Source organism: Mytilus edulis, chromosome 8 (assembly GCF_963676685.1).
Source record: "Mytilus edulis chromosome 8, xbMytEdul2.2, whole genome shotgun sequence".
NCBI lineage: Eukaryota > Metazoa > Mollusca > Bivalvia > Mytilida > Mytilidae > Mytilus > Mytilus edulis.
The window spans coordinates 46,967,298-47,255,655 of NC_092351.1; the positions used below are offsets into that span (position 1 = coordinate 46,967,298).

Consider the following 288,358-nt stretch of genomic DNA (forward strand, 5'->3'; position numbering starts at 1 on the left):
TCTCAAATAATTTATTAAAATATACACGCCCAGATTTTACATTCAGTACAAATAATAATTGATTATTTTATCTTTTATATTGATCAAAAATGTTTAAGGAAGAAAAAGAGATAAAAAGTTTAATAAAACAAATTGCATTTAGTGAGTCTGAACATTATAAGCAATTGGACATTTTGGTTAAATAACTATTTACAACCGCTGCATTTGTTTGCGCCTGTCCTATGTAAGGAATCTGATGTTCAGTAGTTGTCGATTTGTTGATGTGGTTCATATTGTTTCTGGTTTTCGTGTTTTTATTTAGATTAGACCGCTGGTTATCCCGTTTGAATGGTTTTACACTAGCAATATTTTGAGGCCCTTTATAGCTTGCTGTTCGGTGTGAGCCAACGCTCCGTGTTGAAGACTTATAATGGTATACTTTTATAAATTGTGACTTGGATGGAGATTTGTCTCATTGGCACTCATACCACATCTCCCTATATATATGATAAATATATATATCGCAGCACAATACAAGACAATGATAATGATAACATTAGTTTTTTTTTATATTCGGTTAATTCTTGACAATGCGCAATCAAGCTGTTCATTTTATGAAAACCTAGGATTTTGTGGGTGCTAGTTCATGGAAAATCGTCTTACGTGAGAATCTTATACACTTACACTGATATCGTTGAAATTTTTACAAACAAACAACATATTTCATGTATATATTGCGCTGAGTATATTTATATATCAACAGCCAGCTTATTGTGCACTTGTTTTGCTATATCACTTTTAGATATATCGAAGCTCTTATAATCCCATATATTCAAAACTTTATAAATCAGCAAACTTGAAATTAAACAAATAAAGAACACGATATGGACAAAAAGGTCAACATGTTGTTATATAGCGAATATTGACGACTACAAACTAGGTAATATGACAGACGTGATTATTTCCTCTTTCCAATCGTCGACGTTGCATTCTTAACAGCAACATAATACCAGTACCATTCCCATCGGGCGACGCTTATGTATTTCATGTTATACATGTTCATATCGAAGGAACTATATTAGCACTGCGCGTTTCTTACATATCATCTTTTTCAACATGGTTATAAGGAGGAACGACTTAAATGGACGCTAGATGAGGTAATATGATTATCTCGTTTTGGTTGGTACTTCTGTTATGCTTTTATCAATTTACCCTTGGTAAACGATTGTTTCGTTAATATTTAGTTATAAAACGTACCAGGCTTATAATTCTATACATTAGACGCACGTTTTGTCTACATACATGTAAGACTCATCAGTGACGCTCAGATCAAAATAATTTGAAAAACCAAACAAGTATAAAGTTGAAGAACACTGAGGACCCCAAAAATCCATAAAGTTGTGCCAAATACGGCTAAAGCATGCAAATTACGCAGCGACATTAAGGTGGTTTTCCCGCAAAACCGAATAAAAAAACAGTGCAGGAGTTATTTCCCCTATCTAGATCAGAATGTGTAATGGCGGGCGACTTTTGACGTTGCAGACACAGTAACAAATGTAGCAATAGGTAAGGTACGCGTATCGCATGAATAATGAAATATATGGCATATGGTGTCTTTTTTAATATTATAATGTATTTTCACATCAAGAAATGGAAATAATTTGAGTGAAAGCTGTATTTATCAAAAGAAAAATAGCAAGCGGAGTTTAAGCTCCGCCCAACTGTTTACCTTATTTGGAAATTCAATGTAGTTGCGAAGCTTGCAGTTTGCAAGTTGGTTAATTGAAAATAACTAAAGTAGCCGTGCACTTGTCAGTTGAGATTATAACGACCTGGTTGAAGAAACTGATGAGAACAAATGGAAAATTTATTCAATATGATCCAATGTCAGGACAAAACACGACTTAGGTGTAATTTATCGCTTTCAGGTATTACAATCTAGAGATATATACTAAAATGCAGAGGGAATGGCTTGTGCACTAAGAGATCAGATAATAAGGTTCCACTAAAGTCAAAATATAGGACACTTCATAAACATTTAAACTTTGCCTGTATCAGAGGCGGATTTAGGGGGGGCAGGGGGCCCGGCCCCCCCCCCCCCCTTTTTGAGAAAAAATTTGGTTGCTTATATAGGGAATCATTGAAGCGTGACTGAAGCGGGCCCCCTCTTAGGTCAGTCAGTGGGCCCCCACTTATGAAAATTCCTGGATCCGCCACTGTATTTTTTCAACCTATAATGAATAAAGTCATAAACTATGAGAACATATGTTCGGTGTCTTTCGTATTAAAATGTGTCAAAGAGACAGCAACCCAACCATAGAACAGACAATAGCAGAAGGTCACCAACTTGTTTTCGTGTTCAGACGTTTTATCTTCTATGTTTCGTGTTTAGTAGGATGACTTGATGTGTGCTTCATGTTTCCCCTTATTTATTTTCCTTGTTTCCTGTCATACTCTTTAACTTCTCGTGCTTTTGACATACATCATGTACATGACATATTATTTTTATACAGTGTATATAATAATTATAATCAGTATTAAAATTGAATAGTCACTGCATCCACTTTCCCTCTAAAATTAGAGTACATGGATGATATCAAATATCTGAACTGTGTCCCTGTTCAGTGTTCAGCTATATACATGTATATCCCCAGTAAACAGAATCGAGCCATAATGGTATTTTTAAAATTTTCATTGCGAGACCTCATGTCCAAGAGGCAGGAAAAAAAAACCACTTGTAATAAAGCTGTGTATTCTGTTATAACAGACAATTGTGTACAAGCATGAACGGATGCAAATCATATCATTTATTAAATGGAAAAGGCCACAGCCTGTTTAGAAACGGTCAATTTTGACGGTATATTAAAGTCAGTCTGTCTGTCTGTTCCAGAATTGAATATTTTTCGTCGCATCTTTCTCAGGAAAATAACATGGACTTCTTAAATTTGGTTTGAGGGTTTATATGAGTCAGCAATACCGTGTGATGCTTTTTCATATTAATCACTCAACAAATTACTGTGTACCTTAAAATTCTTAAAGTGTATGGGGGTATCAAAAGTGATCAGTAGCTCACAGATTCACTTGTTTGTTTTATAGTATTTTATATTTTTTTGTGGGGGAGGGGGCTGGCTATTGTGAGCAGTGCTCTCAGCACTTCTAGTTAATCATAAAAATTACATTAAGACGAGCAAAAATTAGCAACATGCATATCCTGGGTTCATTTAATTTGCATTAATATAAACATTGTCATTAAAACATTTAATCCCGCTGCAAATGTTTGCACCTGTTCTAAGTCAGGAATCTGATGTACAGTAGTTGTCGTTTGTTTATGTAATTTATAAGTGTCTCTCGTTTCTTGTTTTTTATATAGATTAGACCGTTTATTTTCCTGTTTGAATGGTTTTACACTTGTAATTTTGGGGCCCTATATAGCTTGTTTATTGATGTGAGCCAAGGCTCCGTGTTGAAGGCCATACATTGACCTACATGTATAATGGTTTACTTTTATAAATTGTTATTTGGATGGACATGATAGAGAGTTGTCTCATTGGCACTCACACCACATCTTCCTACATTGTATTTCTATTGTATGGCAAAAGTGATTTCTTTATTTTAAAAAATATATGATTCATTATCATGATTATACATGTTACGATGTATACACAGGTTCATACTATTTTTTACATACATTTGTACATGACATATAGCTCTGTAATTTTATTCACTACTTGTACATCTTTGGATTTTAAATGTTTGGCTTTGAGCGTTCCTGATGAAGGTAAATCCAGGCTCAGCCAGAAAAGTGCTATGGACGCATGAAATTATTGAACCTGCTGTTTTCAATTTTTCATGCTCCTTTATTTTAAAAAAAAAAGTATATAATTACATTCTCTTTTTTTTTTTAGGTCACCTGACAATAACAGGATTGAGGTTACAGTATGCCATTCAAGCTGTGATGAAATATAAAGTAATGGTTTGAATTTGGAGAGCTTCATTACATGTATTATAGACAGGTAAATTGTTTTATCCTGCAATTATCTACATGATCTAACTATTGTACATGTACAATGGGACGACTCACCTGAAGGGTCCCAAGTTAAACAGAAATTAAAAACTATATATATGTCATCATTTAGGCCTTATGGCCTTCAACAATGAGAAAAACACATTCTGCCACATTGTCTTCTCTAAAAGGCGCCAAATCATAATATTAATAAACCTGTTGAAGTAGAAAACTAATGGCCTTATTTATGTGAGAAAAAAGTGAATGAACAAACAAACAAACAAACAGCAACAAACAAGTGCTCAATTAAATATTACAGACACATACATAGTCAGGGGTACTACATGTATTTGTACAAGTTTATTTTATTTACTTGAAGAAGTAAAAAAAATACACATAACACGTATAAGTAAATAGATAATGTTTGAATAATCTAGCCTTAATTTTCTCAAAAATTTACTTGTACAAGTAAACCATGTAAACATTTCTTTCAATCCTAAAAAAAATCCTCAAGTTTTGAGATGTGAATCATGCCTTTAATGATCATGGTGATTTTTCCCAGTTTAGCTCAATTTTTTTTTATTTTAAGTTAATGTTTCATCTCATTATATGAATCCATCAAAGAAATTGATTGATCAAGGATCTTGTATATTTGTGCAAGGCCTTCAAAAATTGCTCCTTTGAGGCTTGTAAATGAGCAGTGTTGTGAAGATAGCAGACAAATGGGATTTTCATTGTCTATGAAATTACACTTAAATGATTGGTAAAGACATCTGCAGAGAGTACACAATTTAAAATTCGATTAGTGCAAAGAAATCTCAATAATACAAGAAAGAAAAAAGGATGTAAAACAAGTACAATGTAAAACATTCTGAATGTGTAAGGGACATAACTATGCCATTTTTTGGTTTACCCATACAACATGTACAAGTAAATAAGATTCACTTGTATAAGTATCCTACAAATTCACTTTTTTTTTCATTCTTCAAGAATTGCAATACAATAATTAATTTACTTAATATAAATCATGATAATTTCTGAATTCAAAATGAAGTAAAATTGAGAATGGAAATGGGGAATGTGTCAAAGAGACAACAACCCGACCAAATAAAAAAAAATAACAGCAGAAGGTCACCAACATGTAATTCCCGCACCCGGAGGCGTCCTTCAGTGTCTGTATACATATGTACGAGCAGTAATATTTATTTACACAGACATGACAGATATGCCTATAACCATGATAACAATAATATACTGAACTTGCTAGCTAAAATTTCTTGTGGATTCTTGATATTGATCATGTTGATATTGAAGTATTCCTGTCACTGTTCACATTTTGAAAAGGAGATACAAAATAATGAAGTTCAACATAATATTTAAATATTTATTACATTTTACATATCGATATAGTGCGCCTTATTAAAATGTGTTTGGAAAATTTATTTTTTGTTCAAATGTTGAATGAAGACATTACTACTGGTAAAAAAGGGCGAGAATTATTTTGTTAGCATTTTAACAGTACTTTTTGAAGAAGTATGTTTGCACTAACTTTTGATTACTTTTCTCATATTGAAAATTTCATTTGATATATACATTGTACTTGTATTATATTTGCATTTTCATATTTCAGGGATGAAGACCTGCAGTCAGACACCAGTTAAAAGTTACTTATAACTCATCATGGCCATTATGGAAGATCTGATTAAAATTTGTCTAGAAAGCCACCAAATATGTCCATGAAAAATAGAAAAATGACAGCAATTCTACATAATGCACCGTACTAAGTAGAAGCATTGACTGTTTCAAAACCAAATGAATTGGAATTTAGTGTATTGATGCTGAAATAGAGAGGAATGTTATTAATTGGACAATTTAACTTCTTTTTCATCATTATTGAGGTTGATGTATACCATCTTAAAGAGTTTTTACTTGACACATGTGACAGTTAAAAGGAATACCAAATATACATAATAAAGGCCGTTTGGAGATTTGTGAATAGTCTTAAAATAGGAGTTTCAAAAAGGATTTCAGTTAAAATATTGTATTTCACGGATGTCAGAAATGTAATTTTATGTCTCTTTCATGAAATGTTTTAAAAAATCTGCAATATCTAACCAAGACGAGTGAGAGATCTACAGATAGACATATGATATTCAGTTGAACTGTAAACATGGTAAAGGGGAATTTTGAAATATTCATTTATAAGACTTCTATGAGTGTTTTGTTATTTTTATGGCAATTACAGGAAAGCGATGTAAAAAGTAATTCAATATAGATATTAATCCTACCAGAAAACTTACAGATATCATATGTACATTTCAGACATATACAAATTACATCATGTACATTGTACATGTACAAATGTAAGCATGTAATTCACTGATGCACCACCTAATATGTAGTTACATGTACATGTAATTATAAAAGTAAGAATATGACATACATGACATATGATTGCCAATGAAACAACTCTCAATCAGAGAACAACTAGTCATATACATGTATTAGCCACCAGAGAACAAGAAAATCATAGTTTGTCATGGTTTATATTTCAATCTCATTTCATAACACAGACTATACAGGTTTACAAAATGTTCAAAAGCATTATAAAGTGTTTTGATTTCAGTTGTTGGTCATATTGATGTTGGCCTTCAATACTGAGCAAGACCTCTGTACAAATGTACAAATGTAACATCCACAGAATGTTTGAACCAAAAAATGTTGGATATTTTTCTTTGCTTGCATTTATCATGTACATTTAGCTGCTCTTTTGTAAATGTACATATGTACATTAACATGTTCATATGCATTTAATTTTCTACTGGTATACATGGTATACTTGGAAACTTGTGATGGAATATTTCCACAGTATAAAAAATTCTTATATCTAGCAAGATTAGCAACTGATGTTAGATATACATGTACAGCATTATATTACCATATGCATCATGTGCATACATAATACATTTTACATGTACATTTGTATGGCAATGAGACACCATTTCCAACACACAGACAGAAATTACTTTCTATATATTTTAAATTTGAATGCATCATACATGTAATTACATGTATGTATATGTAGTACAGCTAGAATTTCATTAAAAAAAAGATGATGTGGTATAATTGCCAATGAAGTTTTGATTAACAATTAAGTTCTGTTATTTTTTGTGATTGGGTCAGGTAAAGATTAACCCATGATTTTTGGTAGGCAGTACATTGTAGTTCTATAACCGTTACCATGGTTAACACGTACATACAAACATGTACATTGTATCATTTTATGAGTTTCCGTCTGACTAATTGTCCTTTCCCCTATATCATGGAAATCGATTCATTCTACTTGATCTGACACTTCGGGATTGTGGTTATGTATAAATTATATTAAGTTAGTTAATTCTGTATTTAGATGTATATTCTGGTACATAAAATTTATTCTATTAGGACAGAAAAGAAATACCATTTCAGTTGACTCCAATCTCAGCAGTTGATAAGAAATAAGTTTTCTGATTTTAACATCTTTGAGATGAACATGATGAACCTGAATTAAAATATCATGGCACTTAATAATGAAAACACAATTGATTGATTGTGCTGAATGTCACATAAGCACATACGACTATTTCTTTGCTGTCCATTTGTATTGGTGGACACTTTGCACAGAAGGCAGGAATTTAATATGAAATGAGCGGCAGTAAAAAATAGGTCCCTATTTCCAACTTCATGATAGAATTGTATTCTTTGATGTCTTTTGAGGTTGAGAAATTAAGATGATATATTTACAAGGCTGCAGATTGAATCATAGGTACAATGTACACTGTACATATATACCTAAATCTGAAACAAATCAGATGAGATTAAAATAAGTCGTATAAAATGTATGCATCTGAAATAATTTTTGAAACTGGTATATACATGTAGTGGAAGCATATAAAATTATAGAGCACAAAGTTTGTTTTTTTTAAATTTGGGGTACTCAATGTCTTATCTTTTAATCTTTACTCCAAAAGGTAGTTTGTGCAAATATTGAAACTCACACATTCTATGAAAAAAGGAATTATATCCCCAATGTTAATGCTGGTGTACAAATTTTTAAATGTATGCCTTTGAATTACAAACATAATAAAATCAGTAAAAGTAGGGCAGAATAATTTTACCAAGTAGCTGTAAGGATATTAGAATAAGTCAAATACTGCTCCAGATTGGTTGAAAGGGAATATTCTGTGTAATAAGACGCAGGAAATAACTATGGAGTCCGACATAATAAAAAAAAAAAAAAGCCATACAAAAAAACTGGCATAGCAGCTGGTGAAAATAGATGCAAAAGAATCACCAGAATGAATCTAAAAGTGACAAATCATGATTTACAATTGATACCAGTCACACTTGATAAGCAGGAGATATTCAACAAATAAAATCTCCATCTATTGATGTGATGCAGGTAGGAGTTAAGTATATTTATAATTTAAACATTACCAATGACACACCCAATTTCTTTATTAATGCAGCTTTTTTCATTAAAATGTTAATGATTCACAATACACAAACACTAGAAGAGACCTAGTAGGCTAATCTATTAAAATTTATATAATGAATGATGAAGACATAATCTTTCAATCAGTTTAATTGAGGTCTGGAGCTGGCATGTCAGTTAACTGCTAGTAGTCTGTTGTTATTTATGTATTATTGTCATTTTATTTATTTTCTTTTGTTACATCTTTTGATATCAGACTCGGACTTCTCTTGAACTGAATTTTAATGTGCGTATTGTTATTCTTTTACTTTTCTACATTGGCTAGAGGTATAGGGGGAGGGTTGAGATCTCATAAACATGTTTAACCCCGCCGCAATTTTGCGCCTGTCCCAAGTCAGGAGCCTCTGGCCTTTGTTAGTCTTGTATGATTTTAAATTTTAGTTTCTTGTGTATAATTCGGAGTTTAGTTTGACGTCCATTATCACTGTACTATTATGCATATTTTAGGGGCCAGCTGAAGGACACCTACGGGTGCGGGAATTCTCGCTACATTGAAGACCCATTGGTTGCCTTCGGCTGTTGTTTGCTCTATGGTCGGGTGGTTGTCGCTTTGACATATTCACCATTTCCTTTCTCAATTTTATATTTTACTTGCAGAACGAGAACTATACAAGCACACGAGATGCGATTCCGGATTTGAACCAAAAAACGGGGGGAAGGCTGCATGCCCCAACACTACATGCATGTAACCCACGTATGGGGTGTATAATAATGACCTTGTAGGCTTATCTATTAAATTAATTTATATATTGAACTTTGATTTGTAGAACAAGAACTATACAAGCACCCGAGATGCGATTCCGGATTTGAACAAAAAAGGGGGGAAGGCTGCATGCCCCAACACTACATGCATGTAACCCACGTTTGGGGTGTATAATAATGACCTGAATAATTATGTTTTTTGCCTTCAATAATTTAAATAGCAATAAGACAATAGTTGTTTCAAACTTCGCACAAACATATTATCAAATGAAACGCTGGTGAAAACAAAATATACCGTAGTTTTCCCGTCAGCCGATCCGACTACTAGAGGGTCTTTCAAACGCTTTTTTCGTGCATTTTAGGGCGATTATGCTACAACATGTTAGAATAATTGAAAAGTGCAGGTGCAAGAGCTATACCAACCCACTGCATGCTGGTATTGGTAGAAAGGCCACATTTCAAACTTTTCGAAAAGTGCTGCTACTAGTTATATAGCGTTCGTGTAAAAGAAATTTCACAACCCGAAGTGCCAAAAAATCAATAAATCGATTAAATTCTCCATGTTTTATTGTTTTTTAATTACAAAACCTCTTATGAAAATTAAGTGGCAGCACTTTTCCAGTAAAACAAGTTATCCTAATTACAACGAGCCCAAAATCAGGGCGATCCGATTTCATCTTGCACCTGCACTTTTGACTTTTTGGGGAAATGTCTTTACTTTCAGTTTAAAGTCACGTGACACTAGTGTATTTATATTTTTCTAAAAATAAACGTTTGTAATATAAATAAGAATAGACCCTTTTCCCCCCGATTACTCATATGACGTGTATTTTGACTTTTAGGCAGAGAAAACTCACTTTGAGTACAATATGATTTTTTTTTGTGTATAAAAATGGAAATTTTCTTGAAACGACCTTAACACCCCTGCGTAGATCCGTTTCACATAATTTTAAATGATTTGAATAATATCAGTATGCCAATTATGACTGCAGTAGGACTTTTTTTGTTTTTTATCATCACAAATATTGGATTTTTCTGTTAAATTACTTGTCCATTTGAAGATAAAAAATGTATCATAATAATTGATGTTGTCCCACATTTATGGCAATATGATTTTGATTTACTGTGAATTAGTTCTGCTTCGCATAATTTTAAATGATATGAGTATGCAAAATATAACTACAGAAGGAATTTTTTACTTTTTATCATAGCATTACAACTTTTTGTTTTTTATTATTAAATTACATGTCCGTTTGAAGGTAAAATGTTTAACTGAGAAATTGATAGTATCTCACATCTATGTCAAAACTTACTTTGATTTACTATGGAGAAGAGCCGTTATTGGGGCTATAAATGTAAACATTAATGCTATTGTCCTCAATTACATTTAAAAATTGTATTTGCTTTGCTATTCAACACGATCCACTCCTCTAATTGATTCTACTTATGTTTTATATACAATGTCTTAGCATAATTGTCATGTGAATTGACTGTCCGAATATCTGTTTTTTTGTCACATTTAATCCCTATAAAACATATTATGACTATGAACTGTAACAATGATTTTATCAATATTTAATGATATAAAAACACAAAGCAAATCATGCAAGAAGATAGCAATCCATTCTTTAATTGAGAACCCATTATCGTCAATGTTTGGAAATTTTATCAATAGTCAATAGATGAACTGAAGTTAAACGTCCATATGTGTATTTCATTAAAAACTTCACAGACACATATAGTTAGATATCAACTCAAGTATAACTAAATATTTGTATTGTTGTTAAGTATCCAATTTGCATGTCTTGAAATATCATCCATAAAACAATACTTGCATGGTTCTAGCGTATGTGTATTTAGTAATTGATTACTTATACTTGATGATAACAATACAATAATTATTATGACATTGTATTGCGATTCACATGTTAAGATACGTGTTTACCAATTGCACATTACACATTTCTTTTTTTATGCTCAAACTTTAGTATAGACTTTTTAGGTTGATATATCATAATATTTTTTTTCTAAATTTGTCAGAGAAGATCAAAAGAAGCCTATACATATTCCTAATCGGAAAACGGCAAGCTATCCAAAATGGGAAAAAAGCAAATCTGGAAATTGTTCAGCGAAGATAATTCGAAAAATATACCAAAACTCAAACTCTCGTTTATTTTTCAAAGAATACATCAGTGACATTCGAATAAAAAAGTTATTAAACCGCAAAGCATAGGAGGTTTCAGAGCATTGAGAAACCTTCTGTCTAAAAAGCTACATTTACTTATTCCTCCATTAGTACATTTGTAGCATTTAAAAAATGAGTATAACTGATCATTTGCCCTCATTTACAAGGTAATTAAATACATTTAAAAAAAAACTCTTCATCACAAATTAGCAATATAATGTCGTATCAACTGGACCGCATGTGTTTCATATTAAAAGTTATTCCAGTTTAAAAAGTTACAAACCAGTATGTCTGAAGCTGTCAACTAAATTTTTGAACCCCTTACAAAACCTTAGCAATATTTTGAGTTAAAGATAGTAACTATTTATTACTATGTGTTGCAATAGAAGTACTCTACACAGAAACAATCTTCTTGAGATAGAACAGATGCGGTTTTTTTTTTTTTAAGTTGAATTTATAGTTTAAACGAAATATACTGAACAATAACTGTGAACTCGGGCCTGAAATTGCATAACTTTTCAAAAAATTTCAATTTATTGTTATGATTTCTACTATTCAATAGAAAGTAAATACATGCTTGAAAATTAATTACAACTTTATTACAAAATCAATTTGAAAATTACTGAATTTAGAACACTTTATATCAAATATTTATTTTGATCTTCTTTTAAATAGGAATATTACAATGGTAGAATACTAACCAATTAGGAAGCACCAATTAAGACTAGACAATTAGGAATCTCCAATTAAATGAATCAAGAACCGTTTAGGTATAATGATTTTAATTTGTATTTGAACGTAATTATAAGTCAATAATTCCGTAAAACTATTATCAATATAAATAAGCTCTATAAATCTAGGATTAATTAACATCTCTTTCACTTTGTTGAAGCTTTAGTTATAGCATTGTTAAACCAATTTGTTAAGGTTTTTACTGTATATTGTGACCATGCAGTTGTTATGGATTTTATATTCTATACATATATATGTTTCAATAATATACGGTAAGCTTGTGCTAATCTTAATTATTTCGGGGAAAAACAAATATACCTAATTTTAAATGGTTTCAAAAAATCGACATGTTTCGAAATCGCGAAATAAACAGACTATTTGAAAGGAGTTTATAATCACATCTAAAAATCTTAAATTCCACAAAAAGGAGATTTCTTAAAGAAAATAAATTCTGCCATAGAGGTAACATGTTTCTCGTGTATCATCTGTCAAAGTACAAACTTTAGGACACATCTTGTGAATATTTGACAATTGTACACAGTACAGTTTTTCCTAAATTTTAAAGCAGTGTAATATGTGATCAAGGTCATATAGTTCAATTTATTCTGCAAACAAAATTAGTGAATATGAAAACAATGATTTACTGATATAAGTATTATATTCCTTTAATGCGAAATTTTTAAATACGAAAACTAGAAACACCAATACACAGTTTAATGGAATAAGATCAATAATCTTAAAATTTCAATTTTAGGCCTTGAACAAACTATTTGTCACATGGATACAGACACCATATCATGTGCCTTAAATGCGGTCATGACAATAACTAATTCAACGTATGGGAGAAATGATGGAACAACGTGCGCCGATGGCCATGGTCCATACTCCAGTGGTTTTCTTTGCACCATCGACTCAACAGATTGGGTCACACAAATATGTCAGAACAAGCAGACCTGTTCCTTTGAACCAAGATCCATTGGTATTGACCCATGCCCAAATAAATATAAATACATGACAGTTTCGTACACATGTTCAGGTAAACAATTGAGCGTAATATATTTCTGTTTATATAATCCTAGTGCAACTTCTTAAACAACATTCATGAAAGGACATACAATCTATTTGATGAAAGTACCCCAAAAAACAACACAGTCACTTAAAACTGATGGGTGAATCAACGATTAACTGATTTATATTTAATAAATATACGATTGATAGCATTTAAGATTCTCTGAAAACAAAACATTTCGTGGATACACGATTACAGTATTTCTTGTCGTTTTCACATGCTTCTGTCTAAGAGTTATAACAGACACGTTATATGACAACATGGTTCATTCATTTGATAAAAGACAGTGCATAGATGTCCGTGTTCCAATATACTTTTAAGAATAATCTTCAAAAATCCAAACACAATACTTTTTATCTACTAAAAGTATACCGGCATTATTGAAAAATGAATCAACGATCTACAATATCGAACTGAAATTCATTTCTAGCAAAATTTCGTATTTTGCAAAAAGACAAAAATATTCACCTCAAAGAAGGTAAAATGCAATATTCAAACGCATTATATCTTATATGACATGCTAGAATATCAGTATGATCGATAAAAAATGAAAATTAAAAGAGCTTTGAAATTAGATCAAACTCCATTGAAGACATGTTTTGATATGCGACAAATTGCATATAAGAGTAACGGCGAGAATGAAGGTGAAAAGCCACAACTTTCCTATAAAAGAAACAAAACTTTAATGCTTTGTTTTGAAGTTACTTGTTAAAAGTTTGAATTTCATGACGATGTGTTTCTTCTAGAATACATCAACTTGGTGTTGGCTTATAAGTAAACATGTTTATCGAAACTTTTGACTGCTGAACACAATTTTGACTGTTATGCTTATGCAAAATATGTTCAACACAAAGATATGATACGGGTAAAAGAAAATTGTACATACATGTTCACACAAATCATTCGTGTCATTGTTTTGTTTTTAAAATCCATTTTACAGTCGGATTCTTTTCAGGTCAACAAGAATATCCCAACTATCAACAACGGATAGTATTATTTATATCTGACAATTGTCGTTTCATGTATCAACTAAGTTTCATCATATACATTTTAATTTTAGATGTTGATGAGTGTGCTTCACTTCCATGTAAAAATGGTGGAACATGTGCAGATATGGTCAATGGATATATTTGTACCTGTAACTTGGGATACACAGGACTTCAATGTGAAGAAAGTATGCACTATATTTAGAATTAAACGAAAGTATATGCCTGCGCTGATTGTGCTTGAAATCATAATTTATATTGTTCGAAGTATTTTTATTTGTGGTATTTATTGAAGAAGTATATCGAATAGAATTCGAATTGTCTCATTTAAATTATAAAAAAAAGTCGAAGAAGAGTTGTTTAGGTGTTTTCCATGGAAACCTCCCGACAACAAACATGATCACATGGATCTATAAATAAATATAAACCTGAGCGATAGAGGGCATCGTTATTTGATGTCCTTTAATGAAATAAAACAATATTACAAATACCATTGAAATGCACGATAAACCTCTCCGCAGTATACATGATCATATAAATGTATATATAAATAAAAAAAACCGGAGTAATACATGCAATTGAGGGGCGTTTGGTGTCCTTTAGATTTAAAATTTATTACAAATAACGTGGAATAATGACGACGTACAAACCTCTTTGAATTTTAAAGGTTTTCATTGAAATATTATGGGGTCATTGGGTACATGTTTGTATGTAGTTACAAGTATCATCTTATAGGTATTTTAAGTTTTATATCAAGATTATACACAGTTTTCTAGGATGAACATGATATTTTTAGAGGGTGTTTTTTTTTCTCTTGGATTTTGGAAAGTATTATGCATTTAATATTATAATGAAATAACACGAATAAAGTTGAATGCAGCGTAATGTTTTAAACACATTTCAAAACATATTTTTTTTCTGAATGTATAAGAAAATGGCTACTTCATTTTTAGATATTGACGAATGCGCTTCAACTCCGTGTCCAAATGGTGGAACATGTGCAGATTTGATCAATAGATACACTTGCACTTGTGATTCAGGATACACAGGAATTCTCTGTGCCGAATGTAAGTGAAACCTTAAAAAAATACATTCCAGGAAAAATCTTGTTGAAGTGTTTATTACAAAAGCGCACCATTGACTTTCAGTTCAATTTTCAAAAAAATGAATGCAATTTTGAAGGTAATTTATATGTAATTAAAAGTCTAACAACTCCATTTAACAGCTGCGAGTATGGTACTTGTACATTTTCATGATATATTAAATTGCCCATTTGAGAAAGAAAAGTGCACATAGTTTTTAATTTCTTACGATAGACGAATTTTCAATGATCATGTTAGGGTTTTATATTTATTATCCGGTAGTTTTCAATGCGAATCAGTGGGTATTTCAAATAGAATATAATATTGAAATATATGGAATGAGCTATATTATCAATTGGTAGGTTTTGACCGAGTAGTAGTAGTTATACATATGTTACATCAAGTTTAAAGCAAAAACACATTCTAAATGCATTTGGTCCGAGACCACAATTGTCGTCGGTTGATTTTCGTTGTTCACGAATATAGTCCCTATTGTGTACAGTGAGTTACTTGCCATTAATTTGTATACCCCTTTCAATTTTTTTTCTCCATGTATAATGCCTCAAATTATAAGAAAGGGGGGGGGGGGGTGAAACTACACTGTAAAAAAAATTAGGTCCAGAAAGTAGTGATTTGGTCCAGCTGATAAAGGTTACAAATTAGCACTTCGGAAGCTGTCAAAAGATTTCAAGACACCCTAAACATAAAATTGTCCGTATTTTGAGTTAGAGCTGATGAAGTTTTCTATAATTTTGATTTAATTTGTCCCAAACGTAATACAACACACTGTAAAAGTTTCTTTGAGAAAGCGCAGGTGGAATTTTTTTTTTATTTTCATTTATGTTCTAAAAGAAATGCACTACGAAATAATTGTGGTCTCAGAACATGTGACTGAATGTCAATCTCGACTACACGTATCTATCGAATCAATAGATACACTAGTGACTGTAGTTTTTGATATTAGGAAAATGAATAAATTGAAATGCCGCAAAATATTTGGAACTTAGAATTTATAGATTTACGTGTCTGAAGCAGTTTATATAATAATATTACAATTAACAAATGATTAATAACTTACACTAAAGACGTCACAATCGAAGTGTTCCTTGGTCTTTTAAACAATTATTACTATGTACATCCTGTTCAATGTTCAAATGTATTTTGTAGATATTGATGAATGCGCATCAAGTCCATGTCAGCATGGCGGAATATGTACAGATGGAATCTATGGATACATCTGTACCTGTCACTACACGAAAAGGCAGATTTACAACAATTTGGACAGTCATGTAAATGTTTGACAAATGTAACTACTTTTCTGCAAGATATATTTGCGGACCTGCTAATGTATATGTAAATGAATTATTCCTTTGACATTATTTAGGAGGTCGTCAAAGATATGCTAAAGATAATTATTTTATTTCCATAGCTTTAGTCATCCTCCAAAGATATGTAAAGAAATGCCATAGATTTGCATGCACTTTCCAAGATAGGAGATATATGCAAAGTTTAAAATTTGCATAACTGATTTACAGAGGTGTGGGCAGTTTTGAGAGACCGCGGTTTATAAAACATTTACGACCAATGTAAATGCTGACAAATGTTTGTGTTATATTTGCAAACGTTTGTCGATATCGTTCATGTATGTAAAGAAATGTATTTTTTTTACTAATACTTTACAGTATTATAGTTATTTTGATAAATATTGATATTTGCAACATATCTTTACAGACGTACGCAAAGTTTTGAGAGACCGCGGTTTATAAAACATTTACAACCAATGTAAATGCTGTCAAATGTTTGTGTAATATTTGCAAACGTTTGTCGATATCGTTCATGTATGTAAAGAAATGTATTTTATTTACTAATACTTTGCAGTATTATAGTTATTTTGATAAATATTGATATTTGCAACATATCTTTACAGACGTATGCAAAGTTTTGAGAGACCGCGGTTTATAAAACATTTACAACCAATGTAAATGCTGTCAAATGTTTGTGTAATATTTGCAAACGTTTGTGGATATCGTTCACGTATGTAAAGAAATGTATTTTATTTACTAATACTTTCCAGTATTGTAGTTATTTTGATAAATATTGATATTTGCAATATATCTTTACACACGTGTGCAAAGTTTTGAGAGACCGCGGTTTATAAAACATTTACAACCAATGTAAATGCTGTCAAATGTTTGTGTAATATTTGCAAACGTTTGTCGATATCGTTCACGTATGTAAAGAAATGTATTTTATTTACTAATACTTTCCAGTATTGTAGTTATTTTGATAAATATTGATATTTGCAACACATCTTTACAGACGTATGCAAAGTTTTGAGAGACCACGGTTTATAAAACATTTACAACCAATGTAAATGCTGTCAAATGTTTGTGTAATATTTGCAAACGTTTGTTGATATCGTTCATATATGTAAAGAAATGAATTTTATCAACTCCCAAAAAATTAGAAAGTGTCTTATATATTATAAGAAATTTTATGTATTGATGGTTTCAGAGACCGTGAAAATATTTGAATTGATTAAGTAGATATTGTTCTTCCCGAATCCAAACCAGAACTTTTTGAAGTTATGATATTAAAAATGGCAGGTTGCTTTTTAAATGTCGGACCGATGATATTTTTTTCTATTTGAATGGTTAAAAAAATCTTCAAAGCTTTAATCCAGAACCAAGGAAACTATTTAAAACTTGAGTGAGGATTTTTTAAGATCTTGCTGGTATAATTAAAAAACACAAATGCTGTAAAATGTATTTATCTTTCCTTACAGCAGGGTTTACAATTCGATATGCTTGTTTGTATCAGAACGGAAACTTTAACTTATACGACGAATTGTAATAGTAAATTGATACTTTTTTTTATAGCTTAAAGACACATAATGAATGGGTTGATGGATTGATTTGTGTAAACGTCCAGCTGCAAATGCTACACGAATCTTAGGTGTAGGGAGAACTGCACTAATGTAATAACACTGCACTAAATTGTAAGCAGCATATTACTTTATTACTTTTTGTACTTCAAAAATGAAAAAAAGACGACGTAATTCAATGACATTATAATTATTAGAATAAACTCTAAACCAGAATAAATAATGATCAAATCGATAAAAGCGGTACGTTTTCTCAACCCAAGGTAAAGTACCAATATTGGTGTGGAAAAAGTTAGTTTAGTTTCTGCTCATTTGTGATCTTTTCTCATTTTAATCAAGAGAATAATTGATTTTTTTTTCTTCAATATAACTTAAGCCAAGGCGTGTGTTTTCAATGTTTTGCATGATCGTATAATTTGAAAATACACGAGTATGCACATACATGTACATGTATTTTATCAGAATGAATATGATAACAATTGAAAATGCCTAATAATACAATAAAGAAAGAGCATTAATCAAGTATCCCTCAATAGGTGGTAAATATGTCACTTGTATGTAAATGAATGGATTTTCCCGACTGTGAAATGGTTTATCTTTTAGCACTACAGGGTTCCTTAAAAGGAAAACCGTATGTGTTAATTACCAAAATTGATCTAATAACGCTAATTGGGTATAATAAAATCCAGACGTTCTGAAGAGATTAATAATATAAACATGTACAAATCATGCCAATTATACGCAAGCCAAGAATATGGCAGATAAAGACATAGGGATTATTTTTATAATTAAACATGCAGTTTGTATTCATGAAAATGTGTTAATACTTTGAAAAAGGCAAATAATTTAAAAGTTTACGTGCTAAAAAATTAAAGAAGAAATTAGAACAGTAGCATAATTTGTATCTGAATTCTGTTGAGGATAAACACCATTTCATATTTAAAAGTAGAATGTACACGTTTACAAGCTTATTATATAGAAATATGTTGAAATTATATACAAAAAAGTATTTTAAAACAATTATCTTTTGTATATAAAAACAAGCATTCTCGTTTCTCCGCTTCTCATATATAGCAGATTTAATAAATTCGATGCAAAGCAAATAATTTAACCTTTAAATTGAATATAATCTGTGTATTTCGTGTTTCAACAAGAATAAACATGACCAACATTAATGGAAAAAAATACATCAATTTCCATAAACTTCCTTCTATTATATTAATCTGATTATACAGTTATATATGAAAATATTTATTCAATTCAGAATAGATATAGAAAATCTTTGTCCTTTTTGTTTTCCAATCTTGACTTTATCCTATTTAAAGATATAATGATCTCAAGAAATATTCCCATGCAGTACATGTATTTGTTCCAATCGAAGGCTCCAAATTTTAAAAACATTTTCTTATCAAGATTGACATTTAATTATTTCAAACTTATATAATATTGTTGCTGAATGATGTAAATGTTAATCGCCAATATCGAAATCTACCTCCATTTTGTCATAAGTAACAACATATTAAAATTTGAAAACCTTTGGATGAAAGGTTCGTAGATTACCGAACGGAAACGATTGGATCAGCCCGCCCGCTCGTCAGCAGTACAACAATAAATCAATAACGGGACTGGAAATCCGGTAAAAAAAATAGCAAGTCATAAATAAATGTAAAATACATCCGGTTTACTGTCATCCTCATGTATATGTCTTATACTTGTTTTAAAACTGGTGTTTGTCTTTGAGTCTCTTTTTGTTTTTACTCAATGTCATCAGAAGTGTGTCGGCACTGATCAGTGGCGGATCCAAGGAGAGGGTGGGGGGGGGGGGGGGGGGGGTTCCGGGGGTTGGAACCCACCTTTTTTGCCAATCAATGCATTTGAATGGGAGCATATAGTTGGACCCCCCCCCTTTTTTAAATGGCTGGATCCGACTAACTACGCACACAACCCACACGTTTACATCAAACAGAGTATCCTGTATTTTGTATTGTATCAGGATGTTGATTTTCTTTTTAATTATCACAACTAACAGAATGTTTAACCTTTCTTGACTGCTGCACAAAATGTGTTTGTCAGACACAACAATTCAAATTGCACTGTATCGTCAGGTGTAAATGCATGAAATATTTGCCACCGGACTTTGAGCAACCATCTATCAATCAATTCAAATTGTACCTCAATATCAATGTTTACCAAATTACGTTATTCCGTAATATTATTAATTCGTATATTTTATCAAATTTGATTCGCATGTTAAACTATATTTTCCAAGGTAGAGAGAAAACGGCGGATAGCAAAAAGCATATTGACCGGCAAAAAGCATATTGCACGGTTATTTTTAGAATATCTAAAAACCGATATACTTTGTGACGTCATGTAATGAATTTCAGGATATTGTTTAACCTTTTGAAACAAATAATATCTGTGATCGATTATTTGACGAAAAAAAATCTTCAAATACATAAGATGTAAAAAAAAAAGTAAATGAAATAACAACTAATATGTTGTTATTGTCAAGGAGACAATATAATATCTATAAAGATCCAACAAACCTAAATGACGATTTTGATACAAACATGGTCGGAAATTAATAATATAACAAATAAAGCCTTTGTATGAGGTCAATACAGTATATATTGACCCAAAGAAGTATATCGACCTCGGACTTCGTCCTCAGTCAATATACTTCTTTCAGGTCAATATATTCTTGTATCGACCTCATACAAAGGCTATATTTGTATAACGTCACACGTTTTCTGCCAAATTCTAAGCGTATCGGTCAACTTTGAAGCAATGTATATAAAAAAAAACCAAGGACGATGACATATGTGTTTCTATATATATATATGAATAAGGGGATGTGGTTTGATCGCCAACTCTCCACAAGAGACCAAATGACAATGAAATTTACATCAATAGGTCACTGAACTGCCTTCATCAATGAGCAAAGCCCGTATCGCATAAAGTCAGCTATAAAAGGCCCCGAAATGACATAATATTTATGTAAAACAATTCAAACGAGAAAACTTACGAACTAATTTATGTCCGAAATAATGACAAATAAAAACAAATATGTTAAATAACAACAAACTGAATTACAGGCTACTTGACTCGGGACAGGAACATACACAATGTGGCGAGGTTAAAACTCGTTTAAAGGAGCCAATCCTCCCTTAACCTTGGGCATAAACTGGATCCCTGTTGTGTTCACTTATCTCATCAGATGAATACAAATTGAATACATCTCAGAAAAACAGAGTGGACATGGAAGGGTACTTGTACATCCGAACAACCAAAAGACTTTAAGTACAGATCTTAGACTATTCGCAGTTACTGCCACTTTTAGTTGAAAGCTAATAACAACTAATACAAAAAGCATGCATCTTAGATGCATGGATTCAGTATACAATCCTGGATATTACGTTAGTTTTTAGTCTTTCTCCGTATAAAAGAACAAAGCCATCTATTGAAAAATATAAAAAAAAAAACTCTTGGTATGGATCAATTAATATTTTAAGGGGAAAAATGTCAGGCATAGAAAAGCATCTTCCGGAAAAATATTCAACATTTAAACTACACTGTGGTCAGATTGTTAAGGGATACTATACTGCATTGTGAAAGGAAAAAAAACAGCTAGATATACATAAAGATGGTAAACTACGAACTTATGTAACATTCAAGTGCAACGTCGGTTTTGAAAATTATTTGTCAATAATGCGACATTTTGAGCAAAGGAAATGTATAACTAGATTAAGAATATCTGCTCACAAGTTGCAAATTGAATCTGGTAGATACCAGGGTACTCTTCGACAAAACCGAATTTGTCTCAGGTGCACCTCAGGTGAGGTTGAGGGTGAAGTTCATTTTTTATTTAAATGTGACACGCATTTATTAAAAAGAGAGGAATTGATGCAAAATATATTAAAATCATGTCCAAACTTTCAAAATTTAAATATTAATGACAAATTAATTTGGATAATGAATAATGAGGATCCCAATGTACTATTTGCATTTTATAAATATATAGAAGATACTAAGAATTGAAGGACAACATAATCTACAATAACTAATTTCAATATAACTCTTTAATATGAATTTGGATACCCTGTTAAACCTGCACAGATCATAAGAAGAATTTCAAATATTCTGGCACCGTTCCTTGATGATCCTTGCTGGCTGGACCCAGAATCTATAATCCTAAATATATGTTTTTAAAATATTTTTTAAATAATTTAGGAGTTTGACTCATCTGCATTAAGTACAAGTAGGGACTTCCCTTTAAGCACCGACTCTTGGTGCTTTCTGTAGATAAGTCATTCTAAATATCCTTTATTAAATAATATAGGGTTATTGCATGAATATTGGGGAATATTGTCCCGAGTAGAATTTTATATTGCACGAGCTTGAGAGTGCAATATATGTTCTACGAGGGACAATATTCCCCAATATTCATGCAATAACCCTTTTATTGTATAGCAATATAATATTTGACAGTAAAAATTTGCTTAAACTAAGATTTAAACGTTGATGACGTCATGAATTTTGAAAATTTATTGAACTAGTGCAATATTAGAATTTATTGCACGCTAACTTTTGGTTACGTTCTGTGGGAAATATTATATTGCTATACAATAATACTTGTTATTTGCAGTATACCTCATGGTCAAATGTGCGAGTGCTTAAATTGTTTTTTTTTTAATTGTTTTTTTTTATATTTTCTCCCCACAAACTACTAATGCCTCTTGTTGGTCTTTTCAAAGTGAAAATGCACTTACCGGGTGCACTTGAGTCACTGATGTCAACAAAGTATTCATTAAATAATAATACATTGCTACTTTTATTTTATTATTTTGTTAACACTTGTTATATATCTTGTATTGTCTGTGTATTGCATATGTTATTGTTTATAATAATATTGTCTGTATGCTATACATGCTATATGCCCTCCTGGGGCCCTTATTTGGTTAATAAAAATATTCTATTCTATTCTATATTATAAGTATATAATTGACCAATGTGGAGCTTATTTTCGCAATTCCATAGATTGCTTTATATACATATACATGTAGTCTACAACACTAGACAAAATATCTGTTTCATTCCGATGTAACTCGATTCAAAGTAAAAGTGTGTGTAAAAAAATTAGAAATCGGGAGATATGCCATTCAGTATCGTGTTATCTTGATATTAGTACACAGCTGTGGAATACAAAGAAAAATTGACCACTTGCAGGGGAACACGAAACTGCATTGAAAATGAAAAAAATAAATAGAGAAAAAAAAAAGATAGGCTAACAATTTAAGAATAAAGAATAGTGGGCTTCTAGAATATAAAGAATAGAGAATAACGTGCAAACTTTGTATAGAATAAAGAAAACATGCATGGCGTAAATAATATTAAGAATTAAAGAACACCCACCTCCCTCCTTTTCTAGACCCTCTTTTATCCTATGACTCTTAAAAGAAAGAAGCGCCGTAATTCATAGGAACAAATAGATTTGGAATATATTATTTTCTCTCATTAATTTAAATTACATGACAAAAAAGACACGATTTACAATAAAAGTTACTTCATATTAAGTTTGATTATCATTATTTACAATAAACAAGATTTATATTTGGATAGTTCATTTTAAGACTTTCATTTAACAACAATTAAGTTCTATCTAGGCTTAGGTTATTTTTTACTTTTTCGTTCATGGTATTCATCTGCTGGCGTTGTTGCATGTCTCCTCTCTACTCTGCCGTCTTGGGTAGCATTTTTTATTGCTGTACTTTTGTCTTTGTGTTGTTAACATTCAAACTTATTTTTTTTGTGTAAATGGTTAACGAAACTTGGTTGATAAAAACGAAGCATTCAGTCTGTCATAAATTAGTTTTGGCACAATCTTAGTGCTAAGATTATTCTTATCTGCGCTAAGAGTGTATCTAGTAGCAATCTTAGAAGGATTGACAGCCCTTAAACTCATGTTGCTCTTGCAACCCTTAGAATACTCTTTATCCTTCTCGGAACGCTCGGTAAATTTTTATTTGATCTACTTTAATCGTCTTTGAATTCTCATAGCATATGATGTGTGTCAACATTCTTTTTTTACTGAAAAATTGTAATAGTGGTCAGGGGCATCCCAATATTTATCTTAGTTGATGAAAATAGCAACTGCATTTTTTTTTCGAGCGCACAACTGTTGTCCTAACAAACTAGACCATAGGTTCACCAAACTTAAATAGTTTTACAGCCCCCCCCCCCCCCCCCCTCAAATAAAAAACAAAAAACAAAAAACACACACACAAAAAAATACAATAAAAAAACACTATTGCTAGTACAAATGTATCTGGACAATGACATGCGACCCCCAATGCTAGTTAACACGGGTGCAGTACTAGTCCATAACTTATGTGCATTGATTATAAATATAGATACAATCGTGAAATGAGTGTGTTTCTCTTGCCAAAAGCTACGGAAGCGTATTAGCGCCACACATTTTTTTTTTATTTTTCTTCCTATGTTTGCGTTATAACGCAAACCTTTGTGATATAACGCAAACCTTTGCGTTATGCCGCAAACCTTTGCGTTATAACGCAAATATCTTTATTTCAATTATTCATTAAGTTTTGTATATATGTCCGTCTGTCATTCATTTCGGATGTGATTTACTAGTAGATAAAAAAAGAAACATACATACAAGGCCAAATCATTATAATAAATATGCATAGGAATAATGGAATAATTGAAGTGCAATTATACATAAATTAAGACTGATTTGTGCATAAAAAAAGTATATAATTTAACAAGAAAATAGATATAGTTAAGTATATAGTCATATTAAAATTGAAAGATAAAAAATAATGTCATACAATTGTGAAACCTCCAAGTCAAATAGACAAAATGATCTTTCTGCTTTAAAATGAATAATTAATAAGGAAACATTTTTTTTAAATCTCAGAATATGATCAAGATTCTTTGATAGAAAGTCATTGAATTTTCATTTCAATATAATGAAGTATTTTTAAGATGCTTGGGTAGCAATTTGAATAGAGAGAACATAATTTTATTAATAAAACATCTTCATTCTATACATTTATTGCCAAAGGGTAGCTTGTTTGAATGTAACCTACTTTACACAGTTCTCAAACGGAGCTTACTTTGGAAGTATATTTATATTCGGTTATAGCTATATTAGCAGGGTTGATTTTTTTCTTAGGTATAACCTCAATTTACTCAATTTTCCTTGTAATATATATACTAGTAGTAACTTGGATATCGTTTTTGGGGACCTTTATAGTTTGTTGTTTAGTGTGAGCCAATGCTCCGTGTTGAAGACCGTAATTCGGCCTATGATGGTTTACTTTTACGAATAGTGACTTAGATGGAGAGTTTTCTCATTGGCACTCATACCACATCTTCTTATATTATTCTGCTCATTATTAGTCATTGATATGATCTAATTATTCCAGCAGTTTACTTTGCAATTACTACAAAGGTGATAAATTTTATTATATACAGCCTCCTCCATTAATAACTACTGTTTCCTTTGAATCTTAAATAAGAAATAAGATAAAACAAATGTTTGCGTTATAACGCAAAGGTTTACGTTTTAACGCAAAGGTTTGCGTTATAGGTTTGCGTTATAACGCAAAGGTTTGCGTTATATCGAAAAGGTTTGCGTTAAACGCAAATGTTTGCAATATAACGCAAAGGTTTGCGAACATAGGAAGAAAAATTAAAAAAAAAATGTGTGGCACTAATACCCTTCCGTAAAAGCAGTTCACTTTAACATTTCTTTTTACATTTGAACACACTATATTTTGGTAGCATTCCTTACAATGACTTTTAATTTATGATAGATTCTGCCAGATTTGCAACTTGCATAATTAACTAATTAAAAATTATAGTAATTAAATTCTAAAGGTCACGTTTGGTACCCAAAGAACTAAAACTTCAATAGATAAACCTCTAAATTGAAGTTCAACCTGCATAGGTATTACAACATCGGGAACGGAGGATTTGTATGGAAAAAAAGATGTTGTATGATAGCCAATGGGACGAATACTTTTATCCGCCAGGTACCAAAGCATGCATGATACAAGTTAAAGATTGTAAAATCAGAAATGTGCCTTGATATATTCATAGACACAGAGGCTTGTCACTTTTTTTTGTTTTATCTTTTTATTGGAAAATATTCTTTAATATATCAACTTATTTAGAGTTTTAAACATTTATCAATGCGATTTAACTATAACGATAGTTTATGTATTTTGCCCCTCTTTCCTTTTTTCCCGCCTGTATGGAAAGCAAGTACAATGATATATGTTTCCGACTCCACTGTTAAAGGACAAATGATACATGTAGTTATTTTAAGACTTTGCGTAAAATTTGTCCAAGTAAGAAGTGCAAGATCTTGCTTTGTTCAAACACGAATCATATACATTTCCGCTAAAACTATAAGTCTAGACTTCGTCTTGTTGTACAGGGTACAATTGCCTTATATCTTTTAAAGATATGTTTTCCATGGTTTTTTTGTAAGATAGGTTTTTGTACCTTCTGTTTGAGTAAGTTACATGTACTTGTATTGTGACTGTCATTTGTGTTTTGTGTTGTGTGTATAGTTTATGTTGTGTAAATCTGTAGTTTTTTGAGATGCTGATCCAAGCCTAAAAGATGTTTTATATACTTTTCTTTTGTTTGAAATTTGCCAGAGAGAGATTCAAAAGATTGAAGAGTAATTGTAATATGTATTTGTCGTTTACAAATCTTCTAGAATTATGTAAAAACAAAATGACTTTGTGACATCGATTCTTGTTTCAATGTTATTTCAATTAAAAAGTGTGCAAAGTAATTATTGCAGAAAAAATAAAAAATTTAAAAAATTAAAACTTATTTGATCATGACAGAAAAAATACGATTCCTGTCAAAGAACATATGGAAGCTGTAAAATTTTAGGATGGAATAGGCGATAAATGAGATATCGAATGACTGATAGTTCGATAACTTATTTTAGTTTTGCGTATTTAAAAACAACACAATCAAATGACAACGGGAGCATTGTTTTAAGACAATGTATGATGTTATTAATCATAAAGAAATGATAATTGTTTGTGCCTTATATTGATGGATATTGATACTAGCGGTGGTCTTCTATTGATCTTTTCGGACCAGATCTTTCTATGAAAGGTGATAATTGTCACATTTAACTGCTGATAAACCCCGTTGATCGGAGGAAGGGCGACATCTCGTCGATGGAATGATATTATCTATCAATTTTGTTTGATTTCATTGGTAAATTGTGTGTCAATTATGACACGTGACTCACTGGTTCTTTGTTTGTAGTGTTTAACTTTCATTCTCACACACAAGAAAGTTTTTGCAGAGAGAGCTTCATAAAGCACACAGAGTTCAACATCTCTTGACTGGACTTAACGGATAAGGAAAACAAATATTACAAAACTGAAATATTCGTCAATAGATTTAACGTTTATAAAGTATGTGTGCAAACTAGCCGATTCCTAAAAAAACATTCTCTCAAGATGTGTTTTGTGTCAAATATTATGTGACAACTATTCTACCGATGAAGGAATATTTCAATTTCAGAAACTTGGACTTTTTATAAAAAAATGATAAATCGATCGATAACCTACCGAATGGTACCGATTTAAATTTATAATGAGGCCGCATATCTAATATTGTTCAGGCTTAATTTGTATATATGTATTATAACTATCAGTAACCAGAGACATAATATATATATATATATAGTACAACTCGTCTTAAACATCAACCCAACAATGTTAGATCTGTAAATTTGCTTTTGCAGTTTCAGACGTACTTATATATATATATAGTATATATGTCTCTGCAGTAACATATATAATACATATGTCTCTTTAAAAAAAATTATATGTTTTATAAACAGAGTGAATTATGACTCGTGCAATTCCAGAAGTTTCAAAGCGATACTCGAAGGAAACGATCGTTTTATGCGAATGAACCATCATAACTTACCGAGAAACAAGATTTTGATGGATAAAGTAATTTACGCAGTACACCAAACAGAGCTCGAGAAATTATTAAAATACATGTATAATAAATGATATTACCAATATGCCAAAACCAATCCCAAAGCAGCTATATTTGTCATATCATAGCTTGACCACTAATGCTATGGAAATATTTGTAAATATAATCTACACCTTTCAAATATAGTAGCAAATTGAAAGCAAATATATCTATTTACCATACATTTCTAGCTGTCTGAAATATCTTTCTTTATCATTTCTTTGCATATGTATTCAAAGTTACATATGCCCAATATATTTACACATACATTTCTAGCTGTCTAAATTATCTTTCTTTATCATTTCTTTGCATATGTATTCAAAGTTACATATGCCCAATATATTTACACATACATTTCTAGCTGTCTGAAATATCTTTCTTTATCATTTCTTTGCATATGTATTTAAAGTTACATATGCCCAATATATTTACACATGTCATTGATATTATCATTTGACCACATTTCTCAGTTAAACAAATTGTCTGCAAATCTATGTACTTACCATACATTTCGGAATATGTTCAAAGGCTTTTGATATGTTCTGATTTGACATACATTTCAGCCGACAATAAAGACTAACAAAATTATTCCTTTACAATACATTTGACAGGTCTCTGTAGATTAAAGGAAATGATGCTTTACACCCCTCTATAAAGTTCTCGTTTTGAATTGGTTTACATACCAGGAAAATGTACATGCACCTTACACTTTATAACCCATATAAAATCATTTGAATGATGATGCTTTGCTACCTAGACAAAGAAACACATTTGCGGATAAATTTACATCATAGAAAAATACATGACAAAGATTTCCATTTGCAGAGGTATACAAATACATAAGTTTGCAAAAGTTTTGCGACGGTCATAAATATATATAAATTCTTAACTGCAAAATTGTTTGATTAGGTGTTAAGATATTTTATAAACCGCGGTCTCTCATAACCGCCCATAGGAGGGTATAGCACAAGAAATATTAATATTTACAACATGTAAAGACAAGATAAACTAAATGCAGTGGTTTGTAAATATATGTAAATGTCGGTCTCTGAATACATTTACATAACATTTGCATACCTCTATAAATCCAGGATTTCGTGTAGTGTGTGTCCAAGGATACTCAGGAAGTAACTGTGAAGAAAGTCAGTATATTGCATAACACATGTTCTATCAGTTTTGGATGTGTTTTATCCCGTGTACTTTAGCAAAATGCACTGTTTCAATATAATTGCTTACATAGTATGTGATTAACACATCTTAGTTACCAAACATATTGTATTTTATTATAAGACAATTATTTTGTTTTTGATTGCATTTTGAAATGTCTTGAAGTTAGTATCAAGGATATCCAATAATCCACGAGAAACTAAAAATGTATGTAAGAATCTGTTTCTCTAATAATTAAAGAATAAATTTGCTTTTTTGATAAACAAAAATCCCCTTCGAGTGCCTTTTAACATTCCACCAAGTTGTCAATTTCATCAACACCTCATAGCATATGTTGATTCATCGAGTTAGCTAAAAAAAAGTTATGACCCTTACAATAATCCAATTATCTATTGAGATCACAGGCAACCACACGTTGATAAAAAAATACAATGGGTTCGGAAAGGGATAAATGTCTATAGCATTAGTGAAATTGATGTATCCAATGTATTGTAATGCACTACATTTATCTATCTGATTAATCGACAGATACTGTGGATTCATTTATTTTCGTTGGTATCAATTTTCGTTGATTGCTGAAAACTTATATATTCGTGGATATTTGATTTCGTTGTTCTGCCAGTCACCGTATTAAAAGCCTATTGACAAAAATGTTATTCGTTGAATATTTGAATTCGTGGTTCATCTGTACCCACGAAAGTCACGGCAATTGATATCCAACGAATTATAATGAATCAACAGTATATCAAATTAATCAAACATATAAGGAAAATGAATTGACTCAAATATTAAAGGCACATCCACTGACAATTTGTAGATCATTAATTATCATTATGCTTAAATTAGTTTAAGGATGTACTTAGATGAGGTTAGGTAAAATTAAGAAATTAAGAAATTAAAATTAATACTTTACGCTGGTAGGGCATCAATTAAGGATAAAGATAAGCTAAAAATAATGATAGGTCATGGACCTCTTTTTCGAGATATTTGAGATTTAAAACATGGCGGGAAAAGCCTGACTCGGACTTTTACTTTATATTTGCATTGGTACTACTTGGGTCTCAAAATTAAAGAAAGAAAATCAAGAATCTTCTAAAATTTTAGTAAATGACCTTTCGTGATCGAGCTGTTAAGTCTTATATTAAAAAGTAAATGGGTGTTATGGGGCAAAATATTTTACATTGTATTGTATGAAAAAACACCAATTAGTCCGAACATTTGACACAAATTCCAAAACTTCACCTCAGTACATCCTTAAATCAATTCAAAACTTAGGTGTAAAGACGTACCAATCGAAGTCACTGTGATGCCATCGTTATATAACAAAAGCTAAAATTGCTTTATCATATTCAATTTACAAATACATTTACAACTTTTAGATTATGATGAATGCAGTTCCAATCCATGTCAGCATGATGGTACTTGTACAGATTTAATAAATGGATACGCGTGTAACTGTTATATCGCATATAAGGGAAATAACTGTGAAGAAAGTAAGTGGAGTGTTAAAAAAAACGCCTTTGCAATGTATTAGTGTTTTGAGTTACTTCAATAAATGTCATGTCTCATTTTTCAATGCCATTTGTTTTCTTGTCTTTCACCTTTGCTAATAGGCTTGTCTTTTTATGCCGTTTTGTGTTTCTTTGATACATAATATTTTTTAGTGATGAAGATTATAACATAATGAATGGTGTACCTCATTTTTGACCTATGCTATATGTTTGTTTTGTTGACACATCTCAAAAAAGTCAGTTAGATGCTACTATCATACAAAGCAGCGATTTAGCTTGCTATAAAACCAGCTATATATTCCACAACTGTCTGACAACGTTGTAGCTAAAAAACAAAACAAAGACAATTAAACAGACAAACAATAGTACACAAAACACAACATAGAAAAACAAAGACTAAGCAGCACGAATCCCATCGAGTGTTAAAAAAACGCCTTTGCAATGTATTAGTGTTTTGAGTTACTTCAATAAATGTCATGTCTCATTTTTCAATGCCATTTGTTTTCTTGTCTTTCACCTTTGCTAATGGGCTTATCTTTTTATGCCGTTTTGTGTTTCTTTGATACATAATATTTTTGTAGTGATGAAGATTATAACATAATGAATGGTGTACCCCATTTTTGACCTATGATGTATGTTTGTTTTGTTCACACATCAGATTTAGCTAGCTATAAAACCAGCTATATATTCCACAACTGTCTGACAACGCCGTAGCTAAAAAAACAAAACAAAGACAATTAAACAGACAAACTATAATACACAAAACACAACATAGAAAAACAAAGACTAAGCAGCACGAATCCCATCGAAAAACGAGGGGCGACCTCAGGTACTCCGGAAGGACTAACAGAACTGAAAAAATAAGGATTTTCTTATTCCAGACATAGATTACCTTTGCCGTATTTTGCACAACTTTTGGGAATTTTGAATCCTCAATGCTCTTCAACTTTGTACTTGTTTGGCTTCATAAATATTTCGATATGAGCGTCACTGATGAGTCTAATGTAGACGAAACGCGCGTCTGGCGCACTAAATTATAATCCTGGTACCTTTGATAACTACTTGCAACACGTGTTGAGTTCATGTTTATACAAACCCATTAGGTACGACTGATATTTTATTGAAAATTTGCGATTATTAACCTTTAAAAAATACTATTAGTTAAGATATTAACATTAGTATCAAGTAAAGAATTTTGAAATGTAAATACTTTTGCAACTGATTTTGACAGTTTGTTCTTATGTTGTGTTGTTATACATTTTACAACACTGTTCAGATTAAGGGGAGGGTTGAACGTCTACAAATATGTTTAACCCCGACAAAGTCTTAATGTGCCTATCAAAATTCAGAGTTATGTAGTTCAGTGGTTGTCGTTTGATCACATCTGTTTTACGTTGTTTTCTTATGATTTATTCTGTTATTTCTCAACTGAATTATTCAATGTATCCATGTCGGGCCCTTATAGCTGACTATAAGATTATGATTTTTTCTCATTGTTAAACTACTGCGGTTGTCTTTAAATTAACATTTGTTTTCATTTAATATATATATATAGTCAACGCCTTCTTGCGTGTCTTATATATTGTTTTCATTATGCTGATCGTCGATTCTTAATTTGTTTTGGTGATACATTTACGTTTTGGTCTTGTTTGTAATAATAGCTCTTCGAAGGATGTTTGAATTCTGTTGCTTTCACAATCCATAAAAAAAAACGTTTTGGCAAAAGTACTTGACATCTGATTGATATGGTGCAGTAAATATTCATTGGTTACTATATATCTATATACACTTTATAATCATATTTAGTTGAAATTTGTAATTTAAAAAAAATTTATGATGAGGTGAAAAATGCAATTTTGGTTTTCCTTTTTACTTTATTATTTGTTCGATAAAGTTAATTTTATGTTTTTTATGTTTTTTAGGTAATGATTTATTTGATGTGAATTATAAACTGACGGAACACACAAGTACCTATGTGTATATAAAGGCAATCCTCCTGACGTCACGATTGAATTGTGCCAGAAGTTGTACTTTAAATCGTGATTGCTACGGATTCGAATACAATGTTACTGACAAAAAATGTCAAATGATTTCAGCAAGTTCAACAAGTCATTTTGGAATAGTACACTATTACATTAAACATTTTAAAACTTAGATATTAGTCAATAAAACATATGATTTTAAATCAATACGTATCAGTTTAGCTCATTTCAATTATCGTTAGTGGTTAAATTTGTCAGAATTTGTGCATTGTAAAGTACTGTTTTTTTTTTTGTTTCTTTTCATTTTTTAGCAATGGTAATGTCAGTTCACTTTCAGCTAATGGTTTAAATGTCATTAACTGTCATTCTGGTATCTACAAAAATGTTTAATAACATTCACTACTGTAACATTAATTCTCGTTACGTGTATCATGTGTATTCCAGTTTTAAAAAAAAAATGTAGAACTTTTCACGAAAATATTACAATTCTATATTAGTTTGACAATAGTTGTATGTTGACATGCATATCAATAATATGGTAATTTTTGTAAATTTCCTGTTAACAAAAAATTTACGAAAAACTAAGGACTTTTTTATGCAAGGCATAGATTACAGTATCCGTATTTGGCACAACTTTTTGGAATTTTTTATCCTCAATGCACTTTAACTTTTTACTTGTTTTTTCTACTCGATTGATACTTTTCCTGATTTTTTTTAATTTGATCAACGTATTGTCCATTTGACTTTAGTTTGTCATTTTTCAACATTTGATTATGACGTGTAATTGTTTTGCCTTCCTTTAAAACTCCTGTGGTGTCTGTATAATAGTACGTTGTAATTATGCATTTTTTATCAACGGTCTGGTTTAGTAGTTAGCCATTCAGCATGTTTAAAGCACTCGTGGCCTGGTATAACAAATTTTGGCGAAAGTACTACACTAACAAGCCGCCTACAAAAAGCCAATAACAACAATATAAAAGGAAAGTGTATTTCACTGCCGTACAACATGTACAAGCAGGAAGTTCAGCTAGCTTTAGAAAATATTTTATCCACCGTTTGATATGGAAATGCTTTACATAGTCAGGCACTTGACAATTCGTTTCCATTCGTTTGATTTAAATGAGCTTTTGATTGTACCATTTGATAAGAATCTTTCTGATTAGTATGTTCCTTGGTAGTTTTGTTCTGGGTTTTTTTACCCAATAAAACTCTATTCTTCAAATTACAGACTTCACGTGATAGAAATTACATAGAAAGGATACAATTATAAAAATTATGAATACCAGTAACATAGTTATGAGTACAACGAACAGTATATTTCACAAAAAGAGAAGAACATATTCGTAATAATAACGATGTTGTGAAATGGATATTTCCGACAGTTATGGGATATCTTTTTTTTTTATATGATACTATTTCTTTTTTTTTTACAATTACATGTCTTACATTAGTGACATTTGATTTGAACCAGTTGATATTGCTCTCCACCTACGCGTTTAGATAAAATGTCAATACTTTATGTTTTACCTTGATACAAAACATTAAATCTGTCCTTACATTAATACATACACATTATTTTCCCCATTCATCCGTTTCAATTAAAATTGTAATAATTTTATCTATTTACCGCTATTTTTTAAATTGTTTTCGTTCAATTTGTTTTCTTCAAATGATTACTAATTGAAATATAAAACGGATATACTTGAATATGAAAATATTGTTTGCAATGTCAAGTAGAAAAATCTGTGAAATATTCTGAATGAAAAAGATTCGAATGAACACTTTCCCCCCAATAAATCGAATTTGACGATAGTGTTTATGAAGATTATCATTATCGGGACAATCAGAGTAAAAAATTAAATATCATTAAACACAATAGATTCTAAAGATTGTAGTATTTTACGTTGATATAAAAACACCAATACATGGTAATTTCAAATTTCAAATGTCTATCCAATTTATCTTCGATCTTTTGTAATTTGATCTCAGGTGAATAGACGAACTAATGTTCAACCCTTTTAACAAATATTGGGTAACTGCCTATTCTAAAGGTAGGGTTATTTAGATGTGAATACTTATAAATCGAAAGACCATCAACACGGAAACTAAGTATTTTTTAGGTTGGAATTGTATTAACGCATTCAATTGGAATTTTATAAATTCCAAACTAAAAAACAAATTGAAAGAGCTGGTCCTTCTCTGTTTCATTAAAAAAGGACCAAGTTGAACTAAGATACATTTATCTTAAAAAGGAAAAATCATATTTAGATGATGTGTTTACAGCATAAAAATTTCATGAGAATCCACTGATATCTGAAAGTACAATCAAGCTGAAATGCGTTCCTTTGCTCTTCGTTTTGACTACTTGTTTCTTTACTCATGTCTAGGTGACTTTATACAGAAGATTTGTCGGCAGAATGAACAGACGATAACCTTTCCTTTAACTTGTCTTTCCGCTATTCATATGTTTTACCCATACAAAAAACCTTCACAATGAGAACATCCCATACCGTATAGTCGGCTAAAAAATTCCCCGACACATATATTATGAAACAATTCAAATGAGAAAAATAACGGCCCAATTTATAACAAAACGGTTTACGAAAATAATTAGTATGGTACACTAGATGGATTGCGTCAAAATAGAAGTCGACGAACCTGTATCTCAAATTTGGAGTTCACACTATTTTCTACGTTTTTTGTATTAAACTAAAATCAAAGCCATCACGAGTTGCTTGACCGTTACAGAATAACCGTTTAACAGATAGTATCGGATATGTTTCTTACGTCGTAACTACAATTCCCTTCCCTTTTCATGAATGTGACCTACGAATTAGACTATTTACCGGATTTGTATTAACCTGAGCAACTCGACGGGTGCCACATGTGGAGCAGGATCTGCTTCCTCTTCCGAAGCACTTGAGATCACCCCCAGTTTTTGTGGAATTCGTATTGCTCGGTCTTTGTTTTTGTATGTTGTTTCTTGTGTACTATTATTTGTATGTTTGTCTTTTTCATTTTAGCCATGGCGTTGTCAGTTTATTTTCGATTTATCAGTTTTACTGTTCCTCATGTATCTTTTGCACTTCTTTTATAATAATCCGGAGCACCTGAAAAAGTTTTGTAGCTTAGTTTTTAGTTTTCTATGTTGTGTTTTGTAACTTTTGTTTGAATCTTTTTGTTAGTCGATGTTATTTTGCTTCTTGTTTTTCCATGGCATTGTCACTTGTTATTCGACTTTTGAGTTTACATATCCTTTTTGTATCGTTCGATTGTCTTGAATTGTTAGCTGAGTTGTTGACAAATTCATTTATGACGTGCAGATATGAATGAACAATCAAAGAAAATATCAAACATTAAATTCCCCCTTCGTTAATTGCAAGAGCCCAAAACAATAACCATAGCATTGGATGTTATCTTGTAACTGCATATTGTAACAATTTAACAAAATGAAAATGTAAAAGTCATCCACTTTTTAGTTAAATGAATATAGGCTATGAATTAACAAAATAAAAAAAAACCATCAATATACAATTCATTTTTATCTTTTATGACAAAAGCCGAAAACAAACTTCGTATATCTCGGTATGTCCCCACAATGTAACATCAAATCATCAAAGTAATAGTAAAATGACCTGAAGGATTTTTCCTAAATGAATATATGTGTATGTATGTAAAAGCTACCAAGCAAATTATTAACCACAATTTTTCACATTATTAAAGTTACACACTTGTAAATAAATTTAATACATAAAACTAAACAATTTGATACGATTATCCTTCGAACTTATATTTCAAAGAAAAATAAAACCAAAGTCTTAATTTACTAATACAACATCTTGATGGAACATGAAGTCTATTATCTCTCTTTTTTATTTCTTTTTATTCGTCAACTCAAAATCACTAATGAGTTTTCCTTTTCCATATCCTTGCCGTCTTTTATTTTCTGTCTGAAGAAAATTGAATATAGGAAAATCATACTGAAGTAATATATGGTATTATATTCAAACGCATATATGTGTAACGAACACTAAATAGGCTTCCATTAACTACTTAAACAAAGTGACACAAATTCAATTAGTTATGCTTCGTCTGTGATTTTTACATTTATGGAAAGGTATTTTTTATAAACTAATATTACAATATCTTAATGCTTCGAATAATTGTTTAGAATAATAATTAAACAATTACATCCTGTGAAATCATAGAAAAATACTTTATAGTTTAAGAAAATTAACTTAAGAAAGATAAAACGTTGATAATTTACTACACTAGATGTTCGTCTTGTCAACACGAGACTCATCAGTGGCGGTATAATAGAATCATTTAGATCAACAAATAAAAACAAAATAAAAATGCCTGAAAATATCCCATAACTTCACGTTTTTGTACATTGAATTTTCTTATTTTAAACTTAGTTCACTTGAGACATGTCTGCGGTATATATAATTAGAGAACTTATTTGGGAACGCTGTATATATAGTTCGAGAACATGTTATCTTTAAACTCATATATAACATCAAAGTAACGGACAAGGTATTGTTTTTTTTTAAATTAATTTTATGTTTTGAACATTATACCTGATTTCTTGTTTGTGCCTTTGTTATGTTTGCAAGATTCTGTAAATAGATATACCAGACAGATATAGAAAATCAAAAAGATGAATTAAAAATCTACACATATAATTTATTTATCATCAATTAATTTAGCTGTATTCAGTAAAAACAATGACTGAAATATATAAAAGGCTAACAAAGGGTAAGATACATTTGTCGAATTGATTCCCCTCACTTCAAGCACAGGAGTTTTTTATAATAATGTTGTCATTACTTTCAAACTCATATTGTTAACTGGCTACAGATGGGTGCGGTCCTAACCTTGACAAAAGTTAACTTAGAGTTAACTTGTTGACTGCTTTCTAAGTTAACTTGAGAATTTTTAAGCAGTCAAGCAAGTTAACTTCGTCGTTGGTGGACCAGACCTACGGTCTGCTTTTTTAGGACTGCTGCAGACCTATCGACAAGTCTGCTCCAGACCAGACCTGTGGACAAGTCTGCTTTTGACCAGTCCTGAGGACAGGTCTGCCCCAGACCAGACCTGTGGACAAGTCTTCTTTTGACCAGTCCTAAGGACAGGTCTGCCTCAGACCAGACCTGTGGACAGGTCTGCTCCTGACCAGACCTGAGGACAGGTCTGCTTTTGACCAGACCTGTGGACAAGTCTGCTATTGACCAGACCTGAGGACAGGTCTGCTTATGACAGATTATCGTTATAAGAGTTTTCATATCAGACTTGAGCTTTCATTAAAATATGTAAACAACATTCGCATTGTTTTTCCACAGATATCATTTATTATTTACTCGCTAGACTCTACTAGATATTATACAAATGCTCTCTTTTATTTGATATACATGTATTTTTATATAAATAAAAAATGGCTATACGATCACACAGAGTTTTTTTTTATTAGAAGGCGGATAGAAAGGTTATCCAACGCATCGGAACAATATTCTTATATCACGGGATATCGGCAACATTGTCTACGTTACTTCGTTCCCCGTTGTTTACCTGTCCCTTCCTAAATTTTACTTTATGCATAAATTTATACTTGCATGGATATTTCATTGATATTCAACTTGTTTGCATTGGATTTACTATTCTATTTCCCGCAGAATATTCTAACAGAAATTGTACAGTGTCCGTAAGCATACGATGTGGTAAAACTATCAACAATCTCGTCAAATTCGTCAGATTTATCGAGAGATCATTGCCGATATTTATATGGGACGTCCTAAAATTATACTCAATGCGCACTTTAATGAAATAGTTGCCACTTGACGTTTAACTATAAACAAAATCAATCAACCGACATAATAGATTCCAAGAAGAGAACCTCGTATATTTTTTTTTATTAAATCATTGTAAATAGTACAAATGAATTCAGACATGTCAGTGTTGGTACTTTGATGATGTGGCATAATAGTTTTGTTTTACACGTACACCATCATGAACTCCTATATATGATGTGACTGTTATTATAAATAAAGAGATGAAATTCTGACATTCTCAATTTATTCAGAATATTTTTTGCATTAATGGTTTTCCAATATTATTGATTACGTGTACATTTACGGTCCTACTAAAATGTGAACAGGAGCGCCAGGAGAAGACATTAAGGCGCTCGGTACAATGGTATGCGGGTATATAGATTTGCAAATAAAAGTGCACATATGATCAGTTTTGGTCAAATAGTTTTGTTTTCCAAGTCCGCATGAGGTATTAAAACTACTGAAATTTTGTTACGTATCAATATTTTGAATAAAAGGAGGACACGCTGGTATCCTAAATTTATGCGAACAAAAATTTGTTGTTATTAAATTGCAATATTGCTGTCCATTGTCATGATTATATTATACAATGATTCCTGACATAAAAAATATGGCTGATTAATACTATGCGGGTACGTCATGGTGTATATAGATTTACAAATTAAAGTGCACATATGGTCAGTTTTGGTAATGCGGTCAAATAATTTTGTTGTACAAGTCAGCTGGAGGTATCAAAACTACTGAAATTTTGTTACGTATCAATATTTTGAATAAAATGAGGACATGCTGGTATCCTAAATTTATGTGAACAAAAATTTGTTGTTATTATATTGCAATATTGCTGTCCATTGTCATGATTGTATTATACATTGATTCTGGCATAAAAAATATGGCTGATTAACTATGCGGGTATATAGATTTACAAATTAAAGTGCACAAATGGTCAGTTTTGGTGGATGCGGTCAAATAATTTTGTTGTACAAGTCAACTGGAGGTATCAAAACTACTGAAATTTTGTTATGATCAATATTTTGAATAAAATGAGGACATCCTGGTATCCTAAATTTATGCGAACAAAAATTTGTTGTTATTATATTGCAATATTGCAGTCCATTGTCATGATTGTATTATACATTGAATCCTGACATAAAAAATATGGCTGATTTACTATGCGGGTATATAGATTTACAAATTAAAGTGCATATATGGTAAGTTTTGGTGGATGCGGTCAAATAATTTTGTTGTAAAAGTCAACTGGAGGCATTAAAACTACTAAAATTTTGTTACGTATCAGTATTTTAAGTAAAAAGAGGACATGCTGGCACCCTTAATTTAGGTGAACAATTGTTATTATATTGCAATATTGCTGTCCATTGTCATGATTGTATTATACATTGAATCCTGACATTAAAAATAAGGCTGATTTACTATGCTGGTATATAGATTTACAATTTAAAGTTCACATATGGTCAGTTTTGGTAATGTGGTCAAATAATTTTGTTGTACAAGTCAGCTGGAGGTATCAAAACTACTGAAATTTTGTTACGTATCAATATTTTGAATAAAATGAGGACATGCTGGTATCCTAAATTTATGCGAACCAAAATTTGTTGTTATTATATTGCAATTTTGCTGTCCATTGTCATGATTGTATTATACATTGAATCCTGACATCAAAAATGTGGCTGATTTACTATGCGGGTATATAGATTTACAAATTAAAGTGCACATATGGTCAGTTTTGGTGGATGCGGTCAAATAATTTTGTTGTACAAGTCAACTGGAGGTATCAAAACTACTGAAATTTTGTTACGTATCAGTATTTTAAGTAAAAAGAGGACATGCTGGTACCCTTAATTTAGGCGAACAAAAATTTGTTGTTATTATATTGCAATATTGCTGTCCATTGTCATGATTGTATTATACATTGAATCCTGACATTAAAAATAAGGCTGATTTTCTATGCTGGTATATAGATTTACAATTTAAAGTTCACATATGGTCAGTTTTGGTAATGTGGTCAAATAATTTTGTTGTACAAGTCAGCTGGAGGTATCAAAACTACTGAAATTTTGTTACGTATCAATATTTTGAATAAAATGAGGACATGCTGGTATCCTAAATTTATGCGAACCAAAATTTTTTGTTATTATATTGCAATTTTGCTGTCCATTGTCATGATTGTATTATACATGAATCCTGACATAAAAAATATGGCTGATTAACTATGCGGGTATATAGATGTATAAATTAAAGTGCACATATGGTCAGTTTTGGTGGATGCGGTCAAATAATTTTGTTGTACAAGTCAACTGGAGGTATCAAAACTACTGAAATTTTGTTACGTATCAGTATTTTAAGTAAAAAGAGGACATGCTGGCACCCTTAATTTAGGCGAACAAAAATTTGTTGTTATTATATTGCAATATTGCTGTACATTGTCATGATTGTATTATACATTGAATCCTGACATTAAAAATAAGGCTGATTTACTATGCTGGTATATAGATTTACAATTTAAAGTTCACATATGGTCAGTTTTGGTAATGCGGTCAAATAATTATGTTGTACAAGTCAGCTGGAGGTATCAAAACTACTGAAATTTTGTTTCGTATCAATATTTTGAATAAAATGAGGACATGCTGGTATCCTAAATTTATGCGAACCAAAATTTTTTGTTATTATATTGCAATTTTGCTGTCCATTGTCAGGATTGTATTATACATTGAATCCTGACATAAAAAATATTGCTGATTTACTATGCGGGTATATAGATTTACAAATTAAAGTGCATATATGGTCAGTTTTGGTGGATGCGGTCAAATAATTTTGTTGTACAAGTCAACTGGAGGCATCAAAACTACTGAAATTTTGTTACGTATCAGTATTTTCAGTAAAAAAAAGACATGCTGGCACCCTTAATTTAGGCGAACAAAAATTTGTAGTCATTATTTAAATGAATTAAACTATTGCTGATTGTGGCTGCATAGTTCAAGGATGTATAACTAACAAGGACGTATACACCTAACATCAAATATACTTCTTTTCAAAAATATACATAATATGATTGAATTTGATCTCGGAATATATATATATATATTCAGTGCCTGTTATCATTGTAACCGAGATCGTTTTTATAATAGATAGATTGTAAGATCACAGATAAATTTGTGTTACGTTCAGTGCGTACTTATTTTCAATTATTTGTGTTTAATCCTGTTCATACAACGGAAGTATTAATTTTCAAATTACTTCGATGTTTATACTACGAAACAAAGATATTAAAAATATTTTTTTTTTAAATCAACGAAGAGCGGTCCTGGTTACAAGTTAACTTAGTGTTGACCAGACCAGTCAAAAGTTAACTTGGGAACAGGTCTGGTTTTGATCGGATTTGTTCAAGCAGAAGTTAACTTTGTGGCAGGACCGGTTTCCAAGTTAACTTTATGACAGGACTGGTTCCGAAGTTAACTTATGTTAACTTATGACAGGACTGGTTCGAAGTTAACTTATATCAATAGCGGACCTGTTTCTAAGTTAACTTTTTGGCAGACATAAAAACAGTCCTAGGTCCAAGTCGGCTTTTCAGGTTAACTAGATTTTGGTCCTAGGACTGGTCAGAGCAGTCCTATATTCGGTCACAGGTTAACTTTGACCAGTCCAAATGACTGGTTATCAAGTTAACTTGCTGTACAGGTTAGGAGTGCACCCATCTGTACATAATTGAATTCGAAAAAATAATTGTTGTTCGTCCGCCAGTCTAAAGGTATATATTTGGAGGACGACTTATTTCTTTCTGTCCTATGTTTTAAATTGGTATGGAAATTACCTTATAGTAATAAATTATTAGCTCCGCTGCCTACCTCTTGTAAATTACCACTATTGCTACATATTCCTCGTATGTAGTAACAAATATATTTTTAAAAACTTCACAAATTTGATCTAATGGAAAAAGATATCCACGTTATTTCTGTTTCAACTATGATATACATGTATCCATGTTATGAACTGGTTATCATTTATTTTATTATCAAAATCTTATATATGTAAATTTTCTGGTTTGTTGATTTGCTAAACAAATTACATGTTCTTCGCAATATACTTTTTTTTATTATATAATGCCATCTACATGATGTATAATTAACTAACAGGGAATAGCACTCTTTTCAACTACTAGACCGTAATTTGAATTTTAAGCTTTACTGGCACATGTTTCAGATTTAAAATGTAATTTATGTATTTGTGTGTCCACATAAATCACACTACAAAATTTCAAAATGTATTTATTAGAATAACAAATAATCTACAATGAACGGGGCGTTGTGTGTATAAATTCCAAATGAAACAATATATATTGAATACACTTTTACATCTTTACGTTTGTGCCTCTTGGTGCCAACTTATTAAACACCGTTTTTCTAATTCTTTCCCGGGTGTCTCCTTACTCGACAGACTGGGTTATGGTCTATGATAATAAAAGTCGTTTGCGATCTGATTCAGGCCTTAAACCGATGATATTTTATTTGGAATGCTTACCTATGCTACACGTTTATTGTGGAGTATCTAATGCGCTTGAATATTTAGATTTGAGAATAGTACAGCTTAAACTAATAAGCCATTTTACAACAAACTGTTCGCACTTCCAAATTATCAATATATTATGCGTCCATTTACTTTTTAATTTTTGTATTTTATTATTGTTTACTTATTAGACCTTTCATGTGTATATTCAATCTATGTATTGTGCATATATTATTACTTATATAACGATCTAAAACATACAAACCCTCATATGAAACATCGTTTACTGTACTGATACGTTATATATTGGATCAAGATCTATTACAAACTAGAGGCCTTCATGTTAAACTAGAATGACATAACAGTTACTCAAACAATTACTGAGGCCAAATCTGGTTTAAAATTGGCCCTAGGCCTGTCATTAAATAAATATCCTGGTGGCCATCTTGAACAGTAAATTGACAACTAAGTAGCAAATAAGGACCAGCACCTCATAAGGAACACTTATAAATGCAATGCTTGGTTTCATTCCATAATTAAGAGGTTATCTAGATGAAGACATGTGTATATATTTCGCATACAGGGTGCTTTTTAAACTAAGTTCCCCATTGTCAGCCATTTTGGTTGCTGGATTTGCTTCAGAGTAACACGACTAGGTAAGCACCTCATTAGGAGCATTCGTGCCATGTTTTATTTCATTCCATACACATGATACAGTGGTTCACTAAAAGAAGACATTCTTATGTATTGTTCATAGGGTCTTATATGGTAAATTAAGTCCTCAGCTGGCAGCCATCTTGGATAGCACAGAAACATCATAATTTCTATTTTCCAAAAGATCATATTTAAGACCATTACTTCTGAACATTGGTGTATAAAATATTCAACATGAACATTTCAGACTTGAATCAACTTGCCCCCTTGGTGACCAAACAAGCACAGACCTGATGACAATCGATCATGACCGAGAACCATAATTTAACCAGCAAGATGATTCTGCCACCAACAACACAAACCTTGAAGTCAACACACCAGTTGAAGCTAACAAAACTGCTGGAGCCAACATAACAATCAGAGCAGAAATTCATCACGAGTCCAATGATACTGATAATATATATATGAAACAACAACCATTCGAGACTTCGATGCTGCAAAGCCAACTGATGAAATATCAACTGTTTCAACTGATGAAATATCAACTGTTCCAACTGTTGAAATATCAACTGTTCCAACTGATGAAATATCAACTGTTCTAACTGAGGAAAAATCAACTGTTCCAACTGATGAGATACCAGCCGATGAAGCTTGGGAAAAGTAACTGATGAGTTATTGTCAACATTTTTAAATTATATTTCTGTTATCATGGTTATCACATGTTATTTATTATAATTTAGTGGGTCAATATAAATCAAAAATTTAATACCTATTAAACTGTCCCTGTTAACTTAGTATAAGAAACTTTGAGATTGTTTTATGATTTTTTTAATTGAAATATATAATTCAAATTGTTCAATTTTGAAGTTTTATTAAATTTTTCTGAGGAAGATTGTTTGTGTAACAAAGCAATTTTTTTTTATAAACCTTATACTTTGTTCATAAGGATTTTTAATGAAATGTCATATCATGCCATCGTTTAAATATCTCATAAAAAAGCCCAAATAAAAGAATATTACTTTAAAACCTAAAAGACTGATATCATCAAAACCTAACTGTATAAAATTGTATGAACATTAAAGATAAATTGTGGAGCTAGTCTAATGATTACGGCACCTAAAATTGTGGCATTATATTTCTCATGTTTCTTTTTCATATGTACAATGTAAACAAATTTTGAACATTGTAAATGTCCAAAATAAAATGCTCAAAACTTTCATGTATTAATTTTTTGTTAATTTGACAAAACATGATACGTGTATGTATGATTAAATGAGTGAGGAAGGATAAATTAGGATATGCATATTTTTATATTTGATATATATATATATATATATATATATATGCATACATCCATGACATATCATCATCAATATACATGTATATTCTACATTGTATTTATTAAAAGAATTGCCAAAGGCAAATATATCATCATCAAGTCTTCCTTTTAATATTTTTTATCTAACATCTCAGCCATAGAAATAGAGGTTTGGCATTTACAGGACCGAATTGATTCTTCACATTTTTCTTACGAATGAACATATGTACTACAAAATTAAAAGAAATTGACAGAACCAAATGTACATGTATATTTGCACATGTTACAGAACAAGGCCCGTATGTGGTTTTCTAATTTCTAGGACTGTAGTTAATATAAAACATAAAATGTGGTATGAAACTTCTCCACACAGACTGAATTGGTGTGGAAGTTATCAGCTATAGGCCACCATACCGGTTTCAACAATGAGCGAAAAAAACCATACTGAATACATTGTAGTAATAGTGTGTTCCTGATTGGCAGGTAGACAAGCCAGTTCAACATATCTCTCGAATGGTTCCCCTTTTTTGTGTTTGATTATTTGTTTTACCAAGCACACAAGAGACCAATTGCAGCATTGGTATTGATAATCCGGTTTATAAAACAACCAATATTGAATAATAGAAATAATGCCAGAAATATTATCTTTAAAGGGGCACAAGCTGTCAAATACTTTTTTGCCGATTTGACTCAAATTCTCATATTAGATTCATAACAATGTAAAACATTAATCCAAACAATTGTAAAAAGTATAATATAAATAATTTACAGGGTATGGGCTCAATAATATGTGTGTCTACACACCATCTAATAACTTTGGAGATGAGAATGATTGGGGGGAAAACAAACATGATCTACATTAACATATATACATGTAAATTAAAGTAGACAAACGTTTAAGTCAATGGACCTTTTTTGATCATTTGATGATTGGAATGGGCCAACATATTCTTATGCCATTTGGAATAAATATATTAGAATGCTTACCTACCTAAATACAAATTAATAGGAGTAAAAAGTCGCTAGACACTGACTGAGGGGGTGGAGACAATGAGTACTTGCATTGTCATCGAATTATGTGATAGCATTAAATAATATACAACATTTCCCACAACTGCACTCACTATTATCAGGATACATGTATTTATCAATGTTTTTTTTTAACAATCAATAAATAGTTATACAAATGTAGTCTAATCACAAGTGAGAACTGGATATCACTTAATATATCCATGGTATTTAATTTCAATATAATAATGAATTTCCTCTTTTCCTCATGTAAAGGTTCCGATCTTACTGGTTTGAAAAGACGGAAAAGAGCTACATCACAAATAATACTGACTAGTCTGTATATTGCAGAAAATGTATTGGTGCCTCCTTTGTCAAGTACCTTATCTCTCAAACGTTTTAGAAAATTAACTGGCAGTGAAAAGAGAATAGTTCTTATGTAATGTAACCCTAGTGGATGATGAAGATGTGAAAGAAGGTCATCAAAGCTCCCAGAGAGTGATCTAGATTTGGAAGACATTACGCCGATGGTAATGTTTTTGCCCATGACTACGTTGTTGTCGTAAGGTAGTATTAAATAAACTCATTACATTAATATCACTGCAGGCAGGACTTGACAACTTTCCTACTCCTTTAATATTGTCATTGCAACCATATGGCATTGCAGTCCCTAACTCCCTTATCCAGAAATGTTCTCTATCTTTGCGGAAAGGAGTACTTAGTACAGGGCTATTTGTGTGGTGATAAATTTTCTCAATGATGCGTACTTTCATAGATTAAGAAGGATCATGGTCCGGTTGATTAAAATGGTTATAAAGAACTCTAAATTGAGGATCTTTATTATCATACCGGTGTTGATTCATTCTTCTACGCAAAGTTTGACGAGTTTCACCAACATAAAGTAGTCCATACAAAGTACATTCGATTCCGTACACGACTTTGTCCGTGGAACAGTCCAGAGGCTCGAAAGATTTAGTATAATATGTTTTAGATGTTAAATTACTAGTGAAATCAAGAGTCGTGATTAACATATCACATGTCTTACATGTGCTCCTTTTTCCTTTTTTATGTTTACAAGAAGAAATAATAGGTGTTGATTCATTTGTAACAGGTGTCTTTAAACAGTCAAAAATATTGACACAACATGGCTTTAATTTATGAAAGGTATCTGAATTTTTGAAAAAGTAATTACCTTCTGGCTGAACAGATGTCAAATCAGGGGTATCCTGGAGGATATTTCGTGGAACACACAAATCAAATGCTACAGTGTTCCGTGAGCAAAAGAGGACCTTGGTAACCCGGGCGACGTCCCAGCCGGTTTGTTCTTCGTATTATTTGTATTCATCATGCATAAAGATACCTAGTTAATGATGCCCTCGGGGAATAATCCACCAGCAGTAAAGTTTCTTCTGTGAAGAAACTTGACATCGACTTGGTCATGTTGGTTGTAGTAAAAAGTAAAATCACAAAAATACTGAATAATTTTTTGTTGTACAGTTGAAAGCCCGAGGTCCAAATGACTGAAGAAATATCAAAAGAGTTGTGCCTAAAAGGAGATAAAATAGAAACTAAAGTTGGAACCATGATTGGTTTAATGAGTCAAAATCAATCGCAAAAATTCAGAGACAATGTTGGACATACCAGAGAACACTGAGTTTAACGTCATGAAAGCAGTACAATTGCTTACTTTAAGTGGTGGCCATGGTCATGTTCACTGCAGCTGTCAAAGTGGCTGTAAGACAGTTACATATAAATGCAAAAGGTTGAGCTTATTGTGAAGTTTCAGATGTCATGCGTCCTTGTCTGGTGCTAACCAATAGGTTATTTGATTTATAAAGCTTTACCTTTATTTCCAATATATACTATTACATATGCAACTTTTAACCATGATATATGTTTGAAAAAAAATGGTAGAAGGGTTTTATGTTATTCTTGATTTTAACGACTTTCTCACTTTGCACCAGTAGTCTGTATGTGGCAACAAACCGTTTAGCTAAATTTGCTCAAGGTGTCATGTTACCTTATGTTGTTACTTTGCGTCCGTTTTTTTTTTGTAATCTTCTAACATTTGAAAAAAAAACTATCATTGATACTCAGTTGATAAAAAAGAAAAGAAAAAACAAACCAAACGTAGATTTAAAAAAAAACATAGTACGTTGAATGATAGGAATAAATAAAAAAAACAAAGAATAAATAAATACCCAACAATTAACAAAAAATCCCAGACTTACAAAACCAAAGAAAGGAGTTTTTAAATTAAGCATTAAAAGCAAAAGAAGAAACAAATATAACCCAAATATATTGTGTTGTACAAGTTATTATCTTTTTCTCACCAAAAATTGTACAAGTAATTACTGGTACAATTATATTTGTACAAGTAATAACTTGTATGATGGCATCATACAAGTAATTAATGGTACAAAGTTTTTGTACAAGTAATAACCTGTACAAAATAATAAAATGAACACGACATATATAGATATATGTATAAGGAAAAAAACCACTTAACTGATAATCAAAATAACGCTAGCTACACAGTTAGTCATAAAATTGAGAATGGATATTTTTAAGAAACCTTTTTTTAATTATATCAAATTTCCCATATATATTGCAACAATTATCAAACAAAGGCAGAATATCTCTTTCCCAATCTGGTAGAATTTTTCCTTTCCAGTATCCTTAAGGGTGAAAGTGGGGCGTCCGTTTGGTTGTGCGGTATGTACCAAGTTTGCAGCCATGTCCGGTCAGAATTGGGACGTTAAATCCGACGTCTCATGTAGAGAGAGTGCCACACTCTTTGCACGTTAAGAACCCTTGCAACAATTCTTTAAGGGGTCCATAGGTGACATGTTGCAAGGCAAAATTTCTGTCCATACCCAATATACCCTCATTTTCCTCTGGCAGTATAAATTACCCGAGCATCATCCCGGATGGTCTCTACTATTACACAACCTACCTATTGTATTTATTGTTAACTTGTTCTCGTCCTGAATAGAAATGAAATATTTGCCACTGGACGTTAAACAATCAACAATCAATCAATCGATCCTTTCCAGTATGAAGATTTAACAAATGTTCAATCTTCGTGTGCAATCACTCAGGTTTTTTAAGATTCAAATTCTATATTTTATTATAGTCTCACCACTTGTATAACATTATACATTCCAATATACATGTAAAACATTGCGTATAACATGAAATATTGGATAACATATATAAAACATATATTTTATATAAAAACTAACAGCAAACTATCATTAGCTTAACTACTGAAACATATGCAAGCGCCATTCTAATAAGATTTACGAAAGACTTATATTAAAGTATTAATTATATACATATTTTTACACAATTTTAAAGCTATATATATCTAAGATTTAAAATACATCATCAGCTGTATATAAATAAAAAAAATTGTTCTTCTACATAAAATATTACAGCAGGTTTTAGCAACTACCTGACATAATTTTCATTTCTGAATAAGAATATAAATCTAAACTGTTCGTCAATAGACAAGTTACAAAATTGATCCGTTATGTTTTACTGCTTCACTATGTATCAACATATGTCGAAGGTCTGCATATAAAGGACATAAAGTAAATACATGTTTTTCATCTTCAATTTAATTTTTACACATACAACAACATCTTTCCTTTATTGGTTTATGGGCGGGTTTTGCCGGCAGAGATCGATTGAATGTTGTTTGTTTTTTGTTCAGTGACAAATATTTCATGCATTTCAAGGACAATAGTTCAGTAGTAGAGTGACAAATTATTGAGTCGTAGTTAATAAAGTACAATAAAACTGGCTTATTATTTGATTTTGTTCATATCTAGAAGTGCATACTTGAAAAACCATCATCCTCCCCCGCAAACACCTTTTTCATCCCATAACCATGTCGAAAGTCAGGAGCCTGTAATTTAGTGGTTGCTGTTTGTTGCTGTGTTACATTTTTGTACATAAGTTAGGTCGTTGGTTTTCTCGTTTAAATAGTTTTACATTTGTGATTTGTATGCCTCTTATAATTGACTTTGCGGTATTGGATTTTGTCATTGTTAAGGGTTGTACAGTGATCTGTAGATATTTATTTCTGTGTAAGTTAAAGCATAAAGCAGAAAAGATTTATGTAAAGTCGGTTATACATATAACAATACAACATCAGATCTGTAGAGCTTTTATCCGACATAAATACAGAATAATACAAGCACAATATATTAAACACATAAAACATAAAGCACGTCATGGAAAATAAATAGTGTTATCAAGCACAGCAATTAATAAGCACAATTAAAGTATATAAAGCAAACATAAAATGCAGATACACTAACATTCATGCAATAGCTATTATAAAGCACTAATCGTAATTCAAGCATTAAAAACACAAATAAAAAATTATGCCTAAAAATTTAAAAGCCAGAGTACACAAGATAAATAAATAAACTGATCTACATCTTACTGAGATCTGCAGGAGAAACACTGACACGAACTGACCTCCCAATGTATACCAACTAAACTTTTAAACTGACCCAATGGCATTTATTCCCTCATCTTATTTGGCAGTTTGTCCCAGAGTTTGGTTCCTGCATATCTGAATGAGTGTAGCCCATTGATAGTTGTCCTTACCCTGGGAACATCTGCTATATTGTTATTTCTAAAAGAGTAATTACATTTTTTAAAATCAATAAGTTCATGTAGATATAATGGACATTGTTTATTAATAATTTATATACCTCTATTACTATCATTCTAATTCTTCTGATTTCTAAACTTTGTAATTTTGATTTAATTAACAGTTGTTGATAAGTACTACAATAGTCTTCATATTTGGTCTCTTGAGGAGAATTGTCTCATTGACAATCATAACACAACCTATTGCTTTTTTTTTATATTAAAATGCAATATGGGAATCAACATTGAAAATAAACTTTTCAGAAGCAACTCAGTTGTTATCCATTCGTTTGATGTGTTTCATACCACGCATGCATCAAGTTTTAGAATAGTTTAATTGATATACAAGACATTTATTGTTATTCCGAAATGGAAGATTATCCAGGCAAAGAAGTTTACCTGTGAATAATACCGGTATGAGTTTTTTTTTCAATTTTGATGTTTTTTTCTGAAATTATTTAGTATTTCAAAGCGTTATAATACTTTTGCTTTAGTTATTTACCCCTTATTGTTATTAAATATGTATTTAAAATGTACCATAGATCAAATATAGATTCAGTTTTTGTTCATTTGTGTTACTACGTTTTTTTAGTGGGTTAAGCCATTCCAATTGATATGTTATAGTGTGTCTTTTTATGTTGTGATGTTTTACTAATGTTCTTGTTTCAGATAAGGGAGAAGGCTTGGTTTCATTAAAACGTTTAATCCCGCGGCAAATGTTTGCACTTGTCCTATGTCAGGAGCCGAATCTGATGTTCAGTAGTTGTCGTCGTTTGTTGATGTGGTTCATAAGTGTTTCTCGTTTCACGTTTTTTTATATAGATTAGATCGTTGAGTTTCTCGTTTGAATGATTTAACACCAATTATTTTTTTGGTGGCCCTTTATAGCTTGCTGTTCGGTGTGAGCCAAGGCTCCGTGTTAAAACCGTACTTTGACCTATAATGGTTTACTTTTATAAATTGTAACTTTGATGGAGAGTTCTCATTGGCACGCATACCACATCTTCATATATCTTCTGAGCTTTGATTTTGACATTTGATTGGGGACTTTCCGTTTTGAATTTTACCAGGAGTTTAGTTTTTTTGTGATTTTACTTTTGGCACTATGGAAGAAGTTCTATAACATTTCTATAAGAATTAAAAAGAAACAACGTATTTTACACCTCACATTTCATTTGACCAGCATCGAGGAATAATTAAAAATAACAATTATGCATAACGACCGCAATGTTTGCAACTCTCAAACGCTTCAAAGTTTTGTACTTCCTAAAATATCCAAATTTGGAGACCCGGTTATCGATCCTTGTCTTATACGCTTTCGCGCATGATCAGTCGACGTAATGCCCGCAGAATTAAACTTTATATGTAATAATATTGGTTAATGGTGTAGATTAAAATTTACACCATCCAAGGCCCTTTTGTTTTACTAAAATAATTATTATTACCAATAATTAACAAGTTTCGAATCGAATCCAATAGCGATTCCAATAGTTTATGTTACAAACGTAAATAATCTGTTCGGTCTACATTTTACCATTTCATTATGCATTTCCGTTATCAATTTTTCTCGGCGTTCTGTGTTTTTGTGATTTTACTTATTTTTAGTAGATCATACAAAGTCGCATTATAACGGTTGATGCTTTTAGACGTCACCGATTTCCTGTTGCGTCACAACAAAACAGTTACCATTGCTTTATAAGTGTTTATGTATTATGTTTTATTTTTTAATTGTTTACACATTATTGAACATTTGAATTCTAATCATTAAATAGTCTTATTGTCAATACAATTACCTTTAAGTTTTTAATAGAAATATTCTTTGTGATTTATTAAAAGTGTTTGATTTTCATTTAACATTTCATTTTTGTCGAAGACCAAATATAATCGTGGCCCGTATTTCTTTTTAGTTTAGTCACCCAGCATGTTCAATTTGAGGATGGTACGATTGGAGGTACCAAATGAAAAAAAACTTGTTTTTATCACTTTCCTCTGTTATGTTTCCTTTGTTGCAGGTAAGATTATTAATTTGTTAAAGAAAAATGATAATGTTTTCAGACATACTTGAATTTCCTTAAATTCGTCATTTAGGGGCAACAACTATTGTAACATTGTGTCTCTAATAGCAATAACTTAAAAAGGTAGATAAAATTATTTAAAGAGCAAACGTTCCCATAGGAATAAAAACATGTTTGTGGACTTTTTACTATTATGATAGTGGTTGATCTTGTATTGCTGACTATTTGTATGCTGACAGTTTCTTCAACAGTTAACGCCATTGATATGATTGAAGGCAAAAACTCGAAAACTATTGAAATTACTGAAAAATTTCATTTAATGGTAGTAAATTCAATAAGGATACATCCAATGGCTGTTTTAAGCTATGGTTTTATAGAAAATATTAAACAGCTGACCATTTGTCCCGTTCACTCTATCTGCTTTCCCATTATAGCTTTCAAAATAACATACAAACACTTGTACACAAGATAAAACACGTAAATAAATGTCAATAACTCTTATACTGAGTCATCTGATAATTTGATTAAAACAGAATGTTAGAAAGTACAGACATTTTGCGCATTTTGGGCTCCTGTGGTAATTTCGCCTTTTATTTGAACTAGGCGATTGAATACAGTTAATGCTGAACTTCTAGAAAAATTGAAAACTGAAAGTCTCTAATCAAATGGCAACAACAAAACACATTAAACGATTGGATTCCCGACTTGGTTAATGCATTTTTTGTGTAGAAAATGGCGGATTGAACCGGGTTGTATATATAGCTAGCTAAACCTCTCAATTGTATGACGGTCGCATTGAAGTGAAGTTCACGTCACGAATGACAAATTAACTCCGCCACATATCGATAATAGAAGTCTTATATGTGTTCCGTATGCACAAACCCTCCTTCCACTGTTCGGTAGACAAACTAATTGATATTGTTCATATCAAGCAACATGAAATCTCAGATTTTCTACAGAAGATTGATGAGTTTTACACAAGTTCTTTAAGGAAATGATCGTACACGTACAATTGTAAACACGCAAGGGACAGATTATTTCTAACTATTTCAAAAAAGGAAAATGATATGCTTTTTTGTTTTTAAAGGCCGTCTGGTGATCACATACATATATTTCTTATATATTTTCTATTAGAACTCTGATTGATACTTGTCATTATCGTATATTGGCATCATACAACATCGTCCTATTTTTATTTTTTGAATAAGATGTAAAAGCTAGTGGGTATGGATAGTAAATGATAATATTGATAAACTGATACTTCTGTTTACGTTAAAAGCATGTATCAACATTTACTCTTTCACCAGACAGTCTGAAATATTTTATAATTTTTTACACGTTTGAGCTTCCCGCTAGTAATCTGACGTGTTTCGTCAATTGTTCATTGCAGTTAAAATTTATAATAAAAATATATCAAAGCTTTAAGCGTTACATTTTGCAGTTATGTTTATTAAGTAATTGAACGAAAGTCAAGTATGTAAAGTTTATATTTCACGATTATACCTCATCTAACTTACTGCTCACGCAATTAATATTTTTAAGTATGAATGTACAATTGTTCGAATTTTTTTAGTGTTAATGAGAAGAAAAGAACCCATCTACCACAGGAAAACATGCGATATGGACCTTGTTCTTTGTTAAAGGCCATACGTTGAACTTAAGTTGTTGATTTCTGTGTCATTTGGTCTCTTGTGGAGAGTTGTCTCATTCACAATCATACCACATCTTCCTTTTTATATTATCTAAAATCACGGAACCAATGGTACATGTACTTAATTATCTACAGTAAAGCAAGACACTAGTTATATAACCCCAATTAAATTTAGATAATGTTAAAGGAAATAATTTGTAAATTTTGTTTGTAGGCCTTGAACAAATTATATGTGAATTGGATACAGACACGGTATCATGTGATTTATATTCAGTAATGACAATAACTAGTTCTAGCTATGGCAGACATGATGGAACAACATGCACTGGTGACCATATACTATACTCCAGTGGTTTTCCATGCATCATTGACTCAACAAATTGGGTTAAACAACATTGTGAAAACAAACAGATGTGCTCTATTCGGCCAGGTGACATTGTTGATGACCCATGTACTTATCTTTATAAATATATTACAGTTTGGTACACATGTTCAGGTAAACCATTTTAACTTGAATGGACTCTTAGCTTAACCTAATTTTGCAGTTATTAGATCAACATTCATTAAAATAATTAAAGAACACACAATATTTGATACACACATGCCATTGTGCATAGTAATTGATTAGTAAATTAATTACTTTATTGATTAAATAATTACCTAATTGATTAACATGTTATCAATTGACTTGAAAAAATAATTATTTTTGAAAACGTTAATACAGTTTAAACATTATTGCAGTTTCTTTTGGCAAATATTTAATGAACATGTAAAACCTCAATTTTCTGTCTAATAATTTGCAATAATTTGGAATTGAAAAACTTTAAATTATTGTATGATATTTATATGATAATCTGCCAATTCTGAACTCACAAATAAATTAAAGCAGAAAGGGGTAAAACAAATAGATAGTATACAAAAAAAGGCAAATAGAGGGAAATAAAAGAGACAAATACACGTATATAGTAAAGAAAGACAGAACAGGTCAAACGAAAAACAAATAACACAACATTAGCGATTAAATTTGGTCTTTATGATATCTGACTGAACGATGTGCTGCTTATTTGAAGATACCTCAGGTGTAAATAAAGAAGGCATTTGTTTCAGAAATAAATTCCATCAATACCAATTCATAACACAATGTACTTAACTCGCATTTTGAAAATTGTCAACCGGTCGCGAAAATGTGTTTCATTTCGATTTTTTCCGTTGTCAACCTTACTAAAACTTGTGACGCCGTTTTCATTGATTTATCTACACAATGGTATACAACACTCATACATTCATAGCAGGCCTATCTAAGTATGTTAACCGAGATTATTTCATCTACCTGCACTCGATTTGAAACATGCAACTCGCAGTAAAAGGTATCTTCTTCCAACGCTCTTTATATATCTCGGTGATCAATTGGTCAAATTTTATTTGAAGGTCTTACTGTTTTTAGGAGTTATCTGACTTTATCTCATTTCATATTCAAATTCCAGAGAGAGAGTGTTAATGACATTAATGTAATTGGAAAATTTTAGTAAAAATTTGAGTAAAAATAGAAACTCGTTACTTATAAGACATATCGCAAATGCCACTTGGTAGAGGGTCGTGAGTTCTATTCAGACAAAAACATTTTTAGGTCTTTCCACTTTTCGTGGGAAGACCTTTTGTTTTACTTCTGATTTTTTTTTCTTCTGCCGTCTGAAATGCTTTTTTGTCTTACAACATATCGAATCTCCTTTTTCTTGTTATCGCTTTATGTCTAAAACAGTAAAAGATTTTAGCAAACTGTTCATCAAATTGTTCGTCTACTCTTGAGAATGATTTGGTTTATTTTGACTTGAGTGATCGGAAGACATCTTATGGGAGTTATTTCCCTTTAAATTTTTTAGATTAGCGATGTGTTGGATAAATTCATACAGTATAAGTCGTAGAGGCCTACAGTCTTTTGATATGAAGTCCTTGATCCATTTGAAGAAAATTGAGGTCAAGGTCAAACGTCAAGGTCATGTTTAAATTTTGAATTCTGCTTGTTATCGTTATTCCACAGACACTGTGACAGTAAATGATATGTTCTGTTTGCCAAATAACTGTTTACAATAAGGGGCAACTTCAACCTATTTCAGTCAAAGTGTTTTGGTTAACCCTTATAGGAGTTTTCTCCCCTTATGTATTTCAAATCAGTATTTCTCCACAACCATACAAGTGATTGATCTCCGACCTTCCGTTTTGAGTTTACTGACCTATGACCTTGAAATTGAGATCAAGGTCGAAGGTCAAGGTCATGTTATAAATTTAGAATTTTGCTTGTTATCGTTATTCAAAAGAAACTGTTACAGTTAATGATATGATTTGTTTGCCAAATTACTGTTTACAAAAAGGCTCAACTTCAACCTATTTCAGTCGAAGTGTTTTGGTTAACCCTTATAGGAGTTTTATCCCCTTATGTATTTCTTCACAACCATACAAATGATTGACCTGGGGTCTTTTGATTTGAAATCACTAACCTGTGACCTATGACTTTGAAATGAGGTCAAGGTCAAAGCTCAATTTGACGTTCTAGATTTTCACCTTTGCTAAAAATTATTTTATGTTCATAATAAAACAATTAAGTCTTCTGCATATACCTATTAATCTTATTTTTTTATATCAATTTGAAGAACCAAATTACATCAACAAGGAGTGACATTTTCTAACATCGTTTTTTAAATTTCATTCTTATTATCGAGGTGGAAAGACCTTCCATTGTTCTTTGAAGAATTGTTTTTTAATATTGTTCTTACATCTCTTCTGAAAAAAAAATCCACATCCTTGTTATCAGTTATACTCGGAAACTACAAGTCCAATCGACCCCAAGATTTGCAGTCATCAGGGCATACAAGTACTAAAGGTTCATAAAACAACGTGGTGCAGATATCTCTCAAGACTTTCCCTAGAGTAAAAAAATAGCAAAGCCGTAAAAATCGCTTGCTAGGTCCGTAAATCTCAGTGAAATCCTACAATAAAATGTCCGCTCCTAGATTGAAATACTTATCTGTGTTACAAACTGGTGCTGAAAAATGTACATTATCAGAAAATAATCCAAAAATGTGTTTAAGTTTCACCGGATCAATTAAATCCAAAGCATGCACTGCTGTTGAACTGTGATCAAAATGTCAATTTCCTACAATGACTAAAGAAATTACATTGTGTACATTCCCTCTCTCTACATGGTGTCTGGTCAACGTCCCCACCTGAAAAGATATAAAAATACTACGTTTTCGTTATTATAAACCCGCGTCACGTGATGTCTCCTCAATCTGGCACGCGCGCTGGACCTGAAATAAAATAAAAACTTTCCAAACTAAACATGAAACTTCTCCAGTAACACAATAATATAGACCCCATACACAAACACCCCCCCCCCCCCCATCAATCATTTTTCAAAGGGGGAAGACCGTTTACAATTGCTTTTTTTTTTAAAACAATTGATTTATATTTTTTTTATATTTTTTTTATTCTTTTTAAAATTATTTATTTACTGCGAGTGGTGTGTTTCCAAGTTGGTATACTAATACGAAATAATTAGGGTTGATAAACTTGGGCAGCCTGCTACAGATGATTCAAACAACAAAAGTATGCGTATTACATGTATGCACCATTATGTAGAAAAATCAATTTAGATTTACGCCATAACAACTTTTAGTAGGGTTGACAACTGAGAAATCGGCATATAATTGATTTTCGCAAATTTTTCAAAATTCTAGTTTAGTACCTTGTGTTATATTAAGGTACATAGGAAAACAGTTCTGAGACAAGTGCATATGAGCATATCATTAGAACATGAAATTATTCGTTAAAATTATTATAAATTTTTACATTTTACTTAACAGTAACAATGTTGCTGCATCATGTGCATATTGCTATCGTTTGTGTGTTTTTTATGACCCATGTTGAAAATATTTGATTTTTTTTTAAATGTATATCAATGTTGAGGTGTTGAAATATCTAGGTAGTAAAAAAATCTAAGGGATATTTTATAAGTCCGTTTTTCATTTTTATCATTATTTTAACTAATGTTCATAATGGTATTTTCAGATATTGATGAATGCGCTTCAAATCCATGTCAACATGGCGGAGTGTGTACAGATGGAATCAATAAATACATTTGTACTTGTGATTCGGGATACACGGGAAATAACTGTGAAGAAAGTAAGTTTATTGCCTGAGATACATTCTTAATGTGAGTTTTGAAGCCATGCATTCTAAAAAAATGTTCTACTCAATTCTAAAATGAAACATTGTAGTTTTATGCCTAGTTTTTCAATTGGATTTAGATACATGTGTTATTTGATAATTCAAGTATGATTTGAGTAATAGTTATCTTTATTTTTAATGAAGTTGAATTTTTTGAGAAAAAAACCCAACATAAATGCATCACGTTAATATTTTCCTTAAACAATTTTAAAATATTGATAGTTATCAAAGGTACCAGGATTATAATTTTTAACCACAGACGCTCGTTTCGTCTTCATAAGACTCATCAGTGACGCTCAAATCAAAATAGTTATTAAGCCAAACAAGTACAAACAAGTACAAAATTCCAAAAAGTTGTGCCAAATACGGCTAAGGTATTCTATTCCTGGGATGATAAAATCCTTATTTTTTTTGAAAAATTCAAAGTTCTGTAAAAGGAAATTGATCAAAATGACCATATAATTGATATGCATGTCAACACCGAAGTGCTGACTTCTGGGCTGATGATACTCTCGGGGATGTAACGTCCACCAGCAGTGGCATCGACCCAGTGGAGTAAATAGTAAGACTCATCAGTGACGCTCAGGTCAAAATAGTTATTAAGCCAAACAAGTACAAAATTAAAGAGCATGAAGGGCCCAAAATTCCACAAAGTTGTGCCAAATACGGCTATGGTAATTTATTCCTGGGATAAGAAAATCCTAAGTTTTTCATTACAGTTCAAATCTATTCTAATATGGATCTCACGTTTCAAAAAAAGAATGTGACAGTTATCGTTCATTTTATGGAACTACCTTAATTAAAATGCAAGAACACAAATTCGTGACTTGTAGTTCGAAATGTACTAAAAAAATGTGTAATTTACATGAAAGATATAATAATAAAAGTTTTTCATCAGTTATGTATCAATAATAACTATTCTTATTCTGTACAATTTAAAAATGTAACTTTTAGATTTTGATGAATGCGGTTCCAATCCGTGTCAGAATGGTGGTACATGTTCAGATGTGATAAATGGATACACTTGTAATTGTTATCCGGCATACCAAGGAACTGACTGTACAGAGAGTAAGTTAATTTGTCTATAAATATTTCTGCAACGTCTACATAGACTGTATGACTGTTTCGTATAATTGCATTACAGACATCAATGTTTGAAGCCCTCTGCACGTTTTTTCGAGTTGTGTAGTAATAAAAGGACGATACATACATACATTAAAACGTTACTATATACATTTTACATAGTAATCTAAAAAAAAAAATAGCCAATCATATTTGTTTCCATAAACAGCAATGACATATACAGAGGATAATTACAAACAATTGTCGTAATAATCATTGACACATCTATAAAACATAAAATTGGAAACAAAGAAAAAGAAAAAAAAATCAATCAATAGCCAACAAATTATTTAACAAAAACAAAACGAAATTCAGCCAAAAAAAATAATCTGGTGACAAAACCCTGACAACAACCATCTTGCAATCTCTTAATTAAATTTTAAATTTTTTTTTTTTTAAATTGAATGATATTTTTTATTTTTTATTTTTTTTGAGCATCTCTATAGGGATAGTTATTTTCAAAAAGCTCAGATTTGGCAGTAACATTTGTTCCGTAAATATCAAAATCATTTGTTTTCAGAAAATAAACTTAATGAAAGAAACTGTATGTCTCTAGGTTTTATTTTCACCTCCTTGGCTATTTTCACTGAAGCTAATTGAATATTTATATTTGCAGGAAACGATTTATTTGATGTTAAGTATACACTGGAGGAACACGAAAGTACCCACTTTTCTATCACGGCTCTTTTAATGCTTTCCCGATTAAACTGTGCCAGAATGTGCACTCTAAATCACGATTGCTACGGATTCGAGTATAATGTTACTGGTCATACATGTCAGATGATTTCGGCAATTTCAACAAGCGCTTTTGGAAAAGTGCACTATTATGTCAAACAATTTTAAATGTATCTATTAGCTATAAAGGAATCAATAGAAATGTGGTATATTTATGGTTATTTTTATTCAATTTACGCCGTTCGAAGATAAGGTATCCCTGAATGTTCTCCCGAAGTGTTGTTGTAATTTTCCGTTGCATTTATGTTTAAGGTATATAGAATATATGACCAGTTTTAGGTTACCTCAAAGACGAATTGAAATACTAGAAGGCATTTCTGAGTGCACGTAGTTTTGCACTGTAAATAAACTCATCATATATACCAGGACTAAATTTTGTATATACGCCAGACGCGCGTTTCGTCTACAAAAGACTCATCAGTGACGCTCGAATCGAAAAAAGTTAAAAAAGCCAAATAAAGTACGAAGTTGAAGAGCATTGAAGACCAAAATTCTTAAAAGTTTTGCCAAATTCAGCTAAGGTAATTTATGCCTGAGGTAGAAAAGCCTTAGTATTTCAAAAATTCAATATTTTGTGAACAGTTAATTTATAAATGTAACCATATCAATGATAATTCATGTCAGCACAAAAAGTGCAAACTACTGGGCAAACATGCATAGTAAAACATATTAAATGGAAAATGTCAAGGTAATATTGTAGCCTGAATGTAAATAAATCATTGAAAATGATAGAGCAAGTCGTAAAGGCTGTTCAGCTAATATACCCCATTTATTTTTGCAAACTTAGCCAATATAAAAAAATCTTCGTTTAGTGCATGTATGAGCCAAATTGAGTGCCTGTGAAAAGTGAAAAAGTTCCAGTAAACTAATATCACAGGAAGTATGTTTTTTTAGAACTTTTTGCACATATATTTTCTTTATAATTTGTTTCATCTCTCTGAAAAAGTTGCACACTTTACATGTTGAAATAAGTGCTTGGTTTGTGAATTTGTTTCTATACCTTGTAAAATTGAGTTCCAAATTTAAAAGATATGTTCTTTAACTGGTAAAATAAGTTCTTTGTTTGTGAGATTTGTTCGTTATCTGATGAAATATGTTCCTTGTCTGTGTAATGTGTTCCACCTGTGAAACACATAATCTTGTATACTGAGAATTTGTCTTAGGTGAGTTTAAAGTTTTCATTATTTCCAATTTGGAAAAAAATAGTTCTGGAACAAGTTTTACAGTGCTAAAACAGATTCTCTGTGATAAAAATTCAATATTCTCTGAAATTTGTTACCACTACGTTGTCATTATAATGGAATTTGATGCGACTCTCATAAAAGTAAAAGGTTTAGCTAGTTTAAAACCAGGTTTTATCTATCATTTTCTACATAAGGAAATTGTGTACCAAGTCAGGAATATGACGGTTGTTGTCCATTTGTTTGATGTGTTTGAGCTTTTGAGTTTGCCTTTTGATTAGCGACTTTCTGTTTTGAATTTTCCTCGGAGTTCAGTATTTTTGTGAGTTCACTTTTTTGTCAGTGTTTCTCGTTTTTCGTTTTTCGTTTTTTAATGTAGACTATACTGTTGATTTTCTGTTTGAATGGTTTATAGTAGTAATATATATGTGAGACCCTTTTTAGATTGTTGTTCGGTTTGAGTCATGTTTTCGTGTTGAAGGCCGCACTTTGACCTATGGATTTACATTAACAAATTAAGACATGAATAGAGAGTTGTCTCATTGGCACTAATACTAAATCTGTATAGCTATATAGTATATAGTATATGTTAAAAAGATTGATGTTTATTCATTGTTTACGGTTACATAATATACATATATATTCATTGCACAGATTGTTAGACTGACTATATTGTAAACAAAGCTATTTTATCATATACTTACACTAAATAACATATGATTTTTACTGTTTGATAATAGCATTAAATTAATGTTAAATTTCATATTTTTCGAATTGGTGCTTAGCGGGCTAATATGAAAAGTTTATCACATGCTTCGATTTTTATCACATGCCTTTCAGTAACGTTATCGCATGGAATTCCGGTGATACTCGGCAAATTCGGGAAAATACACCTCAATGTTACGTTTTTAGTGAAAAACATTGCAAAGTAGTGTACAAAACAATTATTTGGATACTGGAAAGTATATTGTGTAAAATAATATAAAAAAAAAGAAAACAAACAAACAAATTATTAAATAAACATGAATAATGCATTTTTTTAAATTTAGAAAGTTACTTTTAAAAAGGTTGACTTTTTCAGACAGTGTTCCTTATGTATATTGTGGAATTATTGTTTTTTTCGATTCGTCCATATTTTTCTTCTCCGTTAAGCTTACGATAGCAAGATTTTATCGAATGTACTAAATTTGGGGTTCGACGTCCGTGAAGATTTCACTCTTTAAACTTCTATTTGGAACCACGCAAAAAGATCAATAGATGAATCTGTTATTTTTCTTCATTGTTAAAGCATATGATAAAAAGATCATAACATGTCTTTTTTTCATATCGCATGTATTATCAGCCCTCGGTCAATATCAGCCTTTGAGCCATGCGGCGCTTGGGCTGATATTGAACCTAGGGCTGATAAAATAATCTGATAGTATCACACTGTACCATATTTCGAATGAATGAAAATAAGAAGGAGGCGAAACGCATGTCTTTGATCCCGAATGAGAAAACAAGGCTGTTTTATTCATTATTACCTTCAACATCATATAGAGTTAAGGATTAAAAGTCTATAATTCCGTTTTCATTTTCAAATGATCATCATAACATACCTTACATGTTTGTCTAACCAAAATATAGCCGTATAAAACGTTTTCAATGTTCAATACCTCAATTCCAATTAAACATATAGTGACTGTTACAAAACTTCAATCGAAATGATGAAGCGCAGTCATTATTTCTCCTCTCAAATAATTTATTAAAATATACACGCCCAGATTTTACATTCAGTACAAATAATAATTGATTATTTTATCTTTTATCTTGATCAAAAATGTTTAAGGAAGAAAAAGGGATAAAAAGTTTAATAAAACAAATTGCATTTAGTGAGTCTGATCAGACTCGTAGAAACTGGTTTCAGTTGCTTACAATATGGATCTTACTGAATCGGAATAAAACATTATAAGCAATTGGACATTTTGGTTAAATAACTATTTACAACCGCTGCATTTGTTTGCGCCTGTCCTTAATAAGGAATCTGATGTTCAGTAGTTGTCGGTTTGTTGATGTGGTTCATATTGTTTCTGGTTTTCGTGTTTTTATTTAGATTAGACCGTTGGTTATCCCGTTTGTATGGTTTTACACTAGCAATATTTTGAGGCCCTATATAGCTTGCTGTTTGGTGTGAGCCAACGCTCCGTGTTGAAGACTGTGCCTTGCATTATAATGGTATACTTTTATAAATTGTGACTTGGATGGAAAGTTGTCTCATTGGCACTCATACCACATCTTTCTATATATATGATAAAGATATATATCGCAGCACAATACAAGACAATGATAATGATAACATTAGTTTTTTTTATATTCGGTTAACTCTTGACAATCCGCAATCAAGCTATTCATTTTATGAAAACCTAGGATTTTGTGGGTGCTAGTTCATGGAAAATCGTCCTACATGAGAATCTTCAAAAACATATAATTATACACTTACACTGATATCGTTGAAATGTTTACAAACAAACAACATATTTCATGTATATATTGCGCTGAGTATATTTATATATCAACAGCCAGCTTATTGTGCACTTGTTTTGCTATATCACTTTTAGATATATCGAAGCTCTTCTAATCCCATATATTCAAAACTTTATAAATCAGCAAACTTGAAATTAAACAAATAAAGAACACGATATAGACAAAAAGGTCAACATGTTGTTATATAGTGAATATTGACGACTACAAACTAGGTTATATGACAGACGTGATGATTTCCTCTTTCCAAATGCAATCGTCGACGTTGCATTCTTAACAGCAACATAATACTAGTACCATTCCCATCGGGCGACGCTTATGTATTTCATTTTATACATAATGTAAGTAACGCTCTTATGTGTTCATATTGAAGGAACTATATTAGCACGGCGAGTTTCTTACATATCATCTTTTTCAACATGGTTATAAGGAGGAACGACGTAAATGGATGCTAGATAAGGTAATATGATTATCTCGTTTTGGTTGGTAATTCTGTTATGCTTTTATCAATATACCCTTGGTAAACGATTGTTTCATTAATATTTAGTTATAAAACGTACCAGGCTTATAATTCTGTACATTAGACGCACGTTTTGTCTACACAAGACTCATCAGTGACGCTCAGATCAAAATAATTTGAAAAACCAAACAAGTATAAAGTTGAAGAACACTGAGGACCCCAAAAATCCAAAAAGTTGTGCCAAATACGGCTAAAGCATGCAAATTAGGTCCGCTTCACATAATTTTAAATGATTTGAATTATATCAGTATGCCAATTATGACTGCAGTAGGACTTTTTTTGTTTTTTATTATATCATCACAAATATTGGATTTTTCTGTTAAATTACTTGTCCTTTTGAAGATCAATAATGTATCATAATAATTGATGTTGTCCCACATTTATGGAAATATGATTTTGATTTACTGTGAATTAGTTCTGCTTCGCATAATTTTAAATGATATGAGTATGCAAAATATAACTACAGTAGGAATTGTTTACTTTTTATCATAGCATTACAACTTTTCGTTTTTTATTATTAGATTACATGTCCGTTTGAAGGTAAAATGTTTATCTCAGAAATTGGTAGTATCCCACATCTATGTCAAAACTTTCTTTGATTTACTATGAAGAAGAGCCGTTATTGGGGCTATAAATGTAAACATTAATGCTATTGTCCTCAATTACATTTAAAAATTGTATTTTCTTTGCTATTCAGTACGATCCACTCCTCTAATTGATTCTACTTATGTTTTATATACAATGTCTTAGCATAATTGTCATGAGAATTGACTGTCCGAATAACTATTTAAAATGTCATTGGTAAAATAAATGATTTATTTGGATTGAAATGTTGTGAATGAATTTTTTTTGTCACATTAAATCCCTATAAAACATATTATGACTATGAACTGAAACAATGATTTTATCAATATTTAATGATATAAAAACACAAAGCAAATCATGCAACAAGATAGCAATCCATTCTTGAATTGAGAACCCATTATCGTTAATGTTTGGAAATTTTATCAATAGTCAATAGATGAACTGAAGTTAAACGTTCATATGTGCATTTCATTAAAAACATCACAGACACATATAGTTAGATATCAACTCAAGTATAGCTAAATATTTGTATTGTTGTTAAGTATCCAATTTGCATGTCTTGAAATATCATCCATAAAACAATACTTGCATGGTTCTAGCGTATGTGTATTTAGTAATTGATTACTTATACTTGATGATAACAACACAATAATTATTATGACATCGTATTGCGATTCACATGTTAAGATACGTGTTTACCAATTGCACATTACACATTTCTTTTTTATGCTCAAACTTTAGTATAGACTATTTAGTTTGATATATCATACTAATTTTTTTCTTAATTTGTCAGAGAAGATCAAAAGAAGCCTAAACATATTCCTAATCGGAAAACGACAAGCTATCCAAAATGGGAAAAAAGCAAATCTGGAAATTGTTCAGCGAAGATAATTCGAAAAACATACCAAAACTCAAACTCTCGTTTATTTTTCAAAGAATACATCAGTGACATTCGAATACAAAAGTTATTAAACCGCAAAGCATAGGAGGTTTCAGAGCATTGAGAAACCTTATGTCTAAAAAGCTATAGTTACCTATTCCTCCGTTAGTACATTTGTAGCATTTCAAAAATGAGTTTAACTGATCATTTGCAACCATTTACAAGGTAATTAAATACATTTTAAAACTCTTTATCACAAATAAGCAATATAATGTCGTATCAACTGGACCGCATGTGTTTCATATTAAAAGTTATTCCAGTTTAAAAAGTTACAAACCTGTATGTCTGAAGCTGTCAACTAAATTTTTGATCCCCTTACAAAACCTTAGCAATATTTTGGGTTAAAGATGGTAACTATTTATTACTATGTGTCGCAATAGAAGTACTCTACACAGAAACAATCTTCTTGAGATAGAACAGATGCGGTTGTTTTTTTTAAGTTGAATTTATAGTTTAAAAGAAATATACTGAACAATAACTGTGAACTCGGGCCTGAAATTGCATAAATTTTCAAAAATCTTCAATTTATTGTTATGATTTCTACTTTTCAATAGAAAGTAAATACATGCTTGAAAATTAATTACAACTTTATTACAAAATCAATTTGAAAATTAATGAATTTAGAACACTTTATATCAAATATTTATTTTGATCTTCTTTTAAAAAGGAATATTACAATGGTAGAAGACTAACCAATTAGGAAGCACCAATTAAGACTAGACAATTAGGAATCACCAATTAAATGAATCAAGAACCGTTTAGGTATAATGATTTTAATTTGTATTTGAACTTAATTATTATTCAATAATTCCGTATAATCAATATATTTGAGCTCTATAAACCTCGGATTAATTAACAGCTTTTTCACTTTGTTGAAGCTTTGGTTATAGCATTGTTGAACTATTTTTTAAAGGTTTTCACTGTATATTGTGACCATGCAGTTTTTATGGATTTTCTATTCTATATATATATATATGTTTCAATAATATATGGTAAGCTTGTGCTAATCTTAATTATTTCGGGAAAAAACAAATATACCTAATTTTAAATGGTTTCAAAAAATCGACATGTTTCGAAATCGCGAAATAAACAGACTATTTGAAAGGAGTTTATAATCACATCTAAAAATCTTAAATTCCCCAAAAAGGAGATTTCTTAAAGAAAATAAATTCTGCCATAGAGGTAACATGTTTCTCGTGTATCATCTGTCAAAGTACAAACTTTAGGACACATCTTGAGAATATTTGACAATTGTACACAGTACAGTTTTTCCTAAATTTTAAAGCTGTGTAATATGTGATCAAGGTCATATAGTTCAATTTATTCTGCAAACAAAATTAGTGAATATGAAAACAATGATTTACTGATATAAGTATTATATTCCTCTAATGCGAAATTTTTAAATACGAAAACTAGAAACACCAATACACAGTTTAATGGAATAAGATCAATAATCTAAAAATTTCAATTTTAGGCCTTAAACAAACTATTTGTCACATGGATACAGACACCATATCATGTGCCTTGTATTCAGCTATGACAACAATTAGTTCAACGTATGGTAGAAATGATGGAACAACGTGCGCCGATGGCCATGGTCCATACTCCAGCGGTTTTAATTGCACCATCGACTCAACAGAATGGGTCGCACAAAGATGTCAGAACAAGCAGACCTGTTCCTTTGAACCAAGATCAATTGGTATTGACCCATGCCCAAATAAATATAAATACATGACAGTTTCATACACATGTTCAGGTAAACAATTTAGGGTAATATATTTCTGATTATATAACTTCTTAAACAACATTCATGAAGGGACATACAAACTATAGATGAAAGTACCCAAAAAAAACAACACAGTTATTTAAAATTGATGGGTGAATCAACGATAACTGATTTATATTTAATAAATATACGATTGATAGCATTTAATATTCTCTGGAAAAAAAAACATTTCGTGGATTAACGATTACAGTATTTTTTGTCGTTTTCACATGCTTCTGTCTAAGAGTTATAACAGACACGTTATATGACAACATGGTTCATTCGTTTGATAAAAGACAATGCATAGATGTTCGTGTTCCAATATACTTTTAAGAATAATCTTCAAAAATTCAAACACAATACTTTTTATCTACTAAAAGTATACCGGCATCATTGAAAAATAAATCAATGATCAACAGTATCGAACTGGTATTCATTTCTAGCAAAATTTCGTATTTTGCAAAAAGACAAAAATATTCACCTCAAAGAAGGTGAAATGCAATATTCAAACGCATTATATCTTATATGACATGCTAGAATATCGGCATGTTCGATAAAAAAAGAATATTAAAAAAAAATTAAAAGAGCTTTGAAATTAGATCAAACTCGATTGGAGAAATGTTTTGATATGCGACAAATTGTATATCACAGTAACGACGAGAATAAAGATGAAAACCCACAACTTTCCTATAAAAGAAAAAAAAACTTTAATGCTTTGTTTTGAAGTTACTTGTTAAAAGTTTGAATTTCATGACGATGTGTTTCTACTGGAATACATCTACTTGGTGTTGGCTTATAAGTAAACATGTTTATCGAAACTTCTGACTGCTGAACACAATTTTGACTGTTATGCTTATGCAAAATATGTTCAACACAAAGATATGATACGGGTAAAAGAAAATTGTACATACATGTTCACACAAATCATTCGTGTCATTGTTTTGTTTTTAAAATCCATTTTACAGTCGGAATCTTTTCAGGTCAACAAGAAAATCCCAACTATCAACAACGGACATTTATATTTATTATACTATTTATATCTGACAATTGTCGTTTCATGTATCAACTAAGTTTCATCATATACGTTTTAATTTTAGATGTTGACGAGTGTGCTTCACTTCCATGTCAAAATGGTGGAACATGTGCAGATATGGTCAATGGTTATATTTGTACCTGTAACTTGGGATACACGGGACTTCAATGTGAAGAAAGTATGCAATATATTTAGAATAAAATGAAAGTATATGCTTGCGCTGATTGTGCTTGAAATCATAATTTATATTGTTCCAAGTATTTTTATTTGTGGTATTTATTGAAGAAGTATATCGAATAGAATTCGAATTGTCTCATTTAAATTTAAAAAAAAGTCGAGGAAGGGTTGTTTAGGTGTTTTCCATGGTAAACCTCCCGACAACAAACATGATCATATGGATCTATAAATAAATAGAAACCTGAGCGATAGAGGGCATCATTATTTGATGTCCTTTAATGAAATAAAACAATATTACAAATACCATTGAAATGCACGACAAACCTCTCCGCAGTATACATGATCATATAAATGTATATATAAATTAAAAAAAAACGGAGTAATACATGCAATTGAGGGGCGTTTGGTGTACTTTAGATTTAAAATTTATTACAAATAACGTGGAATAATGACGACGTACAAACCTCTTTGAATTTTAAAAGTTTTCATTGAATTATTATGGGGTCATTGGGTACATATTTGTATGTAGTTACATCTTATTTTTTCAAAACAATTATCATCTTATAGGCATTTTAAGTTTTATATCAAGATTACACACAGTTTTCTAGGATGAACATTATATTTGTAGAGGGTCTTTTTTTCTCTTGGATTGTGGAAAGTATAATGCATTTAGTATTATAATGAAATAACACGAATAACGTTTAATGCAGCGTAATGTTTTAAACACATTTCAAAACCTATTTTTTTCTGACTGTATAAGAAAATGGCTACTTCATTTTTAGATATTGACGAATGCGCTTCAACTCCGTGTCAAAATGGTGGAACATGTGCAGATTTGATTAATAGATACACTTGCACTTGTGATTCAGGATACAAAGGAATTCTCTGTGACGAAAGTAAGTGAAACCTCCAAAAAAAATATGCATTCCACGAAAAATCTTGTTGAAGTGTTTATAACAAAAGCGCACCATTGACTTTCAGTTCAATTTTAAATAATGAATGCAATTTTGAAGCTAATTAATATGTTAGTAAAATTACACACGTCACTCGGTGGTTTACTCTGATTTTTTTTAGCCATTCAATCAATTTTATTACTTAAAATGAAAATATAGGTTGCGGTCTAACAACTTCATTTAACACCTGCGAGTATGAGAAAGAAAAGTGCATCGAGTTTTCAATTGCTTAAGATAGACGAATTTTCAATGTTTTATGTTTCTACATCTATAATCCGGTAGTTTTTAATGCGAATCAGTGGGTATTTCAAAAAGAATATAATATTGAAATATATGGAATGAGCTATATTATCAATTGGTAGGTTTTGGCTGAGTAGTAGTAGTTATACATATGTCACATCAAGTTCACTGCAAGAGCACATTCTAAATGCATGTGACTGAAGTTTGATTTTATGTCAATCTCGACTACACGTATCGATCGAATCAATGGATGCACTAGTGACTGTGTAATTTTTGATATTAGGAAAATTAATAAATTGAAATGCCGCAGAATATTTGGAACTTAGAATTTATAGATTTACGTGTCTGAAGCAATTTATTAATTAACAATATTACAATTAATAATTTACACTAAAGACGTCACAATCGTAGTGTTCCTTGGTCTTTTAATCAATTATTACTATGTACATCATGTTCAATGTTCAAATGTATTTTGTAGATATTGATGAATGCGCATCAAGTCCATGTCAGCATGGCGGAATATGTACAGATGGAATCTATCGATACATGTGTACCTGTGTCCAAGGATACTCAGGAAGTAACTGTGAAGAAAGTAAGTATATTGCATAACACAGGTTCTATCAGTTTTGGATGTGTTTGATCCCGTGTACTTGAGCAAAATGCACTTTTTAAATATAATTGATTGAATACTATGTGATTAACACATCTTTGTTACCACGTATATTGTATTTTTATTGTAAGACACTTATTTTGTTTTTGATCGCATTTTGAAATGCCATGCAGTTAGTATCAAGGAAACCCAATATTCCACGAGGAACTGAAAATGTATGTAAGAATCTGTTTCTCTAATGATTGAAAAATAAATTTGCTTTTTTTGATAAACAAAAATCCCCTTCAAGCGCCTTTTAACATTCCACGAAGTTGTCAATTTCATCAACACCTCATAGCATATGTTGATTCATCCAGTTAGCTTAAAAGGTTATGACCCTTACAATCATCCAATGATCTATTGAGATCACAGACAACCACACGTTGATAAAAAAAATTATTATACAATGGGTTCGGAAAGGGATTAATTTCCATAGCATTAGTGAAATTGATGTATCCAATGTACTGCAATAGACACTACACTTATCGATCTGATTAATCGACCGATATATCAAATTAATCAAGCATATACGAAAAATGAATTGACTCGAATGTTAAAGGGACATCAACTAACAATTTGTAGATCATTATTATCCCTTATGCTTAAATTAGTTTAAATCAATTCGAAATTGATTGGAAAGACGTACCAATCGAAGTCACTCTGATGCCTTCGTTATATACCAAATACTAAAACTTTATCATATTCAATTTAAAATTCAACTTTTAGATTATGATGAATGCAGTTCCAATCCATGTCAGCATGATGGTACCTGTGCAGATTTAATAAATGGATACACATGTAACTGTTATATCGCATATAAGGGAAATAACTGTGAAGAAAGTAAGTGAAGTGTTCTGTAAACGTCTCTGTCAATGTATTTGCGTCTGTCCCAAGTCAGGAGCCTCTGGCCTTTGTTAGTCTTGTATTATTTTCAATTTTAGTTTCTTGTGTATAATTTTAAGTTTAGTATGGCGTTCATTATCACTGAACTAGTATATATATTTGTTTAGGGGCCAGCTGAAGGACGCCTCCGGATGCGGGAATTTCTCTCTACATTGGAGACCTGTTGGTGACCTTCTGTTATTGTCTGTTCTATGGTCGGGTTGTTGTCTCCTTGACACATTCCCCATTTCCACTCTCAATTTTAATTGGTGTTTTGAGTTACTTTAATAAATGTCAAGTCTCTTTTGTCAATGCCATTTGTATTTGTCTTTCATTTTTGCTAATGGGCTAGTCATTTTATGCCGTTTTGTGTTTCTTAGATACATATTTGTTTTTGTAGTGATGAAGATTATAACAAAATGAATGATGTACCCCTATTTTGACTTATGATGTATGTTTGTATTGTTCACACATCATTCTAAATTTACTGTAGTTTGATGTAACTATCATATAGACCAGCGGTTTAGCTAGGCATAAAACCAGCTATATTCCACAACTGTCTGACAACGCTGTGGATAATAAAAAAAAAAAGACAAACAGACAAATTATAATTCACAAAACACAACATAGAAAAATAAAGACTAAGCAGCACGAATCCCATCGGGATGACCTCAAGTGCTCCGGAAGGGCTAGCAGATCTTGCAACATGTGTTGAGCTAATGTTAGGACAAACCCATTAGGTACGAATGCTATTTTATTGACAAAAGTACTATTAACAAAGGTATTAACGTTAGTATCAAGTAACGAATTTTAAAATGTTCAGATCGAACTTAATTAAAGAGACATGTATAGATCTGATGAGTTAATACTTTTGCAACTAATTTTTACAGTTTGCTCTTATGTTGTGTTGTTATACATTTTACAACACTGTCCTAGATTAAGGGGAGGGTTGAGCGTCTACAAACATTTTTAACCCCGCCATAGTCTTAATGTGCCTGTCCAAATTCAGAAGTATGTAGTTTAGTGGTTGTCGTTTGATCATGTCTGTCCTATTTGTTTTTCGTTTTTTTGTTATGATTTAGTCCGTTACTTTCTCAATTGAATTATTTCACGTTTCCATGTCGGGTCCTTATAGCTGACTATACGATGATAAATTTTCGCATTGTTGAAGTCCTACGGTTGCCTTAAATTTAACATCCATTTTTATGTATCTACTTTTCTTCATTTGCATATATAATGTTAAAAAATTATGTCATTCAATATATTTTATTAATGTTTGCTCAATTCTACTGTAGATGTGTTTTTCGACAACAATTGTCTTTTTAGTGATGATCGAGGCCAAAATATTCAAAAGTAGGCAAATGAATACAAATGTTAAAATTAGTCTTACCAGAAAGACAGAAAATAAAGTCAACTGAGTTAAGTCTGCCAATTGATATTTTATCGTATGTTTTTCTTTGTTGTGATGTTATGCTATTGTTTCAAAAAACAGGGAGAAGGTTTGGATCCATTAAAACGTTTAATCCCGCTGCAAATGTTTGCACCTGTCCTAAGTCAGGAATCTGATGTACAGTAGTTGTCGTTTGTTTATGTAATATATACGTGTTTCTCGTTTCTCGTTTTGTTTATATAGATTAGACTGTTGGTTTTCCCGTTTGAATGGTTTTACACTAGTAATTTTGGGGCCCTTTATAGCTTGTTGTTCGGTGTGAGCCAAGGCTCCGTGTTGAAGGCCATACTTTAACCTATAATGGTTTACTTTTTAAATTGTTATTTGTATGAAGAGTTGTCTCATTGGCACTCACACCACATCTTCCTATATCTATCAACGCCTTCTTGTGTGTCATATATTTTGTTTCCATTATTCTTGTCATTGATTTTTAATTTGTTTTGGTAATACATTTTAGTCTTGTTTGTAATAATAGCTCTTCGAAGTATGTTTGAAATTTGTTGCTTCGACAATCCCCCAAAAAGACAGTTTTTGTCAAATTACTGGACTTATGCATGCTATGGTGCAGTAAATATTCATCGGTTACTATATATCAATATACACTTTTTGATGATATTTAGTTAAAATTTGTTATGATGTTATGATGAAGTGAAAAATACAAATTTGGTTTCCGTTTTTCCTTTATCATTTGTTCGATAAAGTTAATTTTCTATTGTTTTCTTTTTCTTTTTAGGTAATGATTTAGTTGATGTGAATTATAAACTGACGGAACACACAAGTACCCATGCGTATATAATGGCGATCCTCGTGACGTCACGTTTGAATTGTGCCAAAAGTTGTACTTTAAACCATGATTGCTACGGATTCGAATACAATGTTACTGACAAAAAATGTCAGATGATTTCAGCAAGTTCAACAAGTCATTTTGGAGTAGTGAACTATTATATTAAACATTTTTAAACTTATATATTAGTCAATAAAATAATTGATTTCAATTAATACGTATGAGTTTCAATGATTGTTAGTCGTTAAAGTCAGAATTTGTGTATTGTAAACTACTGTTTGTTTTGTTACATTTCTTTATTAGCCATGGTAATGTCAATTTACTTTCGACTAATGCGTTTTAATGATCCTCTGGTATCTTCCGGTATCTATAATAACATTTACTACGGTAACATTAATTCTCGTTATGGGTATTTCAGTTTCAAAACAGTAATGAAGAATTTTCACGAAAATATAACAATTTTTTATTAGTTTGACAATAGTTGTATGTTGACATGAATATCAATAATGTGGTCATTTTTGTAAATTTCCTGTATAAAAAACTAAGGATTTTCTTATTCCAGACATTTTGTTTTTATTAAATTAAAATCAAAGCCATCACGAGTTGGTTGACCGTTATGGAATAACCGTTTAACAGATAATATCGGATATGTTTCTTACGTCGTAACTACAATTCCCTTCCCTTTTTATAAATATGACCTACGAATTAGACTATTTACCGGATTTGTAATAACCTGAGCAACTCGACGGGTGCCATATGTGGAGCAGGATCTGCTTCCACTTCCGAAGCACTTGAGATCACCCCAAATTGTTGTGGAATTCGTATTGCTCGGTCTTTGAGTTTCTATGTTGTTTCTTGTGTACTATTATTTCTATGTTTGTCTTTTTCATTTTAGCCATGGCGTTGTCAGTTTATTTTCGATTTATCAGTTTGACTGTTCCTCATGTATCTTTTGCACTTCTTTTATAATCATCCGGAGCACCTGAAATGTTTTTGGTGTAGCTTAGTTTTTAGTTTTCTATGTTGTTTTGTAACTTTTGTTTGAATCTTTTTGTTAGTCGATGTTATTTTGCTTCTTGTTTTTCCATGGCATTGTCACTTGTTATCCGACTTTTGAGTTTACATATCCTTTTTGTATCGTTCGTTTGTCTTGAATTGTTAGCTGAGTTGTTGACAAATTTATTTATGACGTGCAGATATGAATGAACAATCAAAGAAAATATTAAACATTAAATTCCCCCTTCGTTAATTGCAAGAGCCCAAAACAATAACCATAGCATTGTATGTTATTTTGTAACTGCATATTGTAACAATTTAACAAATGAAAATGTAAAAGTCATCCACTTTATAGTTAAATGAATGTAGGCTATGAATTAACAAAATAAAAAAAACATCAACATACAATTCATTTTTATCTTTTATGACAAAAGCCGAAAAAAACCTTCGTATATCTCGGTACGTCCCCACAATGTAACATCAAATCAACAAAGTAATAGTTTAATGACCGCAACGATTTTTTCTAAATGAATATATGTGTATGTATTTAAAAGCTACCAAGCAAATTCTTAACCACAATTTTTCACATTATTAAAGTTACATACTTGTAAATAAATTTAATACATAAAACTTAGCAGGTTAATACGATTATCCTTCGAACTTATATTTTAAAGAAAAAGAAAACTAAAGTCTGAATCTATTAATACAACATCTTGATGAAACGTGAAGTCTATTATCCCTCTTTTTTATTTCTTTTTATTCGTCAACTCAAAACCACTAATGAGTTTTCCTTTTCCATATCCTTGCCGTCTTTTATTTTCTGTCTGAAGAAAATTGAATATAGGAAAATCATACTGAAGTTTTATATGGTATTATATTCAAAAGCATATATGTGTAACGAACACTAAATCGGCTTCCATAAACTACTTTAACAAAGTGACACAAATTCAATTAGTAAAGCTTCGTCTGTAATTTTTACATTTATGGAAAGGTATTTTTTATAAACTGATATTACTATATCTTAATGCTTCGTATAATTGTTTAGAATAATAATTAAACAATTACATCCTGTGAAATCATAGAAAAATGCTTTATAGTTTAAGAAAATTAACTTACGAAAGATATAAAGTTAATAATGTACTACACTAGATGTTCGTCTTGTCAACACGAGACTCATCAGTGGCGGTATAATAGAATCATTTAGATTAACAAATAAAAATGCCTGAAAATATCCCATAACTTAACGTTTTTGTACATTGGATTTTCATATCTTAAACTTAGTTCACTTGAGACATGTCCGCGGTATATATAATTAGAGAACTTATTTGGAAACGCTGTATATATAATTCGATAACATGTTATCTTTAAACTCATAAATAGCATCAAAGTAACGGACAAGGTATTGTTTTTTTTTTAAATTAATTTTATGTTTTGAACATTATACCTGATTTCTTGTTTGTGCCTTTGTTATGTTTGCAAGATTCTGTAAATAGATATACCAGACAGATAAAGAAAATCAAAAAGATGAATTAAAAATCTACACATATAATTTATTTATCATCAATTAATTTAGCTTTATTCAGTAAAAACAATGACTGAAATATATAAAAGGCTAACAAAGGGTAAGATACATTTGTCGAGATGATTTCCCTCACTTCAAGCACGGAGGTTTTTACAATAATGTTGTCATTACTTTCAAACTCATATTGTTAACTGGCTACATAATTGAATTCGAAAAAATAATTGTTGTTCGTCCGCCAGTCTAAAGGTATATATTTATACCAGACGTTAAAATCATATGAATGCGAATGATTAATTGGCTGGAGGACGACTTATTTCTTTCTGTCCTATGTTTTAAATTGGTATGGAAATTACCTTATAGTAATAAGTTATTAGCTCCGCTGCCTACCTCTTGTAAATTACCACTATTGCTACATATTCCTCGTATGTAGTAACAAATATATTTTTTAAAACTTCACAAATTTGATCTAATGGAAAAAGATATCCACGTTATTTCTGTTTCAACTATGATATACATGTATCCATGTTATGAACTGGTTATCATTTATTTTATTATCAAAATCTTATATATGTAAATTTTCTGGTTTGTTGATTTGCTAAACAAATTACATGTTCTTCGCAATATACTTTTTTTTTTATTATATAATGCCATCTACATGATGTATAATTAACTAACAGGGAATAGCACTCTTTTCAACTACTAGACCGTAATTTGAATTTTAAGCTTTACTGGCACATGTTTCAGATTTAAAATGTAATTTATGTATTTGTGTGTCCACATAAATCACTACACACAAAATTTGAAAATGTATTTATTAGAATAACAAATAATCTACAATGAACGGGGCGTTGTGTGTATAAATTCCAAATGAAACAACATATATTGAATACACTTTTACATCTCTACGTTTGTGCCTCTTGGTGTCAAATTATTAAACACCGTTTTTCTAATTCTTTCCCGAGTGTCTCCTTACTCGACAAACTGGGTTATGGTCTATGATAATAAAAGTCGTCTGCGATTTGTCTCAAGCCTTAAACAGATGATATTTTATTGGGAATGCTTACCTATGCTACACGTTTATTGTGGAGTATCTAATGCGCTTGAATATTTAGATTTGAGAATAATACAGCATAAACTTTTAAGCCATTTTACAACAAACTGTTCGCACTTCCAAATTATCAATATATTATGCGTCCATATACTTTTTATTTTTTGTATTTTATTATTGTTTACTTATTAGACCTTTCATGTGTATATTCAATCTATGTATTGTGCATATATTATTACTTATACATAACGATCTAAAACATACAAACCCTCATATGAAACATTGTTTACTGTACTGATACGTTATATATTTGATCAAGATCTATTACAAACTAGAGGCCGTCATGTTAAACTAGATTGACGTAATAGTTACTAAAACAATTACTGAGGCCAAATTTGGTTTAAAATTGTCCCTAGGCCTGTCATTAAATAAATATCCTGGTGGCCATCTTGAATAGTAAATTGACAACTAAGTAGCAAATAATGATCAGCACCTCATAAGGAACATTTATAAATGCAATGCTTTTTAAACTAAGTTCCCCATTGTCTGCCATTTTGGTTACTGGATTTGCTTCAGAGTAACAAGACTAGATAAGCACCTCATTAGGAGCATTCGTGCCATTTTTTATTTCATTCCATACACATGATACAGTGGTTCTCTAAAAGAAGACATTCTAATGTATTGTCCATAGGGTCTTATATGGTAAATTAAGTCCTCAGCTGGCAGCCATCTTGGATAGCACAGAAACATCATAATTTCTATTTTCCAAAAGATCATATTTAAGACCATTACTTCTGAACAATGGTGTATAAAATATTCAACATGAACATATCAATTAGGATTTTTTAAGACCTGATGACAATCGATCATGACCGAGAACCAGAATTCAACCAGCAAGATGATTCTGCCACCAACAACACAGACCTTGAAGCCAACACATTAGTTGAAGCTAACAAAACTGCTGGAGCCAACATAACAATTAGGGCAGAAATTCATCACGAGTCCAATGATACTGATAATATATATATGAAACAACACCCATTTGAGACTTCTATGCTGCAAAGCCAACTGATGAAATATCAACTGTTTCAATTGATGAAATATCAACTGTTCTCACTGATGAAATATCATCTGTTCCAACTGATGAAATATCAACTGTTCTAACTGAAAATTAAAAGAAATTGACAGAACCAAATGTACATGTATATTTGCACTTGTTACAGAACAAGGCCCGTATGTGGTTTTCTAATTTCTAGGACTGTAGTTGATATAAAACATAAAATGTGGTATGAAATTTCTCCACAAAGACTGAATTGGTGTGGAAGTTATCAGCTATAGGCCACCATACCGGTTTCAACAATGAGCAAAAAACCATACAGAATTCATTGTAGTAATAGAGTTGTCCTGATGGTCAGGTAGACAAGCCAGTTCAACATATCTCTCGAATGGTTCCCCTTCTTTGTGTTTGATTATTTGTTTTACCAAGCACACAAGAGACCAATTGCAGCATTGGTATTTGATAATCTGGTTTATAAAACAACCAATATTTAATGCCAGAAATATTATCTTTAAAGGGGCACAAGCTGTTAAATTCATGTTTGCCGATTTGACTCAAATTCTCATATTAGATTCATAACAATGTAAAACATTAATCCAAACAATTGTAAAAAGTATAATATAAATAATTTACAGGGTATGGGCTCAATAATGTGTGTGTCTACACACCATCTAATAACTATGGAGATGAGAATGATTGGGGGGAAAACAAATATAATCTACATTAACATATATACAGTGAAACCTGTCCAAACCGAACACCAACGGGACTTGGCGTTTTGTTCGGTTTTCACAGGTGTTCGGATTATAGAGGTAAACGGAAGTCGACACCAAAATAATTTTGGCACTTACTGATAAGGGATTATAGGTGACACAACAGACGACAATTTATTTTTGTGTTGATTTGGATGTAAATGTAAAAAATATAAGTAGATGAAGATAGACGTATTGCTTCATTTTTATTAATAAATCAAACGCCACTCCATCAATCACGCTCGTCGTTTTGAGATGTCCGACATGGATGGATTTTGCTTTCGATAATTATTTTCTCATTCCTTAATTGACTGACCAATTCTGATTCCCAGTAACTGTCAAATAACGATTTCGTAGTTGAATCGAAATGGACATTGTAAACACGAGTTCTCGGACTAAACTGGCTGATTGATACTTGGCCACACGATGAGAGTGAAACAAAAGCAGGGGTCCTGTTTGTTCTCGGAATTTATCGATGCTGAATAGCTAACGGAAGTCTTTGGGAGCATCCAAATCAAATATATAGGGCCTCTAACGGGAATCCGACAATCGAAAGCCATTGACCTTGTTGTGTTGCACGACTTCTTAATCCAGTGAAAAGCTTTAAAACTATTATTTAATTAAACAGTTTAGCTACAAAATGGCAGTTACGATTTTGTGGTCGTAATTATTTAAGTAACGTGCATTTAATTGATCTGAAAGTTCCTTCCTTGTCTTTATCGGCCATGGGGGTAGCTGACCAGTTTAACGTTTCTTTAAAAAAAAATCACATTAGACATGGACACAAACATGCTTATTAGTTTGTAGTAACAACTCACCAAAAAATTAACCTCAAATACACTCGGGGATACTCTGTCTTCCTGTGTTTGTTTAATTAAATCATGCAAATAATTAAAAATGCTTTTTTGTTTTGATTGCTATTGATCGATTTTGACAGGTAATTTTTAAAGACAAATTTACTAACCAGTCTTCAAAAAGCGTTCGGAATTCGGTGTTGACAGGGTTCGGTTTTGTCAGGTTAGATTAAGATTAATTGATAGGGAAATTTTTCGGGACTTTGAAAATTGTTCGGTTTAAACTGAAATTCGGTTTTATCAGGGTTCGGTTTACCAAGGTTTCACTGTACATGTAAATTAAAGTAGGCAAACGTTTAAGTCAATGGACCTTTTTTGATCATTTGATGATTGGAATGGGCCAACATATTCTTATGCCATATGGAATAAATATATTAAAATGCTTACCTACCTAAACACAAATTAATAGGAGTAAAAAGTCGCTAGACATTGACTGAGGGGGTGGAGACAATGAATACTTGCATTGTCATCGAATTATGTGATAGCATTAAATAATATACAACATTTCCCACAACTGCACTCACTATTATCAGGATACATGTATTTATCAATGTTTTTTTTTTAACCATCAATAAATAGTTATACAAATGTAGTCTAATCACAAGTGAGAACTGGATATCACTTATTATATCCATGGTATTTAATTTCAATATAATAATGAATTTCCTCTTTTCCTCATGTAAAGGTTCCGATCTTACTGGTTATAAAAGACGGAAAAGAGCTACATCACAAATAATACTGACTAGTCTGTATATTGCAGAAAATGTATTGGTGCCTCCTTTGTCAAGTGCCTTATCTCTCAAACGTTTTAGAAAATTAACTGTCCGTGAAAAGAGAATAGTTCCTATGTAATGTAACCCTAGTGGATGATGAAGACGTGAAAGAAGGTCATCAAAGCTCCCAGAGAGTGATCTAGATTTGGAAGACATTACGCCGATGGTAATGTTTTTGCCCATGACTACGTTTTTGTCGTAAGGTAGTATTAAATAAACTCATTACATTAATATCACTGCAGGCAGGACTTGACAAATTTCCTACTCCTTTAATATTGTCATTGCAACCATATGGCATTGCAGTCCCTAACTCCCTTATCCAGAAATTTTCTCTATCTTTGCGGAAAGGAGTACTTAGTACAGGGCTATTTGTGTGGTGATAAATTTTCTCAATGATTCGTACTTTCATAGATAAAGAAGGATCATGGTCCGGTTGATTAAAATGGTTATAAAGAACTCTAAATTGAGGATCTTTATTATCATACCGGTGTTGATTCATTCTTTTACGCAAAGTTTGACGAGTTTCACCAACATAAAGTAGTCCACACAAAGTACATTCGATTCCGTACACAACTTTGTCCGTGGAACAGTCCAGAGGCTCGAAAGATTTAGTATAATATGTTTTAGATGTTAAATTACTAGTGAAATCAGGAGTCGTGATTAACATATCACATGTCTTACATGTGCTCCTTTTTCTTTTTTATGTTTACAAGAAGAAATAATAGGTGTTGATTCATTTGTAACAGGTGTCTTTAAACAGTCAAAAATATTGACACAACATGGCTTTAATTTATGAAAGGTATCTGAATTTTTGAAAAAAGTAATTACCTTCTGGCTGAACATATGTCAAATCAGGGGTATGCCGGAGGATATTTCGTGGAACACACAAATCAAATGCTACAGTGTTCCGTGCAGCAAAAGAGGACCTTGGTAACCCGGGCGACGTCCCAGCCGGTTTGTTCTTCGTATTATTTGTATTCATCATGCATAAAGATACCTAGTTAATGATGCCCTCGGGGAATAATCCACCAGCAGTAAAGTTTCTTTTGTGAAGGAACTTGACATCGACTTGGTCATGTTGGTTGTAGTAAAAAGTAAAATCACAAAAATACTGAATAATTTTTTGTTGTACAGTTGAAAGCCCGAGGTCCAAATTTCTGAAGAAATATCAAAAGAGTTGTGCTGAATTCAGAGACAATGTTGGACATACCAGAGAACACTGAGTTTAACGTCATGAAAGCAGTACAATTGCTTACTTTAAGTGGTGGCCATGGTCATGTTCACTGCAGCTGTCAAAGTGGCTGTAAGACAGTTACATATAAATGCAAAAGGTTGAGTTTATTGTGAAGTTTCAGATGTCATGCGTCCTTGTCTGGTGCTAACCAATAGGTTATTTGATTTATAAAGCTTTACCTTTATTTCCAATATATAATATTACATATGCAACTTTTAACCATGATATATGTTTGAAAAAAAATGGTAGAAGGGTTTTATGTTATTCTTGATTTTAACGACTTTCTCACTTTGCACCAGTAGTCTGTATGTGGCAACAAACCGTTTAGCTAAATTTGCTCAAGGTGTCATGTTACCTTATGTTGTTACTTTGCGTCCGTTTTTTTTTTGTAATCTTCTAACATTTGAAAAAAACTATCATTGATACTCAGTTGATAAAAAAGGAAAGAAAAAACAAACCAAACGTAGATTTAAAAAAAACATAGTACGCTGAATGATAGGAATAAATAAAAGAAAAAAGAATAAATAAATACCCAACAATTAACAAAAAATCCCAGACTTACAAAACCAAAGAAAGGAGTTTTTTAATTAAGCATTAAAAGCAAAAGAAGAAACAAATATAACCCAAATATATTGTGTTGTACAAGTTATTATCTTTTTCTCACCAACAATTTTACAAGTAATTACTGGTACAATTATATTTGTACAAGTAATAACTTGTATGATGGCATCATACAAGTAATTAATGGTACAAAGTTTTTGTACAAGTGATAACCTGTACAAAATAATAAAATGAACACGACATATATAGATATATGTATAAGGAAAAAAAACACTTAACTGATGGTCAAAATAACGCCAGCTACACAGTTAGTCATAAAATTGAGAATGGATATTTTTAAGAAACCTTTTTTAATTATATCAAATTTCCCATATATATTGCAACAATTATCAAACAATGGCAGAATATCTCTTTCCCAATCTGGTAGACTTTTTCCTTTCCAGTATCCCTAAGGGTGAAAGTGGGGCGTCCGTTTTGTTGTGCGGGATGTACCAAGTTTGCAGCCATGTCCGGTCAGAATTGGGACGTTAAATCCGACGTCTCATGTAGAGAGAGTGCCACACTCTTTGCACGTTAAGAACCCTTGCAACAATTCTTTAAGGGGTCAATAGGTGACATGTTGCAAGGCAAAATTTCTGTCCATACCCAATATACCCTCATTTTCCTCTGGCAGTATAAATTACCCGAGCATCATCCCGGATGGTCTCTACTATTACACAACCTACCTATTGTATTTATTGTTAACTTGTTCTCGTCCTGAATATCAATGAAATATTTGCCACTGGACGTTAAACAATCAACAATCAATCAATCGATCCATTCCAGTATGAAGATTTAACAAATGTTCAATTTTCGTGTGCAATCACTCAGGTTTTTTAAGATTCAAATTCTATATTTTATTATAGTCTCACCACTTGTATAACATTATACATTCCAATATACATGTAAAACATTGCGTATAACATGAAATATTGGATAACATATATAAAACATATCTTTTATATAAAAACTAACAGCAAACTATCATTAGCTTAACTACTAAAACATATACAAGCGCCATTCTATTAAGATTTACGAAAGACTTATATTAAAGTATTAATTATATACATATTTTTACACAATTTTAAAACTATATATATCTAAGATTTAAAATACATCATCAGCTGTATATAAATAAAAAATGTGTTCTTCTAAATAAAATATTACAGCAGGTTTTAGCAACTACCTGACATAATTTTTCATTTCTGAATAGGAATATAAATTTAAACTGTTCGTCAATAGACAAGTTACAAAATTGATCCGTTATGTTTTACTGCTTCACTATGTATCAACATATGTCGAAGGTCTGCATATAAAGGACATAAAGTAAATACATGTTTTTCATCTTCAATTTAATTTTTACACATACAACAACATCTTTCATTTATTGGTTTATGGGCGGGTTTTGCCGGCAGAGATCGATTGAATGTTGTTTGTTTTTTGTTCTGTGACAAATATTTCATGCATTTCAAGGAAAATAGTTCAGTAGTAGAGTGACAAATTATTGAGTCGTAGTTAATAAAGTACAATAAAACTGGCTTATTATTTGATTTTGTTCATATCTAGAAGTGCATACTTCAAAAACCACCATCCTCCCCTGCAAACACCTTTTTCATCCCATAACCATGTCGAAAGTCAGGAGTCTGTAATTTAGTGGTTGCTGTTTGTTGCTGTGTTACATTTTTGTACATAAGTTAGGTCGTTGGTTTTCTCGTTTAAATAGTTTTACATTTGTGATTTGTATGCCTCTTATAATTGACTTTGCGGTATTGGATTTTGTCATTGTTAAGGGTTGTACAGTGATCTGTAGATATTTATTTCTGTGTAAGTTAAAGCATAAAGCAGAAAAGATTTATGTAAAGTCGGTTATACATATAACAATACAACATCAGCTCTGTAGAGCTCTTATCCGACATAAATACAGAATAATACAAGCACAATACATAAAACACATAAAACATAATGCACGCCATGGAAAATAAATAATGTTATCAAGCACAGCAATTAATAAGCACAATTAAAGTATATAAAGCAAACATAAAATGCAGATAAACTAACATTCATGCAATAGCTATTATAAAGCACTAATCGTAATTCAAGCATTAAAAACACAAATAAAAAATTATGCCTAAAAATTTAAAAGCCAGAGTACACAAGATAAATAAATAAACTGATCTACATCTTACTGAGATCTGCAGGAGAAACACTGACACGAACTGACCTCCCAATTTATACCAACTAAACTTTTAAACTGACCCAATGGCATTTATTCCCTCATCTTACTTGGCAGTTCGTCCCAAAGTTTGGCTCCTGCATATCTGAATGAGTGTAGCCCATGGGTTGTTGTCCTTACCCTGGGAACATCTGCTATATTGTTATTCCTTAAAGAGTAATTACATTTTTTTTAATTTCAATAAGTTCATGTAGATATAATGGACATTGTTTATTAATAATTTATATACCTATATTACTATCATTCTTATTCTTCTGATTTCTAAACTTTGTAATTTTGATTTAATTAACAGTTGTTGATAAGTACTACAATATATAGTCTTCATATTTAGTCTCTTGAGGAGAATTGTCTCATTGACAATCATAACACAACCTATTTCTTTTTTTTATATATTAAAAGGCAATATGGGAATCAACATTGAAAATATGCTTTTTAGAAGCAAGTCAGTTGTTATCAATTCCTTTGATGTGTTTCATATCACGCATGCATAGAATAGTTTTATTGATATACAAGACATTTATTGTTATTCCTAAATGGAAGATTATCCAGGCAAAGAAGTTTACTTAACAACAAAATTATTTTCATTTACCTGTGTATAATACCGGTATGAGTTTTTTTTTCAATTTTGATGTTTTTTTCTGAAATGATTTAGTATTTCAAAGCGGTATAATAATTTTGCTTTAGTTATTTACCCTTATTGTTATTAAATATGTATTTAAAATGTACCATAGCTCAAATTTATTCGTTCAGTTTTTGTTCATTTGTGTTACTACGTTTTTTTAGTGGGTTAAGCCATTTCAATTGATATGTTATAGTGTGTCTTTCTATGTTGTGATGTTTCACTATTGTTATTGTTTCAGATAAGGGAGAAGGCTTGGTTTCATTAAAACGTTTAATCCCGCGGCAAATGTTTGCACCTGTCTTAAATCAGAAGCCGAATCTGATGTTCGGTAGTTGTCGTTTGTTGATGTGGTTCATAAGTGTTTCTCGTTTCACGTTTTTTTATATAGATTAGATCTTTAAGTTTCTCATTTGAATGATTTAACACCAATATTTTTTTGGTGGCCCTTTATAGCTTGCTGTTCGGTGTGAGCCAAGGCTCCGTGTTAAAACCGTACTTTGACCTATAATGGTTTACTTTTATAAATTGTAACTTTGATGGAGAGTTCTCATTGGCTGGCATACCACATCTTCCTATATCTTCTGAGCTTTGATTTTGACATTTGATTGGGGACTTTCCGTTTTGAATTTTACCAGGAGTTTAGTTTTTTTGTGATTTTACTTTTGACACTATGGAAGAAGTTCTATAACATTTCTATAAGAATTAAAAAGAAACAACGTATTTTACACATCACATTTCATTTGACCAGCATCGAGGAATAATTAAAAATAAAAATGATGCATAACGACCGCAATGTTCGCAACTCTCAAACGCTTCAAAGTTTTGTACTTCCTAAAATATCCGAAGTTGGAGACCCGGTTATCGATCCTTGTCTTATACGCTTTCGCGCATGATCAGTCGACGTAATGCCAACAGAATTAAACTTTATATGTAATAATATTGGTTAATGGTGTAGATTAAAATTTACACCATCCAAGGTCCTTTTGTTTTACTAAAAATAAAAATAATTATTATTACCAATAATTAACAAGTTTCGGGTCGAATCCAATAGCGATTTCAATAGTTAATGTTACAAACGTACATAATCTGTTCGGTCTACATTTTACTATTTCATTTAAGGTAGCACAATACAAAGATTTTTTTACTTCCAATCCCCAACCTTTAAAATGCTGTAACTTTCTTAAAATTGCATATAAATTGATAAAAGAGGTATATGTAGATTGATAAAAGAATAATCTTTTAAATGAATGCAATATGTTTGTTATGCAATCATTATGTAATCAATTATTATGCAATTAGTGGCAAAATCTTGGTCAGGTCACTTAAATGAATTTAGCTCTTTCATCTCCATAGCTACACAAGAAATTTGAACATTATCTTAATCAGCACAGCAAGAGCTTCAAAAGGATATCTCAAATTATCGCTATTGTATTCCATTCTCTCATAAATTTGTAATTAGTGTAAACATCCTTACCGTATAAAAGAAGCTAATGTATGATTAGGTGCAAAATTTGATCTATACATTCTATCCAAAATATGAGACACCCTTTTATTGATAATGACCCAAGGAACAACATATAATAAAATCAACCCTCTAGGGGGATCTATAAAAAAGCTAATTTCAATTGAAAGTGGAAATTTGTTGTAAAATTTTGTAGAGACAGTTATCATTATAATTGATTACATAATTGTTGTATAATACTAACATTGCATTAATTTGAAAGAGTAGTCTGTTAGCTATCCATGGATACCACTATTATAAATTTTCAAGCATTAAAACAAAAGTAACAGCATTTTAAAACTGGGGAATTGGAGGCTTAAAATCTTTGTATTGTGCTACCTTAAATGCATTTCCGTTATGAATTTTTCTCGGCGTTCTGTGTTTTTGTGATTTTACTTATTATTAGTAGATCATACAAAGTCGCATTATAACGGTTGATGCTGTTAGACAACACCGATTTCCTGTTGCGTCACACAGTTATCATTATAATTGATTACATAATTGTTGTATAATACTAACATTGCATTAATTTGAAAGAGTAGTCTGTTAGCTATCCATGGATACCACTATTATAAATTTTCAAGCATTAAAACGAAAGTTACAGCATTTTAAAACTTGGGAATTGGAGGCTTAAAATCTTTGTATTGTGCTACCTTAAATGCATTTCCGTTATGAATTTTTCTCGGCGTTCTGTGTTTTTGTGATTTTACTTATTATTAGTAGATCATACAAAGTCGCATTATAACGGTTGATGCTGTTAGACAACACCGATTTCCTGTTGCGTCACAACAACACAGTTACCATTGCTTTATAAGTGTATATGTATTATGTTTTATTTTTTAATTGTTTACACATTATTGAACATTTGAATTCTAATCATTAAATAGTCTTATTGTCTAAGTTTGTAATGGAAATATCCTTTGTGATTTATTAAAAGTGTTTTCATTTAACATTTCATTTTTTCCCGTATAAATATTTGATCGAAGACCAAATATAATCGTGGCCCGTATTTCTTTTTAGTTTAGTCACCCGGCATGTTCAATTTGAGGATGGTACGATTGGAGGTACCAAATGAAAACAAACTTGTTTTTATCACTTTCCTCCATTATGTTCTCTTTGTTGCAGGTAAGATTATTATTTTTTAAAGAAAAATGATAATGTTTTCAGACATGCTTGAATTTCCTTAAATTCGTCATTTAGGGGCAACAACTCTTGTAACATTGTGTCTCTAATAGCAATAACTTAAAAAGGTAGTTAAAATTATTTAAAGAGCAAACGTTCCCATAGGTTTAAACCATGTTTGTGGACATTTTACTATAGTGGTTGATCTTGTATTGCTGACTATTTGTATGTTGACAGTTTCTACAACAGTTAACGCTATTGATATGATTGAAGGCAAAAACTCGAAAACTATTGAAATTACTGAAAAATTTCATTTAATGGTAGTAAATTCAATAAGGATACATCCAATGGCTGTTTTAAGCTATGATTTTATAGAAAATATTAAACAGCTGACCATTTGTCCCGTTCACTCTATCTGCTTTCCCATTTTAGCTTTCAAAATAACATACAAACACTTGTACACAAGATAAAACACGTCAATAAATGTCAATAACTCTTATACTGAGTCATCTGATTATTTGACTAAAACAGAATGTAAGATAGTACAGACATTTTGCGCATTTTGGGCTCCTGTGGTAATTTCGCTTTTTATTTAAACTAGGCGATTGAATACAGTTGATGCTGAACTTCTAGGAAAATTGAAAACGGAAAAGCTCTAATCAAATGGCAACAACAAAATCCCAAACACATTAAACGATTGGATTCCCGACTTGGTTAAGGCATTTTTTGTGTAGAAAATGGCGGATTGAACCGGGTTGTATAGCTAACTAAACCTCTCAATTGTATGACGGTCGCATTAAATCCAAGTGAAGTTCACGTCACGAATGACAAATTAACTCCGCCACATATCGATAATAGAAGTGTTATATGTGTTTCGTATGCACAAACCCTCTTTCCACTGTTCGATAGACAAACTAATTTATATTGTTCATATCAAGCACCATGAAATCTCAGATTTTCTACAGAAGATTGATGAGTTTTACACAAGTTCTTTAAGGAAATGATCGTACACGTACAATTGTAAACACGCAAGGGATAGATTATTTCTGTCTATTTCAAAAAAGGAAAATGATATGCTTTTTGTTTTTAAAGACCGCCTGGTGATCACATACATATATTTCTTATATATTTTCCATAAGAACTCTGATTGATACTTGTCATCATCGTATATTGGCATCATACAACATCTTCCTATTTTATTTTTTGAATAAGATGTAAATGCTAGTGGTTATGGATAGTAAATGATAATATTGATAAACTGATACTTCTGTTTACGTTAAAAGCATATATCAACATTTACTCTTTCACCAGCCATGTCTGAAATATTTTATAATGTTTTACACGTTTGAGCTTCCCGCTAGTAATCTGACGTGTTTCGTCAATTGTTCATTGCAATTAAAATTTATAATAAAAATAAATCAAAGCTTTAAGCGTTACATTTTGCAGTTATGTTTATTACGAAAATGAACGAAAGTCAAGTATGTAAAGTTTATATTTCACGATTATACCTCATCTAACTTACTGCTCGTTACCACGCAATTAATGTTTGTAAGTATAAATGTACACTTGTTCGAATTTTTTGATTGTTAGTGAGAAGAAAGGAACCCATCTACCACAGGAAAACATGCGATATGGACCTTGTTCTTTGTTTTAGGCCATACGTTGAACTAAAGTTGTTGATTTCTGTGTCATTTGGTCTCTTGTGGAGAGTTGTCTCATTCACAATCATACCACATCGTCTTTTTTATATTATCTAAAATCACAGAACCAATGATACATGTACTTAATTATCTACAGTAAAACAAGACACTAGTTATATAACCCCAATTAAATTTAGATAATGTTAAAGAAAATAATTTGTAAATTTGGTTTGTAGGCCTTGAACAAATTATATGTCATTTTGATACAGACACGGTATCATGTGATTTATATTCAGTAATGACAATAACTAGTTCTAGCTATGGCAGACATGATGGAACAACATGCACTAGTTACCATGCACCATACACCAATGGTTTTCCATGCATCATTGACTCAACAAATTGGGTTAAACAACATTGTGAGAACAAACAGATGTGCTCTTTTCGGCCAGGTGACATTGGTGTGGACCCATGTGTTGGTGATTTTAAATATATGACAGTTTATTACACATGTTCAGGTAAACCATTTTAACTTGAATGGACTCTTAGCTTAACCTAATTTTGCAGTTATTAGATCAACATTATTTAAAATAATTAAAGAAAAAACAATATTCAATGCACACATGCCATTGTGGATAGTAATTGATTAGTAAATTAATTACTTTATTGATTAAATAATTACCTAATTGATTGACAGGTAATCAATTGACTTGAAAAAATAATTATTTTTGAAAACGTTATAACAGTTTAAACATTATTGCAGTTTCTTTTGGCATATATTAAATGAGCATGTAAAACCTCAATTTGCTGTCTAATAATTTGCAATAATTTGGAAATGCAAAACTTTAAAATTATTGTATGATATTTATATGATAATCTGCCAAATCTGAACTCACAAATAAATTAAAGCAGAAATGGGTAAAACAAATAGATAGTATACAAAAATAATGCAAATAGAGGGAAATAAAAGAGACAAATACACGTATATAGTAAAGAAAGACAGAACAGGTCAAACAATAAAAAACAAATCACACAACTTTAGCGATTAAATTTGGTCTTTATGATATCTGACTGAACGATGTGCTGCTTATTTGAAGATACCTCAGGTGTAAATAAAGAAGTCATTTGTTTCAGAAATAAATTCCATCAATACCAATTCATAACACAAGGTACTTAACTTGCATTTTGAAAATTGTCAACCGGTCGCGAAAATGTGTTTCATTTCGATTTTTTCCGTTGTCAACCTTACTAAAACTTGTTACGCCGTTTTCATTGATTTATCTACACAATGGTATATAACACTCATACATTCATAGCAGGCCTATCTAAGTATGTTAACCGAGAGTATTTCATCTACCTGCACTCGATTTAAAACATGCAACTCGCAGTAAAAGGTATCTTCTTACATCGCTCTTTATATATCTCGGTGATCAATTGGTCAAATTTTATTGGAAGGTCTTACTGTTTTTAGGAGTTATCTGACTTTATCTCATTTCATATTCAAATTCCAGAGAGAGAGAGTGTTAATGACATTAATGTAATTGGAAAATTTGAGTAAAAATTTGAGTAAAAATAGAAACTCGTTACTTATAAGACATATCGCAAATGCCACTTGGTAGAGGGTCGTGAGTTCTATTCAGACAAAAACATTTTTAGGTCTTTCCACTTTTCGTGGGAATACCTTTTGTTTTTCTTCTGATTTTTTTTTCTTCTGCCGTCTGAAATGCTTTTTTGTCTTACAACATATCGAATCTCCTTTTTCTTGTTATCGCTTTATGTCTAAAACAGTAAAAGATTTTAGCAAACTGTTCACCAAATTGTTCGTCTACTCTTGAGAATGATTTGGTTTATTTTGACTTGAGTGATCGGAAGACATCTAATGGGAGTTATTTCCCTTTAAAAATTTTAGATTAGCGATGTGTTGGATAAATTCATACAGTATAAGTCGTAGAGGCCTACAGTCTTTTGATATGAAGTCCTTGGTCCATTTGAAGAAAATTGAGGTCAAGGTCAAAGGTTAATGTCATGTTTAAATTTTGAATTTTGCTTGTTATCGTTATTCCACAGACACTGTGACAGTAAATGATATGTTCTGTTTGCCAAAGAACTGTTTACAATAGGGGGCAACTTCAACCTATTTCAGTCAAAGTGTTTTGGTTAACCCTTATAGGAGTTTTCTCCCCTTATGTATTTCAAATCAGTATTTCTCCACAACCATACAAGTGATTGATCTCCGACCTTCCGTTTTGAGTTCACTGACCTATGACCTTGAAATTGAGATCAAGGTCGAAGGTCAAGGTCATGTTATAAATTAAGAATTTTGCTTGTTATCGTTATTCAAAAGAAACTGTTACAGTTAATGATATGATTTGTTTGCCAAATTACTGTTTACAAAAAGGCTCAACTTCAACCTATTTCAGTCGAAGTGTTTTGGTTAACCCTTATAGGAGTTTTATCCCCTTATGTATTTCTCCACAACCATACAAATGATTGACCTGGGGTTATTTGATTTGAGATCACTAACCTGTGACCTATGACTTTGAAATTGAGGTCAAGGTCAAAGGTCAATTTGACGTTCTAGATTTTGACCTTTGCTAAAAATTATTTTATGTTCATAATAAAACAATTAAGTCTTCTGCATATACCTATTAATCTTATTTTTTTATATCAATTTGAAGAACCAAATTACATCAACAAGGAGTGACATTTTCTAACATCGTTTTTTAAATTTCATTCTTATTATCGAGGTGGAAGGACCTTCCATTGTTCTTTGAAGAATTGTTTTTTAATATTGTTCTTACATCTCTTCTGAAAAAAAAAATCCACATCCTTGTTATCAGTTATACTCGGAAACTACAAGTCCAATCGACCCCAAGATTTGCAGTCATCAGGGCATACATGTACTAAAGGTTCATAAAACAACGTGGTGCAGATATCTATCAAGACTTTCCCTAGAGTAAAAAAATAGCAAAGCCGTAAAAATCGCTTGCTAGGTCCGTAAATCTCAGTGAAATTCTACAATAAAATGTCCGCTCCTAGATTGAAATACTTATCTGTGTTACAAACAGGTGCTGAAAAATGTAAACTATCAGAAAATAATCCTAAAATGTGTTTAAAGTTTCACCGGATCAATTAAATCCAAAGCATGCACTGCTGTTGAACTGTGATCAAAATGTCAATTTCCTACAATGACTAAAGAAATAACATTGTTCCCTCTCTATACATGGTGTCTGTTCAACGTCCCCACCTGAAAAGATATAAAAATACTAAGTTTTCGTTATTATAAACCCGCGTCACGTGATGTCTCCTCAATCTGGCGCGCGCGCTGGACCTGAAATAAAATAAAAACTTTCCAAACTAAACAAGAAACTTCTCCAGTAACACAATAATATAGACCCCATACACAAACACCCCCCCCCCCACCCCACCCCCCATAAATCATTTTTCAAAGGGGGGAAGACCGTTTACAATTGCTTTTTTTTTTTTTAAAACAATTGATTTATATTTTTTAATTTTTTTTTTATTCTTTTTAAAATTATTTATTTACTGCGAGTGGTGTGTTTCCAAGTTGGTATAATCATACGAAATAATTAGGGTTCATAAACTTGGGCAGCCTGCTACAGATAATTCAAACAACAAAAGTATGCGTATTACATGTATGCACCATTATGTAGAAAAATCAATTTAGATTTACGGCATATCAACTTTTAGTAGGGTTGACAACCGAGAAATCGGCATATAATTGATTTTCGCAACCGGGTGACATTTTTCAAAATTCTAGTTTAGTACCTTGTGTTATATTAAGGTACATAGGAAAACAGTTCTGAGACAAGTGCATGTAGGCATATCATTAGTACATGAAATTATTCGTTAAAATTATTATATATTTTTACATTTTACTTAACAGTAACAATGTTGCTGCATCATGTGCATATTGCTATCGTTTGTGTGTTTTTTATGACTCATGTTGAAAATATTTGATTTTTTTTTTAAATGTATATCAATGTTGAGGTGCTGAAATATCTAGGTAGTAAAAAAATCTAAGGGATATTTTATAAGTCCGTTTTTCATTTTTATCATTATTTAAACTAATGTTCATGATGGTATTTTCAGATATTGATGAATGCGCTTCAAATCCATGTCAACATGGCGGAGTTTGTACAGATGGAATCAATGGATACATTTGTACTTGTGATTCGGGATACACGGGAAATAACTGTGAAGAAAGTAAGTTTATTACCTGAGATACATTCTTAATGTGAGTTTTGAAGCCATGCATTCTAAAAAAATGTTCTACTCAATTCTAAAATGAAACATTGTAGTTTTATGCCTAGTTTTTCAATTGGATTTAGATACATGTGATATTTGACAATTCAAGTATGATTTGAGTAATAGTTATCTTTATTTTTAATGAAGTTGAATTTTTTGAGAAAAAAAAAACATAAATGCATCACGTTAATATTTTCCTTAAACAATTTTAAAATATTGATAGTTATCAAAGGTACCAGGATTATAATTTAAAACGCCAGACGCTCGTTTCGTCTTCATAAGACTCATCAGTGACGCTCAAATCAAAATAGTTATTAAGTCAAACAAGTACAAACAAGTACAAAATTCCAAAAAGTTGTGCCAAATACGGCTAAGGTAATCTATTCCTGGGATGATAAAATCCTTAATTTTTTTGAAAAATTCAAAGTTATCGAAAGTTATAAAAATGACCATATAATTGATATTCATGTCAACACCGAAGTGCTGACTTCTGGGATGATGATACTCTCGGGGACGTAACGTCCACCAGCAGTGGCATCGACCCCATTACAGACATCTATGTTTGAAGCCCTCTGCACGTTTTTTTCGAGTTGTGTAGTAATGAAAGGACGATACATACATACATTAAAACGTTACTATACACATTTTACATAGTAATAAAAAAAAAAAAAAAAAACCAATCATATTTGTTTCCATAAACAACAATGACATATACAGAGGATAATTACAAACAATTGTCGTAATAATCATTGACACATCTATAAAACATAAAATTGGAAACAAGGAAAAATAAAAAAAAAATCAATCAATAGCCAACAAATTTTTTAACAAAAACAAAACGATTTTCATCCATAAAACATAATCTGGTGACAAAACCCTGACAACAAGCATCTTGCAATCTCTTACTTAATTTTTTTTTTAAATTGAATGATATTTTGGATTTTTTTTTGTTTTTAGCATCTTTATAGAGATAGTTATTGTCAAAAAGCTCAGATTTTGCAGTAACATTTGATCCGTAAATATCAAAATCATTTATATAGTATTCAGAAAAAAAACTTAATGAAAGAAACTGTAAGTCTCTAGGTTAAAAACAAGTTTTATTTTGACCATCTTGCCTATTTTCACTGAAGCTAATTGAATATTTATATTTGCAGGAAATGATTTATTTAAGTATGCACTGGAGGAACACGAAAGTACCCACTTTTCTATCAAGGCTCTTTTAATGCTTTCCCAATTAAACTGTGCCAGAATGTGCACTCTAAATCACGATTGCTACGGATTCGAGTATAATGTTACTGGTCGTACATGTCAGATGATTTCGGCAATTTCAACAAGCGCTTTTGGAAAAGTGAACTATTATGTCAAACAATTTTAAATGTATCTATTAGCTATAAAGGAATCAATAGATATGTGGTATATTTATTGTTACTTTTATTTAATTGACGCCATTCGAAGATAAGGTATCTCTGATTGTTCTGCCGAAGTGTTGTTGTAATTTTCCGTTGCATTTATGTTTAGGGCATATAGAATATATGACCAGTTTTGGGTTACCTCAAAAACCGTTTAAAATATTAGAAGGCATATCTGAGTGCACGTAGTTTTGCACTGTAAATAAACTCATCATATATACCAGGACTAAATTTTGTATATACGCCAGACGCGCGTTTCGTCTACAAAAGACTCATCAGTGACGCTCGAATCCAACAAAGTTAAAAAGGCCAAATAAAAGAGGGACGAAAGATACCAAAGGGACAGTCAAACTCATAAATCTAAAACAAACTGACAACGCCATGGCTAAAAATGAAAAAGACAAACAGAAAAACAATAGTACACATGACACAACATAGAAAACTAAAGAATAAACAACACGAACCCCACCAAAAACTAGGGGTGATCTCAGGTGCTCCGGAAGGGTAAGCAGATCCTGCTCCACATGTGGCACCCGTCGTGTTGCTTATGTGATTACAAATCCGGTAAATAGTCTAATTCGGTAGGTCACATTCATGAAAGGGAAGGGGATTATAGTTACGACGTAAGGAACATATCCGATATCATTTGTGAAACGGTTATTCCATAACGGTCAACCAACTCGTGATGGCGTCCGTAAAATTTACGAATGGATGATTTCAACTTCACCATTGGGAACTCTTGGTTTAATAGCTTCCTTGTGAGCGGTAACCCTCTATCAAGAAAATCATGATAGGAAATGCAAGCACGGGAACTACGTATCAATTGGGAGATATATACCCCGTATGCAGGTGCTGCTGCAATGTTGCTACTTAGAAATGGAAAGTTCACAAGTGGAAAGCTGAAATCATCTCTTTTGTCGTTAAGTTTTGTTTTCAAACAACCCTCATTGTCAATTTCTAGATGTAAGTCAAGATATGAAGCCGACTTAACTGTATCTGTAGTATCCTTTATCTCCAATTCGATGGGATAGATGCGTTCCACATAGTCACCAAATTTTGAATTGTTTAGTGAAAGAACGTCATCTATATAGCGGAAAGTAGAGTTAAAGGATATTGCTAACTTCTTATCTTTCTTCATAAGAAGTTCCTGCAAGAAGTCAGCCTCAGAATAATAAAGAAACAAGTCGGCAAGTAGAGGGGCACAATTTGTTCCCATTGGGATGCCGACAGTCTGTTGAAAAACACGTCCTCCGAACGTTACAAATATGTTGTCAATCAAGAAATCAAGCATCTTGATAATATCGGTTTCAGAGAATTTTTTCAGAGTGATTCTTTACAAAGTATGATTTATCCCTCCCTAAGACAAGATACTTGTATCTACGTTGGCCATTCTTTTTGATGAAGCAAAGTAATACCAACTCTTTCAATTTGTCTTTTAGTTTGGAATGTGGAATACTTGTGTAAAGAGTAGAAAAGTAAAATGTTTTAATACTGTTACAAGATGAAAGAGAGTTAGATTGTATGTTATCTAAAAGATCTTTGGAATTTTTAAGTATCCACATCTGATTCACGCCACCTCTAGAATAGGCAGTTTCTTAATAACTTTGAAGCCCGTCTTTGATTGCTGATAAAATAGATGTTAATAATTTAGAAAGAGGTTTCGTGGAGCACTTGGAAGACCCAGCAATATACCGTTGTTTGTAAGGACACTTATGTAGTTTAGGTATCCAATACAGTGATGGAAGATCCAGTTCTTCATCTTTGGTTGAAATACCAAAGGAACAAAGAACAAACCTATGATTATCCAGGATTTCCTCTTTGGTAAGTGTCGTGAGGGTATATCTTGAGTTTCCAAGTGAATTGTCTATACCTAATTCGTTTTTCAAGCAATTAATGTAGTGACTTTTACAGACAAAAACGATGTTATTTGGGGCTTTGTCTGCGTGGACAACAACATATTTATCATGGAGGTCGGATAAGTGTTTAGCAACATTTGGGTCTTTAAAGATTGACGTAGAATGGGCATTGATGGACCCATTCAGTTTCTTAATTCTGATTTGTATTAACGACCTCACTGCCTTAATCCATTCGGATAGAGTGTCTACGTCTTCCTTTTCACGTTTAGCCCATTGCCTGGCATAATCCTCGACTGAATCCATCAAAATCTTAAAGTTGTATTTCCAATTGATGGATTTAGGCTCACGATATTTCATATAAAGTACGAAGTTGAAGAGTATTGAGGACCAAAATTCCTAAAAGTTTTGCCAAATTCAGCTAAGGTAATCTATGCCTGAGGTAGAAAAACCATAGTATTTCAAAAATTCAATATTTTGTGAACAGTTGATTTATAAAGTAACCATATCAATAATAATTCATGTCAGCACAAAAAGTGCTGACTACTGGGCAAACATGCGTAGTAAAACATATTAAATGGAAAATGTCAAGGTGATATTGTAGCCTGAATGTAAATAAATCATTGAAAATGAAAGAACAAGTCGTAAAGGCTGTACAGCTAATATACCACATTTATTTTTGCAAACTTAAACAACATGAACAATATAAAAAAAAATCTTCGTTTAGTGCATGTGTGAGCCAAAATGAGTGCCTGTGAGAAAGTGAAAAAGTTCCAGTAAACTACTATCACAGGAAGTATGTTTTTTAGATCTTTTTGCACATATATTTTCTTTACAATATCTCTGGGAGAAGTTCCACATTTTACATGTTGAAATAAGTGTTTGGTTTGTGAATTTGTTTCTATACCTTGTAAAATTGAGTTCCAAATTTAAAAGATATGTTCCTTACCTGGTTAAATAAGTTCTTTGTTTGTGAGATTTGTTTTTTACCTGATGAAATATGTTCCTTGTCTGTGTAATGTGTCTACCGGTGAAACACACAATCTTGTATACTGAGAATTTGTCTTAGGTGAGTTTAAAGTTTTCATTATTTCCCATTTTGTAAAAAAGTTGTTCTGGAATAAGTTTTACAATGCTAAAACAGATTTTCTGTGATAAAAATTCAATTTTCTCTGAAATTTGTTACCACTGCGCTGTCATAATAATGGAATTTGATGCGACTCTCATACAAGTAAGAAGTTTAGCTAGCTATAAAACCAGGTTTAATCTACCATTTTCTACACAAGGAAATGTCTGTACCAAATCAGGAATATGACGGTTGTTGTCCATTTGTTTGATGTGTTTGAGCTTTTGAGTTTGCCTTTTGATTAGAGACTTTCTGTTTTGAATTTTCCTCGGAGTGCAGTATTTTTGTGAGTTCATTTTTTTTTGTCAGTGTTTCTCGTTTTTCGTTTTTCGTTTTTTAATGTAGACTATACTGTTGATTTTCTGTTTGAATGGTTTATAGTAGTAATATATATATATATGTGAGACCCTTTTTAGATTGTTGTTCGGTTTGCGTCATGTTTTCGTGTTAAAGGCCGCACTTTGACCTATGGATTTACATTAACAAATTAAGACATGAATAGAGAGTTGTCCCATTGGCACTAATACTAAATCTTTATAGCTATATAGTATATAGTATATGTTAAAAAGATTGATGTTTATTCATTGTTTACGGTTACATATACATATATATTCATTCCACAGATTGTTAGACTGACTATATTGTAAACGAAGCTATTTTATCATATACTTAGACTAAATAACATATGATTTTTACTGTATGGTAATTGCCTTAAACTAATGTTAAATTTCATATTTTTCGAATTGGTGCTTAGCGGGCTGATATGAAAAGTTAATCACATGCTTCGGTTGTTATCACATGCCTTTCAGTAAAGTTATTGCATGGAATTCCGGTGATACTCGGCAAATTCGGGAAAATACACCTCAATGTTACGTTTTTAGTGGAAAACATTGCAAAGTAGTGTACACATTAATTATTTGGATACTGGAAAGTATATTGTGTAAAATAATATATATATATAAAAAAAAAGAAAACAAACAAATGATCAAATAAACATGAATAATACATTTTTTTATAAATTCAGAAAGTTACTTTAAAAAAGGTTGACTTTTCCAGACAGTGTTCCTTATGTATATTGTGGAATTATTTTTTTTGTCGATTCGTCCATATTTTTCTTCTCTGTTAAGCATACGATAGCAAGATTTTATATCAAATGTACTAAATTTGAGGTTCGACGTCCGTGAAGTTTTCACTCTTTGAACTTCTATTTGGAACCACGCAAAAAGATCAATAGATGAATCTGTTATTTTTCTTCATTGTTAAAGCATATGATAAAAAGATCATAACATGTCTTTTTCATATCACATGTATTATCAGCCCTCGGTCAATATCAGCCCTTGAGCCATTCGGCTCTTGGGCTGATATTGAACCTAGGGCTGATAAAATAATCTGATAGTATCACTGTACCATATTTCGAATGAATGAAAATAAGAAGAAGGCGAAACCTTCAACATCATATAGAGTTACGGATTAAAATTCTATAATTCCGTTTTCATTTTCAAATGATCATCATAACATACCTTACATGTTTGTCTAACCACAATATAGCCTTGTAAAACGTTTTCAATGTTCAATACCCCAATTCCAATTAAACATATAGTGACTGTTACAAAACTTCAATCGAAAAGATGAAGTGCATTCATTATTTCTCCTCTCAAATAATTTATTAAAATATACACGCCCAGATTTTACATTCAGTACAAATAATAATTGAGTATTTTATCTTTTATCTTGATCAAAAATGTTTAAGGAAGAAAAAGAGATAAAAAGTTTAATAAAACAAATTGCATTTAGTGAGTTTGAACATTATAAGCAATTGGACACTTTGGTTAAATAACTATTTACAACCGCTGCATTTGTTTGCGCCTTTCCTAAGTAAGGAATCTGATGTTCAGTAGTTGTCGGTTTGTTGATGTGGTTCATATTGTTTCTGGTTTTCGTGTTTTTATTTAGATTAGACCGTTGGTTATCCCGTTTGAATGGTTTTACACTAGCAATATTTTGAGGCCCTTTATAGCTTGCTGTTCGGTGTGAGCCAACGCTCCGTGTTGAAGACTTATAATGGTATACTTTGATAAATTGTGACTTGGATGGAGAGTTGTCTCATTGGCACTCATACCACATCTTCCTATATATATGATAAAGATATATATCGCAGCACATTACAAGACAATGATAATGATAACATTAGTTTTTTATTATATTCGGTTCATTCTTGACAATGCGCAATCAAGCTATTCATTTTATGAAAACCTAGGATTTTGTGGGTGCTAGTTCATGGAAAATCGTCTTACGTGAGAATCTTCAAAAACATATACACTTACACTGATATCGTTGAAATTTTTACAAACAAACAACATATTTCATGTATATATTGGGCTGAGTATATTTATATATCAACAGCCAGCTTATTGTGCACTTGTTTTGCTATATCACTTTCAGATATATCGAAGCTCTTCTAATCCCATATATTCAAAACTTTATAAATCAGCAAACTTGAAATTAAACAAATAAAGAAAGATATAGACAAAAAGGTCAACATGTTGTTATATAGCGAATATTGACGACTACAAACTAGGTAATATGACAGACGTGATGATTTCCTCTTTCCAATAGTCGACGTTGCATTCTTAACAGCAACATAATACTAGTACCATTCCCATCGGGCGACGCTTATGTATTTCATGTTATACATGTTCATATCGAAGGAACTATATTAGCACGGCGCGTTTTTACATATCATCTTTTTCAACATGGTTATAAGGAGGAACGACTTAAATGGACGCTAGATAAGGTAATATGATTATCTCGTTTTGGTTGGTACTTCTGTTATGCTTTTATCAATTTACCCTTGGTAAACGATTGTTTCATTAATATTTAGTTATAAAACGTACCAGGCTTATAATTCTATACATTAGACGCACGTTTTGTCTACATACATGTAAGACCCATCAGTGACGCTCAGATCAAAATAATTTGAAAAACCAAACAAGTATATATTTGTTTAGGGGCCAGCTGAAGGACGCCTCCGGGTGCGGGAATTTCTCGCTACATTGAAGACCTGTTGGTGACCCTCTGCTGTTGTTTTTTATTTGGTCGGGTTGTTGTCTCTTTGACACATTCCCCATTTCCATTACAAATTTTATAAAGTTGAAGAACACTGAGGACCCCAAAAATCCAAAAAGTTGTGCCAAATACGACTAAAGCATGCAAATTAGGTCCGCTTCACATAATTTTTAATGATTTGAATAATATCAGTATGCCAATTATGACTGCATTAGGACTTTTTTTGTTTTTTTATCATCACAAATATTGGATTTTTCTGTTAAATTACTTGTCCTTTTGAAGATAAAAAATGTATCATAATAATTGATGTTGTCCCACATTTATGGCAATATGATTTTGATTTACTGTGAATTAGTTCTGCTTCGCATAATTTTAAATGATATGAGTATGCAAAATATAACTACAGTAGGAATTTTTTGCTTTTTATCATAGCATTACAACTTTTCGTTTTTTATTATTAAATTACATGTCCGTTTGAAGGTAAAATGTTTATCTAAGAAATTGATAGTATCCCACATCTATGTCAAAACTTTCTTTGATTTACTATGGAGAAGAGCCGTTATTGGGGTTATAAATGTAAACATTAATGCTATTGTCCTCAATTACATTTAAAAATTGTATTTGCTTTGCTATTCAACACGATCCACTCCTCTAATTGATTTTACTTATGTTTTATATACAATGTCTTAGCATAATTGTCATGTGAATTGACTGTCCGAATATCTGTTTAAAATGTCATTAGTAAAATAAATGATTTATTTGGATTGAAATATTGTGAATGAATTTTTTTTTGTCACATTAAATCCCTATAAAACATCTTATGACTATGAACTGAAACAATGATTTTATCAATATTTAATGATATAAAAACACAAAGCAAATCATGCAACAAGATAGCAATCCATTCTTTAATTGAGAACCCATTATCGTCAATGTTTGGAAATTTTATCAATAGTCAATAGATGAACTGAAGTTAAACGTCCATATGTGTATTTCATTAAAAACTTGACAGACACATATAGTTAGATATTAACTCAAGTATAACTAAATATTTGTATTGTTGTAAAGTATCCAATTTGCATGTCTTGAAATATCATCCATAAAACAATACTTGCATGGTTCTAGCGTATGTGTATTTAGTAATTGATTACTTATACTTGATGATAACAACACAATAATTATTATGACATCGTATTGCGATTCACATGTTAAGATACGTGTTTACCAATTGCACATTACACATTTCTTTTTTTATGCTCAAACTTTAGTATAGACTATTTAGTTTGATATATCATACTAATTTTTTTCTTAATTTGTCAGAGAAGATCAAAAGAAGCCTAAACATATTCCTAATCGGAAAACGACAAGCTATCCAAAATGGGAAAAAAGCAAATCTGGAAATTGTTCAGCGAGGATAATTCGAAAAATATACCAAAACTCAAACTCTCGTTTATTTTTCAAAGAATACATCAGTGACATTCGAATACAAAAGTTATTAAACCGCAAAGCATAGGAGGTTTCAGAGCATTGAGAAACCTTATGTCTAAAAAGCTATAGTTACCTATTCCTCCGTTAGTACATTTGTAGCATTTCAAAAATGAGTATAACTGATCATTTACCATTTACAAGGTAATTAAATACATTTTAAAACTCTTTATCACAAATAAGCAATGTAATGTCGTATCAACTGGACCGCATGTGTTTCATATTAAAAGTTATTCTAGTTTAAAAAGTTACAAACCTGTATGTCTGAAGCTGTCAACTAAATTTTTGATCCCCTTACAAAACCTTAGCAATATTTTGGGTTAAAGATTATAACTATTTATTACTATGTGTCGCAATAGAAGTACTCTACACAGAAACAATCTTCTTGAGATAGAACAGATGCGGTTGTTTTTTTTTTTTTTAAGTTGAATTTATAGTTTAAAAGAAATATACTGAACAATTAAAAACCAATTGTTCAGAGAACAATTGAAAGTCTTTCCACAGCAAAGAAATTTGGATAAGAAGGTATTTTCTTCATACTGATGCGATGTGTAATGGTTTAATTATATTAATGAGTGATATAAGGGACATAATATGCTACTTCCGATGAAATGAATGTCACTTCCGGTCTCATATGATAGCTTCTTTCACACTGATTCCAAAAATATATAGTTTCTATATACTTTTGTATGTAGAATGGGAGATAATTGACCATTTCCGGTTTGTTGGAAGTCATGTTTAGTCTTCAGTAATCAGTTTCTGTATCCATATGACAAAATATATGGATTCTGAGTTCTTTTATGTGAAAAAAGTGCAAAAAAAACTACTTCCGGTTTTCTCAAGGTCACTTCCGGTAGCCATTTTTCAAGGTCATTTGTCACTTAACCTTTTGTATAAGGTCAAATGTCTTTATAATGAACTTAATTGAAGTTATAATCAAATAACCTCATATCAAGACATTTCAGGGGCACCAACTCCTTTAAGATGCCATTCAATTGTATAAGACTAAAAGTAGCATACATGTATCTTCATTACAATAAATCAGACATTTTGCACTTGTTCTTTTATATGTATCTCTCACAGTGTTGGAGAAAATGCAAAAACAAGCAAAAGTCACAATTGAGAACTTGACCTTGACCTTTGACCTTGACCTCATTTTCTTAGTTAGGACCTAGGGGCCTCAAATAAAAACATTCCAGGGTTATACGGTTAACTGTTTATGAGTTAAAAAAACATACCGACAAATTTATTTTGTAAAGGTAGATAACTCCTATAAAATGTCATCGAAACGCTTCGATCCAAATACGCCAAAAATTCCTGAGGATGTAACGAACAATTTGTAAAAGGAATTTTGTCGCTATCTTTTTTGTTACGAAGGAGATGCACACAGACGATAAACAGTGAATAGGGAGATAACTCTTACAAAGAAAATGGTTCGCCTTAGCAGGGTGAAATGTAAAAGCCCCTTAATTATACGATACCATATGAGAGATATCTAAGCGACATATTGCGAAACAAACATTTATCGCAAGAACAAAATTTGGCGGAAGAAAAAAAAAAAAAAAATAATAATCAGAAGAAAAACAATAAGTCTTTCCACAGAAAAGTGGAAAGACTTAATAATAAATATAAATCAATTGCTTTAAAAAAGCAATTGTAGGGGGTCTTTCCCCCTGTAAAATTACTTGAATTGGGGTTTGTTTGTTTGTTTGTTTGTTTGTTTGTTTGTTTGTTTGTTTCTGTATGGGGTCTATATTATTGTTACCGGAGAAGTTTCATGTTTAGTTTGGAAAGTTTTTCTTTTATTTTAGGTACAGCGCGCGCGCCACATCACGTGACACGGGTTTATAATAACGAAAAGATAGTCTTTTTATTTCTTTTTAGGTGGGGACGTTAAACAGACAACATCTATAGAGATGGAATGTACACAATGTAATTTCTTTTGTCATTGTAGGAAATTGACATTTTGATGACAGTTCACAAGTAGTGCATGTTTTGGATTTAATTGATCCGGTGTAACTTTAAAACACATTTATTGATTATTTTCTGATAATGTACATTTTTCAGCACCTGTTTGTAACACAGATTAGTATTTCAAACTCGGAGCGGACATTTTATTGTAGGTTTTTACTGAGATTTACGGACCTAGCAAGCTATTTTTACGGCATTGCCATTTCTTTTCTCTAGGAAGAACTTTGAGAGATATCTGCACCAAGTTTTTTATAAACGTTTAGTACATGTATGCCCTGCTGACTGCAAATTTTGAGGTCGATTGTACTTGTAGTTTCAGAGAACATGTGGATTTTTTTTCAGAAGTGACGTAAGAACAATATTAAATTTCAATTTTTCTTGAATAATTGAGAGTTTGTTCCTTCAATAAACTGTCATGATTAAACAGTCATACAGATTGATTGATTGATTGATTGATAAGTTGGTTAGTTGGTTGGTTGGTTGGTTGGTTGGTTGGTTAAACACGTTGGATAGGGTCAATTGAAACACGGAAAAAGAAACAAAGAAGATCTTGGACCCTATATTAAACACATGAGACGGAAACATGATTGATTGATCATGATCATGATTGATTGATTGGTTGATTGATTGATTAATTGATTAGTTGGTTGGTTGGTTGGTTGGTTGGTTGGTTGGTTAAACACGTTGGATAGGGTCAATTGAAACACGGAAAAAGAAACAAAGAAGATCTTGGACCCTATATTAAACACATGAGACGGAAACATGATTGATTGATCATGATCATGATTGATTGATTGATTGATTAGTTGGTTGGTTGGTTGGTTCGTTGGTTAAACACATTGGATAGGGTCAATTGAAACACGGAAAAAGACACAAAGAAGATCTTGGACCCTATATTAAACACATGAGACGGAAACATGATTGGTTGATCATGATCATGATTGATTGATTGATTGATTGGTTGGTTGGTTGGTTGGTTGGTTGGTTGAACCCCTATAAGAAACACATGAGACGGAAACATGATTGATTGATTGATCATGATCATTATTGGTTGATTGATCATGATCATGATTGATTGATTGATTGATTGATTGATTGATTGGTTGATTGATTGGTTGGTTGGTTGGTTGGTTGGTTGGTATGTTGGTTGGTTGGTTGAAATTCAAACACACATAAAACTGTTTAAATAGTGCCAAAACCACATAATTTGATGACCTTGACCTTTGACCTTGTAACCTTCGTCAAGGTCATTGCTCCACAAGGTCATTGCAAAAGACCCTATGGGTCAAGGATCTTTTGTTTAAGAGTTTTGCCTAAAAATGGCCTTTTAAAAACCATCGATGGGAGTTATGTCCCTTACATGATGGTAAAATCAATATAGTCATAATGTAAAAACAGTTGCCCCTTGAAGTACCAAGCATTTTTCACTGCTTAATTTTTTTGTATCTATAACCGTTCAAGAGTTATAGGGAAATCAAAGACATATGAAAATCTAAAATATGACCTTGACCTTTGACCTTGACCTAATTTTCTAAGTAAGGAATCAGGGGACTCAAATGAAAACATTCCAGGGTTATACGGTTAACGGTTTATGAGTTAAAAAAACATACCGACAAATTTATTCCGAAAAGATAGATAACTCCTATAAAATTTCTTCGAATCGCTTCGATCCAAATACGCCAAAAATTACTGAGGATGTAACGAACAATTTTGTAAAATAAATTTGTCATAATCTTTAACGGTTGCGAAGGAGATGCCATAACAAGGAAAACAGTGTTTGGGGAGATAACTCCTACAAAGAAAAGTATTCGTTTACGCAGGGTAAATTTCAAAAGCGCATAAACTGTTCGATATCATATACAAAATATCTAAGCGACATATTGCGAAACAAATGTTTATCGCAAGAACAAAATTAGGCGGAAGAAAAAAAAAATAATCAGAAGAAAAACAATAGGTCTTTCCACAGAAAAGAGGAAAGACCTAATAATAATCAGAACAAATGCAATAGGCTTTCCACAGAAAAGTGGAAAGACCTAATAATATGGAAAAAACTGGAGTTGTCGTTCGTTTTACGTTGATAGGATAGATAGCACACAACCTACATTCAGTTGTAAGTGGAGGGTTAAAAAAAAGGGGGGGCAAAAGGGGGTCTCGGGGAGATTTTTTTTTTATTAACGGAACAGAATGGTTAAAAAGGTTTTTTACAATATAAATCAATTGCTTTAAAAAAGCAATTGTAGGGGGTCTTTCCCCCTGTAAAATTACTTGAATTGGGGTTTGTTTGTTTGTTTGTTTGTTTGTTTGTTTGTTTGTTTGTTTGTTTCTGTATGGGGTCTATATTATTGTTACCGGAGAAGTTTCATGTTTAGTTTGGAAAGTTTTTCTTTTATTTTAGGTACAGCGCGCGCGCCACATCACGTGACACGGGTTTATAATAACGAAAAGATAGTCTTTTTATTTCTTTTTAGGTGGGGACGTTAAACAGACAACATCTATAGAGATGGAATGTACACAATGTAATTTCTTTTGTCATTGTAGGAAATTGACATTTTGATGACAGTTCACAAGTAGTGCATGTTTTGGATTTAATTGATCCAGTGTAACTTTAAAACACATTTATTGATTATTTTCTGATAATGTACATTTTTCAGCACCTGTTTGTAACACAGATTAGTATTTCAAACTCGGAGCGGACATTTTATTGTAGGTTTTTACTGAGATTTACGGACCTAGCAAGCTATTTTTACGGCATTGCCATTTCTTTTCTCTAGGAAGAGCTTTGAGAGATATCTGCACCAAGTTTTTTATAAACGTTTAGTACATGTATGCCCTGCTGACTGCAAATTTTGAGGTCGATTGTACTTGTAGTTTCAGAGAACATGTGGATTTTTTTTCAGAAGTGACGTAAGAACAATATTAAATTTCAATTTTTCTTGAATAATTGAGAGTTTGTTCCTTCAATAAACTGTCATGATTAAACAGTCATACAGATTGATGATTGATTGATTGATTGATTGATTGATTGATAAGTTGGTTAGTTGGTTGGTTGGTTGGTTGGTTGGTTGGTTGGTTGGTTAAACACGTTGGATAGGGTCAATTGAAACACGGAAAAAGAAACAAAGAAGATCTTGGACCCTATATTAAACACATGAGACGGAAACATGATTGATTGATCATGATCATGATTGATTGATTAGTTGATTGATTGATTAATTGATTAGTTGGTTGGTTGGTTGGTTGGTTGGTTGGTTGGTTAAACACGTTGGATAGGGTCAATTGAAACACGGAAAAAGAAACAAAGAAGATATTGGACCCTATATTAAACACATGAGAGGAAACATGATTGATTGATCATAATCATGATTGATTGATTGATTGATTAGTTGGTTGGTTGGTTGGTTGGTTGGTTAAACACATTGGATAGGGTCAATTGAAACACGGAAAAAGACACAAAGAAGATCTTGGACCCTATATTAAACACATGAGACGGAAACATGATTGGTTGATCATGATCATGATTGATTGATTGATTGATTGGTTGGTTGGTTGGTTGGTTGGTTGGTTGAACCCTATAAGAAACACATGAGACGGAAACATGATTGATTGATTGATCATGATCATTATTGGTTGATTGATCATGATCATGATTGATTGATTGATTGATTGATTGATTGATTGATTGATTTGTTGGTTGGTTGGTTGGTATGTTGGTTGGTTGGTTGAAATTCAAACACACATAAAACTGTTTAAATAGTGCCAAAACCACATAATTTGATGACCTTGACCTTTGACCTTGTAACCTTCGTCAAGGTCATTGCTCCACAAGGTCATTGCAAAAGACTCTATGGGTCAAGGACCTTTTGTTTTAGAGTTTTGCCTAAAAATGGCCTTTTAAAAACCATCGATGGGAGTTATGTCCCTTACATGATGGTAAAATCAATATAGTCATAATGTAAAAAAAGTTGCCCCTTGAAGTACCAAGCATTTTTCACTGCTTAATTTTTTTGTATCTATAACCGTTCAAGAGTTATAGGGAAATCAAAGACATATGAAAATCTAAAATATGACCTTGACCTTTGACCTTGACCTAATTTTCTAAGTTAGGAATCAGGGCACTCAAATGAAAACATTCCAGGGTTATACGGTTAACGGTTTATGAGTTAAAAAAACATACCGACAAATTTATTCCGAAAAGATAGATAACTCCTATAAAATTTCTTCGAATCGCTTCGATCCAAATACGCCAAAAATTACTGAGGATGTAACGAACAATTTTGTAAAATAAATTTGTCATAATCTTTAACGGTTGCGAAGGAGATGCCATAACAAGGAAAATAGTGTTTGGGGAGATAACTCCTACAAAGAAAAGTATTCGTTTACGCAGGGTAAATTTCAAAAGCGCATAAACTGTTCGATATCATATACAAAATATCTAAGCGACATATTGCGAAACAAATGTTTATCGCAAGAACAAAATTAGGCGGAAGAAAAAAAAAATAATCAGAAGAAAAACAATAGGTCTTTCCACAGAAAAGTGGAAAGACCTAATAACTGTGAACTCGGGCCTGAAATTGCATAAATTTTCAAAAATTTTCAATTTATTGTTATGATTTCTACTTTTCAATAGAAACTAAATACATGCTTGAAAATTAATTCAACTTTATTTTAAAATCAATTTGAAAATTATTGAAATTATAACACTTTAAATCAAAAATTTATTTTGATCTTCTTTTAAATAGGAATATTACAATGGTAGAATACTAACCAATTAGGAAGCACCAATTAAGACTAGACAATTAGGAATCTCCAATTAAATGAATCAAGAACCGTTTAGGCATAACGATTTTAATTTGTATTTGAACTTAATTATAATTCAATAATTCCGTATAATCAATATAAATACGCTCTATAAACCTCGGATTAATTAAAATCTTTTTCACTTTGTTGAAGCTTTGGTTATAGCATTGTGAACCAATTGTTTTAAAGGTTTTTACTGTATATTGTAACCATGCAGTTTTTATGGATTTTCTATTCTATACATATATATGTTCCAATAATATATGGTAAGCTTAATTGTTTCGTGGATATAACAAACATACCTAATCTATAATGGTTTAAAAGAAAATCAACATGTTTCAAAATCACGAAATAAACCGACTATTTGAAAGGCATTTTTAATAAAATCTTTAAAAATCTTAAATTTCCCTCAAAAGATATTTCTTGAAAATAATGAAATTGCGCCATAAAGTTAACATGTTTCTCATGTATCATCTGTCTAAGAACACATTTTAGGACAAATGTTAAGAATATTTGACAGTTGTACACAATACAGTTTTTTAAATTTGATAGCTGTGTGATATGTGATCAAAGTCAAAATTCAAATAATTCTGCAAACAAAATTAGTGAATATGAGAACAATGATTTACTGAGTAATATTTTCACACGACGGTTGCCGTATACGGTGCAGAAAGTGCTTACCCTTCAGGATTACCTGATTTCACTCCCGGTTTTTAGTGGAGTTCGTGTTGTTTCTTATTTATTATTTATAACTGTAGATGTAAACATCCTTTGGTTTTCGAGTCTTTGTTTACTTTTTGGTTTTGATTGTTATTGTCTTTCATCTAGAAATTATTAAATATGGGAACTAGAAACACAAATACACTGTGTAATGGATAAAGATCAATTCTTGATAAATTTTAATTTTAGGCCTTGAACAAACTATTTGTCACATGGATACAGACACCATATCATGTGCCTTGTATTCAGTTATGACAATAACTAATTCAACGTATGGGAGAAATGGTGGAACAACGTGCGCCGATGGTCATGGTCCATACTCCAGTGGTTTCCATTGCACCATGGACGCAACAGATTGGGTCACACAAAAATGTCAGAACAAGCAAACCTGTTCCTTTGAACCAAGAACCATTGGTATTGACCCATGCCCAAATAAATATAACATGACAGTTTCGTACACATGTTCAGGTAAACAATTGAGCGTAATATATTTCTGTCTATATAATCCTAGTGCAACTTCTTAAAAAATATTCATGAAAGGGACATAAAAATTATTTGATGAAAGTACCCCAAAAAACAACACAGATACTTAAAATTGATAGGTGAATCAACGATTAACTTATTCATATTTAAAGATTCTCTGTAAAATTTCACATGCTTCTGTCTAAGAGTTACAACAGACACGTTATATGACAACATGGTTGATTCTTCTGATAAAAGTCAAAGCATAGATGTTCGTGTTCCAATATACTTTTAAGAATAATCTTCAAAAATCCAAACACAATACTTTTTTTATCTACTAAAAGTATACCGGCATCATTGAAAAATAAATCAACGATCAACAGTATCGAACTGAAATTCATTTCTAGCAAAATTTCGTAATTTGCAAAAAGACAAAAATATTCACCTCAAAGTCGAAGTAAAAATTAAAAGAGCTTTCAAATTAGATCAAACTCCATTGGAGACATGTTTTGATATGCGACAAATTGCATATAAGAGTAACGGCGAGAATGAAGATGAAAAGCCACAACTATCCTATGAAAGAAAAAAAAAACTTTAATGCTTTGTTTTGAAGTTACTTGTTAAAAGTTTGAATTTCATGACGATGTATTTCTACTGGAATACATCTACTTGGTGTTGGCATGTTTATCGAAACTTCTGAATGCTAAACACAATTTTGACTGTTATGCTTATGCAAAATATGTTTAACACAAAGATATGATACGGGTAAAAGAAAATTGTACATACATGTTCACAGAAATCATTCATGTCATTTTTTCATTTTACAGTCGGAATCTTTTCAGGTCAACAAGAAAATCCAAACTATCAACACAGAATAATATTATTTATATCTGAAAATTGTCGTTTCATGTATCAACTAAGTTTCATCATATACATTTTAATTTTAGATGTTGACGAGTGTGCTGCACTTCCATGTAAAAATGGTGGAACATGTGCAGATATGGTCAATGGATATATTTGTACCTGTAACTTGGGATACACGGGACTTCAATGTGAAGAAAGTATGCAATATATTTAGAATAAAATGAAAGTATATGCTTGCGCTGATTGTGCTTGAAATCATAATTTATATTGTTCCAAGTATTTTTATTTGTGGTATTTATTGAAGAAGTATATCGAATAGAATTCGAATTGTCTCATTTAAATTTAAAAAAAAAGTCGAGGAAGGGTTGTTTAGGTGTTTTCCATGGTAAACCTCCCGACAACAAACATGATCATATGGATCTATAAATAAATATAAACCTGAGCGATAGAGGGCATCGTTATTTGATGTTCTTTAATGAAATAAAACAATATTACAAATACCATTGAATTGCACGATAAACCTCTCCGCAGTATGCATGATCATATAAATGTATATATAAATAAAAAAAAACGGAGTAATACATGCAATTGAGGGGCGTTTGGTGTACTTTAGATTTAAAATTTATTACAAATAACGTGGAATAATGACGACGTACAAACCTCTTTGAATTTTAAAGGTTTTCATTGAAATATTATGGGGTCATTGGGTACATGTTTATATGTAGTTACAATTATCATCTTATAGGTATTTTAAGTTTTATATCAAGATTATACACAGTTTTCTAGGATGAACATGATATTTTTAGAGGGTGTTTTTTTTCTCTTGGATTTTGGAAAGTATTATGCATTTAATATTATAATGAAATAACACGAATAAAGTTGAATGCAGCGTAATGTTTTAAACACATTTCAAAACATATTTTTTTCTGAATGTATAAGAAAATGGCTACTTCATTTTTAGATATTGACGAATGCGCTTCAACTCCGTGTCAAAATGGTGGAACATGTGCAGATTTGATCAATAGATACACTTGCACTTGTGATTCAGGATACACAGGAATTCTCTGTGCCGAAAGTAAGTGAAACCTTAAAAAAATACATTCCAGGAAAAATCTTGTTGAAGTGTTTATTACAAAAGCGCACCATTGACTTTCAGTTCAATTTTTAAAAAAATGAATGCAATTTTGAAGGTAATTTATATGTAATTAAAAGTCTAACAACTCCATTTAACAGCTGCGAGTATGGTACTTGTACATTTTCATGATATATTAAATTGCCCATTTGAGAAAGAAAAGTGCACATAGTTTTTAATTTCTTACGATAGACGAATTTTCAATGATCATGTTAGGGTTTTATATTTATTATCCGGTAGTTTTCAATGCGAATCAGTGGGTATTTCAAATAGAATATAATATTGAAATATATGGAATGAGCTATATTATCAATTGGTAGGTTTTGACCGAGTAGTAGTAGTTATACATATGTTACATCAAGTTCAAAGCAAAAACACATTCTAAATGCATTTGGTCCGAGACCACAATTGTCGTCGGTTGATTTTCGTTGTTCACGAATATAGTCCCTATTGTGTACAGTGAGCTACTTGCCATTAATTTGTATACCCCTTTCAATTTTTTTTCTCCATGTATAATGCCTCAAATTACAAGAAAGGGGGGGGGGGGTTGAAACTACACTGTAAAAAAAATTAGGTCCAGAAATCTAAAGCAAAGTAGTGATTTGGTCCAGCTGATAAAGGTTACAAATTAGCACTTCGGAAGCTGTCAAAAGATTTCAAGACACCCTAAACATAAAATTGTCCGTATTTTGAGTTAGAGCTGATGAAGTTTTCTATAATTTTGATATAATTTGTCCCAAACGTAGTACAACACACTGTAAAAGTTTCTTTGAGAAAGCGCAAGTGGAATTTGTTTTTTATTTTCATTTATGTTCTAAAAGAAATGCACTACGAAATAATTGTGGTCTCAGAACATGTGACTGAAGTTCGATTCTATGTCAATCTCGACTACACGTATCTATCAAATCAATAGATACACTAGTGACTGTAGTTTTTGATATTAGGAAAATGAATAAATTGAAATGCCGCAAAATATGTGGAACTTAGAATTGATAGATTAACGTGTCTGAAGCAGTTGATATAATAATATTACAATTAACAAATGATTAATAACTTACACTAAAGACGTCACAATCGAAGTGTTCCTTGGACTTTTAATCAATTATTACTATGTACATCCTGTTCAATGTTCAAATGTATTTTGTAGATATTGATGAATGCGCATCAAGTCCATGTCAGCATGGCGGAATATGTACAGATGAAATCAATGGATACATGTGTACCTGTGTCCAAGGATACTCAGGAAGTAACTGTGAAGAAAGTAAGTATATTGCATAACACATGTTCTATCAGTTTTGGATGTGTTTTATCCCGTGTACTTGAGCAAAATGCACTGTTTTAGTATAATTGATTACATACTATGTGATTAACACATCTTTGTTACCAAACATATTGTATTTTATTATAAGACAATTATTTTGTTTTTCATTGCATTTTGAAATGTCTTGAAGTTAGGATCAAGGATATCCAATAATCCACGAGAAACTAAAAATGTATGTAAGAATCTGTTTCTCTAATAATTGAAGAATAAATTCCTTTTTTGATAAACAAAAATCCCTATCGAGTGCCTTTTAACATTCCACCAAGTTGTCAATTTCATCAACACCTCATAGCATATGTTGATTCATCTAGTTAGCTAAAAATGTTATGACCCTTACAATCATCCAATGATCTATTGAGATCACAGGCAACCACACGTTGATAAAAAAAAATACAATGGGTTCGGAAAGGGATAAGTGTCTATAGCATTAGTGAAGTTGATGTATCCAATGTATTGTAATGCACTACATTTATCTATCTGATGAATCGACAGATACTGTGGATTCATTTAGTTTCGTTGGTATCAATTTTCGTGGATTGCTGAAAATATGTATATTCGTGGATATTTGATTTCGTGGTTCTGCCAGTCACCGTATAAAAAGCCTATTGAAAATATATTATTCGTTGAATATTTGAATTCGTGGTTCATCTGTACCCATGAAACCCACGGAAATTGATATCCAACGAATAATAATGAATCAACAGTATATCAAATTAATCAAACATATAAGGAAAATGAATTGACTCAAATATTAAAGGCACATCAACTGACAATTTGTAGATTATTAATTATCCCTATGCTTAAATTAGTTTAAATCATTTCAAAACTTATCTGTAATACGTACCAATCGAAGTCACTGTGATGCCATCGTTATATAACACAATCTAAAATTGCTTTATCATATTCAATTTACAAATACAACTTTTAGATTATGATGAATGCAGTTCCAATCCATGTCAGCATGATGGTACCTGTATATATTTAATGAATGGATACACGTGTAACTGTTATATCGCATATAAGGGAAATACAGATGGGTGCAGTCCTAACCTGTACAGCAAGTTAACTTGATAACCAGTCATTTGGACTGGTCAAAGTTAACCTGTGACCAAATTTAGGACTGCTCTGACCAGTCCTAGGACCAAAATCTAGTTAACTTAAAAAGCGGACTTGGTCCTAGGACTGTTTTTATGTCTGCCAAAAAGTTAACTTCGAAACAGGTCCGCTATTGATATAAGTTAACTTCTAACCAGTCCTGCCGTAAAGTTAACATAAGTTAACTTCGAAACCTGTCCTGCCATAAAGTTAACATAAGTTAACTTCGAGACCAGTCCTGCCACAAAGTTAACTTTTGCTTTGACAAATCCTATCGAAACCAGACCTGTTCCCAAGTTAACTGTTGGCCTGGTCTGCTCAACACTAAGTTAACTTGTAACCAGGACCGCTCTACGTCGATTTAAAAAAAAAATATTTTTTAATATCTTTGTTTCATAGTATAAACATCGAAAATAAAGTCAAACTAATACTTCCGTTATATAAACAGGATTTTATACAAATATTTGAAAATAAAGTTCGCATAAAACGTTGCTTGAAACACAAATTTATCTGAGATCTGCCAATCTATAAATTAAAAAACGATCTTGGTTACAATGATAACGGGCACTGAATATATATTTCAATACCTATCAAATTCAACCATATTTGCACTTTATTTATATGTATATCTATGAAAGGACGTATTTTAGAGGAAAGCATCATTTTAACACATGACTACAAAGTTTTGTTCGCATAAATTTAGGGTGCCAGCATGTCCTCCTTTTATTCAAAATATTGATACGTAACAAAATTTCAGTAGTTTTGATACCTCTTGCTGACTTGTGAAACAAAATTATTTGACCGTGTTGACCAAAACTGACCATGTGTGCACTTTTTTTTATAAATCTATATACCCCCATAGTAAATCAGCCATATTTTTTCAAATTTTTGTTCGCATAAATTTAGGGTACCAGCATGTCCTCCTTTTATTCAAAATTTTGATATGTAACAAAATTTCAGTAGTTTTGATACCTCTTGCTGACTTGTGCAACAAAATTATTTGACCGTGTTGACCAAAACTGACCAGGTGTGCACTTTTTTTTTAAATCTATATACCCGCATAGTAAATCAGCCATATTTTTTCAAATTTTTGTTCGCATAAATTTAGGGTACCAGCATGTCCTCCTTTTATTCAAAATTTTGATACGTGACAAAATTTCAGTAGTTTTTATACCTCATACTGACTTGTACGACAACATTATTTGACTGCATCAACTTAAACTGACCATATGTGCACTTTAATTTGTAAATCTATATACCAGCATAGTAAATCAGCCATATTTGTTATGTCAGGATTCAATGTATATTACAATGGACAGCAATTTTTCTATACAATAACAACAATTTTTTGTTTGCATAAATTTAGGGTGCCAGCATATGTCCTCCTTTTATTCAAAATATTGATACGTAACAAAATTTCAGTAGTTTTGATACCTCTTGCTGACTTGTGCAACACAATTATTTGACCGTGTTGACCAAAACTGACCATGTGTGCACTTTTTTTATAAATCTATATACCCGCATAGTAAATCAATTATATTTTTTCAAATTTTTGTTCGCATAAATTTAGGGTGCCAGCATGTGACATTGTCCTCCTTTTATTCAAAATTTTGATACGTAACAACATTTCAGTAGTTTTGATACCTCATATTGACTTGTACAACAAAATTATTTGACTGCATCAACTAAAACTGACCATATGTGCACTTTAATTTGTAAATCTATATACCAGCATAGTAAATCAGCCATATTTGTTATGTCAGGATCCATACATTGTATATTACAATGGACAACAATATTGCTGTACAATAACAACAATTTTTTGTTTGCATAAATTTAGGGTGCCAGCATATGTCCTCCTTTTATTCAAAATATTGATACCTAACAAAATTTCAGTAGTTTTGATACCTCTTGCTGACTTGTGCAATAAAATTATTTGACCGTGTTGACCAAAACTGACCATGTGAGCACTTTTATTCATAAATCTATATACCAGCATAGTAAATCAATTATATTTTTTCAAATTTTTGTTTGCATAAATTTAGGGTGCCTTCATGTCCTCCTTTTATTCAAAATATTGATACGTAACAAAATTTCAGTAGTTTTGATACCTCATGCTGACTTGTACAACAAAATTATTTGACTGCATCAACTAAAACTGACCATTTGTGCACTTTAATTTCTAAATCTATATACCAGCATAGTTATTCAGCCATATTGTTTATGTCAGGATTCAATGTATAATACAATGGACAGCAATATTGTAATACAATAACAACAAATTTTTGTTCGCATAAATTAAGGGTGACAGCATGTCATCCTTTTATTCAAAATATCAATACGTAACAAAATTACAGTAGTTTTGATACCTCATTCTGACTTGTCCGGCAAAATTATTTGACCGCATCAACTTAAACTGACCATATGTGCACTTTAATTTGTAAATCTATATACCCGCATAGTAAATCAGCCATATTTTTTATGTCAGGATTCAATGTATAATACAATGGACAGCAATATTGCAATACAATAACAACAAATTTGTGTTCGCATAAATTTAGGGTGCCAGCATGTCCTCCTTTAAATCAAAATATTGATACGTAACAAAATTTCAGTAGTTTTGATACCTCATGCTGACCATGCTGATTTGTACAACAAAATTATTTGACCGCATCAACTAAAACTGACCATATGTACACTTTAATTTGTAAAGTTATATACCTGTATAGTAAATCAGCCAAATTTTGTGTGTTAGGATTCAATGTACAATACAATGGACAGCAATATTGCAATACAATAACAACAAATTTGTGTTTGCATACATTTAGGGTGCTAGAATGACCTCTTTTTATTCAAAATATTGATACGTATCAAAATTACAGTGTTTTGATACCTCATGCTGACTTGTACAACACAATATTTTGAGCGCTTCCACCAAAACTGACCATATGTGCACTTAAATTTGTAAATCTATATATACCATATATACCCGCATAGTAATTCAGCCATTTTTTTTATGTCAGGATTCAATGTATAATACAATGGATTGCAATATTGCAATACAATAACCAACTGATAACAACAAATATTTGTTTCGCATAAATTTGAGTGCCAGCATGTTCTTCTTTTATTCAAAATATTGATACGTAACAAAATTTCAATAGTTTTGATACCTCATGCTGACTTGTACAATGAAATAATTTGACTGCATTGACCAAGACCAAAACTGACCATATGTGCATTTGTTAATCTATATGCCAGCATAGTAAATCAGCCATATTTTTTTATGTCAAGATTCAATGTATAATACAACGAACAGCTATATTGCCATACAATAACAACATGAACAACAAATTTTTGTTCGCATAAATTTAGGGTGCCAGCATGTCCTCCTTTTATCATGTTTATTAAAAATATTGATACGTAACAAAATTTCAGTAGTTTTGATACCTCATGCTGACTTGTACAACAAAATGATTTGACCGCATTGACCAAAACTGATCATATGTGCACTTTAATTTGTAAATCTATATACCATGTATACCCGCATAGTAAATAAGCCATATTTTCTATGCCAGGATTCAATGTATAATACAATGGACAGTAATATTGCAATATAATAACAACAAATTTTTGTTCGCATTTATTTTGGATGTCAGCATGTCCTCCTTTTATTCAAAATATTGATACGTAACAAAATGTCAATAGATTTGATACCTCATGCTGACTTATACAACAAAATTATTTGACTGCATCGAACAAAAACTGACCTGCATATGTGCACTTTAATTTAAAAATCTATATATATCCGCATAGTAAATCAGCCATATTTTTGAATGTCAAGATTCAATGTATAATACAACGGACAGCTATATTGCCATACAATAACAACATGAACAACAAATTTTTGTTCGCATAAATTTAGGGTGCCAGCATGTCCTCCTTTTATTCATAATATTGATACGTAACAAAATTTCAGTAGTTTTGATACCTCATGCTGACTTGTACAACAAAATGATTTGACCGCATTGACCAAAACTGACCATACATTGTATGTGCACTTTAATTTGTAAATCTATATACCATGTATACCCGCATAGTAAATAAGCCATATTTTTTATCCCAGGATTCAATGTATAATACAATGGACAGTAATATTGCAACATAATAACAACAAATTTTTGTTCGCATTAATTTTGGATGTCAGCATGTCCTCCTTTTATTCAAAATATTGATACGTAACAAAATGTCAGTAGATTTGATACCTCATGCTGACTTATACAACAAAATTATTTGACTGCATCGAACAAAAACTGACCTGCATATGTGCACTTTAATTTAAAAATCTATATATATCCGCATAGTAAATCAGCCATATGTTTGATGTCAAGATTCAATGTATAAAATAAATGACCGCTGTTGGGATGGTGCCTAATTATGTCTTCTCCTGGCACTCCTTTGAACATGTTAGTAGGACGGCAAATGTAAGCAATAAGGAAAACAATTAATGCAATTTTTTTTCCGCATACATTGAGAATGTCGGCGTTTCATCTCTGTTTTCATAATATTGAACAGTCACTAGGGTGTGTAAAACGAAACTATTAGGCTGCATCATCCAAGAAGTACATGTACCAACACTGACATGACTGAATTCATTTGTGATATTTAATAAAAAATGTATTTGAGGTTCTCTTCTGGTAATAGTATACTGTTAATCTATTATGTCGGTTGATTGATTTTGTTTGTAGTTAAACGTCAAGTGACAACTATTTCATTCATGTGTACAAATCTCTCGACAAATCTGACGAATTTGGCGAGATTGTTGGTAGTTTTACCACATCGTACATATCCGGACACTGTACAACTGTACAATTTTCGTAAGAATATTCTGCGGAAAAAGAATAGTAAATCCAATCCAAATGAGTAGAATAACAATGAAATATCCATGCATGTATAAATGCGTAAAGTAAAAATTATGAAGGGACAGGTAAATCACGGGGAACGAAGTAACGTCGACAAAGATGTTGATATCCCATGATATATGAATGTCGTTCCGATGCGTTGGATAACCCCAATTTTTATCCGCCTTCCAATTAAAAAAAATATGATAGCTCTATGTAATTGACTAATGTTTATAAGAATATATAAAAATAAAAAAAGAAAGAATTGTGTTGTTATTAATAATGTCTATAGTAGAGTATAGCGAGTAAAGAAATTTAAATTGCTATCAGAGGCCTTCTTGGGAAGAACAATGCGAATGTTGTTTATACATATTTTAATAAAGCTCAAGTCTGATATGAAAAGTCGCAAAAACGATAACATTTCATAAGCTGACATGTCCCCAGGTCTGGTCAATAGCAGACTTGTCCACAGGTCTGGTCAGAAGCAGACCTGTCCACAGGTATGGTCAGAAGCAGACCTGTCCACAGGTCTGGTCAGGAGCAGACCTATCCACAGGTCTGGTCTGGGGCAGACCTGTCCTCAGGACTGGTCAAAAGCAGACTTGTCCACAGGTCTGGTCTGAATCAGACCCGTCGATAGGTCTGCAGCAGTCATAAAAAAGCAGACCGTAGGTCTGGTCCACCGTAGACGAAGTTAACTTGCTGGTCTGCTTAGAAATTCTCAAGTTAACTTAAAAAGCAGTCAACAAGTTAACTTTAAGTTAACTTTTGTCAAGGTTAGGACCGCACCCATCTGTAGCTGTGAAGAAAGTAAGTGGAGTATTCTATAAACGCCTTCGCAATGTATCAGTATTTCGGGTTACTTCAATAAATGTCATGTCTCATTTGTCAATGCCATTTGTTTTCTTGTCTTTTACCTTTACTAATGGGCTTGTCTTTTTATGCCGTTTTGTGTTTCTTTGATACATTTTTGTAGTGATGAAGATTATAGCATAATGAATGGTGCACCCCATTTTTGACCTACGATGTATGCTTGTTTTGTTCTCACATCACTCTGAATTTTATGTGGTAGGATGCTACTATGATACAAAGCAGCGATTTGTAACCAGCTATATATTCCACAACTGTCTGACAACGCCGTAGCTAAAAAACAAAACAAAGACAATTAAACAGACAAACTATAATACACAAAACACAACATAGAAAAATAAAGACTAAGTAGCACGAATCCCATCGAAAAACGAGGGGCGACCTCAGGTACTCCGGAAGGACTAACAGATCTGAAAAACTAAGGATATTCTTATTCCAGACATAGATTACCTTTGCCGTATTTTGCACAACTTTATGGAATTTTGAATCCTCAATGCTCTTCAACTTTGTACTTGTTTGGCTTCATAAATATTTCGATATGAGCGTCACTGATGAGTCTAATGTAGACGAAACGCGCGTCTGGCGCACTAAATTATAATCCTGGTACCTTTGATAATTACTTGCAACACGTGTTGTGTTCATGTTAATACAAACCCATTAGGTACGAATGATATTTTATTGAAAATTTGCGATTATTAACCTTTAAAAGGTACTATTAGTTAAATATTAACGTTAGTATCAAGTAACGAATTTTGAAATGTTCAGATCGAGCATAGTTAAAAAGTCATGTATAGATCTGATGAGTTAATACTTTTGCAAATGATTTTTACAGTTTGTTCTTATGTTGTGTTGGTATACATTTTACAACACTGTCCCAAATTAAGGGGAGGGTTCAGCGTCTACAAATATGTTTAACCCTACCAAAGTCTTAATATGCCTGTCCAAATTCAGAGTTATGTAGTTTAGTGGTTGTCGTTTGATCATATCTGTTTTTCGTTGTTTTCTTATGATTTAGTCCGTTATTTCTCAATTGAATTATTCAATGTTTCCTTGTCGAGCCCTTATTGCTGACTAAAAGATTATGAATTTTCTCATTGTTGAAGTCCTGCGGTTGCCCTTAAATTAACATCTATTTTCATTTATATACTTTTCTTTAATTTCATACAAATGAAGAACTAATATTTTCTAATATACTTTTCTTTAATTTCATACATAATGTTCAAAATTTATGTCATTCAATCAAATATGTTCCATGATTTATGTTTCTTCAATTCTATTCTAGATGCGTTTTTAGACAACTATTGTCTTTTCAGTGATGATGAGGCCAATTAATACAAATGTTAGACACTACTGAAACTAGAAACACAGAAAATAAAGTCAACGCCTTCTTGCGTGTCATATATATTGTTTCCATTATGCTGATTGTTGATTCTTAATTTGTTTTTGTTATACATTTACGTTTTGGTCTTGTTTGTAATAATAGCTCTTCGAAGTATGTTTGAATTCTGTTGCTTCGACAATCCAAAAAAAACAACAATAACAGTTTTGGTCAAATTTCTGGACATCTGCATGATATGGTGTAGTAAATATTCATCGGTTACTATATATCTATATACACTTTTTAATCATATTTAATTAAATTTGTAATTTAAAAAAATGTTATGATGAGGTGAAAAATGCAAATTTGGTTTTCCTTTTTACCTTTTTATTTGTTCGATAAAGTTGATTTTATATTTTTTTCTTTCTAGGTAATGATTTATTTGATGTGAATTATAAACTGACGGAACACACAAGTACCTATGTGTATATAAAGGTAATCCTCCTGACGTCACGATTGAATTGTGCCAGAAGTTGTACTTCAAACCATGATTGCTACGGATTCGAATACAATGTTACTAACAAAAAATGTCAAATGATTTCAGCAAGTTCAACAAGTCATTTTAGAATAGTAAACTATTATATTAAACATTTTTAAACTTAGATATTAGTCAATAAAACATATGTTTTTAAATCAATACGTATGAGTTTAACTCATTTCAATTATCGTTAGTGGTTAAATTTGTCAGAACTTGTGTATTGTAAAGTACTGTTTGTTTGGTTTCTTTTCATATTTAGCCATGGTAATGTCAGTTTACTTTCGACTAATGCGTTTTAATGTCCCTCTGGTATCTTCCGGTATCTATAATAACATTTACTACTGTAAGATTAATTCTCGTTTTAAAACAATAATGGAGAATTTTTCACGAAAATATTATAATTCTTTATTATTTTGACAATAGTTGTATGTTGACATGAATATCAATAATATAGTCATTTTTATAAATTTTCTGTTAACAAAACTTTGAATTTTTTGAAAAACTAAGGATTTTTTTTATCCAAGGCATAGATTACTTTAGCCGCATTTGGCCCAACTTTTTGGAATTTTCTACTATCAATGCTCTTAAACTTTTTACTTGTTTTTTTGTACTCGATTAATACTTTTCCTGATTTTTTTAAAAAATTGATCAACGTATGGTCCGTTTGACTTTAGTTTGCCATTTGTCAACATTTGATTATGACGTGTAAATGTTTTGCCTTCCTCTTAAACTCCTATCGTGTCTGTATAATAGTACGTTGTAATTATGCATTTTTTTATCAACGGTTTGGTTTAGTAGTTAGCCATTTAGCATGTTCAAAGCACTCATGGCCTGGTATACCAAATATTGGCAAAAGGACGACACTAACAAGCCGCCTACAAAAAAACCAATAACAACAACATAAAAGGAAAGTGTATGTCACTGCCGTACAACATGTACAAGCAGGAAGTTTAGCTAGCTTTAAAAAAGATGGTATCCGCCGTGTGATATTAAAATGCTGTACATAGTCAGGCACTTGACAATTGATTTCCATTCGTTTGATTTATATGAGCTTTTGATTGTACCATTTGATTAGAATCTGTCTGATTAGTATGTTCCTTGGTAGTTTTGTTCTGTTTTTGTTTACCCAATAACATTTATTCTTCGAATTACAGACTTCACGTGATAGCAATTACATAGAAAGGATACAATTAATAGAATTATGAATACTAGTTACATAGTTATAAGTACAATGAACAGTGTATTTCATAGAAAGAGCAGATTACATTCTTTATGTACAGTAGTTGTCGTTTGTTTATGTAATATATACGTGTTTCTCGTTTCTCGTTTTGTTTATATAGATTAGACCGTTGGTTTTCCCGTTTAAATGATTTTACACTAGTAATTTTGGGGTCTTTTATAGCTTGTTGTTCGGTGTCAGCCAAGGCTCCGTGTTGAAGGCCGTACTTTAACCTATAACGGTTTACTTTTTAAATTGTTATTTGTATGGAGAGTTGTCTCAATGATCTCACACCACATCTTCCTATATCTATTTATGATAACGATGTTGTAGAAGGGATATTCCTGACAGTTATGGGATATATTTTGGTTCTTTTAGATGATAATATTTCTTGTTTTTACAATTACATATCTTACGTTAGTGGCACTTTGAACCAGTTGATATTGCTCTTCACCTACGCGTTTAGATAAAATATCAATACTTCATATTTTACTCTGATACAGAACACTAAATCTGCCCTTACATTAACATTCTTTTCGTTATTTATCCGTTTCAATAAGAATTGTAATGATTTGGCTATTTACCACTATTTTTTTTAAATGTTTTCGTTCATAAAGTTTTCAAATGATTATCATTTGAAATAAAAAAAAAAAAAGGAAATACTTGAATATTCAAATAATGTCAGCAATGTCAAGTGGAAAAATCTGTGATTTTTTCTGAATGAAAAAGATTCGAATGGATAATTTCTCCCCAATAAATCGAATATTAAATAATAATATTTTTATCACTATCAGCACAATCAAAATAAAATATTGAATTCCATTAAATACAATAGATTAGAATGTATTATTTTACGTTAATATAAAAACACTAATACATGGTAATTTCAAATTTCAGATGTCTATCCAAATTATCTTCAATCTTTTGTAATTTGATCTCAAGTCAATAGATGAACTAGTGTTCAACCCTTTAAACTAATATTGGGTAACTGTCTATTCTAAAGGTAGGGTTATTTAGATGTGAATACTTATAAATTCCAAAAGACCTTCAACACGGAAACTAAGAATTTTTCAGATTGCAATTGTATTAACGTATTGGAATTTTCTACATTCCAAACTAAAATACAAATTGAAATTGCTGATCCTTCATTGTTTCGTTAAAAAAGGACCAAGTTGAACTTAGATACAGGTATCTTGACTGATAAAAGGAAAAGTCAAATTTCATGAGATTCAACCGATATCTAAAAGTACAATCAAGCTGAAATGCGTTCTTTTGTTCTATGTTTTGACTTCTTGATTCTTTACTCATGTGTAGGTGACTTTATACAGAAGATTTTGCGAAAGAATGAACAGACGATAAACACATATCGTATAGTCAGGTAAAAACGGAACCGACATTAAACATATGAAACAATCCAAATGAGAAAAGTAATGGCCTGATTTGTTACTAAACGGTTTACGACAACAACTTGTATGATATACCTGATGTATTGTGTCGAAATAGCAAGTCGACGAATCTGTTTCTACTTCTGGAAGTCACACTATTTCCTCCGTTTTTCCTAAAATCAAAACCAAAGATATCAAGATACTGGTTTTGCAAGCTAAGCTGGTGTTTTGACTGTTTAAAAACCACCAGGTGATCAAACTAGCCTAGATTATTTGAACATCGTTAATTAACTGTTGTTATTCGTGTATTGTTGAATTTTTAATATTGGATCTTTTTAATAAACAATGTACAGTGAAACCTGTTTTAACCGAAACTCTTCGGGACTAAAACTTGTATTCGGTTTTGGCCGATATTTGGTTTTACCAGGTTCAAAATGCATACAAATTGATATGACAGTGCATAAGAACATGTTTGGTTTATAAAGGTTTTTTCGTCCACCCGAGGGTATCACCAGCCCAGTAGTCAACACTTCGCTGTTGACATGAATATCAATAATGTGGTCATTTTTATAAATTTCCTGTTTACAAAGCTGTGAAATTTTCGAAAAACTAAGGATTTTCTTATCCCAGGCATATATTACCTTAGCCGTATTTGGCACAACTTTTTGGAATTTTGGATCCTCAATGCTCTTCAACTTTGTACTTGTTTGGCTTTATAAATATTTTGATATGAGCGTCACTAATGAGTCTTATGTTAACGAAACGCGCGTCTGGCGTACTAAATTATAATCCTGGTACCTTTGATAACTATTTACACCACTGGGTCGATGCCACTGCTGGTGGATGTTTCGTCCCCGAGGGTATCGCCAGTCCAGTAGTAAACACTTCGGTGTTGACATGAATATCAATACTGTGGTCATTTTTATAAATTTCCTGTTTACAAAGCTGTGAAATTTTCGAAAAACTAAGGATTTTCTTATCCCAGGCATATATTACCTTAGCCGTATTTGGCACAACTTTTTGGAATTGTGGATCCTCAATGCTCTTCAACTTTGTACTTGTTTGGCTTTATAAATATTTTGATATTAGCGTCACTGATGAGTCTTATGTGAACGAAACGCGCGTCTGGCGTACTAAATTATAATCCTGGTACCTTTGATAACTATTTACACCACTGGGTCGATGCCACTGCTGGTGGATGTTTCGTCCCCGAGGGTATCGCCAGTCCAGTAGTAAACACTTCGGTGTTGACATGAATATCAATACTGTGGTCATTTTTATAAATTTCCTGTTTACAAAGCTGTGAAATTTTCGAAAAACTAAGGATTTTCTTATCCCAGGCATATATTACCTTAGCCGTATTTGGCACAACTTTTTGGAATTTTGGATCCTCAATGCTCTTCAACTTTGTACTTGTTTGGCTTTATAAATATTTTGATATGAGCGTCAATAATGAGTCTTATGTTAACGAAACGCGCGTCTGGCGTACTAAATTATAATCCTGGTACCTTTGATATCTATTTTGGGTTTATGAAGGATTCGATTTAGCCATGTTTCACTGTATATTTAATACACGGTATTTGATAATCGTACACTTTCTTTGTCATCAACAAATGATAGAACAATTTACCAACTACTTAATGTACAATCTATCTGTTATCTCAAGTTCGATGACATAAATGGCTCCTAAATTTGGCATAGAAATATTGGGAGTAAATGTTATTTTGAAAATATAATTCATATTTTTAGTATTTTGAGATGCTAGACAAAGCGTCTCTGTGGTCATCTCATGGTGTGTTTGATACAAAACTAAAGCAGTTTGTTATTAACTGGCATTGATAGTTTTACAAACATGTATTAACTATATGATATAAATGTCATATCACCAAAAGTGCACCTACATGAGCAACAGGACGGTACCACATGTGTATCAGGATCTTTACATATTCGGTTTTGTGGTGTAGCTCAGTTTTCAATTTCTATGTTGTGATTTTTAACTTTTGTCTGAATCTTTTTGTTAGTTTTCTTCTTGTTTTCCCCATGGCCTTGTTAGTTATTTTTCGATTTTTGATTTTGCATATCCTTTTTGTATCGTTCGCTAGTCTTGAATAAAAAGTCGGCTTTTTGATAAATTCGTTTATATGATATGATATGAATTTACAATTATTTTATAAAACATAAAATTCCTCCCATCTTTAATTGCAAAAGCAAAATGTATCACCATGTCATTGGATTTTGAAACATGTACATGTATTTCCTAACAATGTAAGAAACAAATTAAACAAATGATGATGAAAATGACATCAACGATAATACATAGTCAAATGAATGTATAATATGAATAAATAAAAAAACAAACAACATATAATTCATCTTTAATTACAAAAGCCGAAAACATATTTGCAAGTAAATTAATCTCAATATGTTTTCATGTATGTCCCCACAAAGTAAAATCAAATATTAAACAAAATAATAATGTAAATAGCCTTACTATTTTTGCCTAATGAATGTAAATATATGTATTTTAAAGCTACCAATGAACACTCTAAACCACATTTTCCCATTATAACAGTAGCATACGTGTAGATAGATGCATGTAAAACACAAACGTAATCCATTTAAAACGAGTATCCTTCAAAATGATTTTTAAAAGAAAAGAAAACCATGGTCTGAATTTATTTATACAACATCATGTTGAATCATGAAGTCCAATATCTCTCTTCCTTTATTTCTTACATTAATTTCTTGACAAATGTTTTATATACTAAAAACATTTTATCTGAATGGTACGAATAATTGTTTTAAGTAAATTAAATCAAAGAAAGAAGTGTTGTTTCAAGTAAATAAAAATCAAGAAAGACACACAGTTTATAATTTAATTATTCTAACTTATATAATTTGCATATCTGCAAATATTTGAATTGGATTGGTTCATCAGAAGTTTTTCACTTGTTTTACACTTTGTAAAACCAAGTTACCGTAACTACGTTCAGTGTGATCTATCATTCAATTAGTGAGTGATTCGCCCCATTTTACAAATCAATAACCACTAGAACACATTTGTTTAATCCTATATATTACTACTACACCAGATGTGCGTTCTGTCAACATAAGACACATAAACGGCGCTCGAATAAAATCTATTAGATGACCGAATAAAACAAATCCAAAATGTATAGCTCAATGCAGCTAAAGCAATACATGTCTTTAAACAATAAAATGTCTAATGTTTCTACGGATACGATGAAACTTCAAAGCCAAACTATTGTTTGATTGATATAATTTAGTACATATTTTTAGGAATGTCTATCAAACAAATTCCAAAACTTCAAAATCTATAATAAATAAAAATCCATTTAAATCTTAACGGTCAAGACAGACATAAGTGGAGCACACGTCGTGGAATTTTTAAAACATCGTGCATTGAAGCTAAATAAAATCAAAAACCAAAAAGAGACAAAACTGCAATAGAAAACAAAGCTTTGTTTTTAACGTCGCAACATTTGATTTTAAAGCTTTCTTGTAACACTTTTTAAAAATATATGAAAAAAAGACATATTTTTTGTACATTGGATTTACTAAAGGTTTTTACAGACATACCTGCGGTTTATATAATTATAATATTTGTAAGAAATGCGGTTTAGAAAATTAGAATACATCTTATTGTTAAGCGCTTAAAGAGCATCTGGGTAACGGACAAGGTCGGTTCTTTTTTATTTTATGTTTTTAACATTATACCTGATTTCTTGTCTGTGCCTCCGTCATGTTTGCAAGATTCTGTAAACAGACAGATATAGAAAACAAGAAGATGAATTATAGATATACACATATTATAAACATGTTATTTTTCTTCAAATAGAAATAATTTACTGACAGATATAAAGCATACCAAAGGTCAATAACAATTGTCAAGATTTTTCCTTCACTTTAAGCTAAATATTTGATACATGTTTTTATTATAATGCTGTCATTACTTTCCAACTCATATTGTTAACTAGCTACATAATTTAATTTGGAATCAATAATATGTATTCATCAAGCGGTTCAAATGTTTATATTTCAACAGTCGTAAAATCATATCAATGCTAATAATTTATTGTCTGGAGGGTGAATTCTTTCTTTATGTCATACGTTTCAAATTGGTATGAAAATAACCTAATAGTAATAAGTTATTAGCTCCGCTGCCTCTTGTATAGTTAACATTATTGCTACATATTGTCCGATTGCATGGATTGCGTAGTAACAAATTTACAAAATGCACAAAATTTATCAAATTATTTATGTTTTAACTATGATATGTCCATGTATGAACTGGTTATCATTAATTTTCATCCCAAAATCTTAAACATGTAAATTTTATGGTGTGTTGATTTGCTAAACCTATTTCATGTTCTTTGAAAAAGACATCACCATCATCTAATGCCATCTATTTGATGTATAATTGACTGATATGGAATAGCACTCCTTTCAGCTTACTAGACCGAAGTTTATATTTTAAGCTTTACTTTCAGATTAAAAATGTAATGTTATCTATTTGTGTGTCAACATAAGGCACTAAACACAAAATTTGAAAAAAAATGTATATATCTAGAATAACAAATATTATACTATGAACGGGGTCTTGTTTGAATACATCCCTAATGTAACAACATAGTGAATTTACTAAACGATGTTAACTGCATCCTTATATTGGTGCCTTTTGGTGACAACTTGTTTAACTCTTTTTTCCCGAAATCTTTATCGAGTAACTCGCTCCTTCCTCGGCAACCTGGGTTATGGTTTATGATTTTAATAGTCGATTGCAATCGGTCTCATATCTTACATTGATCATATTTTATTTGGAATGCTTACATACTCTTCACGTGTACTGTAAGTACCTAATGCGCTTGAACATCTATATTTTAGAATAATAAAACATAAACTAATTGGTCATTTTAAAACAGACTGTTGACATTGCCAAATTATCAATATATGCTTTTGTTTACTTTTTATGTTTGTATTCCATTGCTATTCACCTATAAGACCTTTTGTATATTCAATCTATACATTGTACGTAAATTATTATTTTACATAACGATCTAAAACATGCAAAACCCTCATATAAAACATCGTTTACTATAGTGTATACATTATATATATGATCAAGATCCGCAAAAAGATATTATGACACATACGTTTCTAACTTAAAAAAGAGGGACGAAAGATATCAAAGGGACAGTCAAACTCATAAATCCAAAACAAACTGACAACGTCATGGCTAAAAATGAAAAAGACAAACAAACAACAGCACACATGACACAACATAGAAAACTATAGAATAAACAACATGAAAATATTAAAACATGAACATCACTCGTTTCAAAAACATAACAAAAACATGTTTAGTTGATTGCGTTCAAATATGGGTGAACACCATAACAATGACACATCAATGTCGGTTTCCTCAAACTAAATATAACATGTACCTGGACAATCTCCTAAGTGACATTGTGATAATTCAGTGGCATTACCAATACAGTATAGTCCGCCGTCAGAATGCAAAGGGCTATCACACATTCTAATTCTATATTCTGTACCACTTCCACATGTCACGGAACATGTTGTAGACCAAGAGCCCCACTGACCTTCAACTGAAATGCAAATATTATAAGAGGAATTCGGAACCATTTTAGACCAATATTTATTTTGTTTGCATTTATGCATTTTTGATAAACGCTTTTCAACAATATATTTAAAAAAATGTAGTAAATTCATTATTTAACAGCTACCTGACATCTATATTTCCATTTCAATGGGGTATGTTCATGTTAATTTTATTGATCGTCAAAGGCTATTTCACCACCATGGACAAAACATAATTTGTAACTAGACACTCGTAGAACCTTCAGACCATCATCCATGCAAATATGCAGACATACTTGTAATTAACTTTTCAAATCGTAAATTCGTAACAACTTCCATGGAACGTCGAAATTTAAACTGATACGTGTGTTTATTACAACTGCATATTGTGAACTGACTATCGTTTTTATTAAGAAAGCAGTAAAATTTTTCATAGGAACATTCAAAACTTTAAAATGTATTTTAAGTATAATTATGATGACTCCTTTATTCTACAAATCGCAAATCAGCATCTGGCCATTGAGTAAACTAATCTTTTGGTTGACATTATAGATAAAAAAAATATGATTAATTAGAGATTTGATGGAGAAGTCTGGTCAGAATGCTAAGCAGGTGACAATTTTTCTTCATTTAAGAGTCACAACCGCCAAATTGCCTCATCGACATTTTGAACCCTCTAAAAAACTATGACTAATAAAATTGAGAATGGAAATGGGGAATGTGTCAAAGAGACAACAACCCGACCAAATAAAAAACAACAGCAGAGGGTCACCAACAGGTCTTCAATGTAGCGAGAAACTCCCGCACCCGGAGGTGTACTTCAGCTGGCCCCTAAACAAATATATACTAGTCCAGTGATAATGAACGCCATACTAATTTCCAAATTGTACACAAGAAACTAAAATTAAAATAATACAAGACTAACAAATGCCAGAGGCTCCTGACTTGGGACAGGTGCAAAAATGCGGCGGGGTTAAACATGTTTGTGAGATCTCAACCCTCCCCCTATACCTCTAACCAATGTAGAAAAGTAAACGTATAACAATACGCACATTAAAATTCAGTTCAAGAGAAGTCCGAGTCTGATGTCAGAAGATGTAACCAAAGAAAATAAACAAAATGACAATAATACATAAATAACAACAGACTACTAGCAGTTAACTGACATGCCAGCTCCAGACTTTAATTAAACTGACTGAAAGATTATGATTTCATCATATGAACATCAGGCACAATCCTTCCCGTTAGGGGTTTAGTATCATACCATCATAACATATATGAGAAGAACATAACCTGTGTCATGCCAACAACTGTTTTTAGAATAAATGTGTTTAGTTCCGATGCAAAGACCTTATCAGTGACTCAATATTAACGCCAACATATGCAATCTTTAATGACTTGACAACAGTATCGTAATTATATCCCTTCTTAATAAGTCTATTCAAAGGTTTTGTAAGTTTCTGAGGTGAATACTGACACCTTTGTGCTTTATAAAGAATATTACCATAAAAAATTGGATGTGAATGCACATATTTAAGTGTAGAATATAAATAGAGACCTGACGGTTGCTATACGTACTTGTGATGTATTGACAACCCACTCTGCTTTAGAACTCGATTTATTCGTCTATTACTGGTGTCGTTAATACATTTATGGAATGTGTCTTGATATCTGAATTTTTCTCCCCCATTTGTATGGATGAAATATGTTTTCGTTATTATAAACGAGGGGTCCATTTACTCTTTTGCAGGCTTATATTTAAAGATCTTCTGCGTTTATTTTATTTTATTCCAGTACTCTCACGCAATTGAAAATAAAATAACAAAAAAATACCCATTGACAATTTAAAACGGAAAATCCCCTATCAAATGACAAAATCGAAAGCTCAAACACATCAAACGGATTGAAATTAACTATTATATTCCTGATTTAGTTCAGCATTTCCTACATGTCCCATGTAAACAATGGTGGATTAAAGCTAGTATAAAAATTTCCAAGAAACTAATATTTCAACTCTGTAACGCAAAGCATTCTAAAATGATTCGGGTAAAATGTAAAAGAAACTTACGTCCTCGGGGAAAGCTGACCTAAGGTTGATTTTGAGTTCCTTTTTTGGTTATATAGCTCTTCAACTTTTTTTCTGTTCCTATGCAAGCTTGGCTTTCAAATATTCGACTTGAAATGTTTATCAAGAAAAGAACACAAGCAATTTATAATGTGTGTTTTTAATAGACCATGAAATCTTCCTATTCGATACCAATAATCATACATATGTTAGGCATGAAGAATGTACTAGCTATATAGTGATCTCTTTCATTCATAACGACATTCCGATCTGCAAACTAAGGCGATGTACATCTATTGATTAATAGCTCACGTCGAAAAAACAACTGAAAGATTTCACAATAATATCTTTATGCCATCATCAATGTATTAATTCTATTTTCAGACTGATCTACTGCGGTAAAGTATGTACGGTTCATAAATTTTGCTTGTTGTGAAATAAGATATATTTAGTTCACATTCAGAATGTTTAGTATCTTAAGATTACCTGTACAACATTCAATACTCTGTAATATATCAAAAGATACCGACTAGAACGGGAAAGATTGACAACACACATATATTAGATCTTCTATACTAAACAAAACAACAGAAAACAAACTCTCCACAAAAAATAGATTTACTCAAATCCATAGCATGCAGCTTTCAAGTAACAATCCTTATCTATATAAAAGTAATACGTACAAGAATTCTAGTAACACAGTATCTTTAAACGTATCGGTTACGATAGTTGAAATTTGGTTATTTTTTAAGTTTCTGAAAAAAAAGTTGTTAATATTTAGCCAGTATTACACTTTTCAAATTCATTGAGCACAACACGCTATTATCCCTATTAGACCGGAAGTTATATTCATCCTGAATGCCCAGTGCATGAATGTCCAAACACTTTAAATTAAAATTTAACGTGTAATAATAGTGGAAAAATGTTTGAAACCAAACTGGAAGATGTACAACTTTATAATGTTGACCACGAACATATTATTTTAGTCACCCACTAGATACAAATTATACTTCAAATTTATTTAATAAAACTCTTGTTTTTGATACATTCAGTTGGAAATAACACCCCTTCAATCAAATTTGAGGTGTCATGCATTTTATTCGTAAAAATCGACAACTCAAACACACGAAACGAAATGATTAAAATTTGAATAAATAATCTTCATACAAAAACAAGTTATAATTCATTTTAAAACTAGGGGTCCATTTACTCTTTTGCAGGCTTATATTTAAAGATCAATCGAAATTGCATCGTTTGCCAATATGTCGAAGTTTGACGTCGTGAAATACAACTTAAAACGTTGACTGAGCACTGTTGACAGACAAGGAGGTCCTGGCATGCTTCCAGTAGATCTGTTATCAAGGAATACTAGATATTATCCATACATACACTGATCTCAATGACACAAGATCTTTAAACAGGCCTACTGGTATAGTTGAAATTTGATTTCCACCTAATTCTCTGGAAATAAATCAAGAATTAACATAATTAATGAATCCTCTGCAGATCGCTTGTGGTATTTCTCAACATTAACTACATTATATTGTTGTAACATTAAAATCTGTAATTGTGATTTACTAAAAGAGGGACGAAAGATACCAAAGGGACAGTCAAACTCATAAATCTAAAACAAACTGACAACGCCATGGCTAAAAATTAAAAAGACAAACAGAAAAACAATAGTACACACGACACAACATATAAAACTAAAGAATAAACAACACGAACCCCACCAAAAACCAGGGGTGATCTCAGGTGCTCCGGAAGAGTAACCAGATCCTGCTCCACATGTGGCACCCGTCGTGTTGCTTATGTGATTACAAATCCGGTAAATAGTCTAATTCGGTAGGTCATATTCATGAAAGGGAAGGGGATTGTAGTTACGACGTAAGGAACATATCCGATATCATTTGTGAAACGGTTATTCCATAACGGTCAACCAACTCGTGATGGCGTCCGTAAAATTTACGAAGGGATGATTTCAACTTCACCATTTGGAATTCTTGGTTTAATAGCTTCCGTGTGAGCAGCAAACCTCTATCAAGAAAATCATGATAGGAAATGCAAGCACGGGAATTTCGTATCAATTGGTAGATATCACTAGTAGCACGATTTCAGTCTGAAACGGTCATTTTGGTCTGATCACATCTTGATTGACTGGATTTACCGCTAGAGGAAATCGTCGAGACATTTTAGACCGTTAAGACTGCGTTACGATCGATAGCCGCATCAGGTAAATCAGTTCGTTAAGGCATGTCCAGACGGAAAAGACTGAATCGTCTAGCGGGCTGTTTAGACCCGTTAAGACAGTGTCAGACCAATACAGACCATGGATACAAAATTACGTTCAAAATTTTCAGACCCTGTTTAGATCCGTTCAGTATATCGGTTTGATACCACGAGTTGCGCCCCTTCTACTCGATAATGCATTTTAGATTAATATACATGTATTTTAATATAATTATAATTTGAAGTATATTTTGGTTAATTAAAAGATAAATAAGGATTAAATCTTCTGTTGATTCTTTATTTCTTTTCTTGTTTTGTTGAGGAACTACTAAATTATTCGTCTATATAATTGTTTATTTTTTAATAAATGTTAGTTTATATGAATATATATATTGATAATTAAATGCAAGGACGTATGTTTATTGTATACACACCAAAATGTATGCCATCAATTTAACCTTAAAATGTGAACACCAGTGAAAATGTGTTTCGTATTTGAAGATTAAAAAGTAACGGAAAATCCTAAACGTTACCTTAAAAAGTTAAGGAAATGTGGTATGATTGCCAATGAGACAATCCACAGAAATGCAACGGAGGCAAATTAACACATGCATATTTTTGTTTTATGTATTACAGTTGCTTTAATTCGTTATCTGTTGATATATGTCATAGTTTACCGTGGAAGCTGTTGCTTTTTTATGTTTTTTTCGTGCGAGTTACTCTATTAAACTTGGAAAAAAATATTCTCGACATCCGGAAATTCAAAAAAAAGACTTCCCGGATCCCGAAAGCTGATCATGATACTGCATTCAGTCTCTGTCGGGACCGTGTTAAAGTATCACCGTATAAAAATGTTCATTCAAACAATGTTGTATCCTTATAAAATTTATTTTCTAATTCATATAATATGTATATAGTACTTAGTATATATGTATGGCGTTAATTTAAAAAAATGGTCGAGTTCAATGGCACGTGCTAGTAATCAACCGGGTCAACAGGTAACAAAATCAATAATCCATAACGTAAGAAAGAACATGCCTATTATATTTTACAATTACTCTCATCATCATTCTTAATAAAAAGGTGCCGTAGGGCTAAACGTTAATAAAGAACTAATGAATTTGTGTATACACGTATTTAAATAGTGATGTCTGACCGTCAGTTTTTAATATACATGTCTTTGTTTTTCTTATATTGAACAAAATAACGAATTTGAATCTATTATACGTTAAAGGTTCTTACAATGTCATATGTCTAAACACTAAAAGACCATGCAAAATATTTGAGCGCCGTAGGGAAAATCATTAAAAAACATGTACTGTTCGGAAGTTTGTTTACTATTCAAAAGAAACTTTTCGCTTCTCTACTTGTATAGTTTAGAGATTATTCCTTTAAATTATGTCAGTTACTTAGTATATAAAGTAGTGTGTATCATTGTATTCTATTTATTTGGCTAATTGTATAATTATAATATACATTTTGTATTTCACAACTATATATACTATAAGTTGTAGTGTGATTGATTGTTGGTTGTTTAAAGTCCAGTGGCAAATACTTCATGCATATTCAGGACCAGCTGTAAGTTTATGACATATATGGAACTCACTGGTGTAGTTTTCACGTGTTAACATGGATAAAAGAATAATTATTTTTTAAAATATCGAAACATCAGGGAGGAAAGGCGCATGGATTCCTCGCACTTATCAGTTCTTTTCTCTGTTTTGTGTTAAAAAAAATAATGGTTTTTTTTTCGATTTTTTTTTATATATGTTTTTATAATTTACGATAACTGTGGTGTATACCTGCTGTCAGACGAAAGAAACATATGTGCCCTCTAAAAAAAAATATGGATTTTTTGCTTTCGCATTCACCGGACGTTTAACACACAACTTTAATTACTTACTGTGATATGTATGTAGAAATTCTGGAGTACTGGAAAATGAAGGATGCAAATCCAACTGACCAAGCTTTGAATTAAAATGGTCATTAAATAACCACACAAATAAAAGAACAAGTGTAAGTGTTGGAATGACATATACAATATATCACCATGTGCATTGTCAGAGAATTATAAATTTTGATTTTACTTTGGTAACTAGACACAATTGAAGAGAGGCAGCCCAATCTTTTCTTCTTTGTGTTACGAGTACACATAAACTGATCTTAGTTATTTCGTGAAGCATTTCCTTTAAATGATAAAATCGCGCGTGATTATCTAACAAATACTCACAGTGCAGTGTACTGCAATCAGGCGCGGATCCAGCCATTTTAATAAAGGGGGTCCCAACCCAGAGTAAAAGGGGGGGGGGGTCCAAGTATATGCTCTATTCAAATGCATTGATCGGCCAAAAAAAGGGGGTCCAACCCCCGGAACCCCCCTGGATCCACCGAGACAAATTATATCAAATTATAGAGCAGTCTAACGGCTCCAACAGAAAATTTGAACCATTCTATGTTGGGGGTTGGGGTTACCATTTAGTTCGAAAGCTCAAAGTATACAAGCTGTTTCACCCTTTTTATTGTGATGATTGGGAATTTTCATTAAAGGGAAACTTCGCAAAAAAAATCAAAAACTGATATTATGTTCATTCTGTATAAAAATGCTCAAATGCATGAATATTAAAGTTTAATTCTGCTAGATAAGAGATCACCATCGATTTTGAATTTAGAGTATCAATTCTCTCCGGTCGGCCATTTTGTTACCTTTTCCGCTTTGCACCCAAGATATGTCTAAGGAACAAAACTACAGTAACCCGATGTAGTCGTAATTGCGTGTCGATATCTTGTCAATCGTACGGTTGTTTTATCCGACTAGTTAACTATACAAACTATGTTGATACGGAAAATTTTCTTATCTTTTTTTTTTAATAACCATGATCTGTTATTTTTAACAATAATGATAATATTGGAATAAGTTAAATAGTAAAAATTTCAAATCATAAATAATTGTTCCGTGAAACTTGAATTGTTTTCGGAAATCTAATTAGTTCTTATATGTAATAAACTTTATTCAAATAAATTAGGATCTTCGTTCCACTGATCACCTGCATGGCTAAAGGTATTACTCCCAAAGGTATTGCAGGGGGAGTGACACGTCCAAGGTATTCAGGCGATTTCCTGTCGAGCTTGCAAATTCATGCATCGTTTCACGTCTTAGGGTATTGGTCAGTGTAAACGGCCTGTAACTTATAACTTTCCATTTTGAACTTTTAGGTGTATAACGGAAAAAAAGTCACAGGAAAAAAGTCACAATATCCCTAGGAAATAAAGTCACAGGAAAAAAAAGTCACAAGAAAAAAAAGTCGCAGGAAAAAAAGTCACAATTTGTTTAAGTAAACTTATTTGTCAGAAATATGTTGGAATGCATGTGAAAAAGTCACTATGTACATGTATGCAATAAATAATTAAACTGTAGTTTTCGAATGCATTGAAAAAGTCATAATATATTTGTATCGGATTAATTTTTTAAAACTATAAAGGAATTATATACGTGATATATATACTAATAAAAGTGTATCTGAATAAATCATTTTCTTTTTTTCAAAATTGACTTTTTTAACTAACAGAGAAAACTGATTGTGTCCTTTTATTTAATATTGAGCATAAGTTGTATTTCATTGATATGGCTTCCTACGAAGACAAGAAATAAAAGGTCTACAAAGGGGGGAGGTGCCACAAGAAGCCACACATCAATATCAACAGTCCCTAGATATATATGTATAAAATGCTAAGCTATTATAAATGGCAATGAGTTGTTTGTTTAACACTAAATTACAGAATACTTATCTTTATAAAAATCCAAAAAACATGTGGTCAAGTTATATACTGAACTTCTAACTTTTATTAAAATTAGGGGAAATTGTTGCTGTTAAACTCACATCTCTAAGAGATATAAAACAAAAATAATTACAACAAATCCTTGAAAACATGTATCAATCTAGTACACCAGCATGAACATGTTCCATTTAAATGATTTGCAATTTATATCTAAATTTCCAAAGCTAGTCGTATAAAATGAATTAACAAATGTCTATTTCCAAACAAATATCTATTGGGAATGTTTCGCTAATATATCCATATATATGTGCGGCCTTATGACCATTTCCATAAGAAAAAAAATACAAATTGGGAATGTTTCTCCTGTTAATACATGTATGTGCAGACCCTATGACTATTTCATGCAAAAAATATATATTGTGACTTTTTTTCCTGTGACTTTTTTTCCTGTGACCTTTTTTCCTGTGACTTTTTTTCCGTGACTTTTTTTCCGTGACTTTTTTTCCTGTGACTTTTTTTCCTACATTCGTATAATATGCATCTCTATCTTGTTTGTCCGAAAGTGATATTATATATACTAGTCATTACTAAACTCATACGCTTGTTTATGAATAACATTTCTGATGTAAAGAAAATTATTTATAAAAATATAGATAATACCTAAAAATAAACAACAGATTTGATGAAATAAAAATCTATATACATATTTTTTGTCAATGGTGAAGGACAGATCAGACTATACCAGAAATTTTGATTAAAAAAAATGTACGCACTTGTCGACCATTCGTATATACGCCAGGATAAAAAGTTACGGAACTATAGCGCAAATTCAAATATATACATGTATACATTGTACATAAGAAAGAAACATACATTTTGTGTGAATTGGGGTAAAAGTTTTGTTACATGTAGTAGACTAGTCCACGTATGCCAACAGTATGTAATCATCAAATGTCGAAAGACTATTGTATACCAAAAGAAGAAGAAGAGATTTTAATACAGGTCGATATAAAACTTTCTTTGGCTCATTTATGGACATTTATATATCAATTAGATTGTTCTCGAATAAAGGAAGAAATTCGTCATCATCACAATTGTTCCGACATACATGTTATATGTACGCAACTGGACGTACACTAATAATCCCTAAGGGATGTGAATATTTTCCAGGAAAACTATAGAGTATCAAAGTTTCAAATCAATTTCGGGATTTATTTTCTTTCTTGATATTCAATGACAGCAATTTAAAGAACAAACTGCTTGTCCGCTTTATGGGTATTCCTGCCAGTTGAAACAGACTTATAACATTAAACAATAGGGAAAGATGACATTAAATTAGTTCTGTTTTTTTTATACATTGTTGGTCAAATAGCTAAAGTATTATATATAGTTGGGCCCGATGTAGTTACGGTGTGAGACTATTCTGTTAAAGACATTCCCGATTATGTATAAATTTTGTTGATGGTTTTCACACTTGAAAAGCATATATGTTCGTAAATTTCGACGGGGGGATTAAGGGGGGCAGGGGGTTGCCCCCTTTTTGGGAAAACATTTGGTTACTTTTATAGAATCACTGGAGCGGGCCCCCTCATGCATGCTACAATTCATGTTTGATGATCTTAGACCCTTTGGACCTCTATGTGGGCTATTTCGGTAACTTGGCAAAAGATCCCTAAACTGGATACACGGTTAGATTCAGCATGTCAGAGAACCCCAAATATCCATAAGGACTTTTGTCTATAAATTAGAAGACCACAAACTTGAAAAAGGGACCAAAAATATGAAAATGCATGCATGGGATACATTTGTTATTGAAGGCATGACTGTAACAATATGATGAAGATAAATAAATATCTTATTCTGGGGTATCATTGGGGGGGGGGTCTGATACCTGATCCCGCTTACTGCTTTGTCAGATTCCCGTATCCCGCTTATACTATGCAGTTCTGATTTTTTGAAATTTTCCGTGTCCTGCTATACTTTATTTCTCGTTTTCACGACACAATCATTTAACTTTCACGTGTCACGCTTACAAAAACAATCGGCAATTCAGCGTCACGCTTATACCCCAACGCGACTCACTATTCTACTCTTTTCTGACTCATATTAAGCCCATTATAAATATATCAAAAAAGTGTGTTTTTATCCCTTTTTGTCCCGTTTCGTTTCGGTTTGAGCCATAGATAGATAAGATGTCGTATGTGACAATGAGACAACTCTCCATCCGAGTCACAATTTATAATAGTATATAATAAAAATAAGTCAAAATACGGTCTTCAACATGGAGTCTTGGCTGACACCGAACAGCAAGTTATAAAGGGCCCCAGTGTAAAACCTTTTTTGTTTATTCCCATCAACAGAGATTTCTCACACTCATCCCAGACGTTAATAATACTCATGCACTTCAATTTTGATATTAACAATTTATTGATACGGATGACTACGCTTTAAAAGTACGGTTACATCAGGGTGTAAAAAATGTGAATTTGTTATTAATTGAATTCAAAGATAGATTAAACGGTAGCTTTAATAGTGAAATGAACTAATTTTTTGAAGACTCGCCTAAATGTTTGTTGCATAGATGTATTTGACCCCAACAATTTTATTTAGATCATGCTGTATTAAAATTATATTTATAGAATCATTTATTTGAAAATACCGCATACATCTGCTCACCGTTTGAATATAGAAACTTGTCGATTTTATAATATTGAGAGATATCAAAAATTTTGTAATATGTGTGATAAACAAGTATTTGGAGATGAATATCATTTTATTTTAGTATGTGAAAAGTATAATGAGTTTTCGAAAGAAATTTATCAAACCATATTGTTGAAGAAAACCGTCGAATCTTAGACTTTTTAGACGATCAATGCATTTGAATAGGGACATATAAACACTGTGCGGGACAAATTTGCCATTCCGGTATCGGCAAATCTGACTTTGTCGGTTTACAAGATATCAAAAAAAAAATTTGCCCAGTGATAGATTATTGAAAAACTGAAAAAATGCCATATGTCCCAACTTGTCACTGTTGTCACTCTTGTCACTGCAGCTGATTAAAAGTACATTTCCCATGGGAAATTTGATAATTCCCATGGGAATATTAGAATTTCCCATGGGAACATTGGAAGTTCCCATGGGAAAAAATACTTTTCCCATGGGAAGTTTAGAGTTCCCATAGGAACTTTAAAGTTCCCATGGGAAAAGATGAATACAAAAAGTTCCCATGGGAATTAATTTTTCCCATGGGAACAAATTTCTTCCCATGGGAACAATTTTTCTTCCCATGGGAACAATATTTCTTCCCATGGGAACAAATCTTCTTCCCATGGGAACAATTTTTTTTCACATAGGAACAATTTTTCTTCCCATGGGAACATACTATATTACAATTCAAACATTATTTTCCATTTGAATTTTTTTCTTCAGAAAAATTACAATTTGTTGCAAATACTGGATATATGAGAATAAAAGAGAATATACTTCTGACTTAGCTGGATGGAAAGCTGTAGGGCATAACACATTTTTGGAACCTTGTAAAACATCTCAGAAAAGCAGATTTGTCTCCGGGACAAGTTTGCAATTCCGCTGAGTGCAAAAGTTGTTCACCTTAATTTTTGGAGTTACGTCAAAATGAAGTTGATAACTTGGTTGGTATTGGTTCCCTGATATTTGTCCTAAAATTTTTTGGCTCTAGCACCACTGTTAAAAAAGTTATGCCCCTTTTTTCAACAATTTCCTTAGAGGAATAGTTGTTTTCCTCAAGGGAAATCAAATTTCCCTAAAGGAAAAAGATTTTTCCTCAAAGGGAAATTGTTTTTTCCTCAAGGGAAATTGTTTATTCAAGGGAAAAAGATTTCCTTCAAGACAACAAATTTCCTCTAAGGAAATCATTGTTCTTCAAATTTCCTCTAAGGAAATTTCTGAACATCAAATTTCCCTTATTTGTTCTTGTTAAACATTTCTTCGCTATACCATGTATACAAACAGTATGAATATAATTATTACAAGACTGTATAGTTGATGCAAATGATATTCAAAACTTTCATAAATGTTTGACTCAACATTTTAATGACATTGAAAATTGATAAAGTCTGACTGTTTAGATCTAGGTATTGTTCATACTTTTTATAAAATTTAACTATGATTTATAAAAAAAAATTGTAGCAAATGATTCTGTTTTCTTTGTAATTGTTTCAATGCAATACATTAATAAGCAACCAATTTGAATGTCATACCATTTGTGGTGTTCTAAAGAATTTGTTTATATATTTGCAGATTAAATAATAAAATATACACTTTTCGTGTTATTTTAAATTAAAATTGTCTTCTGTTTCAGCTTGTGTACAGTTATTCAATCCACTACGTAAGAATTCAGTGAATACATTATTCCATTCACTTAACATTTTCCCTCACTTCTAAGAGAAAACATTTTTGCAAATTGTTCTTCAATGATCTTCTTCCGTATATTTGATATGAGGGAGCGATGTAAATGAGTGGATAAAACTGGTGTTCCTTTTTTCAACAACAAAATAGTATTTGTTCTGCATTCTCCTTTCTTTCGAATAATATATATAATATGTTGTTGCTTTTATGCAATAGTGTTTTTGTGTATCTATGATAGAACTCCATTTTGTTTATGGGCATAATCATGTGATAATGATGAAATTTCCTGTTTCTTTTTTGCAGGAAAGCACACATTCCAGTTCAAATTAATCCAATTATGCACTTTGTAAATAAATTTCAACTTCAAGTTTCCTCTTCAGTAATGACCTATTGATCATGAAAACCAAGATGTCTGTTCACCTATAAATACACAAAATAAACAAATAAAATGTTATAAATGGAGAGAGAAACAGCAATAAATGTTTTTCATATGTATCTTTCTTTATTAAAATTCATTAAGTAAACTTGAACCTTGGGAAAAATAATTAGCTGTGATGTAGACTAGAAAGTATAAAACGCAAAATAAAGTATTCGCGAAAAATTAGTTGATTTACATTAGTCCAGTCTGTGTTTGCAGGAAATTTACATCATAGGTTGCCATATTCCTATTGTGCCTGTCCAAAGTTCAGAGCCTGTAGTTTTTGTAAGTTTAGTCTGACACTAAAATTTAGTGGTTGTTGTTGTTGTTGTTTCATACCGGTTATATTTATTTTTTGTAATTTATTTTGTAATAAACTAGGCAATTAGTTTTACAGTTTGGACATGTTGGATTGTTTCAATTTTTCATCTTTGGGTCTTTTATAGCTGCCTACTTTGACTATAGGGTATGGATTTTCTCATTATTGAAGGTCGTCACAGGCCTACAATTGCTTTCTTAAAGCCATGATAGTTTTCATATTTAATATACCACATCTTTTAATTTTTATAGTAATCATGATTATCATCTTTCAAGTTCAACAACTTAAAAAAAAAATAAATAAAAGTGGCCTTACCATTTAGGTTTAGTTTGCTTCTGCAAATTTTAAATTGCCTATCATTTCTGCTGTTTATAATTTCTCTGTATCTTCTATAGTTCTTGTCCTATACATAAAAGAGTAAAAGTTATTATTGAATGGCATCTTGCATCAATATTTTTTTTTGCTGTTTAATGTACATGATGTATATTAATGTGTGTTTAATAAGAAGAGTGCACACGCTGAAATGTCTCGCCTTCTTTTACTAATCATTGATAATATGTTGAAAGTCCTAAGTATAAAGCTTTATCACAACTGTCACATAAACTTAACATTAACCAAGATAAATAAATAAAGACTAATGAACCATGAGAATGAGGTCAATGTCAGATGAACCATGCCAGGCAGACATATACAGCTAACAATGCTTCAATGCAACAATTATAGTTGACCTTTTACTTATAGTTTAAGAAAAATAGACCAAATCACAAAAACACTGATCAATGAACCGTGAAAATGAGATCAAGGTCAAATAAAACCTGCGCCACTGACCATGCTGACATATAGATCATAAAATATTTCTATACACCAAATACAGTTGACCTATGGCTTATAGTATTTAATAGATAAAGACCAAAACTCAAAAACTTAACTTTGACCACTGAACCATGAAAATGAGGTCAAGGTCAGATGACATCATCCCACTAGACATGTACACCTTACAATCATTTCATACAACAAATATAGTAGACCTATTGCATAAAGTATGAGAAAAACAGACCAAAACACAAAAACTTAACTATAACCACTGAACCATGAAAATTGTCATAAATAGCATAGACACCTCTTAGTTTTGAGAACAACATGCGTTAATTGTGCAAGTATAATCATTGATAAATCATGCACAAGATTGACTTTTTTAAAAAAGCCTATATATTGAAATTTTCTGAAAATATTGCATGCATTTATTAATATGACCAATTTCAAGAAATGCGCAAAGATGTGAGATGATTTATATAACTGTAATTTCAGGAATTTACAGTAAAGGCTTTCATCCCCACTGCATTTTGCACTTTTCCCCAAGTCAGGAGCCAGAAGTTATGGCCTTTGTGACCTTTGTATGATTTTTATTTTAGTTCCTTTTTTTATATCGAAGAGTTTAATATGACGTCCATTATCACTCAACTAGTATACATTTTTGTTTAATGGCAAGCTAAAGCATGCCTCACAGGCAGGGATCCAGGAGGGTCTGAGGGTTGGACATGTTGGAACCCCCTTTCTTCATTGTTCTTTATTGGACGATCAATGCATTTGAATTTTAAAATTAACACCATTCGAACGTAAATATATTTCAAAATTAAGACGCTGCAATGTAAAATCCCAGTAGAGCTGGGAAGATGGTATAAGTCATTCCAAAAGAAGAAAGGACATGCAATCTGTGTTTAACTGCAATTGGCAATGAATTCCATTATTTATTTGAATGCAATTCTTTATTAGTTAAAAAATATCAGAAATCAGCATATTCCAGAGTACTATGTGAAATATCAGAATTAAGCAAAAATGAAAGGACTAACTGTCATTGACAAATATTAACTTATTACTTAAAAATGTGTCTATATATATATAATTCATTTCAAAGTTAACTAAAATATTATAATGTTAAAATATTATAATATAAAGTAATTTTCCATATATTTTATTTCTAAGTTGTTTTATTTATTTTTTTAATTGTATGTGATTGTATTTTGTAATTTACCTCTTAATTGTTTCACATGTCAATGTGACGGAGTGTTTTTCAAATAAAGCAGATTGTATTGTATTGTATTGAATGAGGACATGTAGTTGGACCCCCCCCCCCCCATTTGTCTTTGGTTAGGAACCCCTCCTCGGGTTGTGGGATTTTCTCATTGCATTGAAGACCCATTGGTGCCCTTTGGCTGTTATCTGCTCTTTGGTCTTTTGATACATTCCCCATTTACATTTCGATTTTATATTCAGTTCTATTATAAATGTTAGACTTCTTGTTGATTTGGTTTCACATTTCGGCTTCGTCAGAGGAAAGCGTTCCAGAAATAAAATAGCCTTGCAAGACGTCATAATTATTTGGACTAGATTTTCACCACCATCAACATTGTAAACATGGTAAAGCTTGTCTCACTGTGGAAGAAATGAGTTTGGCGCGTTTACAAAAATACAATTGTCTGTGCTGACAGGGGAGTGTGTGTGCATACCATTATTTAAATTTTTTAAACCTTCTTTTTCAATATTTTGTGCATTTCTTGGTAATATACTGTCAGACCTCGAGTGCTGCTTTACAAAAACGATCAACTTACAAGTAATGTAGGGGAAGGAAACTAGCTAAAAAGACCAAAAATAAGCCACAACTAATGGGGTCTCATTTGGGGGTTCTGTTCACGGATCTCGCTTTATAGTTACTATTTATTTTTTTAAGATTCCCGCATCCCGCTTACACTATGTAAGTAAACAATTCTAATATTTTTGTAATTTCCTATGTCCCGCTAAACTTCATTTCCAGTTTTCACGGCACAAAATTTTGACTATTAGTGACACTAAGTACTGTGGTATTTTAGCAATAGTAAGGCCATATATTTCGGTGTGTAGAAATACCGCAAAGGAATTCTTAATGGCGCTGACTAAGAAGAAAGTTTTTGCATTAAAAAAAATAAGGACACTAAAACGATGTTTTAAGATCACAGAGAATATGGATATATAGGAGGATATGATTAAATACCTCATATCTGTAAAGTTAGGTATCAATAGATATTGTAATTTTGAAGTTAAATGACTTTTTAATCAACGCGTGCCACTCGGCACGTGACCAACGGCTTATTGCAAATTCACGAATCATCATGATAAATCAACCTAATCCAATACACAATTGTCTTTTTATCGTTACTTATTGATTAATTAATGGTTGTTGTTGAATAAACCTAACGGTTTAGCGTGGTTAAATTTCAAGTTTATGAAAGAAAAAAAAAGAAAAAATGAATTTTGTGTTTTAAAACTTTGCCTTTGTTATATTTTGTTTTTAAGGAAATTGCTATGCAAGCTTTTATTAAAATTAAAGAACCCTATTTTAGATACAAATTGAGACAAAAATGCTTTTGAGATTTCGTTTCCTTGTTAACAACACAAGAGTTTACATATATATTATCATTATACCTTGAATGAAAGACATATGCATGAGTGTATGTGGTGTCCGTGGGGTTCTTCAAAATCCGATTACAGAAGTAATATAGAAAAACTCCAAGAGGTAAAATTATATTACGTTTTAAAAAGAGACTATAAATCATAACTGTCTCCTATGAACAATAACTTTAAAACTGATGTCAATGCTTTTTTTTTTTTAAATTCATCTTTATTTCAACAATTGAAGATGAATACCATTTTATTTTATAATGTAATAAGCATCTTGATGTAAGAAATATAATTCACAATGTGCAGGCGCGAATCTAGAGCTTGAAGCGGAGGTTTGGGGGAGGGGGTACGTGATAAATGTTTAGAATACTAGAGAAGTTTTCTTGTTATATAAAACCATATGTTTTTCAATAAATGGCAAACTTTTTGTTCATCCGGCATATGGTTACTACAAGGATTTGTATAGTTAACTATACAAATCCTTGGTTACTCTAAATAAACTTTTGATTAGTTTAATTATTTGATTACAGATTGTATCTACCCGTTTTGCAACTGCTGTATCACCCTAAGTGAGGCTAATAATGATATGTATAATAAAATATAGAGGTAGCAGTCTTGGATTGTCTTAATTAAATCCTTTGATCCTCTTATTATCAAGTTACTCTCTGGCCAATGTAATTATGACTTGTGTATATTTAAAGAAGTTTCTATATATATCTTTATTCTCATAAAGCAAATGCATTACATCGGTACAGAGATAACAAATACAACAATAAATATTTACAATATGTACAAAACAAGCGAGAGAGGTTACAACAGTTACAAGCCAGGAGTACATCACGGGCCGACAAACACAAGTATTCATATTTTCTATAAAAAAAAACAAAGCTTCTTCAGAACTGGTTTTCTTGTACTTGACATAAGTTCAGAGAATTTAACTGTATTTTGCCGTTTTGTAAAATATGCAGTTAAAAACTCTTTTCGTTTTTGATTGAAAAATTTGCATTCAAATATAAAATGATATTCGTCACCTATTTGTCGATTGTTACATAGACTCCAAAGCGGTTTTCTCTGATTACGTTTTACCATCTTCCTGTTTAAATCGGCAACTTAGTATTAGTCGTTTGAAATCGACAAAAAACAATAGCGTCTTTGAAGTCCAAAATATTAAAATATTCTTCAATTCCAAGTTTTTCTTAAAAATATTGTAGTTTATACCTTTTGACGAATTTTGAATGAGGGAATTCCAGTTCTGAATATATTGATCTAGTAATCTCTGCTTTATGGCAGTTTTTAACCATTCTTTATTAACAAAATTTTGTGACTCCCATATGTTTGAGAAACCACAATCTTGAAATATTTTTTGTATAAACAAGATCCATTTTGTCTGGTTATTATGTAGCGACAACGTGTCACCCTATTCAATATATAGTAAAGATAACATTAAAAAAAAATTTAAGATTTTCAAGCGGTGTGGTTGGGTGTCACGTTGACAGAGGGGGGGGGGCTGGGTTCACCATAATTATGATTAAAACATGGGTTTTTTTTACTGCCTCTTATTAACAGAAACTAAAATCTCATTAAAAATGAAAAATCAGAATATATTTTAATATAAAATTTGTAGAACAGAAGTAAAGTATCCCATAAAACATAATGAATCATTATACATGCAGAGACCAAAGCAGCAAAGATATAGTCAATAGAATCTATTTGCATTTGCCTATGTTCTATCCTTATAAAACCTTGCTGTGGGGCATGGTCTCTGACATCAGAAAAATGAATGAAGTATTGGCAACTGGACGTTGTAGCAACCAAATATAAATCCTCACTTTTCCGTGAAGTGTTCACAATTATTTGTCTTTTTAAAATTAAAAGGATTAAAAATTCCCAAACTGAAAAGAGTTGAAAATACTTTATTACTTTAGAAGTAAAAATTATAACAGACAGAATAAATACGGCAGAAACAAACAAATGGGAAAAAAATAGAGAACAATTTGAAATACCATATATACATGTTTAAACAGTATACTAGCAGATTATGAACGGGTCAAGGTTGAGCGAATGTGAATTTCTACCTATTACACTATTTTAAAAGGTGACAATCACTTTTTTTGAGGCACGTGTCGAATACACATTAGATAACTTTCTAATTAAAAAAGGTATAATTGTAAAATTTAAAATTACGAATTTTTACAAAGTCTATTTTTATATGCCATGTCCTTTGTAACAGTTGTATCATTCCATCAGGTCCTTAGTGCACAATTTTGTTCTTAGTGCACTAAGGAGGTCCTTTGCGGTATTACTACGGACCCCATATATTTGAAGCTGTTCAAAATACTGTACATTATAGGTACGTGTATCAGATTGAACAATAATTGTCATATATATAAAAAGAATAAGTAATCTGGTATGAAATATGTCCACTGGAACGACCGTGCAAGTGCTATATATATAGTATAGCCAGTCAAGGTCGTTAAAAACTTCCATTTGTTGTTGTCCACTGAAAATAAGCTCTTGAATACACGAATCCCCGTTTTATTAATGCCAAATTTATTTGTTAGTATTTCTTATTCTTTTTCTTATGATTTTATCATATTTTTTTTGTGAAATTTTCTGTGTGGGTGAACATGAAATTGCCTCCGATGCTACAAAGAAAATTTGTTTAATGTCAAATGTTGGAATATATGCTAAGTATTACACGTGGACAGGATGTTCCCCAAAAAATAAGTTATACACACCCCGAGGGTACACGCTAGTGTCATATGGAAAATTACTGGGTCACCTGTAAGATGGTAATCAGCCATGCAACTAATCAGGTTACTTAGCTGACCATGTCACTTCAATTTAAAGTTTATCGGTAGATCAAAATGATAAATTCGTTTTAAATCTAAAGGATTTATCATTATAATGAAGTGAAATAATTAAACCATATCGTATTATTTCTCAAAAGATTATTTATTTTCATAATTTTTTTTTATCTATGCCGGGAAAGAATTGAAAACTGTATTTATAATTTTTAAATTTATTTTATAAAAAATCCGTGTAGGTCTCATACTTAAGATTTATAAAGGAGTAGGTTCAGTAAGACCCCTTTTCGGCCCCAAAATATAGCAATTTAAAAACTTTTACTAAATTGTATCGTACTAGAACCGAACACCTGTTTTGGGATATATATACATATAGTTAATTTACCGTAAATAACTGCGAGAAAATGAATAATACACAAGTTGATAATTGTCTCTTCTCTGCTTATTAATTTGCATGCAATATTTTCTCTGATTTACTTGTAAGATCACCGACACTAATAATAATTACCTAAAAAAAATAGGTGCTCCGTACTGGGAAGATCATATCGGATCCTATCAATTTATTGGTTCCATTCCCCTAATTAAATGAGTCTACACGTCTCCTTAGAAAAAATGCCTTGCAATGCGTCTGGACTACTAAGTACTTCCATATAATTTCGAAAACAGATAATAATCTATTTCACTGGATGAGATTGGGCTGACGGATTTTTAAATGGAAATGTATTAATTTTTATTTATAGCACAAGTTTTACAAGGCAAGATTATTCGGTAAACGGACAGAAAGTCACAGGACAAAAAGTCACAGGACATAAAGTCACAAATTTGGTAGGACAAAAAGTCACAGGACAAAAAGTCACAAATAATATGTTGACAATTGTTTGAATATGTAAGAGAAATATCTTGAAATATTTACTTTTTAATACATATATTCATATTAAAGTGTAGGAAATGTGTCATTATACTTGAAAAATAAAGATTTATTTAGTTTTAATCATGCAAAAGAAAGATTTCTTGGCACCATGAAGCCATTTAAGTGCCAAGCCACTTTGACATTTTGTTTTTTTAACAATTATTTAATCATCTTTGATATTTTTTTGATAACTTTTGATTACAATGTTGGTTTATATACAATAGTTCAAGAAAAATACAAAAATATTTATGTAGAAATAAACGTTTTTTATTCAAAGAAAATAATCAGAAAAAATGAATTGTGACTTTTTGTCCTGTGACTTTTTGTCCGTGACTTTTTGTCTGTGACTTTTTGTCCTGTGACTTTCTGTCCTACATTCTATTATTCACCCTTTTCGCCCTACAAATCAAATGGTTGCCTCCTTACACCTACACGAGCTAAAACATATACATATGAACATTTGATATCATTTATTTTGTGTGACAACTCTTCACCAATGACCTGAGTGAAAGGTTGACATGGGCAGATCCAGAAATTTCCATTTTTTTTAATTTTTTTTTTTGGGGGGGGGGGGGGGGGCAGAGGGGGATGCTTGCTCCAGTCATGATTCAGTGATTCCCTATATAATCAACAAAATATTTCACACCAAAAAGGGGAGCGGGGCTTTCTCCTTAATAAGAAATCTCTAATAAATATGAAACGGCTAATGAGTTTTCAGATGCTTTACATTAAAATACATCATGTACATACATGTGACATACACAATTATATATAAATGTAGAATCAAATCTTGATAAATGTATGTAGTTGAAATTGTTAGCTTTAAACATTAAAAAAATGAACTCCCAAAGTTTAAACACAATTAAGAATGACCATGTACATGATGTAGTCTGTAATGTATGCCATTGCCATGAAGCTAGATCATTGTAGGTAAACTGTCTTCTATTCCCTTAAATCTTTGTCCCCAGTCACCCCAAGTTTGATTTAAATTTATAGTCAAGTATATATCTACTCTATTAGGTCTCTAGTTTGGATAGTGTATAACTTGCAAATTAAAATCATACTCCTTCCAAATTTCTTTCTTTAAAATATTATGGATGAAATAGCAAGTAAAGGATGAAATGAAATTGGATGAAATGTGTTAATTTTTTTTGGTAAAGTCATGAAAGTAGTATGTCTGAAGTTGTCAAACTTAATTATAGACCCTTCAGGGGCGGATCCAGTCATTTTAAAAAGGGGTTTCCTAACCCAGGAAAAAAAGGGGGGGATAATTACATGTCCCCATTCAAATGCATTGATAGTCCAAAAAAGGGGGGTCTTTGACACATTCTCCATTCCCATTCTCTATTTATCATGTAGTCGTCGTAGTCCAAAGACACTTGGTTTTCCCATAATTACTTTTAGTATACATGGTATAAGTTAACAGAAATCTATGAAACTCAAACACAGGGTTTGTGACCAGGGTTTTTGTCCAGAGTTTAGGAATTACATGAATTAGGGGCCAAAAGGGGCCAATATTAAACTTTTGTTTGATTTTATAGAAAATTGAATTATTGGGGTTCTTTGATATATATATATATATTCCAAATCTAACTGTGTATTTAGATTCCTAGTTTTTTGGTCCTGTTTAAATTGGTCTATCTTAAGGTTCAAAGGGTCCAAAATTAAACTTATTTTGATTTTAATAATATTTAAATTCTTGGTGTTCTTTAATCATGTTAATATGCTGAATATTTACTTAGATTTTTAGTATGGGCCCAAATTTCAAGTTGGTCCAAATTGGGGTCCAATATTTTACTTTGTTTGATTTAAAAAAAAATGAAGATATGGGGTTCTTTGATATGCTGAATCTAACCATTCATTTAGATTTTTGATATTTTGGCCCGTTATCAAATTGGTCCACATTGAGATCTAAAGGGTCCAAAAATGAACTTTATTTGATTTCATCAAATTATGAATTATTTGGGTTCTTTGATCATGTTGATATGCTGCATCTAACCATGTATTAAGATTTTGAATATTGGACCATTTTAAAGGTTAATTGTCAATTTAAAATTTTTAAGTACTTGGACCACATTCATTCAATGTCAGAAACCTATGCTGCATCAACTATTGAATCACAATCCAAATTTACAATTCAGAGTTGTATCCATAAAATTGAGAATGGAAATGGGGAATTTGTCTAAGAGACAACAACCCGACCAAATAAAAAAACAACAGCAGAAGGTCACCAACAGGTCTTCAATGTAGCGAGAAATTCCTGCACCCGGAAGCGTCCTTCAGCTGGCCCCTAAACAAATATATACTAGTTCAGTGATAATGAACGCCATACTAATTTTCAAAGTGTACACAAGAAACTAAAATTAAAATAAAACAAGACTAACAAAGGCCAGAGGCTCCTGACTTGGGACAGGCGCAAAATGCGGCGGGGTTAAACATGTTTGTGAGATCTCAACCTCCCCCTATACCTCTAACCAATGTAGAAAAGTTTGAATTGAATGTTGTGTCCATACTTGCTCCAACTGTTCAGGGTTTAAAGTGTACGTTTGTATCAAGCTAAGCCATGCATAGCATTCGTATTGGTTATTTATATATTAATTTGAAATTTTGACGAGTGAGACACATACAGATTATACTGTAAACAATATTTCAGAGTTTAACGTAGTCAAGCAAAACAAATCATAGAAGAAAAGTTGAATCATGTTTTTGTTGTCCAATGAAAAATTAGTACGAACACCAAGAAAAAGTATGGGAATGTTTGTTTTTTTAACTATTGACCAGGGTGAAAGTCTTTGAAAGTCATGACTGACAAAAAGTTTGTGAAATGAAATAGCACAAATATTCCATTCTTATTAAATATTATTGTATATAAAGAAAATACTGATGTTTAATAATAGTTTTTACCCTTTTTATGTTTTATAGGACAAGAAATATAGAAAAATAATGAAAAATATAAACAGTTTCAATAGAAATGAGCCACAAAACAAGATAAACAGAATACAACAAGGCCTAAATGGTAAGACCACTTCTATATACTGTAAATTCAGAAATTATTGCTTGCATTTATTATTGTGATTTTTCAGGGAATGGACAACTTATTGTGATTACAAAAAAAATCTGCATCAATTATATATACATGATATATATATGTTTCTGTTATCAAAATATGATTTCTTATTTTTGCGATACTCACCCAGTCACATTAATCTCATTACTAAAAACCTCTGGATAATTTCTAAATTACAGTAATAAACATGATAAAAGTAATTGCCTTTGAATGATGACTCTTATAAAAATAAGAAGATGTGGTATGGTAAATGAGTGACTTATCCACCAGAGTTCAAAGAAGTGGATGCAAGAAATTAAAGGCCAATGATGGACTGGCCTTCAATAATGACACAACACGTCCTTTATAGGTCAGCCAATAAAGATCCCAACATGAAAAGATTTAAACAATCCAATTTAGTTCAACATGTCCAAAAACAATAACAATTAATAAAAAAATATCATGTCTGTGAGCACTCAACCTCTTACCTGACCATAATATAGGACAGTGGTTCAAATAACACAACATATGAACATTCTATAACAACTTTTGCAAGTGGCTAAACTTTAAATATCACTGCAAGGCACTAAACAATGAATATTAAATCTTGGACACAAAGCACTGAAATAAGAGAACTCATATAAAGCATGACAAGTAAGAATATCAAATGAAAGTTTCTCAAATGATAAAGTCATATGAAACGAGTGAGTGATGAAAAATAAAGTTTGTCCAACTTTTGAACCAATGCATGTATACATCATAAACTTAGTCCTCTGTGCACGATTTTATCATTATTTTCACAAGTATATCATATAAATCGTCAATTTTTTTTTCTGTCTGTTTGTTATGATTTAACAAATAATGCTGCTCATTAAATGCCGTGTTTTGAAGCTGAGTTTTACCGATTGTCACCTTATAGTAAACAAATCACAAAAAGCATGGGTATTGAGCACGTGTTTAACATGTATAATCAGCTATTTGTTTATTTCAATGACAGATCCTTGCATATTGTGGTCACCGGATTTTTACAAGGAGGGTTACGCTCGGGTCACTATGTATATGGAAAATATGTATCGTGAATTGCTTCCTAGAAGCAAGCAATTAAAAATAAGTAAACTTCTTCTAAATGTGGACAAATTAAAGAATTTTCCTCAGAAAAAAGTATATGTACATAAGTTGCATAATGAAAACTATCCATTTAGTTATAAAAAACATAATTATTATACATATTTTTTTTTTAATTTGAGGTTTCTTATGACTTTAATTAAAACATGATAAAATAAACTTATATATATTGCTGTTTTTTTCTCCATTTATCATGTTTATAACTTTTTTTTTATTTTGTGTATTTATAGGTCAGATATCTTGGTTTTTATGATCATCGTCAGGTCCTGCAAGTCTATACTGAAGAGGAAACTTATTTGTTAATACTTTTCTACATAATGTGCTAATTGGATTAATTAATGTGAAATGAACTCAATTGTGTGTTTTTCTGGAAAAAGAAATAGAAAAAATTCTACAAAATTGCTATAAACAAAATGGAGTACTATCAAAGATGCACAAGAACACAATGGTGTAAAATGTAACAACCTACATATTCACCGATGGATTATGGAGAAATTAAGAAAAAAAATAGTATCTTTGTCATGTTTGTTGTCGAAATAAACACATGCGTTATCCATTCATGTACATAATATTATGTACATGGCTCTTCATCATATCAAATATACAGAGAAGATGTTTGAAGAACAAGTTGCCAAAATTTATTCAACCAATTGAAGGAAGATGTCTTGTGGATGGAATTATTTATGCACTGAACTGTTATGTAGGGGGTAGAATAATTATACACAGCAGCTTATGCTTATGACCTTAGATATACTATTGCTGTATGTTGATTGTCTTTTGCTTATGACCTTAGATATACAATGTATAATATTGCTGCATGTTTATGCTTATGACCTTAGATATATTATTGCTGCATGTTTATGCTTATGACCTTAGATATACTATTGCTGTATGTTGATTGTCTTTGGCTTATGACCTTAGATATACAATGTATAATATTGCTGCATGTTTATGCTTATGACCTTAGATATATTATTGCTGCATGTTTATGCTTATGACCTTAGATATACTATTGCTGTATGTTGATTGTCTTTTGCTTATGACCTTAGATATACAATGTATAATATTGCTGCATGTTTATGCTTATGACCTTAGATATATTATTGCTGTATGTTTATTGTCACTTGCTTATGACCTTAGATATATTATTCATGTTATTTGTGCAGGTTTATTGACACTTGCTTAAGTTATTTTATTGCTGTTTGTTTAACTTTCTGTTTTTGTTTCACACATTTTACTTGATGGTGTTATCTCAGTGAAAGATGAAATATTAAAACACAAGTGCCTTATTTGTTATACCAATTGTAATGTTTTGTCTTTTTGAAAATGATATTCTCAAATGTACATAACTTAAATTTATAAGAAGTGTTGAAATTAAGTAAGGATATGGTATGTGATTGCCAATGAGACAACTAAAAACCAGAGATAAAGGTATTTTCAGCCAGTGACTGAACAGCCGTCAACAATGAGCAAGACCTATCAACATTCAAATGTCTGCATGAAAAAAACACAAAAACACTCAAATGGATAAACATAAGACACTGTGTGCAATGGTGTGAAAGCTATATATGCAAAACTATATACTGAAAATTCAGAAATTATTGCTAGCAATTGTAAGTGCGATTTTTCTCAATTTCATAATTTTTTTGTGTGCAAAATTTAGAATAATCCTGTTTAGTTCATAAAAAATTTCAATATGCAAGTGTATATTATTGTGATTATAACCCTGTCACTATTTTCACAATAATAAAAACAGCAATAATTTCTGAATTTATAGTAGTTAAATTTTTGACACATAGTGATTTACTTTCAATTAAACATGCCAAGACAAAAATCGTAGAACACACAATTATATATTTCTACAATTAAGATTCAAAGAAATATTTGTACCCATAATAACTTAGTCCGTTTTGTGAAATTGCTTCACTCATGCAATGAGAGGATTTTTTATGTTTTCTTTTTAGTTATATCACTTCCCATGTGAACAATTATTGTTTCCATGGGAAAACATATTGTTCCCTAGGGAAAAATTATTGTTCCCATGGGAAAAATTATTGTTCCCATGGGAAAAAATATTGTTCCCATGGGAAAAGTATTTTCCCATGGGAAGAAAAGGAGTTCCCTTGGGAAGAAAAATTCCCTTGGGAAATTTAGAACTTCCCATGGGAACAAACAATTTACTTATGTTCCCATGGGAACTTTAAAGTTCCTATGGGAACTCTAAACTTCCCATGGGAAAAGTAATTTTTCCCATGGGAACTTTCAATGTTCCCATGGGAAATTCTAATATTCCCATGGGAATTATCAAATTTCCCATGGGAAATGTACTTTTAATCAGCTGCAGTGACAAGAGTGACAACAGTGACAAGTTGGGACATATGGCATTTTTTTAATTTTTCAATAATCTATCACTGGGCAAATTTTTTTTTTGATATCTTGTAAACCGACAAAGTCAGATTTGCCGATACCGGAATGGCAAATTTGTCCCGCACAGTGTTTATAGTTCGTCCCTTTTTTTGATGCTCGGTTGTGACCCCCTTTTAAAGTGGCTGGGTGCTCACCAGTATCTGTTCATTATGTAAAGCAACTTAACAATTTAAGGGAAATTTTTATTTTTGACTGTGAAGGCACAAAATTAAATTCATTTGAAAATGTGTTATATTTGATTATACTGTGCTGTACTGTTATATAAATGGGTATACTTACTTATATGATTATTTGACTAATATAAATATATTTCACTGATGTAATTGAATATTTGTAATAATTATTTTCTGTAAGTTGTATTGCTTACGAATAAAAGATTATATTATTAATAAAATAAATATTATGACTTTCCTTTTTTCATTGGATGACCATGCAGTGGTGTTGCAACGCCAAAGAATTGATAATAGAAAGCTATTTTAATTTGATACATAGGACAATGAATCTTAACAAAAGGTTCTATAAATTCAATTGTGAAAAAAAATCACAATACCGTGCATTAACTCAACAACCGTTCATCGACAAATATTACTTGATATTCATTGAAATGATAACAAGATAACAGTTATTATAAAAGCAGGGCAGCCTTAAATTCTAATAGTTTTGTCAAAAAAGATTCAAAGTTTTACCGATGCAACGATATTTTTATATATTTTGAGTTGAAATGGCCTAGCGATAGTCTGATCACTTCGAATCATGCGGCAACACGTTTAATCTGAGCATTCGTAAAGTTTTTAAACTAAAATAAGATCTATATTAGCTATCGAAACATATGTTATATGTTAGCTATCTATTATAAATCTATGAGGAATTTCATGAAAAATGGGGGGGGGGTTGAAGTCTAACTTTAAATATATAAAAAAAAAAAAGATCGGGATGTGGTTCGATTGCCAAAGAGACAACTCTCTAAAAGCACGAAAAGAGATTAACTTTACTGAAACAGAAATTAACATCTATAGTCACGTACGGCCTTCAACAATTTGAAAAATTCATACGTTAAATTCCCTTTTATATTCAGTATAATTCCATAAAGTTATTATAGAAGTTATATTATGATAAAAAAAGGCTGTAAAAAATGATTGAGAGTTGACGAATATCATTATATCATGACATGTAAAGCGTTGGATGTAGCTATAGATAGACAGACATTTTATACTGGATAATTGCTGCAAATTGTATATCAAACGAATCGCTTTCACGTTCTATACTATTCTGTACTATATACATACTTAATCATGTTTTTTAATGTTCAATCTCTGAATTGAGACAGCACTATCGGTATTTCTGGTGTATGAAATTCATTGTGTATATTATCCGTTCCATCTACAATATACGCGGAAGTGACACGGCCGGGTATTGTAAAGCTGTTGAGGGACTTTAAATGTCAAATTCATATCCCTGGGCGAAGAAATTACCGGTTTGTGAAAACTTATATTAGTGTGTTACATGTACCTTGGTTCTGGTCTTTCACGCTGTCAGAATGAAAAGTTGAGCAACTTTTGTGGGTTATAAATGAAAAAAGAGAAGACCGTAAAAAAAATTAAGAGAACAGAAAATGAGCTTTACAAACGTGTCTCTAACGATAAAAACAATGTAGATTATTTAGATCATTCGAACTTGTGTAAATAATGGATATTAAGTTGTTAAGACTATTTCATATAATTGTTTTTATTTATTGTATTTACAAATTTTATACAAACTTATGACGATTGATCATTCAGACCGTGACCTTTTGCATAGACACCTGTTTCTTGTTGAAGACTAAACATGCGCTCTTGATTCATCTATGTTTTTTGTCGTTTGGTTGCTGTCAAATTGAAATATATCCTACATCTCCTGTAGTATGTGTTCCTTTTGATTATTTTAAAATCAGTTTATAAGTATTTTTATTGAAAGGATTATTTGCATGAGTATAGACCAATTCAATACTAATATATACTTATATATATATATGATATTATGAACCTCATTAATTTCGATCTAAACAAGATAATTATAAAGAGATCGATATTTTAAACAGTCTTAATAAATTCCAACGATCACAAATCTAATCTAAATTCGATTTCAATTATTTCGTGATTCTAAAATACGTTTTTTTTTGCGAATTCCGTACACTTTCCTTTTAATTTCTAGCATTATTAAAATCGTAATTTTTGTATCCTTGCTATCCTTGCTAAATCTTTTGCTGTATATCACAGCTAGTGAATAAGTCTAAATGTCCGTACAGTGTATAGTAAGATCTCTTTTCCACACATGGACATTTCATAAGTATAGAAAGTTCGCTATAGTGTTCCATCATGGTCTTAGTGCAGTTTCGAGACCTGAGTGCACCACGGCGGCCAAGGTTGTTTTTAGACGCACCGTAAAGTCCCTGTCACACCATTGCAACAACGTCCTTTTATGATATTTTTTTTTAAATTGCTAGGACTATGATACTAATAGTAAAATATTTCACTTTTAAATAGTAATTGTTATGAATGATAATAGTTTATACATGTATGTATGCTGTCTCAGTTTTTAAATAGTTATTTGGTATAATATGGTGTCACGTAAGTCATTTTTGGACAGGATATTGTTTGTTTCATAGTATATGTATATTCTGCACGAATATTTTTTATCGCTACCATTACATGTATAAAAAACTAAACTATGTGGACCTTATGAGATCGCACACAAGACAGCTGATTGGATAAGTGTGATGAATTGTTACGCCTACATAAAACTGATATCCAATCGAATGCCAGCAGACACCTGTCAGTAAAAACAAATTGCAAGCGTTGATGGTTAGAGATCCTTGGTCCAAAAAAATGAAAATAAGGTCAAGTTAAAGGTCAAGGTCACATTATAAATTTTGATTTTGGCTCATTTTCACTTATTTTCAAAAGCCGTATAACTTATCGAAAATTATTTTTACTAAATTGTTAGTTGCGACATGTCGTAACTTATAAATTTTGGTTGAAAGGGTGCGTAGACAATAAATGGGAGTTTTCGCCCCTCTTATGTTTAGAATTATGCGTAAAGTGATATTACTCATGAACCATACATATTAAGGAACTAGTGTCTTTAGGTTTGAGATCCTTAGTCTATGACCTTGAAATTGAGGTCAAGGTCATAGGTTAATTGGACGTTCTAGATTTTGACCTTTGCTCCAAATTCATATTTAGACATCATAAAGTCATAGGAACTGACATATCAACTGAATTTTTAATATTTTCACATCAAAATATGTTGTAAGTGGTGGAAAGACCATCAATGGTTCTCTGAACAATTGGTTTTTAATTACTAATGCTTTTATACCAGCGTTTAATCCATTCATTGCTACTGCCAGAAATACTGATTCAGGGATGCTATTATTAGTTACTATTTTTGATATCCTACTTAAGTAATCTGATGAACTTTCATCTTTCTTTTGAGTGCATTGTAGTACTGATAAATCCATTGTATCGGAAGCTTTTTTAAATCACCTTTTGAACGCATCTATTAAAGCGGCATAATTGAATTTTACTCTTTCCGGTAACGTATCGTACCAAATTTTTGCGTGTTTTTCTAAATGAAAAGGGAAGAAGCTAGCCTTCTTTTGATCCGTGAGTTCATAAAAGTGACACCACTGTTGAAAAACTGATAGCCAATTTAAAGCAGCCTGACCTGATATAGTCCCTTCAAATTTTTCTAACTTTAATGCCGAAGCCATATTAATAGCGTGAGGATAAGATTGATATGAATATTGACTTTTTAAATTAGATGTAACTGATTTATCTCCTACTTGATTATTTTTATTTATCTCAACATTATTCTTAGTTTTAAAACTAGTTTTAATTTTAAATGTGTCACTATGAAATGGACTTACCCTTTCTTTACTTTTTCTCCTTTTTGTCACTCTTGTATTTTCTCTCACTTGTAAGGTCGGGTCCTGCGAATATTTCTGAAAATTGATAGTAGAAGAAATGTCATTAAATGGTTCTTGCACGAATTGATCGTTATCAATTATTCTGTGTTGATTCGATTGTATCGGCCGTTTTATTTCTGGTTCATTTACATTCTCTGTGGAATTACGTAGTTCTAAATTTTTTCTGACAGAGTTTCGTCGTCGTCTAACTTAAATATATTATATGATTCAGGTACTTTGTCCGAATTAAATATTGGAGGAGCAGAAGGCTCTAATTGTGCAAATTTGTCACGTACAATTTGATCCTCTGAAGTATGTGGATCAGCTTGAAATTTGAAAAGTTCAGACTCCTTCGGAGTTGACGTTTGTCCCCCTATTTTTGTACTTTCTGTTTCGATATCTGTATTAAAATCAATTTCTTTAACATTTTCTCCAAATCAAAGATTTTGTTCCTCTGTTCTTAGAGCACTTGGTAAGAATTTAGTTAAATTAGCGGGAGATAAATTAACGGAGTCTTCTTTATTTTTGTTAGCCCTCGTAAAATATTTATGTGGTATCTTAAATTTTTCTGCTGTTGTTACTTTCCTCATTGTCGTTTTCTGCGTCCACCATGTTGTTGTGACGGAACTTAGTGTCCCTCGTCCCAACGACTCCCCGACCTATCCATTTGACCAATACCAATAAACGATGGAACTTAATGCCCTTTGACCAAATAACCCGTCAGACTGTCATTGACAAATACCACTACTGCTGCAGCATACCTTTTGTTGTTCTGGGGAAAAGCTCGGTAGTGCTAGGTTGGAATCTGCCTAACGACCTTTTTAAAAGAATAAACAACGAGAACTCAGTTTTGCTGGTAGGAAAATGATTTTTTTAATTGCACTCTCTTTTCTTTTCTTTTTGATCAAAACAATCCACAATACATTAATTATACATAATAACAACAATTAAAATATGATCCCATACAAGTATTCCTGTTTCGTAAATTGCTGAAATTAACTCGTGAATCTTATGGCAATTAACTATGCTATTTATATGCACCTATGCAGTACGTATGAAACATCTGCTTTTTGACTTATTTATGATCATCCTATTTATTGTTGTTGGGTGAATAACCTCATGATACTATTTACTATAATGTTTTTATCCAAATACAACAAAGTGTTAATGTTTTTATATAATTCATGCTATTAAATAAAGAATCAAATTGATATATATAATATATATATTATATTTCTTGAATTAAATAAATAAATATTTTCTTTTATTATTACATTATATATTATTTCCTATTTCATTTTAATCTTAAATGCGTATATCTAAATTTTAAATAAATAAAACTAGCTTACCTTTTTAAAAGAATAAACAACGAGAACTCAGTTTTGCTGGTAGGAAAATGATGTTAGCGCAAACCCAAGTATGTTACTTTTATAGGTCCCGGCTAATACCTGACATCATTTTCCCCCGTTCAAAACCGATCCTCGCTGCAAATAAGGTAATTTGGTGCCCAAAATACTTGTTATTTCATAATATGCAAAATGTATTTATTTGTTTTTGAAAAGCATCTGGATTATTATTTCTTCCACTTAATAAAATACTATTTCATTTGAACTCCAGACTCTGATTTTATTTTAATAAAAGATAATTTAAAATTTGTTAAATTCTAAGTTTTATCGTGTGTGTGTGTCCATCATAGTAATCCAACATGTTGATTGGTTATTAATAACATTCTTGTGTGCCTTAATGTATTACTGAATATTCATGATGCTGATGATGCTGCTCTATCTAAAAGTTCTGTAAATATGGTTTTAACCTTGGATGTAGTAGCAATTCGCCTCGCATCTGTCCGTCGACCTAATAACTTTATAAAACGTGCTACATAAACAATCTCCGGGACAAGTTTGCAATTCCGCTGAGTGCAAAAGTTGTCACCTTAATTTTTGGAGTTAAGTCAAAACAAAGTTGATAACTTGGTTGGTATTGATTCCCTGATATTTGTCCTAAAATTTTTTGGATCTAGCACCACTGTTGAAAAAGTTATGCCCCTTTTTTCAACAATTTCCTCAGAGGAAAAGTACTTTTCCTCAAGGGAAATCAAATTTCCCTGAAGGAAAAAGATTTTTCCTCAAGGGAAATTGTTTTTTCCTCAAGGGAAAAAGATTTCCCTTAGGGAATTTGCTGCATAATTATTTCCTCTGAGGAAATTCTATTTCCTTTGAGGAAATTCTATTTCCTTAGAGGAAATTCTTTTTCCTTTGAGGAAATTTGCAGCTTCAAATTTTCCTTGGAGGAAATACTTTTTCCTGTGAGGAAATTTGTAGCTTCAAATTTTCCTTGGAGGAAATACTTTTTCCTGTGAGGAAATTTTTGACAAACACTTTTCCTTGGAGGAAAATTCAAGACAACAAATTTCCTCTAAGGAAATCATTGATCTTCAAATTTCCTCTAGGGAAATTTCTGAACATCAAATTTCCCTTAAGGAAATGTTTTTCCTCTATGGAAATTTCATAACAGTACAAACAGTATTAATATATTTTCTCCTAGACTGAATTATTGATACAAAAGATAATTAAAACTTTAATACTGTAATACAAATTTTCATGGTGAGTATTAAACATACAAAAACAAAAGGCTGACTGTTTAGCATGTTTAAGACAATACAATAATAAGCAAAATGCTATGAATATCATACCATTTGTGATGTTATTAATAGTGTGCTCATATTTGCATATTAAATAAAATAAACACTTTTCATGTCAAATTAACTTGTCTTCTGTTTCAGCTGCTGTGTATTCGACCCCCTACATAACAGTTCAGTGCATAAATAATTCAATCCACAAGACATCTTCCTTCAATTGGTTGAATAAATTTTGGCAACGTATGTTCTTCAAACATCTTCTTTGTATATTTGATATGATGGAGCCATGTACATGAATTGATAAAGCAGGTGTTTATTTCGACAACAAACATGACAAAGATACTATTTTTTTTTCTTAATTTCTCCATAATCCATCAGTTAATATGAATGTAGGTTGTTACATTTTACACAATTGTGTTCTTTGATAGTACTCCATTTTGTTTATAGCAATTTTGTAGGATTTTTTCTATTTCTTTTTCCAGAAAAACACTCAGTTGAGTTCATTTCACATTAATAATCCAATTAGCACACTATGTCATGTATGTAGAAAAGTATTAACAATTAAGTTTCCTCTTCAGTATAGACCTGCAGGACCTGTTGATGATCATAAAAACCAAGATATCTGACCTATAAATACACAAAATAAAACAAAAATGTTATAAATGGAGAAAAAAACAGCAATATAAATAAGCTTATTTTATCATGTTTTAATGAACATTTTGAGAAACTTTCATTTGATATTCTTACTTGTCATGCTTATGAGTTCTCTTATTTCAGTGCTTTGTGTCCAAGATTTAATATTCGTTGTTTAGTGCCTTGCAGTGATATTTAAAGTTGAGCCACTTGCAATAGTTGTTATAGAATGTTCATATGTTGTGTTAATATTTGAACCACTGTCCTATATTATGGTAAGGTTGAGTGCTCACAGACATGAGGCCTAAATTAATATATTGTTTGTTTCCCTAATCCCTATTCTGACAAGCCAGGTGTGGGTAGGTAGGTAGGTAAATAATTTTATTTTCCCCAAAAGCCTGAATATTATCGGATGATCCGGCAAGCCCGAAAATCAGAAATGAATAAAATAATATTTGGCTTAGTTTTGACAATAAAATTTAATGAGTAGGGCCATTTTTGCAGGGTCGGTCAGGATTGGAGAAACAAACAATATTTTATATTAGGCATGATTTTTTTTTATTAATTGTTATTGACTTTGAACATGTTGAACTAAATTGGATTGTTTAAATCTTTATATGTTGAGATCTTTAATGGATGACCTATAAAGGAAGTGTTTTCTCATTATTGAAGGCAGGCCCATGATTGGCCTTTAATTTCTTGCATCCGCTTCATTGAACTCTGGTGGATAAGTCACTCATTTACCATACCACATTTTCTTATTTTCATATGAGTCATCATTCAAAGGCAATTTCTTTTATTACTGTAATTCAGAAATTATCGAAACTTTTTAGTAATGCGAATAATGTGACTGGGTGAGTATCGCAAAAATAAGATTTCATATTTTGATAACAGAAACATATATATATATATATATATCATGTAACTATATAGATCAGTGGCGGATGCAGGAATTTTCGAAAGGGGGGGTGCTAGCCCAGGGTAAAGGGGGGGGGTGCAGGGGGGTGCAAACATATGTCCCGATTCAAATGCATTGATCGGCGAAAATAAAGGGGGGGTGCGGACCCCCGGAACCCCCCCTCTGGATCCGCCACTGTAGATCTTTATGCAGATTTTTTTTGTAATCACAATAAGTTGTCCCTTCCCTGAAAAACCTGAATTTACAGTATATAGAAGTGGTCTTACCATTTAGGCCTTGTTGTATTCTGTTTATCTTGTTTTGCGCTCATTTCTATTGTAACTGTTTATATTTTTCATCATTTTTCTATATTTCTTGTCCTATAAAACATAAAAAGGGTAAAAACTATTATAAAACATCAGTTTGTGTTTTTCTTTATATTCAGTTATATTTAAAAAGAATGGAATATTTGTGCTATTTCATTTCACAAACTTTTTGCCAGTCATGACTTTCAAAGACTTTCACCCTGGTCAATAGTTTAAAAAACAAACATTCCCATACTTTTTCTTTGTGTTCGTACTAATTTTTCATTTGACAACAAAGACATGATTCAACTATTCTTCTAAAATTTGTTTCGCTTGACTACGTTAAACTCTGAAATATTGTTAACAGTATAATCTGTATGTGTCTCACTTGTCAAAATTTCAAATTAATATATAAATCAGATAAAAATGCTATGCATGGCTCAGCTTGATACAAACGTACAGGTTGAACCCAGAACAGTTGGGGCAAGTATGGACACAACATTCAAGCTCAATACAACTCTGAATTTTAAATTTGGATTGTGATTCAATAGTTGATGCAGCATAGGTTTCTGACACAGAATGAATGCGGTCCAAGTACTTAAAAATTTTAAATTGACAATTAACCTCTAAAATGGTCCAATATTCAAAATCTCATGGTTAGATGCAGCATATCAACATGATCAAAGAACCCCAATAATTCATTTTTTGGTGAAATCAAATAAAGTTAAATTTTGGACCTTTTAGAACTCAATGTGGACCAATTTGATAATGGGTCAAAATATCAAAAATCTTAATGAATGGTTAGATTCAGCATATCAAAGAGCCCCATATAATCAATTTTTGTTGAAATCAAACAAAGTAAAATTTTGGACCCCGATTTGGATCAACTTGAATTTGGGCCCATAATAAAACCAGGTGCTCCGCAGGGCGCAGCTTTATACGACCGCAGAGGTCGAACCCTGAACAGTTGGGGCAAGTATGGACAAAACATTCAAGCGTGATACAGCTCTGAATTTGGATTGTGATCAAATTTTTGACATTACATGGGTTTTTTTTTACACACAAAACAAATGTCAGGATTTTACAAATCAATTAAAGATTTCTTCTTCAAACTTTTTAAATCTAAAATTAAATAGTTGATCATGACACAGCATAGGTTTCTGACACAGAACGAATGTGGTCTAATGAACCTAAAAGGTTTTTTTTGCCTTTGAGCAATTCACTATGCTGTTGAATATTAATCCTCTCAAAAAAATGTTTGAAGAAACTTTCTTTTTATTTATGAAATCTGAAATGAGAAAAATATAACCCCCCCCCCTTTTTTTTCACATCCCCGTTTCCCTTTTTCCAAAACTGATATCAATTCAAATTTCTAATGGAGTTTGCAACAATATCTACTCTTTTAAATACATCATAAAATATTAAAATGTAAAATAAAGTGCTTGTTATCACTGAATGGTAAAGATTGGTTGGTAGTAAAAGTGAATATACATTGTTTATTGTATAAAACAATAAAAAAAACTTCATCAGCAACATTTTATATTGGCAAATTTCCAATGAAGTTATTTGCATAAAGTTATTGGCAAATAAAAATAGAAAATGACATCATAGTCATGTCTGGCAAATGTCCAACATACATTATCTAAAAACATTTTAGATAAGATAAGGAAAAAAAGCTTCATCAGCAACATTTTATATTGGCAAATTTCCAATGAAGTTATTTACATAAAGTTATTGGCAAATAAAAATAGAAAATGACATCATAGTCATGTCTGGCAAATTTCCAACATATATTATCAACTACTATTCTATACAAAGAAAGATAACTCCAATTGAAAATTAATTGCTATTGCACAATATTGTGCAATTAGATATTTCTTGCTATTGTGCAATACTGTGCAATTGAAAATTTCTTGCTATTGATACTATACTTGATATGGAATCCTGATTTGGACCAACTTGAAAACTGGGCACATAATCAAAAATCAAAGTACATATTTAGATAAAGCATATCAAATAAGCCCAAGAATTTAATTTTTGTTAAAATCAAACTTAATTTAATTTTGGACCCTTTGGACCTTAATGTAGACCAATTTGAAAACTGGACCAAAAATTAAGAATCTACATACACAGTTAGATTTGGCATATCAAAGAACCCATTTATTCAATTTTTGATGAAATCAAACAAAGTTTAATTTTGGACCCCCATTTGGACCAACTTAAAAACTAGGCCAATAATTAAAAATCTAAGTACATTTTTAAATTCAGCATATCAAAGAACCCCAAGGATTCAATTTTTGTTAAAATCAAACCAAGTTTAATTTTGGACCCTTTGGACCTTAATGTAGACCAATTTGAAAACGGGACCAAAAATTAAGAATCTACATACACAGTTAGATTCGGCATATCAAAGAACCCCAATTATTCAATTTTTGATGAAATCAAATAAAGTTTAATTTGGACCCTTTGGGCCCTTTATTCCTAAACTGTTGGGACCAAAACTCCCAAAATCAATACCAACCTTCCTTTTGTGGTCATAAACATTGTGTTTAAATTTCATTGATTTCTATTTACTTAAACTAAAGTTATTGTGCAAAAACCAAGGTTATAATGCTTATTTGGGCCCTTTTTTGGCCCCTAATTCCTAAACTGTTGGAACCAAAACTCCCAAAATCAATCCCAACCTTTCTTTAGTGGTCATAAACCTTGTGTCAAAATTTCATAGATTTCTATTAACTTCAACTAAAGTTATAGTGCGAAAACCAAGAAAATGCTTATTTGGGCCCTTTTTGGCCCCTAATTCCTAAAATGTTGGGACCAAAACTCCCAAAATCAATCCCAACCTTCCTTTTGTGGTCATAAACCTTGTGTTTAAATTTCATAGATTTCTATTCACTTTTACTAAAGTTAGAGTGCGAAAACTAAAAGTATTCGGACGCAGGACGACGACGACGACGACGACGACGCAGACGCCAACGTGATAGCAATATACGACGAAAAAATTTTCAAATTTTGCGGTCGTATAAAAATCTAAGTAAATATTCAGATTCAGCATATTAATCTGAACACCAAGGATTTAAATATTGTTGAAATCAAAATAAGTTTAATTTTGGACCCTTTGGACCTTAAGGTAGACCAATTTAAACAGGACCAAAAAACTAGGAATCTAAATACACAGTTAGATTTGGCATATCAAAGAACTCCAATAATTCAATTTTCTATAAAATCAAACAAAGTTTAATATTGGCCCCTATTGGCCCCTAATTCATGTAATTCCTAAACTCTGAACAAAACTCTGGTCACAAACCTTGTGTTTGAATTTCATAGATTTCTATTACTTGTACTAAAGTTATTAAGCGAAAACTAAATGTCCTGGGACAACGACGACTACATGATAAAATTGAGAATGGAAAAAGGGAATGTGTCAAAGAGACAACAACCTGACCATAGATTTGAGGGTTGGAATCCTTTTCTTTTACCGAGCAATGCATTTGAATGGGAGATATAGTTGGAACCCCTCTTTGCTCTTGGTTGGGACCCCCCTTTTAAAATGGCTGGATCCGCCCCTGAGAAGCATTATAGAAAAATCTATAAGCTTTAACTCAAAATAAGGATAATTTTATTTTTAAAGGGCAGGCACAGATCCAGAGGGGGGTTCAAGGGATTGGAACCCCCCTTTTTTTGGATAATCAATGCATTTGAATAGGGACATGTAATTGGACCCACTCCCCTTCCCCTTTTGTCCTGGGTTAGAATCCCACCCCCACCCCTTTTTAAAATGACTGGATCCGCCCCTTAAGGGTCTATAATTAAGTTTGACAACATCAGACGACATACTACTTTATCAAAAAAAAAATGCCACATTTCATCCAATTTAATTTCATCCCTTACTTGCTACATGTATTTCATCCATAATATTTAAAGAAATAAATTTGGGAGGAGTATGATTTTAATTCATTTGTAATTTGCAAGTTATTAACTATCCAAACTAGAGACCTAATAGAGTAGATATACTTGACTAATTTAAATCAAACTTGGGGTGACTGAGAACAAAGATTTAAGGGAATAGATGACAGTTTACCTACAATGACCTAGTTTCATAGCAATAGCATACATTAATAAAGACTACATGGTCATTCTTATGTTTAAACGTGGTTTAAACTTTGGGTGTTCATTTTTTAATGTTTAACATGTTTAAAGCTAACAATTTCAACTACATACATGTATCAAGATTTGATCCTACATTATTTAAATATTGAAAAAAATAGCTTTTTAAATTTGGATCTATATATAATTGTGAATGTCACATGGATGTATTTTAATGTAAAGCATCTGAAAAATTATTAGCCGTCTCATATTTATTTCAGTTCTTCAAAAGGCAAATTTATATGAGCTTATGCTGAAAATAGAGATTTCTTATTAAGGAGAAATCCCTGCCCCCCTTTTTGTGTGAAAAATTTTGTTGATTATATAGGGAATCACAGAAACATGACTGAGGCAAGCATCCCCCATCTGAACCCCCCCCCCCCCCACCCCCCCATGAATATGTTTTTTTAGCTTGTGTAGGTGTAAGTCAGTAAGGAGGCAACCATTTGATTTGTAGGCCGGGTGAAAAATGTGATTAATCTTGCTTTTTGTAAACTTGTGCTATAAATAAAAATTACCAATCCATTAAAAAGTCCGTGAGCCCAATCTCATCCAGTGAAATAGATTATAGTCTGTTTTCGAAGTTATATGGAAGTAAGTTAGTAGTCCAGATAATTATGACGCATTGCAAGGCATTTTTTCTAAGGAGAAGTGTAGAATGGGGGAATGGAACCAATAAATTGATCGGATCCGAAATGTTCTTCCCAGTAAAGGAGCACCTATTATTTTGTAGGTAATTATTATTAGTGTCGGTGGTCTCACAAACTCAGAGTGAATATTGCATGCACATTAAAATTAGCAGAGAAGAGACAATTATCAACTTGTGTATTATTCATTTTCTCGCAGTTATTTACGGTAAATCAGCTATATAGACATAGGAAGATGTGGTGTATGTATATATATATATATATATCCGAAAACAGGTGTTCGGTTCTAGTACTATAGTGGCTATAGTATATGACTTTTAAATAACAATTATCAATTATATCTGTGGCGGGTCGAAGGGGATGCAATCCGGGGTTGGCCTCCCCTAGCATTTTGTGAGCAATCATTGCATAAATGATAATCTCGGGAATCCTCTCAAGTTCCTATATACAAGGTGATAGGACGTTCCGTTGGAATAGGTTACCTGTGCATCAGGAAAAGTTTTAAGGCATAGCGTGAAAAGGTAACCTATTCCAACGGAACCGAACGTCCTATCACCTTGTATATAGGAACCTTAAAAATATGTGAATAGGTCGGGAAAAACTCTCTTTTGACACTTAGGTATTGCTCTGTTGCATTACACACCAATCAAAACGCAAACAATATGGGAAAAGATAACATTTTAACCTACACAATATACGAATAAGGTATACACTTTTGAAATCTAAATTATATGAAAAGGGTGGGGTAACCGTAGAAAACCAGCGGCAACGACACCCCTTATTTAATGGAGACATGTAGTTGGAACCCCCTTTATCATGGCTGGGTCCGCCCATGATTTTACATGTAAATCAAGCCCCGGGTATTTGTTGGCATAACGGTAACCACGAAAGGGGGGGGGGGCTAATTAAAAGCACGAGGAATTATAAATATACAATTCAACAGGGGTAGAGTGCATCGAGGAATGGGAATTAAAATTGTCTCTTCACGATGATCGAAAAAAGTATCTTGCACGTTATTTTCATCATCTTGTCTGAAACACTCTGAATAATGAGCTTCAAGGCGAAAACAATGCATGTGAAATACTAATAACATACACTTCTTTTTTTATACGTTGTATGGACAAACCCATAAATCCCTCAACAAAAATTGCTTGATTCATGTCATATCAAATATAAATTACAGCGCGGAAAGGTAACTTTAATCTGAGACTACTATAACACATGTGTTATAGTAGTCTCAGCTTTAATTTAATATCAAAACTAAATTTTTGTTATATTTTTCAATAAATTTATAAATCTTAATTAGGCATGCGTTGCGTCCCAGATAGCAATACTTTGTTGGGCCAACATTGGTGATTGGTTGGCACAGTTGGTAAATAGTTGGCGTTGGCAGCACAACAAGAAACCGACGTTGGCCCAACAAAACCCAGCCAACAGTTATTTTGACACTATTGGCCCCTTGTTGGCCCAACAAAACCCAGCCAACAGTTATTTTGACACTATTGGCCCCTTGTTGGCCCAACGACTTTCCACCAACTGTCATTTTGGTGTTATTGGCCCAATGTTGGCCCAACATTACCAACTGTTATTTTTAAAGTAGCTTGCCCAACGATATTTGACTTACGTTATCCATTGGTTCAGTGTAAGATTTTCTGACTGAAACTACTGAACCAATTTTATTCGAACTTTATTTGAATGATTCTATGTTATCATAGAGACTATAGATTGTGTTTGAAGGGCATTGAGGACTTAGTAAAAAATCAAATAATAAAGTCTTCCCAAATAGGGCTATTTTAAACCGTCTGTGCCAAGAGCTAGAAAATTCTTAGTATTTTGAATAATTCAAAAGTTTTTAAAACAGTATATTTATAAAAAAAAATAACCATATCATTGATATTTCATGACAATATTGAAATATGAGCCAACATTGTGCCAACAATATGCCAACGTATTAAGTTCTTATCTCCCCATATTATACCACAGATTTTTTTTTTTTTTTTTTAGATATTATTTCAAAGTGCAAACCAAAAAATGTGCTCTTCATTCTCTTTATCTAATATTTTCAAATCTGTGTAGTCATTTAAATGTATTTATCTTAATGATTGAATAATTTTATGCACAAACAAAAAATACTTAAAACCAGCCCAAAAAACCAAATAGAATTTGAATATAGTTTCTGCAAGTTGTAAAACTAATCAACTGAACTCAGCTGCTCATTTGACACGAGTGTAACAGCACACTCTCCACATGACAGCCGATATTGATCTGCCAATATAATATACATTAATTATTATATATTAGAGATAAATATTTCTTAATACATAACATGAAATGCATGAATAACATGTTTGACACACTGAAGCCATCGTTGGCATACTGCTGTTCGACCAACATTGGTCCAACATAATTTTAAAACTAGACGACGTTGGTAGACTGTTGGCAAATGGTTGACATTGTTGGCAGATTGTTGGCAAATAGTTAACCTTGTTGCCATACTGATGTTGGGCCAACAAAGACCCAACATGTTGGGCCAACTGAGGGCCGATGAGCAAAATGACGTTGGCCCAACATAGTTTTCCAACATTGGCCCAACAATGTTGCCAACGGAACGCCAATATTGGCCCAACACATGTTTGCTATCTGGGGTGAGTTCCATTTCATGAGACCTACACAGATTTCTATAAAACAAATCAAAAATTATAAATACAGTTTTTCAATTCTTTCCGGCATAGATAAAAAAAATATGTATATAATCTATATACGATTTGGTTGAATTATTTCACTTCATTTTAATGATAAATCCTTTAGTTCTTAAATTTTTAATTAAAATGAATTTATCATTTTGATATCTAACGATAAACTTTTTAAATTGAAGTGACATGGTCAGTAACCTAATTAGTTGCATGGCTGATTACCATCTTACAGGTGACCCAGTAATTTTCCATATGACAGTAGCGTGTACCCTCGGGGTTATATCGGGGTGTGTATAACTTATTTTCTGGGGAACATATATCCTGTCCACGTGTAGTACTTAGCATATATTGCAACAGATGACATTAAACAAATTTTCTTTGTAGCATCGGAGGCAATTTCATGTTCGACCACACAAAATATTTCACAAAAAAGATATGATAAAATCAAAAGAAAAAGATAAAGAAATATTAACAAATAAAGGTGGAATTGAGTAAACGGGGATTCGTGTTTTTATGAGCTTATTTTCAGTGGACAACAACAAATGGAAGTTTTTAACGACCTTGTGTGACCTATAGTTGTTAATGTTTGTGTCATTTTGGTCTTTTGTGGATAGTTGTCTCATTGGCAATCATACCACATCTTTTTGACTGGCTATATACATGATATAATATATATAGCACTTACACGGTCGGTCCAGAGGACATATTTCATACTAGATAACTTATACAGTAATTCTTTTTATATATATGAAAATTATTGTCCGATCTGATACACGTACCTATAATGTACAGAATTTTGAACAGCTTCAAATATATGGGGTCCGTAGAAACACCGCAAAGTGCACTAAGAACAAAAATGTGCACTAAGGACTTACTCCTTTCATAATTTTAAATTATATTTTTTCTAATGTTTTCTCGACACGTGCCTCAAAAAGTTGATTGTCACCTTTAGTATAATCAATAGCAATTCATGTTCGCTCAACCTTGGCCCGTGAATAATCTACTAGTATACTGATTAAACATGTATATGGTATTTCAAATTGTTTGTTTTTTGCCGTATTTATTCTGTCTGCTATATTTTTTACTTCTAAATTAATAGCGTATTTTCAACTCTTTTCAGTTTGGGATTTTTCATCCTTTTAATTTTAAAAAGACAAATAATTGTGAACACTTCACGGAAAAGTTAGGATTGATATTTGGTTGCTTAACGTCCAGTTGCCAATACTTCATTCATTTTTCTAATGTTAAGAACTATGCCATTTATCAATATTTCGATTTGAGCGTTACTGATGAGTCTTGTGTAGACGAAACGCGCGTCTGGCGTACTAAATTATAATCCTGGTACTTTTGATAACTATCACAGCAATGTTTTTAAACATGTTTAGGAAAGGAACATATTTCTGATTCGATGTTTATATACAAATGCATTACAAGTATAAATATGTATAGGTTGATGTTTAGTCCCTTCGATGTTTTAGTCTGTAAATAAATTATGACCAATTTATTTCTGACATCTTCTTCATTTTTAACTTTTGTGGATAGGTGTTTCATTGACAGCCGTACCACATCTCCTTTCGCTTATTTTTGTTGTATATATTTTTTAATTCACTTTCCTTGTCTTTTAAAATATAAAGTAAGTAAGTAAGTAAATTGTTTATTATAGTGACATGTGTAAATCAGCATAAATTTGTACAAAATATAATTACATATATAATACACCCGGCCCAATGGACCAATAAGTCACCTTTTACTGTTAGTTCAATATAAATGTTCTAATATCACGTGTCAATTGCCAATTTAAATTTAAATACAGATAACTATAGATTAAGAATTAACGATTGTAAAAGTTCATATATTATTCAACTAATGTTTGTGAAAAAGTTTAAGAATGTTAACTAGAGTAAACTGTTTGTTTTCTACGGAAAAGTGACGCTGCTAAGTATTTAGCTATTTTCCTTGGATGGTTCACCATTAGAAATGTTAATTTTCCCTGCTCATCTAGTTGCGTAAAGTCAGGCACCATTAATATCTCGCTAAAAACAGTTTGTCTGATATCATTATAAAATGTGCAGTTTATAAGAAAATGTAGCTCACTTTCAACATTTTGAACTCTGTTTTCTACTGGTTCCCCAATATATCTACCAGTCTCAATTCTGATCGGTAATTTAACATGAATAAATTCGTACAGACTTCGTTCCCTTTTCACAGGTAATGCCTGCCTCATATCAAATATTGTTCATTAGTTCTACCAATACAAACAAGACAAATTAAATCTAGTACATAATAAAAGAAGAAATTTTGCTATTGTAAATTTTAGGGATGTCGACAATTACGTTGCTACAACGTTTAAATTACGTGATTTATTTGATCGATGTACAGTACTGTAACATATTGCAATTATTTTTTATTATTTTTTTTATTATTACGATGTTTAATTGATGACAAAAACATGGTTCCTCTTTTATAATAGCGTAAAAATCAACTTAATACTTTATCGACCAAAAATATGACGACGTTGCTATAACGTCACAGATACGTGACAGATGCGTCGCAATATGACATTGCAACAACGTAATATAAACGTTATTAAAAACAATAATAACGTTGTCCTGACGTCGGTTCTACGTCGTATCTGACGTGACGTAAAATTACATTCTCACAACGTTGCAACAACGTCGTACTAACGTAACGTCAGCCATGACCTTCCAGCGACCAATACATAACGTCGCAAGGACGTCATGTGTTTCCTGGGTAATGGCTTAACGTGTTACCAAATTAAAAAGAAGAAATAGGCTCAAAACCGCATTTTTAACTTTAGATTTTTTTTCAATCCCAAAATAGAGAAGAGGTCCGGTATACAGACTTATTAAAAAGTCCAGATGAGAAGTTTAACTTGCTTTTCTATTCCCGGCACTTTTAACTTAACGCATGCAAAAAAAATATTCAGTACCTGGTTACAGTTGCGCATTGACAAATTATAATCTTTCGATTAAATGATCTTAAATCTATATGGTCTTTATTTTAAAAGTTATAAAATCTAAATGTAAAGTGATCTAAAATGTTCAATATAAATGAGTATTTTCGCTGTGAAATGAATCTAAGGTCGTCTAAAAGTGTATACATGTGTATTTGACCCGACTACTGACTACATAGTAAACTATTCATTATGTACCTATAAGGGGGGTCTGAGCGGGACTCGGGATTGTCGAGGCGTATTTTTTGTAAACGTGACACATGAAAGTCAAATTATGAGGGAGGGTAGGAGGGGTACTGATCCCGAAATCCCGAGCTTAAAAACACGAAATCCCGAAATCCCGGGCTTAAAAAACACGAAATCCAGAGGTCCCGAAATTCGAAAAAAGAATTATCGTAGCCCGAAAGGGTCAATCCCGAAATCCAGAGCTTAAAAACACCCGATCCCGCAGTCCCGATAAAGGTCCTATCCTCCCTCAAATTATTGTGCCGTGAAAACGCGAAATGAAGTTTAGCGGGACATGGGAAATTACAAAAATAGCAGAATTGTTCACTTACATAGTGTACGCGGGATGGCATCATGCGAGAATCTAAAAAAATAAGTAGTAACTAAGAGGGATCCGTGAACAGAACCCCCAATGAGACCCCCATTAGTTGTGGCTTATTTTAGTCTTTTTAGTTAGTTTCTTTCCCCTACATTACTTGACCGTTTTTGTAAAACAACAGCACTCGAGGTCTGACAGTATTTTACCAAGAAATGCACAAAATATTCAAAAAGAAGGCCTAGAAAATTTAAATATTGGTATGCACACATACTCCCCTATCAGCACAGACAATTATATTTTTGTAAAGGCGCCAAACTCGTTTCTAATATTTATAATAGAACCGAAAAGAAAATGGAAATGGAAATGGGGAATGTATCAAAGAGATAACAACATGACCAAAGAGCAGATAACAGCCATAGGTCACCGATGGGTCTTCAATGCAACGAGAAAATCCCGCAACCTGAGACGGGTGGATCTAGTCATATAAAGGGGTTCCTAACCCAGGACAGTTTTTTTTTGGGGGGGGGGGTGTCCAACTACATGTCCCCATTCAAATGCATTGATCGTCCAATAAAGAAAGGGGGTTCCAACATGTCCAACCTTCAGCCCCCCCTGGATCCGTGCCTGTGAGGCTGCTTTAGCTTGCCATTAAACAAAAATGTATACTAGTTGAGTGATAATGGACGTCATACTAAACTCTTCAATATAAAAAAAAGAAACTAAAATAAAAATCATACAAAGGTCACAAAGGCCATAACTTCTGGCTCCTGAATTAGGAAAAGTGCAAAATGCAGTGAGGATAAAAGCCTGTACTGTAAATTCCTGAAATTACAATTATATAAATCATCTCACATCTTTGTGCATTTCTTGAAATTGGTCATATTAATAAATGCATGCAATATTTTCAGAAAATTTCAATATATAGGCTTTTAAAAGTCAATCTTGTGCATGATTATCAATGATTATACTCGCACAATTAACACATGTGGTTCTCAAAACTCAGAGGTGTCTATGCTATTTATGACAACATTTTAATCAAGTATAAATTTACAAAATATGTTTAGAACTATATGATTTTTAGGTTTTTAAGCATAGATATAGTAGGTCAGGATCTGCGAACTCTCACTGACTGACTGAGCACATGAATTCAACACTAGTTTTTTGGTGATGTTGGTGTTGCTTAGTGTTTTGTTTTGTTTTTCTTTTCTGCATCTTATGTTTTGCCTTGGCATTGTCAGTTTCTCTTTCATTGCCTTTGGTTTTTTTTGTTATGTTAAATAACAAGTCACAAGAGAGAAAAAACAAAAAAAATATGTGAAAAAATGGCTTAGTTCAGTATATATTAAGGACAGAGATAACAAATAGCTAAATAAGAAAATTCCCTTTCTATGTACAGTCATTTGTCTGATAATCTAGAAGATAGCCTGATTTGGTCTAATTCTCCTGAATTCTAGCAGGTACTTTATTCCAACTTTTTTAATTCAAACAAACCACGTCTTAAATAGTCTTGGAATTAGAATACATTAATCATAAAATTTTCATAATACTTTGGTGAATTATCTATTGATATAATCATGATAATTAAGCTCCTTTTTAATTTTTAGGGTTTTTAAATTTTTAATTTAAAGTTAGGGATTTTATTCATAAAAGCGGGGATTTTTCCAGTACGTATACTATTAATAATGCTCAGGGGCGGATGCAGGAATTTTCGAAAGGGGGGTGCTAACCCAGGGCACCCAGGGCAAAGGGGGGGTGCAAAACATTTGTCCCGATACAAATGCATTGATCGGCAAAAATAAAGGGGGGGGTGCGCACCCCCGGAACCCCCCCCTGGATCCGTCACTGATGCTTTGAGCAATTTTCATGAAACTTGGTGAATTATTTTTGTATAACATAAACATGATAATTTTCCTTTTAATTTAAAAAAAAATCTGATTTATGTCATTGTACTATCATGACTTGGGATTAGGATAGTCTCAAGAATGCTTTCACAAATTTTTATGAAACTTTGGTGAATTGTTTTTATATCTTGACAAACTCCCTTTTTATTGTTATGACCCAAAGTGGAGGGGGCATAATGTTTAACACTTGTCAGATCGTTTGTCCGTCTGTCCCAAAGTTGTTTTTTGTTCTCTTACAGTACTTTAGTTTGCCTCAACCAAATTCAATTAAACTTTTACAAAAGCTTGTTATCACAATTCTCATATCAAGTTTGAATTTTGGTGATGTCAGTGTACTGTACTAGAGTATCAGAGTTATGCCCCTTTAGAAATGGGGAAAATATGCTGAATTTTTGGTTTCCTGTTCTCTAAAATTTAGTTTGTCTCAACCAAATGTTATGAAATCAATACACAATGCTTATCATCACAAAATACAGATTAAGTTTGAATTTTGGTAGTGTCTCTTTTACTAAATTCTATAGTTATGTTCTTTAAAAATGGAAAAAAATGTTTCGGCCTTCTAACTTAAGTTTCCCTCAACCAAATTTTATTAAACTTTAAAAAAATACTTTTTATCACAATTTTAATCAGATCAATTTCAAATTTTGGTAGTAAAACTTTTACCGTTCTTCAGTTATGTTCCTTTAAAACTTTGAATAATATGCAAGCTGGAGTATCATTCCCTATTTATCATGTATATTTTTTTATAAGATGCAGAGTTAAGGAACTTTAGTTGTTGCAAAGTTATTTTAAAATTGTCCATTTTCAAAAACTTTGAAAGGTTTTAGAAATTTATGGATTTGTTAAAAAAATCACAGCCTTAAACTTATAGTCACTTGAGATATATATCTATAAATGGGAGCCAAATTATATACATGTTTTATGTCAATAAATACCACTGTTTGTGCATGTTTTTTTTTTTTTTGGAGGTCAGGGGTCTTATTTGCACAGTGCTCATAGTTTTTTAGTCGATCATTAAAATTCATTTAAAGCTTAAAGACCAGCTATAAGGGCAAGAAGCTTATCAAGCACTCACGGTTTAGATTTTTATTAAACACACATTAATATACATAATGTACATTAAACAGAAAAAAATATTAATGCAAGATGTCATTCAACTTTTACTCTTTATGTATAGGACAAGAACTATAGAAGATACAGAGAAATTATATACAGCAGAAATGATAGGCAATGTAAAATTTGCAGAAGCCAACTAAACCTAAATGGTAAGGCACCTTTCAATTTTAAAAAAGTTATTGAACTTGAAAGATGATTACTAGTATCATGATTACTATAAAAATTAAAAGATGTGGTATATTAAATATGAAAACTAACATGGCTTTGAGAAAGCAATTGTAGGCCTGTTACGACCTTCAATAATGAGAAAATCCATACCCTATACTATAGTCAAAGTAGGCAGCTATAAAAGACCTAAAGATGAAACATTGAAACAATCCAAACTGTAAAACTAATCATGGTAATTGCCTAGTTTATAACAAAATAAATTACAAAAAATAAATATGACCGGTATGAAACAACAACAACAACAACCACTAAATTTTAGTGTCAGACTAAACTGACAAAAGCTACAGGCTCTGAACTTTGGACAGGCACAATAGGAATATGGCAAGGTTATATAAAAATAAGATGTGGTATGATTGCCAATAAGACAACTCTCCACCAGACAACCAATGATGTAAATTTCCTGCAAACAGGGACTTGACTTCTGTAAATCAACTAATTTTTCGTGAATACTTTATTTGGCATTTTATACTTTCTAGTCTACATCGCAGTTATTTATTTTTCTCGAGTTCAAGTTTACTTAATGTATTTTAATAAGGAAAGATACACATGAAAAACATTTATTGCTGTTTCTCTCTCCATTTATAACATTTTATTTGTTTATTTTGTGTATTTATAGGTGATTAGACATCTTGGTTTTAATGATCAATAGGTCATTACTGAAGAGGAAACTTATAGTTGAAATTTATTTACATAGTGCATAATTGGATTAATTTGAAATGGAATGTGTGCTTTCCTGCAAAAAAGAAATAGGAAATTTCAACATTATCACATGATAATGACCATAAACAAAATGGAGTTCTATCATAGATACACAAAAACACTATTGCATAAAATCAACAACATATCTTAATCAAAAGAAAGGAGAATGCTGAACAAATGCTATTTTGTTGTTGAAAAAAGGAACACCAGTTTTATCCACTCATTTACATCGCTCCCTCATATCAAATATACAGAAGAAGATCATTGAAGAACAATTTGCAAAAATGATTTCTCTTAGAATTGAAGGGAATTGTTTAGTGAATGGAATAATGTATTCACTGAATTCTTACGTAGTGGATTGAATAACTGTACACAATCTGAAACAGAAGAAATTCTAATTTAAAATAACACGAAAAGTGTTTATTTTATTATTTAATCTGCAAATATATAAACAAATTCTTTAGAACACCACAAATGGTATGACATTCAAATTGGTTGCTTATTAATGTATCGCATTGAAACAATTACAAAGAAAATAGAAGCATTTGCTCCAAAATTTTTTTTAAATCAAAGTTAAATTTATAAAAAAAGTATAAACAATACCTAGATCTAAACAGTCAGACTGTATTATTTTCAATGTCATTAAAATGTTGAGTCAAACATTTATTAAAGTTTTAAATATCATTTGCATCAATTATACAGTCTTGTTATTATTATATTCATACTGTTTGTATACATGGTGTAGTGAAGAAATGTTCAACAAGTAAAAATAAGGGAAAACATTTCCTTAAGGGAAATTTGATCTTCAGAAATTTCCTTAGAGGAAATTTGAAGAACAATGATTTCCCTAGAGGAAATTTGTTGTCTTGAATTTTCCTCCAAGGAAAAGTGTTTGTCAAAAATTTCCTCACAGGAAAAAGTATTTCCTCCAAGGAAAATTTGAAGCTACAAATTTCCTCACAGGAAAAAGTATTTCCTCCAAGGAAAATTTGAAGCTGCAAATTTCCTCAAAGGAAAAAGAATTTCCTCTAAGGAAAAAGAATTTCCTCTAAGGAAATAGAATTTCCTCAAAGGAAATAATTATGCAGCAAATTTCCTAAGGGAAATCTTTTTCCCTTGAGGAAAAAACAATTTCCCTTGAGGAAAAATCTTTTTCCTTCAGGGAAATTTGATTTCCCTTGAGGAAAAGTACTTTTCCTCTGAGGAAATTGTTGAAAAAAGGGGCATAACTTTTTCAACAGTGGTGCTAGATCCAAAAAATTTTAGGACAAATATCAGGGAACCAATACCAACCAAGTTATCAACTTTGTTTTGACTTAACTCCAAAAATTAAGGTGACAACTTTTGCACTCAGCGGAATTGCAAACTTGTCCCGGAGACTGTTCATAACCTATTAACTAATATTCTTGATTTGTACTTTTAGCTTGATCGTGTATCTTATATAATGAATGTTACTCTTATGATTGATGAACTCTTTTCTTTGTATTTTCTTCTTGTTATATTTTCTTATGCCAATAAGTTATTTGACATTTATATTCTTTTTAACTGACTTAATAAATTAGAAATATGTAATTTTTGTTTTTATAAGCTCTATTTTATTTCAATTTTTAATTATTTCTAAAAGTGTCCTAAATCCTTTCATAACATAACCTCTTGTTTTTTTTCACGTTTTATTTTTCATGAAAATCGGACTAAGATTTGTTATAGATAACTGACTGATGACGAGGAAGGTGCCTTTTGTATGAACATACAGTTTTGTAAAAAATGTCTACGTTTTGATCATGATAAGCATGCTAAGCTTTGAGGATTCTCTCCGAAGTATCTTTATTTTTGTAAGGATGAAGAAAAGTCGATGGTTGGGACATATGTATATTTCAAAGCGAGAGCGATAAAACAACACAAAAGTTACTTGATAGACATACATTTATACAAGAAATCAAAAGTAAAATAATATTAAATACCGAATTCCAAGAAAACTTAAAAAACAGAAATTTTGATTAAATTGAAAAGTAAAAAGCGTAAACACATCAAATAAACAAAATACAGTCATATTCGTACAGGTATTTTGTTCTGTCGAAAATTATGGGATAAATTTTGAGTGATGCCTATCAATTGAAAAGACTACTACAGCTCTCCCATCAACACAATCTTACAAAAGTGGAAAGATACATTAGAAGGGAGGCGAAGGACACCAAAGGAACATTCAAACTATAAAGTTGAAAAAACTAACAATGTCATTGTTGTCGGGTTATTGTCTCTTTGACACATTCCCAACTTCCATAATTTTTACAAAAAAGTTATCTTAGAATGTAATGTAAAATGTAGACACAAGTGTTTTCATCTTCTTTCGTTCGGTTTGTAAGAGTTGTCTAGACTCATGCTACTGAAACGCTCAAAAGTACATGTATTATGTTAGTATGTGTGACGTTTAAATAAGAACATTTATTTCAACAGACGATAAAAACTAATCATTCCTGTTTATTCATTTTGTAGTGAAAAATCTCGTGCATTTACTAGTATGCATGGTAGGATATACTACATATATTTACTTACATTAAGAGCAATTCATTAACGTCTATACTTGACGAGATATTATTTCAAAGTTCTACCTTTAGCTGTGGTACTCTTTAATCGAATGATGATACATGTACTAGTGCATTTATGCTGACGAAGACAATCACAAGCCTTGTAAAAAACGTTTTGTTAGAAAGGTATTTGAGAATATTATCTCAAGTTTTATATATTTTTAGAAAAAGATTGTAACAGATTGAATTTAAAAATTAAGAAGGATGATTCAAATCGATATATGTATTTTATGCATATTATCGTATGTCATTAAGGTAGCACAATACAAAGATTTCTTCACTCCCAATCAGACAACTTTAAACTGATGTAATTCATTTCATTCTTCTTTATATTTTATAAATGAGGTACCAAAAGAAAGAAGAAAGATAACACTTTCAAATTGGAATAATTTCATTATGACATAATTATTACATAATTAATTATTATGTAATTAGTTGCTATATTGTGATGTCCACACTTGAATGATTTTAACTTCTTTGTTCTTCATAGCATTCCAAAATATTTTATATATTCTTGTACAACACAGCTTGACCTCCAAAACTGTGTCTCAGATTTCCAAAAACATCAATAGAACAAATTTTATACCCAATTTAATTTAGTGATCTCTTATGAATTGATGTTGCAAACTTCATTGAAGATTTATGAGAGAATGAAATACAATAGGAAAAATCTGAGACACAGTTTTGGAGGTCAAACTGTGTTGTGCAAGAATCTATAAAATATTTTGGCATGCTATGAATAACAAAGAAGCTAAATTCATTCAAGTATAGACATCACAATATGGCAACTAATTACATAACAATTAATGATGTAATAATTATGTCATAATGAAATTATCACACTTTGAAAGATTAATCCTTCTTCTTTCTTTTGGTACCTCATTTATAAGATTTAAAGAAAGATGAGTGGAATTACATCAGTTTAAAGATGTCTGATTGGGGATGAAAAATCTTTGTATTGTGCTACCTTAAGTAGAGAATAAGAGTTAGTTTGTACTAATAATATTAGTTTGTTATAGACAAAATTGGAGGTAACTAAGGCGATCGTAGGTTATAATGTCACTATCTAAAGTAAAATATACGAATCATGATGAGTAGCGATACAATTTGCAAGTAACTTATTATTTTATATTGAATAATAAATCCAGTCTGCGGACTGACTATAATCAAGGCACAAACATATCCATAACCGCACACAACAGTAAGATTTAGTTTATAAAGTTTCGAAACGTATTTCGTTTTTTTCACTCTTTGATGATTGTTTATTTTGCCATTTATAGTTCTTTTTACCTATTGTACACTTGTTTATTTCAAGATAATAGTAAACTTTATTGAAATATGTAAGATTTATAGTGCACATTTATACATAATTTAAGAATGTATATACAACATTTACACTATAACAGTAATTATAGTATTTCAAAAGCAGTCGACTGCGTTATTTTGGACTCGATCGCTACATCCAAAATTGAAGAAAAAACCTATAAGAGTGAGGTAATTACAAAATATAAGTCGGAAAAAAATATAAGCTTTATCCTGGCTACTCGCATTCGAAGTTTCTCATGACAAGTCAACATATATATAGATATAAAAACTATGTCTTGCATCCATACCGCATTTCTGAAAGCTGTTAAAAGGATAGACGTCAAGGCTATGCCACCCATGTAAACAACAGATGTCAAAAAACCAAACAATAAACTTTTAACTTATTTCAGTCTTACACTCACTTTCCAAACGCATCCATAGAGGTAAATTCAAGATCTGTTAAATCGACGTTCAGAATGTTCAGTAGATGCAATAACTTTGTTCACATCACCACCATAGTTAATTGATGACAATTTACTAAACAGTGCTGCATTGACTTCAATGGCAAAATATTTCTTAGTTTATCACAGTGGATAATGATAATCCTTAAAAAAGACATTTTTCTCATCTATCTTTTGATCTTTTACTATATTTTACAGATGTAAAACACAATAAAAGAAAGATTATAATGCGAAACATTTATTATGTCTTTCAACATGTTCAACACCAATGAGTATTGACAGGCTATATTACCTTATGCAGTGAAAATTGTAACTTCCTTCAATAATGTCACAACTTCCAATACTAACTGATCAATCCGAAACACTAATGATTCTACTCAAATATTATGATGAAACTGAGTAAAAATGTTAATGGTGTTGGTTATGCTTTTTATTCATTTATCATAAAGCAGCAGAATTTAACCGACAGCTGTCCATACTTTACTAAGCCTCTTGTATCATGTGTATTTAGTAGAACATTTTGACTCAGCTTAACACATGATGCTCTGTTTTAAATGTTTTTTAAAAAAAATCCATGACTATTAAAGTAGTAGTTCGATTTTCTGCCACCGTCATCCTGGACGACCTTATAAGTTATAATGTTAGCTACTGACCCCATACGGATCCATAGAGGGTTAGTATCCATAGGGGGTGAAGCCCTATTGTTTCTTCCTGTTGCATATTGTCATGTTAACTGATTGATATTGCCTTTACATGATTTTTTTGGAACGTATCCATTGAATCCATTGAAATAAGTAAATGAAGTGATGACTCTTTATCAAAAGAATAATATAAAACTATAAATCGGATTAACGATAACATCCTAATTTTGAATGAAGCAAACATGTTGATGTTTTTTTTAAGAATACTTTATTAATAACAATATTAAAGTTTACGTACGCAATGTACGACTGCATTCAACAATTATCAAAAATAAAAAATAAAAAAATCTTTTATCAAACAAAAAATCCGATTTCTTGCTTTTTTAATGGGAGCTAATTTTTCTCTGATACCATAGATGCTTTTTTTTTCTATCTTACGCTAGTACAATAAAACTGAATTAGTCGTTGTTTAAGTTTAAACATAAAGATTTCCAGTGCATGTATTAAACATACATACATTTAATTTCATAAAAGAGGGACGAAAGATACCAGAGGGACAGTCAAACTCATAAATCGACAATAAACTGACAACGCCATTACTAAAAATGAAAAGGACAAACAGATAAACAATAGTTCACATAACACAACATAGAAAACTAAAGAATAAAGTTCATAACTTTCATCAAACGTATTCAAGCAACGACTTTTCCATTTGTTATCAATCTTACACAGACAATAACTCTAGTCATGGAGAGAACAAAAGGGTATACATTGTAACCTGTGTTATCCGACACACTGGGACCCAGGATGTTGGAAATCTATAGTGTTGGATTAGACAGGTTATACTGTAATAGTATTGAAGGTTTAATGAACGCATGGTTTTATTTACTACGTTGCGTTTGTAAATGTCGTTTTTGCCTTTTTTCGTCCTATATAAAAAAAGATGAGAATTGCATTTCACAGACATCCTGTGTGTGAAATTTGAATATACAAGTAACTGTTTAGGTGTTACACATGTGTGTGGGTAATTGTTTTGGAAATGTGTCTACCTAATGTAGATAGCATTAGTTGATTTGAAATGAATAAAAACGTAAGGACAAAAAAAATCAGTTTTGTGTCAACTGTCCCATCAATTGTCCCAAAATTTCTTTGTGAAATCATAACTTCTCAAATAAATCAAACTACAATTAAAAAAATATATAATAAAATGTTTCCGAAATTTACTGTTCTAGCTTTTTCCACACACCAGTTACATTCTACGCAAAGCAGTAAGGACCCAAATATATATTTCAAAGTAAAGGAACATTGATATCCAAGAATTCCTCAAATCTGCTTCACATCAAACTTATTAAACGTTGCTCTCTCTGTCTTACATTTTTCTTTTGGGTCCTCTGAAAAACACTGCGAAATACTGTTAAGTGTACCTAAACATGGGATGTGCATTTTAAATCAATCCCTGATTAATCAATTGAGGATCACTATGTGTTAGGATTTTCTGTAGCTGTTCAAATTCTTGCAATAAATTTTCAAAAAAGAAGAATCCAGGAAGAAGGAAACTGCTATCTATTAAGTGTAATATTGATGTGATATCAAATGACAAATATGTTTAAAGAATAAAGGTGGGATTATCAATCATATGTTTGAATATTTCCCAGGTATCGCGAGTTAATATACTTTTATAAGTTCAGATCTTCGCAATCAACTAATACTATTAGATAACAGATTGATACTATGCGCTAATCAAATCGTTATAAAAACAAATACATATATCAAATGTTACTCAAACAAATAACGAAACATTTGTGTAACATTTTTTCCTTTTTCGAATCATCATTTTTACAAACACTTTATACTATACAATAATAGAATATTTTTATAGAATTATTTGTTTACAGTTTGCAAGTTATGGAATTGGATTAAATCTAATGCAATGTTCTCCATACGTCTATATCTCCAACATTAAGCCTAGTTGAAGACCCGTTGGTATCCGTCGGATTTTCGTTCGGATTGTTGTCGATCTGACGTATTTCCGTTCTCAATTGTATCAGTTGACGAAATTAAGATATCAACTGAACAAACATTCATAATTTTATTATTTTTTATGATGTTATATTCAGGACAATTTAAAAAGAAATCTACTAATAAAATTGAGAAAGAAAATGGGGAATGTGTCAAGGCAACAACAACCCGACCATAGAGCAGAAAACAGCCGAAGGCCACCAATGGGTCCTCAATGTAGCGAGAAACTCCCGCAACCGGAGTCGTCCTTCAGCTGGCCCCTTAAAAATATGTATACTAGTTCAGTGATAATGGATGTCATACTAAACTCTAAATTATACACAAAAACACTAAAATTTAAAATCATACCAGACTAACAAAGGCCATAGGCTCCTGACGTGGGACAGGAGAAAAATTGCGGCGGGGTTAAACATGTTTATGTATACATTTATTAGAAAATTTGATAATGACCACCAAAAGTTAAAATAAGAATATCATGAATATGGTTAATGGTTGTCTATATATAGACAATAACTGTTTAGTGTCTTTAAATATCAGCTGTATTTGTACGAGGCTAGGAAACAAGGTGTATGCGAGCTTTTAGCGAGCTATTACACCTGTTTCGAGTCGATTACAAATACAGCTGATATTTAAAGACATCGCTCAATTATTATCTATTTTAACATTACAAGTAATTTCAAAAGTAAAAACAAGTAACAAAACAGTGTCCAATTTGAAACAGGAGTGTACGAGTTGTCTTACGCTTCAGACTCGACATGTACTAAACATGCATGCTGAAATTGACATGGTTGTTTTTGTTGCACATTCATACACATTCAAGTTTTGAAATCGATAGTTGTCATTGTAGAAAAGACTGTTGTTCATGTGTGTATGTTATCAGAAAATTGATGTGATTCTTATTGCTCAAAAGAAATGTTTGAAAACAAACAGAACGTATAAAAGAAATCGTTAATTTGCAATTGATACGTAATTGGAATGCGACAATACACATTCTGAGGTCACGCAGGTTCATATATATTCAGTCCGGCAGTGGGCGGAGTTTTTAAGCGATATCTGTATAGTATACAGATACAGCATAGCGATATCTTTAGGACTTATCTGTATAGTAGAACACCCAATTGCAGGATAAATATATATATGTATGCTTGCGTATGTGTTTGTAGCAGTTCATTGTGTCTTATATTCCGTTGTTGTCCGCTTACAGTGTATGTATTCCCTGGGTTTTGGTTTGTGATCCGGATTAATTGATTTTTGACTATTTAACGGCAGTATACTACAATTGCCTTTATTTAGCCTTAATATACACAATGAAATTAGAAAATGTTATTTATTGTGTTAGATTGAAATTGTAGGAAAACACAATGTTTTTATTATCGAAGATTAATTTGGCGAACCTCGCCTTTTCCGAAGAATATCAATCTTTGTATTCATAGATACATTGTGTTTTTACAAACACATTGCTAATAATGTTGTAAACCTGCTGTTCAATATTCATACCTCATGTTTATTTTCAATCAACCATTTTCTTTAAAAAAAATGTTTATTATAAAACACGGATGTCTTTCCGAAACACAATATCATTATTCAAAGTAGAAATACGGAAGTAGTTTTTACCCACAACTTAATATGTAAAACTTTCAAATGTTTCTCCATGTCAACTGATTTCTGAAATTAGACAAAAATAGAATCTCCAACTGCTTTCTATTATTGACGTATCCATTTTACATTGTCAAATGCTAATAATATGTAAAATTAGTATCAAAGACATAAACAAAAAATATACATATGATTGGTTGTTTAACACACAGACTCATGTTCCATAAATATAGGACGATGTGGTATGAGTGCCAATGAGACAACTCTACATCCAAATAACAATTTATAAAAGTAAACCGTTATAGGTCAAGGTACGGCTTTCAACACGGAGCCTTGGCTCACACGGAACAGCAATATATAAAGGGCCCCAAAAATTAGTCATGTAAAACCATTTAAATGGGAAAACCAACGGTCTAATCTATAATACTAAAATTGCGACGTCCAATTTGTCAGTCGTCATTGGGTAAAAACGACAAATCAAAGAATTCAACTCTATATATAACTTATATAGGACAATGGTATAGATTAAAAATTACACCACTCCAGACCCTTTTGTTTTCCACATAATTAATATTGCCAATAATTAACAAGTTTCAAGTCGAATCCGATACCGATACCAATAGTATATTCACCTGTTAGCTATTACCTTATCTGTACATTCTGCATTTGACAGGCGCACCACCAAACGGTGTATTTGGGATTTTGCTATATACACGGGTCATAATCAAAGGGCTGACACTACTAAATTCAATCATTGTCAAATTGTTCCCTATTTTAGTTTTATTCAGCAATCAGCAAGACTTTCTAATATAACTAATATAGGACAGTGCTGTTGATTAAAAAATACTTCATTCCTGGATAGCCAGGACCTTTTGTTTTCCAAATAATTAATATTACCAATTATTGATAAGTTCCAGGTCGACGGGTTCAAACAGAAAGATTTGAAAGCAGAGAAAACTGTATCTTATAATCGACATGACTTTATCAGATGACAATACCAATTACTAAAATAAGGCTTAGGCATAGTTATATACTTCAATTAAGTCACGGACCCGCGATATCACGGGTGTGTACTTGTCTATATAAAATAGAGAAACGTACGAACTACATAAACAGACTACAACTACTGTACATTTGATTCCATGCATATTTGAAAGTTTGAACTTGTTTTGTAGTACATATAGATCCCTAAACTCAGATTGATTTGTAATATTCTCCTTTTTTTTAAATTTTCTAAAACATTAGAAAATAGATTTTGCATATAATCAAATTGTTCAAAACAAATGTATACACATCCCTTATCAACACTTAATCCATCTAAACATAATGGTTTTACCATTTGATCATATCTTTAAAATGCGATTTTGTTTTTATTTATCGATTTACATGTAAAATTATAAACTAAGAAATACAAACATATAAGTTCCATTAAAACTTCTTTTATTAATGTAAAAATCGAAAGCAAGCGCTATTGAAATTCTTTAAATAACCATGGATTTGGAAAATTATGCAATTGAGATAAACCATTACACTATTACTGAAACACTATTGACAAACATTAATAATTTATCCAAATGAGATATCGACTTTGTGTCTTTATAGTTCACCAACAGCTAGTGTGATATTGTGCATCGTGCATGGTTCATGTATTCAAAGTAATTTGAAAGTTTTCATTAAATTAAATTCCTGGAAAACAAATAAATGCTGACTACTTGAAAATGTGTTTTAATCATTCAGGTAAAGATATGAATTATATCCGGATTAATGAAAATTTGTGTACTAACATAAATAACCAGAATAGATGTTCTATACTAATGTTAACGAGGCCGGGATAAGGTACCGGTATTGGAAGTATCTATTAACAAATGTAAATATGTTAATAAAAGTTATTGTCATAAGTTCGATTTTTTAATTGCATGGTTAGAATTGTCTACGTAAAGGATACGTTAAAAAGTCTTTATTTATAAGCTCATTGCATCTAAGAATCAACCGGACTAAAAGCGGATTTAAGGTCTGTGTCTTACATATAAGACAACTATGTACGGACGACTGAAGTATATCTTATTACTGTTTCTATTTCATCAACGAGACAAAATCACAGTGTATGGTGAGTATTTTTCTAATTTGCTAGATTATGCACTATATCTAATTTTTTGCAACTTTCCTAATATTTTTTTTATTTTTTCTGACAGCACCTGTATTTGTCTTTATTATGAAATTAACATCATTATTACAACCTCTACAAAAAAGTGGAACTACTTTTTTCGGAATTTTTGTCATTTATTCCTAATCCTTAAAAAAAAAAGTTTCCTGATTGTTTCGATACAAATCATGTGAGAATTATGTAGTTACCATACATGAATATGATTACTTTTCTTTTGAAAAGTTTTGACATAATTTTATATAAAAAAAAGTAAAATAAAACAAGGCTTCTATTGTATATTTGTTTGTCTCGTTTGTTGTTTTTATAGAGATTAAACCGTTGGTTTTCCTGTTTGATGGATTTTACACTAGTAATTTCTATGCCCTTCATAGCTTGTAGTTCGGTGTGAGACAAGGCTCCTTGTTGAATTTCATATTTTGACCGATAATGGTTTACTTTTACAAAATATGACCAGTGGCGTAGCTAAGCCATTTCTACGAGTACGCCCGAAACTTTACAGGGGTCTGAGGGCCTCTTTGTAGTGGGGTTGATTTGGCGAAGCCTCGAGGAATTTAACAAGTTATTGAGAATGATATATTATTTCTGTCATTAAGAACTCAATAGAAACATTTATATATACTTAACAGTCTCATTCATGAAGAGTTCCGTGGGACCCTAAGTTTCGCCAGTAATTGCTGCTTTAAGTGTAAAAGTGTAATCGTTGACTGCATAAAATGAATCCCATCTAATTTCACATATAAAAGAAACTGTACTACAAAGTTGAATCTCATAAACATAGCATGCAATAACAATTAAAGAACAAATTTAGAATGAAGTAAAACATGCTTGGCCAGAGCAATCAAATGCAACATAACACAACTTAGCTCAAGAATTATCTGCAGGCAGTACAGCGACATTCCAAACAGTTTCAGGACTGAACAAGACTTTTAAAATTTGAAAAAAAAACTATTTTCAGTCTTGTAGTTGAGGTTTGGATTCAATGAAGAACAATGAACAATAAGAATGAATTGAATTTAACGTTCTACGTACCAACAAAAGGAACATGATACACGGACAAAATTGAAAAAAAAGTTCAATTAACTCTGCCGTAAATGATGATAAGTTTGATTGAAAAAGTATAAAAGGAGATTTTAACGACAAACTGGTAAATGTAGCTAGCTACCAAATGAAAAAAAAAACTTGTTTTTATCACTTTCCTCTGTTATGTTCTCTTTGTTGCAGGTAAGATTATTATTTTTTAAAGAAAAATGATAATGTTTTCAGACATGCTTGAATTTCCTTAAATTCGTCATTTAGGGGCAACAACTCTTGTAACATTGTGTCTCTAATAGCAATAACTTAAAAAAGTAGTTAAAATTATTTAAAGAGCAAACGTTCCCATAGGAATAAAACCATGTTTGTGGACTTTTTACTATAGTGGTAGATCTTGTATTGCTGACTATTTGTATGTTGACAGTTTTTACAACAGTTAACGCCATTGATATGATTGAAGGCAAAAACTCGAAAACTATTGAAATTACTGAAAAATTTCATTTAATGGTAGTAAATTCAATAAGGATACATCCAATGGCTGTTTTAAGCTATGGTTTTATAGAAAATATTAAACAGCTGACCATTTGTCCCGTTCACTCTATCTGCTTTCCCATTATAGCTTTCAAAATAACATACAAACACTTGTACACAAGATAAAACACGTCAATAAATGTCAATAACTCTTATACTGAGTCATCTGATTATTTGACTAAAACAGAATGTACGATAGTACAGACATTTTGCGCATTTTGGGCTCCTGTGGTAATTTCGCTTTTTATTTAAACTAGGCGATTGAATACAGTTAATGCTGAACTTCTAGGAAAATTGAAAACGGAAAGGCTCTAATCAAATGGCAACAACAAAAGCCCAAACACATTAAACGATTGGATTCCGACTTGGTTAAGGCATTTTTTGTGTAGAAAATGGCGGATTGAACCGGGTTGTATAGCTAACTAAACCTCTCAATTGTATGACGGTCGCATTAAATCCAAGTGAAGTTCACGTCACGAATGACAAATTAACTCCGCCACATATCGATAATAGAAGTCTTATATGTGTTTCGTATGCACAAACCCTCTTTCCACTGTTCGATGGACAAACTAATTTATATTGTTCATATCAAGCACCATGAAATCTCAGATTTTCTACAGAAGATTGATGAGTTTTACACAAGTTCTTAAAGGAAATGATCGTACACGTACAATTGTAAACACGCAAGGGATAGATTATTTCTGTCTATTTCAAAAAAGGAAAATGATATGTTTTTTGTTTTTAAAGACTGCCTGGTGATCACATACATATATTTCTTATATATTTTCCATAAGAACTCTGATTGATACTTGTCATCATCGTATATTGGCATCATACACCATCTTCCTATTTTATTTTTTGAATAAGATGTAAATGCTAGTGGTTATGGATAGTAAATGATAATATTGATAAACTGATACTTCTGTTTACGTTAAAAGCATATATCAACATTTACTCTTTCACCAGCCATGTCTGAAATATTTTATAATGTTTTACACGTTTGAGCTTCCAGCTAGTAATCTGACGTGTTTCGTCAATTGTTCATTGCAATTAAAATTTATAATAAAAATAAATCAAAGCTTTAAGCGTTACATTTTGCAGTTATGTTTATTACGAAAATGAACGAAAGTCAAGTATGTAAATTTTATATTTCACGATTATACCTCATCTAACTTACTGCTCGTTACCACGCATTTAATGTTTGTAAGTATGAATGTACACTTGTTTGAATTTTTTGATTGTTAGTGAGAAGAAAGGAACCCATCTACCACAGGAAAACATGCGATATGGACCTTGTTCTTTGTTAAAGGCCATACGTTGAACTAAAGTTGTTGATTTCTGTGTCATTTGGTCTCTTGTGGAGAGTTGTCTCATTCACAATCATACCACATCGTCTTTTTTATATTATCTAAAATCACAGAACCAATGGTACATGTACTTAATTATCTACAGTAAAACAAGACACTAGTTATATAACCCCAATTAAATTTAGATAATGTTAAAGAAAATAATTTGTAAATTTGGTTTGTAGGCCTTGAACAAATTATATGTCATTTTGATACAGACACGGTATCATGTGATTTATATTCAGTAATGACAATAACTAGTTCTAGCTATGGCAGACATGATGGAACAACATGCACTAGTTACCATGCACCATACACCAATGGTTTTCCATGCATCATTGACTCAACAAATTGGGTTAAACAACATTGTGAGAACAAACAGATGTGCTCTATTCGGCCAGGTGACATTGGTGTGGACCCATGTGTTGGTGATTTTAAATATATGACAGTTTATTACACATGTTCAGGTAAACCATTTTAACTTGAATGGACTCTTAGCTTAACCTAATTTTGCAGTTATTAGATCAACATTATTTAAAATAATTAAAGAAAAAACAATATTCAATGCACACATGCCATTGTGGATAGTAATTGATTAGTAAATTAATTACTTTATTGATTAAATAATTACCTATTAATTGATTGACAGGTAATCAATTGACTTGAAAAAATAATTATTTTTGAAAACGTTATAACAGTTTAAACATTATTGCAGTTTCTTTTGGCATATATTAAATGAGCATGTAAAACCTCAATTTGCTGTCTAATAATTTGCAATAATTTGGAACTGCAAAACTTTAAAATTATTGTATGATATTTATATGATAATCTGCCAAATCTGAACTCACAAATAAATTAAAGCAGAAATGGGTAAAACAAATAGATAGTATACAAAAAAAATGCAAATAGAGGGAAATAAAAGAGACAAATACACGTATATAGTAAAGAAAGACAGAACAGGTCAAACAATAAATAACAAATCACACAACTTTAGCGATTAAATATGGTCTTTATGATATCTGACTGAACGATGTGCTGCTTATTTGAAGATACCTCAGGTGTAAATAAAGAAGGCATTTGTTTCAGAAATAAATTCCATCAATACCAATTCATAACACAAGGTACTTAACTTGCATTTTGAAAAGTGTCAACCGGTCGCGAAAATGTGTTTCATTTCGATTTTTTCCGTTGTCAACCTTACTAAAACTTGTTACGCCGTTTTCATTGATTTATCTACACAATGGTATATAACACTCATACATTCATAGCAGGCCTATCTAAGTATGTTAACCGAGAGTATTTCATCTACCTGCACTCGATTTAAAACATGCAACTCGTAGTAAAAGGTATCTTCTTCCAACGCTCTTTATATATCTCGGTGATCAATTGGTCAAATTTTATTGGAAGGTCTTACTGTTTTTAGGAGTTATCTGACCTTATCTCATTTCATATTCAAATTCCAGAGAGAGAGTGTTAATGACATGAATGTAATTGGAAAAGTAAAAATAGAAACTCGTTACTTATAAGACATATCGCAAATGCCACTTGGTAGAGGGGTCGTGAGTTCTATTCAGACAAAAACATTTTTAGGTCTTTCCACTTTTCATGGGAAGACCTTTTGTTTTTCTTCTGATTTTTGTTTTTCTTCTGCCGTCTGAAATGCTTTTTTGTCTTACAACATATCGAATCTCCTTTTTCTTGTTATCGCTTTATGTCTAAAACAGTAAAAGATTTTAGCAAACTGTTCACCAAATTGTTCGTCTACTCTTGAGAATGATTTGGTTTATTTTGACTTGAGTGATCGGAAGACATCTTAGGGGTGTTATTTCCCTTTAAAATTTTTAGCTAAGCGATGTGTTGGATAAATTCATACAGTATAAGTCGTAGAGCCCTACAGTCTTTTGATATGAAGTCCTTGGTCCATTTGAAGAAAATTGAGGTCAAGGTCAAAGGTCAAGGTCATGTTTAAATTTTGAATTTTGCTTGTTATCGTTATTCCACAGACACTGTGACAGTAAATGATATGTTCTGTTTTCCAAATAACTGTTTACAATAAGGGGCAACTTCAACCTATTTCAGTCAAAGTGTTTTGGTTAACCCTTATAGGAGTTTTCTCCTCTTATGTATTTCAAATCAGTATTTCTCCACAACCATACAAGTGATTGATCTCCGACCTTCCGTTTTGAGTTCACTGACCTATGACCTTGAAATTGAGATCAAGGTCGAAGGTCAAGGTCATGTTATACATTTTGAATTTTGCTTGTTATCGTTATTCAAAAGAAACTGTTACAGTTAATAATATGATTTGTTTGCCAAATTACTGTTTACACAAAGGCTCAACTTCAATCTATTTCAGTCGAAGTGTTTTGGTTAACCCTTATAGGAGTTTTATCCCCTTATGTATTTCTCCACAACCATACAAATGATTGACCTGGGGTCTTTTGATTTGAGATCACTAACCTGTGACCTATGACTTTGAAATTGAGGTCAAGGTCAAAGGTCAATTTGACGTTCTAGATTTTAACCTTTGCTAAAAATTATTTTCTGTTCATAATAAAACAATTAAGTCTTCTGCATATACCTATTAATCTTATATTTTTATATCAATTTGAAGAACCAAATTACATCAACAAGGAGTGACATTTTCTAACATCGTTTTTTAATTTCATTCTTATTATCGAGGTGGAAAGACCTTCCATTGTTCTTTGAAGAATTGTATTTTAATATTGTTCTTACATCTCTTCTGAAAAAAAAATCCACATCCTTGTTATCAGTTATACTCGGAAACTACAAGTCCAATCGACCCCACGATTTGCAGTCATCAGGGCATACATGTACTAAAGGTTCATAAAACAACGTGGTGCAGATATCTCTCAAGACTTTCCCTAGAGTAAAAAAATAGCAAAGCCGTAAAAATCGCTTGCTAGGTCCGTAAATCTCAGTGAAATCCTACAATAAAATGTCCGCTCCTAGATTGAAATACTTATCTGTGTTACAAACTGGTGCTGAAAAATGTACATTATCAGAAAATAATCCTAAAATGTGTTTAAAGTTTCACCGGATCAATTAAATCCAAAGCATGCACTGCTGTTGAACTGTGATCAAAATGTCAATTTCCTACAATGACTAAAGAAATTACATTGTGTACATTCCCTCTCTATACATGGTGTCTGTTCAACGTCCCCACCTGAAAAGATATAAAAATACTAAGTTTTCGTTATTATAAACCCCCGTCACGTGATGTCTCCTGAATCTGGCGCGCGCGCTGGACCTGAAATAAAATAAAAACGTCCCAAACTAAACATGAAACTTCTCCAGTAACACAATAATATAGACCCCATACACAAACAAACCCCCCCCCCCCCATCAATCATTTTTCAAAGGGGGGAAGACCGTTTACAATTGCTTTTTTTTTTTTAAAACAATTGATTTATATTTTTTTATTTTTTTTTTATTCTTTTTAAAATTATTTATTTACTGCGAGTGGTGTGTTTCCAAGTTGGTATAATAATACGAAATAATTAGGGTTGATAAACTTGGGCAGCCTGCTACAGATGATTCAAACAACAAAAGAATGCGTATTACATGTATGCACCATTATGTAGAAAAATCAATTTAGATTTACGGCATATCAACTTTTAGTAGGGTTGACAACCGAGAAATCGGCATATAATTGATTTTCGCAACCGGGTGACATTTTTCAAAATTCTAGTTTAGTACCTTGTGTTATATTAAGGTACATAGGAAAACAGTTCTGAGACAAGTGCATATGAGCATATCATTAGAACATGAAATTATTCGTTAAAATTATTATATATTTTTACATTTTACTTAACAGTAACAATGTTGCTGCATCATGTGCATATTGCTATCGTTTGTGTGTTTTTTATGACCCATGTTGAAAATATTTGATTTTTTTAAAATGTATATCAATGTTGAGGTGCTGAAATATCTAGGTAGTAAAAAAATCTAAGGGATATTTTATAAGTCCGTTTTTCATTTTTATCATTATTTAAACTAATGTTCATAATGGTATTTTCAGATATTGATGAATGCGCTTCAAATCCATGTCAACATGGCGGAGTGTGTACAGATGGAATCAATGGACACATTTGTACTTGTGATTCGGGATACACGGGAAATAACTGTGAAGAAAGTAAGTTTATTACCTGAGATACATTATTAATGTGAGTTTTGATGCCATGCATTCTAAAAAAATGTTCTACTCAATTCTAAAATGAAACATTGTAGTTTTATGCCTAGTTTTTCAATTGGATTTAGATACATGTGATATTTGATAATTCAAGTATGATTTGAGTAATAATTATCTTTATTTTTAATGAAGTTGAATTTTTTGAGAAAAAAAAAACATAAATGCATCACGTTAATATTTTCCTTAAACAATTTTAAAATATTGATAGTTATCAAAGGTACCAGGATTATAATTTAAAACGCAAGACGCTCGTTTCGTCTTCATAAGACTCATCAGTGACGCTCAAATCAAAATAGTTATTAAGCCAAACAAGTACAAACAAGTACAAAATTCCAAAAAGTTGTGCCAAATACGGCTAAGGTAATCTATTCCTGGGATGATAAAATCCTTCATTTTTTTGAAAAATTCAAAGTTATCGAAAGTTTTAAAAATGACCATATAATTGATATTCATGTCAACACCGAAGTGCTGACTTCTGGGCTGATGATACTCTCGGGGACGTAACGTCCACCAGCAGTGGCATCGACCCAGTGGTGTAAATAGTAAGACTCATCAGTGACGCTTAGATCAAAATAGTTATTAAGCCAAACACGTACTAAATTAAATAGCAAGAAGGGCCCAAAATTCCCAAAAGTTGTGCCAAATACGGCTATGGTAATCTATTCCTGGGATAAGAAGATCCTTAGTTTTTCATTAGAGTTCAAATCTATTCTAATATGGATCTCACGTTTCAAAAAAAGAATGTGACAGTAATCGTTCATTTAATGGAACTACCTTAATTAAAATGAAAGAACACAAATTCATGACTTGTAGTTCGAAATTTACTAAGACAATGTGTAATTTACATGAAAGATATAATAATAAAAGTTTTTCATCAGTTATGTATCAATTATTACATTATATGTATGTTTCATTACAATATATATTCAGATTGGCTAACTGCACATCATGTGTTATTCCTTAAACAGTTGTATCACTCAATAAAACTTCTTATTCATGATGACACGAATTCCCACAATAAAGTACACAGGTAAATAAAATAAAAACTTGATAAAAGGCGTGTTTTCGGCGCTTCATACAAAATGTACTTCGGTCAACGCTTTTACACCCCAATAAATTTACAAAAAAGAGCATTCAATTCTTAAATAATAACTATTCTTATTCTGTACAATTTTAAAATGTAACTTTTAGATTTTGATGAATGCGGTTCCAATCCGTGTCAGAATGGTGGTACATGTTTAGATGTGATAAATGGATACACTTGTAATTGCTATCCGGCATACCAAGGAACTGACTGTACAGAGAGTAAGTTAATTTGTCTATAAATATTTCTGCAACGTCTACATAGACTGTATGACTGTTTCGTATAATTGCATTACAGACATCTATGTTTGAAGCCCTCTGCACGTTTTTTCGAGTTGTGTAGTAATGAAAGGACGATACATACATACATTAAAACGTTACTATACACATTTTACATAGTAATCAAAAAAAAAAATAACCAATCATATTTGTTTCCATAAACAGCAATGACATATACAGAGGATAATTACAAACAATTGTCGTAATAATCATTGACACATCTATAAAACATAAAATTGGAAACAAGGAAAAATCAAAAAAAGAAATCAATCAATAGCCAACAAATTATTTAACAAAAACAAAACGATTTTCATCCATAAAACATAATCTGGTGACAAAACCCTGACAACAAGCATGTTGCAATCTCTTACTTAATTATTTTTTTTTTTTTTTTTAAATTGAATGATATTTTGGATTTTTTTTTAGTTTTGAGCATCTCTATAGAGATAGTTATAGTCAAAAAGCTCAGATTTTGCAGTAACATTTGATCCGTAAATATCAAAATCATTTGTATAGTATTCAGAAAAAAAAACTTAATGAAAGAAACTGTAAGTCTCTAGGTTAAAAACAAGTTTTATTTTCACCATCTTGCCTATTTTCACTGAAGCTAATTGAATATTTTTATTTGCAGGAAATGATTTATTTGATGTTAAGTATACACTGGAGGAACACGAAAGTACCCACTTTTCTATCAAGGCTCTTTTAATGCTTTCCCGATTAAACTGTGCCAGAATGTGCACTCTAAATCACGATTGCTACGGATTCGAGTATAATGTTACTGGTCGTACATGTCAGATGATTTCGGCAATTTCAACAAGCGCTTTTGGAAAAGTGAACTATTATGTCAAACAATTTTAAATGTATCTATTAGTTATAAAGGAATCAATAGATATGTGGTATATTTATGGTTACTTTTATTTAATTTACGCCATTCGAAGATAAGGTATCCCTGATTGTTCTGCCGAAGTGTTGTTGTAATTTTCCGTTGCATTTATGTTTAGGGCATATAGAATATATGACAAGTTTTGGGTTACCTACAAAACCGTTTAAAATACTAGAAGGCATATCTATGTGCACGTAGTTTTGCACTGTAAATAAACTCATCATATATACCAGGACTAAATTTTGTATATACGCCAGACGCGCGTTTCGTCTACAAAAGACTCATCAGTGACGCTCGAATCCAAAAAAGTTAAAAAGGCCAAATAAAAGAGGGACGAAAGTAACAGTCCTACTCATAAATCTAAAACAAACTGACAACGCCATGGCTAAAAATGAAAAAGACAAACAGAAAAGCAATAGTACACATGACACAACATAGAAAACTAAAGAATAAACAACACGAACCCCACCAAAAACTAGGGGTAATCGCAGGTGCTGCGGAAGGGTAAGCAGATCCTGCTCCACATGTGGCACCCGTCGTGTTGCTTATGTGATTACAAATCCGGTAAATAGTCTAATTCGGTAGGTCACATTCATGAAAGGGAAGGGGATTGTAGTTACGACGTAAGGAACATATCCGATATCATTTGTGAAACGGTTATTCCATAACGGTCAACCAACTCGTGTGGCGTCCGTAAAATTTACGAAGGGATGATTTCAACTTCACCATTTGGAACTCTTGGTTTAATAGCTTCCTTGTGAGCGGTAACCCTCTATCAAGAAAATCATGATAGGAAATGCAAGCACGGGAATTTCGTATCAATTGGGAGATATATACCCCGTAAGCAGGTGCTGCTGCAATGTTGCTAATTAGAACTGGAAAGTTCACAATTGGAAAGCTGAAATCATCTCTTTTGTCGTTAACTTTTGTTTTCAAACGACCCTCATTGTCAATTTCTAGATGTAAGTCAAGATATGAAGCCGACTTAACTGTATCTGTAGTATCCTTTATCTCCAATTCGATTGGATAGATGCATTCCACATAGTCACCAAATTTTGAATTGTTTAGTGAAAGAACGTCATCTATATAGCGGAAAGTAGAGTTAAAGGATATTGCTAACTTCTTATCTTTCTTCCTAAGAAGTTCCTGCATGAAGTCAGCCTCAGAATAATAAAGAAACAAGTCGGCAAGTAGAGGGGTACAATTTGTTCCCATTGGGATGCCGACAGTCTGTTGAAAAACACGTCCTCCGAACGTTACAAATATGTTGTCAATCAAGAAATCAAGCATCTTGATAATATCGGTTTCAGAGAATTTTTTGTTTGAATCAGAGTGATTCTTTACAAAGTATGATTTATCCCTCCCTAAGACAAGATACTTGTTTCTACGTTGGCCATTCTTTTTGATGAAGCAAAGTAATACCAACTCTTTCAATTTGTCTTTTAGTTTGGAATGTGGAATACCTGTGTAAAGAGTAGAAAAGTCAAATGTTTTAATACTGTTACAAGATGAAAGAGAGTTAGATTGTATGTAATCTAAAAGATCTTTGGAATTTTTAAGTATCCACATCTGATTCACGCCACCTCTAGAATAGGCAGTTTCACAATAACTTTGAAGCCCGTCTTTGATTGCTGATAAAATAGATGTTAATAATTTAGAAAGAGGTTTCGTGGAGCACTTGGAAGACCCAGCAATATACCGTTGTTTGTAAGGACACTTATGTAGTTTAGATATCCAATACAGTGATGGAAGATCCAGTTCTTCATCTTTGGTTGAAATACCAAAGGAAGAAAGAACAAACCTATGATTATCCAGGATTTCCTCTCTGGTAAGTGTCGTGAGGGTATATGTTGAGTTTCCAAGTGAATTGTCTATACCTAATTCGTTTATCAAGCAATTAATGTAGTGACTTTTACAGACAAAAACGATGTTATTTGGGGCTTTGTCTGCGGGGACAACAACATATTTATCATGGAGGTCGGATAAGTGTCTAGCAACATTTGGGTCTTTTAAGATTGACGTAGAATGGGCATTGATGGACCCATTCAGTTTCTTAATTCTGATTTGTATTAACGACCTCACTGCCTTAATCCATTCGGATAGAGTGTCTACGTCTTCCTTTTCACGTTTAGCCCATTGCATGGCATAATCCTCGACTGAATCCATCAAAATTTTAAAGTTGTATTTCCAATTGATGGATTTAGGCTCACGATATTTCATATAAAGTACGAAGTTGAAGAGTATTGAGGACCAAAATTCCTAAAAGTTTTGCCAAATTCAGCTAAGGTAATCTATGCCTGAGGTAGAAAAGCCTTAGTATTTCAAAAATTCAATATTTTGTGAACAGTTGATTTATAAAGTAACCATATTAATAATAATTCATGTCTATGACTACTGGGCAAACATGCGTAGTAAAACATATTGAATGGAAAATGTCAAGGTGATATTGTAGCTGAATGTAAATAAATCATTGAAAATGAAAGAACAAGTCGTAAAGGCTGTACAGCTAATATATCACATTTATTTTTGCAAACTTAAACAATATAAAAAAAAAATCTTCGTTTAGTGCATGTGTGAGCCAAAATGAGTGCCTGTGAAAAAGTGAAAAAGTTCCAGTAAACTACTATCACAGGAAGTATGTTTTTTAGAACTTTTTGCACATATATTTTCTTTACAATCTCTCTGAGAGAAGTTCCACATTTTACATGTTGAAATAAGTGTTTGGTTTGTGAATTTGTTTCTATACCTTGTAAAATTGAGTTCCAAATTTAAAAGATATGTTCCTTACCTGGTAAAATAAGTTCTTTGTTTGTGAGTTTTGTTTTTTACCTGATGAAATATGTTCCTTGTCTGTGTAATGTGTCTACCGGTGAAACACACAATCTTGTATACTGAGAATTTGTCTTAGGCGAGTTTAAAGTTTTCATTATTTCCCATTTTGTAAAAAGGTTGTTCCGGAATAAGATTTACAGTGCTAAAACAGATTTTCTGTGATAAAAATTCAATTTTATCTGAAATTTGTTACCACTGCGCTGTCATAATAATGGAATTTGATGCGACTCTCATACAAGTAAGAAGTTTAGCTAGCTATAAAACCAGGTTCAATCTACCATTTTCGTTTTTTAATGTAGACTATACTGTTGATTTTCTGTTTGAATGGTTTATAGTAGTAATATATATATATATATATATATATGTGAGACCCTTTTTAGATTGTTGTTCGGTTTGAGTCATGTTTTCGTGTTGAAGGCCGCACTTTGACCCATGGATTTACATTAACAAATTAAGACATGAATAGAGAGTTGTCCCATTGGCACTAATACTAAATCTTTATAGCTATATAGTATATAGTATATGTTAAAAAGATTGATGTTTATTCATTGTTTACGGTTACATATACATATATATTCATTCCACAGATTGTTATAACATATCATTTTTACTGTATGGTAATTGCCTTAAATTAATGTTAAATTTCATATTTTTCGAATTGGTGCTTAGCGGGCTGATATGAAAAGTTAATCACATGCTTCGGTTGTTATCACATGCCTTTCAGTAAAGTTATCGCATGGAATTCCGGTGATACTCGGCAAATTCGGGAAAATACACCTCAATGTTACGTTTTTAGTGGAAAACATTGCAAAGTAGTGTACAAAACAATTATTTGGATACTGGAAAGTATATTGTGTAAAATAGTATATATATAAAAAAAAAAAGAAAACAAACAAATTATTAAATAAACATGAATAATGCATTTTTTTTAAATTTAGAAAGTTACTTTAAAAAAGGTTGACTTTTCCAGACAGTGTTCCTTATGTATATTGTGGAATTATTTTTTTTGTCCATATTTTTCTTCTCCGTTAAGCATACGATAGCAAGATTTTATATCAAATGTACTAAATTTGAGGTTCGACGTCCGTGAAGTTTTCACTCTTTGAACTTCTATTTGGAACCACGCAAAAAGATCAATAGATGAATCTGTTATTTTTCTTCATTGTTAAAGCATATGATAAAAAGATCATAACATGTCTTTTTTCATATCACATGTATTATCAGCCCTCGGTCAATATCAGCCCTTGAGCCATTCGGCTCTTGGGCTGATATTGAACCTAGGGCTGATAAAATAATCTGATAGTATCACTGTACCATATTTCGAATGAATGAAAATAAGAAGAAGGCGAAACCTTCAACATCATATAGAGTTACGGATTAAAATTTTATAATTCCGTTTTCATTTTCAAATGATCATCATAACATACCTTACATGTTTGTCTAACCAAAATATAGCCTTGTAAAACGTTTTCAATGTTCAATACCCCAATTCCAATTAAACATATAGTGACTGTTACAAAACTTTAATCGAAAAGATGAAGTGCATTCATTATTTCTCCTCTCAAATAATTTATTAAAATATACACGCCTAGATTTTACATTCAGTACACATAATAATTGATTATTTTATCTTTTATCTTGATCAAAAATGTTTAAGGGAGAAAAGGAGATAAAAAGTTTAATAAAACAAATTGCATTTAGTGAGTCTGAACATTATAAGCAATTGGACATTTTGGTTAAATAACTATTTACAACCGCTGCATTTGTTTGCGCCTGTCCTAAGTAAGGAATTTGATGTTCAGTAGTTGTCGGTTTGTTGATGTGGTTCATATTGTTTCTGGTTTTCGTGTTTTTATTTAGATTAGACCGTTGGTTATCCCGTTTGAATGGTTTTACACTAGCAATATTTTGAGGCCCTTTATAGCTTGCTGTTCGGTGTGAGCCAACGCTCCGTGTTGAAGACTTATAATGGTATACTTTTATAAATTGTCACTTGGATGGAGAGTTGTCTCATTGGCACTCATACCACATCTTCCTTTATATATGATAAAGATATATATCGCAGCACAATACAAGACAATGATAATGATAACATTAGTTTTTTATTATATTCGGTTAATTCTTGACAATGCGCAATCAAGCTATTCATTTTATGAAAACCTAGGATTTTGTGGGTATTAGTTCATGGAAAATCGTCTTACGTGAGAATCTTCAAAAACATATACACTTACACTGATATCGTTGAAATTTTTACAAACAAACAACATATTTCATGTATATATTGCGCTGAGTATATTTATATATCAACAGCCAGCTTATTGTGCACTTGTTTTGCTATATCACTTTCTGATATATCGAAGCTCTTCTAATCCCATATATTTAAAACTTTATAAATCAGCAAACTTGAAATTAAACAAATAAAGAAAGATATAGACAAAAAGGTCAACATGTTGTTATATAGCGAATATTGACGACTACAAACTAGGTAATATGACAGACGTGATGATTTCCTCTTTCCAATCGTCGATGTTGCATTCTTAACAGCAACATAATACTAGTACCGTTCCCATCGGGCGACGCTTATGTATTTCATGTTATACATGTTCATATCAAAGGAACTATATTAGCACGGCGCGTTTCTTACATATCATCTTTTTCAACATGGTTATAAGGAGGAACGACTTAAATGGACGCTAGATAAGGTAATATGATTATCTCGTTTTGGTTGGTACTTCTGTTATGCTTTTATCAATTTACCCTTGGTAAACGATTGTTTCATTAATATTTAGTTATAAAACGTACCAGCCTTATAATTCTATACATTAGACGCACGTTTTGTCTACATACATGTAAGACTCATCAGTGACGCTCAGATCAAAATAATTTGAAAAACCAAACAAGTATAAAGTTGAAGAACACTGAGGACCCCAAAAATCCAAAAAGTTGTGCCAAATACGGCTAAAGCATGCAAATTAGGTCTGCTTCACATAATTTTAAATGATTTGAATAATATCAGTATGCCAATTATGACTGCAGTAGGACTTTTTTTGTTTTTTATCATCACAAATATTGGATTTTTCTGTTAAATTACTTGTCCTTTTGAAGATAAAAAATGTATCATAATAATTGATGTTGTCCCACATTTATGGCAATATGATTTTGATTTACTGTGAATTAGTTCTGCTTCGCATAATTTTAAATGATACGAGTATGCAAAATATAACTACAGTAGGAATTTTTTGCTTTTTATCATAGCATTACAACTTTTCGTTTTTTATTATTAAATTACATGTCCGTTTGAAGGTAAAATGTTTATCTAAGAAATTGATAGTATCCCACATCTATGTCAAAACTTTCTTTGATTTACTATGGAGAAGAGCCGTTATTGGGGTTATAGATGTAAACATTAATGCTAATGTCCTCAATTACATTTAAAAATTGTATTTGCTTTGCTATTCAACACGATCCACTCCTCTAATTGATTCTACTTATGTTTTATATACAATGTCTTAGCATAATTGTCATGTGAATTGACTGTCCGAATATCTGTTTAAAATGTCATTAGTAAAATAAATGATTTATTTGGATTGAAATATTGTGAATGAATTTTTTTTTGTCACATTAAATCCCTATAAAACATATTATGACTATGAACTGAAACAATGATTTTATCAATATTTAATGATATAAAAACACAAAGCAAATCATGCAACAAGATAGCAATCCATTCTTTAATTGAGAACCCATTATCGTCAATGTTTGGAAATTTTATCAATAGTCAATAGATGAACTGAAGTTAAACGTCCATATGTGCATTTCATTAAAAACATCACAGACACATATAGTTAGATATCAACTCAAGTATAACTAAATATTTGTATTGTTGTTAAGTATCCAATTTGCATGTCTTGAAATATCATCCATAAAACAATACTTGCATGGTTCTAGCGTATGTGTATTTAGTAATTGATTACTTATACTTGATGATAACAACACAATAATTATTATGACATCGTATTGCGATTCACATGTTAAGATACGTGTTTACCAATTGCACATTACACATTTCTTTTTTATGCTCAAACTTTAGTATAGACTATTTAGTTTGATATATCATACTAATTTTTTTCTTAATTTGTCAGAGAAGATCAAAAGAAGCCTAAACATATTCCTAATCGGAAAACGACAAGCTATCCAAAATGGGAAAAAAGCAAATCTGGAAATTGTTCAGCGAAGATAATTCGAAAAACATACCAAAACTCAAACTCTCGTTTATTTTTCAAAGAATACATCAGTGACATTCGAATACAAAAGTTATTAAACCGCAAAGCATAGGAGGTTTCAGAGCATTGAGAAACCTTATGTCTAAAAAGCTATAGTTACCTATTCCTCCGTTAGTACATTTGTAGCATTTCAAAAATGAGTTTAACTGATCATTTGCAACCATTTACAAGGTAATTAAATACATTTTTTAAACTCTTTATCACAAATAAGCAATATAATGTCGTATCAACTGGACCGCATGTGTTTCATATTAAAAGTTATTCCAGTTTAAAAAGTTACAAACCTGTATGTCTGAAGCTGTCAACTAAATTTTTGATCCCCTTACAAAACCTTAGCAATATGTTGGGTTAAAGATGGTAACTATTTATTACTATGTGTCGCAATAGAAGTACTCTACACAGAAACAATCTTCTTGAGATAGAACAGATGCGGTTGTTTTTTTTTAAGTTGAATTTATAGTTTAAAAGAAATATACTGTGAACTCGGGCCTGAAATTGCATAACTTTTCAAACGTTTTCAATTTATTGTTATGATTTCTACTTTTCAATAAAAAGTAAATACATGCTTGAAAATTAATTACAACTTTATTACAAAATCAATTTGAAAATTAATGAATTTAGAACACTTTATATCAAATATTTATTTTGATTTTCTTTTAAAAAGGAATATTACAATGGTAGAAGACTAACCAATTAGGAAGCACCAATTAAGACTAGACAATTAGGAATCACCAATTAAATGAATCAAGAACCGTTTAGGTATAATGATTTTAATTTGTATTTGAACTTAATTATTATTCAATAATTCCGTATAATCAATATATTTGAGCTCTATAAACCTCGGATTAATTAACAGCTTTTTCACTTTGTTGAAGCTTTGGTTATAGCATTGTTGAACTATTTTTTAAAGGTTTTCACTGTATATTGTGACCATGCAGTTTTTATGGATTTTCTATTCTATACATATATATGTTTCAATAATATATGGTAAGCTTGTGCTAATCTTAATTATTTCGGGAAAAAACAAATATACCTAATTTTAAATGGTTTCAAAAAATCGACATGTTTCGAAATCGCGAAATAAACAGACTATTTGAAAGGAGTTTATAATCACATATAAAAATCTTAAATTCCCCCAAAAGGAGATTTCTTAAAGAAAATAAATTCTGCCATAGAGGTAACATGTTTCTCGTGTATCATCTGTCAAAGTACAAACTTTAGGACACATCTTGAGAATATTTGACAATTGTACACAGTACAGTTTTTCCTAAATTTTAAAACTGTGTAATATGTGATCAAGGTCATATAGTTCAATTTATTCTGCAAACAAAATTAGTGAATATGAAAACAATGATTTACTGATATAAATTTTAAAGCTGTGTAATATGTGATCAAGGTCATATAGTTCAATTGATTCTGCAAACAAAATTAGTGAATATGAAAACAATGATTTACTGATATAAGTATTATATTCCTATAATGCGAAATTTTGAAATACGAAAACTAGAAACACCAATACACAGTTTAATGGAATAAGATCAATAATCTAAAAATTTCAATTTTAGGCCTTAAACAAACTATTTGTCACATGGATACAGACACCATATCATGTGCCTTGTATTCAGCTATGACAATAATTAGTTCAACGTATGGGAGAAATGATGGTACAACGTGCGCCGATGGCCATGGTCCATACTCCCGTGGTTTTAATTGCACCATGGACTCAACAGATTGGGTCACACAAAGATGTCAAAACAAGCAGACCTGTTCCTTTGAACCAAGATCCATTGGTATTGACCCATGCCCAAATAAAAATAAATACATGACAGTTTCGTACACATGTTCAGGTAAACAATTGAGCGTAATATATTTCTGTTTATATAATTCTAGTGCAACTTCTTAAACAACATTCATGAAGGGACATAAAAACTATTTGATGAAAGTACCCACAGTCACTTAAAACTGATGGGTGAATCAACGATTAACTGACTTATATTTAATAAATATACGATTGATAGCATATAAGATTCTCTGAAAAGAAAAACATTTTGTGGATACACGATTACAGTATTTCTTGTCGTTTTCACATGCTTCTGTCTAAGAGTTATAACAGACACGTTATATGACAAAATGGTTCATTCATTTGATAAAAGACGAGGCATAGATGTTCGTGTTCCTATGTACTTTTAAGAATAATTTTCAAAAATCCAAACTCAATACTTTGTATATACTAAAAGTATACCTGCATCATTGAAAAATAAATCAATGATCAACAATATCGAACTGAAATTAATTTCTAGCAAAAATTTTGTATTTTGCTAAAAGACAAAAATATTCACCTCAAAGTCGAAGTAAAAATTAAAAGAGCTTTGAAATTAGATCAAACTCCATTGGAAACATGTTTTGATATGCGACAAATTGCATATAAGAGTAACGGCGAGAATGAAGATGAAAAGCCACAACTATCCTATAAAAGAAAAAAAAACTTTAATGCTTTGTTTTGAAGTTACTTGTTAAAAGTTTGAATTTCATAACGATGTGTTTCTACTGGAATACATCTACTTGGTGTTGGCTTATAAGTAAACATGTTTATCGAAACTTCTGAATGCTGAACACAATTTTGACTGTTATGCTTATGCAAAATATGTTCAACACAAAGATATGATACGGGTAAAAGAAAATTGTACATACATGTTCACACAAATCATTCGTGTCATTGTTTTGTTTTTAAAATCCATTTTACAGTCGGAATCTTTTCAGGTCAACAAGAACATCCCAACTATCAACAACGGACAGTATTATTTATATCTGACAATTGTCGATTCATGTATCAACTAAGTTTCATCATATACATTTTAATTTTAGATGTTGACGAGTGTGTTTCACTTCCATGTAAAAATGGTGGAACATGTGCAGATATGGTCAATGGATATATTTGTACCTGTAACTTGGGATACACGGGACTTCAATGTGAAGAAAGTATGCAATATATTTAGAATAAAATGAAAGTATATGCTTGCGCTGATTGTGCTTGAAATCATAATTTATATTGTTCTAAGTATTTTTATTTGTGGTATTTATTGAAGAAGTATATCGAATAGAATTCGAATTGTCTCATTTAAATTTTAAAAAAAAGTCGAAAAAGGGTTGTTTAGGTGTTTTCCATGGTAATCCTCCCGACAACAAACATGATCTTTTTTTTTTTTTTTTTTTTTTTCAAAGTAAATATCTTTTATTATATATCTGCTGCTTTAACAATTTACTCGGATTACAGCGTTAGCCCGAGTATCCCTGTAATTAGTTACTGAATTTCCAGGGAAAAGTTCAGTAAAGTATACTAAAGTATTAAAGTGTTAATTATATATATCACATACACATTCTTTTAAATACAGTGTATACATATTTTAAACAATAAAATTTCATAGTATAAATCACGTGTTTACGGAACATCATTTTGCCTTCCGAATTTGTGTTCATCGTCCCGTGTTTACATCTTTGACCCAGTTAATTGTACTTGACCTTTTGTGCTGGATTAGTTACAAATCATTGTCCGAAAGCTAGTGCAAAAGGAAGCACATGTTTGTTGTGAAAATAAATTTTTGGATTAGATAAAACTTGTTTGGTAAGTGTTATTTACTATTCGTTAACGATTTTGTCATAGAAACAAAATAAATGTATCTAAAGTGAAAAAGATTAGATGTTTCTGGAAATATAATAGAAAGAATAAGGATTTTAACATGTGATTTGATACCAACAAAGTGAACATACACACAATATATTACTTGATGATATTCGGTGTAAATTTAACAAATCAGTGTTGAATTATAATCATTTTAGTTTTATATATTACATTAAATAAAGTGTCTTGTTTGGTTTGTTTTTACATACAAAAAATGAAAAACCAACAACTACAACATACATGTACAATATAAAATCTAGCATAGCTATTGATTATCACACCACACAATTGTATACATTTCAATTACATATAATTTTGAATATTTTTAAGCATCTTACTTATTGTTTTATTTCTATACTCCATCAGATGATATCTGTATTTAAATTCTTGTTTAAATATTTCATAAACATTAACTTGATTTATTTTATTATTTGAAATACAATTGCATTTGTGTAGAGTGAATAGGATGACTGTCAAGAGATAATTAATATCATTTAATGAGTCCTCTTCTATTTTATATCCTACTACTAAGTGTTTTAAAGTAACTATATGCTCACCAATATGAAGCTTATTTAATAAAATACAAATTTTATTCCAAAAAACTTTAAAATAAGTACATTCCATGAAATTGTGTTGATAAGTATCTGGTATCCCACACACTGAACACAGATTGGTGTTTTTAATTTTCCATGTGAAAAGATGTGTACCTACAGGTAGTATATAATGTAATAATTTCCATCGAACCATTTTTAATTTATTGTCTTCTAAATAATTAAAAATAAAATTTAATGTGTATTTAATTTTTGGTTGAATTTTATCTATATTTAGTTCTTTCCGCCATTTTGTAAACCCTATAGGAATATCTTTATTTACATTAGATAAGATGACATAAATATCTTTATTATTAATTTTTTGTAAATCATATATAATTGCGCCTTGTTTTAAACATAGTTGTTTTTTACAATTAACAATAGTTTTTAATGAGTTTTGTTTTTGTAATATATCTTTCCAATGATTTGGTATGCTCTTTCTTATTTGTATTATTTCTGCAATCCAATTTCTTTTACATTTTAACTTATTGAGTATTTTTTCTTTTGATATTCTTCCTCTGTCATCAATTATGTCATTTACATAGATTATGTTGTCTTTTATCCAATGATTAAAAACTAAACTGTGCCCATTTAACTTTATGTATTTGTTACCCCATATAATTTGTTGTCTAATGGTTCTAAAGTTTTCTGGTTTATTAGTTTGACCACCATAACAAACAAAAAAAACAAACATGATCTTATGGATCTATAAATAAATATAAACCTGAGCGATAGAGGGCATCATTATTTGATGCCCTTTAATGAAATAAAACAATATTACAAATACCATTGAAATGCACGATAAACCTCTCCGCAGTATACATGATCATATAAATGTATATATAAATTAAAAAAACCGGAGTAATACATGAAATTGAGGGGCGTTTGATGTCCTTTAGATTTAAAATTTATTACAAATAACGTGGAATAATGACGACGTACAAACCTCTTTGAATTTTAAAAGTTTTCATTGAATTATTATGGGGTCATTGGGTACATATTTGTATGTAGTTACATCTTATTTTTTCAAAACAATTATCATCTTATAGGCATTTTAAGTTTTATATCAAGATTATACACAGTTTTCTAGAATGAACATTATATTTGTAGAGGGTGTTTTTTTTTCTCTTTGATTTTGGAAAGTATTATGCATTTAGTATTATAATGAAATAACACGAATAACGTTGAATGCAGCGTAATGTTTTAAACACATTTCAAAACATATTTTTTTCTGAATGTATAAGAAAATGGCTACCTCATTTTTAGATATTGACGAATGCGCTTCAACTCCGTGTCAAAATGGTGGAACATGTGCAGATTTGATCAATAGATACACTTGCACTTATGATTCAGGATACAAAGGAATTCTCTGTGACGAAAGTAAATGAAACCTCCAAAAAAAATATGCATTCCACGAAAAATCTTGTTGAAGTGTTTATAACAAAAGCGCACCATTGACTTTCAGTTCAATTTTTAAATAATGAATGCAATTTTGAAGCTAATTAATATGTTATTGAAATTACACACGTCACTCGGTGGTTTACTCTGATTTTTTTTAGCCATTCAATCAATTTTATTACTTGAAATGAAAATATAGGTTGCGTCTAACAACTTCATTTAACACCTGCGAGTATGAGAAAGAAAAGTGCATCGAGTTTTCAATTGCTTAAGATAGACGAATTTTTAATGATCATGTTATGTTTCTACATTTATAATCCGGTAGTTTTCAATGCGAATCAGTGGGTATTTCAAAAAGAATATAATATTGAAATATATGGAATGAGCTATATTATCAATTGGTAGGTTTTGGCTGAGTAGTAGTAGTGATACATATGTCACATCAAGTTCACTGCAAGAGCACATTCTAAATGCATGTGACTGAAGTTCGATTTTATGTCAATCTCGACTACACGTATCGATCGAATCAATGGATGCACTAGTGACTGTGTAATTTTTGATATTAGGAAAATTAATAAATTGAAATGCCGCAGAATATTTGGAACTTAGAATTTATAGATTTACGTGTCTGAAGCAATTTATTAAATAACAATATTACAATTAATAATTTACACTAAAGACGTCACAATCGTAGTGTTCCTTGGTCTTTTAATCAATTATTACTATGTACATCATGTTGAATGCTCAAATGTATTTTGTAGATATTGATGAATGCGCATCAAGTCCATGTCAGCATGGCGGAATATGTACAGATGGAATCAATGGATACATGTGTACCTGTGTCCAAGGATACTCAGGAAGTAACTGTGAAGAAAGTAAGTATATTGCATAACAAATGTTCTATCAGTTTTGGATGTGTTTGATCCCGTGTACTTAAGCAAAATGCACTGTTTTAATATAATTGATCACATACTATGTGATTAACACATCTTTGTTATCACGTATGTTGTATTTTTATTGTAAGACACTTCTTTTGTTTTTGATTGCATTTTGAAATGCCATGCAGTTACACAGCTACTTTTGCATAGGTACTATTTCTGTACTAAAAATATGTAGTATTGGAAATTTACTTTTAATATATAGTACTACAGTATTTCTTTACTTTAAAATTATTGTAATATTTAGGTACTTGTATTTTACAGTACTTGATTTGTACTGAATATTTTGTTACAGAAATAATACAATATTCCATGTTTGAAAATCATATTTTTAAGAGATTTGAAATAGAAAAACTTTCAAAATGCTGAAAATGTAACGATAGTAACCAAACATATGTAGCACCTAAATGTCAAGTACAAATTAAGTACTGTAAAATACAGGTACCTAAATATTACAGTTATTTTTTAACAAAATAGTACTGAATATTTAAAGTAAATTTTCAGTACCACAGATATTTTGTACAGAAATAGTACATATGCAAAAGTAGCTGTGTAGTATCTAGGAAATCCGATAATCCACGAGTAAATATGTAAGAATCTGTTTATCTAATAATTGAAAACTAAATGTGCTTTTTTGTAAAACAAAAAAAAACCTTCGATTGCCTTTTAACATTCCACGAAGTTGTCAATTTCATCAATTCCTGTTAGCATATTTTGATTCATCCAGTTAGCTAAAAAGGTTATGACCCTTAAATTAATCAAATGATCTACTGAGATCACAGGTAACCACACGTTGATACAACGAATTATACAATGGGTTCGGAAAGGGATACATGTCCATAGCATTAGATAAATTCATGTATCCAATGTATTACAATATGCACTACATTTACTATCTGATCAATCGACAGATATATCAAATTAATCAAGCATATAGGAAAAATTATTTGACTCACATCTTAAAGGCATATCCACTGACAATTTGTAGATCATTAATTATCCTCATGCTTAAATTAGTTTAAATAAATTCAAAACTTAGCTGTAAGACGTACCAATCGAAGTCACTGTGCTGCAATCTTTTTTTAACAAAAACTCTAATTGCTTTATCATATTCAATCTACAACTACAACTTAGATTATGATGAATGCAGTTCCAATCCATGTCAGCATGATGGTACCTGTACAGATTTAATAAATGGATACACGTGTAACTGTTATATCGCATATAAGGGAAATAACTGTGAAGAAAGTAAGTGGAGTCTTCTATAAACGCCTTTGCAATGTATTGGAGTTTCGAGTTACTTCAATAAATGCCATGTCTCTTTTGTCAAGGCCATTTGTTTTCTTGTCTTTCACTTTTGTTAATGGGCTTATCTTTCTATGCCGTTTTGTGTTTCTTTGATACATAATATTTTTGTAGTGATGAAGATTATAACATAATGAATGGTGTACCCCATTTTTGACCTATGATGTATGTTTGTTTTGTTCACACATCCCAATTGTATATAGCTAGATGCTACTATGATACAAAGCAGCGATTTAAAACCAGCTATATATCCCACAACTGTCTGACAACGCCGTAGCTAAAAAACAAAACAAAAACAATTAAACAGACAAACTATAATACACAAAACACAACATAGAAAAACAAAGACTAAGCAGCACGAATCCCATCGAAAAACGAGGTGTGACCTCAGATATTCCGGAAGGACTAACAGATCTTGAAAAACTAAGGATTTTCTTATTGCAGACATAGATTACCTTTGCCGTATTTTGCACAACTTTTTGGAATTTTGAATCCTCAATGCTCTTCAACTTTGTACTTGTTTGGCTTCATAAATGTTTCGATATGAGCGTCACTGATGAGTCTAATGTTGACGAAACGCGCGTATGGCGCACTAAATTATAATCCTGGTACCTTTGATAACTACTTGCAACACGTGTTGAGTTCATGTTAATACAAACCAATTAGGTACGAACGATATTTTATTGAAAATTTGCGATTATTAACCTATAAAAGGTACTATTAGTTGAATATTAACGTTAGTATCAAGTAACGAATTTTGAAATGTTTAGATCGAGCATAGTTAAAAAGACATGTATAGATCTGATGAGTTACTACTTTTGCAAATGATTTTTACAGTTTGTTCTTATGTTGTGTTGGTATACATTTTACAACACTGTCCTAAATTAAGGGGAGGGTTGAGCGTCTACAAATATGTTTAACCCTACCAAAGTCTTAATATGCCTGTCCAAATTCAGAGTTATGTAGTTCAGTGGTTGTCGTTTGATCATATCTGTTTTTCGTTTTTTTCTTATGATTTAGTCCGTTATTTCTCAATGAATTATTCAATGTTTCCTTGTCGGGCCCTTATACCTGACTATAAGATTATGAATTTTCTCATTGTTGAAGTCCTGCGGTTGCCTTTAAATTAACATCTATTTTCATTTATATACTTTTCTGTAATTTCATACAAATGAAGAACTAATATTTTCTAATATACTTTTCTTTAATTTCATACATAATGTTCAAAATTTATGTCATTCAATCAAATATGTTCTATGATTTATGTTTCTTCAATTCTATTCTAGATGCGTTTTTAGACAACTATTGTCTTTTCAGTGATGATAGAGGCCAATTAATACAAATGTTAGACACTACTGAAACTAGTAACACAGAAAATAAAGTCAACGCCTTCTTGCGTGTCATATATATATTGTTTCCATTATGCTGATTGTTGATTCTTAATTTGTTTTGGTTATACATTTACGTTTTGGTCTTGTTTGTAATAATAGCTCTTCGAAGTATGTTTGAATTCTGTTGCTTCGACAATCCAAAAAAAAAAACAACAACAGTTTTGGTCAAATTTCTGGACATCTGCATGATATGGTGCAGTAAATATTCATCGGTTACTATATATCTATATACACTTTTTAATCATATTTAATTAAATTTGTAATTTAAAAAAATGTTATGATGAGGTGAAAAATGCAAATTTGGTTTTCCTTTTTACCTTTTCATTTGTTCGATAAAGTTGATTTTATATTTTTTTCTTTCTAGGTAATGATTTATTTGATGTGAATTATAAACTGACGGAACACACAAGTACCTATGTGTATATAAAGGCAATCCTCCTGACGTCACAATTGAATTGTGCCAGAAGTTGTACTTCAAACCATGATTGCTACGGATTCGAATACAATGTTACTGACAAAAAATGTCAAATGATTTCAGCAAGTTCAACAAGTCATTTTAGAATAGTAAACTATTATATTAAACATTTTTAAACTTAGATATTAGTCAATAAAACATATGTTTTTAAATCAATACGTATGAGTTTAACTCATTTCAATGATCATTAGTGGTTAAATTTGTCAGAACTTGTGTATTGTAAAGTACTGTTTGTTTGGTTTCTTTTCATATTTAGCCATGGTAATGTCAGTTTACTTTCGACTAATGCGTTTTAATGTCCCTCTGGTATCTTCCGGTATCTATAATAACATTTACTACTGTAAGATTAATTCTCGTTTTAAAACAATAATGGAGATTTTTTCACGAAAATATTATAATTCTTTATTATTTTGACAATAGTTGTATGTTGACATGAATATCAATAATATAGTAATTTTTATAAATTTCCTGTTAACAAAACTTTGAATTTTTTGAAAAAACTAAGGATTTTTTTATCCAAGGCATAGATTACCGTAGCCGCATTTGGCCCAACTTTTTAGAATTTTCTACTATCAATGCTCTTAAACTTTTTACTTGTTTTTTTGTACTTGATTTATACTTTTCCTGATTTTTTTTAAATTTGATCAACGTATGGTCCGTTTGACTTTAGTTTGCCATTTGTCAACATTTGATTATGACGTGTAAATGTTTTGCCTTCCTCTTAAACTCCTATCGTGTCTGTATAGTTGTACGTTGTAATTATGCATTTTTTATCAACGGTCTGGTTTAGTAATTAGCCATTTAGCATGTTTAAAGCACTCATGACCTGGTATACCAAATATTGACGAAAGTATTACACTAACAAGCCTTCTACAAAAAACCAATAACAACATAAAAGAGAAGTCTATGTCACTGCCGTACAACATGTTCAAGCAGGAAGTTCAGCTAGATTTAAAAAAGATTTTATCCACCGTTTGATATGGAAATGCTGTACATAGTCAGGCACTTGACAATTCGATTCCCTTCGTTCGATTTATATGAGCATTTGATTGTACCATTTGATCTTTCTGATTAGTATGTTCCTTGGCAGTTTTGTTCTGTTTTTTTTAACCCAATAAAACCCTATTCTTCGAATTACAGACTTCACGTGATAGAAATTACATAGAAAGGATGCAATTACTAGAATTATGAATACTAGTAACATAGTTATGAGTACAATGAACAGTATATTTCATAAAAAGAGCAGAACATATTCGTAATAATAACGATGTTGTGGAATGGGTATTCCCGACATTTATGGCATATATTTTGGTTCTTTTAGATGATACTATTTCTTTTTTTTTACAATTAAATGTCTTACATTAGTGACATTTTGATTTGCACCAGTTGATATTGCTCTCCACCTACGCGTTTAGATAAAATGTCAAAACTTTATGTTTTACTTTGATACAGAACACTAAATCTGCCCTCACATCAATACATTAACATTCTTTTCCCCATTCATCCGTTTCAACACAACAAGAATTGTAATGTTTTGGCTATTTACCACTATCTTTTTAATTGTTTTCGTTCATAAAGTTTTTAAATGATTATTATTTGAAAGAAAAAAAATAATATACTTGAATATGAAAATATTGTCTGCATTGTCAAGTAGAAAAATCTGTGAATTATTCTGAATGAAAAAGATTCGAATGAACACTTTCCCCCCAATAAATCGAATATGACGATAGTGTTTATGAAGATTATCACTATCGGGACAAATAGAATAAAATATTAAATACCAATAAACACAATAAATTCTAAATATAATGTATTATTTTACGTTAATATAAAAACACCAATACATGGTAATTTCAAATTTCAGATGTCTATCCAAATTATCTTCAATCTTTTGTAATTTGATCTCAAGTCAATAGACGAACTAATGTTCAACCCTTAATAACAAATATTGGGTAACTGCCTATTCTAAAGGTAGGGTTATTTAGATGTGAATACTTATAAATCGAAAGACCATCAACACGGAAACTAAGTATTTTTTAGGTTGGAATTGTATTAACGCATTCAATTGGAATTTTATAAATTCCAAACTAAAAAACAAATTGAAAGAGCTGGTCCTTCTCTGTTTCATTAAAAAAGGACCAAGTTGAACTAAGATACACTTATCTTGACTTAAAAAGGTAAAATCATATGTAGATGATGTGTTTACAACATAAACATTTCATGAGAATCCACTGATATCTGAAAGTACAATCAAGCTGAAATGCGTTCCTTTGCTCTTCGTTTTGACTACTTGTTTCTTTACTCATGTGTAGGTGACTTTATACAGAAGATTTGTCGGCAGAATGAACAGACGATAACCTTTCTTTTAACTTGTCTTTCCGCTATTCATATGTTTTTCCCATACAAAAAACCTTCACAATGAGAAAATCCCATACCATATAGTCGGCTAAAAAATTCCCCGACATATATATTATGAAACAATTCAAATGAGAAAAATAACGGCCCAATTTATAACAAAACGGTTTACGAAAATAATTAGTATGGTACACTAGATGGATTGCGTCAAAATAGAAGTCGACGAACCTGTATCTCAAATTTGGAGTTCACACTATTTTCTACGTTTTTTGTATTAAACTAAAAAGTGGATGACTTACATTTTCATTTTGTTAAATTGTTACAATATGCAGTTACAAGATAACATCCAATGCTATGGTTATTTTGTGGGCTTTTGCAATTAACGAAGGGGGAATTTAATGTTTAATATTTTCTTTGATTGTTCATTCGTATCTGCACGTCATAAATAAATTTGTCAACAACTCAGCTAACAATTCAAGACAAACGAACGAAACAAAAAGGATATGTAAACTCAAAAGTCGAATAACAAGTGACAATGCCATGGAAAAACAAGAAGCAAAATAACATCGACTAACAAAAAGATTCAAACAAAAGTTACAAAACACAACATAGAAAACTAAAAACTAAGCTACATCAAAAACATTTCAGGTGCTCCGGATTATTATAAAAGAAGTGCAAAAGATACATGAGGAACAGTCAAACTGATAAATCGAAAATTAACTGACAACGCCATGGCTAAAATGAAAAAGACAAACATACAAATAATAGTACACAAGAAACAACATAGAAAACCAAAGACCGAGCAATACGAATTCCACATTTGCATTTTAGGTAACGCATACAGAAATATAATATCTTTTTCCTTAAAGTAAGATTATTTTATGAAGAACAGCCAATCATTATGTACAAAAAGTACTTAAATCATATGACGGTTAATAATATGCATAAAAATAAATCAATAACTACATTCTTATTCCACAAAAATAAAAGTTTAAGTATTTTAATTCTCATTATATCTGAATTCTGATTAGAAGACTTGTCTCAAGATGGTAAAAATAACTGATTTCAAATAAAAGAGTATCATTTTTGATAAAAAGAAGAATAATTTTGATTATTTTAAACAATGTGAACACAATTTTAGTATGATTTCTCTGACATTCCTTTAAATTTATGAACAAAAAACTATTTTAAACTTTAAAAAGTACAAAATCCAATGGCGGTCAATAGTTTTCAGTAAAATGAAGAAATATTTGCATTTTAGGTAACGCGTACAAAAATGTAATATCTTTTCCCTTAAAGTAGGCATGTTTTATGAAGAACAGCCAATCTTGATGTACAAAAAGTACTGAAATCATATGACGGTTAATAATTTGCATCAAAATAAATCAATAACTGCATTCTTATTCCACAAAAATAAAAGTTTAAGTATTTTAAGGCGAAGTGTACGTAATTAAACTTCACAATGGATTTTTTTTAAATTTCACATACGAATTCTGCTTGTAAAATTACACAAGAAAATGAAATAAAAAAAGGGGCTAACCGTTTTCGTTTTTGAGATACGAGCCGTTGAAATTAACTACACGATACACCAAAATTACAAAGGATATATAGGGAAAATCATCAAAATTAGCAGATATTTTTACGTTATCAAGATTTTTTATTTTGTTGGACAATGGATTTTTTTCTAAAATTGATATACGATTTAAAAATGAAAGACGAATCCATCGGTGCAAATAAAGTCCTTAGCAACCGTATTAGTTTTTACGCTACTCTCTGTTGAAGTTTAGTTTTTTGGCCGGAACATTGAAATTATCTGGCGACGTCATTGTCTGTAGTAACGTCGCCACAACTTCTACGTCGAAACGTCCGAACAATGTCGTAGCAATGGCGTTCGTGTGTATTACCCATCTTCCTATGTATTACAAATGATCTAACGCTATAATTTGATAAGGAAATAAACTAACTAATTTTAAAGAATATTTCTGTCGCAAAAGAAAATGCAAGTTTGTAAATTACTTTACCGCAAATGAACGAAATTTACCGTAGACTCTAATTTCATCTTTTCTATATTAGAGTGATTTCCGAACCTTTTCCAATGATGGCATGGATTGTTTAATTCTTTTATGAATCAAATGTCGAGTTTGAATTTGTCCCGGTTAACACAGTGCTGTCAGAATGAATGGATCGGCTTTAATGCTAAGAACGGGTATACACCTCGTTTTCAATCTTACTTCTGCATGTTTGTATTTAAAAAAGTAGACATATTTTCTGCATATTTTCATATTCGTCATTTCTACATGTTGTTAGTCTGAGGATTTGCACACAATATAGTCTACATCATAAACCTATTTCATTAGTCATGCTAACAAACATACTAAAGACGCATCTCTGCCAAAACATTTTATTTTACAAAATTTCCAATCTCGATCACTTTCCCTTTTCTTTAACTAACTAAATGACAAAGAATGATGTAATGTTTGCTGAATGAAGTTTCAGTAACATAAGAAAATATTTGTTTGTCCCTTGCATTATTTGTTAAAAATCCACATTTAAGGATTTAAATTGATTGATTGATTGTTGGTAGCTTAACGTCCAGTGGCAAATATGTCATGCATGTTCAGGACGAGAACAAGTTAATAATAAATACAATAGGAAGTTTTGTTCATAACAGAGGCCATCCGGGATGATGGTCTGGGAAATTTGGAGTGCTACTAGAAAATGAGGTTATATTGGATAGGGAAAGAAATTTTGCCGCGTGCAACATTCCACATATTCAACCCTTAAATTATAGTTGTTGCAATGGTTTTTAACGGGCATAGAGTGTGGCACTCTCTTTACACGAGGCATCGGATTTAGCGTTCCCATTCTGACAGGACGTCACTGCGAGCTTAATAAATTCTGCACAGCCAAACGGACGCCCCTCTTCGGCAAATGTTTTACAGCCGGTCGGGAGAAGACCAAGCGACCATATTTCGTTTTCAAAGTCACCCTTGGGGTAACACGGATTTAAACAATAAGCATAATGCATACTATGTTTCTTCAACTATTTTAGTTCTTATACATCCGTGGCTTTAAAATGTTCTGCCTTTAGTGTCCCTTATCTAGGTTAATCCAGAAAAGCGCTTCATTTCATTTTATCTTCAGATTTTTTTAGACCGCAATGAGGTTAAAAAGAAGGACTCACTTATATATACATTTTTTTTTTTTAGAAAAGATCGGAGTATTTGGTATAACTACCAGTCGCAGATATTTCATACATGTATATTCAAAATGAAAACCTTACACCTCATATGATCCTTTTGAGATCGACGTACCTAGTCAGTGCAATAACGACCGTAACATACCCATGCAGTGTTATGAAATAACATTTGTGTAGGTGAATGCTTTAAATAGCGATGAATATAGAGTAATGCTTTAAATTAACTGGTGTAAAATTAATTATATAAGAATGCGACCTTATGAGAATTATCATGTTCGATGCTTTAAAAATTTACCTAATAAAGTGTTACAAGAATGTACTCTGTGTAATGCACGGAGATTATTCATACTGTATTGCTACACGGGTTTACCTAGCAAAGTGCCGTACGACTATAGCCTCTGCATAATGCAAACGCACGGTTTTCCTATATATATATATTTCATATAAAACAATAAGGAGATGTGGTATTACATCCAATGAGTCAACTACCCGCCACTGGTTAAATGAAGTCGATGTAAGCAATAACTATTAACAACCAAACTCTTTTCAACAATTAAAGGGACAAAAACATAATGTATAGGCCACAAAAACACCGATGTGAAAAATGCTAAAAAATTCCAACGAAAAAATCAACAGCCTAATTCATGAAAAAAATTGTTACGAAAAACAAATACCATGTTGTGAAGTAAAAGACTTGAACCAAAGTTAATAACAACCAGTAAACTATTAGTCCAATAATACAAATCTTTGGAGTTTGAAATGATTTATATTCAACGATTTTTATCGGATACATTTTTTTATTGGGGGGGGGGGGGGGTGTTAATGTTGATAATATCAAAGGTAATATCCTATAAAAAAAAAAAAACCCGTTGAATGTAAATGATATGAAACTCCAAATTCTTACACTATTGGACAAGTAATTGGCAGATCCTTACCGGAGTTGGACCCCCTTTTTGGGCCGATCAATGCATTTGAATGGGGACATATAGTTGGAACCCCCCTTTGTCCTGGGTTGAGGTCCCCCTTTTTTAATTGCTGGGGCAGCTTGTCTGGCTAAACAGCCGTCGGACGTCAGAGTAATCTCGGGCCAGCTTGTCTGGCTAAACAGCCGTCGGACGTCAGAGTAATCTCGGACTGCCCAGCTTGTCTGGCTAAACAGCCGTCGGACGTCATAGTAATCTCGGACTGCCCAGCTTGTCTGGCTAAACAGCCGTCGGACGTCAGAGTAATCTCGGACTGCCCAGCTTGTCTGGCTAAACAGCCGTCGGACGTCAGAGTAATCTCGGACTACTTGCAGTAGACTTCCGTTAAATTAAAAAAAAATCTTTAAAATGCTAGCGAAATTATTAAAAGTCTGAACTTATTTCACCTCTCATTCCACTAAACATTAAATTACAGTTACAAGTGCCACAAAACTTTCCTGGCCTCTTTTCTTTAACCGTAATGATATGTTCTACTCATTCATAATCTTGAATTGAGACCTATTAGGAATAACACGTTACTCAGTCAAAATTACATTTTTTCTCTAATTTGAAATGATGCTCACAGACACAATAAAAGAAAACAAATTTTGCTATCTCTTCGAAATTGGAATTTGAAAAAGAAGAAATGACGTGTTATATTTTAATCATACATGAATCATGTGTATTTGTACTTTCAATTTCAATTTGGTTCTAATTTTAGATTCAGTTTTCCCATAAATTTCGGACGGAATAGAAGACACCTGTTTATTTTCTGCACATGTATAAAAAGTTGAAAACTGGAAGTTGAATGACATAGTTTTTACTTATTCTAAGATAAATGTTTAGAGTGATCACTTTTTAGTTTACTATGAGAATATTATTCGGGCCTAATTTGTTAACTTTCGTCTTTGTTCTTCCGACTTGTATAAGTGTTGCCTAGACTAGTGGTCAACTTATATTATCTTGGTATCGTCTTATTTTCTAACTTGATATACATTTGTAAAACATATCCTAGAATTTTCATTTGCACAAAATACGAACATTTCAACGTTTTTTTAATCTAATAATTAATTTCACATGTCATTCATCAATTGTTCGGTAACCTAAAACTTTATCTTGAGTACTGTGTGTTTTTGTTCAAAACTACGGCTTTTAAAACGATATTGTTGGGTCAATTCAGGTTTAATCTTAATTAATTTGATATCAATAGAAGTAGAATCGTCACATGTTTATTTTTTTTTATAATTCTGTTGTGAGGCGTTTTTACAATCTGTTGATATCATAAGTTTTTACATGAAATGCCTTTCATGTCCAATTCGTCTTAAAAAAAATCAACTAGTATTAAAGTCAGGCTGCACGAAACAATAGAATGTTTTGATTTCTAAATGGAGTAATTCAGATAATATCTCTTGATTAGGTTTTTTAAGACAGCACGGGCGTGCTTGTTGGATTTATGATAGACCGCACGAAGTATTTTCTCTTTCGTTTGTCCTTTCTTGGAGTAAGGGAGATAACTTGCGTAACTAACGTCGAACGTTATTAATCCCGTATTCCGCTAGGGGCGTGCAATTACGTACACTTCGCCTTAATTCTCATTTTATCTCAATTCTTATTAGAAGACTTGTCTCAAGATGGTAAAAATAACTGATTGCAAATAAAATAGTACAATATTTGATAAAAAGAATATTAGTTTTGGTAATTCTAAACAATGGGAACAAACTTTTAATATCATTTCTTTGATATTCTTTTAATTTCATGAAAAAACAACCTATTCGAAACTATTAAAAGTTCAAAAATCCAATGGCGGTCAACAATAGCCATTTTCGTAGAAATAAGTTCATGTTAACAGAGTCATATAATACAATTATGTATTATATGTCTCTGATGTTTATAATTTTTAATACGAAAATATTAATCAACACAAACAATTTAACGCTCTAAGCATCTTATTCTGTTAAACTATTTTTACTTTTGTATTGCAACTAATTTTTTACAAATTATAACGTGTAAATTAAGGTGTCTTCGTAGAGGTCCGCGTTCATCGATTGTAAACACTGTGGAGTTCGGTTTACATAAGAATTTTAAATATATACGTATCCGTCCGATCCGTGCATAAATTTAATTTACTGATCGATCGGTGACAGTTGTCAGGGTAACTCTCACATAGGTTATTTGACTTATCTGACGGATCCTATGGGTCACCGATCACCGATCACTCATCGATCAGTCAAACATCCGTCACCGATCATTCACCGATCAGTCAAGTTCACGTCAAACAGTAACGCCTAAAGTTGCAAGTACTGTATGTATAAAAAATAGATACATTTCATTTTATAACTTTCATCAAATTTATTCAAACAACGACTTTTCCATTTGTAATCAATCTTACACTGACACTGACACTAGTCATGGAGAGAACAAAAGGGTATTCATTTTAACCTGTGTTATCCGACACACTGAAGCCCAGGATGTTGGAAATTTCAAGAGCTGGATTAGACAGATTACACAGTATTAACGGTTTCATGGACGCAAACAATTTAACGCTCTAAGCAAACTATTTTTACTTTTGTATTGCAACTAATTTTTTACAAATTATAACGTGTAAATTAAGGTGTCTTCGTAGAGGTCCGCGTTCATCGATTGTAAACACTGTGGAGTTCGGTTTACATAATAATTTTAAATATATACGTATCCGTCCGATCCGTGCATAAATTTAATTTACTGATCGATCGGTGACAGTTGTCAGGGTAACTCTCACATAGGTTATTTGACTTATCTGACGGATCCTATGGGTCACCGATCACCGATCACTCATCGATCAGTCAAACATCCGTCACCGATCATTCACCGATCAGTCAAGTTCACGTCAAACAGTAACGCCTAAAGTTGCAAGTACTGTATGTATAAAAAATAGATACATTTCATTTTATAACTTTCATCAAATTTATTCAAACAACGACTTTTCCATTTGTAATCAATCTTACACTGACACTGACACTAGTCATGGAGAGAACAAAAGGGTATTCATTTTAACCTGTGTTATCCGACACACTGAAGCCCAGGATGTTGGAAATTTCAAGAGCTGGATTAGACAGATTACACAGTATTAACGGTTTCATGGACGCATAGTTTTATTTACTACGTTGCGCTTTGTGTAATGTCGTATATAAAAAATGAGAATTACATATTACAGAAATCATGTGTGAAAAGTAACTGTTTAGGTGTTACACATGTGTGTGGGTAATTGTTGTGGAAATGTGTCTACCTTATGTAGAAAAAAATAACAATAACAATTTATAAAAGTAAACCATTATGTTGCGAAGTCAAGAAAGTTAACTATTCTTGTCAATTAGTATTTATTGCTTAATTTACAAGTATATTCAAAGAGCGATTAAAAGTTCAAATAAATGTTTTTCACTGAGACACTGGCCGAGATGTGACGAACTCTGGTGTGATCGAATTGTGTCCTTGTAGTCCATTGAGGTATCTTATATAGTCCAATGGTCCATACAAATGTCTATAGCTGTAGACCGGTTACATAGTCGTCTGGTTATCGAGTAATATTTATATGAGGTTAATTGTCAAACCATGCAATGAACCCCTGACGGTTAAATGTTAGTTCACAGTAGACATGGTCATTTATTGGCTTCAGGGTATATATGTCCATAGTATACGAACAGATTGTTATTAGTGTCCAAAGGCTTCCTGCTGATTAATGTATGTGACACAACACGATTGTGTAACATATGCCTCCCATACTTATGGAACGAAAGTTCAATAAAATACGGGAATTTTCTTCCTGTAGGTTATTTTAATAGCTATTGTAAGGTTTCCGGTAACCATCACCACATATCTAAGTTTATAAAGTTCTATAAGTCCAATATCATAATATAATAAGTTCATCACATTCATCTAGTCCAATATCTGGATTTATTTACACATAGTTCATTAGAATCATAAGTTCAATAATTCGGTATACATAGTTCATGTTTTATTTCCAACACCATCATAGTAAGTTGTTCCTCATACTGGTTAGGAACGCAAATGTTTATACAATTCTATTTACACAGTTCATAGGGTCATTTTGAAATTATATACACGGTTCGTCTTCTGCTAGTGGATTCGGTCGTCTACGTTGTATGGTTTACAATCCAGTCCTTTTACGAAGTAGTCGACGTATCTAGCTCTGGGTACATCTTTCTCAAGAGACTGGTCGCATCGGTCTTTGGTTTTACATCGTCTTTGAGTAATGGTGCAGAGGGAAGCTTCTCTCTGGAATCAGGTACTTCTGTCCCAACCAGTTGCGTTGTCACCATTTGGTACCCATCGTTCGTGGCATTAGAACCCGAACTCACACCTTTCTTTTTGGCTAACCAAGATTTGTTTCTAAAAAAATTACAGTACAAAAATATAGCTATTCCAATGAATATCGCACCCAAACCCATGGATAAACCTACTCCCCAATTTGGAAATACAACATCATTTTCAATTTCCCGTAAATTTCTAAGTTTTTCAATCAAAGCGTTCATAGGAATTTGTTTAATAGCCGTTAGTTCTCTTGGTAGTTCAAGCTTTGTAAAATTTGGTAAAGCAGCATGAAAGGGTTCCCATAAACTTGTATTCAATACTTGAAAGGTATTTAAGAATCTATCGAACGTTTTTTCTGTTAAAAATGTACTTTCCATTTGATAGGTAATAAGGTCAAATGATCACTCGTAGCGGTACAAGTTCGCTTTAAATTAATTATAGTGGTAGGAGGATTAATTATCTGATCCGTCAACATGTTTGTATTGTCATCACATCTAATTGTGATTCTAAATTCATTAATGGTAGTAACTGCCCACATACTATCGGTCAAATAAGTTGCCATAGGCAAAATTGTATTTGGTCGAAATTTTGCTGTACATCTTGCTTTCCAATTTTCTTTATTGGCAAATAAGGCTATGATACATAAATTACTTAAATTAACTGGATAAACTGGACTTTTAATTTCACAAAAATTAACTAAAGGATTGGAACACTTATCAATTTCATTGGTATTTATAACAGCATATATTTAGTTTTTTCTTGGTTTGCAGCAAGAACTTCTGCTTCTAATTCATACTGAGCCACCATATTGTTTGAGTCGGCTAATTTATCAGTTATCTTAGTAGGAACAGGTAAGTTGTGAATCTTATAAATGTCATAAGTGTCTCTTATATCTATATATCCCATTTCATCACTGGTTCTTCCTAAAAATAATGATACAAAAATACATTATTATAATATTTTTTATTTATCTTGCCTTATCAATTTTGGAACTCATACGATAGTCCTGAATAAAATGTTTTCTTGTTTTCCATTATAGTTTCGAATTTAATTATGAGATCAAAAATGCGTATCCGGTGCATTTTCCTTGCATTGTTCAGGATCACTTCTTGGTGGTAAACCCCAAAGCGATTGGATCTTTTTAACCATCCAATGGCTTTGAAGTTCTCCACCGTCCACTTCCTCAGATGCTCTTGGTACGATAAGTTATGTATTTCGGCAAATTGTTTCCGGCGTCCGATTATTTCTACGAATTTTGTGGGTAAACCACAAAAATTGTCGATAATAACTGGATCTGACAGGTTGATTAGCTTCTGTATTGAGTGGAATTCTTTAAATAGCGGTTTCCCTTTATTTCTATCTAGTATTTCCCGGAAAAAATTGATTTTAAACATTACATATATGTCCCACCATAATAGGTCAGGTAATAATCTCCACAAATAAAGGGATTCTAGCTGGGCATAGCTTTCGTCTTTGTCTGCCATTCTGTAAATTGAGAATAATTACAAGTTTTATTACATATTTTATCAGTTTTAGAAATTCTTAAATGATTTGCATCCTTCTTACTACCTATAAAGCCAATTGATTCCTACATAATACCTATTAAAGCCCTCACTAAATTTTGTACATGTTCCTTAGTTACCAATTTTGTATCGTTAGCCCCAATATCAGTAGATTTCTGATTATTTTCTATTTTAACACTATTCACAGACATGTTATCTTCCATGTCATAATTTTCAGATGTTACTGACGAAGAATGAGTGCTAGACATGTTATCATCAATGTCAGAGACGTCATAATCAGACGACGAATTTCCTACTTTTTCTGTCATGACTTGATCATCACTTTCTAATTGACCATTATTGACATTATCTTGTTCTAAGAAAATTTTCTTCCCCCTTAATTTTTTAGATAATTCCATTAATGGTATATCATCTTCATAATCAGAATTTTCCCTTTCTTTCTTATATCTTTTTGCAATTTGATTTAACGGAGTGTCTGAATCTATGCTTTCATCATCAGAGGAATCTTCTGATTGTGACTCAATGGGAACTACATACGCAGCTTTACGTAATGCCCTACCTTGATTGTTGTTAGGAATTTCCCAATCTAACTTAGCCAAACGAATTTGTTCTGCATGAGCTTTTGTGGTTGTCCCATCTAACTGATTTTTTTTCAAATAAAACTAACAGGTGAAGTTTGTTCTATAATCCTATAGTACGGGGTCCATTTTTTTGAAAGTTTGCTTGCCCTTCTATGATTTTTATAAAACACTGGGTTTCCTACCTCAAACTTAAAATCTTTGCTATGTTTGTTTGCGTACTAAGCCTGTTTCTGCTTAGATTTTTTCATAGTTTTATGAACCAACATAAACGATTTATGTTGTTGTTGCAAGGCAATTTTATGATATTCCTCCCCATTGTATTTTCTTCTAGGCTGTAAAATGTTATCTAAAGGTAAAACTGGATCCCTGTTATATAATGCATAAAAAGGTGAAAGTTGGGTGGATTCATTGATATTGAATCTAATTGCTGCTAAAGCTTGGTTCAAGTATAAGTCCCAAGTTGTGGAATGATCTTCTATTAATTTTGACAAAACATCATGTAATGTTCTATGAAATCTTTCTATTTTTGCATTATCCTGAGGGTGATAGAATGAAGTTTTAATATGCTTTATATTAAGTTCTTTACTAACTTCTTCCATAGCCTTAGAACAGTTTTCCCCTCCGTTATCACTTGTTAGAATTTGAATCCCAGAATGTCTTGAAGTAATTTCTTCAATCAAAAGATGTGCAACATTGTCAGCGCTTTTTGTTGCTATACTAAAAGCTTCTGGCCACCCTGAGTATAAATCGATAAATCCTATAATGTACCTGTTACCTGACATGGTAGTTGGGTATGGTCCACTCAAATCTACCCCTACATGACAAAAAGGATAAGGCGGATTTTTTGTTTCCTGAATTGGCGCTCTAACTTTTTGTAAATTACGTGATTGACAAGGTACACAAGTAGTGACATAATTATACAATTCCTTAAACATGTTTGGCCAAAAATATTTTTGACGAATCGAATCAAATGTTTTATCAATGCCCATGTGCCCATTCTTATCATGATACTGTTCTACAACTGCTTGTTTTATATGAGAAAGTATGTACAACCTTATAATAGGATCATTATCTACATTTGAGATGTAATAAAGTATGTCATCTATTATGATGTACTTGTTTTGCACTGCCTCTGGTACCTTATCGCCTACAAGTTGTTCCTTTAACTCGCGTAATGTTTTGTCTTTCATTTGTTCAATTGACATATCAAATTCTTCAAACTGAAAATTTTCTTTTTCTGGAATATCTTCAACTAATTTGTCATTATTTGCATAATCAGTAAAATGAAATCTATTTGAATTAATCACATTAATTTCGTAAGTATTATCACTAATATCTGGATAAGGGTCTGGATTTTCGTTTGGTTTTTCGTCTGTAGGTAATCTAGACATAAAATCTGCACACACATTTTGGGGCCCTGGAATATACTGAATAGTACAGTTATAACCCGTTATGTTCAAAGCCCACAGTTGGATTTTCTTATTTTGCATGGGAGATTCTAAAATGTATTTCAAAGGTTTGTGATCTGTTTTTATCACAAATTCAGCATTATACAAATAATGATTCAATTTTTGTAACGCATAATGAATAGCAAATGCTTCTTTTTCAATGGTTGACCAACGTGTTTGTGTATCACTCAATTTATGAGATAGGAAGTAAATTGGTCTTTCCACTTCATTTTCGCCCTCGATTGGACTTTTTTGTGATTGCGTTAAACAAGCACCTACACAACTATCGCTAGCGTCCGTGTAAAGCACATAGGGTTTATTCAAATCTGGGTATGTCAATAATGGTACTTTCACTAGTTCATCCCTTAATTTTTCAAAAGCTTCCTGACAAGTTGTGGTCCAATTAAAAACCTTGTTTTTCCTAGTTAAAGCAACTATAGGCTCTGCAATTTTTGAAAATGAAGGTACAAATCTGCGATAATAACTCAAACAACCTATTAATCCTCTTACTTCCCTGACATTCGAGGGAGCTTTCATGCCTTGAATGGCCTTAACCTTTTCAGGGTCTGGTTTTAATCCATCTTTACTTATTATAAAGCCTAAATAATTGGTTTCATTTTGCAAAAAATTACATTTTTTCAATTTCAACTTCAGTTTGTGCTGTCGTAATCTATCAAAAACTTGTTGAATGTGGCCTAAATGTTCTTCCTCTGTTTCGGAAAATATCAAAATATCATCAATGTAAGCAGTTGAAAAATGCCATAACCCTTGTAGTACTTCTGTAACTAATTCACTAAATAAACTGGGCCCCGAGGCGAGACCAAATGGTAAGACATTGAACTCAAATAATCCCTTGTGACATACAAAAGCAGTCTTTTCCTTGTCCGACTCTTTGACCTTGACCTGATAATATCCTGACTTTAAATCAAGCGAGGTCATTACTTTGGCTTTACCTACTGAAGCAAGTAAGTCATCAATCAGGGGAAACGGAAAGGAATAAATTTTACTAGCTGCGTTTAGGCTTCGATAATCTACACACATCCTTGAAGTCTTATCCTTTTTTAAAACAATAATGATAGGCGCAGCCCAAGCCGACCTAGATTTCCCAATGATATTAGCCTCTAATAGTTCTTCAATGGTCTTATCTATTATATTTCTCTGATTGAGAGGGGCCCTATAAGGTTTTAATCTGATAGGTGGGTGATCCCCTGTATCAATAATCATTTGTACTGTATCAGTGCACCCCAAATCTTTGTCTGAAGTTGCAAAAACATCTTCATTGTCCCTTATCATTCTAAGTATATCCTTTTTAAATTCTTGCGGTACACTTATTTCAGACTCGTCTAATTTTTTGAGTCCCGTAGTTCCTTGAGATTGATTCACATTGACTAAATTTATTTCTTCTAAATGAGAACCCTTACCTACTACACAACCCCTTTTTAACCTAATTGATTTGTTTGTGTTATTTACAATCATCAACGGAAACTTCCTATTTTTATTAAAATTAACCACCGTATTACTTATCATTAAGCCTGGTTCTGTACTAACATACCCTGAAGCTACAGGTGAGATTTCTAACAATTTAGTACTTCCAAAACTTGGATTGTTCTTAAGGCCTACGGGACAAACATTAATTGTTTGTGGTTTTAATACTGCATTTACGGTTAATCTTACAATTGAAGCCATATTAATATCTTCTTCTAATGGAATATAATTTTTTTGAATTCTCAAACATCCTAAATCAAAATATAACCTAACTCCATTTTGTACTAACCAATCTTTTCCTAAAATAACATTTCTGTTCATGTCTCTAACAACATAAAATAATTGAGTAACTTTTGTACTACCTATTTTAAAAGTAAGGTTTGCACAACCTTCTACATGTAAAGACCCCCCATTTACGGACTGTAAATTAGCCGTTTTCTTTAGTTATTTTGGTTTATCCCTCAAAGTTTCAAAAATTATTTTGTGTATCAAAGAAACACTAGCGCCTGAATCTACGAGAGCTCTATATCTTTGATTTTGAATTTTAATTAAAGTTGAATTTGGAGCTCCTGCAACATTTATAGAATAAGTAGGTAATTTATTTTTAATTGTACTCTTATCACTGGCTTCAACGTGACAAGAGCGCTTTAGTTTTCCGGATATACACTCCAGTTTTCTACCATGTTAACAGTCCTAGGTTTTCTATTTGGGCAATTTGGCCTAATATGTCCCCGTTGATCACACTGATAACAAACTATCTCATTATTTCTTCCCGAATTCCCTTGATATTGTTGCGTTTCAACTTCATTTACTTGTCTATAGGTTCCCCTAGAACGACAATCTCGTGCTATATGTCCTACCCTACCACAAGAATAACAATTAATTTCCCTATTTCTACCCGAATTTCCGTGATATGTTTGCATTTCTACGGCATTAATTTGTCTCAAATTTCCCCCAGAACGACAATCACGTGATACATGACCTACTTTACCACAAGAATAACAACGTTTTGCATCACGATAATGATCAATTTCCATTGGTTCATGAGAGTTCAAAGGTTCAGTCCGTCTTGGTCTAGTTAATGTCATTGGTCTTATCGTTTTATACCTTGGTTCGTCTACCCTTTCCGTTCTTAAAGTAAATCTTTTTCTCAAATTTTGTTCAGTCATTGCACTTTTAACTGCCAAAGAAAAAGTAGCTGGGTTTTCTCTCATTAATTTCATTTTTAAATAAGAATGAGCTAAACCATCTATAAAAATGCCTACGAGTTCCCTTTCTATAGTGTCATTATGTCCATCTAAATCTGAATATGCCTCATTTGCCAAATTCAATAAATTTTCTGCTTAAATTTGAACAGACTCGTCCCCTTTTTGTTTTAATTGTCTCAAAAGAGTTGACGCATGTTGAGGGTCAGTAATTTCTCCAAACCTTGAAGTTAATTCTTTTTTTAATTGTTCCCAAGTGGTGTCCCGATGGTCTCTTTATTTTTGTAGGTAATCTGAACAAGACCCTTTACATGTTTGAAAAGCTATTTCCTTGATTCTATCCCTATCATTAAAAAGTAAAGCATATTTTTTCAATTGACTTAATCCAGGCTTTAAAATCTTTCGTATTACCTTCAAAAGGCGTTATTCATTGAACTACGTTTTGAGAACAAATCGCTGATTTTAAACGGGAAAACCAACGGTCTAATCTATATAAAAAAGAGAAACGAGAAACACGTAAGAATTACATAAACAGACTACAACTACTGTACATTTGATTCCATGTATATTTGAAAGTTTAAACTTGGTTTGTAGTACATATAGATCCCTAAACTCAGATTGATTTGTAATATTCTCCTTTTTTTTTTTTATTATTTTCTAAAACATCAGAAAATAGATTTTGCATATAATCAAATTGTACAAAACAAATGTATACACATCCCTTATCAACACTAAATCCATCTAAGCATCATGGTTTTACGATTTGATCATATCTTTAAAATTCGATTTTGTTTTTATTTTTCAATTTACATGACTTGTAAAATTATAAACTAATAAATACAAATATTTAAGTTCCATTAAAACCCCTTTTATTAATGTAAAAATCGAAAGCAAGCGCTATTGAAATCCTTTAAATAACCATGGATTTGGAAAATTATGCAAATGAGATAAACCATTACACTATTACTGAAACACTATTGACAAGCATTAATCAATTATCCAAATGAGATATCGACTTTGTGTCTTTATAGTTCACCAACAACTAGTGTGATATTGTGCATCGTGCATGGTTCATGTATTCTAAAATGTAATTTGAAAGTTTTCATCAAATTAAATTCCTGGAAAACAAAGAAATGCTGACTACTTGAAAATGTGTTTTAATCATTCAGGTGAAGATATGAATTATATCCGGATTAATGAAAATTTGTTTACTAACATAATTAACCATAATAGATGTTCTATACTAATGTTCACGAGGCCGGGATAAGGTATCGGTATTGGATGTATCTATTAACAAATGTAAATATGTTAATAAAACTTAGTTTTAATGAAGAAAAAAAAGAAAAATTGTTTTAAAGCGGGAGTATATCAATTCGATTACTTTAATTGATCTTAAAGGCACAGAAAGTTCATGTTTTGTAGCGGCCCTAAATTAATATAATTTGTCGCTGAATGATGGGTTGTTAATGGGTGCAAGCCAATGCGACACTGATAAGGGGTGGACAGAATTATAGGAACTATGTAATGAGACGACTAGAAATGAGAATTTGTTTGATGAAAGCTTGAGGCAGGGTGGTTTGAATCGTGAGAAAAGTGTTGTTAAACAGATAATTCATGTTGATGAAAAAAACAGGAGTGCAGAAGAACAGAATATGGAGTGAAGTAGGAGTTTGGGGAGGGAACTGGGAATCAATTCCCCCTGTCCACCAAATAAGTTAAAGCCATTAAAGAAATAAGGGAGTGGGGCCCGGCATGTATGTAAAAGGATCATTTATGCAGGGGATGCAGACCACAGATTGGTCTAATTTGACAACTGATCAATAAGACAATGGATGCCAAATGTAATAGCACTTTCTAAATTTTAAAAAGTGAAAACAATATACAATTTATTCAATAGTACATTTTTTATTATGTAGGACAAAAGTAGAGAAATATAGCATTGAATGACTTTGAGAATGCATCCCACAGTTTCCACTGGTCGGATAGAACATCAGTCATCAGACATCTCAATCATTCAATGATGTCAATAACCATATGCAGCTTTAGCTTAGGCAGCCTGTATAGCGCCACTGAGTGCTTTTAATCAACAATATTTTTTCAAACTACTTATATAAAACTATTAAGTCTTTCAACAAAGGTTATAAATGATAAGAAACGATGCAAATATTGAACTTTACAACATAAATAATTATCTTTAACAAGGAATTCAAAGAAGTAATATCTATTCAATTTAACAAATATGTACTAAAAAGTGGCATGTTAATCGTTAAATATAGAAACACGCAATTTCTATTTTTTAACAAGGGAATTAACAATTACATGACAATCCTGTCTTCCAAATGTATTTAAAAACTTTTTGCTTATATAAACTGTTACTAATTAGAAAGAAAGAAAAAAAAAACCTATACACACTGAAGATAACATGTGTTTTAGTTGCAACAACATTATTGTTGATAAACAACTGCCAACCTGTACCAGAAACAAACAATGGTTTGGAACAAACTATACACTACGATCGACAACTCGACTTAGATTGTTACTCACATTTGTTGATAATGTAAACAAACATTGATTTAAAAAAAAACGGTAATATGTAGCAATAGATAATAATCAGAATGCTGGAGTAAAGATCACCAGGAAATTGATCTGGTTTGCCGCCTGGAGATGCCGATAAGTGATATTTTACAAAATCATGATTTCGGGGGGAATTGTCCTTGCCAAAATTACAATTAATTCAGGTATCTTACATTACTAACATATATTGATACCAGGATAATACATTGATAATACTGCCTTGTAAAAAATACCTTATTGTCAAAGAATACAGCAATGGTTCTATCTTTGACGGCCAAAGCAAAAATCGTGATGATAACGCATGCAATTCCGGAAATTGACCGTCTCCAAAAATATTAAATTCTAAATTTAAGTTATCGTCCTTTTCGCGCCAGACGTCTATTGAAAAAAGGCTAATTGATGACGACGAAGGTGTCCTTTGTATGAACGTACAGTTTTGTAGAAAAAATTGAAGAAAAAGCGCAAACACATCAAATAAACGAAATGCAGTCATATTCGTACAAGTATTTCGTTCTGTTGGAAATGATAGGATAAATCTTGAGTGATGCCTATCAATTGAAATACTACCACAGCTCACTAATCGACACCAACTAACAAAAGTTGAAAGATACATCAGAAGGGAGGCGAAGGATAGCAAAGGGACATTCAAACTATAAAGCCGAAATAACTAACAATGTCATGGTTACGAAAAGGTAACTATTGTGTTACAGTATGTATCTTAGAATGTAATGTAAAATGTAGACACAAGTGTTTTCATCTTTTTTTGCTCTGTTTATAAGAATTGTCTATACTCATGCTACTGAAACGCTCAAAAGTACATGTATTATGTTATTATGTGTGACGTTTAAATAGGAACCATTATTTCAACCGACGATGAAAACTAATTATTCCTGTGTATTCATTCTGTAGTGAAAAATCGAATGCATTTACCAGTATGCATAATAGGATATGCTATATATATTTACTTACATTCAGAGCAATTCATTAACGTCTAAACTTGACGAGATATTATTTCAAAGTCCTACCTTTAGATGTGGTTCTCTTTATTTGAATGATGACGCAAACAATCACACATGCCTCTTAAAAAACTGTTAGAAAGGTATTTGAGTATATTATCTCGAGTTTGATATATATTTAAAAAAAAGAATGTAACACATTGCAATTTAAAAATTAAAAAGGATGGTTCAAAATCGATAGATGTATTTGATGCATAGTATCGTATGTCATTAAGTAGAGACTAAGAGTTAGGTTATAATGATACTATTATTTGTTATAGATAAAAGTGGAAGTAACTAAGGCGATCGTAGGTTATAATGTCACTATGTGAAGAAAAATATACAAATCATGATAAGTATAATTTGCAAGTTAAACTTATTATTTTATATTGAAAACTAATCCCATTCTGTGGACTGTCTATAATAAAGGTAAACAAATATCCATAACTGCACACAACAGCTACATTTTGTTAATACAATATAGTGATATTTTCGATACGTATTTCGTTTTTTGTTACCTCTTTGAAGATTGTTTGTTTTGCCAGAACTAGTTTTTTTCTACCTATTTTACATTAGTGTGTTTCAAGATAATAGTAAACATTGTTGACATAGATAAGATGCATATTAAAACTCTATTTAAGAATGTATGTGACAGTAACGATAGGATGTTAGTAGCAGTCGACTGCGTTCTTCTGGACACGATCGCTACATACAAAATTGAAGAAAATAAAACTATGAGAGGGAGATCATTACAAACCATCAGTCGGAAAAGTCTATATCAACTATATCTTGGCTATTCTCATCCGACGTTTCTCGTGACAAGTCCACATATATATATAGATATAAAAACTATGTCTTGCATCCATACCGTATTTCTGCAAAGCTGTTAAAAGGATAGACGTCAAGGCTATGCCACCCATTTAAGCAATAGATCTCCAAAGAACCAAACCATAGACTATTAACTTATTTCAGTCTTACAGTCACTTTCCAAACGCATTCATAGGGCCTATTAGTTCAACAGAAAAACAGGACATTAACAAAAATGTATGCTTCTTTCGGAGGAAGATTGTGAGCTTAAAAGTGAACAGTGAACCCATTTTTTTTTTCATTTTTCTATTAAGTATATGATAAAGGTCATTTATCAAAAAAAATAGCGAAATCCTATATTAAAAAAAATATGTATACCCGCCAGCCCCCTTAAGCCTGAAAAGGGTTTACTTGATAGGTGAACTGTTGGATAAACAGGCGAACACATAATATTCCAAATGCCATTCAAGGCGAAGCTGGCGCGAAAGAATACAAAGAATTGCTTTGTGCTATAGTTTATATGAAATATTGAATTAACGACTAATAATTAAATAATATGTTTCTTAACATCAATAGTCAAACAACAGAGCTAATGCCTTGCTGGTTTTTCTCAATGGAAGCTTCAGAAGCATATTTTTCTTTGATAGAAAGTGATTGTTTGTATCTAACACTAGAACAATGTGACTAAATATGTCGTTGGAAATTTATTAGTGTTCTTATTAAACAAACAATACCAGCCTCGCGCATTATAAAAACAATGTATTTCGTCCACATGTTATTATTAGTCCTCTGCGCTTATTCCCCTTTAAAGAATTTTAAGTAACAATATTTTTCTAACATAAATCTTGTTTGAATTCAAGCCATCTGCTATTTCTTATTTTCACGATTTGTTATAAATGGTAAATCAAGATTTGTTTTGCTGCCTCCAAATCAGCACAACTTAAAATTTGTTTAAGCCCCAGTCCCACTAGACCACGATCGCACTACGCTCACCGCGATCTAAAATAAATTCAGATCGTGGTGAGGTCGCAGTATGAGCGGCATGAAAATGTTAATTTACATTGCTTTCACGATGCTACTACGTCCTCAGTACGCTTCTACAACGATCCCGCTACGATTATACGACGTTTTCATCGCGCTTATTCTGCGACCTCACTATGCTTATCAAGATCTTTCTACGCTTATCACGTTCTCACTACGACCATACCACGAGTTATCCGATTGCAACACGATCTTACAGCGTTTCTACTGCGCTTATGAGACGTTCTTACCACGATTATACTACGTTCATACTGCGATCTTACTACGTTCTCAGCAAAAACGTCAACATCGTGTTCCATATCAATACAGTTCCATTCCTTCTGTTTCTGATTGATACGTAGATTTTTCTGAAATAATACAGTCATGCCACCAAAATCTACTAGAACACGTGGGCGTGGTGGTAGGGGTTGATGTAGAGGCAAAGGGAATACTGATAGTAACGAATCCTGATCCAGCAGAGATGACGGACCGATCAATGCAACCTAAATTACAACCTATTGCTGGTTCATCAAGCTCAAATGACGATATTTTTGTGAACGATAGCAGAGATGACTCAATATTACTAGATATAGGAAGAAGTGGTATGAGTCAATGAGACAACTCTCCATCCAAGTAACAATTTATAAAAGTAAACCATTTTAGGTCAAGGTACGGCCTTTAACACGGAACATTGGCTCACATCGAACAGCAAACTATAAAGGGCCACAAAATTACTAGTGTAAAACCATTCAAACGGGAAACCCAACGGTCTTATCTATATAAAAACGAGAAGCATGGTTGGAAAAATGGACAAGAAGTCCTTATTACAAACAAACAAACAAAACCTTGAAAGATTTCATATATTTTATGTGAAAATGACAATAAGAATGAAAGTCGTAGTATGAACGTAGTGAGGTCGTAAGAAGAGCGTGATGAGGACGGCAAGGGCGTGCTAGAATCGTACTGTGGTCTTGAACAGCGTGATGTAAACGTGGTATGGTCGTAGTAGAAGCGTAGTTGGGTCGCGTTGAGAACGTGATGGTCGTAGTGAGGTCGTAATAACGTCGCTGTGAGATCGTAGCGCAGTCTCTCCGAATAGAATCACACTTTCGCTTAGCTCTCGCGACCTTTGCGATCTTTCCACGACCTTAGTGCGCTCTCACTACGCTTCTACTACGACCTGTTTTCGTCACGACCGCACCACGATTGTTTTGAACATGTTCAAAATTGGCCATGCTCATCACGATCTTGAAGATCTCACCACGACCGTGCTATGACCTTACTGCGATCTACACGATCGAACTACGATCATCAAAATTTGCATTTTTTTCGCAGATCGTAGTGCGATCGTGGCCTAGTGGGAGTAGGGTATTAGTAAAATTGTATGGTTGATATTTTGTCAGCATACCTGTTTAGTAAATATCAGAAACAATAAAGGAAGCATGTATTAAATTCCCACGATACACCGAGAGTCATGTGTTCTGTTATGATACAACAGTATCTTTAACAATTCACTAATATCGCAACTAAAAACATCATTTTGTATGTGAAAATAAAGTTAACTATTTTAAAATGCACTAACGTCTTATACGTTGCTTAAGTTAACTATATTTACACATCTTTGCACGAGAATTTATCCAGCATGATTTTTTTTCAAAATGTTCAATTAAATTTTTGAAGTATGATACTTGAAATTTAACAACAAAATACACAATTATTTTTAGTATTATAATTATCTAGTAAAGAATTATGCCATCCACAATTTGTCAACTACTTTCATCGAGCTTTCATAGATAAAGAAGCAACACTGAATGAACAATGAAACGATTAATGAAACAAAAAATCCGGGAAAAGGAAAAAAAACACAAAAAAAAATCTAGTAGAGGCAATATAAAATTGGAATTGAGCTGTGTTCATTTATCTAAAGCTTACTAGGTTAAACAGAATATGTTGCGACACTCGCAGTCGCATAAAACAAATGCAAAATGGGAAGAAATATATACACCCCGACAATTGTGTACGTTGATAACCTTTCATGTACACAATGTCATAAACAAAGTCTTATAAACTCGACATAATCCGTGTTGTTATAGTAATACGGCGCGTAAAGGTTAATATCCTCTTCAATTCTGATCCACACAAGAAGACAGAAGCCTGGTTTGTGATATACAGCCACACATGTGAAGTCAGGTCTACTTGTACATGAACTTTTACAATGGTTGGCGGTAATATATGTCGGTAACCCGCTTACAGTAGCATACCATGACATTAACGTCTGAGGAGGATAGAAAACTTCCCAGCTCTTGTCTCGTAGTTCGCACTGTACGTACCACATTCTAGAAAAAATATATTGAATTAACATTGACATTGAAATTTATTGAAATGAAGGACGTACACACGGCAAATACTGAAACACATAATTGAAGAAAAGTTAGAAATTCAGTGATTGAAAATTAAAAACATTAAAGATACTAAATACTAAATGCTTGTGTCTTCATTTTGAGGTGGGTCTTGTGTTGTTGTTAATTATTTAATACCTTTTAGTTTTGTTATTAGATATGCAGATTTTTTAAAGATTCAACAGAAAATACGGGAATAATACATTATAACGTAGAAACTGCCCTTTTATAAAGCCATTGAATATATATCATGTATATATTCCAGTTAAAGTTTTTGGTAGCCAAATTTTTAGGCTTCATTGTACGATTATTGTTATCTTACTTTGACACGGATCACTAGGAGTTGACCATGTTCCATTCCCTTGACATTTGATGTCTCCAGTATTTGTAATTGACTCAAATCCTGGAACACATTGATAAGGTATAATATCACCAGCTGTGGCGTTAGTCAGCAGTGGCGTGAATGTTGCCCCAACAACTGTTACACTATTTGTACAGGTCACATCTGTAAGTAAAAAAATGTATTTTATTGTGCATTCTCTGATTACCCTAAGTAGAAATAAGAAGATGTGGTATCAGTGTCAATGAGACAACTTTCGATTCAAGTCACAATTTTTAAAAGTAAACCAGTATAGGTTATAATACGGCATTCAATACTGAGCCTTGACTCTCACCGAACATTAAGCTAATAGTGTAAAATCACAACATAGATTTATGTTTAATTCGGTTCATAGCTTTATCATAATACCAAAATAAACAAATAAATATATATACTCTTTACTTTCTCGAAGTATTCTGTTCACATTTGCTGGTTTAGGATTGTCGCTTTGCATAAATCTTGTCATATAAATATGTTTTTGTTATATTTGTTCCTGTAGCGAGATACAATTAGGTGCATTTAAACATAATGAAGTGTTGAAACCTTGCTTTATCAATCTTTATCTAACCAAGAATGTTATATTCAGGTTCACTTCCAGCTAGCTTTAAACAGGATTTCAATAATCTCATTTAAATACGGTTGAAATCTAAAAAATACAGGCATTTGATTTGCAATGTACTTTGCACATAATATACGCAGTCTTCTTAAAAGAGGGACTAAAGATACAAAAGGGACAGTCAAACTCATAAATTGAAAATAAACTGACAACGCCATGGCTAAAAATGAAAAAAAAGACAAGCAGACAAACAATAAATAGTACACATGACACCACATAGAAAACTAAAGAATAAACAACACGAACCCAAGGATTTCAGTAATGTTCCAGATAATCATTCATTTTAGTACGATTCGGCTTAATCGGTTTATGCTTGTGTCTGTAATGATTTAAAACAGTGTGTTTGCTTTGGTGTGTTGTATTTTATTAAGAGTGTTCACATTATTTTTTGTTTCTTCTGATGGTTTTTTCTATGCCCTGTTTTTGACCTGCGATGCATTATCATGTTGCAGCAATCCATTACAAGGGTTTCATTTATTCCTTCTAGTGTCTTGGTAATTTTTAATTTGAATATCTAATTGCGCTGTCGAAGAAAATGTCATAGAAAATGAAAAAAGAAACATTTTAAAAAAACTACAAGGTTATATTTAATTTAGCATGAATATTCTGTTTCTTAAAACTTTACACAATTTGCACGAAACAAAACAGGCCGTCCGGAAATTAAATCATGTAAAAAATATAAGTCTGAGCAAATCCAATATTTTTGAACTTCCTGTACCAAGTCAGTAATATGAATTTTTTTTTGTCAATTAACTTTTTATGTGTTTGTACTTTATTTTTAGCTCACCTGGCCCGAAGGGCCAAGTGAGCTTTTCTCACCACTTGGCGTCCGTCGTCCGTCGTCGTCGTCCGTCGTCGTCGTCCGTCGTCGTCGTCCGTCGTCGTCGTCCGTCGTCCGTCGTCGTCCGTCGTCGTCGTCGTTAACAATTTACATTTTGAACTTCTTCTAGAAAACCACTGAATGGAATGGAACCAAACAAGGCATGAATGTTCCTTATGAGGTGCTGACCAAGTGTTGTTACTTTGTAGCCGATCCATCATCCAAGATGGCCGCCAGCGGGGGGACTTAGTTTAACATAGGACCCTATGGGAAATTCATACAAATGACTTCTTTTAGAGAACCACTGAATGGAATGAAACCAAACATGGCATGAATGTTCCTTATGAGGTACTGACCAAGTGTTGTTACTTTGTTGCCGATCCATCATCCAAGATGGCTGCTAGCCGGGGACTTAGTTTAACATAGGACCCTATGGGAAATGCATACAAATGACTTCTTTTAGAGAACCACTGAATGGAATAAAACCAAACATAGCATGAATGTTCCTTATGGGGTGCTGACCAAGTGTTGTTACTTTGTAGCCGATCCATCATCCAAGATGGCCGCCAGCAGGGGACTTAGTTTAACATAGGACCCTATGGGAAATGCATACAAATGACTTCTTTTAGAGAACCACTGAATTGAATGAAACCAAACATGGCATGAATGTTCCTTATGAGGTGCTGACCAAGTGTTGTTACTTTGTTGCCGATCTATCATCCAAGATGGCCGCCAGCGGGGGACTTAGTTTAACATAGGACCCTATGGGAAATGCATACAAATAACTTCCTCTAGAGAACCACTGAATGGAATGAAACCAAACATGGCATGAATGTTCCTTATGAGGTGCTGACCAAGTGTTGTTACTTTGTTGCCGATCCATCATCCAAGATGGCCGCCAGCCGGGAACTTAGTTTAACATAGGACCCTAAGGGAAATGCATACAAATGACTTCTTTTAGAGAACCACTGAATGGAATAAAACCAAACATAGCATGAATGTTCCTTATGGGGTGCTGACCAAGTGTTGTTACTTTTTAGCCGATCCATCATCCAAGATGGCCGCCAGCAGGGGACTTAGTTTAACATAGGACCCTATGAGAAATGCATACAAATGACTTCTTTTAGAGAACCACTGAATTGAATGAAACCAAACATGGCATGAATGTTCCTTATGAGGTGCTGACCAAGTGTTGTTACTTTGTTGCCGATCTATCATCCAAGATGGCCGCCAGCGGGGGACTTAGTTTAACATAGGACCCTATGGGAAATGCATACAAATGACTTCCTCTAGAGAACCACTGAATGGAATGAAACCAAACATGGCATGAATGTTCCTTATGAGGTGCTGACCAAGTGTTGTTACTTTGTTGCCGATCCATCATCCAAGATGGCCGCCAGCCGGGAACTTAGTTTAACATAGGACCCTAAGGGAAATGCATACAAATGACTTCTTTTAGAGAACCACTGAATGGAATAAAACCAAACATAGCATGAATGTTCCTTATGGGGTGTTGACCAAGTGTTGTTACTTTGTAGCCGATCCATCATCCAAGATGGCCGCCAGCGGGGGACTCAGTTTAACATAGGACCCTATGGGAAATGCATACAAATGACTTCTTCTAGAGAACCACTAAATCGAATGAAACCAAACATAGCATGAATGTTCCTTATGGAGTGCTGACCAAGTGTTGTTACTTTGTAGCCGATCCATCATCCAAGATGGCCGCCAGCGGGGGACTTAGTTTAACATAGGACCCTATGGGAAATGCATACAAATGACTTCTTCTAGAGAACCACTAAATGGAATGAAACCAAACATAGCATGAATGTTCCTTATGGAGTGCTGACCAAGTGTTGTTACTTTGTAGCCAATCCATCATCCAAGATGGCCGCCAGCGGGGGACTTAGTTTAACATAGGACCCTATGGGAAATGCATACAAATGACTTCTTTTAGAGAACCACTGAATGGAATGAAATCAAACATGGCATGAATGTTCCTAATGTGGTGCTGACCAAGTGTTGTTACTTTGTAGCCGATCCATTATCCAAGATGGACGCCAGCGGGGGACTTAGTTTAACATAGGACCCTATGGGAAATGCATACAAATGACTTCTTTTAGAGAACAACTGAATGGAATGAAACCAAACATTGCATGAATGTTCCTTATGCCGTGCTGACCATGTGTTGTTTCTTTGTAGCCCATCCATCATCCAAGATGGCCGCCAGCATTGGACTTAGTTTAACATAGGACCCTACGGGAGATGCATACAAATGACTTCTTTTAGAGAACCACTGAATGGAATGAAATCAAACATGGCATGAATGTTCCTAATGTGGTGCTGACCAAGTGTTGTTACTTTGTTGCCGATCCATTATCCAAGATGGCCGCCAGCAGGGACTTAGTTTAACATAGGACCCTATTGGAAATGCATACAAATGACTTCTTTTAGAGAACCACTGAATGGAATAAAACTAAACATTGCATGAATGTTCCTTATGAGGTGCTGACCAAGTGTTGTTACTTTGTAGCAGATCCATCATCTAAGATGGCTGCCAGCAGGGGACTTAGTTTAACATAGGACCCTATGGGAAATGCATACAAATGACTTCTTTTAGAGAACCACTGAATGGAATAAAACCAAATATGGCATGAATGTTCCTTATGAGGTGCTGACCAAGTGTTGTTACTTTGTAGCCGATCCGCCATCCAAGATGGCCGCCAGTGGGAGACTTTTGAATGAAATTAAACATGTTCCTTTCCTTATCAATGAGGTTGTGTTGTCACTTTTAGCCAAATTTTATATTTTTTCATATGATTTCAAAAACCCAAGTAGAATCAGGTGAGCGATACAGGCTCTTGAGAGCCTCTAGTCTTTGTATGTATATCTTTAACGATTCATGTTAAATAATAAGTGCTATTAAATTGATATTTTAACACTAGTTTAATATTATTACGTTCAAGTTAAGTAGTAACTATTCGAGTTTTTGTTGTTTCGAGACGAAGCCGAGAACTAATAAAGTTGCCCAAAGACCTAGTTCGACTGTACGGTGACACAATACATGATCAATATAAAATCAGCCCCTTTTAAAACAATGATTTGAATTGAAAATCAAAAGGTGACTGGAAACCAAAATGATGTTATGAAGGTAAAAGCAAGATACATTTGAATTAATTTAGTTGATTTTGATATAAAATTGTCAGCCATTTTAGAGATGACATGCAGCTAATTTAGCTCTTGTATATCTATGAATTTAACCACATATCATCAGTGTAATCCTTATATGCTAGGTGTATTTTAAAAGACACATGTATCGCTAGCAATTGAGCAGCATTTACTGTACTTTATGCATTTGATCAACTTCAAACTGTTGTCTGATCGGTTATCAGGTGGACTTTTCGAAAGTTCATTTAACATTTTTAAAGATCTAATTAAGTGTATCGTAGAAGGGCAGAAAAAACTTGTTTAGAGGATAAATACTAATAGAATTAGATAACACACACACACAAATATATATATTTTTTTTAAAGATATGGGTTGATAAGATCTACTTGTAAAGTCAGTCGTCAAGTACAAATTTTATTCGATTGCACCTACTCTGTTGTTAATTCACATTAAAAAGGTATTTCGTGTAATCAATATTTTAGTTTTTAGTATTTTCAATGTTATTAAAGAAGCTTTAATATAAATGTATAACATGACAGATTCTAAAGCGAGATGATGTATCAATTATTTTTGCTCTATACATTTTCAAGACGGATAAAACAACTCAAACGCGCTCAAACACAAAAAGGTGCACTCGACATTCTCTTTTCGATTAAATCATTGCTCATTTTAGGATGTTTGCATAAAACAATGTCACTGCAGGCAACGATGCATAATACTGCTTTAAAAAATACATCTATTATCTTTGTGATGATTTTTTGGGCGGAATTTATTCTCATGCACAAAGCAAACTCACTTGTATTTGAACATTTAACAATCGACTTTTTTTTTATGAAACTTAGTCTTCAATTTAAAAGTTTACAAATATATTAAAGCTCTATAACATAATATAGCTAAACACATATTCTATATAAGATGAATTGAATCCTAAAATTCATGCACTTGAATCAAAGGAAAAAACCTCTGATATAGCCTACTGAGACTATTTCATATTGGTCGATAATGCCCCGAAATGTGATTCTCGTTCGCTTCTTACATATTTCCGTACGCAATAAAAGAAAAGGTATTAATTTTCATAATCTAAATTATATGAATAGCGATACATAATCAATTAAGTAGTGATGTTACCCCGTATAAGATTACGAAACAACAAAATTATCAAACGAATGTTTATCATTTACATGGCAAGTTTGAATTCCCCTGTTTATGTTTGGTATGATAACAAAAAAAGTTTAACACTAAAAGTTATTTCACTTCTGACTGCAGAATGATAATAAAAGAATGACAATATATAGATTACATATAGCTGAGAGGGTGAAAGAGTAGATTGTTACCCCGAGGACGCATTGTCACTGAGGAAATGCCGAGGTTGACAATGCTTTTTCGAGGGTATAAATCTGCATATCACCCTCTCAACTGGATGTTATTTAATTTATAGTTCTGAGTGTTTTATCATTATGGTCTTCAACTTTTTAATTTAAAGTTAAACTACTTAACTATGACGTTATCCACATAACAAAGTAACAGTTATTAGAAAAACAACAGGAATAAATTAGGACAATTTGTGAGGTTTTATTTATAACGATTTTTTTTTATGACAAAACGTCAACCAACAGAATTGTCTTTAAATTTATTGATGTAAATACCATTCACTGTTCGTTGAATGATAAATTTTTAGATTGGCCTGGTCAACAGGATGGCATTCCCAAAACTGTTTTCTACTGAAGCAAACAAATATAAACCCTAGAGAACCAAAATAACTGAATAAATAAGAATAAAGTAAATTATCTCCCTTGTATCATTATTTTAAAATCTGATATTATAACTTGAAGTATAATAGTTCTGAATGTTTACCGTTTCTGCATGCCTTACTTTGTATAATCGAAGTTAAAATATTTTACCATGTTAAATACCATCCGCATACGTTTTCACATATTCAAAAACGATGTGCAAGTGCAAAATAATTTAATTTCGTCGATTTCAATTAGAGATAATAATTAACATATATCATCCTCTTGATTATTTGAAATATAATTTACCTCGCGAGGGATATGTTTAATAAATTATTCATATTTGCAATGATTAAAGTCCTTATAATACACCACACGCGATGAAAGCTTGTTGACATAGTATATAGATTCCCGTATATTGAATAAAATATTGAATAATTCAAATTGAATACTGGTTGATTAGTTACATAATGAAGAGTTGATCCTATATACCTTATGTACATATTTTCCGTAGGTTAAACACAACAAATTCATTTTATCATCTAAAAGCAGAAAACTATATTTTATGAATATAACTTTAAATTATATTGATTTGATCCCGATAAATGAGCAATAAAAATGGTATATCTTATTATGTTTTAAAGAATGAAGAGGGCTTTATCTTTGGCCTTAATAAACTATGAAGAGGATTGAACAGAAATGATGATCGGTTAAGTCTGTTTTTCAAATAGTTATCATCAAAAGTTTCTTATTTTTTTAGACTTCAGTCTTTTTCGTGTCCCCATAGGCATTATACAAAACTAATATATAATTATTGATAAAAATGTTGATGAAACAATTCACATAATTATAAGATCATGTATTATTAGACAAAGCAGGTACGTTATATTAGGAAAAATGTCAAAGATATAGAAATTAACATGAACATTTGGGATTTTCAATTTCATAATTATCAAGATTAACAATATGATTAATGAATAAGATTGTAAATAAGTTTTTTTACGCTGATTTAATGTTTCTTGACTTTAAAAAAATTCAATCGAAGTGCTTTAAAACTAGCAATCAGTAAAATACATGAAAAGCAACGACGGTAATTTAGTGATCTGAACTATCATGAAAACTCGAAGACATTATGCATATTCATCTTGAAAGTAAAGTGCCCACTTATAGGATGCATGACTGTAGATATATACAATGCAACTTCCTATAGGAACCCCCTTTATGGCTCTAAATGTGCCAATTTTACAACAACATGTAGAAACCTTTTAAATAACAATGTATCCTGGAATAGAAATTTAACATGTGATACAATTCATCTTAAAGATTAAAACTTTTAAAAGATGATATAAGATTGTGCGGCATACTTTCACCATTTATTTGCCTCGAACTTCTAATAGTTTACACTGAAATTCCGTACTACCCTTCCTCTCAGGCTCACTAAAGGTCTTCTTCAAACTTGGAAACATTTCAATGATGTGTATCTACGAGATAACGCATAGGTATCCTAACTGAGAACCAATAGGCAATTTATACAAAATATATGAACATAAAAGGATGTGAATCAGCTTTATTTACAAAATGCAACCTTTAAAGTAGATAATTGATAATTGAAACATTTATCACGTGAATACTTCTATTTGATGACAGACAAGTTGGACCAATTAGATGATGGCAATCTGATTTGATTTTTTACATACTTCAGACTGCACACTTAAATTGCTCTTCCATCAAACTCTCGTCTGGCATAACAAATTGTAGTTCCAAGTATCTACGACGGACTTGTTCACAAAACGTAATGAATTATAAACCATTGTTTGCAAGTCAATATGATCATTTGAAAATAGTTGGTGATAGACTACTCGTTATTAGCATGTGTAAGGTTGTTTACTCCTCTGTTTTAGAATAACCAAAAATTTATTTATAACTGTTTGTATCGTTTTTCGTTAAAGAGATAAATCATTTAAAAGGAGTAGGTCCAATAAGACTTTTTTTGGCTCCAAAATATAACAGTTTTACAAAATTGTTAAAATGTAAATATTCAGTTATTTATTTGAAAGAAGAATGCCTTTGCTACATAAATATGGGCTGTTTTTGACAATACAATGCACATAAATCGGTAACTTGATTCATTAAGTCATGCTAAATAACTGAAATCTTCACAACTTTAGCATTTTAGTTAAACTTTAGACGGTTTCCGTCTTAAATGAAAGTGGCCGCATTTGTGCTCATTGTTCATATTGAAATGTTTGTTATATTTGCTGATAATACACAACATATATAAAGGTAGAGTTTTTTATGACTACATCAGTTGAAATCTTTCACAGAAACTAATTGAATCAACTGAAATAGACATTTGAGTGTTTAAAAAGTGTCCAAAATCTTTCTTCAGATGGACCTGAAATGTGAGGCCAAAATCGGCCATTACTCCTTTGTCCGGAAATGTTTTTTTATTCAATATTGGCACCTATTTCTTTTTAAAACCTATGGGGAAAAATCATATTATCTTTTCACAAATGGCTTACATGTATACAACTATTTGTTATTATCAAAATATAAAAAGAAAAGTAGTGATTAATGGGAAAATATATCATTGACACTAAATTACATGGATAACCTAGAGATTTCCCAAAATATGTCATTAATACCGAAAAATAGTCAACTCGAGACCGAACATCACTGATCATTACCTCATGCTCTACGTTGAATATTTTTCAATGTTTGAATTTTCGATATAGTAATTCTATAATTTTCCGAACTAGGAATTTCGATATTCTAAAAAAAATATAACTTATTAAAGTACTTACTTGCCAATGTGATATTGTAAAGGCGATTATATGACAAGGTCATCCTTTTCGGACATTTTTTTTCAGAAAATCAAAACGTTTTTTAAAAGCATTTGTAGGATTCAGAGTCGCGATAGTCACGCTGAGGCGCGATGGTTAACACGCTAAAATACATTGGTTGACACGCTGAAGTGCGAAGGTGGAATTGTGATGTTAACTTTGTTGTTGAAAGCTACGTTGAAGTGCGATGGTCTGCCTGTGGCATTGAGTATAAAAGCATAAGGACATGAGCTTTTTGAATGAAAACATGTAACATCATTAAGGGGGCAACCATATAACTTTTAAAAAGGAGGGAATTTAGGTGATTGTCTGAGTCAGAAAAGTCAAAAAGGTTTCTCGACGCTTTCAATCCAAATAATTATATTTATAATATAACCAATTGAAGAGTTCAAATAGAGAACATTATTCAACGAGTGACCGAACATCATATTAATTCACGAATGTGCGTAGCGCATGAGTTTATCATCAGTGTTGTACGGTCACGATTGAATATTATTCGATATCTAAATTCCTTGATTAGTTATTCTTTTTATTATATTGGCAAACTTTTTTTCAAGTAAAGTCGAATATTTTCGAAACTATATTCTTTTCGACTCTCGTTTTGGTCCGATGTTATCGACGTCTTGGGAACGCCTTTTGTTGTATGACGTCAAAAGAGTAAAATAACCACGCTTTTTCCACATGTGAAATTATCGGTTTTTATTTGACTTGGAAATCAATGTAATTAATTGTAACCATCAAGTTATAATAACATTTCACACTATATGGTATTGGGAAAAACTGGATTCAGACCATTTGTTTTGTCAGCTTTGACAACAGTAGTTGTTAACCAAATACTTTAAATTTTATTTTTGTTAGATATAATTATAAATTTGCCAATGCCCCGATTAGCGCACAGTAGTATAAGGGTTACGAATATATGTTGTCAAAGTGCAAAAAAAAAAGTGTCAGCGTACTAATCAGGGTCTATCTCATTTTATCAATTTGAAATATTATGACAAAACTTAGCAATTGCTCATAATAATTATTCATTTGTTTATATATATCTGATGTCGGAACAGTGTCCTCGAAGTCCATTTATGATTGACTAAAAAATTGCAAGACCTGTCAATTATACCATGAAAAATTAAACTTATGTGCAGATGATAAATTGGGAAGTACATGTAGGGTCCAGTCATGTTAATCTCGGCTTAACATGTTTAAGTCAATTAACACTGTAACCACGTGTACAATAGTTTAAGACATTCGCAATTTGTCTGTTTCATTCCTTTCCTTTGTTAACATGAAACCTTCAACTGCAACCCTATCCTCCTGACTGCAAATTGATGTTGTATTAATTACCATAACAATATCCAAGTGTTATGCTTAACCATCGCACCGCAGCGAAAGGATCTTTGCACTTATACGTAGATAATCGTACTTCAACGTGACCATCGCAATTTAGCGTCCTCATTACACCTCCGAGTCCAACACATTTATTAAAATTATATGTCAGATGTTCAATAGACATTTAATGCCAGTGTTGATTTAGATGAGTAATTTTAATAATTTGTAATCAATATTAGGGTTTGAATCAAGTCCTCACCAAACATATAATTTGCCTAAAAATACTCATTTCAAATAATGGTGTGTGTAATATTTCCTTTTGCATCATCTCTGAATCAACAAATATTGTTCAAAACTACATTAATTGTACATGTTATCGTGTGTCTAGTACAGTTCATATCATTATGAAAATCTTGATAAATTTATGACATCGTTGCGACTTTACAGTTGCCGTCGAGACTAACGTGTCCAGATTAAATTCTCATTTTCGTTTTCTGATGAAATCATTATATTAACGATTGAGTTCTATATTTTTGCACTATCCATCGCGAAATAATGATTCTAAAAAAATCCTTCTTTTTTGTATGAAAGTATAAAAATATTCATTTCTTTTTAAGAAATCCACAACTGTGTGAAACATATATAAATCATATACATGATGATAACACTAAGCTTTCTTTTAGAGTGCGCTTGTTAAGTTAGTATATTTCTTAATGCAAGTATCAATTTAGAAAAAAATAATACATTAATACCACAGTCCCACTAGCTATAGGCCACGATCGCACTACGTTCTGTGACAAAATGAAAATTTTGACGATCGTAGTGAGTTCGTGTAGATCGCAGTAAAGTCGTATCACGGTCGTGGTGAGGTCTTCAAGATCGTGAGGAGCATAGCCAATTTTGAACATGTTCAAAACAATCGTGGTGTGGTCGTTGCGAAATCATGTCGTATAAGAAGTGTAGTTAGAGCGCAGTAAGGTCGTGGTAAGATCGCAAAGGTCGCAATACTATCGTAACGAGAGCGTGGCAAAAAAGTGTGATTATTATTGGAGAGACTGCGCTACGATCTCACAGCGACGTTTTTACGACCTCACTACGACCATCATGTTCTCACCAAGACCCAAGTACGCTTCCACTACGACTATACCACGTTTACACCACGCTGTTCAAGACTATAATCTACTAGACTACTAGACTAATTCTAGCATGCCCGTGCTGTCCTGACAACGCTCTTCTTACGACCTGATTACGTTCATACTACGAATATCATGCTCATTGTCATTTTATCATGAGGTTTAGTTTGTTTGTTTGTAATTTGGACCTTGTCCTTATTTTCTAACGGCGCTACAACCATGCTTAACACATCTGTGTCATCCCTGCTATCGTTCACTAAAACATCGTCATTTAAGCTTGATGGACCAGCAATAGGTTGTGATTCAGGTTTGATTGGTCGGTCCGTCATCTCTACTGGATCAGGATTCGCTACTATCAGACCTCACTAAGCCTCAACATCTACCCCTACCACCAAGAAAAATTGTTCTGGTAGATTTTAGTAGCATCACAGAGTTGTGACCGGGAAATCTACGTATTTATCAGAACTTGAAGGAATGGAACAGTATTGATACGTAACACGATGTTTACATTATTGCTAAAAACGTAGTGAGATCGCGGTATAAACATTGTATAATATTGGTAAGAACGTGCTATAATCGCAGTAGAAGCGTGGTAAGATCGTGTTACAATCAGATAACTCGTGGTATGGTCGTAGTGAGAACGTGATTAGCCTAGTAGGATCATGACAACCGTCGAAAAAGCGTGATGAGAACGGGGATTAATCGTAGCAGGATCGTTGTAATAAGATCGTAGATTCATCGTGAAAACAACGAAAATTAACATGTTCATACCGCTCATACCGCGACCTTAACACGACCTGAATAAATATTAGAACGCAATGAGCGTTGTGCGATCGTGAGACGGGGGCTTACAAGCTTAAGATATAAGAAGATGTGGTATGATTGCCAATAAGACAACTCTCTATCAAAGTCACAATTGATAAAAATAAACCATTATAGGTCAAAACACGGTCTTCAGCACGAAGCAATGGCTCTCACCGAACAGCAATCTATAAAGGACCTAAAAATAACTAGTGTTAAACCATTCAAATGGGAAAATCAACGGTCTTATATATATATTAGTCAAATGCGTTTTGTTTAAATATACGTTTTCACTTTTTTGGTCTTTTGGAAAATGTTGTTTGTGCTGTATTTAGACCCTTTTACAACGAAATTTGTTTTACATGCACACGTATAAAAATTGCGTTTTTTATCCAACGCAATCATTGGTTTCAATTTAGACTCGTATTTATATATATATAACAAGAAACGAGAAACTCTCATGAACCACATCAACAAACGACAACTACAGAACATCAGATTCCTAAGTTATGACAGATGCAAACAATTGCAGCGGGTTTAAACGTTTTGATGGTACTAAATCTTCACCCTTATATGAAACAATAGTGAAACATCACAACATAGAAAAACATACTATAAAATATCATTTGAAATGACTTACATGTAACTCAATCAAAAGACATATTAACACAAGTGGATTTACACTGAACTAATAAATTTGATCTATGATACAATGAAAATATTTGTTTTTTTAACTGAAAATAATCAGATAAAAATGTGCTCTATAATAATTACAATGTATGATATTTACCCGGTGTGTTCCCTTTATAATATCGCCAGTTAACCGATACAATTGCAGACGTCAAATCATTCAGAATAGAAGTGACCAAATTACATTTCAAATCGTTTCGATGAAAGAAAAACGATTTGCATCCACTGGTTTGGGAACACGATATTGCACACTTAATAGCAGACACAGATCGTAATTCTAAAATTATGTTTGAAGTACCAACACGATCATTAAAATTTGAATCTACGATGTATGTTTTTGACCATGCCTGTTGTATTCCTAAACATGCTATCAAACACCATAAAATCACTAAATTCCAAATATGCAAGTCTCGCAATTGAACTGATAGCATGTTTAATTTGCCGTATTCAGAATGATAAGTATCACAAGTGTGTTACAATATCGTCCTGGTGAATTCTAAGATAATTAATGTGTCGATACATTCACGGTTGATGATATCTTCACTATTCTTTAAACATAGCACATTGTTTAATTAGTAATTTATTTATTCATGAACTATATGTTTTGCTGTCTAATGATGAAATTGATTTTACATACTTAATGATACATTTTAAAAGAAATACCGGATTGAATCGTGAGTGACAGTACCGGAATTGAATATTCAGATAACAATCCAATACGAATAGCCTATGTTCTATCCGATATAATATTTGGTTTGAAATTCCTGCAGTTACTGCATAGTATATATGTATCGTGGAATTAAAGTGTAAATATATTAATACGTCTCTTTATTCAACTGTGCATCCAAATATACCTTTAAATATCAAAGAGTTATTGAGTTATTGCTAAACCCATTATCTTTGTTGACATAGCATAAATCAAACACTGAAATATTATTCAAGTGCAGCGTACAGTTTTTTAAATCATATTTCAACAGAATTCTATTGATGATACCATTGTCCATATACTAGAAATAAAAAATCTGTATTTATCTTGCAATCAGCCAACCAGTGTACAAATAACAAGTACATTACTAAATTTTGCTTTATTTGTACTTTAAACAAATAATTTCCTCTGTTCAGTAATAACACATGGGTTTTTTTGGAAAAAAAATGCATAGGTTTTTTTTAGATAAATTTAATCAGCAAAGGTCACAGTACTATAACAAAACATCACTTAAAAACAGTCCGCCAAAAGTTAAGTACCACCTATATATAACTGGCAATATTTTTTAACTATTGCGAAAAAAATATTTATGTTTGGTGTTATGAATTGGTTTCAACATACAGTAAGAAAATTCATTACGACCAAAAAGATTGAACTCCGATAAATCAGTCAAGCAACTTTTTATTAAAGGGCATCTGCAGTTTACAAATACACTGTTTCTCCTCGTGGTCGTGTTAGTGTGCGAACAATGGTCCGTCGACTTCATAGAGGCAACCAAAGAGCAAGTCGTATTTTCAAAAGACATGCCCTAACAGGCAGGCACTGTACAGGCAGGTTTCAATAGGAGAATGACTATCTATGCTCGAACATGAGAAGCTGACAAAAATACACATTGGTCAGATGAAAGTCGGTTTATATTTCGATCAGTAGACGCCATAATACAAATTTCACGGGGAAATAATACGGCCTATGACCAAAACAACATTTGCCCAATGATTCCATTCGGTCCTGGTGGTGTTACAGTACGGGGTTGCTTCTTATACTGTTGTAAGCCGGGTATGCATATCCTGCAGGACCACATAAACGGACAGACATACAGAGATTTAGTGCCTCAAACATTGTAGTCTTTCATTTTGATAATCCCCCAGTTGCGTCAACATGGTCACTATCATTGTGCATGGACTAAAAAGCTGGACCATACAGGGCAAGGATTTTAACCGAGGCCAAAGAGCAAATATCCATTTACACAATCTTTTGGCCTTCCATGTTTCCATACATAAACCCTATCGACCATGTCTGGGATGTCATTGGCAGAAATCTAAATCGCAGAGACCAACCTTCATAAAATTTTGTCGATTTAAAAGTGGTAATTATTGATGAATGGCTTAGATTTCCTCAACTAAAGTTTTGAATGCTTGTAACGAGTCTCAGACGTCGTGTTATGGAACTGTACTGGAAGAGAGGTTGTTACAAATGTTATTGACTCAAATTTGGCGAAATACCAACGATTATTTCTAGAAAATTTTAATGAGATTGGGTAATTAATTGTTGTAAAAAAATTAAATGTAAAATTTAAATTCCGTTTCTGATTTGTGTAATTTACTCTATTTATATGAACGTAAAACCTAAATGCATTGAACCTTCATAAGTGACCAAAATTATATTTGTGGTTTGTTTTTGGTATATGTTAGCAAAATTGCTACATAAACGTTTTCTTTTTTTCGAGGAATAATTTATTTTTTAAATTGGAAAAAATGTTGATGCAATAAAAATAGGTGGTGTTTAATTTTTGGCGGACTGTAAATTTCATAAATCAGTTAATATTATATAGCATTAAAAATTTAGTCATATTGATTACTTCTGATAATTTCATGAGAACTGACCTTCACTTTATTTGAACTGTTCGTTGTTTTCCGTCATAATACATTGACAGTGTGCCGGTCAAACATAACACCCATTTGCAACTCTCTTATAAATAATAATCTACCCTTTTCAAGCAATAAAAGAATTTCCTTCGGGAAATAAAACCCATTAGAGTATTCATTAATACGTAGACATAAGCGAACTGTTAGTTTACTTTATAATTATTTAATGAATTTTTTTTTACATGGATTTAGCTCAATTTAAATCTTAAAAGAATAAAAAAAAAAAGTTTATGGGACGATAAGAAACGAGTGCACTTACCTATATAGAAAAATAACATAGATATACATGCGAACTACGTATACTATTGATGTGTATAACGTGTCTTTGATAACAATGATGTCTAAGAATGTATATTTTTACCGAAATGTTTTCACCGTATATGAGCTGTTTCGTTCTTCATTCATGTTATTAGCCATGTAATGAGTTCAATATCCCTCTGGTCTCTTTCGCCATCGACATAATCACATAAACCAACTTCATTTGACTGTTTCTAAAATAATAATTATACTTAACTTCAAATCAAATATTGCATCTTCCACTGCTGTGAAAATTGAAAAATTCCAACTTCCTTTTGTTTTCATTAGAATTCTACATGATCTGCATATGTGCATTACCGCTTGTTCTTGTTAGGAGAAAGATTTTTCGTTATTATCCTTACCTTAAAATATTGAATATAAGTGCTCAGTTGAATGCAGAAATGTGCATGCAATAAATGGTCTATCTTTGGAAGAGAAAACCTTAGCTGTATTTTGCAATGAGTGTTTGGTCAAATTGCTCTACAACTTCGTACTTTATTTGTCCTTTTTATTGTTTTTATTCGAGCGTCACTGATGAGTCTTTTGTAGACGAAACGCACGTCTGTTGTCCTTGATTAGCTTATCTATAATGTGTGTAAGAGCATACTTCATTCATAGGTGAGTAAAGCTGGATAATACATATAACATGTATAAGGCTTGACACTTGATTTGATGCCTTGACCTCATATTCCCGATTACATACAATAGTAAAAAGCTAAAAATTTCCTTTTTCGTCTGTCAATTATTTTAGTTGATGCGTAATAGGACATCAATCTTTAGTACATATGATCTGCACATTCCCAAGTCAGATTCGCCTGGTCTTGACTTCATCTCTTGGTTCAGTGATTAACGTCAAGTTTTCGTGATTGTTTCAGCTCCTTAAAATGAAATAAATACTGGAAGCATATATTATGAGTACAAATATTGTATATTGTAAAGTCCGTCTTGTAGAGTTAATCTATCCTTCACCTGGTTTTTTTTTAAATATTCAAATACGTGTACGTTGGATTTCATAAATGTATGACTTTAACATGGATCAAAACCAAGTCATGATGTTATTAACGAAATAATCAAACCAGGATACCAAAACCGAAAAAAAAGAATATGTTGATGATTCTTGTCCTCTGAAAGGTACGGTTTTAACGTTAATATCAGAAATATATGACAAACAGTTGTATTAACATGTTTAGAAGACTTAAATATACATATGATGACGGCATGCTGGGTTACATAGTTATTTGTTCGGTATCTATGTATAAATAAGTACGTTTAAACACGTGTCAACTGAACGACAGACCCCAATGAAGGTGATCTGGGCTAAAAAAAAATATATATATAATATTCATAGATATCAGAGCAACAATGTTATTTCTGCAAAAATGCAGACGCATATTCTTGTTGTTCCCTCACCGGAATTCGATCTCCAGCTATCGCGACAACACCGCTTGCACAGTTTCAAGTGCTCTAGACAACTCGGCCACCTAGACTGCACATTACATATATTATAATATAAAACAATATGAACATATCTTTTTAAAAACGTGGTGCCTCCGCATGAGTTTCTCTTAAAAGAAGATGAAGACCATATCATCGAAAGGGTACTTTTTACGAAATTAAATGTACATGTGGCGGTGGAACCAATTCTCAATAATTATAATTTTAAGAAAATACACGATTTGTATTGATAGTACTTTGTAAAGATGCAAGATAATTGAGAATGATGTGTAAGTTAATCATACGATGCTAAATTATTAACATCAAGAGTGGCTACTACGAAAGAGTAAAATGATGATAAAAATTTCAAATTGAAAGAATTCAGTCGTATTATAATGTTTTTGCAGTTTTCTGATTTACTGAAGATTACATACAAAATATTGTGCACTGCTTCATAACCCCATGATATGCTAATAGGACAAGGTTACTGTTTAATAGAAGAACAATATTTCACAATCTATTCGTATAAATTAGATCAAATAAGACAACCAATTTGTTTTTAGAACTGTTGATTAAAAGATTATAAACTGTACCGGCATTTACATCTGCAAGCATTCGTTATGTGGAAAAAGTGGGTAACCAGATATTTTACTGAACAAATAACAGATAACAGATATAGGAAGATGTGGTGTGAGTGCCAATGAGACAACTCTCCATCCAAATAACGATGTATAAAAGTAAACCACGATAAAGTCTGTTTTCTGTATACTTTTGATCTCTTTAAACATTAGCCTCGAATTGTACACCAGGATACGTTCTGAAATTAAAATATTATTATGATTGAGATATATGTATCATCAATAATCTGTTTGCTTCAATGTTTGCAGGTAAATAGCCAAGATATTAAATATCTTGAATTGAATGACCACATGGTTATAATCTTAAATATAGACTATTTGTTAAGACATATTGTGAAAAACGCTAATAACAGTCCGAATGTTTTCATGTATGCGATTCTTTGTGACAGTTTTTACATAGTTCGAAACACACATTGTTCGTACGACTTTTTATTCATGTGCACGTGTTACGTCTTAAACATTCAAATTCTTAAAAAGTAGAAGTTTATACTATTTAGATAAAATATATCAGCAATTGATAACGTTAATGTAGAAAAAAAAGTAAATCGTGCAAGCTTTTCTTCAAGAAGATAAGAGAGAGCATGATGTAATTTGAAAAAAAAACAAATGAAGCCAATCCATATTACTAGGGTATAAAGCTGTGTTTATAATTCATTTAACGGACATGATTATTTTTTATATTATCAGGTTAACAAACAAAACAAGCTTTATTGAATGTATTTTTAAAGCAAAATAAATACAATTAAAAACCAATAGTTCTGATATGAAAACATTGAAATTCAGTTTAAATGTCAATTCCCATGGCTTTATGATGTATACAATCGCGTCATATGAATTTAGAGCAAAGGTCAAAATATAGAATGTCGAATGTGATTATGACCTTGAACTCAATTTCAAGGTCATAAACCAAGGACCTCAAATCAAAAGACCCTAGGTCTGTAATATGTATGGATAATGAGTTATATCACTGTACGCATTATTCTAAATGTAAAAGCGGAGAAAACAACCATTTACTGTCAACTTACCCATGCAATCGAAATTTAAGTGTCACGGCATGTTGGAACTAACAATTCAGTAAAAATAATTTGTCGATATGTTATGTGGTTTTTGAAAACAAGTGAAGATAAGCCAAAATCAAAATTTAGAATATGACCTTAACCTAAATTTTATTTTTTTGGACCAAGGACCTCAAATCCAAAGACCCTATCACTTATGGTTTACCATTTAGAAATGCATATCACTAATTAATATGGACAAGCGGGAATAACTCTTATATGGAGTCTCCGTAAAGATTCAGTCCAAATGAATATCCTAATCATGAAGATGTGACGAGCAATTTGGTAAAAATAATTTGTCTTAATCTTTTATGGTTGCGAAGGAGTAGTGGCCACAATAAAAACAGTGTTTTGGGAGATAACTCTTTCAACGTAAAGTATTCGGTTAGGCGATTGTCAGTTTTAAAGCGTATAAACACTATACGATATCATATTCCAAATATCTATGCAACAACTAATGAAACAACAATACTACGCAAGAAAAAAAAAAAGGCGGAAGACAAAAAGAAAAAAATAATAATCAGAACAAAATCAATAGGTCCTTTCCACGGAAAGGTGAAAAGACCTAAATATTATTAGAACCGTTAGAAATATGCGGTTTTCTGTACAGGTAAGTGCATGTATCTATATATAAATATTATTGCATGTAGTATTGTACAACGATGGAAGACGACACATGCGTCCTGCCTGACACCACAAGATACTAAAAGGAAAAAATTCTACTTTACTTAGGCATTTATACATCAGGAATAGATTACCTTTAAGTTTACTGTATTTAGCAAAACTTAAAGGAATTTGTGGTCCTCAATGCTCTTCAATTTTGTAATTTTTTTTGCCATTTTAACGTTTTTAAATCAAGCGTCACTGTCTTTTGAAGACTAAACGCGCGTCTGGTGTAAATACAAAATGTTAACTCTGTTATGTATGCTGAGTTTATTTATTAAACCACTTACCTATGTTCATATAAGTTATAACCACTGCGTCAATACAATTACTGGTGAAAGGCTCTGTCCCGAGTGTATCGTTAGCCCAGTACCTAGCATTTCTGTTGACATGACTTATTATTGATGTGTTAAAATAATAAACAAACTATTTACAAAACTGTCTGATATTACTTAATTAAAAAGATTGTCTACTCCAGGAATATATTAACTTTTTAAAATAATTTTGGTTTAAAATGCTCTTCAACTTTCTACGTTATTCCGTCTTTTTAAATAACATTTATTCGAGCGTCAATGATGAGTATTGCGTAGATGAAACTGGCATTTGGTGTACATCGGTTTAAGCCTGGTATCTTTGAAGTTTATTGTTAAGGAGGCTCGCGGGTACAAAAATTTCAGCGACAAATTAAACATTTACTTTCTCATAAGAAATTTTATTTGTAACACTAGTAGTTATTACTTTATAATATGGTACAAAAATCAACCAAAAAAATCGATTAGGTTTGGTCCCAGATGAGCTTTAAAATGTTAATATCATTGAAAAAGCTCCAAATTATCTCCTTTTGGTGCAAAAATGCCATTTGTTTGACATCACAATTGAAATATCTTTTGTAACTCATCGGTGACCTATATTTTTTTTATTATGTATTTCAAATAAGTTGTACATAAACTAAATAATTGTAAAATGTAAGCGATTTCTGTAATTTAGTTCTGTTTTTATTTTGATTTTCCCTCTCTTTCTCCTATTAGTTCAACAGATAAAAAGGACATTAACAAAAATGTATGCTTCTTTCGGAGGCGGATTCTGAGCTTAAATCAACGGTGACCCCGTTTTTTTATTTCATTTTTCTATTAAGTATATGGTAAAGTTCATTTATAAAAAAAAATATAGCGAAATCCTATATAAAAAAAAATTGATGTATACCCGCGAGCCCCCTAAAGAGAAAGGATGCATGCAATCTATAATCAATTATAGAAGTTAAATTCATATCTATATTGTTGTATAAGTTCTCTGAATAATTTGACCCTCTTTCTTCCCGAATTTTTACGTACTCGATTTGAACACGTATTCTCAACAACGATATGACGTATCTGGTTTGTTGTGTGACTTGAGGTATTGGACAGAATATTTGTGTTTTGGAAACAGAAGTCTATAGATCCTATCTATTCTGGATGCCGGATTCTATACAACATCAGTTGTTTCACTCGTTGTGTTATTGATCGTATATTTATTTGGCTATTTTATAATTATGGAACTCAATATTATTTATTCCAATTCTGACATGGTTGATTCAGTGTTCTATTATATATTTTGATGAACTACTCTATCATATGTAATATTGATTAGATATAGGAAGATGTGGTATGAGTGCCAATTAGACAACTATCAATCCAAGTAACAACTTATAAAAGTAAACCATTGTAGATTAAAGAACGGCCTTATTGATATCTGGTGTCTTTCAATTTTGTTGCATATATAAATCTTACATAGACACATTATAGTATTGGAGCACAATTACAATTTATCATGAAGAAAAATAAGCTCTTTGAGTAGATTGAGTTGACGTCAGGTCGAATTTAAAACACATTGTATAAAAAAGGTTTGTACTTCATTGAATGTTGACTTTTACTAATGACTAAGTGATATTAGAAATCAAATATTTATCTTTACTTCAAGATTCACGGTAGTTTCAACGAGATATACTGTGCTAAATCTATATTTTCAATCATCAAACGATTTCGGACAGTTAACCTTTTAGCATTATGTGCATCATTTTGTGGTCATTTACAAAACGGTTACTGAATAAATTTGAAATCAACAATTAAAAGTTTTTAAAGCCATTTAAACTTAATGCCTATTTCAATTAATATATTTAACAATAACAAATCAAACAAAAATGCATTTAATAAAACACAGTATGTATACTTTGCGCACGCAGCTAGACCATCGTCTTGACTACATAACAAGCTCGACTAAAAGTTACAGAATTGCTTTTATACTTTTTTTAATCAGTCATGTATTAAAAAGTGACAAAAAGGATGAAGGTGCTTCTGATTTTAATTTTAATATTTGACTTCATTTTACCGATTTCGGGTAAGTTGATATCATTGTACTAAACATAATTGATTTGGTAAACGTCAGGTTCAATCTGCTGCAAGTCATATATATTAATGTACATTGTAATAGATAAAACACATATTTTGTTTATTAATTCGGACTCAATACGTTATCTTTTAATAGAACGGAATCCAATTATTTCGTTTCAATCTGAAATTGTTACCAATCATATACCAATCTGCTCATCTAAAAACAAATTCAAACAAATATGTTTTTTGTTTTTTTTATCATAATGCAATTTAGACACGTGGGTAGCTAGACTCTTATACGTTTGCTCTACAAGTTATCATTTTATGAAATTGTTAATGGTAAGACTGTGTACCGCTACGATTTCAAAATTAAGTGTACTGTCGGAAAAAAATGTTTTTAAGTAAGATTTAACTTCAGTTAATAGAAAAAAAGGAAAATAATAAAAAAACATTCCAAACTTCAAGGAAAATTCTAAACGGGAAGTCCCTAAGCATTCACAAAATCAAAAGCTTAAACTCATTAAATAAATGGATAACAACTGTATTCCTCACCTGGTACATGCATTTACATTACATTATTATGAAGAAAAATAGTGGATTGAACCTGGTTTAATAGCATTTTAAACCTCTCACTTGTACAACAATTGAATTAAATTGATTTTTTTTAACTCATTTTAAGTTTTAATAAAGGAACATAATACCATTAGATTATAATAATATATACAAATCACACATTGAATTTAACTGTTAATTTATCATTTTGACCAAATCAATGACAATTCATATTATAAGTAAAAACACATTCACTACATATGACATCGACCAGATAGTTCTCAATAAAGTCCACTTGTATTTTTGTCCATCTGATGAGTTAAGCCTTTTTCAACTGATTTTTATAGTTCGTTCTTATGTTCTACTAATATACCACTGTCCCAGGTTAGGGGGAGGGTTGGGATCCCGCTAACATGTTTAACCCCGCCACACTATTTATGTATGTGCCTGTCCCAAGTCAGGAGCCTGTAATTCAGTGGTTGTCGTTTGTTTATGTGTTACATATTTGTTTTTCGTTCATTTTTTTTTATATAAATAAGGCCGTTAGTTTTCTCGTTTGAATAGTTTTACATTGTCATATTGGGACCTTTTATAGCTGACTATGCGTCCTTCCGCTGGCCCCTAAACAAATATATATAATAGTTCAGTGATAATGAAGAGCATTGAGGACCCAAATTCCTAAAATGTTTGCCAAATACAGCTAAGGTAATATATTCCTGAGTGTGAAAAGCCTTAGTATTTCAAAAATTCAAAAGATTTGTAAACAGTTAATTCATAAATATGATCATATCAATGATAATTCAGGTCAACACAGTGCTGACTACTGGGCTGGTGATACAATTTGGGAATTGTTAAAACTTCACCAGCAGTGGTAACCTGTGATCATCATAGCGTCTTTCGCAAGAAGGAGGTGAAAAGCATCAATTTAAACTAAATAATAAAAACTCATAACTCGACAATAAACCGCTAATGCCATGATAAAAACAAAAAAGTCAAAGATACAAACAGTACAAAAACACAACATAGAAAGCTTATTAGCAAATATGTAGGCAACAGTCAATATTAACAGGACTGTAAATAGGCATAAAGGGATCTTTCGGATATTTTAAGAATGAAAGCTTCTATGATTTCAATCGTTTTTTCAACGTTTCTTTGACCCTGTTCGATTAGAATTGATGACGTATTTAGTTTTTTGTCTAGCTAAATTCTGTATATAAAACTTTCAATGTCAGTTCGAATCAATGTTATTTTTTTTTTATTTCTTTTCCATCAGACTACATACTTTCTTTTTTGTTTATTAGTTTGTATCTGAAATCGAGGGTTTTATTTATTTTTTTCAGGTGAACAACACATTATATGCGAACATGATTATGGCACTATATCCTGTGACGACCATTCATTAATATCAATAGTAAGTTCAGTGTATGGTCGATTGAATGAAACAACATGTGCGATTGGATACACAATACCGGGTGATCAGTGTACCATAGACTCAACTGATTGGTTAAGACAGCGATGTGAAGATATTCAATCTTGTACATTGCGACCAGCCGACATCAGTACTGATCCGTGTCCCAGTAAAATAAAGTACATTACAGCTACATACGAATGCATAGGTATGTATAACTAAAATTATTCACTGCAAAGAGAACATTTCTAAAAACACATACAGAAATACTGTAAAAATGTGTAAATTAATTTATAATTTAAAATATAGTTACGACTGCCTTTTATGTAAATAATTAGTTAGATATAAAATACAAGATTGAATATAGTAGCAATATGAATCAAATTATGACAGGCAATGATATATCTCCAATACACAAAATCGTAATTTGAATATCAGTTTATTTTAATCCTACTAGGACATGCAATATAGTATTCATTTGTTTAAATACAAAAGCATAATAATGTTTAATATTATATTAACCTATACTCTTGTATAGTTTATATAGAACGTATTATAAATATATAAACTATTAAGAAGCAACGCATGACCATAGACATAAAATAAAGATTGGTATCGCATTGCCAAAACATTACCTTCGATTATTTCCCTGAACAAAGTTGATTTGTAATATCTTAAATAAGTTAAACAAATTTTTTTTTTTTACTTTTTTAATCGTTCTATCTTTGTATTAGACAAGCTGGGAACTCCTATTGTCTTTTAATTAGTATCATTCGTTTTGAAAATATAACATTCTGAAATTAATCTTATAAATGAGTAAACATGTGTTAAAAAATATTTTAAAGAGCAACATCAACGTTATTTAATTCATAGAGAGTGCATGCCATTGTTTATGCTGTAACTTTCAAAATGTTGCATTAAAACAAGCAAAGATACTAGAGGGGACAGTTAAAAACTGAAATTAGAATAAGAAGAAAAACAAAAGTCAACTTAGCATTTCTATTCCCCCCCTCCAAAAAAAATAGGAATGATCTCAAGGTTTCCGAATAGTTTAAAAAAAAAAACAATCGTGGTCCCTTAGTAAATTAGCTATGTTCATGGGTCATACAACATGTGCAATGTCAGATGCTGCATAAAAGGGAAGCACATTAATTTTTCTTTTTGTAACTCAAAGACATATTTCCTATTATCCAAACATGTTAAAAAAACATTAGAAAACCTCAGCTTCACCAACATTGTGAATTGAGAATATGTTTGGTCATCTGTGTAAGAAAATAGGTCATAACAGTTCGGTTAACGAGAAGACTTAAACTTAAACAATGAGATTATGTTATGTCTTGGCTTTATAGTATCCATGTAAGCAGCTATCCTTTAAAAAGTCATATGATAAGAGGTGCAAGCTTTGGTATCCGGATATTTCTTGAGACCTATTTCTCAAGCGCTATTAGCATGTAGCAACATAATTCTGCGAAGATTTTACATGACAAGTGATTATTTTGGTCTTCAAAGGTTAATTTAATTTACTTATCAGTAAAGAAAGAATATCAACCTTATAGCATGAGTCTTCAGTTAAAAATGCAGCTTATATAAACAATTGTAAGTCACAAAAAAATGTAATGAAAGTTCATTTTATTGGTAAAATTGAGAATGGAAATGGGGAATGTGCCAAAGAGACAACAACCCGACCATAGACAAAATCAACAGCAGAAAGTCACCAACAGGTCTTCAATGTAGCGAGAAATTCCCGCACCCGGAGGCGTCCTTTAACTGGCCCCTAAACAATAATATACTAGTTCAGTGATAATGAACGCCATACTAATTTCCAAATTGTACACAAGAAACTAAAATTAAAATATTACAAGACTAACAAAGGCCAGAGGCTCCTGACTTGGTACTTCTCAATCTTCTCAATACATGTTTTATTTGTATGATATACCATGTGTGGTAGTAGCACATATAAAAAAGAAATCAAGGGTTTTACTTTTTAAATCAAGTATGATAATTGATGAACTGTAATTTTCATCTTAAAATGTTACAATTCTGACGATGGATAACGGCAGTATTTTAAAATGAATATTTACATTAAGTTACTTTTTGTCTCAGATATTGACGATTGCGCAACAAGCCCTTGTCAAAATGGTGGTGTATGCAATGATGGTCTCAATAGTTACACATGTACGTGTGCTGCAGGATATGCTGGAGGCAACTGTCAAACAAGTAAGATCTGAATTGAATCAGACATGTTGTATACATAATGGACACACCTTCAGTAATGATGCACACATTCCATTACCTTGTATCGTTGGTGAGTTTGCACATAAATCTCTAAAATATTGGCGCTATGGACAAAATCTATGAATTTCATTCTATTCTTCGTAGTTTCATGTCATTCAGCGAAATACATATACATAACTGATTTTTTTTTTATTCCGATAAGCAAACATGTCCAACTTCTTACGATATATATATCATTTACATATCATGAACGGAATTGTTAAATTATTCTTTGTCAAATTTGATGCTGGGAATATGTAAAGAACGTAAAACATAATATTACTGTTAAAATATGTGAGAGATTTCGGAAATCAGTTTTACAATAAAACGTTTAGTAGTTCAAGTTGACAAAAGTCAAGCTAGAAACCTAGAAAAAAAACGTATATTCATGTATGTTGATGGTTGTCCTTCTTAGCCTGTAACTAGTGTTCATCAAACACATTATATTAGTATGGTCGTCTTGTGATTAAAATGTTGTTTTAGTGTCTGAGACTTAGATGGAGATTATATCTCTTGAGACGCAATCATGTGTCCTTGATTTTCAAATATGGTAACACCGATACACAATTTAAAGAAAGCATGCTATATACTTTACGGAATAATTATACCCGTAATAAGCATAATTATCTTTATAAACTGAACCAAAAAATAAACAAGTTTTATCATAGATTGGACAAAATGCTGGGATATCAACAAAATTTAAAATTTGAATATCTTATCGGCTTATAGTTTGCTGAAGATTGTGTATGTCCAGCAAACATTCTAAACATGAAATTTTAATCCTGGTATCTAATGATGAGTTTATTTAATTCATGTATTGCATCCAGGTAGTAATATTGGAAAAGTCAAAGTTGCCTCTGACCGTCAAACAAACAAAAATCTAAAAACTTTAGGAAGATTGATATTTCATATTATCCATTAATGAATTACTTAACTCTTATTTATTCAGATGTTATTGAAAACTTTTATGTTATTAAAGTTGTGCTGCTTATCAAACAGTGAACTCTATGAACGTATTTGAAATTAAAAATTATTGATTAAAATTTTTTTTTTTTATAATTAATACAGTCATTCATTGTGTGTTTGTGTAAAAAAAATACCAGAAAGAAGTAATATTAAAATTGTTCCTTCAAAGTGTTTCAAATCAACAGTATATTAGTATTGCGAAAGAGACCGTGTGCAAAACAAGTTTGAAGTGGATATGTTTATAAAATGTGATATACACGTTTAGCAATATGTAATTTGACACCAATATCACCACAAATGGACATGAGTAATCATTAAATGTACATCTTTCATTGTATTCTCAATGCCACGAAAACCTGTCTGGTCATTTTAATCTCTAAATTTGTTACTACTATTTCGTAATGTTTCAGAAAGATTTTGATCTATTTTATCTTTATTAGATATTGACGAATGTGCAACAAACCATTGTTTAAATGGTGGAATCTGCAATGACGGTATCCACAGTTACACATGTACATGTGCTTCCGGATATGAGGGATTCAACTGTCAAACAAGTAAGATCAGAATGAAAGGAAACTTGCATAAGTTGCAGTCATGTCACTAACGCAGCATTGTAGTAACCATCTAGAGGTCATCATGACTCAATATCAGACAAATAATGTGTAATTTTCTTTCCAAATAACTATATCTACGATGCATACAATGAAATCTCTTTAATTGACCAAGAACATATAGACACATAAAGAAATATTAATATTCTGCAAATTAAAATTCAATTATGCAAACATTTGAGAATATCAATGTAACAAGGTCCATTTGGTTCCGTCTTAAGAATAGTTTTACCAGATACACCATTACTGTATTTATGATTCCATACGTATAGGAGGATTCTTTTAATACCTCTTTCAAAATAGAATTTGGCAAACTGTATAATAGTTTTCTAACAAATTTACATTTGTATCACTCCTCGTCCACAAACAATTTCTTAGAACGATGCTGTACAAACCATATTCTTTAGTTTCCATTCAACTAAACAATGGGCTGGGGGTTGAACATCCGTCATGCCATAACCGTCAAAACTGTTTGATATGATATTCCAGACATTTCAGATGCAAAAGTGATGAAAGTAAAAATAAATAGTCCATAAAAAATAATGAAAATGTGCAAAAAAAAACATCACTATACAAGGAAAACTCGAACATGATAAACACTAACTCCGCTAAAGATTGGAGGCGGGGGGTATCATATGTTCCGAAGGATACACGGATCCTTCTCAAATAAAGATTTCCAAACATACATGTATATACTGAAAAACTGTTAAAACTTATTTGACTGGTATATTAAATTAAAAGTAAGACTTCTCGATGAAATTGAGTTGATAATAATATAATGATTGTATATGTTACAATATGTTACAAAAAAATATACTTTGTAAAAGATCACTCTGATTCAAACAAACAATTCTCTGAAACTGACATAATCAAGATGATTGATTTCTTGATTGACAATTTGAACATATTTGTTACGTTTGGAGGACGTGTTTTTCAACAGACTGTCCGCATTCCAATGGGAACCAATTGTGCACTTCTTCTTGCAGACTTGTTTCTTTATTATTATGACTCTGACTTCATACAAGAACTTTTTAGGAAGAAAGATAAGAAGTAAGCAATATCCTTTAACTTTACTTTCCGCTATAAAGATGATGTTCTCTCACTAAATAATTCAAAATTTGGTGACTATGTTGAACGCATCTATCCCATCGAACTAGAGATAAATGATATAACAGATACAGTTAAGTTGGCCTCATATCTTGACACCATCTAGAAATTGACAATGAGGGTCGGTTGAAAACAACACTTTACGACAAAAGAGATGATTTCAGCTACCCAATTGTTAACTTTCCATTTCTAAGTAGCAACATTCCAGCAGCACCTGCATACGGAGTATATATCTCCCAATTGATACGATATTCCCGTGCTTATATTTCCAATCGTGATTTCCGTAATAGAGGGTTGCTGCTGACAAGGAAGCTATTAAACCAAAAGTTCCAAATAATAAAGTTGAATTTATCCCTTCGTAAATTTTACGGACGCCATCACGAGTTGGTTGACCGTTATGGAATAACGTTTCATAGATGTTATCGGATATGTTCCTTACGTCGTAACTACAATCATCTTCCCTTTTCATGAATGTGACCTACCTAATTATACTATTTACCGGGTTTTTAATAACATACGCAACACGACGGGTGCCACATATGGAGCAGGATCTGCTTACCCTTCCGGAGCACCTGAGATCACCCCCAGTTTTTGGTGGGGTTCCTGTTGCTTAGTCTTTAGTTTTCTATGTTGTGGCATATGTTCTATTATTTGTCTGTTTGTCTTTTTGATTTTTAGCCATGGTGTTATCAGTTTATTTTCGATCTATGCGTTTGAATGTCCCTCTGATATCTTTCGCCCCTCTCTTACCTTTGATTGAGATATAATTGTTTACTCATTGTATATTGACAAGAAAACTTTTAGGAAAGAATCTGCATTATAAAATTAATAAGATATTATTGAATGGCAAACTCACGGTTTCGGATATGAAACTACCTTATGTAAAACTATGCTTCACTTGATTCATCATTTTGTTTTTTGCATTTTTGCAGATATTTGATATGATGAGTTGTTATGTTATTATTACAGATATCGATGATTGCATCTCGAATCCATGTCAAAATGGAGGTTCCTGTACAGATAGGGTCAATGGATATAGCTGTTCTTGTTTTGTAGGGTACAAAGGAACTGTATGTGAACAAAGTAAGCGATTAATAAATTAAATGATGTAATATTCCTATTAAGGAACGTTAAACGTACTATTTCCTATTTTGAAACGCTTTTAAATCTCATATCCAAATATGACAGCATTCCGCATGTTCAACCCACATTAATTTTTTCCAAACGAAAACAAACTATTTTGATTTGCGTGCCTGTAATTCGGTGGTTTCGTTGGCTGATGTCGGTCATATAAGTTTTTCATAAATTTTATTGTATCAATTTGGTCATTAAATATATCGGTACAAAGTTTTAACAGGTCTTATGTTAATAGGGGGGATGGTATTCTATAGCTTACTTCTTTGGATTCATTTTATTTGTTAGACAACAATTTTTCATCTTTTTCGTGGGTACAGATAAACCACGAATTCAAATGTACAACAAGTAACAATTTTTTTATAGGCTTCGTATGCAGAAATTGGCAAAACCACGAAATCAAATATCAAAGAAAAAAATGAATCCATAGTATATGCTATGTGGTTTTCTCATTTCTGAAGGTCAAATGGTGGCCTATAAATGCTTTTTTCTTTGTGAATTCTGCTGCACAATTGTCTCATCAGCAATCAAACCATTATTTAATATTCATGTAACATGTGTATAGATGTTATTCTATTTATATTTATCAACTGGAACGAATCAAACTAGAACCGGTTATTTCCGTCAAATCAGTTTCTAAAACTCGGACAACATTCACAAAAAATAAATGTAGTGTATATTGATTTGTTTACACAATCAGGAACCAAAATAGTCGATGATAAATATTAACGTCGTTGTGGTTTATATAACAGTGTTTTTTTTTATGAATACAAATTAATTACGTTAGGAGTTTAGGGACTTGATGATGAACTTGACTTAAATATAACAGTAGCATGCTTTCAGTTGTCATATCTATATTGTCATTGCAAAACAATTTGTATGTATACGCTATATTTTCCAATCGTTTGAACATATTGAACCTGAGCAATTCGTAAAAAAAAAACCATGACGTTTATGAACTTATCTTATCTTTAGTCGATGTACATCATCATTATAAGAAGGGTTTTCAGGTACACAATAAAATCGCCAAACTAATGATATTGTTTTTGGCAGACACTTTTAAACTTTGAGGGAATATATTTAAAACAAACACGATTATCACGAACTTACCACACTGAATTCATTCTATTTATATGATTCACTTATGTATCGTGGTTATAATGCATGCATCAGCTATTAATGTCTACCGTGTCTTAAATTCTAAGATAACAACATCTTAGTGTAATATTGCAAAATATAAACATTTCAACAGTCCTGCTATACACATAACGAACATTATTATTCTATTTGGTGGTTTTTTTTTTATTTCACAAGAATGATCGATGATTAGGACGAATATCAATATGTGAGCTCTACGGTTTTTTTTTATCATAATGGACTCAAAACAATTACTGCACTCAACGACATTTTTCATTTGGTTTTTTATTATGTAATTTTTGTGTTGAAATTTCTTGGTACATTTATTAAGCCGTCCGTTTTCTCGTTTGTCGGGGCCTTTTATAGGTGACTATGTGGTATGGGCTTTGCTCACTGTTGACTGCCGCACGGTGACCTATAACTATTAATTATGTGTAATTTTGTCTCTCGTGAAGAGTTTTCTCATTAGCAATCATACCACATCTTATTTTTTTTTTATATTGTAGGAGATGAGCTGTTCTTTGTTCACTACGTGCAGCGGGATCATATACAATCTCACGAACTAGTACTGACTCATGTAGTTAGGTCACGTATACAATGTGCTCGAATTTGCTCTTTAGACTACGTGTGTTATGGATTTGTATATAATTCAATTGCTGCGACATGTCAAACTTTTTCCAGAGCTACGGTCTCTTCTAACACAATGGCATATTATGTGTAATAATGGAAAACAATAAGTGTAAGATATTTTTTGGCAAAAGAATGAAAGAATCGTACTTTAACAGATAGATACTTCGTCATTTGTATACAATAGATACTTGCAAATATAGAATAATTTAGAGTAAAATAATAATGAACTCACCAAAAATGATATGGTTCACTGACTATGAACGAAATATTTTCGCATGCAACGAACAATGAGCAGCATTACAGCAAGGAATATCTTATAGTTACCTGCATTATATAACGTATTCAAAACAAATATATTAAAAACGTATACAAATGTGTTCATTGTTATATTTATTACTTTGTAGTACATGTATGTTTACAATGTAGCACAATTGTGGAACCTAATTGTACAAATGTATATGCTAGTACGTATAGGTCCTTACTTTTTTCCGACAAAATAAACGCAATATGCATTTATCTACAAGAAAACCGTACTATTTCTTTATTTTTAGCCAAATATGGCAATAATTTCATCTAATAAAGGAGTTGAAATTTGCATTAATAAACTGTATTTTATACTACATAATACCGTTTCCTCTAATAGTTGCATAGTTTATTTCCATAGTGATTATAAGTAATCATAACAGAATTTGAAAATAAACCAGATATATTCGTTTATCAGTTTTTACACTAGTTACATGTATTCGTATTAACATGAATTTTGCAGTCGATTAATATCTTGAAAGATATATATGTGTATATATATATAACATTAGAACTTGAAATTTGGAATCAAATCTACGAAAAGTCCTGAATCTGATAGTAATCAATTATTTGTTGATCCAAGCAGTTCAATATGATTGCTCATATATATATATATGAGACAATATCTGAAAAAGTCTAATTTCCATGTCCCTCACTTCACCAGCAATTATTTTTTTATTCAACCATCTTTTTTGAAAATTTTAAGTTTCAGTATAAACTAAATTATATAATGCACCAACTCCTGTCAATTAAACACTCATTCTTATATTTCTTCCAATAAAATATTGTAATTTAAATGTTCAACCCCCCTTAAATCATGTTGTCCCCTGTGTTTTTTTTAAAACTAAATCATTCAAATAATATCCAAATTAATTAAACAGGCGTCCGATTCTCACATATATGATATATTATTTAATAAACTTGCCCCTAATTTGTCTTTTTATATTATAACTATAGCATGTAATAAAATTTAGCAAATTTTAAGAGAAAAAAAAAATTGTCTCCAGGGGTGATTTCCCTCCTGTTACCACTGTTTTTTTTTTTTACTTGTGGAAACGTTTACAAGACCAAGAGTAATTTTCCCATTAAGTATTGTGAAGAGCATCATTCCCTGAATGTATTAGCATCAAGGTAAGAATTTATAGAAAAATACTTATTGGTGTTTTATCCTGTTATAGCCTTTTTTACACTTTCTGAGAATATTTTTAAGTGTGCACCACAACATTAAGTGTGTTTTTATATCATCTTTTTAAAAGTTATATGTCACAGGAAATACACTTACATTTAATGTGATAAAAAGGACAAAAACTATTGCGTAATTCCTTTCTGTTACGTTCTGTCATGTTATCTGATCAAAAGTAACAGCATAACCATCATCAGTAACAGAAAGAATGTTCAAGACAATTTCACTGAAGAATCGAACAGTTAATCTACTATATGCCAACCATTTCATTTAATATAAGTTATCACCACAATATCAAATAAATTTCAAAATAATATATAGTATATTGAATAAAAAAACAGGTTTTTTGCTTTTAATAACAGCAGAGAACATTGTGCAATTCTAGTATAGTAGATAGTAACAGAAAGAAATTTATTTTAGAATGTTTCATTACCTAGGCAGATTTTTCATCTTGCAAATACAGTTTCAAAGGATAAATGACATTGTTTGCTGTTATCTTCCAATTGTGACCAATCAAAAATGATTTATTTTTCTTAAACTTTAAAATAAAGCAGAAAAATCCTTTTTGTTACCAACTCTGTTCTGTTACTCAAGATTCTTTTATGTTACCGACATATCTGACTATATTTAAGTATATTTCTAAACCTTTTGTATTGCAAATGCTAAAATCAATAATTGGCATTTGATAAACTATTGCAGGATATACTAGTAAACCACAAATAGTGTCTTAAACTTATTCCTTATTCCCATTAGAAACTTTTTAAAATTGATTCACTTTAGTAACAGGAAAGAACTGGATTTTTTTTTTGCACCATTTTTTACATTGCCATTGTTTCCTTATTAAACAATTATTTGAATTACAGACAACAGTTCCTAGATCCCCAATGTGTGTTCTTCGATTTGTGTTATTAAAATACCGGGTCTAAAGAATTTTTTTTTTTGTTTTTTCTTATTGCCAAAAACTAGACATTTTCAGATATTGTCTCATATATATAAGAAGATGTGGTATGAGTGCCAAATGAGACACCTCTCCATGCAAGTCAAAATTTATAAAAATTTTAAAATATAAATTGCATTAAATTTTTTTGTTTGTTTTTGTTACCTTTAAAATGTTTGTACCAAGTCAGGAATCTGACAGTTGTTATCCATGCGTTTGATGTGTTTGAGCTTTTTATAGTGCCATTTGATTAGAAAGTTTCCTTTTTGACTTTACTCGAAGCTCATTATACTTGTAATTTTGCTTGATTAGTATGCATTGAATTAATTAACTTCTTTCCACTTTATTCATCATTTTGTTAGTTTCAAGTCGAATAGTTAGTTAAACGTTGTTAAAGCAGAACCTCTTTTTAATAGCTTCACATATGCACGGCTATTTTTCTCAACCCAGCCTTAAATATATATCTGTAAACTATCAATGCAGAAATGCACAGTTATCTGCTCTGTTTCATTTACATTTTATAGTAAATGTGAATTGTTATATATAAATGAAAAACACACGTATTCCCTATGCATTCGTTATTTGTCTTTTGTATCGAAGTACAACAAATGTAATTGATCTATTTAATAACAGAAACAAAGAAATGCGAACTAGGTTATCTAGGTGTATCTAAATTGATCTTATACAAACCGAACACTATTTAAACGTCCACATTTTAAAGGGCGTTTGATACATTTAAGTTTGTTTTATGGACACTTAAAATTCAAATCAATCAATATATCTCTATAATCGTTATGCATGTTGAACTATTTTGTAAATATATGAGGTGTGTGTCAGAAACTACTTATTAAAAGATTTTGCACCTTTCCGAAAGCACAAGAGTTTATTTTACGACTGTAATTTGTAGATCTAGGAACAATTGCTGGAATAAGTATTTAAGAAATTTACAACAACAAAAGGTAAATAAAATGTGAGAATCATAAATCATAATTTAAAACTAAACATTTTACTGCTTTATCATATCGTCAATAAAAATAATGTGGGGTAAGCGTTCCAGCAAGATTGTACCATACACGTTGATGTTAATGTAGCCAAGCGTTTTTAAATTACAATATCAATTGTATACACAATATTTATAAATGGTAGGGAGAATTTTTTTTAATGATTTGACGGAACAAAACCTTGACATGAATTTTATTTAAACGTTATGTTTACCTTACCGTTAGAGCAACATTAAGAGTAGGATACTAGGACAGTGTACGAGTATACTGTAGAAATAAAGCAAATTATTATTTGCATATATTTTACTCGTACAGAAGATAAAAACTTTGGCTATGTAGTTGAAGAGGGATTTACTCAAACGACTTGAAACGTGACAGCGAATACCCTTACATCTGAATTTTAATTTTAAATATAGAAAATAAAAACATACACTACTAGTAAATAGAAACATTCCTCGAGATTTTAGAATCGTTTCACAATTTTCTTTTTCTTGTCTTTTTTTTCTTTCTCTACGAGTTCTTATCAGCAACATTTACGCCAACAATAAATCATAGTTTATCTACTTTTCAGGGAGCTTTACAGGTGGTAAGAAAGTCATACCAGAAATATAAACCATTTTTATAATAGTACCCTGCTGTTGAAATTTACAATACGTGTTATTATAAGTATTTTTTAAAAACAGATATTTGATTTTTTGTTTCTACTTTGAGGAATTGATGCAATGATCCAAACAACATAACACAATATGTCATACATTAAGGTTGTCGTTAACAGGCGTGACAAATGATGGAAAGATGTGTGGAAATTATGGATAGAGGTAAAGCATTGTTATTAGGAAGAAAAACATTCTTCTTCTTTACTTTATCAGTGACAATTATTTTATTTGGAACTTTTTTTCATCAACCAATAGGTACTTATATACTAAAACCTGACAAAACAAGCACATATAACATTGACCGTAGAGGACAGAACTGTGTGTTTTTGACGTCAGTAGAATCGTCTTCTGACCTGCTATACGTTGATTGTGAAATTGAGGTTGAAAATGCTCCTTTTATTTGGCAGAAAGATATTCAAATTTGGTTTAATATAACATATCATATATCTATTTCACATAAAAACCACTCACTAGGTACTGTAAAACTTGATCCTGAAAATACACAAAGTCTGTATATGAATAATAGAAAAGGTTATCAGGTTCTTGCTGGAATTATAGAGCGAAATGATTTAAAAGGAATGAGACGTTGGAATGGACTAAGTGATCTTGGTTCATATAGAGGAAGAAAGGCAACATTTAATGATGTGCTTGTGTTTTCTAGTGGATGGATCATACAAAAAACAAGACATTTTGCAGTCAGAAATGGGGGCTGCTTGTCTCAAAACGGACTATTGGTGCATAACGTGACAGTTGCAAGATATAAACGCGTTGTGTCTATTGCAGTGTTCTGGGGTGAAGGATCATGGCATTTTCCTATGGAAGCTCTAGTTGGATTAGCATATATTACAGAAACAGAAATATGGAGCAGTTTTATACATGTGACTCAGAAAAATAATTTGGTGCTTCAATGGTTAAAACTAGTTGGAATAAATGAAAAACGTGTAATACATGGTACAATATTAGCTGATTATTTAATTGTTCCTGAAATTGGAAAATGTGGTTCTCCCTCACTAAATCATATTCAATGGCTGTATAAAAAGATAAATATAAGTGTTCCAACAAAAAGAAATACCGTTTTACTTATTAAAAGAAATAAAAACCGTGTAATGCCACATTTTGCTAAAATTCAGAGCATCGTTGAAAATTTTGCAAATATAGGAAACCTTAACTTTCTTCTCCATGATGACAATGATTTACCATCTTTACCTGTTCAGTTACAGCGTTTCGCAAATGCTTCGATCGTGATTGGACCACATGGTGGAGGTATGGTTAACCTGATTGCGTCATCGAAAGGCACGTGTGTTATAGAATTTGCACCAATGGAGGCTAATGTATGTTACATGCGTTTGAGTTATTTATTAGGTCTAACATATGTTGCAATTCCTTTGTACCGAAACAATACAGTAACAGAAAACAAAATAACGGATGCATTAAATCTTTGTCAAAGAAAAACAACCACACATGTTTAGTTTTATTAAAATAAAAACTTAAAAGGAGAACATTATGTGTTTGTATTACATTTAGTTTATAAGAAATTATATCATACTTAGCAACTTTTGTATAATGAAGCAACTGTATGCATCGCACCTGTGGTTATAAGTATTCATATCGGGAATCTTTTCTGTCTTAAAACAAACATTAACTGGCAATGCAGGTCAATTCTTTCAAAATATTTTACAGTCTCAGCATTTGATTCGTCAAATACGAGGTTTTTGTAAGCAATCATTATAAAACGAAACTAGACACTCTTACAAGTATTGTACGGACTGAAGGTTAACTTGAAACCGAACCATGATAAAATAACATTTGGTAGAATACATCAAGGGTTTTACATGCGTAGTTGACAATTTTGTTTAAATACATGTATATAAAATTTAAAAGATGTGGCATCATTGCCAAGGAGAAAATTATCTACCAGAGAACAAATGACGTAGAATAGCTACAACTACATGCAAAGGTAATAGTATGATTTTTAAAATTAATGAACAAAACAGATACAAAACAGATTACAGATAAATATAAGTACTATGTACCCACTGATGAAACAGCGTCTTTAATTTGTTCCTGGTACGCGACAGTCACATAAATTGATATCATTTTAAGGATACTGCTCTAGATATGCATTTCGATAATTAATGTCTCTTTAATGATCATCATGACAAAAATATTCAAAAATATAATTCTTAATTTAGTCGTTGTCAACAAACACAAGCGAAAAGAACAAAAAAGTGTTAAGCCAAACATGGGAACAGAATTGAATGGTAGTATTTTGTTGTTTATTCCCAATGTATATATCGGCAAAATCGGTGTCGAGTATACATTTTTACCTCTTTCTAAGATGAAAGGTATTATTCTGCCAAAACAATATTTGGAAATGCAAAGAAAACTTGCCGTTCTAAGCCCCATTAGACAGAGCTAAAATTAATTTTCTAAACTACAGTATTTTCCCTTGAAGACATAAGCAGTAATTATAAGGCCCCCATAGATACAAACAGCAAGTAAAAAAATCACACTGTATTAGGGTGTTTTCAACCTTAATTTAACGGATATATGTGAATTCGATTAATGTATAACTTATTTCTAAATTGTAACGTCATTTGCATTTCAACCAATAATATCGGCTGAATATAAGTTGCAAAAGGCATAAAATTAAATTCATCACAGATACAAGGATTAAATTTGTTTGTACTGAAATACACATTTCTTCTGAAAAGACTCATCAGTGACGCTTGAGACATTATGAAAACGAAGTCTTTACGAATAATAAACAATATTTGCACCACCTTTTATAATTTGGGTTATTTATCAACGAAATTATGAGGCATAAACTGTAGCTAAGAAAGTTAAGTGTTAAGCAGTCACTTACACACAGCAACACCCAGTATCATTGAAAAGACACAGGAACTTCATGGATTGATTTTCAAGAAGAAAATATAAAAGTGATGTATCGTTTTACGCCATGTTCTGTTTTAGATGATGTACACTCAATGAATAGTCATATCTATATTTTAAATGTTCTATTAAAACAACCATTCGATTCATCTTTTTCATGTTTTGAATGATTTGGTTTAGTCCTTAAGTTTCAGACTTGATTACGAATGCCCGACTACTTGAAACCCTAATTCAGGCTATATTTTATATCGTGCTACCTAGTTGGTGCAACTAAAGGCGCACGATATAAAATTTATGTTTTTCTCTACGAAAGGGTATATTTTGTATTTGTTCCGTACCATTCAAAGCTATCAAATGCATTGTAAGCTTTAGTTAAAACTTGTTTAACCTTTCTGATTTCAATTACGAATATGTTTGGATTATTTGCAATTAGATTTAGGTCTTAAGTGAGAACTTGAAAGGGTTAACAAAATCAATTAGTATCGCAATACACCAGTTTTTGACACACTTATAATACTTTATTGTTTATTTTGTGAGTGTATATGTTGATGGAGTCTGGTAAAAATGCTGAGTAAATTTTAATAGAAAACTGAAAACCTCTCACTAAGGTTTCGCCTTTTCCTGAAGTGAACTGCATGCATTGATATGTTTCAAATTAAGTTTATCTCCCTTTTACTGTAGAGGAAAGAAAACAAATCAGCTGGACTGTCAAGAAAATTTACATGATGTAGTTGTCATAATAAATACATTATTCGATCAATGCGTTCAATATCAAGCACAATTTAGGCATAACTAATTTTTTTCGCGACATCTACGACGATTTGATCTTTTACACTCTGAGCGCGGAAAGAAGTTTTTTTTGCGGATCTACTTTTCATTATCATTAATCATCTGTAGGTGCATTTACTTTTTTGTATTTGCACATGATTGATTCCTTTAATTGCTAACCATCAGACCTTTTCCGTATGAAGTTACAGAATCATGTTTGTCTGTTGTTGACTTAATAATCGTATTTTGTTATCCTCTTTTCTGCTTAAATTTCTTTTTTTTTTCTTTTTTTTCTGGGGCCTCGTTGGCCAAGTAGAAGAAGTAGCTACTACTGTAACCACTACCCAGTCAACACTGAGGCTGTGAGTTTAAACACTCGAAGACAACCTTCATTGACTAAGATTGTCAGTTTTCCTATCGAAGGTCGAATTTTGTTTGTTTACTTCGATAATTCTGGCTTCCTCTACATTCTCTAGTTGCATTAAAAATTATTTGTAGGAGTGGTGTTATCAGAAAAAAATGAAGGTGTCTGATCCTGTCTGTGAACTTACATCAGTTCTAGTGTGTGTATTCTGCGTTCTATGTAAAATTGGTCTTCGTTATCTGAAACTCTTATTTAAAACTTTATTCAAATGTATATCGTTTAAGCGATTTTTTTATGATATTAATGCGAAAGTGGAAAATACAATAAGTTGTGTAGACATTCCAACAAATCTTAAGGTTGCATTTCTGTAAATATTGACAATGCAATTTCCCATAGGAACTCGTTTTACGGCTAAAACTGTACCACTTTTACTATGAAGTTTTGAAAAAATCTTATCCTAGAATTGAAAGTTCATATGCACCACAATTTTTTTCAAAGGTCAAAATATAGGGCTGTGCGCATATTTTCAACGTTTATATGCCCTGAACTTCACAGAGTTTAAACTTACACTAATTTTATTAACTACCCCTACCTCGAGTGAAAGGTTACCACAGATTTCAATGTAAACAATATGCACGTGTTTATTTACTGGTAACATTCCCAAGTTCTGTCTCTGCGATATGGAACACAGAGAGCATAACTGGGAACCAGTATGTAAACAAAATGAATTTTCTATGAATATTCAATTACTCCCCAAAAGAGGCGTGTTTTGAGAAACAGCTGTATTTACAAAGTGCAACCTTAAGAGGCTTTAAACATAAAAAAAGAACTGCAATACAGTGTTCATCAATATCTCACTATAGCCAAATACATATTGAATATGTTTGATTATGTTCTTTTATAGATATTTGAATGTCTCGCGATCGTCTACGATTATTCTTTATCCTATCAAAGGTCGATGGTTTCTCCGGGCACTCCGGTTTCCTCTGCCAATACAACTGACCGCCACAAAATAGAACAGAAAACGCGCTTAAAGTGGCGTAAAACACTTTCTCTAATTCTAAGGAAATTTATCCCTTTCTGAACCCATTGTATCAAAAAATTATAATGTAATCACACGTTATATTTTGTTTCTAAAAAAAAGCATAAAAATTTACACCTGGTAAGCATGGTAAGTTATCTTCAAAATGAAAAATTGGATTTGAATACATTTTCTTTTTTTTCTTTTTTTATTGAAAATATTCACATATTAATGTACGTTTTTTTATTGAGTTAAGCCTGCCAGTTGATATTTTATCGAGAGTTTTTCTATGTTGTGATGTTATGCTATTTTTTCAGAAAAAGGGAGAAGGTTTGGATCCATTAAAAACGTTTAATCCCGCTGCAAATGTTTGCACCTGTCCTAAGTTAGGAATCTGATGTACAGTAGTTGTCGTTTGTTTATGTAATTTATACGTGTTTCTCGTTTCTCGTTTTTTTTTATATAGATTAGACCGTCGGTTTCCCGTTTGAATGGTTTTACACTATTAATTTTGGGGCCCTTTATAGCTTGTTGTTCGGTGTGAGCCAAGGCTCCGTGTTGAAGCCCGTACATTGACCTATAATTGTTTACTTTTTTTTAATTGTTATTTGGATGGAGAGTTGTCTCATTGACACTCACACCACAACTTCTTATATCTATATAAAACAATTAATTCTAATAAGTAAAAACCAATGTTGCATTCCAGTTCCACATTGTAATTGGAATCATTCATTTTACTTTATTCGAAGAAAAGAGAAACATTAATGAAGGCAAATTGCTTCAGATCGTATGAAATATATATGTTATGCAATTTGTTATTAATTTTGTTAGCAGTAACGAATCGATTTTTAAATGAAAACATTAATTAATTGTGCTAAAATTGAACGACTACTTTATAACGGAAATTGCATGTTCTGGATTAAATGCTTTTAATCATGAAGCTTCAATGAAAGTGGGCCTTAAAATTTCCACACAGAAATTATCGATAACTAACAAACTTGACATATATGTACAGCATCTTCACAACTATGTTTCTGTTTTGAATATAATTCAATTATAATATTGTATATCAATAAGTACATACATGTTACATTTTTTGTGCAGCTCATATGTATGGTCATGTAAAGTGTAAGCTAACGAGAGTTTGTTTACCTGTCGTTCATAATTAAAATGGTCATTACCTTCTATAAAAAATATTTATTCAAACTAGTTTTACCACACCAGAAAGAAATCATCTATTTAATTATGAAAAGCGTAGGCTCTATAAAACTAAATTTATTTACGATTAAGATGTTTATTAACTACTTTGTGTCTATCGAAATGAATGTATTCATATATACACATGTATATATTGATATGAAATGAATATTTATCTCTGTGAAACTGTTTTGACTGTTGAAATGATTTGTTAAATCTGTGAATCTGTTTTGACTGTTGAAATATAAATATGAATCAATTTGGTTAGCTCTTTATTTGTCAGTAATCGTTTTTGATATTACACAAACACTTACGTTTTCATCATGTTGATGAGACATTTTAATATATTCGGATACCATCTATATAATGGAAAGGTTCGTGTCAGTCTTCATTTTCTAAACAGAGACGTACACAAGCTGATACAAACTATTTGAGATAACACGAACATTTTATGTCATGCTTTTTCGTCAGTAAATAATCGATTTTAAATGAAAGGCTTAATTGATTGTTCAAATAATGCACCACTACTTAGAAACATAAATATGTTGTTGTAGATTTAATGCATTTAGTCATGACACCGTGTGTATTTAGGCCTAATTATTCCTGCAGGTCGAAGCAATCAAACACAATTTTGCAAAACTTAAATTTCTTTACGTCAATTTCAAAATCATTTTGTTGTTTTGTTTTCATTTGATTGTTACTGTTATATATTGTGTGTACAATTTTTCAGATAAGTTGCTCTTCAACTTTGTATTTGTTTGGCTTTTTAACTATTTTAATCTGAGCGTCACTGGTGAGTCTTATGTAGACGAAACGCGCGTCTGGCGTATAAAATTATAATCCTGGTACTTTTGATAACTATTTGATAAAAGCTGTCACCAAAGAGTCATTTAGTCTTTGTCTATTAAATGTTCATGATAAACTAAATGGAAAAATGTTTTCAAAAATTTTATGTACATTTATTAAAATATAGCAATAGCTATTCATAGAATACACTTCTACGAATAATAGAACAAATCAGGTACGAATCTATTGTATTAAACAACACATGAAAAAAAAGATTACTGTGGTTGATTATGACAATTAAACTCAAGAACACATTACGTAGGTATATGAATACCCTATATAAACATGAGAAAAGAACACATATTGTTTAACCCCGCCACATTATTTATGTATGTGCCTGTCCCAAGTGAGAAGCCTGTAATTTAGTAGTTGTCATTTGTTTATGTGTTACATATGTGTTTTTAGTTTTTTCGTGTGAATTAATTTACATTGTCATATCGGGGCCTTTTATAGCTGACTATGCGGTATGGGCTTTGTTTATTGTTGAAGGCCGTATGGTGACCTATAGTTGTTAATGTCTGTGTCATTTTGGTCTATCGTGGACAGTTGTCTCATTGGCAATCATAAGAAATCTTCTTTTTTATACATATGGTCCAATTGAAATTCTTATATTTGTTAAAGTACATGTACGTCATAAGATTTTTGAAGATAGAATACAGTTGAAAGGCTTGTTTTTGGGGTTTTTGTTTTGTCTGTTTACAATCGAACTGTTACAGTATATTTTTGAATCCTGCAGATTGACACTATATGACTTTTTGTATTTTTCGTCTTTTTTTTTTCTTTCTCATAAACATACGTTTATTACTCATGTTCTTTTATTCGTAAGTAACTAATCTGTCGAGAAAAAACGTCGGTTTGCATTTTCTACTTAAACATAAGACGGTAAACTGAAGTTTACTGGAGTTAAATAGAA

At 31.7% G+C, this 288,358-nt stretch overlaps 4 protein-coding genes and 6 long non-coding RNA genes across 11 annotated transcripts; 8 read left to right on the forward strand and 2 right to left on the reverse strand.

Annotated features, from left to right (window-relative positions):
- Positions 1-1,416: 1,416 nt before the first annotated feature.
- LOC139485750 (uncharacterized) lies at positions 1,417-6,193 on the forward strand. Of its 2 annotated transcripts, none has more exons than XR_011655378.1 (3): positions 1,417-1,545; positions 3,885-3,992; positions 5,613-6,193. It is a non-coding gene; the product is annotated as an uncharacterized lncRNA (long non-coding RNA). The 2 variants fall into 2 exon arrangements; XR_011655379.1 differs by having other exon boundaries at positions 1,433-1,550.
- A 6,758-nt stretch (positions 6,194-12,951) lies between these two features.
- Positions 12,952-16,573, forward strand: LOC139484138 (fibropellin-3-like). The gene is made up of 4 exons (XM_071267866.1): positions 12,952-13,171; positions 14,265-14,378; positions 15,144-15,257; positions 16,440-16,573. The coding sequence occupies exons 1-4, from the start codon at positions 12,952-12,954 to the stop codon at positions 16,571-16,573; spliced, it is 582 nt and encodes a 193-aa protein (XP_071123967.1).
- A 42,023-nt stretch (positions 16,574-58,596) lies between these two features.
- LOC139485761 (uncharacterized) lies at positions 58,597-60,675 on the forward strand. Its single transcript, XR_011655389.1, has 3 exons — positions 58,597-58,708; positions 59,708-59,821; positions 60,492-60,675. It is a non-coding gene; the product is annotated as an uncharacterized lncRNA (long non-coding RNA).
- A 7,178-nt stretch (positions 60,676-67,853) lies between these two features.
- LOC139484139 (fibropellin-1-like) lies at positions 67,854-202,106 on the forward strand. The gene is made up of 13 exons (XM_071267867.1): positions 67,854-68,112; positions 69,219-69,332; positions 70,114-70,227; positions 71,003-71,116; positions 71,900-72,013; positions 94,357-94,470; positions 111,129-111,407; positions 112,349-112,462; positions 113,227-113,340; positions 114,545-114,658; positions 199,701-199,814; positions 201,063-201,176; positions 201,865-202,106. Exons 1-13 carry the CDS (start codon positions 67,854-67,856, stop codon positions 202,089-202,091), a joined length of 1,905 nt encoding a protein of 634 aa, XP_071123968.1. The 3' UTR covers positions 202,092-202,106.
- Positions 143,791-147,729, reverse strand: LOC139485757 (uncharacterized). Its single transcript, XR_011655385.1, has 3 exons — positions 147,392-147,729; positions 145,179-145,266; positions 143,791-144,546 (listed from the first exon to the last, which is right to left on the reverse strand). It is a non-coding gene; the product is annotated as an uncharacterized lncRNA (long non-coding RNA).
- LOC139485758 (uncharacterized) lies at positions 151,502-157,489 on the forward strand. Its single transcript, XR_011655386.1, has 3 exons — positions 151,502-151,825; positions 154,938-155,031; positions 156,417-157,489. It is a non-coding gene; the product is annotated as an uncharacterized lncRNA (long non-coding RNA).
- On the forward strand, positions 178,173-183,362 carry LOC139485756 (uncharacterized). Its single transcript, XR_011655384.1, has 3 exons — positions 178,173-178,291; positions 181,113-181,200; positions 181,896-183,362. It is a non-coding gene; the product is annotated as an uncharacterized lncRNA (long non-coding RNA).
- A 13,559-nt stretch (positions 202,107-215,665) lies between the features above and the next one.
- Positions 215,666-219,064, forward strand: LOC139485760 (uncharacterized). The gene is made up of 3 exons (XR_011655388.1): positions 215,666-215,773; positions 216,971-217,084; positions 218,897-219,064. It is a non-coding gene; the product is annotated as an uncharacterized lncRNA (long non-coding RNA).
- Positions 219,065-243,382: 24,318 nt separating this feature from the next.
- LOC139485748 (uncharacterized) lies at positions 243,383-258,131 on the reverse strand. The gene is made up of 3 exons (XM_071270405.1): positions 257,475-258,131; positions 244,191-244,373; positions 243,383-243,805 (listed from the first exon to the last, which is right to left on the reverse strand). Exons 1-3 carry the CDS (start codon positions 257,803-257,805, stop codon positions 243,738-243,740), a joined length of 582 nt encoding a protein of 193 aa, XP_071126506.1. The 5' UTR covers positions 257,806-258,131; the 3' UTR covers positions 243,383-243,737.
- Positions 258,132-279,506: 21,375 nt separating this feature from the next.
- Positions 279,507-281,853, forward strand: LOC139485735 (uncharacterized). Its single transcript, XM_071270387.1, has 2 exons — positions 279,507-279,659; positions 280,413-281,853. Exon 2 carries the CDS (start codon positions 280,486-280,488, stop codon positions 281,824-281,826), a length of 1,341 nt encoding a protein of 446 aa, XP_071126488.1. The 5' UTR covers positions 279,507-279,659; positions 280,413-280,485; the 3' UTR covers positions 281,827-281,853.
- The last annotated feature ends 6,505 nt before the right edge of the window (positions 281,854-288,358 follow it).

Bases quoted from the DNA above. Each gene is read 5' to 3' on its own strand.
- LOC139485748 (XM_071270405.1), bottom strand. From the start codon at position 257,805: ATGCTATCAGTTCAATTGCGAGACTTGCATATTTGGAATTTAGTGATT. The intron at 244,374-257,474 runs GTAAATATCATA...TTTTACTTACAG, and splicing joins TTATAAAGGGAACACACCGG to ATGTGACCTGTACAAATAGT. The intron at 243,806-244,190 runs GTAAGATAACAA...TATTTTTTCTAG, and splicing joins TCCTAGTGATCCGTGTCAAA to AATGTGGTACGTACAGTGCG.
- LOC139484138 (XM_071267866.1), top strand. From the start codon at position 12,952: ATGACAATAACTAATTCAACGTATGGGAGAAATGATGGAACAACGTGC. The intron at 14,379-15,143 runs GTATGCACTATA...CTTCATTTTTAG, and splicing joins AGGACTTCAATGTGAAGAAA to ATATTGACGAATGCGCTTCA. The intron at 15,258-16,439 runs GTAAGTGAAACC...TGTATTTTGTAG, and splicing joins AGGAATTCTCTGTGCCGAAT to ATATTGATGAATGCGCATCA.
- LOC139484139 (XM_071267867.1), top strand. From the start codon at position 67,854: ATGGATACAGACACCATATCATGTGCCTTGTATTCAGCTATGACAACA. The intron at 94,471-111,128 runs GTAAGTTTATTA...TTTTAATTTTAG, and splicing joins GGGAAATAACTGTGAAGAAA to GCCTTGAACAAACTATTTGT. The intron at 114,659-199,700 runs GTAAGTATATTG...TGGTATTTTCAG, and splicing joins AGGAAGTAACTGTGAAGAAA to ATATTGATGAATGCGCTTCA.
- LOC139485735 (XM_071270387.1), top strand. From the start codon at position 280,486: ATGATGGAAAGATGTGTGGAAATTATGGATAGAGGTAAAGCATTGTTA.